The 223,842-nt window shown below is 43.7% G+C and overlaps 14 protein-coding genes across 26 annotated transcripts; 9 read left to right on the top strand and 5 right to left on the bottom strand.

The window, feature by feature from the left end:
* Positions 1-14,325: 14,325 nt before the first annotated feature.
* On the top strand, positions 14,326-54,576 carry LOC147205413 (neurogenic locus notch homolog protein 1-like). Its single transcript, XM_086110618.1, has 34 exons — positions 14,326-14,569; positions 15,557-15,638; positions 25,736-25,998; positions 26,103-26,441; positions 27,444-27,566; positions 28,358-28,591; positions 29,167-29,322; positions 29,524-29,709; positions 30,685-30,798; positions 33,378-33,491; positions 33,661-33,894; positions 33,967-34,077; positions 35,214-35,406; positions 35,819-35,964; positions 36,146-36,259; positions 37,400-37,519; positions 37,924-38,076; positions 38,433-38,661; positions 39,001-39,202; positions 39,689-39,842; positions 40,306-40,490; positions 40,951-41,083; positions 41,500-41,757; positions 41,869-41,981; positions 42,592-43,169; positions 43,574-43,996; positions 44,142-44,290; positions 45,438-45,651; positions 46,954-47,044; positions 48,005-48,167; positions 50,427-50,725; positions 51,646-51,793; positions 51,877-51,974; positions 52,083-54,576. Exons 1-34 carry the CDS (start codon positions 14,512-14,514, stop codon positions 53,238-53,240), a joined length of 7,335 nt encoding a protein of 2,444 aa, XP_085966744.1. The 5' UTR covers positions 14,326-14,511; the 3' UTR covers positions 53,241-54,576.
* A 1,408-nt stretch (positions 54,577-55,984) lies between these two features.
* ubac1 (UBA domain containing 1) lies at positions 55,985-64,053 on the top strand. Its single transcript, XM_086112095.1, has 10 exons — positions 55,985-56,496; positions 57,416-57,536; positions 57,620-57,693; positions 57,963-58,070; positions 58,302-58,404; positions 58,490-58,598; positions 58,747-59,068; positions 59,152-59,238; positions 60,020-60,158; positions 60,997-64,053. The coding sequence occupies exons 1-10, from the start codon at positions 56,359-56,361 to the stop codon at positions 61,110-61,112; spliced, it is 1,317 nt and encodes a 438-aa protein (XP_085968221.1). The 5' UTR covers positions 55,985-56,358; the 3' UTR covers positions 61,113-64,053.
* A 1,970-nt stretch (positions 64,054-66,023) lies between these two features.
* On the top strand, positions 66,024-70,818 carry mthfd2 (methylenetetrahydrofolate dehydrogenase (NADP+ dependent) 2, methenyltetrahydrofolate cyclohydrolase). Its single transcript, XM_086112293.1, has 8 exons — positions 66,024-66,224; positions 68,174-68,358; positions 68,501-68,623; positions 68,800-68,952; positions 69,347-69,454; positions 69,596-69,688; positions 69,781-69,906; positions 70,240-70,818. The coding sequence occupies exons 1-8, from the start codon at positions 66,145-66,147 to the stop codon at positions 70,386-70,388; spliced, it is 1,017 nt and encodes a 338-aa protein (XP_085968419.1). The 5' UTR covers positions 66,024-66,144; the 3' UTR covers positions 70,389-70,818.
* A 466-nt stretch (positions 70,819-71,284) lies between these two features.
* Positions 71,285-73,264, top strand: arl6ip4 (ADP-ribosylation factor-like 6 interacting protein 4). Its single transcript, XM_086110605.1, has 5 exons — positions 71,285-71,556; positions 71,634-71,990; positions 72,317-72,434; positions 72,511-72,580; positions 72,703-73,264. Exons 1-5 carry the CDS (start codon positions 71,403-71,405, stop codon positions 72,757-72,759), a joined length of 756 nt encoding a protein of 251 aa, XP_085966731.1. The 5' UTR covers positions 71,285-71,402; the 3' UTR covers positions 72,760-73,264.
* Positions 73,265-75,042: 1,778 nt separating this feature from the next.
* Positions 75,043-121,178, bottom strand: LOC147205409 (membrane-associated phosphatidylinositol transfer protein 2-like). Of its 7 annotated transcripts, XM_086110592.1 has the most exons (28): positions 120,576-121,178; positions 115,634-115,756; positions 106,339-106,574; positions 101,779-101,993; positions 100,842-100,963; positions 99,497-99,730; positions 98,998-99,324; positions 98,025-98,120; positions 95,345-95,449; positions 95,192-95,256; positions 93,941-94,012; positions 92,797-93,044; positions 92,324-92,513; positions 91,969-92,088; positions 91,663-91,880; positions 90,767-90,942; positions 90,336-90,506; positions 89,302-89,454; positions 88,005-88,169; positions 87,324-87,578; positions 86,891-87,039; positions 86,203-86,319; positions 85,531-85,647; positions 85,320-85,468; positions 84,413-84,562; positions 84,142-84,322; positions 83,752-83,880; positions 75,043-83,002 (listed from the first exon to the last, which is right to left on the bottom strand). In XM_086110592.1, the coding sequence occupies exons 3-28, from the start codon at positions 106,414-106,416 to the stop codon at positions 82,619-82,621; spliced, it is 4,386 nt and encodes a 1,461-aa protein (XP_085966718.1). In that variant the 5' UTR covers positions 106,417-106,574; positions 115,634-115,756; positions 120,576-121,178; the 3' UTR covers positions 75,043-82,618. The 7 variants fall into 7 exon arrangements, with proteins under 7 accessions (XP_085966718.1, XP_085966717.1, XP_085966719.1 ...); XM_086110591.1 differs by lacking the exon at positions 115,634-115,756; XM_086110593.1 differs by lacking the exon at positions 115,634-115,756 and having other exon boundaries at positions 91,981-92,088.
* A 2,658-nt stretch (positions 121,179-123,836) lies between these two features.
* Positions 123,837-132,181, bottom strand: rilpl2 (Rab interacting lysosomal protein-like 2). 2 transcript variants are annotated; one of them, XM_086110607.1, is made up of 5 exons: positions 131,742-132,181; positions 130,860-131,011; positions 130,588-130,704; positions 129,640-129,689; positions 123,837-124,331 (listed from the first exon to the last, which is right to left on the bottom strand). In XM_086110607.1, the coding sequence occupies exons 1-4, from the start codon at positions 132,033-132,035 to the stop codon at positions 129,668-129,670; spliced, it is 585 nt and encodes a 194-aa protein (XP_085966733.1). In that variant the 5' UTR covers positions 132,036-132,181; the 3' UTR covers positions 123,837-124,331; positions 129,640-129,667. The 2 variants fall into 2 exon arrangements, with proteins under 2 accessions (XP_085966733.1, XP_085966732.1); XM_086110606.1 differs by having other exon boundaries at positions 123,837-129,689.
* Positions 124,067-124,946, top strand: mtrfr (mitochondrial translation release factor in rescue). Its single transcript, XM_086110608.1, has 2 exons — positions 124,067-124,348; positions 124,559-124,946. The coding sequence occupies exons 1-2, from the start codon at positions 124,067-124,069 to the stop codon at positions 124,787-124,789; spliced, it is 513 nt and encodes a 170-aa protein (XP_085966734.1). The 3' UTR covers positions 124,790-124,946.
* kmt5ab (lysine methyltransferase 5Ab) lies at positions 125,251-129,103 on the top strand. Of its 3 annotated transcripts, XM_086110603.1 has the most exons (8): positions 125,251-125,381; positions 125,497-125,600; positions 126,234-126,381; positions 126,456-126,612; positions 126,687-126,774; positions 127,150-127,209; positions 127,656-127,846; positions 128,008-129,103. In XM_086110603.1, exons 1-8 carry the CDS (start codon positions 125,372-125,374, stop codon positions 128,216-128,218), a joined length of 969 nt encoding a protein of 322 aa, XP_085966729.1. In that variant the 5' UTR covers positions 125,251-125,371; the 3' UTR covers positions 128,219-129,103. The 3 variants fall into 3 exon arrangements, with proteins under 3 accessions (XP_085966729.1, XP_085966728.1, XP_085966730.1); XM_086110602.1 differs by lacking the exon at positions 125,251-125,381 and having other exon boundaries at positions 125,478-125,600; XM_086110604.1 differs by lacking the exon at positions 125,251-125,381 and having other exon boundaries at positions 125,478-125,600; positions 127,963-128,100.
* An 877-nt stretch (positions 132,182-133,058) lies between the features above and the next one.
* Positions 133,059-137,897, bottom strand: LOC147205405 (RILP-like protein 1). The gene is made up of 8 exons (XM_086110601.1): positions 137,351-137,897; positions 137,067-137,220; positions 136,713-136,831; positions 136,007-136,264; positions 135,067-135,216; positions 134,817-134,956; positions 134,007-134,111; positions 133,059-133,911 (listed from the first exon to the last, which is right to left on the bottom strand). The coding sequence occupies exons 1-8, from the start codon at positions 137,636-137,638 to the stop codon at positions 133,818-133,820; spliced, it is 1,308 nt and encodes a 435-aa protein (XP_085966727.1). The 5' UTR covers positions 137,639-137,897; the 3' UTR covers positions 133,059-133,817.
* Positions 137,898-138,525: 628 nt separating this feature from the next.
* hip1rb (huntingtin interacting protein 1 related b) lies at positions 138,526-159,104 on the bottom strand. 2 transcript variants are annotated; one of them, XM_086110600.1, is made up of 31 exons: positions 158,803-159,103; positions 151,538-151,601; positions 151,255-151,397; positions 151,094-151,150; positions 149,627-149,707; positions 149,465-149,541; positions 149,284-149,345; positions 148,401-148,541; positions 148,264-148,321; positions 147,812-147,887; positions 147,220-147,425; positions 146,092-146,164; positions 145,377-145,560; positions 145,147-145,235; positions 144,751-144,867; positions 144,565-144,666; positions 143,739-143,933; positions 143,475-143,622; positions 143,179-143,265; positions 143,002-143,109; positions 142,132-142,268; positions 141,939-142,049; positions 141,650-141,708; positions 141,062-141,092; positions 140,900-140,962; positions 140,721-140,821; positions 140,539-140,644; positions 140,326-140,449; positions 140,178-140,239; positions 139,596-139,829; positions 138,526-139,292 (listed from the first exon to the last, which is right to left on the bottom strand). In XM_086110600.1, exons 1-31 carry the CDS (start codon positions 158,884-158,886, stop codon positions 139,284-139,286), a joined length of 3,189 nt encoding a protein of 1,062 aa, XP_085966726.1. In that variant the 5' UTR covers positions 158,887-159,103; the 3' UTR covers positions 138,526-139,283. The 2 variants fall into 2 exon arrangements, with proteins under 2 accessions (XP_085966726.1, XP_085966725.1); XM_086110599.1 differs by lacking the exon at positions 138,526-139,292 and having other exon boundaries at positions 139,563-139,829; positions 158,803-159,104.
* Positions 159,105-162,371: 3,267 nt separating this feature from the next.
* Positions 162,372-163,670, top strand: LOC147205403 (hydroxycarboxylic acid receptor 2-like). The gene has a single exon (XM_086111600.1). It carries the CDS (start codon positions 162,476-162,478, stop codon positions 163,448-163,450), a length of 975 nt encoding a protein of 324 aa, XP_085967726.1. The 5' UTR covers positions 162,372-162,475; the 3' UTR covers positions 163,451-163,670.
* Positions 163,671-165,567: 1,897 nt separating this feature from the next.
* kntc1 (kinetochore associated 1) lies at positions 165,568-189,134 on the bottom strand. 3 transcript variants are annotated; one of them, XM_086112074.1, is made up of 61 exons: positions 188,905-189,134; positions 187,888-188,008; positions 187,445-187,560; positions 185,952-186,030; positions 185,733-185,810; positions 185,617-185,651; positions 185,428-185,538; positions 184,951-185,044; positions 184,756-184,808; positions 184,426-184,541; positions 184,250-184,304; positions 184,070-184,168; positions 183,759-183,802; positions 183,598-183,660; positions 183,435-183,510; positions 183,015-183,140; positions 182,636-182,802; positions 182,446-182,557; positions 182,230-182,373; positions 182,105-182,161; positions 181,960-182,031; positions 181,348-181,467; positions 181,062-181,205; positions 180,892-180,987; positions 180,157-180,260; positions 179,935-180,037; positions 179,576-179,710; positions 179,378-179,497; positions 179,047-179,119; positions 178,758-178,825; positions 178,435-178,682; positions 178,166-178,338; positions 177,648-177,748; positions 177,249-177,393; positions 176,817-176,873; positions 176,545-176,708; positions 176,238-176,342; positions 176,000-176,128; positions 175,794-175,910; positions 175,583-175,692; positions 175,304-175,505; positions 174,485-174,574; positions 174,082-174,247; positions 173,534-173,592; positions 173,225-173,438; positions 173,084-173,157; positions 172,761-172,971; positions 171,906-172,018; positions 171,750-171,805; positions 171,032-171,110; positions 170,828-170,952; positions 170,608-170,743; positions 170,403-170,498; positions 169,473-169,529; positions 169,333-169,387; positions 168,782-168,845; positions 168,561-168,690; positions 167,815-167,904; positions 166,628-166,782; positions 165,791-165,869; positions 165,568-165,679 (listed from the first exon to the last, which is right to left on the bottom strand). In XM_086112074.1, the coding sequence occupies exons 1-61, from the start codon at positions 189,031-189,033 to the stop codon at positions 165,653-165,655; spliced, it is 6,537 nt and encodes a 2,178-aa protein (XP_085968200.1). In that variant the 5' UTR covers positions 189,034-189,134; the 3' UTR covers positions 165,568-165,652. The 3 variants fall into 3 exon arrangements, 2 of the variants coding, with proteins under 2 accessions (XP_085968200.1, XP_085968201.1); XR_015100990.1 differs by lacking the exons at positions 165,568-165,679; positions 165,791-165,869 and adding exons at positions 166,351-166,367; positions 166,444-166,500; XM_086112075.1 differs by lacking the exons at positions 165,568-165,679; positions 165,791-165,869 and adding an exon at positions 166,328-166,500.
* A 1,280-nt stretch (positions 189,135-190,414) lies between these two features.
* On the top strand, positions 190,415-199,301 carry cfap251 (cilia and flagella associated protein 251). The gene is made up of 22 exons (XM_086111623.1): positions 190,415-190,571; positions 190,663-190,686; positions 190,971-191,089; positions 191,469-191,609; positions 191,680-191,789; positions 192,433-192,541; positions 192,643-192,723; positions 192,821-192,898; positions 193,026-193,067; positions 193,960-194,231; positions 194,606-194,782; positions 195,602-195,852; positions 196,146-196,297; positions 196,362-196,523; positions 196,676-196,860; positions 197,076-197,190; positions 197,270-197,433; positions 197,907-197,997; positions 198,122-198,265; positions 198,435-198,666; positions 198,778-198,885; positions 198,956-199,301. The coding sequence occupies exons 1-22, from the start codon at positions 190,415-190,417 to the stop codon at positions 199,111-199,113; spliced, it is 3,072 nt and encodes a 1,023-aa protein (XP_085967749.1). The 3' UTR covers positions 199,114-199,301.
* Positions 199,302-200,023: 722 nt separating this feature from the next.
* Positions 200,024-222,870, top strand: mlxip (MLX interacting protein). Its single transcript, XM_086110490.1, is given in 19 exon segments — positions 200,024-200,574; positions 203,788-203,894; positions 205,736-205,821; positions 205,897-205,986; positions 206,068-206,109; positions 206,859-207,069; positions 208,881-208,964; positions 209,337-209,431; positions 210,369-210,521; positions 210,523-210,595; positions 210,598-210,843; positions 211,234-211,301; positions 211,724-211,835; positions 211,937-212,031; positions 212,886-212,993; positions 213,141-213,268; positions 219,634-219,757; positions 220,578-220,707; positions 221,344-222,870. Coding segments are annotated over 19 exon segments (2,415 nt in total). The 5' UTR covers positions 200,024-200,239; the 3' UTR covers positions 221,472-222,870.
* Positions 222,871-223,842: the final 972 nt, after the last annotated feature.

Below are 223,842 nucleotides of genomic sequence, written 5' to 3'. Positions count from 1 at the left end.
TTTACGTTTCAAAGTAGGGTTTCAAACAAGGGTTAGGGTTTTAAATGAGGGTTACGGTTCTAAAGCATGATTTCAAATCAGGTTCAGGCTTTCAAATTAAGGTTTCAGGCCTGGGCTCAGATTTCAAAGCAATACTGAAGCGATTCTACCACAATCCAGACGTACACATTTGACAATTGAGACACTGCTCTGCATTCACTATAAAACGCTGCAGAAAGCATCTCAATCCATTGAAAGCGTGTGGCTCCTCCAATCAGGTAATTAGTGAAGTTACTTATCTCAGTTGCTATTACAGCCTGTGACGTAAAATGAAAATGCGTGTATGAAATTTAAAAAATCATGTTCTACTTCCCACCCCTGTGAGTGAGTGACGTCTCGGGGGGGAAAGTATTATTAGAAATGCGTCTTTCTTTTCCTCCTCGCTTTTTCTTTATCTTTCCTCCTCCAGAGGGCGCGGATGCTGGGGAGGGGGGGGGGGGGAATCGATGGCCCGATATGAGACGGGGGTCCTTAATGAGGATCAGAACCATCTTCATAAAGACCCCTAATCCAGCACTTAATCCCTCGTTACACAATCATCTGCATTCAGCGGGAAGCCTCGTCCGCCTTTGTCTTGACTCGTCTTTGTCATTTTGGCTTTTTTTTTTCCAAAGCTCTCATTACACTTTCAGATTGGGTGCAAATTGTGCTTTTGTGTGCACTCCTGCCCGATCTCAAATGGAAGACATATGCTTAATTAATGAGGGAGAAGCACACAAATGATTGCTCCCGAGTGGGACACGTGGATTAAAGTTGATGGCAAAAATTGAACTCCAGAAACTCTGGCCTTTGAACCTCAACGGGTCCTTTTGGAAATGTCTTTTTATGACAGCAGAGGACAGAGAAGACACAGAGAACGGACATTTTGGGACAATAGGCCCCATCATATAACAAGAATTTATTCTGATGGTCCATCATCATCTTCATTCATTCATTCTAGTTTTAACCCAAACCAGAGTAACTTTTTTTCCCCCTCAAATTGTGATTTCTAGCCTGAGATATGGTTTCAAATCAAGTTTTCAAGCTAGTGTTGGGGTTTCAAAGTGAAGTTTCCAATTGGGTTTCAGGCCTGAGTTAGGGTTTCACACAAATTATGCTGAGAGTTTCAAACTACAGTTTGAAGCCAGGGTTCGATTTGAAACCTGGTTTGATGCTGTACCTCTCTGTCTTGGTAAGCTATTTACATCCACTGCCAGAAGGTGGCAGTGGTTGTCTGATGCACCCTCTCTGATCTGGTCTGGTATCAAATGATCAGGTCAGGAGGAGGCGTGAGGCATCAGCGGTGTGAAAAGTGGCCCCCTCTTCTCAACAAGTCGAGGGACTGCGATCCAGCATCGCATGCCCTATATTTAACACGGCGCTGCGTTCAAAGGGCTGCCGTGCGTATTGTTGGGGGGGGGGGGGGGGGGGGGGGGTTCGGGCACATTCTTTGTGTAACAGGTGTGCTCCCGTCAGGCCTGTGAATAGATACCATACCACACCATCAATGAACACCCAGCTGTAGGAGAAACAAAGACAATTTCCTCAGAAAAACTCAACAATGTGTTGTCCAGGAATATCAGACTGGTTGATTTTTTTTAACTGACTGACTATTACTATGTACCCAGCAACCAAACTACTTTCCTATCTTGCTTCATACCTTCATACCTTCACACCTCGCAAACTACCTACCTACCTGTCTTCTTACCTAGCTAACTACCATCGTAGCTATCAAACTACCAACATATTTCTGTCTGTGCCTTCCTATGTAGCTACCTACCGGTACATATCTACCTCTCAACATCACTCCCTTCCCACTTTGCAACCTACCTAGCTAGCCACCAAGCAACCGACATACCTTGATTTCTTACCTAGGTAGCAACATACCTCGCCAACAAGCTACCTACATGCTAACATACTTGCAACCTTACGACCTAGTAAATCACTATCTAAAATAGGTAGTACCTACCTAGCCACCAAGCCATCTACATTCCTGCCTACCTACCTACCTAGTCATCAAGCAACCTTCTGTATATATTACCATATCTATGCGCCCTCCTAACTAGCTGCCTACTAAACTACAGTCGTATCGACCAACCTACCAAGGTTCTAATAGTTAAAGCTTTGTAATGAAGTCGAAACAGTACTTCTGCTTTTACCAGTCTTTTTTGCCCCCCCCCCCCAACATAATTATGTACCGTACTTTAGTACAGACTTGTGTGAGTACTTTCGTCACCTATGCCCATTCACAAAAAGAGCGAGCCGCCATCGTTTATTTACAGATCATGAGGGAGCTCTGGAAGAGCCCCTCACCAGACCCCGGATCGGTCGCCTTCTTTGCGGTCACGTCCGCCAGGGTGTCGACAGCCACTGGCAGGGCATCAAAGAAAAAAGTGAGTGATGGGAGACCGCTCACTCAGTCCTAATCTGTTTGCAGGAGGGAGGATCCAATCCGGATCTTCCCTTCCAAGCCTGAGGTTTTTCCAAGTAAGACAATGCATTAGCCAGATAAAGGCCTCTCGACTGAGGCTGGATCTGCGGGAGCCTTACTTTCTTTTCCGCCCTATCTGCTCCACGGGCATCTTAAGCTCAGCCTTATTTTCTGCCTCTTTTATCATGGCTCTGATAATCTCCTTCAAATAATTTCCCCCCAAAAAACAACCCTGATCCATTGAAAACATCATTTTTTTGTCTTTGCCGTGGTACGCAAATACAAAATAAAGGTTATGATACATTTAAAAATGGTAATAAAATATAAGTAATAAAAACATTACTTAGAACGCCTTTCAAGTAGAGTTTTGAGATAGAGTTGGGGTTTAAAGTTTGGTTCTGAAGCCAGGGTTAGGGTTTCAAAATGAACATTTTAAGCTTTGGTTTGGGTTTCAAACAATGGATAAGGTTCCAAGATATGGGTAGGCTTTAAAATTCGGATTTTAGTATTGTATTAAAATTTGTATTTGGGGTTTCAAGTCAGATTAGAGGGTGGCACAGTGTTGACTGGTTAGCATACTCGCCTCAGAGAGGCAGAGGTCATGGGTTCAAATTCGGCCCCAGTCTTCCTGCATGGACTTTGCATGTTCTCTCCGTGCCTGCTTGGATTCTATCCGGGTACTCCGGTTTCCTCCCGCTTTCCAAAAACACGCACAGGAGGTTAATTGAACACTCTAAGTTGCTCATAGCTTTCTTTCCTAGAATGATATTTGTGATATTTTTGTATATGTCAAGTCTTTCCTCGTAATATACTTGATGCAACATTTCCAATATTTCAGGGGACACTCAGCACCAGGCAGGCATTTGCTGTGTTTTTATAAGCTTGGTGAAATCATCCTCCCATAATATCAACTCTTGACGTGTTTTATCCCGGTTCATCAACGTCGTTGGTCATCTGAAGGACATTCCCATAACGCTGTTTAATGGTCTTGGAACAGAATCTTGGAACTCAACTGTTCCAGCACACTATTTAAATGCTGATCAACTGTATAAGTTGATTTGAGAAAGTATCCCAACTCAAACTGGTAGTGAAATATTTATACAGTATTTTCACACTCCAGTCAACTCAATTCTATTTCTGACATTGGTTGGGTCATATTTATTCACCACCGTGTGCCTTACCATCCCCTCCCTGTACTTCTCCCCCTCCCCCTATACAGTAGTTTAAAAACATGACAATCCGGAAATATTGATCATTTCAGTTCAAATGCAGAATGACGAGCGGTGGATTTTGGTGGAACACTTTGTCCCTGCTGTGACATTCCAGCAAAGGTCAACAGTGGCCTCATTATGGCTAAAAATAGACTTCATTGTTTGTCTACTTTTTTTGAAAGGCGTCTTCAGTTCTGGGCTTGGTGTTCTCTTAAGCACTCAAAACACTGAGTGCAAAATGCTAACAGCTAAAGGCGCCAAATGCAAATGTGACTGTTTGTTACTGCGAATGCAGGAACCTACAACGATGTGCAAGCACAGCGGGGGGAGGGGGGTGGGGTCCAGACTGCGTGAGGTTTGCGTGGACATTCACACGGAAACATGCGTGCTGTTTCCTGATGTCACGGCCTCTTTTCCCAGGCTCTTGAGGAATTTGCTTGGGAAACAAAAAAAGAAAAGAAAAAAAATGGTAGGGTCTGTATCAGAGATGGCAAAAGTCCTCAAAGCAGTGATGTGGAAATGGGGGGGGGGGGGCTGGCATCCACCTCAGAGGGACATCCACAGCTCCGATCATTTATGAAGGGCGTCAAACGACAGGAAGGGGCATTCATATAGACAGCAAATGATAAAAATCATTTCATATCTCAAGGAACCGCTGTATTTGGTTACTTCCCACCACTGCTGTGACAAACAAAAGGAGTGAGGCGGTTGGGGAAACTGTTGGTGAGATCGGACAACAGGTCTCACCGATGCCTGACAGCGACTGAATGAGAAGGACCAACTCTCGCAAGGCCCAGGAAACACACCGTCACACAGTCAGCATGTGCTCAGTCGGGCGCAACACACACATCATGTGGGAAACTGATGCAGGGTCGGATAAGAGTTGATGAGGTGTGAACCTCCTGATGTTTGCAGATTCTACCACACACTATAAACAAACAAGTTTCAAAATTAAACTTGTACTCGTGGTTTTGGGGCCGCTTTGCTACATCTGGCGGAAGAAAAACTAGAGCTTGCTGGCAAATTCAATGTTGGGGCTTTTTTGCTGCATCCGCCACAGGAAGGGATGGAGCTTTTAGGCACACTCTTGTTTCTTAGATGCAAAAATTACATATACAAAGAAAACATTGCCCCATCTATGAAACACAAAGGAAGCTCAGTTTTGTGTTTCTGGGGCTATTTTGCATCTAGTACCCCAGGGAGAACTTCAGCTTCTTGGCAAGTCACATCAGTTTCCAAATGCAAAAATGAAGTATCCAATTGGGGGTGGGGGGGGGGGGGGACAACAACAGTGTGCTTGAAGTGAAATACAGAGGAGGCTAGATTATAGTTTCTGGATCTTTCTGGCAAACCACATGAGCTCTGTAGTTTCTGGGGGTGCTTTGCTCGACCTAGACCCAGCTCTGTTTTCTTTTTTTTCTTTTTCTTTTAAAGCTAATGCTGGCTAACCTACAGAAAGACATCACTACAGTGTTTCCACTTTTTGTTAGACTCACAACGGAAGGGTTTATTTTGGATCTTTTATGGTTGCTGTAGTATATTACAGTACATCTGTTTGTGATGCTTGGTGAGAATACGAAACACGCTGTGTGGCGAGGACATAGACTGTAATGTTAGCTTCACATGTTAACTTTTAGTGACTTAGCTAGATAGATAGCTGGTATTATTTAGGTGGTTTTGGTCCTGTTTTTGTTCCCATTTCTGTTGGTACAAACCAGTTTTAAGCAACGTTTTGTGAACAAAGGATTTTAGACTGCTGTCCTCGCTTTTCTTACTGTCTTTATAGCGACATGGCTTCCAGCTTGATAGTGGTAAACTGGTTTTATTTTAGTATTTTGGTGCTGTTCCCATTTGCTTAATCACACTCCCACCTGGTGCGAGTTCCAAGCTTTTTATTTTTGATTTTTGCAAACAAAGAACTTTTGACAGCTACCCTAGCACCCGTGCTAGCTAGTTGATAACAGATAGGTCAATGCAAATTTTTGTTTACTGGTCAAGGTCGGTGGTATCACTGTAGTTAAATGACATTTAATCTGCCTCGCAACGTGTTTATAAATGATCAGGTCCCATGAAGGTGTGTGAATTTCCCTTTTCTTCCCTTCACGCCCTCATGATGCGTCACAGGTGCGGCATTGTCTTGCCCAGAGATCTCCTGCTTTCCTGCCCCTTTGTGTGTCGCGCTGTATCACGGGTTCTCATGCAGACATTAAACGCAGCACCACCGACGACGAGAACGAATCCTCACCCTTCCTTTCCTCTCCCCACGACAATTATGAGATTATTCACACAAAAAAGATCACGCACGTATTCGCACACATCCGTGGAACTTTCATTTACATTACAGCGGCTTCAAATGTTAGAATAATAAACCAGAGAGCATCAAAGTCACCACGAATTTTCCAAAAAATGTTTTTCCTCACAGTGGGAAAGGAGGGGAAAGATATTTATGTGTGTTTGGCATCTGGGAACAGACAGAGAGTCTCTCTTCTCTTTTTACAATTTATGACTTTATACGACAGGCTCAACTATGGACGTTTTGCTAATGTGACTGGACTACAATTATTCCCCCTCCCCCCCAAGCACCATCAGAATATTAGTAGAGTATTCAGATGAAAAATAAATAGACAGAAAAGAAAAAAAATCCCGCAAAAAAAATTAGATAGTTGTAATGCATGCACATTAGACGAAAAAAATATTATCATATTCTACAGAACAAACAGAAAAACCGAGAGATAAGAACTACTCAACTATAAGAAATGAATCTGAAAATACGACACAAAAAATATAAACTATTAGAAGAATATCAACATCATGACAAAAACATGTAAAAACGGGGGGAACAAGTCTTGCAAAAATACATATTTGACCCAAAAAAAACCAAAATGTTGACGGTACAAAAATATGAGCAAACAATACAAATATTAAAAAGAAAAAAAAAGCAATATTCTCGAGTTTACATATATAATTTGACTAAAGGCATTTGTTCGAATCTGGAGCATGCATGACTGATTATTTCCTGTGCTTTACCCATGAAGCTAATGAAGCGTGGACTGCATTTTGAGCATCATTAAGACCCGTGTACATAGCGCCACTTTTATTTCTGAAGCAGCTGCATCCCGCCATTGTGGCGCCCCGACCTCGTCCACACAATGCCTGGGCGACCAGTCGCAGCGGGCCAGTGCTGCTCCCAACTCTCCAAGCAGGCAAGAGTGGCAGGAGGTTCCAGAGAGGGCCAGGCATGTTTTTGGACACGTAATCACAAACAGGAAGCTCTGCCGGACAGTCGCACTGAGCCACTTCCTCCTTTTGTTTACGCCTCGGCTTGAGTCAAAGCTACATATTCAACGTTTGTCACTGCGGTGACTATTTGGTCGCCGTTGTCTGCTTCTTTGCTACTCAGGTGAAATTAGGATCTTTTAATCCCGCCCACCGAGCCTTTACATGATCAAGAATGTCTGTATGATGCTGCCCATGTTTCATTCTTTAGATTTTATCTGATTATGTTATTCCTCGATGTTTTTATACATGCAATATTACAGTGTGTTTTTTTTTTTAATGAAAAACACATTACAAAGACGTTAGTTGTAAATTTAGGGGTTGAATAGAACGGATTGAATGGTATTTCCTTTCATTTCAATGTGTAAAGATGATTTGGATCTCATGTAGGGATTGCCGAGTACCAACGACGCCAGGCTGGTCTCTGCCTTCCTCATTTCGAAGTATCGGGGCCTCCTGGAGTGTGCTGATATCAGCCACTGATACTTAAGGGGGAAAAAAAATCTGACATTGAGTAAGCAGTAGTTGGCGAATCGTGAACTGCATCAGAAAGAAAAGTCTTTTGGACACATTTTTTTTTCATTGTGTTGAATGAAATTGTATTTATTAGTACTACAGTACTCTGTATCAGTAAGTACTCAAAGAGTGAATGAATTCTCCTACTGGTGTCTGTCTGTCTGGAAAAAAAACATACCTCAAACATGCTTAATCTCAAGGCAGCACTCTCGTTGGGAATCCCCAAAGACAGCAAAACTCTCTCCCTGGACCTCGGCTCTTCCTGACTGTCTGGCATTTGGTGTCATTGGATTTCGGCTACTGAGCATTCCCAGCCTCTCTCTGTGTTCTGCGTTTGGTTTTATACCCGCTCCCAAACACCAAAATGCGGTGCCATGAGTCAGAGGTGCAGGGCACAGCAAATTCCCATGGCACCGTTTGAAACAGATTCATCATTTCCATTTCCTTCTTGTGCTGCTCTTTTGAAACAAACTAAAAATGTTCCAGTAAAAGATATGCAAGTTACCACGACCCGAGGCCTATTTTCACTCGGACTGAGTCAGATTTTAGTTCCCTCAATAAAAACATCGGGACCTCACCCTGCATTTTTTCCCCTCATGCATTTATAAAACATGGCCCGTTAACAGGAAACGGGAAAAAGGTCAAAGTGTGTCCTGGCATTTTTCTTTGGGTGTGCTTCACCTGCCGGACGGCTCAATGTGTTTGGAGATGCTATTTATAAGCTCAATTTTGATGAATACAGTTCAATGGCAGAAAGAGGCAACGGGAAGCATCTGGGACTTGTTTTTACAGATTCAGCGAGAGATCAAATTAATTTAAAAAATCCCAAACCCTAACTTGAACCCTAATTATTTAAAATCCCAAACCCTAGACCTTCTGAATTTATAATGATCATGCCTTCAAACCCTAACCTGCCTGTAACCGAAATCAACTCAACTGAACCTAACCATTTTCTACCACTTAGGTCATGTCGCGGGCACAACAGCTTTAGCGGGGAAGGCACAGCCTTCCCTCTCCCCAGCCACTTCTTCCAGCTCGTCGCGGGTGATGCCCAGGACATTTTCTCACATTTCCCGACAAGACGCTTGGACTGTGGGACCATCTCCCCGGCAGCAGCCGCCTCCTTTCCCTTCACCGCCGGAACACAGGAGCCCAAGACCCTCGCCTGTGTTTCCTCACATTGGGCAGGAGCGGAATGTCCGATTCAAAAGTCAAGTCGCTGGACCCTCCTCCTCCTTGATAAGAACAATACAGACGGACCCGGATGCATTAATCTGTGTGTGAACCACTCAGGAAATAATAGGACCGCAATACAATAGCCTATTTTCCTTCCCTCGGGTATTTTTTTTTTCTTGTACGCCTTGGACACCATGTTCACAAGAATTCTGACTTCTTCAGCATTTTCCGTGCGAAAATAAAGAGCGTGCCTATCTATGGCAAATGAGAACCTGATCTTCTGTCAACTAGAGGTTCTTGAACTTGAATCTGTTCTGAATTTTGTTTTTGTTTAGATTACATTTGTTTTTGCTTCATCGTCTTGTTTCCTCATGTGCCTTTGTTGTCTTCCTCGTTAGCTTTTATTTCCACCCTTTCTTGTCATCCTGGCCCGGTTCCCTCCAGCGCCTTGTGTCTTGCCCAGCTCTTCCTTTGTTTTTGTGGAAGGAGATTTTGCGGAATCAAAAGGTATAATATGAGAATGAAGCTGTTGTTTTACAATACAATACATATTTATTGATATAGCGCTTTCACAACTGCTTCAGCTCTAACATTTGAAATTCACAAGGACTTTCTTTCCCTGTTAAACGCCATCATATTCCGACTATCTAAAATCTAAAAATATGGTACTTTTCGTAAAATGACTTAATCTCCACAGATTGCTCACATAAAGATGACAACTTTGGGGGGGGGGGGGGGGTTCATTATCGCTGTATGTGGAGGCCAAAGTCCTGTCTAAAAAACAAACAAAAAAAAAACATTATTTTGGCGCTATCTAGTGGTATCTTGTTGCCAAGTAACTATGCTAAAGTGAGGGGAGGAGTTTAGTTGATGCAGGCCATATCCCTGTCTAATCAACAAGTAGTACTTTACCACAATTTTGAGGCATCTACATGCAAATTCTAAACCTTTTTAGGCGGTGCCAATTATTCACAGGCTTTTCCCATCTGCGAATAGTGGGGAAACTCCCGTGTTATTTTAAAATCAGAAAATCAGGAGCACCTCGGAGGGAAGGGGCTGGGGGTGTTCAAATCCATCCTGCTCACCATACGACTTGTGTCTTATTCTTTGCGGATGTTTCCCTGCAAATGTTGCCCCTCTAATAATAGTACCACAAGGGATGCGAGGCTGCAGAGGTCAACTTTTTCCCCAGTCCTCACAATTCATTACAAGCCTGTGAATCTCTGAAGTAGTAAACAAGGACGTATAATTAGAAACTGCTCTCGCTCGACTGTGATCGTGGGAGGGTGTGAAAACAGCAGACATGAACAGCTCTGCATAGACTCAACTTTGTGAGCATTTTGTTCATTTTCTAATCAGATCATTGGGAACAAGACCAAGAGTCAGAGCAGACCTGGTTTGGTGAGGTCACACTGGTCAACAGCAAAGTTCAATCAGAGATGGCTTTATGTGTCCCTAGATTTTTGACACTGGTTTAAAAGATGTCTTTGGGCTACTTTTTTTCTAGCACATCAGGTTTGGGAGATTTTTGGGGGGTGTTAATTTTTATTTTATTTTACATTTGGTGGCGGCCTGGTGGTTAGTGCATCGACCTCACAGTGCAGAGGTACCGGGTTCGATCCCAGCGCCGGCCTTCCTGTGTGAGGTTTGTTGTTCTCCCCGTGCTTGCGTGGGTTTTCTCCGGGTACTCCGGTTTCCTCCCACTTTCCAAAAATATGCGCGGCAGGCCGACTGAACACTCCAAATTGTCCCTAGGTGTGAGTGTGAGTGTGAGTGTGAGCGCGGATGGTTGTTCATTTGTGTGTGCCCTGCGATTGACTGGCAACCGATTTCAGGGTGTCAACCGCCTACTGCCCGAAGACAGCTGGGGTAGGATCCAGCACCCCCCGCGACCCTTGTAAGGATGAAGCGGATCAAAAAAAGGATGGATGGATATTTTACATTTGGCAATGTCTTTGTCGTGTAACACCACGCAGCCATGGGGTCAGGCAAACAAAAAACAGGGAGAAGTTGTAGTCAGAGACAGAAGGCCAAGGTGACTACCAGGAAATCAATAAAGCAGTAAGGTAAGAGTCGGCAACAGGAGATCAATCCAAAGAAGAACGCTGAAGAGCCTTGCACGAGCGCTAAAGCAGAATCTGGCAATTAATGAGTAAGCAGGAGAGGGTTCAATCGTGACTGATTGCTGCTGAGGAGCGTGTGTGTGCAGCGGCGAGGCTGACTGGCAAAGTGAAGCAATGAAGAGGTGAATGGTTGAGAGCGCACAGGGAAAATAATGGAGACAGACATAGAATTGGGACAGTCAAATGATCATGTCTTGCGGGATGTCTTGAGAGGGATTTTTTTTTTTTTTTGCCGATCTGCTCGGAAAATAGTCGGAAACAGCAATGGTGAATGTTGAGCATGTTCAACGATGACAGTTGCAAATCGTCATTTGCCGGGTCGCACATTTTGAACCCCCCCACCCCCAAAAAGCGATTATCATGTAATCTCGGCGGGTTAACTGATTTTCCCGCTCCCCAGTCTGCTTGTAAAAATGATCCGGTCAAAAATTGTGACTAATAAACCGGTTCAATATACTCGGGCACATGTTAGAAACTTGTCAAGATGTTCAAAATGGGCATAACTTGCTTTAAATGTGAAAAGTCTTTATGTGTGTCAGAGGCTTTATATACATGTCTGGACATGTTGCACAAACACAGCTGCTACTGGAGCACCCCCCCCCCCCCCCCCCCACACACACACAATCCCTCACGAAAAGATCTTTGTGCAAAGGGATTTTTTTTTTCAGCATCTTTCCAAAATTCTTTGCCCCAAGGTGTGACTGGAGGGCAATGTGGCAGTTGAATCGACAAAATTCCTGTCAAATTGTCAAAACATTTGCTTCAATGCAACTTAACCGTAGCGCCCCCGCCATAAAAAGAAAAAAAAAAAGAAACGGTGATCCAGAAGTCCTTGAGACTTATGAAAGCTGTGAGCAAATACAACAACTGACACCACATTGTACATCTTAAAATTTCATTGCCGAAACGAACCGCAGTTTGAGAAGAGAAGTTTTTCTCATTTGCGACAAAGCCGTCGTTAAACATAGACAGTGTAACATTCAAGCCAGCTGGATGAAATCAATCATATCCTTAATCTGGATTGATCTCCAGTCATGCGTTGCTTATGAAATAATGACGGCCACTGTATTGGCGTGAACAGACTGTGCTTTGCTGCTTTTGCCCCAAACAAATCCCCACACAGCTGTCTGTGCTTGTAAAGCTGAGAAAGTAGAACAGGTTTGCTCCATCTGCGCTGTGCCAGTCGTGGGCACAGCCCCCCCCCCCCCCACCCAAAAGGCACCCGGGTTCGCACAGTCAGGAGGAAATCAAGACAAATCCTGTTTACCCGCCGCCTCACAATACCAAAGCGTAAACACGTTTTGGGCCTCGTTCACAATGGCCAATGAGCACAATGGAGTAGTTATGTGAAAAAAAAAAAAGATGTCTTCTCATGTCTGAAGACTTACAAGAGGATTATTGTCCTCAGGGGTCAATATCTAGAGGTGGTACTTATGTAGTACTTATGGAGTACATACACTTAGAAAAAAGATGGGATGAAGTAGAAGAACTCGGTCCAAAAAAAAAAGGGACAGGAAGTAGAACTCCAGCTTCACATCTACGTAGTCAACAAATACAGTGCAGCCTCTGACTATTATGATCGGTGGGGGTTTTTTGGGCAGTATGTCAATACGCCGTCACATCAATGATTATATCATACAGCATGAAAAAAAAAACAACCCAACTATCATGTGTGCAAACGTAGCTATTGATGTTGTGCTTTCCTAAAAAAGAAAATATGCAAGTCGTAACTGTTACACCGATAGTGTGTCGACTTTTTTGTATTTGTACTTGCCATGAAGTTTGGCCGAAAATTTTGAGGATCCGTCGTCCATTGTTGTCTGTGCATTCCCTTGTGAACCAATTTGAAACACTAAATGAGGTTATGCATTAAAATAGACAAATTAACCGACTGACTGGGATCAAATCAAAAGCAGATTATGGGCTTAGTTAATATACATTTCCATGACAATACTCATATGAGCTGATTAAATTGGCGTTTTAATGTGCATGGAATCAGTTTACAGGTCGGGCACGCCATATTTACAAACCGATGTTTGTTGCCTTTACTGTAGTTTTCCTGCCCTCGGGCTCTCTCAACGTCTACTTTCTATTTTGTCCTCCTGCAGCAGTTTTACCCGCCAGCTAGTCGTGTGTCACTCTGCGGTTTAGACAACAACACAGGGGCAGCTGAAAGTGATAAAAGAGGCAGTTTAACAGTCTTTAATAACCACTCGGGAAAAGTTGGTTTTGCTTGCCTTTCATAGATGGCTGAAGCAAGACAACAGATCTATGCCTCAATAGGAAAATTAAAAACAGTACAAATTATTATCCATCCATTTTCTGATCCGCTTTTCCTCACAAGGGTCGCAGAGTACCCGGAGAAAACCCACGCGGGCCCGGGGAGAGCATGCCAACTCCACACAGGGAGGCCAGAGCTTGAATTGAACCCGGTATCTCTGCACTGTGAGGTCGACGCGCCAACCACTGGACCAAACTATTATTTTATTTTCCTGCATGCAAATTATTCTATGGCACTGATATATGTGTTTCAATGAGTTTCTTTGTGATTAAAGTGTGCGGTCAAAAGTGTGATTAAAGTCAAAAGGCGTAACTCCCCTGAAGACAGCGAACTGAAACCTTTAGGAGGCATTTCAGACTGGGTTCACACAGCACTTGGTCGGAACCTGCAGCGGCTCTGTGCTGATTCAGCTAGAAAACCTTACCTTGCAGCATCAGCGTTAGTTTATCTGTGTGGAGGAAGATCCTAACTGATAATAGAGCATTTCCCAAGCTTTTATCTGTTGATGCCACGATGTTGTTGCTGGTGATGATGGTATTTTGGAAAGTTTGTTTTGTTTTGGTATTTATTTCACAGTGAGATACTTACAAAAGTACTCCAACCATGTTGTGATTAATCCAAGCTGAAATGTGAACCGCATCTTTTTCTCCACATCTGAATGCGATTTATTGACTGATTCATGGGAGTTCAGTCAACCTATTTTTTAAGAAAAATAGAAGCACTATATCCACCTCTAAATCTTTATTATGAATAGGAATATAGTTCAAATGTATATTAGCATGAATACATAGTCAAATAAGTTATTTTTGTAATAATCATTTTTTTCTCATTAGCGGCGGCCATTTTGTCCAAACCCTGATGCATTTTGGACAGCTTTTGTTTTGTTTTTATGGCAAATGCCCCTCAATTAAAAAAGTCGAAAGTCATTTTAGAACCTATCAACGTGATTTGAGTGTCATTAGAAAGCTTATTAAGAATTCATTTTAACATGCATCTACCGGTAGTCTGGACGTTTTTCTGAACCTACCCCCCCCCCCCCCCCCCCCACACACACACACACACACACGCAGACTTATTGTTGGAACACTTTCCGCGGGACAAGGAAGAAAAGTGTGGAGTGAAACAAACTTTTTTTCGCCCCATCTCCACGCTATCTCTTGATCAAGTGTGTGTGTTTGTTTGGAGGGAAAAGGGAGATGGGGGAAGTGGGGCGAGGGGGCGGGGGGCACCGTGGGACCGCGCCGACCGAGGGCCCTCCTCCTCGCCTCGCCTCCCCAGATGTGAAGCGGCGAGTCGGGGTCATTTCCAGCCGACTAAGTGTGGCGACAACATCGTACGTTGACAACGGCGTTTAAACTTTCACCGTGGATCTACTCCAACTTTTTGACTTCCTTCTCATCAGTCGTAGACAAGCGGACATTCGGATCTATGAACAACCCATGTGGACTTTATGTGTAAGCACTTTATGAACCAGAAGGAATGCCTATTTTCTTGGCGAAAGTAACTTTATTGTTGTGCCTGATTGGACTAACCGGAGGTGAGTCAGCCCAGCACTTAGCAAACAGTTATCATTTATCTACTGTGTGTAGTTATTTTAATGTCTTATTTTTCAGAGGACAACCTGTTGCACTGTATTTTTGAACACTTAACAGTAGGTTTCATGACTCAAGTCAGAGTTGGCTAAACTTTTTCAACTTGAGGCTACAAATTCATTCTGAGAAGAAATATGGATGCCTCTTCCTTTGGATATGAAATCACTAAAAATAATGCAGTACGTTTCCTTTTGGGGATCTTTATGCACCTGCTGTTAAGTTCTCCATTATACCCAATTACTGATGTGACTATAAACACTGATATGCACAATTTATTCGTCAAGTTGTGACTGAAGGTACAGGTGGGGTAAGATTTTGGACATTTTTACAAGGACCCACCTCATAATTGAATTTTAAGGGGGGGGGGGAACAAAGCCATAGTGATACAGCAACAAATGTCTTTTTTTAACAGTTGTAATGTAATGAAATTGAAGTAATAATCTTTAAGGTCCTCTTCCTCAAAAAAGTAGATTTTTTTAAAAAATTCAAATTTTAAAATATATTTTGGCAGATTTTCTTTGTGGTTTTAACACCTTTTTATATTAAAAAAAGACAATGTCTTTTTTAAATATGAAAACATTGTGAAAATTAAGTCTAAAAAAGTTAGAATCTTTGCCAGATCAAAAACTTTTAAAAACTGCATTTTTTAATGTTCTCAATTTGAAATATTTTTGTTGAATATTTTCTTATTTTAAAAATATGTTTGCACTTTTTAATACCTTTTTGCAAACATTTCTTAATTTTTACATTTTGAAAATAATTTTTACATTTTTGAAAATAGATGTATTTTCCTTTTTATTTTAGATTCTGAAGTAGTCATGTCATAAGAATGAAGATTTTTTTTTTCTACACTTTTCACACTTTGTTTAAATTGTCCTTTCAGACGTAGTGCAGGTGTATTATTGTTATGACTGAAAACCTTTCCTTGGCAGGCCTGCGATGCTCCATGCCCACCGAGTCATGTTCGAACCAGGGGAGGTGTGAGGTCACTCCAGATGGCATCGAACAGTGCAAGTGAGTGCAAAATGTCAAGGTTTAAGAAATGGGGATCGCGTGTCAGAGTTGGGTCATCTACGCTCGATGGAGGGTCCACGTGCGAGTGAGCATGTTCTGTGGCGGCCCTGAATCTTGTTTTTGCTTTTCTTTCACTGAGCGACAGCTGAGGTCTACAGAAGCCCGGCGGCCATTGTTCTCGGCAGCGATTAATTCTGTGTAACTAATCTGGGTGAGGCTTCCCAAAGAGGCCAGACCATCAGACTCTGTCCTTCCAGACACAGACCCCTATAACCCCACTCCCTCCTTTCTCTCTCTCTCTCTTTCTCTCTCTCTCTCTCTCTCTTTCTCTCTCTCAGTCGCTCTCTCACTTTCTCATGGGATTTTGTCCCTAAGTGGCCTTTAGTCACTCATACTCCCACCGGACAGATGGCAGAGGGTTTTCCAAAGTTATGCACTTTGTCTGGAGTGAAGTGCCTTCACATTGAGGGATCTTTCCAAAATGTGATGTTATTGTCTTTCAATCACTTCATTCACATACATTTTTTTTGTCCTTAAAAACAGAGCTTTTGGGAAAGCTTTCCAAGACGTTCTAAAACTCCGTCTTCAGTGTACATTCAAAATGTTTTGGGCCTTAGAAAAGGTACAAATGTGATTTGGAGTCCAGTAAATTGACTAATCGGGGTTCTGCATGAACAGTGGCCCCTGCATGACTGTTCACAGATGCTGGCCCTTGCAGGACAGAACAAATCTCATCAACAAATATGATGAAATCAGGATTTTTTTTTTAGATAATTAACATTCTATATTTTGAGTTTTATCAACCTAAATTAATCATCAGTGATCGTTTTACCACACCGTGCACATTTATTATTATTTTTTGCGCATCAGGTTAAATCTTTCCATAAGAAATGATTTGAACAAGATATAACGCATTTTCTTTCTAATGATATGTTCTTTGCGACCTTGCTAGTTTAGGCAAGGTATTCTGATTCATATTGGAATATAAGTTCAGACAGAAAATTCACCTTTTTTTTTTTTTGGCCACTTGCTGTCCACTGAAATTGACCCAAAAAAATCCCAGTTGCACGGGATTCAGGTCAGGACCAATCACGCCTCAGTTTGCGAACGTCACATGACCAAACTCCCAATTCCTGTACAGCCAAAACCAGGCAGCATCTTTGGCACAGCTTAATTTGGTTTTATTGTGTTATTCACCCCATTTAGTCCCCAGGCTACCCTGCCACACCACCCACCCCTCGCTGCCTTCCCTATCTTCTCTTTTAGGGCCACAAAGCCATCATTGTGCCGCTGCGGTGTCCCCCCCTTCTCAGACTTCTCCAATTAAACATGGAGATGGCGCATAAGGCCCTCACTCCAGGTTCGCCATTTCAAAGGATTTTTCCCAGCCCACAAAGATTAGGGGGAGTGTGTTTACTACAGTATGTAACCAGGTTTTCATCTGGATTTTTTTCGGGGGGGGCACCAAAAAAGAAATTGCACGATAACTCATTAACTGCCAGCCGTTTTCAAAGAAGGTGCCTAAACCCGACCGACTTTATCTTCCACTCAAAAGCTGTGCTCATCTCAACATCCAAAGCGATGCAACACTTTTATCAAGAGGACTGTTAGTAATTACAGTGGCATGCAAACCTGAATGAAAGTTACTTGACAAATCTCTTCTCAGGTGGCAGTAAACCGCTGGATTCCATCACGTAAAAACATCCACGCCAGTGAATAAGTAAAGGGTACTGTAATGCCCTCGCATGTGGGCAAGGAGAGCCACAGTTGCTGACGTGCTTTATGCCGCTCATTGAAACAGCTCAACAGACCAATCCAAAATGCCAACAGTTGTTCTTGTCAAGATCACGTTTAAAATATGTATTTGTTCTCAAAATAACTTTTTTCCCCCCCAAAATAGGCAACATTTTCATCCTAGTGGCATTTTGCTCAACCTGTAAGAGGCATAAAGATTACAAGGGTTTCACTGGAAAAATCTTTCCTCTGTATCAGGAGTCCTTTAACCCAAAAGCTTTTAGAACCTTTTTTTGCAGAATGCAACACCTGGCATTTTCCCTCACCTGATTGCATTTATTCTTTGGATGTGTGATGCATGATGTCTACTGAATCGGTGTACTTTTCATGGCACAACACTGACAAGTTAAAAGGGGCTTTTCATGTGTGCATCCCCATGCCAGGGTGATGTCCGCCGATAACAACCGGGGCCATAAATCTCCGTCCGTGCTGGTATGTGCAGTGAATGCTTCAACATAGGAGCGCTTCAATGAAAGTGAGCCCTTGTCTTTCCAGTTCTGCCGTCTCTGTCTCTTCAATGGCATCTCTGTTTGCTGTGGTCAGATGAGTCTCTCTCTCGAATCCCTCCCCTCGACTCCCATATTGGCACACACACCTCCATTGAGAGTCAGGAAATGGTCTCAAAGTGACTCGAGGGAGTAAAAGGTGCCACATCTCATCATATGATCACACAATGGGGAAACAAGACAGCTTTTTTTTTTCTACATGGCTGTCGCCATGTCTGTTTCCCTTCGGCGGGTTTTTGATGTAGAGTGGGCTGATTGGGTTGACTGGAGCCTCAACAAGGGGGATGAGTGATATAAGTTCTCCATGATCCCCGACGGCTTCACTGGGAGGAGTGACAGCGGGTCCGGTTTTTCCACTCCCCGTCGGACCACCTGTCTGCGGGTTGGAGTGACTGAAGATGTGATGACTTGAGGTTTTGCTTCAGACACAAACTGGCTGACGTTGACATCAGCATGAGCATGTTTTATTATCCTTTTCATGAAGTGTCCCAAAAGGCTATTATCCTAAAATATTCCGAATGATGTCAATCCAGAACCTGACAACAATAACGCCTCCCACAGGGATTGACATGGCTCAGTAATTGAATAAATGCCATCCGCCTAAGCTCCTTAAAAAGGGGTGCACATGAAGCATCAGGCTAGTCCAGCTGCCAAATCTGGGTGCCCGTCACTGTCCTTTATGACACTGGTCTCCAACCTCTTTTGCCCCACAGACCCGTTTTATGTCAGACAATATTTTCAGGGACCAGCCTATAAGGTCACATAAATACAACAAAATAATATAATATGACCTGCATGAAAACGGTGGTATTTTCAATACATAATAATAAACACGAATCATAACACGAGGAACGTCCTATCTGGCCGCAACGGTCTGTGGTCGCTATGGTAACGTTTAAACGTGCCTTCAAAATAAGATACACCGCAAATACAAAGTGCATGAAAAATACGACTCACCCTCGCCGCATATTATGCAAAGTGGGCTTAGTGCGTGGGAATCTCCCGTTGAGATAAATCGGGATTTTAAGTAGGAAATCCTGATGCTGTCAATTAAATGTAGCTTTGTTTTTTCTTGAAAGTCATAAGCTTCTCTTCTGTCTCCTGGCTGGGCCTTTTCCCCTTCCCAAAAAAACTTTCCAAAGACATTTGCTTTTTACTCATTTTGCTATCTCCTGGATCTCATTTTAGCGGTCACCTATCACGTGACCGAGAAGTGCGCCTTGACCTGCGTCAAGAATGAAATATTGTTGACGGATATAACAGAGAATCTGCTAATTTTACAAAATAAAACATCTTTCAGATTCCGAGTAAGTTATTCATTCTTTCTGTGTGGCCCGGTACCAGATGACCCACGGACCGGTACCGGTCCGCGGCCCGGGAGTTGGGGACCACTGCTTTCTGAGTGTACAGTGCACATGTAGCCTATCATCAGTATATTGTGTGCCCCGGATGGCATTGGGCCGACACTGACGGGGGAAACCCCTTTTAGTTTTGGCTCAAATGTCAGCACAACATCTGCTACAGAGCTGGCGCCGGCGACCCGGGTCCTCCTAAGTGCTGCCGAGGTGTTGCCAAGGACTACGGCGGCGACCACTGATGAGCAAGGAACAATAATCGAGGAATATGATCATAGTATCGGCTTTACAGACGTGCTAATCCCGCCCCGGTTAGACGATAGCTCGCACAACACCTGATATTTACTCAGGTTCTGATTTGCGCTCCACCTTTTCACGTCGTCTTTATTTACCTTTCCTGCGGCACAGTTTTACCTGCTGCTGAGATTCTTCTTGTTGAAGCAGCTGCCGCTCGTTCTTTTTGATTCCATAAAAAGAGCCGTTGACTGTTTTTTGTCTCACCCTGCTGCGTTTATTTGTTTTAAAAGTTTTTTTCTTTCGAGCCTGGTTGCAGATACCGAGTAAGAACAAAACAGGCAACACAAGTGGGGAAAAAAAAGCCAAAAAGGAAAGAAGGAAACAAATTTGCCTCATGCGAGACAAAACAGTACTAGAGATACTTCGTGATCAAATCATTGTTTTTTCAGATTTTCTTTTTTTAATCAAAGATATCTACATTGCGTAATGAAAAGGGACCCCCCCCCCTCCCCCAATCATTTAGTTCAGTGTTCAAGAGTCTTCCATGCTCCTGAGGAGTATTTTCATTTTGCATTTGTGTGTTTGACTGTCTGTGCTGTTGAGAGTACATCGGCAATTGTGGCCCTCCTCTTTCCACTTCACTCGAATGGCAGCGTTTTTGAAGCTCGCTCACAAGTGACGTTATGAACGCTTACTTAGAAGGCATTTGCGTTGTTTTATGAGGTTTGAACTCCTCGACTTGGCGCCTTTTAAAAAGCGACTTTGCGCCATGCGTGCATCTGGCGGGCCGTCGCCAGATTAAAGAGCAAACTGTTAGCATTCTTCACAGAGTGCGCGCCACAGTTGACTTAGGACCAGACGGTATGTTTGGATAGCGTGTCCACGTGCGGCGACGCTATCTGTTTGTCTTGGAGGTCTCGATGTGAGACGTTGGGCAGTTTGTCCGTTTTTGTGTGTGCGCGTGCGTGTGTGTGTGTGTGTGTGTGTGTGTGTGTTTCAGCGGCAGGCTGGGAATGAACTTGTGCCGAGGTTTCATGTGTTCAGTGGCGCACAGCAGTCTTTCACATAGTTGCGGTTCACTATTCACAATTTCAACTGTTCGCTTTTTTGTGCGGAAATGCTATAAAATGCTTCAAGATGCCACCAAATCACTGTCTACAAAGGAATTGGTGTTCAGGAAGTATGTTGAAGCGATACATTTTGATGAAGAGACAAACTTTACATGTCACGGGGAAGAACTAAATTTAGTCTTTGTTGTGAGTGGAAGTTATGGAGAGTCTGTTTCCTTTTGTTTGTCCAATTCCGACTGCATGTTTTGGGCGTCCTCAGTTGAGAATGGTTAATTCAAAATATTCAATATAATCAAAATGTTATTCAATATAACTTGTGTCTTGACCAAGGTTATAGTCGGTCCGGATTAGATTTTTTTGTTGTTGTTGTTGGTTTTTTTTTTAGATTTCATTTTGACTTTTTTTTTAAATTCTGTCAGTTTTAATTAGCATTCAGTTTGTTTAGTTTTTTCAAAAAATGTTTCATTTTAGTTTTTATTAGTTTATATATATGGCAGCACAGTGGCTATAACAACCTTGGGCCCGACTTGGGGACAAATGGTATGGGGGTGTCACAGGCAGGAAGAGTGGTGGGAATATGGGAGGTGGTGGTGGTGGTGAGGAAGCTTTTGAATATGCTGGGGCAGCAGCTGCCGTCTTCCTCATTAACATGCGCACCTGCTCCTTGCTGGCTTTTTCTCGCACACTCGTGCGGCGCCTCACAACCGCTGGGTCCTAAAGAGGAACCCCCCCTCACCCTCACCCCCCACCCCCGAAAAAAAACACACATGCACACTTTCTCTCCTGAGAGAAGCTGTTAATGTGCAATAATTTGTGGCTCAACACGTTTAAGAAGTTCAAAAAGCACAACACAATGAGACATATCATGAGCCGCCGCTACTGTATATCGTATTTCTTCTTTCACGGCCCCCGACTAATCGCATATTTATAAGCAATTGTTTGTTACACAGAGTACCGGTGTGCAGCTCTAGTGTGAAGCCGCAAGATGGCAAGCAACACTGAGGTTTGCTGGAAGAGAGGCAACATAATTTACATCGAGAAGAAGGGGCAGAGAAGCTCCCCTACAAAGCTGCAGTCATAGCTGTTTTTTTTCCACAGAGGCAAAGAAAATAATATGTTTGTATTGTTGTTATCGACGCTGTTGTTGTCTTTCTGATGCTCCGTGTGTGTTAATGTAGCACTCGGTTGAAGGTTCATAATGACCGCAACATCTATATTAATTTCCGTTCGCCAGTCTACAGAAAATGCGAATGGAATATAAATCCAGTCGGGCTGTGAGGTCTGCAATTCCTGGAGTAAAAAAGGCAAACACGGTGAAGCAGCATTGAGCTGTTATGCTGCACACCAACGGAATGAGCTCATAAATTCATTGAAAAAATTTGGCTTTTACCCGACATGCCTCTGATTGAGGTCTTTTAAGTTTTTTTTTTGTTTGTTTTTGACCCAAAATGGGTAGCCTTGCTTGGCCTGCTGCTGGTCACTCAGTCCAGTGTTTACACAGCCGGCAGCCTAGCATGTGATGTTTTCTTATTCTTGCCACAATCCCAAGGCTGGGTAATCCCCCTGAGAGGGCCACTGTCCAAACACTCGTCCGTGCCTAAAAGAGGGGTCCGCCACTCAGCCCCCCATTGGACCCCTTGGGAATGTTTTTGGATGGAGTACTGGCATCCTTTTCAGGGCGAATAGACTGTCTGTCTGTGGTCAGGTATTTGGTGTGACAGTGGTGCTGCTATTTTGTGGGAAGGCCAATCGGATCCTTTACGAAACACATTCAATGCAAAGCCCTGTCATTCCACTTTTTGCTTCTTATCTACTTGTTTTGGGAAAAAAAATCATGTTTTATTTGTAATAATTATGAAGTTTTTGGTGAATGTGTGTGTGAAACTTGGGGGGTTCAGTCCCTCCAACTAGTTTAAGAGCTACTGGTCTAAATGAAGCATTACATATGTCTAAATAAAGTTCCTCCACTCACTTTAGCATGAACTTTGGTGGCACCCAATTGCCACAAGACGTGACAAATCACTAATGTCCTAAATGAAACTCCACAGCGCCAACATTGTTGCTTTACTCCGAAATGCCACAAAATGGCAGCGATCACTATGTTTGTCTAAATCAGGGGTGCCCAAACTTTTTGGACCGAAGATCTACTTTTCGATCAACTAACCTCACGGGATCTACCCTTACCGGCACGCGCGCGCGCGCACACACACACACGCACACACACGCCATTATGAGAAACAGCCTGAAACTGAGGCAGGCGATGCACTTTTGCAGCCTGTTAACTATCGTAGCTCACACGTACCGTTTTAAAGTGCTTCCTTGGGCCCTCCTAGATTCCTATTCTTTGCCCGTGCCCTCGGTGAATCGTACACGAAGCAAACTCTGAATGAGAATAATGTCGATAAAAGATAGAGCGCAACAGCTCTGATCACAAGCTGCAATTGCAGACTGCTGAGCGCAAACAACTTCCGGTGACGTCATCACGCGCCACCATGAATTCAAGATTTACCTGCTTTATTTTATTTTTTTAATATTTATTTTGTGAAAAGGAGACTGATAGGATGATTATGGTGCAGCGTATATTAACACAAAAAAATATATTACTAACATAAAGCGTGTGACGGAAAAGTGGTTAGGACTGCATGACTGTCCGTGTTTTATGTTATGTGTTGTGTTTATTATTTTACTTTATGTTAACTGTTTTGTTAACATAAAGTTACGCTTTGTTACTGCTGCCGCTGTTGTGAAAGCGCTATATAAATCAGCATGTATTGTATTGTAACATGTACAAAGACATACAAATGGTTGTTTGTTTTTTTTCTCCTCGACACTCTTCGGATCTACTTGGGACCTGTTTTAGATCTACCGGTAGATCAGGATCGACGTAATGGGCACCCCTGGTCTAAATGAAACTCCTCAACCCACTTTAACATAGGTCCTTGGCACCAAACTGCCCAAAGATGTGTGAAGCTCTAGTTTTCTGAAGAAAGCTCAAGTTACTTCAGCATTGTTCCTTGACGCGCAAATGCCACAACATGGCAACAAAGCACCGCGTTTGTCTAAGTGAAGCTCCTCAACTCACTTTAACGTAGTTTCTTGAAACTCAACTGCCACAAGATACTCATTTCAAGTCACTTCAAAATTGCTCCTTGCCTCGTCGATGCTACAAGAGGACACTAAAGCACTACGTTTGTTTCAATGAAGCTCCTTCTCTCAGTTCCTTACCCCCCCCCCCAAAAAAAATTCCCACCAAGTGTCACAAAGGACTATTTCTCTAAATTAAGCCCCTGAACTCGCTTCAACCTTTTTCGTTGGCACCTATGTGACACAAGATGATACCAAATGGAACCCCCCCCAAGACCCCCCCCCCGGTTTAAAAAAAAAAAGATCCACAAATAGGCTAACATGCAGGGAATCACTGTATTTTCAAAGGGAACTTTTGTTTTAAAATTAGAACACCTTGAAAGTCAACTAGCTTTGTGGAAGGGAATTTGCCTGACGTCGAATGTTTGTACAATCAACAGAGGAGGAGCAATCCAAAAAAAAAAAAAGACATGGTGCGATGTCATGGCACTGCCAAGAAAAAAACAATTGCTGTGATGCGCTGCGAGGCATCAATCCCCGTCGGCAATCGTAGGTTGTTGAACCCTCTGGTTCTTTTGATTCACAGCTACTGTGTATATGTACATGTATGTCATCAAACGTTTGTTGTTGTTCGCCTCATTGTTGCGTATTCTCTCAGGACGTCCCTCAGCTGCACTCATTGTCATTTCAAAAAGTCTGCTTTTCTCCCGCTCTGTGGGAACTTATTGGCCGCCGATTTTATGACGCAGACGCAACCTGTGAGAAACATCACACGAGTTTTGTTCTCCTCGGCCTTTTATTGCCCAACAGCACATTGTTCACAGAGGGCCATGACGGAAACAAGGAGGTCCCATTTAAAGGCCCCGTTTCTCAGAGATGTGTCGCCCTGTGGTAAAAGCGCTTTTTTTCCCCAAGAGATCGGGGAAAGGCTATTACCCTATAGGCTGTTTTATGAGCACAAAAGGTTGACCCCCCCCCCCCCCCCCCATTGAACTTCAAGTCATGTCTTCCCTTGACTTGCTTCAGGAATTCCCATTGACGGGGACTGAACAATTAATCAAATTTCAATTGACATCACGGTGCGGGAAAATGCAATTTTCAAATCGCACAGGCTTCAATTTAGGACATGGGGGGAACTCTGCTTCAGTTTGGCCTGTTGGTAGGCTTTATTATTTTTATATACATGTACCATTACATTTTAAAAAAAAAATCTATATATAGGTATGTTTTATTTATTTCGTGTCTACATAAGATCAATACTTAAGAAGTTCAGGCCGCACATTTATCATCGTTAAATGAAACATAAAAAAGTCGAAGTGACAAAGTCACAGACTTGTTTGCATCATTGTTGTAATTTGACCTCTCACTGACGGATTTATTTTTATTCCACACTTGTTTGGTAGAAACTGTCTTTGAGAATAACTTCATGATTCATTTGCTTCTATTTCAGCGACCAAAACATGTACAATAAATCTGATCTTGTCTATCATAATACAGATTGATTTATTGTTTATGTTAAAAAAAAAAAAATCAGAAGAGGAGAAAATGATCTCATGTTAGATCGCCATCGCAATATTGTGGAAAATATTTTTTTCAAAATCATTCAGTCCCACAAGGTTGCATGTAAGGAGGCCATTTACAAAGAACCCGAAGGCTGCTTCGAAGAAGTGGCTGCCTCGTTTTCCTTAGGCGAGGTCCCATTTACACACAGGAACAGGCAAAAGGCACCGCGCCAACCGCTTTGTCTCAACCCAGCAAATCGGGAAAAGAAAGCATCAACTTCCTTATCCTTGCACAAAAAAAAAGCTTGAAGTTGTAGTGTTGTCACGATACTAACATTTTGACTTCCAGACTACATCGGCATGTAGTACCTCGATATCAATACTGGAATGATACTACGGCAAAAACTATTTTTAAAAGTGGTGTTTTTTTGTCCCACACAAAACCTACAATTGAATGTTTTCCTTTTTGAAGCTTTCAATGTTGAAACTCTTTGATTTTTAAAAAAGAAACCAAAAAACATTTGGACTGAACGGCGTTATTTTCCTCAGGTGTTGGGACGGATACACCGGAAACAGGTGCCAGTTTCGCGACCCGTGCACCGCCGGAGCTTGCTTGAACGGCGCCACGTGCAGCGTGGTGACCAAGGCCGACGCGGTGGACTTCAGCTGCGCCTGCAAGCCGGGCTTCACCGACCGCCGCTGCCAGACGCTCATCGGCAACGCCTGCCTCGGCGCACCGTGCCGCAACGGGGGCACCTGCCAGCCGGACGGCCCGCAGGCGTTCAAGTGCCGCTGCCCGCCTGGATGGTCAGGTAGCGGGAAATATACTTTGCTGTCGTTGTTTGTGGTAGAAACAGAGTGGAATGCCGTTATTTGTCTGGAGTGTGTTTGAGATGGACAATATGTGTCTTCCTAGGTAACCAGTGCCAACACCCCGACCCCTGCGCGTCCAACCCCTGCGCCAACGAAGGCCGCTGCTCGGCCATCGAGTCGCACTACATCTGCACCTGCACACCCTTCTTCTCGGGCAAGAGCTGCAAGCAGGACGTCAACGAGTGCGACGCCAACCTGCCCCCGTGCAAGAACGGCGGCACGTGCGTCAACGTGGTCGGCGGCTACCACTGCCGCTGCCCGGCCGAGTACGCCGGCGAGCACTGCGAGAAACGCTACCTGCCCTGCAGCCCGTCGCCGTGCCAAAATGGAGGCACCTGCGTCCAGAAGGGTGACACCAACTATGAATGCACCTGTGTGCCAGGTAGGAACCTCACTTAATACAGTCCTGCTGCTCGTGTGCTTAATAAATCCACCGTTTTCAGTGGTCATCACCAAATTGAGTGTACACGCCTATCACCACCGGACGCAGGAAAACATCCAGGGAGCGGGAAGTGGGTCATTTCTGTTTTAATTGGCCATCTGTGTCATGTTAGTCTGGATTCGATGACGGGTTGAGGAACGACTTGTTGAACTAGTGACTTGGTCGGGGGCGATGTCCTTTTCCACGTGTGTGTGTTGTGCTGCGGTTCAGTGTGTGAACAGGGCGAAAGCAGGAAGGCATCTGGGCTTATCGGAAAGGAAATGGTCACAGGGACAACATCCTTTGCACATAGCCCAGCCAGACTGTAGCCAATGGTGCCTCCGCGCCAGCTTGCCGCCTCCAAACACACACACAAACGCACACCTTTACTGGAATTTGACTTGTTCCGACGCTTGTTGCCAAACTAATGATCGACTTCTTTTGATTCACTTGGCACTTACCTTTCCTCTTTTTTTTCCCTTATCCAGTTAAGTACAGTTCGGTTGTATTTAACTTTAAAGTCTAATACCATTTAAGAAGTGTTTCTTTTTAAACATGTATTTAGGTACAATCTGTGTTCAATGCAGTACATTTGAATTGAATCATGATAGGAGCACACTTTTGTTTGACGATACTGAAGCGCAGTGTTCAATTTCAAACTGTGTGCCAGAAATTGCAGTGCTTTTTGCATGTCTGCTGATCATAAAACAGCGTGTTTAAGGTTATTTTCACAGTCTCGTTCATTCTCATGAACCGTTGAGTGAATGTTGATGCGCGGCAAAGGTGCCGCAGACCTCAATTGCACAGATGGAGGAAAGAGGAAAGAAGCAGTTGGCCACATGTTGCTGCACTTTCATTACCGTGAATACCCCACCAAGGGATTAGAAGAATAACTGACAACAGTCTGAGGTGTTCAGGCAGTTTGAGCAGTGAAAAAATCACATCACATTTGGCTGTTGGCAGGCTTCACGGGGAAAAACTGCAACCAGAACATTGACGACTGCCCGGGTCACGAGTGCCAGAACGGCGGCACCTGCGTCGACAGTGTCAACACCTACAACTGCCAGTGTCAGCCCGAGTTCACAGGTTAGTCAGGCTGGAGCTCAAATTTGGTGCTCAATGGGCCAGTTTGGATTTTAAAAAAACAGCAACAAAAAAGACGGCGATGGGCCAGGTTATTCGTGAATTTTTAAAAAGGTGAAGATGCATATATAAAACTTCTGAATTGAATATATAGTCATGTTAAAAGAAAAGTGTATGTCAAATGTTCTATTTTACTCATATACTTTTTTATTATTTGTTTTTATTAATTCGCACATTTTCTCATGATTTAAATGAATTAATATATCTTAAAACACCAATTTTTGAGAAAAAATGCTCAGTATATGCAACAAATAATTATTTCAATAATACAATAATTCATGCAAATTAAAAAAATTATTACTCTAATTCATTTCATCATAATGTTGAATCAACCAATTATTTAGTAAACTATATTTACAATTTTTTCATTGTTCATTTTACTAATATTTTATATTTCACCCCCCCTCCCAAAAATAACCCAATCTATAAATGCATAAGTACTTATATTAAAATAAATCAATTTTCAGCCATAATGTTTAAGTTAATGCAACAAATAAATGATTTGATTTAAATATGTAATAATTCATGTCCATTTTCTAATTTTATTTTTTTGAAGAACAGTTTATCAACTGTTCAAGAAAATTTAAAATGTATGTTTGTACCTGCGCTCCGGACTAACTTTTTAAATTTTTTTACTATGAGTAAAAATGAGGATGTGTTTTGTTTTTATTCATAACAACTGAATCAAGTTAAACGCTGAGTGGGTCATCAAGCTCGTTTGTCCCCTCTGACAGGTCAACTGTGCACGGACGACGTGGACGAGTGCCAGCTGATGCCCAACGCCTGCCAAAACGGCGGCACGTGCCACAACACCTACGGCGGCTTCCAGTGTGTGTGCGTCAACGGCTGGGCGGGCGACGACTGCGGCGAGAACATTGACGATTGCGCCAGCGCCGCCTGCTACCAGGGCTCCACCTGCCACGACCGCGTGGCCTCTTTCGTCTGCGAGTGTCCCCACGGCCGCACAGGTTTGTCCGGAATACCTGCGCCAAGGAGGCGGGGGGGAGGGGATTTTGGTGAAGCGCTGCAGAGGAGGATGCATGTACCAAAGAAGAAGTGTCAGAAATCGGGGCCGATCACACGATTTTCATCCGACCATTATCGGCGGAAAATGATCGGACTCTTGAATTTTCTCAATTTCCAATGTCAAGAACAATGGAAAAAATGGTGTGTTGTATTTACTCAATTTTATTTGGCCAAGTGGTTGCAGAAAAAAAAAGCATCTGGATCTAGGTACATTTTTGAAGTGGACTCTACATCTACTTCAAAAACCCCCCCAATTTTTTGGGCTTAAGTATCGGTGGCTGGCATCGGCATCCTTGATACTTGGTATCGCGACTTGCTCATCACCATTTGGAGGACTACTTTTCTTTGAGTCATGTAAAGTAACAGATTTCAATAATTGACTAAGCTTCCCACCTCTGACTGTAAATATACTTGAATTTAAATATGCAAACAAGCACAATCAAACAAGTTCTGCTCTATATATATTAAATACACTACGTGTGGATAGATTTTTCAAAGAGTGGGTGTTTGGCCGCAGGTCTGCTGTGCCAACTGGATGACGCCTGCATCAGCAACCCTTGTCAGAAGGGCTCCAACTGCGACACCAATCCCGTCAACGGGAATCACTTGTGTACCTGCCCTACGGGCTACCTGGGGGCATCCTGTGATCAAGACGTCGATGAGTGCTCACTGGGTAAAATAACGAACCAAATAGAGAAATAAAACTCTCAGTTCAATAGGGGCCAGCAAAAGAGCGCTACTTTACTTCTCTGCTGACCTACATTTACAACCTCACTTTATTGAAATTGTAGACACCCCCCACGCCCCCCCCCCCCCCCCGAAATGGGGACTCTTCATTTTTTTCACCAAGTGTCAATTGTGCTCCTTTCACCAGGTCCCAACCCATGTGAGCACGCCGGCAAGTGCATCAACACCAAGGGCTCGTTCCAGTGCAAGTGCCAGCGGGGCTACGTGGGACCCCGCTGCGAGTTGGACATCAATGAGTGCTCGTCCAACCCGTGCAGGAACGAGGCCACCTGCCTGGACCAGATTGGAGACTTCCACTGCATCTGCATGCCAGGTTTGTGTCTTTGATGATGACATCTGCTACGGACGAAGGTATTGGGACTCTATTTGTAATCAGTCTATTAATTGATCAATCGGGGGTTAGTTTAAATCTAAAGTGAGTGCAAGACACTCGTCGGTTCCCATCGTACGAAATCCCCACCCCACGAGCCATATCCATCCATCCATTTTCTAATCAGTTTATCCTCACATACGCGGGCGTGCTGGAGCCCATCCCAGCTGGCTTTCGGCAGTAGACGGAATACACCCTGAACTGGTTGCCAACCAATCACACATAGACGAGCAAGCATCCACGCTTACACTCACACCTAGAGACAATTTAGAATGCCCCGTTTACCTGCTATGCATGTTTTTGGAATGTGGGAGGAAACCGGAGTACCCGGAGAAAACCCAGGCAGGCACATAGAGCATGCAAACTCCGCACAGGAAGGCCGGAGCAAGAATCGAACCCTGTACCTCTGCACTCTGAGGCCGACGCGCTAACCAGTCGATCACCGTGCCACCTCACCACCCATAAATAATCATAACCCCCCCCCCCCCACCCTCCGCCGCGCGTCTCAATGACCATTTAAATCATGGCCTTTTATCAAATCGCGATTATATTGCAAATGCAGTTGATCATTCAGCCTTATTCTATAATAGTACAACAAATGAAAAAAAAGTTCATAGCTTCAACATTTCAGGCATTGTCATTTAGAGTACAATTACATAGAAAGAGTGCACGTATCCTGATTAACAGCCAACAGCATTAAGTTCACCTTTCTGTGTAATGTCCCAATACTTTTGTCCATTATTCCATCTTGTCACCTCACCAAGAAGCGAAGGAAGATTTTGGGCCTGCGTTTGTCAAGTTGGACATGGCGTAGTGAAGAAGCTTCCCTGAATGTGCCTCTCTCTCTCGCTCATTCACTCACTTTCTGTCGAACTAACACGTGCCCCCCCACACTCCCCTCCCTCGCTAATTGGCCAGGCTACGAGGGGGAGTTCTGCGAGATCGATACGGACGAGTGCGCCCACAGCCCCTGCGTGAACGGCGGCAAGTGTATCGACAAGACCAACGCCTTCCACTGCCAGTGCCCCACAGGTGAGGCCGCCGAGGTGAAGCGGGGCCGAACCGGGGAGGGGGGCGAGAAACGCAAATAGGATGAGCGCGGCAGGCCAGGGGGCGCAGAGGTCGATCTCTCTCTCGCTCGCGCTCCTTTCCCTCCCTCTCAAAGACAAACAGAGCGCCCGGCGTCGACACAAACAGCTCTGTGAACGCGCATTAATCCCAAGCCCTGAGGCAGGCTTACGCCGGCCCTGCTCGCTTGAACCAAAGCAGCAACGTAGAAGGAGGAGGAGAAGGAGAAAAATCTATGGGGGAAAAGCTTGGAGAAGTTTCAACTTTCTATACAAGTTTTTTCCCCTCCCCTTTTATTCTTTAACTACAAAGTCAGTTCGATGGCTGACTGGATACATGTGAAAATGACTTGATTGTGTGTCCATGTGCTCATTTTTTTCCAGAAATTCCTCTCGTGCATGGTTGGGCATGACTTTTGGGAATTTTTAAAAGAGACATGTGAAAGAAAAAAAGAAAAAAGCCATCTATAACAACTTTTATTGTTATAGATGGCTAATGTTTATAGAATTTGATCAATAACGAGAAAGATATAGCCCACTGAATTTCCTTTCGAAAATCAATTAATTTTACAAATATGAGTATTTGATTTATGAGCAGTTATCATGAGGGATGAACAACTCATGAAATTCAAATTAAGATGGCAATATAGGAGAATGTTTTTTTTTTTCAAATTACAAAGGCTATAATTTGAAAAAAAAATCATTTGGGTCGTCTGAAGGCTTATATGTGTATGTAGTTTTGTCATTTATTTCTTGATAAGTGCTTGAGAAGTGCAGTTTAACACGAGTTTGAATCTGATTGGTTAATTCTGAACGCAACTTCATTCCCAGTTTGAAGATGTGTGCACAATTGTTCCAAAACCTTTTTTTCACTAGATTCATCCTATAGTCTCTTTCTCTGAAAATAAATAGATACGTTTCTAAATATTCGCTTTTTTTGTGTGTACAGTTTGTAGCTATTTTGGTCTAACTCTCCTGCCTATTGGGTGCTCTGTAATTCCACTTTCGACCGCTAGATGGTGGTATGCTTATGTAGTTTATGAAGGTGAACAGTTGAAAGAAGAAGAACAAAATAGGAAGTATTTCAGCAATTGTTTGTTGAAAATGATTTGCCGTCTTCCTCCTTTTTCGGATTACAGAAAGCGACAGTTGCGGGTTCATTTTATAATTGACATCTTTAGGCAAGATTATTGATGTATATTGTGAGATGCTAAGTTTGTTAGTTTCGAAAAAGGGGATGCGTTTAAACGCAGAGGGATACGTACACTATACACTACAATATTTTTGTGTTGTGTTTTGTTTTTTTATGTAATGATATAAGTATGTTCAAAGGCCTTAAAAATAAGTGGCATAAATGCTATAAAACATGCCTGTAGAGTATTTAAATACCGGTAGGTATTTCTTTATGGTGATTTTCACTCATGTCAGCGCTTTTAATTGGGCCAAAGCTAAGGTAGAAAGAAATAATTGGTCTATTAAGTTTGTTTTATTATGCGCTGGTACGCTTATGTTAGTATGCACATGATTTGTTACCCCAGTTTGAGAACTGTTACTGGAGAGTATCACTATTGGGACTTTTTCATGTTTTGTTCAGTGAAGGAATGCAGCTACTCAAACTGGAAAAGAGACCAACAAAGAAATAGAGGAAAAAGGGGGATTGGAAGCTTCTTCAAACTTGCCAAACACGTTTATTGAGGTGGAAATGATTTTTTTCCCTCCCCTTACTTCATTCTTTTATTTTTCAACAAGGATCAGAGGAAGCCTGGGGGGGGGGAGCAGAATTTCTTCAGTTGAATAAAAAAGGGAAAGAAAGCGTTAGATGTGATAAAGCGCCAACACACCGAGGCTTAGTACCAGGGTTACGTGAGGTAGTGGTGGCAGTGAAAGTGTTTTGGCGGGAGCATGCATGGACCGTTATTGCAGAAGCAGGAAGGGAGGCTTAAAAAGGGGGGTACGCCATGCTTGAAATGTAAATTCCCCCTCAGGCCCGAGATGCGGGACCCCTCTTTTCATTTCTGTACATGCCATAGCCATGGAAACCCCTGCTGAGAGCCATTGAATCGTGTCATTCCCTCAGTCTATGCGGCTCACTTGATACACACTCGTTTCCTCCTCATTCTATTTACGTCTTGAGTGTTTTCAAGCGCCGGTAGGACGTTCACCAAGGACGCGGGCTGTGTTTAAAATCACTCATTCCTTACTCCTTAATCACAATACAGAAATCCCCCCTCTGTCAGAGGGTCCATGTTTGTGATCCAGCTATTTTGAATTTTGTATATTTTTTTGGTACAGTTTTTAACTTAATTTCATTCTGCTTCCCGTTCGTATTGGGTGTAATTCCACTCTCTGCCACACTTTAATGCCGTCATTTATTTCATTGTTTACACTGAAAAAACATTTCATTAGATGGAAAAAAAAAGACCATTAATTATTTCATTTCAACTAGCCATGGGGCTGCCTTGGCCCACTGCTCATGCTTTGCCCGCCACTGTATTCCACATTCGCATTCCTTCACATCCACACAACCTCTTGTTGTTGCTCCAGGCTTCACCGGGCACCTTTGCCAGATTGACATCGACGAGTGTGCCAGCACACCGTGCAACAATGGCGCCAAGTGTACAGACGGGCCCAACAAGTACACGTGCGAGTGCACAGAAGGTATAGTGTCTTGAGAGTATTGAGCTAGCTGTATGTAGCTAGCTCTGTCTGTCTATGTGACTATCTGTCCATCCATATAGCTAGCTAGCTAGCTAGCGCTCACTATAGTGGAACATATTGAACTAATCTATTGAGGTACCACTGTGTTAAAATCCATCCTTCTGGTCAGGCTACACCGGGCAGCACTGCGAGACAGACATGGACGAGTGCCACTCAGACCCGTGCCACTACGGCTCCTGCGTGGACGGCCTGGCCTCCTTCAGCTGCCTTTGCCACCCAGGTTACACGGGGCGGCTGTGCGAGACCAACATCAATGAGTGTCTCAGCCAGCCGTGCAGGAACAGCGGAGTCTGCCAAGACCGGGAAAACGCGTACATCTGCAACTGCCCTACGGGAACCGCTGGTAGGAAGGAGTATGGAATTGTTTTCTTTTCTTTAGGACGACTGGATGTGGATTGTTTTGTTTTTTTGGCAGGAATCAACTGTGAAATCAACATTGATGACTGCAAGAGCAACCCGTGTGACTATGGGACCTGCATTGACAAGATCAACGGCTACGAGTGTGCCTGCAAGCCCGGATACACTGGTAAGAAACGTGTGCATATAAAGGAGAGGTGTCGTATTAGCGCAGCACCTCCGCCTCACAGTTGTGAGGTCCTGTGTTCACTCGGCTTTTCTCAGGGTACTCTGGCTTCTTCCCAGTTTCCAAAAACATCCATTTTAGGTTAATTGAAAACTCAAAATTGTGCCCTGCGAGTCATTAGTGACCAATCCAGGGTTTGTTCCGCCTCTGAGCATAAGCAATATAGAAAATGAATGGATGGAAATTTACAGGTACAGTGTGACATTTTTCATTCGGGCCCAACTGATCATGAGAAATCCCTGTCAAAACATGTTGCATTTGAAATATATGACGTACAGTGAGATCACACATCATTGCTTGATTTTGGCCTCGATGCGACTTGAGACCGGACCGAAGAGCCGATTTAAGATTGGGCTGTTTGAGTCTCAGGTGACCAGTTGGCACAACCTGGTGCAGTTTTTGGGAAGTTCAATTGTCACGAGAGGAGGCCGACAGTTGGTGGGCGAGCCAGCACGCTCCTCCGAGGCCGGACCGGTGTCGATTTCTCGCTCCACCCTGTCCCCAACCCGCCGCTGTTCGGACACGCAAGCTGCCTTCCCGTACAAAGAGGATGCACACAAACACACACACACACCATTGTGGGCAGCGTCACTGGGGATTGGAGCAGAAGAAAAGATTCAGTGAACGATTTGTGAAAGTTGAGCTTTTAAAAGCTTGGAAAGCCTGTCCTGGAATTAAAGCCAAATGGCCTTCTCTTGTGTCGTGAATGGCGGCGGCGCTTCAAGTCGCCGACAAAAGGAGACGAAACTGCAAAATAGGGCCGATGGCCCTAAATGGTCATCAAAGAACATCTTCCAACTTTTTTTTTTCCACAAAAATCAAATTTCCGATTTTCATTGACTCCTCCTTTTTGTATTGTAAAATCAAATGAAATGAACATTCGTACATTACAGTATTCAAATTTTTGCCTCATGATAATTTTTTTTTCACCTGGTACCACACAAACCTTGAAACATTTTTCCTGCTCTAATTTGCATCAACTTCTTTTTTTTCTTCACGGAAAATCTGAAAATATCTGCTACAAACTACCGGTATGTGCTGGGGGGGTGGGAAACACCCTTCTCCTTTCTCTGTTCCAGGTGCCATGTGTAACATCAACATAGACGAGTGTGCCCTCAACCCGTGCCACAACGGCGGCACGTGTATCGACGGCATCAACCGCTTCACCTGCGTGTGTCCCGAGGGCTACCACGATGCCAACTGCTTCTCGCAGGTCAACGAGTGTCTCAGCAACCCCTGCGTCCACGGGCACTGCGAGGACAAGCTCAACAGGTGATGCCCAGCAATCTGTATTTTCATCTGGGAAGGCAGCACTTCATCACCAAGCCGCCAAATTACACTCATCAATCGGTGTTGAGATCCTATGTTTGGTGTATGCAGTGGACACAAGCCTTGCCGCAAGTAATCGACATACCTAACGCAATACACAATACAGCAGCATTTAGGAGGAATTCAGAGAAATTTTAATGTAATCTCAACAAAAAAAAAGAAATCTGAGCAAGATGTCCTATATTGGTATATAGTATATAATAAATATAGTTTTATTATGCCAACATGCAATCAAAAAGTCAGCTCTCCATTAGATATGTCCTCTTAAAGTAACATTTTATGCTTCATTTCTTGGAGTGTTTGTGCTCTACATTTGGGCGAATTATCACGAAGCCGTTGCTGCCTTCCATTGCAGCTACAAATGCCTGTGCGACGCCGGCTGGAGTGGCAAAAACTGCGAAATCAACAACAACGAGTGCGAGTCCAACCCATGCATGAATGGCGGCACGTGCAAAGATATGACCAGCGGCTACGTGTGCACCTGTCGCATTGGCTTCACTGGTCAGTTGGCTCATACGTCCCTTCTGTCTTCTTTCTTTAACGGAGTAAAAACAGTTTGGAATTCTCTTTATTTATCTGTTTCGTCAAGTCACAGCTAAAAAAAAAAACAATCGGCATTTTTCGGCAATAGTTTTCAAAAGTCAACTTTTGAACTTTTCATCTTTGTATCTTCCAATCACAGGCCCAAACTGTCAAACCAACATCAACGAATGTGCCTCCAACCCGTGCCTCAACCAGGGGACGTGCATCGACGATGTGGCGGGCTACAAGTGCAACTGCGTCCTTCCTTACACGGGTACGAAAATATTATTCACTGCATCGGCATTGCTCTGCAGTTTGTCTTCCTTGAATTATCGGCCATTCGGGAAGGAAAAACATGCCACAAATTCAACAAGCTTTCCATTCCAAATTCAGCAGCAAGACTTTCCTTTCCCGCCCCTCTGGCCTCCTGAGATACAAGTATCCCTGCAAAATATTTTTCATGCCATATCTTATTTCAATGTAAATCATCTTTTTGGAAAAATCCACACAGAACCAAAAAGTGTTCGTTTTCTCGGGTGGGAACAGGGCGCTCCACACATTTCCTGTTTGCCCGCTTTCCCGTCTCACAGCAGCAGCAAATGTCCTCACAATGGCCGGAAGCCGTAGCCTCGCTTCCTGTTGGAGACGCGCCTTGTGGAAACAGATAGGGAAACGTCTCCACTGGGCCTCTTAATAGTGACGGAACCCAGAGAAAATCCTGCGATAGCACTGATTGAAAGATGATCCTCTTTTGCCGGGTTATCTCCTGAGTTCGTGACATCGTTAAGGAGTCATGAACTCAGGAGTAAATTAAGTATACCTTTTGGTCGGCGCTTGACGTTTTTGCTCACCAGCTACTGTGATTTCCCAGAGTTAGTGGCCACTCAGCATATTCGCTAGACACATTTTACTGTTTGGATAATAGTGTTTATAGACTGACCAGTTAAGTGAATGAAAATAAATCGCAATTAGATTATTTTTCTAAATCGTCCACCACGTGTTTACTGTGAGCCAACAAATAAGAGTGTAGAATTGGCTGTCGTGAGCTCAGATTAGCGGCTAGCTGTTGGCTGGCTAACCATGAGCTAGTTTCCATGTGAAATTAAAATGGAGGTCAGTGGTGGCTGTAGCAGCTGGTGTGTGAATGCGTTCATCACCACGTTATTTTTTAAATTTTTTTTCAATAAAGCGACTTAAAGCGTCGTCCAAAGACTCACTCAATAGCAGCCTATAGAACGTAAGAGAAATAAATTGTATTGGAAGTCGGCCATATTGGTTTGAAGCAACCAATTTGGTCATATTCCAAGGCAGGCGCTTTGGCAAACTCCTACTAGGTAGTTCATCCAAATCGGCCCCAATGCAAAGCAAGTGTACTACAGCGTCCAGCTTTAATTCTTATGTTTTTGTGTTACAGGAGAGAACTGTGAAAGCGTAATGGCCCCATGTAGTGGCAAACCCTGCAAACACGGAGGAGTGTGTCAGGAGTCGGAAGACTATCAGAGCTTCTCTTGCGTCTGCCCAGAAGGATGGCAAGGTAAGCACTGGGAAAAAAATCGAAATCATTTCAAGTATTGTCTCCACATAACCCACAATACGCCGGTCTTTTTTACAAACACATTTCCCCACATTCAATCTACTGTACATGGACGCACATTGGCAGAAGTTGCTCAAGCATCAGGTAGTGGTGAATGAGCACGAACCATCAAGATGAATCTAGACATTTACTTATCATGGAGTTTTTCCTGATGATCACACTTGAATATTAACAACAATTTTTTATACTTATATACCCATCCCCAAATTTTTTTTGAACAAAATTAATAAAATGTTGGACTTTTTGCATTAAGTATGGTAAACCTTTGTGACTTCATTCAGCAACTGTAAGTCATAGTCTCTTGTTAACCACGTTCCTATCATGTGGCCTTTTTTTTTTTTTAGGGCAAACGTGTGAGGTGGACATTAAGGAGTGCGTGAAGAATCCCTGCCGCAACGGAGCCACGTGCCAGAACACCCTGGGAAGTTACCGCTGCGGTTGCAAGCCCGGCTTCACTGGACGCAATTGTGAAACAGACATTGACGACTGCAAGCCAAGTAAGACTTTCCAGTTGCCGGGGTTAGGAACCCTCACCCCTTAAAAATGTTTATTATTGCCTATATTAATAGTTAAACCCTAAATACAAACACAATGAGCACAGTCACACAAGAGCTGCTGTCCTCTTAATGGCACATATAACACCACACAGACACAACAATGTGTACAATATTTTTTACATTTAATGCTTGAAATGTTTGTGTCTGTGGAAATATCTTTGCAGTGTGTTTAAAACTTGTATTTCAATAAGTTTAAAAATATAGTCATTATGGAATGTATACGCTACGGTAAACACATTCACTGAAACAAAAAGATTGGTCACAAGTCATACTGCGGTCCCTTCCTTCATCATCAGACCCATGCAGCAATGGGGGTCTGTGTCAGGACGAGGCCAACGGCTTCCTATGCACATGCCAGCCAGGCTTCCGGGGCCCAGCGTGCGACGAGGACATCAACGAGTGCGAGAGTAACCCGTGCAAAAATGGCGCTAACTGCACCGACTGCGTCAACAGCTACACCTGCACTTGCCCGCCCGGCTTCAGCGGCATCCACTGTGAAAACAACACGCCCGACTGCACAGAGAGGTGTGCAGGGCTCAGATTTGTTTTGTCCACCGCTGCCCCCTGTGGTGAATGTTGGAAGTACAAATAATTGGTTGCCAGACTTAAATCGTTGTTCCAGTTTGTACTTTAGCATGTATTCTTTGTCCACTGCTCCTGATTTTGGTGAATGCTGTACATAAATATGTTTCACAAGCTGTACTTTTTTAGTTTTACTTCAGTACAGCAGTTAAATTAGTACTTTTACCAGAGTTTCTTATTTATTTATTTATCTATCTATCACAACTTTCTGTACTTAGTCGGTGAGTAATTTTCCACCTCTGTTTTGTCCCTGTACCATGTTTTCTGCGTTTTTACTCGCAGCTCCTGTTTCAATGGCGGCACGTGCGTGGATGGCATCAACGCGTTCACATGCCTGTGCCCGTCCGGCTTCACCGGCAGCTACTGTCAGCACGACATCAACGAGTGTGACTCCAGACCCTGCATGCATGGCGGCACCTGCCAGGACAGCTACGGCACCTACAAGTGCGTGTGTCCGCACGGATACACGGGACTCAATTGTCAGGTAGGAAATCGCCTTGTAATAATGGCGTTTGGAATATTAGGTGTTGCATTATTGAGGTTATGCAAATCATATTAAAGGTATGTGTGGCATATTAATATTAAGGTTACATGTGGCATTATTAAGGTTATATGAGTCATGTTGAAGTATCTCACAAAAGGGAGTACACCCACACATTTTTGTCAATATTTTCACCTATGGGTGTACTTGCTTCTCTTGCCTGCAGTTTAGACGTTAATGTCTGCATGTCAGGTAATTTTAAGGGAGTAATACATTTACACAGTGATAGGACCCCCTCGAAAATTAGATGATGCATCTCAAGGGGACATCCTTTAAAACGAAAAAAAAAACCCAAATACTAAGATCAGATGATCGAGTTTGGAAATAATAAATAAAAGTAAAGTCAAAAAGTAGTCATTTTAGTGCCGTTTTCTATATTATGTGGGTCGTCACAGTAAGTCATGTTTTTTTTCTTTTTCTTTTTTTTAGAATTTGGTGCGCTGGTGCAGCTCATCACCCTGTAAGAACGGGGGTACCTGTTGGCAAAGGGACACCGCCTACAGCTGCGAGTGCCAGACCGGCTGGGCGGGCGTGTACTGCGACATACCGAGTGTCTCCTGCGAGGTAGCAGCCAAACAGAGAGGTAAAAAATAGGGCACATATAAAAAAATGAGAGCACATTTTCCAAACATTCAGCAAAAATCAATATTTGCTTTCGTGGCCCACATAAAGCTTGATATGGTAGGCCGGATCAGGCCGCCGGCCCTTGAGAGTTTGATGCCTCTAAGCTGCAGTATATTTCGGCAGCTTAATGAAGTGTTGCCTCCACCAGTGAAAATACAACCCATGCTTTTACTGTTTTATGTAAACTCATCGGGTTTTTTTTTGTTTTTGGGGGGTTTAGACCCAAGGCTCAACATGTAGCCACTCCCTAGCTTGGCCCTAATTGTTGTGGCGGTCACGGATGTTGTACTCTAGGGGGGGGGGAAGCTAAAAACAAGGTGAACAATTGCTTATTGTGTTGTTATTGACAGTCACACCTGGGGCCTGTTTTAAATTCAAGTAAACAAAAGTAAGATGATGTGTCCGATTTCCTCTTTCCAAAGGGGTGGACGTCGCCAACCTGTGCCGTAACTCAGGCCAGTGTCTGGACGCAGGAAACGTTCACCGCTGCCACTGCCAGGTGGGCTATACAGGAAGCTACTGTGAGGAGCAAGTGGATGAATGCACGCCCAACCCCTGCCAAAATGGAGCCACTTGTTTGGACTTTCTAGGAGGATATACTTGCAAGGTAAAAAAAAAAAAATCTGAATTTCAAGAAGTACAGGAAAATTTTATTTCAGCCATCTCACACACAGAGAGATTTAAAAATACAATCCAAAAATACAAAACCTGTATCGGTTAGGAATGAAAGGGCAGAAGATGAACGAATTAGGGCATTTACCTGGAAAACGCATCTCTACTGACAAATTTTTCTACTTAAGAAATTTCTTCCAGAACCAATTAATTTCGTAAGTAGAGTTATCTCTGTACATGAAATAGTTCTATGGAGTCATTGTAACTACTGGGCCACATCTATAAACTGCATCCACCTACAGTAATGCTAATCTCCCCTCGACAAAAAAGCTCCAGGCCGGCCTTGGCCCGGAAAGAAAAACGCCAGGTAAACAAAAATCTTTGTGTTTCATGTCCGCCATCGATTTAATTCTTCCTCCTCCTCTTCTTCCTCTTCCTCCATCTTTGCGTCGCAGTGCTCGCCGGGCTTTGTGGGGACCAACTGCTCCGACGAGATCAATGAGTGCTTCTCCCAGCCGTGCCAGCATGGGGGCACCTGCATTGACCTGATCAATACCTACAAATGCTCCTGTCCCAGGGGAACGCAAGGTCAGAACACCCTTTCCCCCGAATCCTCTTCTCTGTGTCTCTTAATTAATTACACTTATGGTTGCGGATGTGTGGAACCTTTTTTTGTCAATTTTGGGAGAGTTTCGGGTCAATTTTCACATTGAATGTTTGAAACATTCCAAATTGGAAACTTTCATGGATGTGCTTATGTGGCAAGCAAGGCTGTTATATTTCATGAAAACTAATCAAATTATTCAGTTTGAAAAAGCATGTATTCTTTATCCTCTGTGAAAAATGACTGATATGACTGCAGATTGCTGAGTCACTTACATAAGTTCAGTGAAAGTCTTTGTTTGGCTGAAGGATTGCATGATATTGCCTCCCGGTGTTCACACACCAGCAGGAATGAATTAATCCTGATGCACAAGCTATTTAATTCTTTACATTCACACCAGGCATCAACTGCGAGATCAATGTGGACGATTGCATGCCGCCGGCCGAACCGCTCACCAAAGAGCCCAAGTGTTTCAACCACGGCAGGTGCGTGGACGGCGTGGGAGGCTACCACTGCCTGTGCCCGCCGGGATACGTGGGCGAACGCTGCGAAGGCGACGTCAACGAGTGCCTCTCCAACCCGTGTGATCTGCGCGGCACGCACAGCTGCATCCAGCTGGCCAACAACTACCGCTGCGAGTGTCGTACCGGATTCACAGGTACATTTGAGTTAGTCCAGAGGTGGGCAAAGTATGGTGTTGATCTTAAGCGCGCCCGATCGAAAGTTTCACATTGTTGATATCAATAATAATTTTGCGACTTGACTATAGGTCAGCGGTGTGACGCCGTCTTTGATGGTTGCAAGGGGAAACCATGTCGCAACGGGGGGACCTGTGCTGTCGCCAGTAACACCCCGCACGGCTTCATATGCAAATGTCCTCCAGTAAGTGTGCACACATTCACAGACGAAGGAAAGCAGCTTTTAGATTTGTCAGTGTCAAACCTTGTACAGTATTTGATAGTTGGGCCTTCAGTGGGCAATTACCCGACTTAACTCGTAAAACCACCACGATTGCAATTACAGTGTTCCCATGCATATTTGCAGTTTGTTATTTGCGTTATATGCCCAGGCCAAAGCCTTGTATAATGTGTGTCTTTGGTGGTATCTTGGTGCTGAGAAACTATGTTTGAAGGCGAGGGAGAAGTCACCAACAGGTTGGAAACTAAGAAGGTACTTCTTGGATAGTGATTCACGTGAAGAGCTACCAGCTTGGTACAAACCTCTGAAATGAATGAATAGAGAGAGAGAGAGAGAGACTGGTTAGCACGTCCGTCCGCCTCACAGTGTAATACAGTTGAAGTTACCTGGGGATGCCATACTAATGATGAATAGATTAGTTTGACATGGCAACACGCACGGGCTAAAATCTGATTGGAGAAACAAAATCTGACAAAGCAATGTTGCCAGGATATGAAGATGTAATGAAGAGAATCGACTGTAGGGAAGAAATGACAACATTTTTTGTTGTTCATAGTGAATCTCTTCCAAACAGGGATTCACTGGCTCCACATGTGAATACAACGGCCACGCTTGCGGCAGCCTCCAATGCCACAACGGCGGCACCTGCATCTCGGGCCAAAAAAGTCCCAAGTGTCTGTGCACGGCGTCCTTCACAGGGCCCGAGTGCCAGTACCCCAGCGACAGCCCGTGCAAATCCAATCCCTGTTACAACTCGGGCACGTGCGAGGACACGGTCAAAGCGCCGTACTATCGCTGCGTCTGCCCTGCCAACTTCAACGGCCTCTGGTGCCACATCCTGGACTACAGCTCCCCGGGCGGGCCGGGCCACGACGTGGCGCCGCTGCCACCGTCGGCACCGGACGAGGCCTGCGAGATCCCCCAGTGCGAGGAGCGCAAGCACAACCAGGTGTGTGACGTGCTGTGCAACAACCACGCGTGCGGCTGGGACAACGGCGACTGCTCGCTCAACTTCAACGACCCGTGGAAGAACTGCTCGGCCTCGCTGCAGTGTTGGCGCTACTTCAACGACGGCAAGTGCGACTCACAGTGCGACAACGCCGGGTGCCTCTACGATGGATTTGACTGCCAGAATCTGGAAGGACAATGCAAGTGAGTCATCTATTGATTCTGTTACAAAATGATCAACTTTAATGATCATGATTCCTGTTAAATGTAGCCCTATTCATATTTTTAATATACTGTATATATATATATTTTTTTTAAGGGATACAAAGACATAGGTAGTTTCCACAAAGAACATACACAAAAAGGTCTAGGTAATCGGCTTATGGGTGAAATGTCATGATGAACCTAAAATGCACCCTAACTTTTACAGGCAAGGCTCAGGACTGCGTCCAAAATGGTCGCATTTGTGTGCTGTGAGGACAGATTTCTCGCGTTAATCAAGTGCTGTTTTAATGCCCCCACCAACACTGGCAACATATTGGACGGTGTGATGAAAAGTCTTCTTGAGGCCCTCATACACCTTCCACTTAATGGTGTCTGTTCTGCAGCCCCCTGTATGACCAGTACTGCAAAGACCACTACGCGGATGGCCACTGCGACCAGGGCTGCAACAATGCCGAGTGCGAATGGGACGGCTTGGACTGTGCCCACAACATGCCCGAGAAGCTTGCTCTGGGCCAGCTGGTGGTGGTGGTCCTCATCGTACCCGAGCAGCTCCTCAACAACTCGTTCGGCTTCCTGCGAGAGCTCAGCCGTGTCCTGCGCACCAACGTGGTGTTCCGGATGGACGCGCAGGGCGAGACCATGGTGTACCCCTATTATGGTAACGAGCAGGAGCTGAAGAAGTACAACGTCAAGCGCTCGGTGGACGCGTGGTCCGACGTGCCAGGCAAGGTGCTGAATGTGGTCCGGAGGAGAGCCGACGGGCCTCGCTGGACAAAGCGGGAGCTGGATCACCTGCAGATAAAAGGGTGAGAAAGATTTTTTTTAAAGATTTCTGCAGAGGTGGCAGTGGAAAATAAAGCCTGACCGATTCACTGGTAATAAGTAATTGGGATTTCGATCACCTTTTTGAAGATGACGAACCCACTAAATGTATTTCCCGTGGCTCCGTAGCTCCATCGTACACTTGGAAGTTGACAACCGTCAGTGCGTCCAGCAGTCCAGCGAGTGCTTCCCGAGCACCACCGATGCCGCCGCCTTCCTCGGGGCGTTGGCCTCCAGCGGAAAACTGGATGTTCCCTATACCATTGAAGCCGTTTATAGTGAGTATATGTCAGCCTCAGCGCGGTCTGCAACCTGCGGCTCTGGAGCCTCATGTGGTTCTTTCATCCATCTGCATTTTAAATTACTTTGTTCATTTTTCAAATGTTCTTCAAAATTTCAAGATTGTGGTAATGTTGAAACATTCAAATGAAATATTTTGTTGCCGATGTAAGGCACCCAGCGCCAAGATTTATTTAACTGTTCGAAACCTAATACGTAAATCCAAAAAAGAAACGTTTTCTGTGTGGGGTTTTTTTCACAATGGCTCTTTTTTTCTTTGTTTTTTTTTTTTCACAATGGCTCTGAGTATTTGAGTTGATTTGAGTTGAGATTGCTTCAATTGATGTTGAATGGGTATAGTCGGGCCTCGTTCTGGAGTTTTTTCATACATGCTCGTACACGCACAGGTGGGACACGTGCATAAAATGGAAATATCCACGGTATCCGCCCACCCCCGGTCAGGTCCTAACCCTGCCGCTCTTTGATTGTGTATTTGTTATGCGGCCATGAACAAATGTAGCGCCGATCAATCAATCCTTTTTCCTGGCTGGTCTTAAATCCACTGGCTTCAGGCTCCAAAATGCTTAATTGCCGCAAATCAACTCAGAGCAGCTCTCCATCTCTTTTTATTTTTTTTCTTCTTTTTTTCATGCAGTCATGGCACGAGAGGGGCTGCTGCTGCAACCTTCACCTCGTTGGATGTAATACCGGGACTTAAGGCTTTAGGTTGGGGTGGGGAGTTTATCATTTCAAAATCATTAGTAGAGGGGGTTGGGGGGGAAGAGAAGGGAAAAATTGATCGGGAGTGTGCTAGAAGTTGGGAGTCTTTGTTATCTGGAAAATCCTAATAAATCCTCCGTCTTTACAGCTTAAAGCGCGTGCAGTAATTTGAAGTTCATTAATCCCCCCCCCCCTCTTCTCTTTTTCTCTTAAAGAAGAAATGGTGAAGTTGTCTCCCGTTACCCTGAGTTGAAAAGGGAGTTAGGAGGGTGGTAGTGGTCTTTTCTCCTTTTTTTTTTTTTAAATCACGCCCCATTCTTTGCAATTGTGATTATTACAGGATAGATAGTCGAAGCAAGAGTTAGTGACGCACGCACTTCTACTCCATCCTCGGTCCTGTGACCATGCTGTGCCTTCTCCCGCCAGGCGGCGCCGACCCACAGCCGCCGCAGGAACTCTACCCTCTCTACCTGGTGGTGGGTAGCCTGGCCATGCTGGCCCTCGTCGGCGTGGGCATGGTGGCCGCCCGCAAGCGCCGGCACGAGCACGGGCGACTCTGGCTCCCTGAGGGCTTCAAGACCAGCGAGCCCAGCAAGAAGAAGAGACGCGAGCCTGTCGGGGAGGATTCGGTGGGATTGAAGTAAGTTTCTTTTGGGGTGTATTTTTAAGGGTCAGAGGAAAGGCTACTTCAAATTTCGGGAAAGAGGCGAAATGCACTTGAAGTAGACATGACGAGGATGTGGAATTTTTTCAATTGTAAAAGTCTCAGACTTGAAGTAGAAATGTTTTGAATCATTCCAGAAACGTGGACGGAGGAGGTGAATGCACAGAGTATCTCTTAAATGGGGAATTTTATTTTCAAAATTTGTGAATTTGGAGAATGTGATAAAGAGCTTCAAAAATGTCATGAATTCGCTGTTTTGAAGTTGAAACGGTTTCAATGAGTCAGGAAATGTGGAAGAAGGGAAATAGTAAAATATCAATGAAGATGGGAATTTTATTGTGAAATTTGGGCAGTGTGAGTGAATAATTTGAATGTGGAAAATAGTTCCGAAGATGTCCTGAATGTGCTGAACAGTTTGAAGTGGGAATGATTTAAATCGGGCACGAAGTGTGGAACGAGGTGGTAAATATGTAAAATAGCTCCTAATTTGAGCGTTTTACTTTGAATGTGTGGGGGTTTGGGGTATCTGAATCATCATTCCCACACCGAAATGAGCTGAACATTTTGAAGCTGGAATGATAAGAAACAAAAAAGTGGAAGTAAAATATTGATGAAGTGACCAATTTTTGTTCCCAAGATGCATGTATAATTTCTGTGAATTAGAGAATTTTCCAGTCAAAATTGGGGAATTTTATTCATATTTCAACATATATCCTAAATGGGGTTAACATTTTGAAGTTAAAATCATATGAATTGCTCAAGACAGATGGAATAAGGAGGCATATCAATTTTTGTGTGGAAATTATAGGGCGGCATCACTCTGTGGTAGAGTCGTCTTCCAACCCAGAGGTTGGGGGTTCGGTCCCCGCCCATTGCAACCCTTTTGAAGTATTCTTGAGCAAGATGCTAAACCCCCAGTTGCTCCTGATGCCATGTGATCAGTTGGGAAAAGCGTGAAGCGCTTTGAATACCAAAGGTAGAAAAGCATTATATAAATGACAGCCCATTCACCGGGGAGGCGTGTAATAAATTTCCTAAGACAAGACAAGTATTTTGAAGTTTGAATAGTTGCAATCGTCAAGAAATATTGAAAGAGTTAAAATGCCCTAAAAGCGGGGCAAATAACATGCTCTTCAGCATTAACGCCGTGATTGGCGTTTGACTTGCGCTTTAATTGAAAACCAAGTGGTGGGGTGTGGATTTGATCAATGCTTTTTTTTCCCTCCCACTATTAACGAAAGAAGTCATTTCACAGGAATCTCTTCTTCTTCGTCACAGGCCGCTGAAAAACACCTCGGACATTTCGCTCATGGATGATGGCCATAACGACTGGGGAGAAGATGAGACCTCAGACGGCAAACGCTTCAGGGTAAGAAATCAACACCAAAAAAATAATATATATATATTTTTGAAAGTAATTTCTATGAGAATTATACAGAGTACCTTATTATTTGTTGTACCTTCTTTATTATTATTATTATTATTATTTTGACGACTGCGATCACCTGACCTTGTGCCAGAAGATTTCTTCTTTTAGTGTGTTGTCAAACATAAACTATATTCAAGAGGTGGCAAAATTACGCTCACACTGTATTTAAGTGGAACTGAGGATCGTTTTCTTAAGAAAAGATAACTGGTTATTTTTCTTTTCAATTTTCAGTTTTATATTTTTACCCTTACATCTTTATGCTTTTAACATTTCTGTCAAACTACATTTAAAATATTTTTTCTTTCTTCCAAGATTGTCATCAAAGTCATTTTAGAAATTATTTTCATATATTTTACACGAATGTTTTTGGATTTTTTAAAAATTGTATTTGTATTTTTTGTCTTACGTTTTGTAATCTTGTCTGATTTATTTTTACACATTTGTATTTTTTAATCTCATATTTCTTAGCGCTGATAAAGATTATTGTCATATAATTTTTGTATTTGTGTCCTTACTATATTTTTCCCACATCAAATAATCTGTTGGCAAGGTACTGTCCTTAATTAGGTGACCAGAAAAAAAGAAACTGGCAAAATTAAATCTACTGATTCAACTTCTTTACTCAAGCCCAAAAAAAAGTGCACTCTGAATTGTACTAAAGATCAAAAGAAAGACAGATTGTTTTTTGGTATTTTTTGGAAACTATATAAAATACCTGTTTTGATAACCTGGCGCAATGGAGAAAAACTTTTGCAAGGTTGTACTTAATGGTCACTTGACTCTTATTCTAAGTGGGATTTGACAACGCTATTGTTATTTATTTATTTTCAAAAGGAAATCCGCATACCCACTTTTGAACCCCGCTTTATATATCTTTTTTCCCTCTCCATTCTCCAACAGTTTGACGAGCATGCCGTCCGGGACGCGGGCGAGCGCGCGGACAACCGGCAGTGGACTCAGCAGCACCTGGATGCGGCCGACCTGCGCGTCCCCTCTGTGGCACCCACACCCCCCCAGGGCGAGATTGACAGCGACTGTATGGACGTCAATGTGCGGGGGCCAGGTGGGTGACACGCAGCCTCTTTGGGTGGACAATTGAATGTCTAAGTCGAGCAATAGTAATTGTTGTATGTTGATGTTATTTATAATGATTGATATATTTTTTGTAACTTTTGCAAAATCTTTTTTATTTGCTTTTTATTGAGCTTCCTCTCTATCATGATCAATCAGTATTAAGAAGTAAAATCCACATTTATGACATGCATCCATCCATCTTATGTATTGCTTATCTGATCATAATCTTAAAATTTGCCAAATCCCACACTTTGAACATGAAAAAAAATCACCAGTTTTTATCTCTTGTAAAAATAAAAAAACCATCAATGAGGTTTTTTTTTTTTTTCACATGTCGGATCTTATATTGCTTTTCATCCCGTTATTACATTTTATTACATGAGCAGCATAAACAATTATGATAAATGACCAGGCACGTGTCCAATGTAATTATGACGCCAGCATATGTGTATGTATGTGTGGGGGTGGGGGGTGGGGGGGTCTTGTGCTTTCTGTCAGAGCAGAGAGCATATCACGTTGCCAGTGTGTGATTTGCGTTGGTGTGCACGTTGCTGCAGGCGAAGGATCTTCTTCAAAGGAGCCGGCGCCTGGGGGATTGTGAAGAGGGAGGCGGGGGAGGGCATTGATTCCTGATCATAGAAATCATTGCGCGCTAGTAATGGACCTCCATTTTCTAACCTAGGGATATCCAAACGTTTTTGATTGGAAGGAAGAGACACCTGGTAAAAAAAAAAAAAAAAAAAAAAAAAAAACATTTGAACCGAAAGAAAAGATCACAGTATGATGTTATTTAAAAATAATAATAAAAAAAGTAGAAACAAAATCATTATAACAATTATATGGGGCTTTTTAGCACACTCAAAGATGCTTTATGGAATAAAGGACAAACAACAAACATAAAATTCAACTTAGCTAGTAAGTTAGAAAATTGAAATCAAAATCTAAAATAATGTTTGAAATATTGTGACATCATCGATTTTTGGTGGTTTGGCAGTCGGCCAAAAAAAACGTGCAGTATGCCGGACTTGGGATACCCTTCTTGTATCCAATGAAGGGGTCAAATTCTAAAGGGCAATTTTGTTGCACATGATGACAGAGCTGTCACAATCAAATATAATTTCAGCTTTTACATCAAACCCTCAAGAAATTGGATTTACTCTGCTAGCGAAGCCAAAAATTTGATCGACCTATTTTTGTGGTCGACCTATTTAACTTGGTCAACGTTTTTTTCCCAGCCCGACATGCCCAATCCCCAGAATAGAAACTAGGACAAATCAAAGTAACGGGGTTAACAACTAGCCAGCACACTTTTTTTCGCCCCCGCTGGGATCGACCAAATCTGCGGGATCTGCGGCCCGTGATTCCTTTTGAAGAGGAGAAAAGCCCGTCCGAGTTGCCGCGGTGAGCCGCTTCGTTCAGTCAGATATTGTGGTTCGACTCCCCCCCCCCCCCCCCCCCACCCGCTCCCCAGCTTAGCTTTTCTTCTGAAGCGGCGCCGAAGCATCCATCGGAATCCGTTATTCAATTTGTTTGTTGCTCTGTTTTGATGGGCCTCTGCTTTGAAGTGTACCCTGCTGTCTTCCGTCCTCTGCTGAGTCTTACACTGAGTCTGAGTATGGCTTTTCATGCCGGAACTGTTGTTGTCTTGCGGTACGGCTGGGCAGTGTGAGTGGACAGCCCACGAATAGCGAAAATCCATCACTTCACAATAATCACCAGTTCGGAAAATGTTCAACAATTCATCTAAAAAGAGGTTTCAAGGTGTTTGATTCCACTGCGAGTTGATTAATACAAAGAGAATTACACCTGTACTAACAACCGCATATGCTTTGCTTAAAGCTAACATACAACGCACAACATCATCGACACGCTCATGGTTCGCAGCAGTAGTTGCGGTTCACTGGAAGTGTGCATTTACATGCACAAGTAGCACAAAGACCTTCCACTAACCACCCAGGCTAAATTCATCTCCTAGTCGACATACAAAGATTTGAGACCACTTTATGTATCATTTACACATATTTCCTTGCCACCATTTCCAATTTCAACTGGGCTTTCAATTTTAAGGCATGTTAATGAGGAAAAAGTGCACTCAGTGCATCCGGAAAGTATCCATGGCGCTTCACTTTTTGACTGTGAATACTTTCCAAACTGGGAATGGCGAAACTGGCCAAGCTTTAACATAAGAACCAACCTTGTGCTTTTTTCTTTTTTCTTTTTTTTTTTTTTTCGCCTGTACCCACCTCAGATGGATTCACACCGCTAATGATCGCGTCGTGTAGCGGCGGTGGCCTGGAAACGGGTAACAGCGAGGAGGAGGAGGACGCCTCGGCCAACGTCATCAACGACTTCATCTATCAAGGCGCCAGCCTCCACAACCAGACGGACCGCACCGGCGAGACGGCGCTGCACCTGGCCGCCCGCTACGCCCGCTCTGATGCCGCCAAGCGGCTGCTGGAGGCCAGCGCCGATGCCAATATCCAGGACAACATGGGCCGGACCCCACTGCATGCCGCCGTGGCGGCTGACGCCCAGGGGGTCTTCCAGGTTAGACGAAGGGTTTGCTGTGTCCCACTGGGATAGTGGAGAACAGGGGTGCTCAAACTTTTTGGGTCTAGGGGAGAATTTTTTTCCAAGGAAGTCCCCATAACTATAAATGATACATAACTACTATCTTTGGCCCTGAATGCTATAGAAATTCAAAAGTTGTCTATTTGGAAAACAAAACAAAAACAAAAGAAAATGTAATATCCTTCGTTATTCTTAAATCCACCTATTCGCTGTTTTTGTGCTCAGGCCAAAGCTGTCTAATATTGCTCTTGTGCCATCTTGTGGCATCTTGGTACCTAGCAACTAGCATTTTAAAACTTTTTAGGGAGGCAGCAATTCAAATCTGTGCCAGGCTTAGATTAATTGTTGAATATTTGCCAGTCACCAGAGTCTGGCGTAAATAATTCAGTTGAACTAGGACTTCGACATGAACAAGTTCTTTTTTTTTTTTTTTTTTTAATTTGACTATGTGTATTCCTACTTAAGTAGAGCATTTGCCACCTCTCCTTACAGAGGTAGGAAAAAAATGCACCTGTGCAAGGACACAAATAAAAAAATATGCCAATAATACAACATATTAGACAAAAACACAAAAAATATGTCAGCTGTTGTAAATACTAAAAACTACTCAAATATAAAAATCAGCAAGATTAGACCAAAAATACAAAAATATGAAGGTGAATGTGGAAAAATGTGTATTTGACAACAATACAAAATATTGGACTCAAATTACAAATGTAACAGATGGAATAATAAGCAAAATAATAGAAAATCATTTTTTAAATCAGGTATATGAAATATCCCAAAATATCTAAAGAATGAAATCTCAGAAATGAAGGAATAAGCCTAGTAAAATATTTCCACAATGTACGTAATCCGCCGTTGTTTTGTGACTCAATTGTTGATAATGTGTCCAGATTCTCATAAGAAACCGCGCCACCGACCTGGACGCACGCATGCACGACGGCACCACCCCGCTCATCTTGGCTGCCAGGCTGGCGGTGGAGGGCATGGTAGACGAGCTCATCAACTGCCATGCCGACGTCAACGCCATTGATGATTTTGGTAAAAAAAAAACAAAAAAAAAACACCCGCATTCATAATGAAAGTGAGAGTTTTTGTTGCTTACGCTGTGCTTGTCCTCGCAGGCAAATCAGCGTTACACTGGGCCGCTGCTGTGAATAACGTGGCAGCCGCGATCATGCTGCTCAAGAGCGGCGCCAACAAGGACATGCAGAACAACAAGGTATCAAAACAAAGTCAAGTACAACGGATATACTCGTGGTTCACTCTTTGACCCGCACAATCAAGAACCCTTGAAGAAGAGCTTCCTGTGTCTTGTTGTTTACCTCAGGAGGAGACGCCGCTGTTCCTGGCAGCCCGGGAAGGGAGCTACGAGACAGCCAAAGTCCTGCTGGACCACTTTGCCAACCGAGAGATAACGGACCACATGGACCGACTTCCCCGAGACATCGCCCAGGAGCGAATGCACCACGACATCGTCCGTCTAATGGACGAGTACAATCTGGTGCGGAGTCCCCCCATGCACGGAGGCGGCCTGGGTACCGCTTTGACGCCCCCGCTCTGCTCGCCCAACGGATACCTGGCCAGTATGAAGCAGCCACCGCCTCAGGGCCAAGGCCCGGCCGGTGGCAAGAAAGCTCGCAAACCGGCCGCAAAGGTCTGCAAGGACCCCAAAGAAATTAAAGCGAAGAAGAAGAACTCCCAAGACGGGAAGCCGCCCGGTAGCTTGCTGGACAGCTCGGCCGTGCTGTCCCCGGTGGATTCGCTGGAGTCGCCTCGAGGCTACGGCTCGGACGCCGCATCTCCGCCCGTGATGACGCCGGCAGCGCTCGGCCACCTCCAAACCATGTCGGACCCGCACATGGGCGTCGGCCACATGGTCATGCCCAGCAAGCAGGAGCTGGCACGGATGCAGTTCGACCCGCTTCCCCCCCGACTCACTCACATGCCCGTGTCGGGGTCCGGCGGCCCATGCGACTGGATGTCCAGGATGCAGTTTGGCGCCATGAGGGGGGGCGGTCAGCACGGGATGATGACCGTTGCCCACAACGGGCACCCTCAGGTGATGTCCTACACGGGCATTCCTGGTAACCGCCTCAATCCCATCATGCAGCAGATGCAGAATCTCCAGCAACTTCAGAACCAGAACTTTATCAATGCCGACCTGAGCCCCCCGGAGCTCCAACAGGGCACCTTGCCCATCCGCACCATCCTGCCCCCGGAGGCCCAGATAATGTCCGCCACCTTGGGTGCGCAGTTCCTCACGCCACCCTCGCAGCACAGCTACTCAGGCCCCGTGGACGGTAACACCCCCAGCCATCAGGTCCAGGTCCCGGACCACCCCTTTCTGACACCCTCGCCGGGCTCGCCGGACCAGTGGTCCAGTTCCTCGCCGCACTCCAACATGTCGGACTGGTCAGAGGGCATCTCCAGTCCTCCCACCAGCATGCCGGCCCAGATGGGACACCTCCCGGAGCAGTTCAAGTAAAAAAAGGGACTGGTCACTCTGTATTTTATTTTATTGTTTTTTTTTTGTTTGTTTGTTTTTTCACCTTTATACAACTTGGTTAAAAACTCAATGAGATTTACAATCTCTTTTTCAAGAATGACCTGGTATGTTTTTGTAAAAAACAAAACAAAACAAAAAAAAACGGATAACAAAAGGGCAATTTACAATATTTTGTATGCTTTAATACCAGTCTTTCCCAACGTTTTATTGAGCCAAGGCATGTCTTTGATGTGAAATTTTAGGATAAACCTAAAATGCATCTGCGCCATTCATGTAAGAATAAAAAAAGCATTCTTTTTTTACATTACAGTATAAAGACACTCAATAAAAATTATTTAAATGCTCATTGAAATGTATCATTATATATTATGATTAGTTGTATGTGGGGCTGGTGCCATTTCTAACAGGGTCACCACAACTTAGCTCATGGTGGCCCCATACGGTCAACTTTGAAAAAGGCTTACCGGTAGCCTGGGACCCTGAGGTGACCTTTTGTGAATATTGCAGGTCGACTCCTACTTTGAAAAATGGCAAGTTTGTGCAAAAAGGTACTGAAACATTGAGCAGTATGACATGTCCATTCAGTAGCTTAGCAAAGGTCAAATTAAACTTTGTAGTGCATTTGAAGTTCTTCCTGAAATTTCACCTGAAAGCTCAAACCCCGAACTTTTTGGGAGTAGTTTACTTTACTTTAATTATTTTTAAATAAATAAGGAGATAATCATATAAAATTGGATAATTTCCTGTGGCAGTCATTGGGAATCACCATTTTTTACAAACAAAAACACATGTCTTTCAGCCTCTATTTTTTCATTTTTATTTATTAATGTCTTTATTTAAACATATTGCCTTGCCAATTTTGCTGGTAAATACTGTATATTCTTGTTCTGCGCTTTTCCCTTTCCATACATACACTGGTTATTTATTTGTTCTCATATTGGCTCCGTTTTATTCTTTGTAAAATCTTTGTTGATAAAGAAAATTGCATTTGAGGGGCATTCCACGGAGAACCTCCAGTGTTATGGGAATGTTTTGTTTTTGTAAGTGTCTGACTGAACAAAATGCAAGACGAATATGTACAGTTTAGAGGCCATCTTGGAGATTGGATGTGTTAGAACAGGCTGACAAATTGGCCCGTTTGGCCACTGAATCTTAATTACCGGTAGTTGGAGCCTATGGCTGTGTTCTTCCATCTTGTAAGTAGCTCCTGAATTTCCCTGTAAACAGGATTTTGTCGAAGAAATCTCATGTCTTAAAGCAGAAAGCAAATGTATGTTTTAAAATATTTTGTTACACAATAAAATGGGTGAACATCCATACTGTTGCTCACGTGCACCCCGACATGTTTCGTTTTATAAAAATATGTGACTGACAAATGTTCAGTTCCCTTTTATTTTCAGTGTGTAAAAAAAAAAAAGTTTCTTGGTATAATAAATGACACCTGTTTGTCTGGAAACTGGGATTTTTAATGAGCAAACAATGAATTGTATAATTTTAAATCCAGTACAACATCGATTAAAGGTGTATTTTGTTTATCCACATTTGAATGCAAGTTGGAACATGCCAGTCCAGTCTTTTATTAAGGTGTTTGGGTAGGTGAGAAAGTCAGAATTACGATAAATTAATAAATGTATGTATGAAAAACGCATGGAGACCAAAAACGCATGTAAAATGAAGACACTGAGTATGGTACTAAAGGCCACCAGCTTTCCTAACATTTATGTTGGGTATACTGTAAACAATTGTGAATTTAGTATGGAGCCTTGTGGAAAACAATTCAAATCTATCGACAGGCACAAGTCAAAACAAATATTTGACTGAGAAAACAAATACATTTTTTGAAGAACACAAGATAACAAAATTGAATGAAAAATACTAAAATATTAAATAGAAGACCCACAATTGTTTTTATGTGAATAAATACACAAATAGGATGAAATATAAACAAAATATGGAACAATAGTCATAGCAAAATGTCAGTATACATATTTGTATGAAAGACACATGTAGGCCATTAATACAAAACAAACTGACTGAGGAGCGGTCTTTGTCCAACGCTACCATTTTTCTCCTATAATAGCAAATAAATATTATATTTCTGAAAAGTACAGTATAATGTAAACACTCTGGGCCAAGTATGGAACCCAGTGAAACACCTTCACTTTGGGGTCCTCGGTTGACGATGATGTTCCATTGCCATGGTGGTGACAAAACTCTAATTTATGTAAGTGATAGACAGTTAAGCTGTACAGTACATTTCGTAAATAGTCATTGTAATTATAAATGTACGAAAAACATGTCAAACAGCAACATACGTAGGCTATAATTTTTTTTAAAAAAACAGTATGTAGGATGCTAACTAATCATAGTTTTTGGTACCATGTGACCATTATGAATGTTTTGTTTCATTATTTAATACGCATATTATTATTATTATTATTATTATCAATTTCATGGACGTGATTATTTATGTTATTAACTTATTAAATAATCATACAATTTATATAATATCATATAGTAATTATATTGCACCAGTATTTATCTTACGTTAGGTTTTCGGAAAACAAAAAAATAACATTGCATAGCGCGTTGTTCGTATGGTAAAAGTACGTCAAAGTGACGCAGCAGTTACGCTGCTAGGCAAATGTTTTTCAAAGGGTGGCGTTTGAGACCACAACTCCCATGATGCAACGCCGCCACCACTGTTCCAGTTCAAAGTTCAACCATGACAGTAAAAATAGACTCGCTCCGCTGTCAGTGAAGCTCGTTTTTAGCGCTTCGTAAATCGGAGACTAGCGAGGGGGTCGCGGAAAAAAAGCTACTACCTGTGGCCGGGCCACGAAACGAGCTCGTCGGCCACCTAGTACCCGAAAATGTGCCTCAGCCAAAAGGTTTAGTCGTTAGCCGCCGCTAGCTGTGACACAACCGACTGCGAGCTTTGCTAGACAGAGAACCCGAGGAGGAGGAGGCGGCGGCGGCGGCGGCGGTGGATGGCAGCGGTGGTGGAGCGGGCGACTCATATAAAATTACAACCGCTGCTGAACTAAAAGCCCAAAAGACATTTTTTAGCCTGGAAAAGATAAAAAGCGGGGCCGCCATGTTCGTCCAGGAGGAGAAGATGTTCGCGGGTAAAATGTTAAAGATTCACATCTGCACCGTGGACGGCGCCGAGTGGCTGGAAGAGATCCCGGAAGACAGCACGGTGGAGAAACTCAAGGAGAAGTGCTTGAAACATGTGAGCTTTTCCCCCTTTTTATGCTTGTTTCGTCTGCGAATGTCAGTGTCGGTGTCAGCGGGCCCTCGTATTTATAGTTAAGTTAATTTAAAGGGCGAGCCGGCTGGCTTGCTGGCTGTGGTTATTTTTAGCCTCGGCTGCCTTCCCTCACGCTCATCTCTCCTTCTCCGATGCTAGCAGCTAACTTTCCCTTTTTGGAAGAGGCTATATTTATGACATTTGTTAATACACTCTAGTATTGAATTTTATTAGCCTTACTGTTGGTATTGCGTACTCTATGGTCATAACATTAGGGACCTAAACGTATGGAATCGTCATTGTCTTTGCAAAGTAATATTTGCGCGCGTGAGTGTGTGTACGTGTGTGTGTGTACGTGTGTGTGTGTGTGTGTGAGAAAGAGCGAGAGAATGTGGACGTCATTAAATCAAGCGCCGGTGTTGCTAATGAAGAGTCTGTTGAAGAGTAGCAATAAAGTTGTCATTTACTGAGTGAGCAGGACAATGGACTTGGCTTTTCTTGTTGTTATAGATCGTTATGACAAATTCGCTTTTTTAGGAAGGGTGGCAGGAAGGCAGGATGTAGGAAAGAAGCAAAAGAGGAAGGATAGAAGCATATATGTATTTAAGGGAGAAACTAAGTCAGGATGAATGGAAGAATGTAGGTAAGACGGAGGTTGTGTGGGGGGGAACGAAAGGACATCAAAAATGCTATGAAAGTGAGAACGGATAGAAGGAAGCAAGGGTGTATGGAAGCAATGGAGGAAAGGGGGAAAAGCTGAAGGATGAAAGGACGGGAGGAAAGAAGTATTTAAAGAAAAAAGGCTGGATGGAAAGAAACAAGGATGCATAATAGGATTGGAGGAGAAGACAGAAACATGGGAAAAAAGCAAAAATGGAGGGACAGAACTTTTTTGTTGCAGTGTGTTCACGGAAATTTGGACGACCCCAAAACACTGACCCACCACAAGCTCATCCATGTTGCCACAGAGCGAGTGCTCAGCGACACCAAAACGGTGGCGGATGAAAGCCTCAAAGACAAAGGTAGCAAAAAAAAAAAGAGAAAATCAGAAAAATACAAAAAGACATCAAAACAATGCTATTTTTATTTCTTTTAATGATTTCAGATGTTCTGCTGCTCATAAAGAAAAGGCCGCCGCCAACCCCTCCCAAGATGGCTGAGGTGTGTGCTGAAGAAAAGGTACGAAAAAAAGAGACAGTATAAGATATTAATAAAAAGAAATACGAGACAACTCACACAAAAATACACCAAAATTATAACAAATTTAGAAAATAATAACGTTAGAAAACCAGCTACTAGTCTGAGGAACGTTGAATACGGTATTAAACAATAATTCCAAATTGACTGTCTGAAATGTGATTATGGCTCCTCTGTGAACATTTCAAGAAAACATTTTTAGCTACAGGAACGCTCCTGAAAACCTTTGGCCCCGCTTTTGTGTGTGGCAGAAAAAACAGGACAACAAGGCCCCGGACAAGGACGCTATCTTGAAGGCCACCACCAGCCTGAGCACTCGCCACTCGGACCGCACCGTCACGCAGCACAACATCAGAGACGTAAGTCGTACTCATTCTTCCTTGTTGAGGCTGCCGAAAACAGCGCTGTACATTTAAAATTCTCAACATCCTAAAGCACCCTGAATGCACCATGGAGGTTCCTGTGTGTTATTGTGCCCTCCGTGAGCATGCTTTAAGCTGTTTAATGCCACCCTAGTTGGCCTCCCGCAGAAGAACTGCCAAAGAAAAAGCTTAGCGTACACCCGGACTTCATTGTCGGCCGTTGTCCAGTTTCAGACGGAGCTCCGAAAGATCTTGGTGTCCCTCATCGAAGTGGCCCAGAAGCTTCTGGCCTTGAACCCTGATGCCGTGGAGCTTTTCAAAAAGGCCAACGGTAACACATTACACCCCGATGAGAGGGGGCAGAGGGGTGATGGAGGGGTAGCCTCCCCGAATATGCGACTGTGCTCTACCCGCAGACATGTTGGATGAGGATGAAGACGATCGCGTGGACGATGCGGCCCTCCAGCAACTCACTGAAATGGGCTTCCCCGAGAGTCGAGCTGTCAAAGCCCTCAAACTCAACCAGTGCGTCTCACATCAGGATGAGTCTTTGTTTTTATTGCATGTTCTTGCCCTAACTCTTTTCAGACTTTTTCTGTGCGCACACATTTGCGCTACGGTTTCGCTCTGCTTCTCGCTTAGTCTCCTGACATTATGTGTGTTCTCCACACAGCATGTCGGTGACACAGGCCATGGAATGGCTGATCGAGCACGTCGACGACCCCTCCGTGGACACGCCGCTGCCCAGTCAAGACGGCGCCGCCGCCGCTTCTTCCGCTGCTGCTGCTACAGCCGGCGTCTCCGCTAACCCAAATTCCGCCACAGCCGGCCCGTCGGCTGCAGGCTCCTCTAGAACGCCGTCCTGCTCATCCGCCTTGCGACGCGGCCTGTCCTGCACGGATGAAAGCAACAGCGGCGGCAGCAATCGACAAGACGACCTCACGGAGATATTCAAGAGGATTCGCAGGAAAAGGGAATTCAGGCCCGACTCAAGAGTGTGTGCCCTTTTTTGTTATTTTCTCTCCATAGTTGAGCCACTTGCAGCGCTTCCCATTGAACAGAGACTTGTGCTTTGCAGGCCGTGTTTGCCCTCATGGAGATGGGCTTCGAGGAGAAGCAGGTGATAGACGCTCTCAAAGTCAATAACAACCAGCAAGATGCAGCGGTAGGCACAGGTTACACTTTTTTGCATCGTTAAATTGCGTTGCGCACATTTACAGACTTGTTTATGTAAATGTAAGTTTTATATATATATATATATATATATATATATATATATATATATGTGTAAACAAGATATTTTTGTAAAATTACATTTTCCTTGTATTGTCCCATTGTATAAGATAAAACCTTTATTGTCTCACAATGGAGAAATTCGCAATCTACAGCAGTGAAATTTGGAGGGAAGAAAGTAGAAAAAAAACCATGAAGTATTTGGATGCGCAAATACATTTTAAAAAAATGACTTGACTTTAACAGCTTTTCATAACTTTTCTTTCTCAGAAAATGAAAAACTTTTTTTACTTGTAATATTAAGGCCTTTCTTTTAAAGTTATTCATGAAAAAACGCAATCCTTTCTCGTACAATTTTCTATTTTTCTTGTAATGTTGAATTTTTTGTACTAGAAGAATTTTTAAAAAATGTCTATTTTCTCAATTTTATTCATAAAATTACTTTTTTGTTGTTTGACTTCCACCTTTTTTTTCTCCCTAACAATTGACTTTTTTTCTTTGTAAAATACAACTTTTTATTTGACTATTTTCATGCAATCTTAAAATGATAACATTTCTCATAATATGACAATTTCCATCGCATAAAATAAAGATAATGAGGTATTTCATTGGTGTGCAAACTCTTGGCCTTATGTCCGAAGCAACTCCCTCCACTCGTCCGCAATGACGAATGAATGGCGTGCGCGTGTGTTTTGTCTGTGGGTGTGTTATAGTGCGAGTGGCTGCTGGGAGATAAGAAGCCGTCTGCAGAGGACCTTGACAAAGGCATTGACACGAACAGTCCGCTCTTCCAGGCCATTTTGGAAAACCCTGTGGTCCAGTTAGGTTTAACCAACCCCAAGACTCTCCTTGGTAAGCGCGCGCGCGCACACACACACACTCTTTGTGAGGGTCTGAGACTTGCTGTGAGTAGCAGTGGGAGAGGGGGGAGAAGAGTTGACATCATCCCAAAGCACATGGATATTATTTCAAAGCCATACGCGCTGGTGTGAATATTTTGGGACTAGCAGTGATCATAATAGCAGAAACTAGCAAGGTTAACTGCTCTTCTATTGGCAAAATGTTATGCTGCTCCACAGAACCACACAGACAGACAAACAGCCCAGTCGAAAGGCCGATGATGTGAATTGGCAGGTTGGAAGAGGAGACCCCAAAAACACAAAAAGTCAACTTCAAGCTTGAAACGTGGATCAGGAGTAGGAAAGCCGACTCATCAGGGCAATCCCAAATAGACAAGACAGTATTTTTATTTTTATTTTTAAGCTTAAGACGTGAGACTTTTTTATGATGTTCCTATACTGTATATGGTCAGAGAGTAGGTCAAGTTGCTGATGGCGTAGTGGTACACTCGCCTGACTTGTGTGCGGGCAGCGTGGGATCGGTTCCCGCTCAGTGACAATGTGGGTGTGAATGGTCGTTTGTCTTTATGTGCCCTGCGACTGGCTGGCGACCAGTTCAGGTTGTAGTCTGCCTCCCGCCTGAAGTCAGCAGGGATCGGCTCCCGCACCTCTCCGTGACCCTCTTCAGGATAAAGTGGTGTTGAAAATAGAGCGATGGAGTTGGTCACATTAATGCGTTAGATTGACCACTAGCCTGTTCAAAAGAAAAAATTGCTCGTGGGGTGGTGTGCCAATCAAGGGTTTGTTATAGATGACCTGAATTCATTGGCTGCCTTTCCTTGTGCGCGTAGCTTTCGAGGACATGCTGGAGAACCCCCTGAACAGCACCCAATGGATGAACGACCCCGAGACGGGCCCCGTCATGCTCCAGATATCCAGAATCTTCCAGACCCTCAATCGCACATAGAGGCGAACCACCCCTGTCCCCCCTTTACACGCGTGATTGTGGCAGCTGTGTGTGTGCGTGACGAGTATTGTTCACGCCAGAGGAAGTTGTACCTACAGTAAATATTCAGAACAGTAAAGTATACAAATAACTTTATTATTATTATTATTGCAGCGACGATACAAAGTTCTACTTACTAGGTTGTTTTTACATTTTAACTAGAGCAATTTTGAGTTATTTTGCGATATCATTTTTTGCCACGATCAAACGCGCATGTTCAGCGTTTAAGACTCATTTTTGGCAATATTTTGGGGGGGGGGGTTCTTCTTTTAGCCCTCCTGTTATGCTATGGGTCGCATTTACAAAGGAATATTAGAGCCACTCTGAAAATGAAAAGAACAAACATTTCTCTCTCAGATTCAATGCTTAACATAACATAAATTTATTTATAACATAATAAATTTGGAAGTTTCAGGATAAGATTTATCAAGGAATCCTATTTTTGTGAGAAAGGTGCTACAATTGAAGTTCAAGTCATAATATTAAAATACCAAAGATGTATTTTTTTCATATCTTTTTAAGAGTCTAGACATTCAATCCCAAGTATTTATTTGCGAATATTTTTTTTTCAAATATTACCAAGGAAAGAATGCTCCGAAAATAGCCGGCACTGAATGAGTTAAAAGAATGAAAAATACAACTTTGTGCTTCTATTATGATGGTGTTTATCTAGAAATGTATAATTGATCTCAAATGTGAGTAATATTTTGATTTTAATTATGTGGGTTTTTTTTCTTTACTCAATGATTAGAATTTCAATTTGGAAAATATGTCTCGATTCTGATAGCATTGCAGTTAATCACAAACACAGTCTCTGACTTTTCTCCAAAACGTCTCTAGTCTCAAAATGTTGACTTTTTATCCCAAATGAACATCGTCACTCTCATCATATGACAAATTGGCTTTCGAAAATGGCTCTCAATGTCCAACTGATCTTGAAATTGCATCACTTTTATTCTTGTAATAGGATGCCATCAACCTCAATTATTTTTCGTGAGATGATATTGTTAATCTCAAATAGAAGTTGTTCTCAAATATAACTCGGATCCAAATATTTCGCTGATAAAAACATACAGCTATTTTCATGAAAAGTCAACTTTTTCTCAAATATGACACCTGAGTCTCGTAAAGGGTGTGACTGTATAAAATGTCAACAAAAATAAGATGTAAGATTTTTTTTTGCCCTAGCGGTATTTTTTTATTTTTGACATACCGTACTGTCTTTTTTACCGTGTTTTTATTGGTTTCGTGCAGAATGCAAAACAATGATGTGCAGTACAAGAGGTAAACACACAAAAAGAACCATCTCCCCATCCCTTTGTTGGTACACTTCCCCGGCAAACCAAAAAATAATAAAAAAAAGAGTTGCAAATCTTGAATTTTCTTGCTCTTCCATAATAGAATGGCAAGCTTTTTTTTTTCACGGCTAGGAGAGGAGCAAATGTTTAATTTATGAGTTTGTACACTTAAGGAAATGAGAACACAGTCTAATATTTAATATGCCCGACCACCTTTCACTTCAATGAGAATTCTTGAGTTTCATAACAGGAGGGTTAAAGACATGAGCTTGCACGAAATGCTCACCCGGAACAAAAATAGCCTGCGTGACACGTCCCGCCTTGTCTGTCTTCCTGTGCAATCGCAAACAATGGTTAACCTGTAAACAACATTATCTCCTTTGTTTTAGGAGTTGTGCGGCAAAATATTATTGGTACATTAAAAAGGACGGACGGGCGGGGAATCTCCGTAGCGACCCACCGTGCAATTGTAAAACATCTTTAAGCCACAAATGCCCAATCCAACTCCGTAATTGATGTGGTGGCCCCCTCTTGCTTTATGAGCTGTACAGGAGGCTTTTTGCCAACAGTTTTGAGTGTTTAACCAACTACTCTCGATTTGGGGTGGGGGGCGTAATGGTGTGACTTCTTTCTGCTCAGGGAACCTGAGATTGTTTTTCTTTTTTGGTCATCTTTCTGCTAGCGTGACAACAGAACAAAATGTCTTTAAGGAGTCGCGGTTTCTTCAATGCAATAAAGACACTAGTCACTTCAAGTTACGGTAAATTGGGCTTTTGGGTGACATTGTCAGGATGGACCTAAAACGCACTACAACCTTTACGAGTGGACGTCTTTAACTTGTGACTGCACACGATCATCAACCTTTTTGAACTTGCTGTGCTTGAGCAAGGAGCCGAACAACAAAATTCATAGTGTTTGATCTGTAAATCACGTTTGACTTCCATGAACGTCCACGTGTACGCTTCTCTCGTGTCTCTTTGTCCCTGCTGATCACACAAACATGTGGCCACGTCACCCTTTCAATGAAAAAAAAAAGCCTAGTGTGCAAATGTGGACATTTTCATTCAAACGTTTTTTTACACCCCATTTTAGATTTGTCCTGAAATTCCCCCCTCAAGTCCAACATTGACATTTTTGAGAGTAGTGTGTGTGTGTGTGTGTGTGTGTGTGCGCGCGCGTGCGCCTGTCTGTGCGCCACAATGGCAAAGGTTATTCTTATTTATACGGAAGCCAAACTGAAATGTGTTATTTATAACAAGCTCGTCTCTGAATGTGAACAAAAAATAATGAAAAAAGAAAGGAAAATTATTCGATCGTCGTGTCAATCATCAAGCCCGCTTTGTCTATTCCCACGCGACATCTTTATGGTGATTCGACCTATGCAATACGTTGGCACGCGTATGTCCACTCCGACACATCTGAATCCATTGATGCATCGAAGGCATTTTTATGGGGGGAGGAGGGAGGGGGCGGTAGGGGGGATGCCCTCTATGCTTGTGCGTTTCTATGTCACCATGTGTTTTGGAAAACAAACCCCCGCTGGATTTTGTTTCCTTCTCTCAACATAAACTTTGTATAAGGAAGAAATAAACAGAAAATGTGTAGTTTCATGTTCACTTTTGACTGCGGAAAACATTTTCGAATTTTTACTTGTCACTGAAGTTTCCTTAATCTTGTGATGATCAACAGGCTGCCCTAGCTGCGACCAATCACAATCCCGCCTACTGAGATAGGTCAACCACAAGATAGCCTCTTGTTACAGTTTACTGTCTAAACTTTTAATGGCCCCGGGGGGGGGTCCGGTCCCCCGCTCATTATCAGAAACTACGAGAAATGAAACTTTTAGACGAGGACGCCTTGAGCTATTAGAAAAAATTTGGTAGGTGCTCTCTGAGGCCAAAATCAAACACAAGATGTATGTCAACAACACCAAGGTTACTGTGTGACGAAGAAGTTTTTTTTTTTTTGGTACATGTAATTTGAATTGTGCAGCTCCCTCGGGTTAACTTGCAAATGCATTTCAAACACGATAACAATACAAGCTCCCGGCTGGAGATTAAAAACAGTTACATCCACAATCCCGAAGCAAATGTTTTAGTCATACAAAAACACGGCCATGCTCCCGCTTTAAGACTTTAATCTCAAAAGTAATTTAAAAAAAACTCAAATAAGCAACTTTAATCTCTAACGTGACTTTTTTAAAACTTTGTCTTCATCTCCAAAACGTTTTTTTCGTGATAAACTTATGCCACATATCATCCAAAATAATATGAAACTATTAATACAAACCTACATTGTTTTTAAAAAAATTCAAATTACAAAATTGTATTTGCTCATACAGTACAGCATGAGGACAATTCAGAGTTTTCTTACTTTGTGTGTGTGGGGGGGGGGGGCTGGTGAAAGTAGTACTGTAGTAAAGTACTGATTTGACGACTAAAAGTAAAGATGTACATGAGTACAATTCAGAGTCTTCTCTTTCTGCGGGGAAAAAAAGACTGGTAAAAGTACAACTACTAATTTGAAAAGAACAAAGGTGCACTGCTCAGTTTTGTACTTGAGTACATTTGAGAGTGTTTTTGTCTGGGAAAAAACACTGGTAAAAGTAGATCTACTTATTTGGTTCCTTGTGTAAAAGTATAAAAGGTACACTTAAATGCAGTTTTGTTCTTGAGGACAATGAGTGCATTTTTAAGTTAAAACAGATTGGGAAAAGTAAAAGTACTAATTCGATTCATTCGGGTAAAAAAAATTACAGCCTCTGAAATGTGCCGACTTTTGTAGTTAGGTCCATTTTGTACATAAGCATATTTTAGTCTACTGACTGGTTAAGAAGAAGTAGTTAATCTTTTACAAAAGTAAAGTGACAAGAGTTGGCCCGGTGGAACAGTGGTTACTGCCTTGATCTCACATTGCAGAGGTACTTTTTGTGTGTAGGTGCTGGTTCAATTCCAGCTCCAGCCTCCCTGTATGGAGTTTCCATCTTCTCCCTGGGCCTGTGTGGCCCTAGAGAAAACCTCTGGGGACTCTGATTTCCTCCCACATTCCAAAAACATGCATGCTGATTGAATGCTCTAAATTGTCCCTAGGTGTGAGTGTTGTTTTTCTTCTCTGTGTGCCCTGCGATTGGCTGGCAACCGGTTCAGGGTGTCCCCCGCCTACTGCCCGAAGACAGCTGGGAAACGCTCCAGCACCCCCACAAACCTAATGAGAATAAAGCGGTTCAGAAAATGGATGGAGGGAAAATGACAGAGCCTGGAGTGTGATGACTGTTGGACATTTCAGAGTTTTAAGAAATTGATTTCAGTACTTCTCTTAGAATTGCTTTTTACACAAGTATCTTTACTTTTACACAAGTGCAGTGTGAATATGTTGCCAGCCACCAACATTGGTTATATTTGCATGGTGCCAATCAGCATTGCCAACGTCTCAAAGACAACAATCAAGGACATAGAGCAAAAAAGTGAAATTATGTCATCAGCCGATTCGAGTCAGCGGGGGAGGGGCCGGGCGGCCTGAAAACGTCACGGTGACGCAAACAATGGGCGGGGTCGTATATAAATCCCCTCTGCGGCTCTTCCTGTCCGCACAGACAACGACGTTCTGTCAGCCCAGGGAGTTCCCTTAGCTCTTCTTCCTCCTTCCTCGTCGCTCGGCCGGTTTCCCGTCTTCCAACTTCAGCCTTCTCAGCCACCATGGCAGCGGCCAGGACTCTCAGGAAAGTGTGCCAGCACTCTCGTCATCAGCTGTGTCTCCTTCACACATCCGCCTCGAGGTGAGCACCGTCGCCTCCGCCATATAAACGACCGCGCTACCATTATTTACCGCGGCTTCCTTCTTCTTCCGCACCATATCTGTCGTTGAAAATGATTGCTGCTTCCGTTTTTCATTGTTTAGGCTTTAGTATCAGCCAGTGGTTCGATTTGAGCCTCGAAAGCGGGAGTTTTTAAGTGGCCAACTGAATGTTCTCCTTGGTTTGATAAAGCGCCCTCTAGCGTCACGCCGGTATTACAGCAGGGTGGATGATGAAATCTACCCGAGCGTTTGCACCCTGTTGCAGTTTTGGAAGGAGGCCATATCGGCCCTTCACACACACATGCCCCCCATTTTCAAAGTCATCTCCTTCACGTGCACAGTAATGAAGCACACTGCAACGTGTTAAAAGGTTAGATGTCCCGTGCTGGTATTTAGTAGTTAATTGAATTAACTTCGACCTCGTGTCCAGCAGAAGTCACAAGTTGAGCTTGTGTGTGCATCATAAAATTTGATCTCCAGCGCATACTGTATTTGAAATAAAAATAAATTCTCGCGTCAGCATAAAGGGCAATATTAAGGGTCTTTTATTCCTCCTCCAAAAATGACTGTTTGCTTCCAGAAAGCAAATGGAGACTGGTGGTGACGAGAAATGCAATGTTCAGCATGCCACGTATTTAATTTATGTTTTTGTAATGAATTTATTCGGAGAAAAAGGAAAAAATTACACATTTCTCCCGTGTTAAATGTAATGTTTAGAAAAGAAGCCAGCAGTCGTCAAGTTTTCATTGCATTTTTGTTTATTTGACGCATTTGATTTTATTTGATGTCAGTTCATCGTATTTATCTAAAACTGTTTTTCATGATTTTGGGAATTTTTTTTGTTCAAAAATTGCACCAAGATACAGTATATAGGTTCACTTTTATGTTAGGTTTTGTTTTTTTTAAATTAAGAAGGGAAGCAATGTGGTTTTAATTATTTTTTTCTTGGTATTAACTTAAAAACAGTATTTCCAGTTGTCTTTTTTATAATTTACTGCATACATTTTCATTAAAATGCAGGCATTTTTTAAAAATATTACAATATATTGTGAAGTAAAACCACAAGCAGATTAAAAAGTTCCATTTTCAAATGTAGGTGTGCTACTTTTCCGCCACAAATTGCTGTAATTGGCTCTGGTATAACCATAGCACCGTTACATCACCACTGGATGCCTCATTACTTCTCAATTCCTTGCCGTTCTCCTCCCTCTGGTGTGTGGCTTCGGTTATGTAAGCGCAAAACTTGGCTCCGGTGATTGTTTGGCTTGCAGTAAGGTCACACAGTAAATTACAGCATACTACAGCAGCTCCCCAAAGACTTTATGTGAAGAACATTTTTTCCTTCCCCTCCCTTCTTTGCAACCGTCTCCACTTTGCTTCGCTGGCATGGTGATTGGTCTGGAGTTACTGCTCGGCTCCAGTATGACTGTGTGTGTGTGTGTCTGTGTGCATGTGTGAGAACATATGGCCCAGTCAGCTCTACTAGCGTCTAATTTTAGAGGCTACAGGTGGTGGGTGGTGTGTGCCAGAGTATTCACTGTACCAGTAGGCAAAGAAACGCAACGCTGGATAGCTGAAAATAGTGTTGTTTTGGCAGCTCCTATGTACAGTGGATATAAAAAGTCAACACACCCCTGTTGAAATGCCAAGTTGTCATGCCTTTACTTGTTGTCATTCAACCTCAAGCATGACTGACTGAACGTGTCTAAAAAGAGTCTGTAATGTGCATGCCAGGCCAGTAGTTGGCGACGTCTCGAGGAAAGATGACTTACCTAAAATGCTATTATCGCATATTTTAAAAAATGTGAATCCAGTTTTAGCACCATACTGTATGCTGTCATGTGAACGTCACATGGACACAACAGATGAAATGTTTTTTGCTGAATGGTGGGATTCCAATCAATCTTGTCTGGATGTTGTCCTCCTCAGGCAGGAGGCAGTGGTCATCTCAGGAAAGAAGTTGGCTCGCCAGATCCGGGACGAGGCGCGGTCTGACGTGGAAAAATGGATGTTGGCTGGACACCGGCGGCCTCACCTCAGCGTGATTCTGGTCGGCGACAACCCGGCCAGCCACTCGTACGTCCTCAACAAGACCCGATCGGCCGCCGACGTCGGTGAGGACATATGCGCGCGCGCAGGCTGTGTACTCAAAATTTTCACCTATTGCGGCCGGGCCTGGAATATATCTCAACATAATAATAAGAATCACGATAAATCCAGTGTATGCTGACTGAACCTGTGGACCGTCTCCCTCAGGAATCTCCAGCGAGACCATCCTTAAGCGCTCCGACATCAGCGAGGAAGAGCTGTTGGACCTCATCTTTAAGCTCAACACGGACCATCGCGTGGACGGCCTGCTGGTACAACTGCCTCTGCCGGGTGGGTATACGATAAACACAGTTGCAAAATCAAGTACACCCAACGCCAAAATTGTTCTTTCAGTACATATTTGCGTATTTGCATTAAACTGGCTAAAATTTAAAAAAAATATATATATATATATACAGTACATATGAAAGAAGAGAGGTTAATGATTCATCTTTGTGGGCGTGCAGACCACATTGATGAGCGCGCCATCTGCAACGCCGTCGCCCCCACCAAGGACGTGGACGGCTTCCACGTGGTCAACGTGGGCCGCATGTGCCTGGATCAGTCCACCATGTTGCCCGCCACTCCCTGGGGGGTCATGGAGATCATCAAACGCACAGGTAAGCGCAGTGCCGACCTCCAGCTAGGGCTGATGCTTTTTTCCTGCACTTTGGAGAGGACAGTGAGGATGTGTAGTTTATGAGTGAAGGATGAGGTAGAATGGAGGTGTGGTTAGAGGAGGAAAGGAGATGTCATTGGAGCAAGAGGAATGGGGAGTGTACTTCAGAGGAGTCAGAATGAGGGGGAGGAGTCGAGAGGGTGTGGTTAGGAGCCCTGGGGCAAGGTGGTGTTCTAAGGAGAAGCGCTTTTTCCTTGTATTAAACTTTGCCTTTGGAATCAAGCACACCACCAAACGTGTTTGCGTCCTTGGCTGATCTTTCATAAAGAAAAGTCTGTCACGTTGTGATGGGTCTCCTCTAAAAAAAAAAAAGCATGTGTGTGTTGTGTATGCAGGCATTCCCACTGTGGGCAAGAATGTAGTGGTGGCGGGCCGCTCCAAGAATGTGGGCATGCCCATCGCCATGCTGCTGCACACGGACGGACGGCACGAGAGACCGGGAGGTGAGCACCTGGCCGCCTCTTTCTTGAGATGTTTTGCCTTTTGTCATAATACTGTACAGTGGATCGCCCAAGTTGACTGGTCCACAAGAGTGCCGTCCTCTTATATTGATCTTTTGAGTAAATGCCAACATGTGCCAACAGGCGACGCCACCGTGACCATCTCCCACCGTTACACTCCCAAGGATCAACTCAGACATCACACTCAAATCGCGGACATCGTCATCGCTGCCGCAGGTGTGACAAAACTTCCTCCTTGTTGTGTAAGCCACATTGTGTTAATGGCGTGGATATTCTAAGTGTCTTTTTTTTTCCCCATTTTGCCTCAGGAATTCCCAACCTCATAACCGCCGACATGATTAAAGAAGGCGTGGCCGTCATTGACGTGGGCATCAATCGGGTGCAGGACCCGGTCACCGGGAAGAGCAGGCTAGTTGGAGATGTAGATTTTGAAGGTAAATTTAAAAAACAAATATGAAAATTAGGACCTCTTGACCCAAACAACACATTTTCTATCCCCCCCCCCCCCCCCGCAAAACAAAATGGCACCTACACACAAAGAGGAGTTGGATAAAACTGTAATTAGATCAGATAAGATATTCTTTATTTGTCTCATGTTATCTAATGGAGAAGACTTGTCAATATTTTACAAGGCAACATAGAGAGGCACTTTTATCAGCCCATCACTACCAAATAGTGGATGCATATGAAAGCCAAAAGTGGCTTTTTTGTGTGCAATTGTCCATAGTTGTTTGTAAATTGTTTTGTTTTTTTCCTGTGTTTGTCAGGTGTGCGACAGAAGGCGGGCTTCATCACGCCAGTGCCAGGCGGTGTGGGGCCCATGACGGTGGCTATGCTCATGAAGAACACTATCAAAGCAGCCAAGAACGTCCTGCTCTATCCTCCCGAGAGGATCCGCATGGCGGCCGCGTCCTAATTCGGGAGGCAATGAATCCCCAAAACAAAAAACATTCCAACCCCCCCACCCCATGTTTTTTTCCCTTTTTTTTTCCTATTATTATCTTCGCCTGGAAGTGCTTAAGGCAGATTTTTTTTCTTAAACCCTTCCATGTGTTCAGCCACGTTTCTCTGTTACATCTACTCATGTGACAGAATTCAATTTTGACTTTGGGCCTATTGTTTTCAACAGCATCACCAGAGATTGTTTTTATTTATTGCTTCAGCAGTGTATGCGGTATTTAAGGAGCGCATGGTGGTGGCGTTCACCTCAAGAGCAAAGCGGTGCAGTGTTGATTAAAAAAAATAAAGGGCTGACTCCATCAGGAGTGCGTTGACCAGTATTCAAAAGCTTTAAAAATTCACTAATGCCTTTGTGAAAGCTGAAATAAAGATTTGTGACGATTCTTCTCAGCCTCTGTTGTTTCCTTCTTTCAGTTAGTCTTCTTTTGATCAACAAATTGCCTCTCAACTGTTTTTGCAAACAACTACAAAAAATAATTGATGTGAAGTTCCCCAACTCCCCAACAGTTGCACAACACTGACCTACACGTTTAAAGAGCAGTTATTACAACATTTCTTTGTCCTTGCTAATTGCTTTCTGGGTAAATAAAGTGAAATTGGGACAGGTTGGTGTTGAAATCTTTTGATAAAAAGGAAAGCAGTGTGGCGTGTTGAAGGATAGTTGCTTTGCAGGAGGATCCATGAAAGTGTTGGGGGGGGGGGGGAAGGAGTGAGCTGAGGACGTGAAAATGGGTAGAATGCAGTGCGTCTATGTGTGCGTGTGAGAGAGAGACGAGGTCTTTCGGTAGTAATTGAGAACTTTTATACGTATCCTTTATATTCAGGTGGGAACTAAAAGCAGCTGAAGGAATTGCCTGTCGGAAACAAATAGCTGGCGGACCAGCCATTAACATCCCTGCAGTGGACAATCAACTCCTATAATGGGTGGTCATTATCTCGGTTGACATATCAAGACACTACATAAACGGAAATGGACCGAAGCAGATCCCCGAAAAGAAGCGGAAAAGTGGAGAAAAATGTGAAAGAAAAGAAACGACGACGGTCTCCGTCCTCCTCTTCCTCATCGTCGTCTTCCAGCAGCAGAAGTCGGAGCAAATCGAAGAAAAAGTCACACAAAAGTCAAGGTTAGTACCACACAAACGCGGCACAATGGTAACAAAACACTTTATTCGGGGGGAACTGACTCTGTTCATGCCGTCAGGTGTAAAAACACAAAAGAAAAAGAGAAGACGAAGCTCCTCTTCATCTTCCTCTTCCTCGTCCTCCTCCTCGTCGTCGTCTTCTCCGTCGTCTGGTGATGAAACGAAGAAAAAAAAGAAGAAGAAAGCCAAGAAGAAGTCAAAGAAGAAGCAGGCCAAGCTGAAAAAGCGGCGCAAGAAGGAGAAGAAAAAGAAGCTGAAGAAGAGCAAAGTGGAGGAGGAGAAGAAGACGACGAAGGTGGACGATATACAGAAGAGGCTGATGCAGCTCGCTGAGCCGCTTAGCATACCTCCACCCAAACCTTCCTCCTCGCTGGAGCTTTGGCAGAGCGACGAAGGCGGTGTCGAGCTCGGCCCAGGTGACCCGTAACAACACAACTAAATCATTTGATCCGGGAGAGCAATCATTTGTAGCGAGGCAGAAATCAAGGAGCGCAGGCATTTGCTCAAAGGATGGCAATTGTTGGTTGTTAGGCAGAATTTCTGCGAGCATAATCATTTGTTCAAGGGAGCGCAGTTATTAGTCTTGGGGCAAAATTCAAGGACGAAAATGATGATTTATTTTTTATTGGAACAGAATTATTGGTTGGGATCATTGGGTTCAGGAAGAAATCGTTTTGTTGCTAGGTAGAATTCAGGGAGCACAATGGTAAGTCTCTTGTGTGTTGGTTTGTGATGTGCGCAGTGATGACGGATGAGCAGAAGTCCCGGCTGGCCACCAGGAGGCCTCTGACCAAGGAGGAATACGACGCCCGGCAGAGCGTCATCCGTAGAGTGGTCGATCCCGAAACTGGGCGCACCAGGTGAGGCGTTAGCTGTTGTGTTGTTCTTGTTCACCTCTGAAGCTAAACTACAAGAAGGTGATGTGCACTCCTTCAGACTTGTGCGAGGTGAGGGTGAGATCATCGAGGAGATCGTAAGCAGGGAGAAACACAAAGACATCAACAAGGTAATACACAAGAATACACAAAACATGTTTCAAAAATACCAGCAGTGAGAAATTACATCTCTTTGTTTGTGATTGTGATTTTTTGGGGGGGTGTGGGGTTGTTGTTTTTTTTTTCCACGTAGCAAGCCACCAAGGGAGACGGCAGCTCCTTCCAGAGAATGCTGGGGCTCAACAGATAGGCACTCGAGGCCATGCTTGGGCACACTTGGAGATAAAAAGCGTACGGAAGATGTCTATATATTTGAGATAAAAGGCATACTTTTTTTTTCCAGATTGAAAAAACAAAATTAAGAATAAAAAACCATGCAGTGTGACAAAAAGGTTTTAGTTTAGTTTAGTTAGCTCAAAAGTCGGACATTTTCAAGAAAAATTTGAATTATTTTTTTCTGCTGAATATTTTTGAGAAGTTGAACGTTTTTGCGGAAAAAGGCAAACATTATCAAGATAAAATGTTTTTAATAAAGTCGAATATTTTCAAGAGAAAAAATGTTGTCATGAAAAACATTTTTTTAGACACACTTTCAAGCAAGAAGTCCTGATGTTTGTAGGAAAAAGTCAATTTATTTGTTGAAGAATTATGTTTTCATGAAAACGTTTTTTTAAAAAGTAGTTTTTTTTTGTGGGGCTGGGTCTCCAAGAGAAGAAAATGCAACTTAACAAATAAACAAAAGTTGTATATCTTCACCAGAAGTAATACATTTTTATTTAAAAAAAAGATTAATATTATTTTTGGAAAAAGTTGAGTATTTTTTCTGTCTATTGGGGATACATGGCAGTCATCTGCACCAGGACACTTCTTAATTCTCTCGATTATGCATTTCACTTTTTTTAAAACTTCAAATTGTATTTACCGTAGTTAGTTTTTGCTAATGAGGTAAATACTAAAATCTTTGGTTGTAAACTCTGCCTGATCTTGTGACTGTTCTTTTCACATCCAAAACATCTTGTCTTGGAATATAAATTTAAATGAGTGTGAATAGAGGACAAAATATGACACAATGCATTTCTGTTGTTTATACACTGCAAAAAAACGGAATATACTTTAAGCCGTTTACCCATCAACACACACGTCCCGGTTTTAATTATTTTTGTCACCAATGGTCGCGAATTCAATTGAAAGCCCTTCCGCTCCGAATGCAGCCAGGAACCTGATGATGATGCTGATGATGAACACACAGGTGAAAAGAAGTATCTGCTTGTTTGTCACGTTTATGGATGCAACTGTGTGTACGCGTTGCGTTGTGTAATGTGCCCCACCATCTGTTCGATCCTTTCTACACAATGTACGGACGGGGTGGTTTGGATAAAAACGAATGAATTTCAGCAAATTAATTTTGCTAAAATGGACTGTCTATCCCCCTCCCCCTCCAAGGAAAACCAAGCGGATATACAAGAACAGGGATAAGATTAAGATGAAGTTAAATCGTCAAAAAAATTAATCATACGCAAAATGAAGTTCCCCTGTACTTCTTGTCTCTCATGAGTCAGTCAGAGTTTGTATGTGTTATTGAATGTCCTACCATATAAAATGGCTGGCTGGGCAAGTTTTGTTTTTCCCCATTAGCGGTCATTTTGATTGTGAAGTCCTCCAGATATTTGAAATATTTTACAAAATATTTAATAACTGGGCGGCCCGGTAGTCCAGTGGTTAGCACGTCGGCTTCACAGTGCAGAGGTACCGGGTTCGATTCCAGCTCCGGCCTCCCTGTGTGGAGTTTGCATGTTCTCCCCGGGCTTGCGTGGGTTTTCTCCGGGTGCTCCGGTTTCCTCCCACATTCCAAAAACATGCATGGCAGGCTGATTGGACGCTCTAAATTGTCCCAAGGTGTGAGTGTGGGTGTGGATGGTTGTTCGTCTCTGTGTGCCCTGCGATTGGCTGGCAACCGATTCAGGGTGTCCCCCGCCTACTGCCCGAAGACGGCTGGGATAGGCTCCAGCACCCCCCGCGACCCGAGTGAGGATAAGCGGTTCGGAAAATGGATGGATGGATTTAATAACAGTGTCGAGAATGAAATTGTATATTTTCTAGAGGTCAAAAATGTTTTTGAGAACGTCATTTCCAACAAGTCATATATTTTCAAAATAAGTCATTTGTTTTCATGAAGTCGTACATTTTTCAGAAAAATTAAAAAAGGGATACATTTAAAAGAAAAAAAACAAAGTCCTAATCTAAATAAATTGTTTTTGTGAAAGCCGCGGTTTTAGAAAATTCATATTTATATATAAAATGTTACATGACAAGTTGATGGCATTTTTGAGAAAAAAAGTTGGACTATTTTAAAGATAAATCATGCATTTTCCAAAAGTCGGTTTTTGGGGAAAAAATTAAGTCAAGAAAAAAGTCATTTTGCGAAATGTATATTTTCGTGAATGGTTCGAGTGTTGTACATTCTACCAAAAAGTGTATTTTTGAGAAAAAAGTGTAACATTTCAAGAAAAAAAGCCCAGAATATTTGCAAGTGTATTTTTCAGAAAATAAGAGCTTTTTATCCAACCCCTCACAAAATAATCCAACATTCCATGTCCAAGTGTTTTTGACATTGTGTCATCGCGATACAGTACAGCAAGTTTCATTCAAATCAAAATCTGCTTGGTTACATTTTGCAATTGTTGGGGGGGGGGGGTGATTTGGCAAGAAATGACCCAGAAAAGTAATTTTTATTTTTTTTGAGGGGAAAAAATGTCCTATTAACAAGGAAAGAAAGTAGTACATTTTCTGAAAGGAAAGCATAATTTTCGGGAAAAATGTCTCTTTTGAGAAGAAAGTTTTCCCTTTTTTGAGGAAAAAGGTAAACATTTTCAGACATAGGCAGACATGAAAAAAAAAGTCCTTTGGTTGTTTATAGCAAAGTATGCTATCATTTTAATGGTCCGGCCCACTTGACATCTACCGAGGCCGTATGTGCCCCACCATGTGAAATGAGTTTGACACCAGTGATGTATATAGTAAGGCGTTTTTAGCCGAAAAAAACAACCATGTACAGAAAGGCGTTTTTAGCCGAAACACCCCCCCGACCATTTACAGTAAGATGTTTTTAGCCGAAAAAAACCCGACCATATATAGTAAGGCGTTTTTGGACGAAATTTTTAGCCGAAAAAAACGACCATGTATAGGAAGGCCTTTTTGGACGAAAAAAACGACCATGTTTAGTAAGGCGTTTTTTGCCCAAAAAAACGACCACGTATAGTAAGGCCTTTTTATCCGAAAAAAACCACCATGTATCGTGAGGCGTTTTTGGACGAAATTTTTAGCCGAAAAAAACGACCATGTATAGTAAGGCCTTTTTGGACGAAAAAAACGACAGTGTATAGGAAGGCGTTTTTAGCCGAAAAAAAACGACCACGTATAGTAAGGCGTTTTTAGCCGAAAAAACCGGGCCTGCGTGGGTTTTCTCCGGGTGCTCCGGTTTCCTCCCACATTCCAAAAACATGCATGTCAGGCTGATTGGACGCTCTAAATTGTCCCTAGGTGTGAGTGTGGGCGTGGATGGTTGTTCGTCTCTGTGTGCCCTGCGATTGGCTGGCGACTGATTCAGGGTGTCCCCCGCCTACTGCCCGGAGACGGCTGGGATAGGCTCCAGCACCCCCCGCGACCCTAGTGAGGATCAAGCGGTTCGGAAAATGGATGGATGGATGGAAAACAACCATGTACAGAAAGGCGTTTTTAGCCGAAAAAAACAACAATGTGCAGTAAGGTGTTTTTAGCTGAAAAAAACCCGACCATATATATAGTAAGGCGTTTTTAGCCGAACCCCCCCCCGACCATGTATAGTAAGATGTTTTTATCCAAAAAAACCCACCATGTATCGTAAGGCGTTTTTGGACGAAATTTTTAGCCGAAAAAAACGACCATGTATAGGAAGGCCTTTTTGGACGAAAAAAACGACCATGTATAGTAAGGCATTTTTGGACAAAATTTTTAGCCCAAAAAAACGACCATGTATAGTAAGGCCTTTTTGGACGAAAAAAACGACCATGTATAGTAAGGCGTTTTTTGACGAAATTTTTAGCTGAAAAAAACGACCATGTATAGTAAGGCCTTTTTGGATGAAAAAAAACGACCATGTATAGTAAGGCGTTTTTAGCCCAAAAAAAAAACGACCACGTATAGCAAGGCCTTTTTATCCGAAAAAAACCACCATGTATAGTAAGATGTTTTTAGCCGAAAAAAACCCGACCATGTATAGTAAGGCGTTTTTGGACGAAATTTTTAGCCGAAAAAAACGACCATGTATAGTAAGGCGTTTTTAGCCGAAAAAAACGACAGTGTATAGTAAGGCATTTTTGGACGAAAAAAACGACCATGTATAGTAAGGCATTTTTGGACAAAATTTTTAGCCGAAAAAAACGACCATGTATGTAAGGCCTTTTTGGACGAAAAAAACGACCATGTATAGTAAGGCATTTTTGGACAAAATTTTTAACCGAAAAAAACGACCATGTGTCGTAAGGCGTTTTTAGCCGAAAAAAAAGACCATGTATAGTAAGGCGTTTTTAGCCGAAAAAAAAAAAACGACCACGTATAGTAAGGTGTTTTCAGCCTAAAAAAACGACCATGAACAGTAAGGCGTTTTAACAAAAAAAAACGACCATGTATAGTAAGGTGTTTTTAGCCCAAAAAAAAAACGACCATGTTATATATAGTAAGGCGTTTTTAGCCGAAAAAAAATGACCATGTATAGTAAGGCATTTTTGGATGAAATTTTTAGCCGAAAAAAACGACCATGAATAGTAAGGTGTTTTTTCGTCCAAAATGCCTTACTATATACATGGTCGGTTTTTTTTTAGGCTAAAAACGCCTTACTGTTCATGGTCGTTTTTTTAGGCTGAAAATGCCTTACTATACATGGTCGTTTTTTCCGGCTAAAAACGCCTTACGACACATGGTCGTTTTTTTCGGCTAAAAATGCCTTACTATACATGGTCGTTTTTTTCGTCGAAAAACTCCTTATTATACATGGTCTTTTTTTTTTTGGGCTAAAAACACCTTACTATACATGGTCGGTTTTTTTTTTGTTAAAACGCCTTACTGTTCATGGTCGTTTTTTTAGGCTGAAAATGCCTTACTATACATGGTCGTTTTTTTTTTTTTTTTAAACGCCTTACAGTTCATGGTCCTTTTTTTTCGTCTCAAAACGCCTTACTATACATGGTCGTTTTTTTTTTTTTGTTAAAACACCTTACTATTCATGGTCGTTTTTTCGGCTAAAAACGGCTCATCGTTCACTTCAAAGAGTGCCTCTTTGTACCGGCTCGTTCGCGACCGACACATCACACTTGTGAAAATGTAGGTGATTGAACAGTCAGAGCTGCTGCCAAAAAGAACCCTTTCTGCACTGAAATACAATGAAATTAATTTTGATTCAGTTTGCTGCAATACAAACCGGATATTTCATACTTGACCATGAAGTTAATTTAAAACTTAGTACCTCAATTCAAAAACAAAATCTGACGTTGAAAAAAACGTCGTTTTGTATTTGTAAGACTGAATATGAAAATAAACAGAATTTAATTTTCAGTGAGGATCAAATACAGTTTTAAAGAAAAAAAATTCTTCAATTTTCAAATTCAGATTGTACAATTCAGATTCAGTTATTCAATATGATTCAGAGTAAAATATACAAGTCCATCCATTATCCGAGCCACTGACCTTCAATTCACGTAATTCAAATTCAGTATAAACTATTTAAAAGTAATTCACGTTTAGTTTTTGATGGCAAATATTCCGCCCCACAGCGTCACACGTAGTTTAGTTGTAAAGTGTAAAGTGTTGTAGTTGTAAAGTGTCCTAGAGTGTCTTGAAAGATGCTTATAAAGGAAATGTATTATTATTATTATTATTGTAAGAAATTTCAGGGGTTATTTTTACTGACTATTCATTGTTCATGACATGTACAAATGTTTGTTTTCCTAACACACTGTCCATTCTTGTTTTCTTACAGTTCTTACAGCTGCTGTGAGACCTAACAGCCTAACATCTTGGGCCTCAGACCAGGAAATTGATGTCACAATCAAAAGATGGCTACATCTGGCTCCTGATCGGGATGGTGACAGGAAGGAGAGCATGAGAAGAAAAGAGGACATGGAGAGCCCAACAATTTGATGGACAGAAAAATACCGTTCAAGAGTAAGCTGCATCCCAATTTGGACTTTGTGTTCACTGTTAAATAAAGAAAAGTGCATTTTTCCAGTGTATGTGGAGTTATATGTGAGGTTCACAAATTATGACAATAAACATATTTTTAGAACAGTCGTTTTTGAGACTTTTTTTTTAATGTGGGTCAAATATGGCTCATGAAAGATGTGGCTTCGTTGAGGTTGAATTCAGGCTGATATCAGGAACCTGTTCTGACCCAGCGTCGGGGCCGGAGTAGGGCCAGATATGGTTTTACAATGCGGCTCAGATCTGGGCCGAATGCGGCCCGCATCATGGATGCCAGACGTGGGCCACTGCAGGACCGTCATTCATTGAGGTATGTGGGTCGAGTGTATGTGCCGTGTCTGCCCCAGAGCTGGGCCAGACCAATTTTGCTGACTGGGCATTTCCCAGAGTTCCCAAATAGCTTTCCGCAAAGATTACGAATAAAATAAGAATAAATAGAACATGAGTGTGACTGACAAGAAAACAATGGTCGTCATATCATCATAAGGATGGCAAACTAAAAACAAATGAAAATATTGTGCCAGGCGACACTAAAACAAGCTAAGAAAAAAAAGATGATTTTGCTCCACTGAAACCAACATAAAATTCCAAAAGTGAAGAATAAAGAAGACACTTTCGAGTGGAGCAGAAAGCACTCGTGCATACCAAGAGTCGGCGTATTTATCTTATCATCGATATCACAAGAATCATGTACAAACATTTGGGGCTGGAGGCGCCCGTACACACTACGCGGTTCCCGCTCGACTTTTGACAACTTTGGCACATTCGCGAGTTCGTCGACTCGTGAAACGCTTCCCCCAGCAGATGTTCAAGAAAAGTCCCATCTTTTCCACAAAAATAGGACAACATTTTCCAAGTGGTGGTTTTGGAGAGAGGAAAAGAAGGGATATTTTGAAGGTCGCAATCTTACCAGGTTAAAAGTGAGGTCTGCTGTACTTTCAAGGAAAAAAGATTTTCCAGAAGAAGTTCGTGTTGGAAAAAAAATCCAATATTTGCAAGAATTTTTCGGGACTGTTTGTTTTGAGAGAAAAGTCAGACTTTTTCAAGATAAAGTCATGTTATGAAATTAAACTTGCAGGTTTTCTGAAAAAAAAGTTCTATCTTTCAGAAAAACTGTAATTTTACGAGAATAACGTCGCAGTTTTATAACATTAGTTGTACACTGTGTCCGGAAAAGCCAATATTTTTGATCAAAAGTCATAATCTTGCAAGATAGTTTTGTATTCTTGATTTAAAAAAAAGTAACTTCTTGAGATTACTTCTTCCTTTTTTTTAGAAAAAAATTAGATCAAAATGTGATGTTTTTGAGACAAAAAGTTTTAAAATGGTCTTCAAAATCAACAAGTCTTATGATTCCAAAATTAAAAAAAAAATCTTTTGCATTAAAAAGCAGCCTTTCCTTCCCAAACTTTTTGTTTGAAAAGCTACTTTTTTTCCCCCTGGAAAATAGATTCCAATAATATTACAACAAAAATCTCATATGGTGTGATTTTTGTGTCAGTGAAGCCCAAATACTCCTTCCAAGTGTGACAGTGGGAAAAAAAACATGAGCAGGTTGCTGCGCAGTTAAAGGGTCCTTGACTTCCAAGACGTGACGGGGATTTTTGTGGGGGCCGCTTGGGTGGAAATGGACACGAAATCCAGTTTTCTTCTCTGAATCCATCCCACATGAAGTCTGCGTTCTGCTTGCAAGTTTGGAGAAAAACTTTACAGCACTTTGGACCCGGTGGGATCCCAAAAAGGGGGGGGGGGGGATCCATGATTGAAGTGCAGAACCTGAAGAGAGTACATCAATTCGCCGCATGCTTGCCAATGCTCCATCTTGTGCTCTTCCTAGATGACGTCACAAAAACAGCGCCGAGGAAGCGGTGAAACATCTTCGCTCAGAGATGAGCTTTGTCTGGTCGGGAGGAGCCGAGTTCAGCCTGCTTTACCGTATGTACACAAATCATATCCTCACACCCTTTATTTGGGTGGGGGGTAAAATATGGTGGGAAATGTTCTTAATGCGTTTTTGTGGTATATTTACCATTTCAATACAGACACCCCCTCCAAAAAAAAAACCCACACAAGTAAATGACGCCCCCCCCCCCGGAAAACAACCAGAATTGCCTTTAGATGCTACAAGATGGCGCCATGGCAAGCATACATCCACATTTAGCCACAAATGAAAAAGTACACACGGCTCATGTTCAAGTAATGACAGCAAAAAATATTTCACAACTAGTTATTACCGTCAATGTACAATTCATATGATTAATGTCGATGTCTTTATTTTACAGTTCGAGTTGCAAAAAAAATTATGAACTCTTTGGAATGACCGAGATTTCTGAATAAATTGGGTTTGGAAAGAGGGATGGTCCAAAATGTCTCCTGACCGTTGTGCAGGTCTGATCTGCGACGACAGCAAATGTTTTCTTGAAAACTCTGCGTTTGTCGATTGTGACTTCGATGAAGATCACAACACATTTTGTGACTTAATTGATGCGTTCCAAAGGGTTCACATACTTTTTCTTGCAGCTGTATTTATTTTGCCTCTGTCTCTTTTTTTTCCTCAATGCGTGTTGCTGATTTGTATTTATATATATTTTTTGTCCTTGCAACAAACGCAAGATCTTCCTTTGGCGGAGATTTGGCGCCACCTTGTGGCGTTTTAGAAAGAGTACAAAAACGGTGATGAGGCCAAATAGAGAATGGGTATAGGCTCCATCTCAAAAATATCTGCGATGAGGAGAATTTGCTCTCATACTATACGGTGAATCCGCAGGAAATCACAATTGTAGATCATGTTTGATGGGGTTTTACAGTGGACAGGCAAGTCCAAATTTAGAGATGCGTGTCTTCAGTGTAGCACCACGTCATGCGACAACATGCCAGGCGGCACTGAGCTCCGATGGAAGACTTGCGGCCAATTTAAAAGCAAGAAGGCAGAGAAGGTCCCCAATCCCGAAGCCGTTGTTCCTACAGAGCAGAGTGAATACATGCTTGTATTGTTGGACCTCCGTTAGTATGTGTTGCTGCTCCGCATGTGTTCACATTGCAATTGCTTTAAGGTTTATAAACGGTGTTTGTGTGCGTGCGTGTATCTCTCTATCTCTGTATAGATCAATCTCTCTCTCTAAGATCTATATGTCTCAGTTAGCTTGTCTAAGGGATTTTGCATTATATGTTAGCATTGAGCTAATGGGCTTTCTTGAAATAAAATTGGTTTTGAGGGACATTTCAGTGGTTACTTATCCAGTACAAATCTTCTTGTTTCTTGTGTGTTTTAGAGTGAACGTCAGCTGGGAGTGACAAACAGCCCGAAACAAGCAGACTTAGCTTATTTGGAGAACCACGCAAACAAGTGAGTCTTCTTTTGGTTTACTTAAAGCGGACATGTCCAGCTCCGGGCCTGGAGGGCCACTGTCCTGCCTGTTTTCCAGCTCTCCCACCTACAACACACCTGATTCAGATGATCAGCTCATCAGCCAGCTCTGAAGCAGCATTAGAACGATCCTGATGATTTGAATCAGGTGTGTTGCTCCTGGGAGAGCTGCAAAACAAGCAGGACAGCGGCCCTCCAGGACCGGCTTTGGACACCCCTGACTTAAAGTGATACGTTGACTCTCGTTTTTTTTGTGGGGGGCAAGAAAATAGGCACTAAGGAATACTTTCAAAAGCGTGGCTTTAAGTTGGAAAGGTTTAATGAGTTGAAATGATTCTTAAGTGTGCGGAAGGACTAAAATCAAATTTAAAAAAGTTTGTAATGTATCCCTGTGAGAAACGAGTGTTCAATGTAAAGGCAATTTTTTTTTTTGGGGGGGGGGTGGCGTCAATTACTGGCCTTTTTTGTTTTTTTTCTTCAGGCGTCCTTTATCTGTATAGCCGCCTCCTCATTTGGGGCTGAGGAGCCCGGCCTCCATTTTGGTACTGCTGCTGCGCCCCCAGCATCCCGCCGTGATGCTCATGCTGCGCTGTGCGGCCCCCTGCCCCTGCCCGTGGCCGTGGGCGGTTCCGCGCTCGCCGTCCGACTGGCTCTGTGTGCGCTCGGGGCGGCAGTGGATGGCGCCCACGCCGCCTGCCGTGGGTGAGCTGGTCGCGGGCTGCGAGGAGATGGTGCGCAGCAGGTGGTTGCGTTTGCGCAGGAAGTCGCTGTTGGCGCCCAGGCCGAAGCTGCCTTTACGCAGGACCATGCGGGTGCTGCCAGACTTGGCCGGGCGCGAGCGGTGGTTGTGCTCCAGCTGGGACAGGTGTGACGCGTAGCCCTCCGTGATGAACTGTCGGCACAAAAAATATCTTGTCACGCAAGTCGTGGAACGCCGGTATTCCTCGCACAGTAGAAGTACACGCAAGACAATTTTGTCATGCGCATGCGGAAGAGGATTGTTAACCTAACAGTGTAATCGCCTAAACCGGTGGTCCCCAATCACCACGCCGGCATGCGGCCACCACGGGCAGCGCAAATGAAAGCATCAAAAAACTTAACAGTACTTTCAGTTTATGATCTGAAGCTGAAAAATATTTTATTTTGAAAAGTGACTAGACCCCAGTGTCAAGATAGGACTTTAATTGTCTTGGCCAGGTACCGCAAATACATGCAAATTCGCGGCCCCCCCCAAAAGACCTGTTTTTTGTGTCTCCTGCATGATTCATGCACTTTGTATTTGTTCTGTGGTGTCTTGTTGATGTTTAAGGGTGACCGTATTAAAGCTTTGTTGGCAGGGTTGTAAAAGAACTTTTTTTGAACACCAGCTAATGTTGCCGGTGACAAAGTTATCAGCCAATCAAATTTTGGCCACCCCTCGCCCTTTATTTTAGCTTGGCCTTTTTGATCGACCACCCCGTTTCTTACGCAGGTGCCGCTTTAGACTGTTGTGTGAAATGCAGCCATTCGGACTCCCGCTGGGCGGGGTTGGGAACTCGACAGCCATATCGTCAACTTTACTCACAATAAACTGTTGACTTATCGCACAACGGAAATGAACAGCGTTCCGACCGGGCTAATGGAACCGCATTGCGTACGTACCTGACACTGGTGCTGCATCTTCTTGGAGGGTCGACCAACAATGAAGATCTGCGATGGATGAAGGTTGATGGAGGTGTACACGGAGATGTCTTTGCTGGACCCGTAGCCAGCAAATATCCTCATGTTAGCCTGACAGCAGAAGAAGTCGGGCACAGAACATGAATATCCGGTTGGGTCTCGACATCGACGACGGCTTACATGCTCACGACACCTTTGTCTTTGTGGTTTACAGGAAAAAAAACTATCGAGAATCCCTCACGCATTCTGAACATGTCGTGTCCTCCACAAAACCCCATCAAAGACCCCTTGCACAGGCTGAAATCAGTCAAGGAAGTCACCCCCCCCCCCCCCCCGGTACGTCATAACTCAACATCAAAGAGCCATTCTGACCTCGGTCAAGGCCTTGAGGAAGTTGGCCTTGTGTCGGAGCGGGTCGTGCACCAGGCCGTCGCAAAAGGACACGATGCCGTGCGGGAAGTTGTGCTGCGACAACCAGGCGACCACTCTCTGCTTCTGCATGTCCGGTCGTCCCGTCACGTAGATGATCAGGTAGCCCAAATCCTGCCAGTGCCTGGCGACGCGTGGAAAACGATACCTTCTCATTCACGGGTCGTCATTTAAAAAAAAAAAAAAAGAAAGAAGGGTGACGGAAGCCATTTACCTGACGACGTCCACGGCCCCCGCCCGCACTTTGGGGTCGCTGCCCATGATGGACACGCTGGCGGCGAAGGAGCCGTCGATGCTGAACACCACAAACTCGGTGCCGCGAGGGATCACCGTCAGGTAGCTGTCTGCAAACGTGTGGTCGCCCCTAAAAACATCAACTTGGATGAGCCACACGATCGAGCGTCCAATCCTGATGCCTGCTTTGTCTCTGGAAAGTATTCGCAGAGCTTCACCCTTTCCAAAACTTCCACCATTTTCCACAAAAATTAAACCCTCTTTTTTTTTGTTGTTGTTGGAACAATATTTATTTATTGGTATGAAGTTTTCCAAAAATGTGAAACTTTCTAGCAGGATGAAAGTTTTCTTTGAAGGGGTACAGTCGTCATCCCCCAAATTTTCTTGGTATGTTCCATGTGCCTCCACTAGTCTGTGGTTAATGTTGCGTTTGTAGAATGTGAGTCCAGCAGCAAAATCGAACACTTTTTATTCATCTCAGAAGGGGGGGGGGGGGGGCATTTTTCCACGTTGTGTCATCTGAGAATGACATCACAGTTGTTCAGGGCTCAGGTAATGACCAATCACGGCTCACCGTTTTTCTGAAGCTGAGCCATGATTGGCCATGACCTGATCCCCAACCCACTGTGATTTCAGTTTCGGTCAGAAAATGGCCGCCACAGTGATGGACAAAAACGGGCCAATTTTACAACTTCATTCATTTTCCACAAACGTAATACTACTCAGAATGCCGCGATAAGACTAGTGGTGCAATTTGTTGACTTCCCCTTTAAAAATAGACGTTTCCCTAGAAAATATTTATCTCCTCAGCAAAACATCCAACTTTCTTCTCGTACTATATACTGTATATATTTTTCAAAAAGTCGTGCTTATTTACAGCAACATACCTGACCACCATTTTGACAGGGTAGACACCGACACCCAGACGTTTGTCATCGGGGATGAGAAAGGAGACGCGGCCGCTGCTGTTGGTCACCTCTGTGTTGAAGTAAACCCATTCTCCCGACGGGGGCTGCGTCATGATGTGCAGGTCCACCTGCGGGCGTCACACAAACTCAGCGCACGCGCGCCTCACGGCCGAGACGAGTGTGGGCTGACCTTCTCGCCAGCCAGAGTGACCATGTCCAGGGGGCCGTACATGAAGCGACCAGTCACCGTCTGCTGGCTGTCCTCGGTGAACACGGCATCGTTGACCCGGTGGTTCGCCGTCACGTTCTGCCAAAGTATGTCTATTAACCAATTGAATGAGCGACTTTTCTTTCGTTTGCTTTGCTCTATTTGGAAATGCTTTGTTGTGTCAAGCACATTGAGTTGCCTTGTCTGATATCCATCCATTAGCTGAACCGTTTTATCCTCACGAAGGTCGCAGGTGTGCCGTGTGGGACACCCTGAACGGGTTGCCAGCCAATCGCAGGGCACACAAAGACAAACAACCATTCACACTCGCAATCGCACCTCCGGACAATTACATGGTGTTCAATTCACCTAGCGTGCATGTTTTTGGAATGTGGGGGGAAACCAGAGTACCCGGAGAAAATCCACATGCAAACTCTACACAGGGAGGCCGGGGCCCGGAATCGAACCCTCGACCTCGTGACTGTGAGGCGGACGTGCTAACCATTTGCCCCACCGTGCTGCCTGTGTGTGAAATGTGCTTTGGAAATAACGTTGCCTTGCCTGATGTAAACTGCAGCATTCTCAAGTCACGTGGGCATTTCCTGCGGTTTTTGAAATGGTTCTGCACGGCGAGACGAGAGCAGCCCACCATACCCTGATCTTCACGTGAGTCCTCTTGCGCAGCCACTTCTCGCGAGGTTTGGACGGCGTGAACTCGGACACTTCTTTGCCGTCGAGCTCGAGGATGCTGGAGTTGTCGTGCCTCATAACCTGCGGCACACATTTGTATCAGCGCCTTTGGGTTGCGTCGTGTTGTGTCGGGTGGCACTGAGCAGCGACGACCGGCGGTCAGCAACAGGATCCATTTCAGACTGATTCTGATACTAAGATTCTGCTCAAATTGTAAAAACATTTTGGGAAATGTCGAAGGGTGAATATGAGAGCGATCCGGTCCGACCGGCAACTTTCTGCTCAAGCGTAAACAAATAATTGGTCTAACGATGCTCTCAATGTTCCGATGAAATGTAAAAATCGGGTCTGTCAACTGGTGAATTCAGTTCAAATTTGGATCAGCGGTGTTTTTGAGATATTTTCATTTTTTGCTTTTTAAGTTCAGCCTGTCTATCAAAGCATATGGATTTTTACCATGCAATTTATAACCGTGACATTTCACCAAAAAAAATCCCTCTGTTGCTTGAGCTAACCCTTAATTTATGAATATGACAAAAATATATATTCCGATATTATGTAATCAGTGCAAAAACTCAAGCGTAAACAAATAACGGCTCTGATTGACTCCGTGGCAGAAAACGACATGATGGCGACGCCGACGCGGTCTCACCTGTCTGAGCAGGAAGGACACCACGTCGGTGGATTCCCAGTAGGATGCGTGGAAAAGATGCGGCAGCGCCACCGTGGGGAAGGCGGTCAGCGCGTCGGGGCAGTAGAGGGCAAAGTCCATGCGCTTGGTGCCCCACCAGCGAGCTGCAACTGGGACGGACGAGCGTGCACGCAATGAGTCGCGGACACACGCAAGCTCGGTCAACAACATCCATCATTTGACAAAGAGACCAAAGCCAAGCCATCAGCACCAATCCCAGCAGCGGGTGTGGATCTACAGGAAGGGGTTTGTGCAGGTTAAAAAAATAAATAAATAAAACCCAAAGAAAAACCACCAGCGACAAGAGGAAGGTCATTTGATTGAGGAGAAGATGGAGAGTAATTCCTGATATCGGAGAAGCTTCCTTGAGCCTCACGGGGTCTCGGTGCAATACCTTGGTCCACCTGCGCCTGGGAGTCCAGTGAGACCAGATCGCATATAGCACTGTGCAGTCCGGGAGACATGCAGCAGTCGGAGCCTAGACTTTGACTGTCGCACAACATTGCGTCCCCGTCCTTCTCCTCGGCGGGTTCTTTGAGTTTCTTGCGGGATTTGGGGGGGCTTTTCAAGAAGAATTTGTTTTGGGAGGACAGGGCCAACTCCGACAAAAGGCCAGAACTTTTGGACCGACTAAACGCGTCTCTTTGGGCTGGAAGGAAAAGAAGCATGTCAAAAAGAAAAACATCAGCGCCGCAGCGTGTCCATCTGGAAGAAAACCTCGAGACCATTCTTGTTACAATACGCGTGTGGGTGTGTGGGTGTGCGGGTGTAAGTGGGTGGGGACAATCAGATGTAAAAGACAACAAGGACTTTGCTCGGTGCCCAGGATGCATTGCAGCATTGGGAGAAAATGCCAAGTTGCATTTCACACTCAAGACAGCGAGACACACAGAGACACAGGGGGCGCTCTCCGGTGAACCTCTGCCTGCTCTGACCGGGCCACGATTGTGTGGGCGGAGCTCTTCGCGTCTACCTGCCTAAGCAGTGCGTGCTTTTGTCAGGGAAGAGTGTGTGAGCGTACGTATGTGTGCGTGTGTGGGGGTGGGACCGCGGATGTTGTTGGGCGAACACTTACTGTTGGCTATGTTGCCGGCAGTGTAACTGTCTGCCATTCCTGACACCTGGCTGGCAATGCTGACCTCACTGGCGCGCCGCTGGCCCCGGGAGAAGGGGCCCGTGATGGGGGATGAGGGGTACGAACTGTCCATGAAGACACCACCATGAGACTGAACAACATCCGCTATTGAGCCGAAACAAGGGAAGATTCCCGTTAGACGAGAGAGACGAGGGGAAGGGGCGCCGGGGCGGAGGGTGGGAGTCACGTGACGGGTTCAGAGGCCAACCTGCGATTTTGGTTTAGGCCAAGATCATCTCCCGATGGCCTCTGAAGCTTCACCCAAAGCATGTCCACAAAACACATGATGCACACAACCACACATCACAAGAAGCCAATGTGCTGGGGGGTGGGAAAGGGGGGGGGGGGCAGAAAACATCACAGGAGAGATGTTCCACACGTTGCACTAAAAAACGTTCCGTAAAAAAAACGTTCAAGACGGATTCGGTCATGAAGCAGACGTGCACACGTCACAACAACCAAAATGTGATGGCAATGGCGAGAAAGAGACGTTAAGGCGGCATCTAAAGGTTGCGCAACTGCTTTTTATTAATCGGGATGACGAAATAAAATGACAGTTGGCAACTAACTCACAGTTCCAACACCTTCAGGCTTGCCAAAGGGAAAAATGACAACGTGTGGCGTTCCGAACGGCTCGGATGCGCCGCATAGACTACCGTCTCTTTTTTTTTTTTTTTTTTTTTTAACTATCGACAACATGTTGCAATTCATTGTCGAAAAAAGAGTCGGATGACCCCGGGCGCCGTAGCGACATTATTAGAGGAAACGTATAACATTAAAGAGAGAGTTTGGATATTTGAAAGACTGTTAGCAATCGGCACGGGCTGATTACCAGATGAAATGGTGATCTTAAAAAGTCAATAACTGCTCAAACTGTGATCACCGCTAATGTGCTTTTCTTTCCTGAGGGAACTTCTAAGCAGGGCGCGATATGATTGGCGACTTGCAGAGATCGCTTCCTCTTTGACGTTAATGACGAGAGGCCGGAGCCTATTTTTTTTTTCCTGCTTCTCGGCTGAGAGGGGAGGGGTGAGCAGTTACGGACACTGCCACTTGCTAAGAATTAAAACAGAAAAGCCGTGTTCATATTTATTGATCTATTTTCACTTAAGAGTAAAATATGTTGCTCGACAACAGCGGCGGGGAGCGCTGACGGCGAAACGCGGACGGGACGACAGAGGAAGACGAGCGAGGATGAGGGGAGGTGAGGAGGGATGTGACAGGAGCGGCTACACACACTCGGGCGTGGCGGGCGTGGCCTTGAGGGCGCCCTCCTGCCAGTTTAGCACGGGCACGGGGATGCACGTCTCACTGATGGTCTCCTGACAGCGAAGGGACGCGGGCGGCCCGCTATCAAGAAGCAGCGGAGCGTTGCTCTGGACTGTCTCCACTACAGAGGCCAAGTTAAAGGGAGGGGGGGAGGGAAGGAGAGAAGAGGAAGGAAGAGAGGACAAGGAAGACACAAAAACATATGAAGCAAGAACAAGAGACAAGAGAAAAAAGAGAGCCAAGCCCTGAGTGGAGCCCACGTTTTTGAAACTGTCTTGATTTAAATGACAGCCAACGCTCAGAAACGGAACAGCGGACAGTTCCGAACGCCCACAGGAAGCCAAAATAAAGACGGTCCACCACTTGAACAAAACTAAAAAAAATTCTCAATGTTTTACTATGAACACAAGTTACGTGTACGCACTTCTAGGACGGGTGGAGCCGAGAGAAAGGGGTTGGAGTTCCAGGTCAGTGGATTAGCGTAAGGGGTTTTAATTACGAGGTAGGGGGAATTGGATTTGGGCCTTAGGGATAGTGTTTGAGTTCTAAGGCGAGAGTTAGGGCTTATGGTTTGGGGTTTTAGTTCTGAGGGCAGGGTTGGAGTTGAAGGTAAACAGAGGTTATAGAATCACAGTTCAAGTACAAGTTAGTGCGAGGGTTCGTCGTTCCGAATTGGAATTGCGGTTCTAACACTACCTGAGACCTCGCATATATTGGAAAAAAATTAAAAATAAATTCTCTTTTCGACATCGATAACCAATGACCAACACAGTCGGCTCTGACTCCAGCCCAAACAGGACTGTGACCCCATTTGACTTCCCAAGAAGCACAAGCAGAAGAAAAATGCTCCATTTTTCTTTTAACACACGCTGATCGTTGTGTGACAGTGATGGGGGAAAAAAATAAGACAGGACGACATCCACACGTGACAATGCGCTATATTTGTGTGGGGGCGGGCGCCGGCGCGCGGCACCGTGAAAGACGCGTGGCAGCGGGACTCACCCAGCAGAGTTGAATTTCCATCCCCCAGAGGGAAGCGTTGGTAGCGGGGCACGTTGAAGGGAGGCAAGAGGTGGAACTTCCTCTCCAGAAGGGGCTCCAGGCGCGAGGCGGAAGGATCGGCCGGATGGAACAAGTTGTAGACCTGCTGACAGGCAGGCCGGAGCTGGGCCACTACGGGGGAGGAAGCAGCGGCTTTTTTTTTTTTCGTTTTGGATTTTCGTCATTCAATGAATTTTTTTTCTCATGAACGTGACACGCTCTTTTGACGACTAAATCAGAGATGGGTTCTGGAGATTTGATCGCGTGTCTCCTCATGACAGACGCGCACAGCAGATTTCATGTTTCGAGGGCTGAATTTTCAAAACAATTCCACAGAGCCCGACCAAACCCCTACGCGCATTCCCTTGGATGAGAAGAGCGCGACGGCGTACCGTCCAGCATGGGGATGACCGTCTTCCTCAGGGCCAGCACCAGACCCAGCGGCGACCCGAAGAGGAAAAAGTCGGAGACTTCAAAGTCCAGCTTGCCCAGGGCGCCTCCATCGAGCATGGTGCTGCTGCTCGACCTGCGCGATGTCCCGTCGCCCCGCAGGATGCTGGAGTGCAAGCTGCAAGGACAAGCGCGAGGTGGGGCCGAGAGATAAATCGCATCCAAGACTTTTTATCGTGACGTCATTTATTTTGAGGCACTGCGAGGGTAGACTCTGTTTGTTTTTGGCTGGTCAGTAAAGTGATATATCTCATGTTAGAGACAAGCTTTGTAAGTTGGGGAGGAGCCAGGGTTGTAAGTGGAAGGTATACAAACAGAATTCCGGTGCATTTCCTTTCATCATTTGGGAGCCATTTATGACTTTTATTTACTTTGGTTGCGAGTCCAAAATGATATTAAACTGGTTCGGGATCATCGTTTAAACCAGGGGTGTCAAACTCATTTTTGCCGCGCGCCACATTTGAGTGACCGTTTCCCTTGGAGGGTCATTATGACTGAAACCAAATAAAAAAAGTCAAGAAGAACGGTTTATTCAAGTATTAAGTTAACTGTCATGAGGGGGTTGGTTACAAGAAAAGACTGACAATATGTCTCATTACATATGAGAATTTTACATTAGCGAGCATCATGCAAGTTGACATGCTTGATTTGCTTCTGCGGGCCACATAAAATGACGGGACGGGCCAGATCTGGCCCCTGGGCCTTGAGTTTGACACCTGTAGTTTAAACAGTTCCCAATTATAAATATTTGACATGATTTTTTTTTGCGTGTGTGCATAAACCAACTGAAAGCGAATTGGTGACTGTGATGAAAAAAAAAAATGACCAGAGCGGTTACCTGGACAAGAATGCCTGGTGCTGCTTGATCGTGTCCGGCTCGTAGGTAGACGAGTCACTTCTCTTGCGCTGCAGCTGCTGCTTCTTGCTCTCGTCGCCAGAGATGCTTCGCGGGATGTCGATGTTGCTGCGGCTCAGGTGGCGGCTGCCCTCCAGGGTGGGCGAAGCCGACCCCTGCCCGCAGTTGATAATGGTGCCCGGCGACAGGAGGTCCTGGTCCTGCCGGGGAGGGGGTCACGTAAAAAACAAACAGACATCTGCTCAGTGAGCGGATATCGAGAAGTTTGCGAGGTATCGTATTGATCACCTGTACACTGACAAGACTGCCCCTGCGGCTGCTGTTCTGGCTTTCGTTGACCGTTTGGTTACTGCTGCACAAAGCGTCGAACCCGAGTATTCCTCCCACGCAGTCCCCGATGAGGCAGACCTTTAAAGATCGGGAATGACATCAAACCAGAAGTGGAAGCCCCCCCTCTATAATCTCAGCCGACATTCTTCCTTGACACCAATTTTTGTTTATCGACGAGGCTTCAGTAGCACCTGGTGGCATCTTACCGTGTTACAAACAGAGCATGAAAAATGCAAGTGGTTGACTCGCAAATAGCGAACCACAAATATGTGGGGCGTTGCGGTGCAATAAGAGCAGAGGACAACAAACGGACCTGGCCGGAGAAGGCGGCCCCGTCCAGAGACTTGATGAAATCGGCGTAGACCTGATTGGCTCTGACGATGACGGCGGCCACAGCTTCCTGGTACTGAGGCGCAGACGTGGCCAGCAGAGGAAGAGCCGCCAGCGGGATGTGATCTTGGCTGCTGGACAGGCAGCCTTCGTCGTAGCCGTACGGGCTCAGGCTGCCACGCAAGACCAACAACGCACCGTCAGTACACTCCAGCGCTTTAGTGAGTGCTGATGGGAACTCAATCTGTGTGATCTGTATTTTTTTTTTAATACCTTGCTTTGACTTAAAAAAAAGTCTGATTACTTATTTCAATCTCATACGCTGTTGATTGCTCAGAATTACAACGTGTGGGCATCTTTTTAGCTCATGCCCAAAGTGTGGAAGACAATGACAACAAAAATGGCCCAAAAACAAATTCCGTTTGGTCAAGACGGCGCACGGTGACGCTAACTTACTTGGACACCAGGGAGAAGGCCTCGGCACAGATGGCAGGACACGGGACGAGGCGGACGGCGAGGCGGCCCAACGCCGCCGGGTAGTGAACGCGCATGACGGAATCGAACGCGGCGCCGATGGTGTTGACGTCGGCTTGCTTGCTGCTCTGCTCGCCACCGCCGCCCGTGTCCAGGATGTTGCCGCCGTGCAGAACCAGGATGAGCACGTGGATCTTGGAGGGCTGCAGGCACGGCTCGGACGAGCTCTCCTGCGGATTGGAGACCACCGTGGTGAGGCAAAACCACAAAAGATCTTGTGCTTTCATCTTGAATCTTTCCAGGACGTTTCTGTGCTCTCTCTCCCTTCCGGAGAGCATGTAATGGTGCAGAATGGATGTCTTTCCCGTTTCATCCAAAATCGAGAGGAGACAATACCGACACGATGACGTGCTTTAATGCGGACACTTCCGATTTCAGCGAGCTCTTCACAACTTTACAATTGGGCCACAAGAGACAGCGAACTGCATTATCAATGGAAATATTGTTACATTTTCATGTAGTTAAAAGATCAAACCACAGAGGGCTCACTGAAATCGAAAGAGTCAGCATTAAAGCACGTCATGATGCCCGGATGTTTTTTTTCCTTCCTAATTAAAAGCGAGACCAACTCCCCCGCCAAAAATGGGAGGAGACCATCCGACAGACATCATGGCATGCTTTAATGCAGACTCTTAATTTCAGGGAGCTCGTCATATTTAGCTAAGAGGCGGCAAACGCAATATGCACAGCAAAGTCTCATGTTGTCAAATGGTCAAAAGTCTAAGAGCTCACCGAAACCGAAACACACTCATACACACCTCCATGAATTTCTGAAAATTCATCCACATTTCACCCAAAAAAAATACATTTCTGGCAATATCTGGAAGATTACGCGTGTAATGGAATTTGTAGCAGGCTGCAGCTTCTCTGGGGTAGGGTCAATAAAGGTTGTGAGCAAAAAAGGGATACGGGAGCTGAACAAGGAGAACGGTAAAGGCGAGTTGGGGGGCGAGTTGGAGGGGACCGCGAATTGGCTTCGGAAGGAGGCGGGGGGTAGTCAGGACTTGGGGTTTCAATGGGAAACTCCAGGGCTGGGCTCACAGGGGACCGCGTGTGAGCTACTTACGGACTGGTGCCGTGTTACTGTGATGGTGGGAATGGGAGCGCTATCGGCTGGGACCCTAACGGAGGCTCGCATCTGAACACAAAAGGACAAGAAGCTCAGAGCTGGACTGGACCGAAAGCCCTTTGGGCGTGTGCACTCCATGTCCTTGATACTCATCTCAAGCTCCGTGTACACGTACATGCTTTTTCCTCACGAGTGAGTTGAACGACTGTCTTTTTAATCTTTGTTTCTCTGACATAAGAGTCACCTTTGGCCTACCTAATATGCAATTAAATCTTACGATAAACTTAATTGTGCAGCAACAACACCACCAAAATTAAGTCCAACTAGTAGACATGTGGCACGCGCTAGTAGCTTCCCGGATCCTGTCAGGAGCTCCAAATTGCCCACTAGCATCTTTGTCTCACCAGTCACACGGAGTTGTCTGAAACTACTACCGCAAGGTTGTCCTACCAGTGGGCAGAAACGTCATCCATCAGTGGAAAGAAAAAAACATGACTCAGCCATTCTGCCAGTGCACTGAATTGTCTTACGAGAATCATAAAAGACTATTTTGAGGGCAAAGAGTGTACTAGTATCCTTAAAATGCTCAAAGTGCTTCATGAAAAACCATTTGAACCATTCATACCAGATCATTAGTATCCAGTTTAGGGTCCCTGTACTAGTATGCTCTTTGTCCTTACTAGTAGGATATTTTGGGGTTACAAGTAGGACAACTACGAGTGAGGGAAAACTGCACTGGTTGACAACTGCAGGCCAGTGACATTACAAAGTTGTATAGCATTTTATTCGTCATAGTAGTAGCATTCAGATGGCAACTAGTGCAGCTTTGCTTCAATGGAGTTGTCCTACGAGCATGCAAACGTTATCTGAGAGTGTGCAGAAATATACAGTCGTGGAGGAAAAAAAAATGCTACTAGTAAGAGAGTGTCGTTCCAATAGTGCGCCCTGATCATTCAACAAGTGTGTTAATCGTCTTACCAGTGAAGGTAAGGATTTTGGTGCGACTGAGAGGGCCCAGGAGGCTACTCGTGCAGCACAGAAATTTACCAGGAATGTGTACTCGAAGGACAAAGTACTATTGCACCGAGTTGTCTTACTAGGGAGAATAGAGCGTACTAGTATCTTAAGATGAAAATCAAGGATATCGAGTAGACGCTCAAACAGCTTTTTAGAGGACAGAGAAGGCCCCCTGAATCGTCCGCTGGAAATTTGGGGATTCCATCCAGAAGTGTGCTTGTGGACATGTACCTCGTCTAGTCTTTCCCCGCCGGCTGCCCTGGCGAAGTCCACTTCTATGTCCTTGAAGAGCTCGCCTGCAAAGACGGCCAACAAAGCGGTCACGGCCACGGCCAGGCCGTCCTTACTGGTGGTCTCACCGCATCGTCGTTTTCCTCGTCGTACCGGACGTCTCTTCCATGTCGGAAGCCTCGATTTTGTCCATGAGGTCGTTGGAATTCCACTTGGCGATTTGCTTGGGTAAGACATCCTCGCCGTCAGAGAAATCTTCTGCAACACACACACGCACACAAATATAAACCTCATGTAGTTACACTAGACTGCACAGAAGCCAGCATTCCCTTATTCAAGTCAGGGAAATTAAATCATAAAATGGATCAATGCATCGAGTGTCATTTTGAACTGAAGTTGCACTATCACGCCACAGTCACTGAGTGGCGCTGTTTGCAAAAAGCACTCCTCGAACTTTCAAACAAGACAAAGAGTAAGTATTTCTTTTGTAACCGAGCATATCTGACGTATGATACTGACGTTAACGATGCCTGTGAATGAGCAGAATGGTACCGCATCGGCCTTGATTTGGGCCAGGAAAAATAAAAACAACAAAAAATCTTGTGTCGCTTTTTTAAGTTGTAACTTATTTTGTGAAGCGCACGTACTCGTTCGGGTCATGGATGAGCTGAGCCAAAGTGACAGTACATTTCTGTTGTATTTGACTTGCGAGCAAAGGTTTTGCTCTGCGGTGGCGGCCAACTTGAGTCACTTCACAACAGAGACAATATAATAATGCTCAAGGCATATATTCTTTATCCTCTGTGAAGAAAAACTAGTGACCATCTCCATGTATATTCGCTTGTCTGTGTTATATTGCCCCAAGGTGCACACACAAGGAGCAGAACAATGTCTATTTAATTGAGGCAAAAAAAATTAATAATTGTTAAAACCTATTTAATGTCCTTATAAATATCATAACCTCACTATTGAGCATTATCTTTTTTAACGGCAGGTTTTCAGATACAGCTCTTATATTGGATCTCAATAGTGTTCCTTAAGTTATGTAAAAATGTTTGTCCGTTATGTTCTACTGCCTACTCGCATCGACAAACATAAAGGAGACAGGCAAACAAACTGGATACAGGAGTCACTTTTCATTTGAATTTTATTTCCTATTGAGTCATGCTCTTGATTCGTAAATAATCGACCTGTAGTGCAGTCATTTCCAAAATTACATCTTTGCTGTCAAGCAGAACCCAATGACTCTTTTTGAATGGGACGACACACCATCTTGCTTGAGTTACCAAGCATCATAATATATTATTATGCCTTCCATTACTAACATACTGTATACAGTTGTGCCGCAGCATTAAAACAACACCACCACAAAAGCATTTTCAATGGCCAATTTATGTCGCAAAAAATAAAAAACAATTGCTAATTCGTTATGACTTTGTCGTTGATTAAATAAGTGATAATGTGGGGATAGACCTATAGTAAAACTTTATTGGGGAGGGGGGGGGGGGGGCATTGACCAGATTTGGACATAGAGGGTTTCCGCCCGACAGTAATGATATCTGCATAGGCTTTGTAAGGGAGCAAACTTATGGTTGCCTTTATGAAACAATAACCCCAGTTAAGGATGTCTATGCCCAAACATTCATTTATGATACCGACGTGCTCTTAATATGAATTTAAGAGACGGACGCACCTCCTTCTTGCCCCTCACTGTAAATCATAAACACACTGAACTGCAGATAAAACAGAAAACTAAAATGTATGTAAACAAATGTCATTGCGAGAAAAACACAAACAATAAGGAAACTTTTATTGCTCGCTGGGGTGTATCATGAGAGTGATTTATGAACTTCTGACACTCCAACCAGCCACTCGACCAGAGTCCTGGAACAAAGTCATCCGGTGTGGTCGAAGGGCGTACGAGTGTATAGAGGGGAGCAGGAGGAGGAGGAGGTTTATTTCAACTGCAGCCCAAAGCATGCTGGGTATCTGGGAAGCTTAAGAACTGATCTGTGGTTAGAAAGATGCATGCAGAGTCAGCTTCCTGGAAAAAGGCTTGCATGAAAACACATTAATGTATAGACGCGCTTTTCTTTTCTAGGAGGTCCAATAAAAGACCCGTGGAAAGAGTGACAATGACCACATTTAGCTCACAATTCTTCATCACGCTTGGGGCAAAATAGCTTTTAAATGACTTATTCGAGGGAGGACAGAGGGGGGATGGAGCAAGAACTTAAGGATGGACTGAAGAAAGGGGGCTAAGGAAGGTAAGGTTGCTCAAATGATGGGTGCAAGAAAGGGAGCCAGCCAAGAAGGAAAGAGGGGAGGAAGAGATGGGTGATCGAAGGATGGGTGGGAGGATGATGGATGGAAGGACATGTAGAGGGAAGGAAGGAAGCAGGGGAAGGGATTGAGAGGTGGACAAGAGGAAGGAAGGAAGGAAGGATTGCTGGAAGGAGTCAAGAAGGGATGAAAGGGAGAAAGGAAAGCAAGAAGGGAGGAGGAAGGATGGAAGGTCAGTAAAGGAAGTGAGGAAGGCTGAGAAACTGATTGAAGGAAAGAAAAGGAAGAAGGAAAGATGGACAGAAGGAAAAAAGTACTGTATGGCAGATAGGAAGGAAGGATAGAATCTATGGTCACTTCTGGCCCCCTTTCAAATGCAGATGCATACTACTGCCCCTGACAAGCCTGCAGGGTACCACTTCGAACTTATTCACTAACAGCCTCGTGGAAATGGCTCTTGCACGTCTACTGTTGTCAATGGCAGAGAACAAGTTAAAGAAGCCTGCTCCGATCTGGTCAAATTGCGCCAACCTTCCTCTTAGTGCCTTACCGTGAGCGTCGAAGAACTCTTCGTCCGAGCTGTCGTCCGAGTCCCGCGCGATACTCTGCATCCTCCACTCCGAGATGCTATGTCGGGACGGGCTCACTGCCAAGGCATAAAAAATTGGACATTATAATCAACCCCCGTTTATCCAGGGGGGATGTGCCAGACGAAAACCCACCATTTTGAGAGGCCATACCAACTGATCAAAGTCATTTCATCGCTCTCACGTGCTTTAAATGAATTCAGTGAAACATATACGGTGGAAAAAAAATACTAATATAGATTTGAAGTTGCTTAGCTGTCAGCTATTGGATTGGATTGGATAAACTTTATTGTCAAATGTACTGTATGTGTAACATACAGCGCAGATGAAATTTCCTCCCTCTCAACATAAAACAAGAGGAGCCGCTGCGGGTGTCCGCGCCGCTATCAAAAGAAAAGTTAACAAAAAAATGACAAAATAATACAAAACAACACAAGAGACACAGACAATCGTGCACTCTTAACCATCATCATAACTCATAACTATCATTTCACTGCTTTTTACTGTTGTTTTCACATTTCGCCGTGGTAGCGTTTCAGTCGCGGTATCCAGGCAGATAACACTAATTGGGGCATGACAAACCCAATTCAAGATATTGCGGGGTACCACTGCGTCACAGGGGACATTTTGAGTTTTCCAGCTCATTTTAACACATTTAACACAAACGAGCACAAAGAAATATTGCACCAGCGGCTTCCACTCCTACACACATGGTGTTATATAAACATGCACGAGTCTCATGCGCACAGGTCCCGGGCAGTCGGACCGCACGCTGCGTCCAAGAGAGGAAATTGGCAGCTCTGCTCCATCATGGCGGGGAGGTTACAGCTGGAGCACTTCTAATAATAGGCCTGCGAGGAACCACCGGTAGTGTGTGTGTGTGTGTGTGTGCGGGTGAATCTGGGCATAGATAGCAGAAAGCGAGAAGGGACTCACCTCCTCGTTTTGAGGAGCGGGAGGAGCGCGAGGAGGTGGACCACTGCTTGGTGAGCACGCCGCGGGGCTGCAGCGTGTTGGTAGGAGTGGCGCTCACCGTCATCTCCGCCTCCGCCACCTCCTTGACCTCCTGCTCCTTGTCGGGAGGCGACGTGTCGCCGTTGGCCTCGGTGGCCTCCTCTACCAGGCAGAACTGCGCCATCTTCCTGGCCAGGGTCAGCTGAGTCTCCAGCTCCAGCTGCCTGATGTCCTCCATGGTCAGACCGTACCACTCGTCTTGCCAGCACCAGGCCTGCCGGTGGGCGCGTACCATTACCTTTCTTAGTCCTACGAGAACGGAATGCAATGCAAGTTAATGGTCACTAGAGAATGCAATTTCTGTAGAAATTGTGTGTCCATGTGGAAATCTTGTGGATTCGAGTGAGTTGAATAATTTGAAGTTGGAATGGTTTGATTCGGTCGAGAAATGTGGAAGGAAGAAACGTAGAAACGGACTCACCAACGTCATGGATGAATCTCTCAATCTTGGACTGCATGCCCCAGTAGCGAAATTCCACCTTGCACAGCTTGTAAGCGCACATGACGGGCGTCCTGCCCGGGTTGTTGTTGTACTCTTCTATCCAGTCGTCCAGCAAGGGGCCACGCTGGGTCTTGGCCGACTTGTATAGCCGTGGGTCCTCCTCGGCCTTGTACTCGTGCGGAGCGATGGGGTCTGTCACGATGTCGATGGGGTCTGCCGTTAAAAAAAGGTTACCAAAAAAAAAAAAAAAAGGGTTTTGAAAACTCCCTTAAATACATCAAATTCAATACTACTTTACAATCTTTACAATATTACTTAAAAATATAATTCGTTTTTTTAATTATACAATGAAACAATAATGATACAATATTCAATGCAATATATTTTTGAAGTATATTTCATACATACATTTGTAAATACCCAAATAATTCAAAAGAAATATACACCTTTTAACACCAAAATAAACATTGAATACATCTTTAAAAAAAACTTTCGGGGTGAGAATAGCTATATTTTTTTTTCCCCAAATGTAATTTTATACACACAAATTTTCTTCCCAAATATCCTTTAAATAAATATTTGTAAATGATACATTCCATGAAGTAAAAAAAAAAGTGAGAAATACAAATAAAAAAAATTCTAGCCTCAAAAACAAAATAATTTCAATACTTTTTAAAAATTATATAACATGTTCTCCCCGGGCCTGCGTGGGTTTTCTCCGGGTACTCCGGTTTCCTCCCACATTCCAAAAACATGCATGGCAGGCTGATTGAACTCTCTAAAATTGTCCCTAGGTGTGAATGTGAGCGTGGATGGTTGTTTGTCTCTGTGTGCCTTGCGATTGGCTGGCAACCGATTCAGGGTGTCCCCTGCCTACTGCCCGGAGATGGCTGGGATAGGCTCCAGCACCCCCCGCGACCCTAGTGAGGATTAAGCGGTTCGGAAAATGGATGGATGGATATAACAAATAGAAATCAGCAATTTAAAAAAAAGAATGCCATTGAAATTCTCTCATTTGCTTGATTACCATAGAAATTTACAATTTTTTGTCATAACATGAAATATTTAATTATTATAAGCACCCCACAAATCCAAACAATCATCATCAATGGGACGACCGCCACAACTGCTGATATGAGCACCAAAAAAAAAAAAAAATTGTAGTAGCACCAGTTGGCCACAAGTGGGCCTCAGCAGCACCTCATGTGGAAAACAGAGGAAGCGATTTGATTTGAAGTCAATATCGCCCATCCCTATGCAGCATCAGTGCAGAAGATGCAGCATGCAAAGTGTTTGTTGACAGGGAAATGATTTCCAGCCTTACCGACGGTCCTCTGCCTCTTGTCGGCGGCCGACATGTTGAAAATGTCCGGCTGGTTGCCAGTGTCGCTCATGTAGTACGTCTCGATGTCGATGGAGAACTTCTCCACGAAGGGACACGTGTATCTGAAAGGACCACACAGCGTACAATAAGGTGCTTCAAGCTGCAGTTTCAGATTCAAATAGTCCATCCCACATGCTGCAATCACAGCGAAACACTTTTTTGTTCAACACATTATTATTGTAGTCCAATGCCCAAAGTTTTTATTTTTAATTTGTGTGTATATACACACATATATATATATATATGTGTATATATATATATATATATATATTACATATATTTTTTTTATGTATAAATACACACATACAGAAAACCTTTTTTAACATTAGGACGATTTTCTTGAAAATACCTTTGTTCTTGGAAGATTTTTTTTTTTTAGAAAACGTTACTTCTGTAATCCTACCCATTTTTCCTTAAAGGTGTTTATTAAACACAAATATTTTCTCAAAAATATATGATTTTCCTCCAAAATATTTAAAATTAAAATATCTAATACCTGTACATTTAAAGAAAACTTTATTTATCAAAGTATGAGCAATATCAGTGATCGGTATCGATGAAAACTACTTGTATCGACGGTACTCTCAGACGGTTACGATTGACTTTCTCAGAGCGCAAATAGATATTTAGTTAAAAAAATAATAATTCTTGTAAGATTATGACTTTTTGTCTGGATACACAACTTTACCGACATAACATTAGGATTTTTTTAATCTCATCTCAAAGTGTAAATATTTCTGTCTTTTCAGTGTGGACCTAGTCGTATAAAATCTTTCATGAATCAGCGCATTAAATCCAAAAATTGTCGCTTTCCTGACACTTTGGGCTTGGGAGTATGTTGTGAATCTCAACATTTGATTGCCACTCAAGATCTCACCGCGTGCGCGTGTAAGGATAGGCGTTCCACGACTCCTCTTCCACCCTCAACGCCGCTTTGGGCAGGATGGAGCGGAACCAGCTGGGAATGTGCATGCCGATGTGGTAAACTTTGTGCGTGTACTGGCCCGTTCCGCCCGGTCCATCCGTGTATGGTTTGTTTTTTAGGATCTCCACACCGCTGCCCTCGCCGCAGCTCTCCTCGCGGCTCTTTTTCTGCCACAAGAAAAAAATAATAATAATACATGGAAAATGGAACTTTAATACCCAGAAAACTTTTAAAGGAGATTTTCAGTACTTTATATGATGTCAAAATTAAACAAAATAAATGACAAATTTTGGAGGAATTAGAATTTAAGGTCAAGGAAGCCAATTATTTGTGCAAACGCATTTTTTGTTTTGAAGTTTCTGCCGTGATTTATGATACGTGTAAAGTTAACTCAAAACAAAACAGACAATTTGGGAGAAATCTCACTTGGGTCATCCACGGTGGTTCCAGGTCCTATAAAGCGATTGTCATTGAAGAAGTGGTCTCCAAATATTATTTGGACATTTTTAATATCAGGGAACGCTTTGAAAACATCCAGTGCATTCTGATCGTACTTCCGCCACCAAATAAAAACGCGGAGCAGTTTCCGGGCGGTGTGAGCAGCGCCGCGTCTGCGTTGCTGTAGAGAGCGAGGCCTGCGGCTAATAAATGAGCTGTCATCGCCAATGAGGTCTGCTACGCCGGACGCTGAGTGTTCTCCTCCTCCTGCAGACTGGACTGATTTATCGCGTGGCCTCTCCTCTGCTTTCCCTTGCCTAAATTGGCTGCAGGAATCGAGTCCGGCAAATGACTCGCTATTTGCTGCTGCGATAAATCCAGTGCAATGTTTTTTTTTAAGAAATGATGCCAGTGAACTCGCCCCAGAGCAAAAAATATTGGGGAAAAAAAAACAAGCAAGCTGTTTATTGACTGCTAAAATATATATATACAGAATATATATATATATTTTTTGTGGGGAAGCTGGAACGGATTAATTGCATTTCCATGCATTTGAATGGGGAAAGATGCCAAAATATGAATTGTATTTCTGGGGAAGTTGATGCAAGTTCATGCTGGTGTTTGGGAAATCAAGCAAATTTCAGAAGGGGGGAAAATCTAAATGTGATCTGATTGTCACTTGCAATTTCAAATTGGAAGTTGAATTTTTGTGATTTTATTTGAAGGCCATAACGCGCAGCCCTCCAAACCCGTTTCCACTCTCGTGCTTCCACTGTGAAGCCTGTGTCACATTTTGGCCAATCTCCCATCAAGTCATCACTAACTAAAACAGCGTCACCACCGCAAAAGCCGTCTGCTGTAAGTGTCAGGGAGTCACATCCTGTCGCTTGTATTTATTTATTTTTTGGTGCAATTTAGTTCACGCAGTTTCCTGATTGAGATGCAGAGACGCGGCGGCAGCCATATTTCATTTCTCACCCGAACCCGACAGCGGCGAGGATGAATTCAAAATGAGTCGTCACGCGTGACGAAAATGGGAAGGAGGGACTTGCAAATGTGTGGCGCATTATGAAGTGGAAAATACGACAACGGAGACCCCGCACTGGTGAACAGGAGAAGTTGTACATCCAAATGAAAAACGGGTTCCTCAGTTCCCAAACGTTTCTTGAATGGTGACGGAACACAGTCCCATCTTTTGGGGAGGGTGTGGCAGCCATGTTTTATAGGACCTCCTGTATTTTTTTTCTTGTGTAATTCTGCATGCTGTTTTTTTTACAGCGTTCAAACCTGCATTATATTCTGCGTCCTGACTGGCGAAAGTAACGGAGACCAATTTGAATCCACTGAACTTTAAGCGTGTTTAAACGAGAAAAATGTGAGAAAATGTTAATGGTGAGGTACACACAAACAAACAAAACGTTTTCTACTTAGTGGATTTCACATATCGCAGGTTCTTTTTGGAACTTCACCCATGCGATAATCGCGTGACCACTGTATCGGAAATGGTATGCCACGTTTTTTTTAATTTAAATTTACATAATCCATTCATCCATTTTCCGATCCGCTTTATCCTCATAAGGGTTGCTGGAGCCTATCCCAGGTGTCTTCGGGCAGTAGGCGGGGGACACCCTAAACCAGTTGCCAGCCAATCGCAGGGCACACAGAGACGAACAATCATCCGCGCTCACACTCACACCTAGGGACAATTTAGAGTGTCCAATCAGCCTGTCATGCATGTTTTTGGAATGTGGGAGGAAACCGGAGTACCCGGAGAAAACCCACGCAGGCCCGGGGAGAACATGCAAACTCCACACAGGGAGGCCGGAGCTGGAATCGAACACTGCACACCTCTGCACTGTGAGGTCGACGTGCTGCCCTTTACATAATTCAAAACAAGGCATTTAGACCATTATTTCTTCAGCAAGATAAATCGAAAATAGATGAACAAAAGCAAATATTACAGGACCAGCGGTAATGTAAATGCTCTGCAGCCAAATGTGAGCCAACCCCTCCCCAATTTCCCTCCCACCTTCATCTCTTTCGGGGTTTTTTTTTGGCCATCAACCCCTCCTGACCGCTGGCACGCTGCTGCTGCCGATGCTGATGTCATGGTTGCCAGGGAGATGGCAGCCTCCCATCAACGAGGCGGTGCAGGTCAGGGGGAAAGGTAACTACGGGCCACTGGCGTTAACCGCTCCCCTCCTTTGCATGCACGACGTATTGGCATGCAAAACATCATTGAAATACAGAAAACCTCGAATTGTTGTTTTTTTTTTTGCAGACATGAGTATGGGCGCTGACTGCTTTTGGGGTTTATGACTCATGTTGCCGACCGGCTGGATTTTGTCAAGTTGTCGTCGTGACGCTTCAGAGAGTCAAAAGTGTGTAACATTTTCTTAACCCTAATTGAAGCAGATCAACCCTTGTATACTAATTGATGGTTCATTTGGGTTTATTTGAGGATAATCCAAATTTCTAAAAGCAAAACATCGATGTCGTACAATAAATCTGATATGTAACACTGAGTAATTTTTGCTTGTGTTTGTTAAAAAATGTCTGGGAGGAGCACCTTTGAAAAAAACCCTAATTGCACATTAAATCTCAATCGCAATAACGTGGGGGGGGGGGATACAATTATTTTTCAAAACGGTTCAGTGCTTATATGCATCTATTTTTGTCTGTCTAGTGGTTCTCCATGGTCTTTCTTGTCCCTGACTACCAGGGATGACCATACACAGCGGATGGAAATCAAAATCTCTCAAAGGTAAAAAGGGGAGACAGTCGAGTAAAGTGCATCTGCTGTTAAATAATGCAGAACGTTCTGACGAGTCGGCCATTCTCTCGTGTGTGTGTGTGTGTGTGTGTGTGTGTGTGCGTGTGTGCTTGCAGCACCACTCGATTAAAATAAATCCTCTGGCAAGTGTGCACACCGAATGAGGAGATTTTTTTTTTTGTTTCAAAATCAAGGTTTTTGTTGCATATCAAAATTGGAGGTAATTTTGGGCCTTTTCCAGCTCGGAGAACCTCGGACATCACGAAAGCTGCAATTGCAAATATGTCCCTATTCCCTTGTGATCAAAATTGTACCACCAAAAATCTTGACATGCAAGCGATTTTTGACTCTGACGATGCAGATGTGGGCTATATATCCCGCCTCGCAAACTCACCCTAGCCTGTGATGGGTGTAAACCAGTGGCGGGCTGTGCATTTGCTATCTGGGCCCTTTCAGTGTGGACTTTTCTAGTGCTATTATGTCGCAACAACAGAATCCATTAATACTAATTAAAAATGTAACATTAAGAGCGACAACTTTATATCACGTGGAGCACTTCATCATCAAGATGGATTTCGTGACATCATGAAAAGCTACAAAAAGAAATAAATTGAATCAAATACAAAACAGATGAAGAGTGAATTTATATATATATATATATATATATATATATACATACACACACACACACACACACGCGCGCGCGCACACACACACAGACACACAGTGGTGCCTCAAAATAGAAGCGACCTGACTTATGAGTGTTTTTGTTTTTAAAGAGGCCTCAAGCTGTTTATTGCCCCTCCCAGTCAATGTTTACTGTCAAACTAAACACCAAACTAAGAGAATTTTACATGTGTGATTAAAACAGCTGCATAACTTGAAAGCAAATGTGCGCAGCTTAATGCTAACACATATGAGAAAACACCATTGGCAGGCTAGTGAATAGCACCGGTGTCACAGTGTCATAAGTAGGGCCCGACCAATGTGGATTTTTTGAGGCTGATGCTGATATAGAGCAGAAAAAAAATCTGATTAAACAGACAATTATTTTAAAAAAAATGTTTTAGCATCCCTTAATGCTTATAACAATAAAGCTATGAATTGCAGGCAGAATATTTGACTATTTTCCAATATTTTGTCTTTTGGTATTTATTTATTTTTTTTACTTTACATATGATATTTTAAATCTGGGAATTGGCATTGGCCTTAAAAAAAAAAAAATCCATCTTGGTCAGGCCCTGCCTTCTGATCGTCTTTACGCCTTGCTGACCTTGACCACCAACCACATGGCGCCTCACCTGAATCATATAGAGCTGGGCGATTCGGTACTCCTCCACACTCATGGGCATAGGGATGCGGTACTCCTTGATAAGCATGGTGGATTGAGGGGTGGGGTTGGAAAAGGGGGGGCTGAGGTGAAGAGTGACAGGGGAGAAGGGGGGGGGGTGGAAAGGGGGAAAGGGAAGAGGAGTAACTCCGCTTTCCTACGAGCGATGCGTCAAATCAGCCACTCTGACGTCCTCATGGATGGCTCCTGTTAGCGGGGGGGTGGAGATTTAGATTCCATCAGAAAAAGTTTGAAAATGCTCAAATTGCCGAAACCCCCCCCCAAAATAGCACAGTGAGCTGAACACCGTGTACGCTCTCTCTCCATCCGGCATCTCCTGTTCGAGTAAGTCCTTCCCTTCATAAACTTCTCTACTTATACACAGGGTCGATGCTGTGCGTGTGTGTGTGTGTGTGTGTGTGTGTGTGTGTGGTCCTGACAAGCGTTCCCCGGACCTTGGGCTCCAACCGTCACATGGGGGGGCTCACTCAGCAATAAGAGGGATTAGAGTTTTAGTGGGGAGTATTGCATAATGATCTCTGAGCCGCCCCCCCCCCCACCACTACCCTCACACCCCCAGAAACAATTGCAGAAATATCCGCCTCGAAACAAGCCTGCGCTTTGCACAAGGCGAGGGCGGTGCGTGTCCATATGCAACGTGTGGGTGCCGGGAGTTCAGCTGGATGAACAGTGGATATAAAAAGTCTACACACCCCTGTTCCAGTTTCCGGGTTTTTGTGATTATTTTAAAAAATTAAGAAATATGGGGACGAGATTATTCCATTCCAAACTTTTTTCCAAATGAATCACTTGTAAGGCTGTGTTAATATTACCTCTACTTGCCTTAAATAGGAGTCACACCTGACACCATTTGAGTGCTTCGGGCTAACCCCAAATCAACTTCAGCTGTTCTAGTAGGTGTTTATGACTGGGGTTTTTTTGAGGGGCGGGGGAATCTATCAGAAGCCAGACGATTTTGCACTAAGACTGGCTGCTATTTTGAGCTGTTCATAATTCCTTCCATCTTGACCAAGGCCCCCCAGGAAGAGCAAACCAAATGTACCATGTACAAAAAGCTGAAGTCTTTTCTTTCCATCAATTTTTTTGGGGTCTTTTCCAGTTTAGTCAGTCATAGTTTAGTAATGCAGGAAGGTTAACAAATATCGCAAGCCAAGTTGATAAAGCAATGTTTACAAAGTCTAAAAACCTGTTTCCAAATGTATAGAGAGTGAATGTCAACAGTCATCGGAAATGCACGTCATCAAGAAGAGACGTGCTGAAAAGGAGACTTGAGCATGGTAACAAAGCGTTTGTACTTGTGCAGGTTTACCGGGGGGGGTTTTTGTGCAGATGAACACGTATGAAGTTAGAAAGAGCGACCCACGCGTCCAAATGTGACTGGCGAGCATTGCATAAGCTCAACGTCCACTCATTCCTCAGCACGTTTCTCTGGCGTACGGCCCGTAATCGCCGCGGCCTCACAAATCGCCCCACCGTGTTATTTATCCCGCAAACAAAGGCCTGCTTTGGTGGCAGCACCTGGAGTTGCACGAGTGGGGGGGGTCAGGAGGGGGGGCGTCTCTCTTATGCGTATGAGCGGATGCCCCAACACCACTTAAGCCTGCGGGCACATGCAGAAAAGCAACAATTACCTAATGGGCTGCGGTGGCGGCTTGAGATGGGAGCTTAAGTCGTTCCGTGGTCACACTTTTGTGGCTAATCCCCTTCCCTCATCGGCTAACCGGAGTTTCTCAAGAAAAAGTTACCTTTGGTTAAATACGCAAAGTGCAATTCTCTTCATTAAACATTTAGTTTGACAAAATATTTCAACCAGGGGTGGTATTAAACATCTTGAAACTTTTTTTAATGGGTCACACTGTACTGTACCTTGTTTTTTTTTTTGTATAAGCCAAGGTTAAAAAAATTTATATTAGTTAATGTTAAAGTTAACAAGTGAATTACAAAAATACAATATTCCTCTTGTATTATTACACTTTTTATTCTGGAAATACCCCATCTATTCTACACCACCGACCCCGAAAAAAAACTTCAAAACTTCAAAAAAAACCAAATCATGTCATGATTTTTTTTACATCCATCCATCCATCCATCCATTTTCCGAACCGCTTAATCCTCACTAGGGTCGCGGGGGGTGCTGGAGCCTATCCCAGCCATCTTCGGGCAGTAGGCGGGGGACACCCCGAACCAGTTGCCAGCCAATCGCAGGGCACACAGAGACGAACAACCATGCACGCGCACACTCACACCTAGGGACAATTTAGAGTGTTCAATCAGCCTGCCATGCATGTTTTTGGAACGTGGGAGGAAACCGGAGCACCCGGAGAAAACCCACGCAGGCCCGGGGAGAACATGCAAACTCCACACAGGGAGGCCGGAGCTGGAATTGAACCCGGAACCTCTGCACTGTGAAGCCGACGTGCTAACCACTGGACTACCGGGCCGCCCTATTTTTTTTACAATTCAAAATATATTTTTTTAAAGTTGTAAAGTAATGATAAATTCCTCAAAAAACGACACTAAAAACTTTACACACAAAAAACCTAGACTTTAAGAAAAAAGTTTGAGCCTTTATAAAAATAAAGATTCATTTAGTTGGGATAACAATGTGTAACGTTATGAAAACAAAGTCCAATTTTTTCAAGATCAAATAATGGTATCGTGACATAAAACTCCAAGTTTAACAAAGTAGCAAAGTCCTATTTTATTTAACAAGTGACTTTCACAAATTGGAACTTCATTGCCGTGATATAACACCTTTTATTCATTTAAAAAATGTTTCAGACGTGTACCCTAAATGTCATTAAAAATAAATAAACAATGACTTTTTGGGGGGGGGGGGTCTTTCAGGGACATACACATTTTTTTTGAGAAAAAAAGTTGTAATTTTAGACAAAAAGTCTTTTCATGAGTAAAGACATATTTTGCTGTCATCTCACCAGAATTAAGTCAGATTTTTCCAAGCTAAAATAAAAAATATTAAAATGTTAAACTTAAAAAATTAAGGTCAAAGGGACTTTTAATCGGCCCAAAGCTAAGGTAGGGAGGATTAATTCGTTGGGAACTCGTACATACGCATTTTTTAAAAATGATACGACATAATCATTTTGAGCAAAAAATTTTTTTCAGACTCACAAGCTCGAGGCCGAAAACCCTCGGGGAGCATCCTGAGTTGGCACCGCACACAACACATGCAGACAAGCGAGCGCCTACCTAACTGCCTACTGTCGTCTGCTTTTTTTAGGAAGTACATCATCAGCACTTTGCAGCAGGAGGAAAAAAAAACCCCACGCACACAAATCAGAGCAGGACACGTTTTTTGCCGAAAATAACTTCCCACTCGGGGAAAAGCTGGGATAAAAGTAGGCTAACGGAAGGGGCCGCAAGGAAAGCCCACGGCACCAAAACCCGAGAGGTCTCAGAACCGAGGAGCCTGAATTTAGCGGCACATATTCTTTATCCTCTGCAAGGAATGACCAATTATTGCAATTTATTAAGAAGCTGTGACTGTCTCCATATACATCTATATGACTGTAATGTACAGCTGCCCCCCCCAAGTGGCCAAGGTACATACTCCAAAGAGCAGCATCATGTTCAATGAATTGAAGCAAAAAACAAAGTGGCAAAAACGGTTCATTCTTGACATTATTTTTAATGATGGCAACTCTGTTTTCTTTATAAGGTCCTGTACAATATTATAATGTGCAACTGTTTTTTAAAAATTAGAATTGGGGGTGAGTCTAGAACGGATTTACGTCATCGTTCATGCATAAACTTGATACGGATTTTTTGATGAGGAAAAGTCATTTTTTTTTCCCTGGTGAAAGAGGAGAATTAACTCTTTCTTGAGGGACTTTGTATAATTAAACAGTATTTAGTCAGTGTTGCAAGATGCTCCAAAATGGCTGGCAAGATGGGCAACTCTGCTTTGCTGCAAAATGAGTTGATTGGAGCAAGCTAAAAAGCAGGAAGGAGTCATATTTGTTATTTTGTTGCCTGCTGGTCCTCATATGGAGCTAATACATTCCTTGTAAATTATTTTTGTGGGGTCCCAAGGTAGAACTCGTGGTCCAGATTTTCACAACTAATGCACATAATCTATACATCTAATCTTCTTTTACAGCAGCACAACAAACCGCGACAAAGAAGGTGGTCCTGTGTGAATCCGTTTCTCCTGCTTTCCGTTAGAGCCCGATACATATGCAAGACCTGGAAGAATCCAGTGTGTGAGCGGCAAGCTTGACCCAGAAAAAAAAAAAAAAAAAAAAAATCATTCACACACCAAACACAGTGGGTAAAAATAGATCCCTCACAATAATCCGGGCATACGCAAGCAGAGCGCGTGACGTTGTTTGCTAGAATATGCTGGTCCAGTTCTAAAAATAGCCTCCCCTGGAGGCAGTGACGCAAGAGCAGCGCAAAAAAAAAAAAAGCAGGAGGCAAGGATCCCGTTGGCACGCCACTATGGATGGCCATGAGCACGGTGCTGCAATTGCTCGCTTCATTTGGGGCCTTCTTGGAAATGCTGCCGATATGCACACACACACAGTTATATATATATACTGTATATATATATACATACACACACACACACATATACACACATACATACATATGGTATATACACACACACATACACACACATTTACATATGTATACACATATATATATATATATATATCCAGTATACATATACTGTATATATATATATATATACACACACACACACACACATATACTGTATATGTACATAAATCAGGGGTGGGCAATTATTTTACCGGGGGGGCCAAATGAGAAGCAGAAAATATTGTGGAGGGCCGGGCCAAAAGTTAGAAATAGAAATAGAAAATAAAGAAGATAGCACAATGTCTTTGTATGCCAGTAATAATGTAACCTTCTCCTCCACCATCACACTCAGCACTGGTTCTCCTCAAGGATGTGTACTGAGCCCCCTGTTGTTCACGCTCTACACATTTGACTGCTCTCCGACTCTTATTAGCGGTCCAGTTTGCGGAAAGTTTTTAACATAACAATCAAACCATTCTAGGAAATGTTCATTTACTCGAGCCACAAGCAATTCACTCGGAGCATGGAAATTGCCAGAATCAGACTGAGTAAGAATCGCTTCCTTGTTTTTCAAAGTCTCGTAGATTTGAGTCTTTCCGACTCCAGGCGTCTCCTGAATGTTTCGTACTTTGTTACCCGCTTTGTTTAATCAGATACATATCACTTTCCCTTTCATGGTCATTACTCTCTCCCTCTTTCTTCGTCTTCCCCACCCTCCCTGTGCTCTGCAACTTGAAGTAACTGCGCCACCTGGTGTTGAAATACCTGCCATTACAAGTCCAAACGAAATGAATGCAATCAAACCTTAATCGTGCACCAATCTTCGGTGGGCCGGATTAAAAAGACCAACGGGCCGGATCCAGCCCGCGGGCCGTAGTTTGACCACCACCGACATAAATGTATCCATAGACACATACATGTAAATTTCCCCAGTGTGGGACAAATAAAGGATATCTTATGTATATGATATACGGTATATATCAATATATGACCATCTGACATCCCTGCTTAGACAGGCAGCGGAAAAAAAGTCGGTGTGCCGAAAATACACATGGATCGCTTTCACACGGAGTTCCCTCCGCATGACAAGCGGGGACAACGCGGGCCACAGCGGCCCGATGCCAAGACAAGATGAGATGACATTGGTCGCGGCCCGACACAACAACTGACCATCGGGTTGATAAGCTTATCCAGTCGTTGGGTTAAAATGTCAAAGGGCTTACGATAATACCGTCTGTGTGAAAGTGGTTGTGTGAGTGTGTGTGCACGCGCATACACAATTGTTGGCCTAACACAAATAGACTAGATGGCAATGGACATTTGAAATATTTTTCTTGCAAATTTAAAAATGACAACACTTTCATTGACAAATTCTGATTTCACTCCCCCCATAGGAATTTCAATTTTTTTCCAGATAAAATGACATAAAATGTTTACTTTTTCATGTCAAATTACAGCACTTTTTTTCAGTTTCATTTTCTCCCCCCCCCCCCCAGGAAAAATTAACACATTTTTTTAAACATTTTGTCAAAGTACATGCGGAATTGTATTTGCACTTCTTTTTTTTCCTTTTTAAATAAATGATTTAAAAAAGATTTTTTTAATCTAAATTTTTAACTTGTTCCTCCCACAAGAACTACATTTCTTTTCCCTGACAAAAACTAAGACAAAGATGCTAGTTTGACGCTGAACTGCACAGAAGGGGTGGGGCAGAGGTGGGAGGGGTTGGGGGGAGTAGAAGAACAGAAAGAATTTGAAGAAGACGAAGGAGAAGCTTGTGGGATGTGCAACCTGCCCTTGTTCTTTAGTCATCGTTGCAGTACGAAGGGGATGGATGAGCTAAAAATACCCCTACACCCTCTGAGCATCTCCATTGTGTTCCACCTCCTCCTCCACCTCATCTTCTTCTTCTTCCTCCTACTGTAAGACTTAAAAACAGCTCTGGTTGGTAGCCAGTTAAAATGTGGACAACTTCTGCTCCCACGAGATGCCGAATGCTGTGCTGACGATACCGTTTCGCACGCCGGTCAAGCTAACGGCGCGCAAGGACACCTTTCGCGGGATTGAGGCAGCATTTCATGAAAAGTACATTTTTAAAAAAGGGACATCACCAATCAACCATCTCCTCCCCCCGCCGCATTGTTTGCTTCTTCCGCTTCATCGGCCTCGCTGCAAAAGGGGCAGGTCGGCTACCGCGCTTTCACCCCGCGTCCAAAATTAGATGCCCTTTTATGCAAATGACACGAGGATTAATCAGTTACGAGACGGGGTTGAACAAGGATCTCTCACATCGCGCAGCCCTTACATAACTCGCTGGGGGGTTTGGGGGGCGTCCGATAAAGGAAAAGCGAGGCTAGCGCTGTCATTTGGAGCAGACCATTAGTTCACTCATCCAGCGCAGAGGCCCAGAGGAAATACTTTTTGTCGCTTTTTTACTTTCCCTTCAAACCTCACAATCCAACCTCGTGTTAGCGTCGCCTGAGAGCGATGCATGCTCATTAGACGGTGTCGGGTGATTAAAAACTGGTGTCAGCGGAGACGTTTTCTTTGTTTGTTTTGGTTTTTTAGAACTTTGAAAAATAAACACAGGAGAGGACCTTGAAAGGAAAAAACAACAACAATCGCATATTAAATCGGAATCGCAATATTGGTGGGGGGGGGGGGGGGATTCCCGAATAGATTATTTTCAAATTTTCTGCCCTATCCAAAATGTTGCCATTGTTTCGGGAGCCAGGACAGATGAATGGCATTTTAATTCATTTCAATGGGAAAATTCGGATTTGATGTCCAAATAAATCGAGTCACAATAATTATCCTCACGGAATGAAATCAACTCTGAAGTAAAGGCAGCGGCGTGCATCCATTTCACGCTTGTTCGCTGATCTTTTTGGAGGAACCACCAAACGCAATCTGCCAACCTCACGAGGCAAAATGTTAACGCCCGAGGCCGAAACGCATCCTCCTTCGCTGCCCCTGTATCCGCTTCATCATTGCTTGAAGGGGAGGGGAGGGCGGACGGAGTTGCCATGGAGACACTGAGGGGGGCTCACCGGCTGCTTATTGGTGGCAGAGATGGGAGTCGAGAGTGATGAGGGAAAGCGGCGCTCGCCAGCACAAACGGGGGTCGGATTCAGATTCTCGCTGCTGCTGTAGCAAGGAAACATTACGCAAAAAACAAACAAAAAAAAAATGACGCTTCGGTACAGTAGTGTACTTGGCTTTCTTTTGTGCAAACTGGAGCACATTTCATGGTAAAACAAATGCAAATCCTACAATAAAATATATCCACATATTTATCATTATAAATGTTTTCTTTTTAGGAAAGCGCTATTTCAGTAGTCTCCTTTTTTGTTTTAGGAAAATGTAACGTAGGCAGGCACTGCGAATAACTGCTCAGCATGTCCGCCTCACAGTGCAAATGTGCAGGGTTCGATTCAGGCCTTTCTGTGTGGAGTTTTGCATGTTCTACCCGTGCCTGTGTGGGTTTTCTCTGGGTACTCCGGTTTCCTTTTTTTTTTTTTTTTTTTTTAGGAAAGTGCACCATCAATGGTTTGTCTCTTTTAGGAACTTTATCACTTTAAGGCAAAAAAGCGGGGTTGGGCAACTGCAATCTTTATCGCGTTTTCAGTTGTTTTGCAGTTCCACTTGAAAGCGTGACATTTTTATCACACTCATATTAACCCCCAGAGGGAAACGTTCTTCTGCTTTTGACACCCGCATGTTTTTCCTTGGTTGTCGTCAAATTGCTGTACCTCGCCACCCGTCAAACGCCATCAAGACGAACATGATAGCACAAAGACGACCCGCGTATCCTGTGAAGCTTGCGATCGAAAACTATCAATGAATGAGTCATCCGGGGACGGGGGGGGGGTCGAAACAAATGCACTCAAGACGCTCGGCTGACTTATAGTCAAAATACCTCTGATGCTCTTGAGCACGACACACTGAGAGCTCTTCTTGAAAAAAATTTAATAAGTAAAAACTTTTTTTTCCAAAAGGATCGACCTTTACGTGGCGGATCATACTGAAATCATGATTAATAAGCACTATTATTCACTGAGTTCAAAACTTGGAAATGTGTGAATGGGGAAAAAAAACCCTTATAAAGCATGAAAGGCGAAAGGAACGAGTGAGTGATTCCCACAACAGTCTCTCTCTCTCTCTCTCTGTCTCTCTCACTCGCACTCTTGCTGACCATAAAAGGCCATTTGTCCTTTTCTCGCGTTGAGGTCATGTTCTCCTTTTATGTGGAGAAACAAGCCTTTTTTTTTCATCACCTTTCCTTATCGAAGGACAAAGCCTCTGAAAGCGGCAATCACTCAGACACGCATGTGTACACGCTACACTTTAAACAGTTGGGTCTGAAAACCTTTCATAAACGTAACACGGACTTCCCAGCATAAGTACGAGTGCGGTGGTGAGGGGGGAAACATGGGGAGGCGGGGGGGCTATTTTTAGCCCACGTCAAAGTCAGGTGTTCGTTGGAAAAGAAAAAAAAAGAGGAAGTAGGGGGCTTAACAATTTCACAAAAAGATTGAATTGGGATTTTACTGCTGTTTCAATTCGTATCCCCATGCGATAAATGGGGGGGGGGGGGGTTCATTATATCCGAAAAACAAGGAAGTCATTTGTTGTTTTCCCAAATTTGTGTGATAAGGTAGAGAAATGTGGTTTGTACTCACAAAAAGCTTAGCTTTGCAAACAACGCACTTTGGTTGATGTGAGCCGATCCGTCATGTAACAGGATGTCGGACTTGATCCAAACAAATTCAGTAGTCCGTTGATGACCTTTAAACTCCTTGTCACTTGCAGCAAAAAAAAAAAAAAAAGGTAAATGAATGAGGAGGAAATAGCAGCCCCTCCCTTTACAACAAGCATAAGTACACGGAGGACACAGGAAGGGGGTGGGGGTTCTATAAAAGAAAATGCAGGAGACGTGACGCAGGTTCCATTTCCCACATTATTTGAAAAGGCATCAAGATGAGCGTTTGGTCCAAAGAAGCTGGCTAACAAGCCGGCTGCAAAATGGTGCTTCATTTTTCTCGATTTTCTGTTTCAAGTCTCTTTCCAAAATAGACTCAATCCATTTTTTTTTCTAATGACACATGGAACACCCCATAATGGGGAAAAAAGGCTAAACAAGGAGTGTGTCACTTTTTTTGTATTTTTGTTAACTTACAGCTAGCACTGTAGCAACCACAGATTTTTTGGGGGGAATAAATTATTCTAAAGATTATCCCATTGATTAATCGGATAAACATTGATTTTGCATTCTTAAACTATACAAAGGGCAGGTATTAGAGAAGGTGATATAGATATACAGTATATACAGTATATATATAAAATATGTGTAAAACCTTCTCTTCATTGTGAGATATTCTGTTCCAAATCCCACACCGTTAGCTACCTTGAACTTTTAGCATGCCTGGCTTCTTGCTCTGACGAGTGCAGGCACAAAACTGCGCGAAAGGTGACCAGAATAGTGGCGCCATGTAGCTGGCGTCTTGCGAGCAGGTGGGCTCTATTTGAGGATAAAACTTGTTTAAGCGCCCCGCGGTGCTGCCAGCGCCAATAAAAATCTATTGACTGTCAAACAAGTGACGCAAAGAAGGCGTGAATCTCTGCCTGCAGGGCTTATTAGCTATGGAAGGGGGTGGAGGAAAAATAATAATTACACTACACGGCCCAAGATAACATGAAGGCGCCTTGCTTCATCCGATACAGTTGGAACCCGCTGAACAACATTTACCAATGAAACCAATTACAATCAGGACCAGTATGGATCCACTCTTCAGAAAATATGTCGAGTCACATTTAATCATTGTTAACAGGCTGCGCAAGTGTAAAAAGAAGACGCTGATTCAGAAAATAAATGAATAAAAATGTCTCTGATTATGCAGGAAGGCAGTGCAGCTTTTGCCCTCCGGTAACATCTGAGATTTTTAATGGGGTTTTTTGGGGGGGGATACTTGCATGCATTTTGGCCACTGAACGACACACTTGACTAGTTTATCCACAGGTAGGCCGCAATATATATATATATATATATATTAACACACACACAAACACACACACACACACACACACACACACACACACATTCCGAATTTAGAGTCGTACACCATCAGTGTAGGAGCAAGCATGTCAACATGTGACACAATTCATAAGAAGTAGGCAGAGAAGATCTCCTACAAGCTAATTCTCCAAGTCATGGTTGCTACTATCAAAGAGCAAGGAGAATATATAAGTTTATATAAGACATTCTTAAAGTCCATATAGTATGCAGGAGGAGTAAAACTATTTTTAAGGTTTTTTGTTGTTTTTTTTTTAACATGGTGTCTCAAAAATGGTGCTTTTCACCTTTTGTGGCTGGGCCCGGATCGCACCTCAGCTTCAATTAGTAGGGCTTTCATTGTACTTCTTCTCCTGTCACGTTCTTCCGAGAGGTTTGCACTTGCATCGAGTGGGTGGGATGGAAAAAGATGCAGGAGAGGTTTCCAAAATAGCAAAAGGCAATCTGCTCCCATCCAGGAGCCAAGACGAGGCCGCAACAAGCCGCAAAAAAAAAAAAAAAACCTGCAGTACCATAGCATAACTTCATCAATTTACAAAGAAAATGCTTCTCAATCCATGTCGAATAAAAATATAAAAATGAAAAAAAGACTGCACTGATTGCACTCCCATTTGAACTGAAATTGACAGAATCTCATGGGGGTTTTTTTCTTTTCAGTCATTTTTTCAAAAATGTGGATTTATTAGGACTAATCTTGCAAATTGCAAGTTGTTGCAGGTCCAATTTGAAAAATAGGAATATTGTATTTTCATTATGTTTGTTCTGATACCAATATTGTAATATCGCAATTGGTGCGGCATTTAATATCATTAAATTAATACTGGATACAAATTCATCCATCTAATATCGAGACCGCTTTTACCCTCATGAGGGTGGCGGGGGGTGCTGGACTCTGAATGGAACCCTGCACCTCTGCGCTGTAAGGCCGGCGTGATAACGAGTCGACCACTGTGCCGCCCAGTATACAAATCGAACGCTTTATATTGCCAACAGGTGTTGAATTCATTCTCATACAATGAGAACTTATTCCCTTGTATGATTACAAAAATATTCTTACAATATATTTCAACTTTCTTCTTTACGGTGTTATAATTGCGACCCCCCCCCCCCCCCGCCTCATAAAACTACAAACGACAGAGTGGCTTGAAAACTAATTACACTCATAACTGTAGGGGGAGCTCTGAAGCGAAAAGAAAATTGCAAATCCTGTATACATTAACTGTCCTCCTACGATTAAACGATTAATCTACTGTGGCACTGATTTGACTAAAAGGTTTTTGTGTTTGCATTGCGGTAGGCCACGCCCTGTGTGTGTATGTGCATGCATGTGAGCAGCTCCTCAGGCGAAAGTGTTACGCCCCGTTCTAAAAACTGGTTCGGCAAAAACAAAATTATTTTTTAAAAAAAGATGTTTTACAACATTAAAGGCTTCCGAAAGGGTTATGACGACGATGAAAGAGGAAGTCTGGGTTATGACCGAATGAAATCACGCACGTCTCTGTGTCCAGATCGTGTCATTTTTGCACAATATCCCTGCCCAACCGCCACGCGGGCCTTGACTCGTGGAGGCGGAGGGATGTGCACAGATAAGATGATGATCTCGCTGCGCCACATTTCTTGATTTGTGTAAGTGCGAGTCACGTCTTGTCCTGATGTAACTGTAACTAATTTGGGATCAGACTTTATGTGGACAAAAACAAGAGAGTCACATGCCACATCACGTCTGCTGAGTCAGCCTCATACATTACGAGGCTATAGGCATCGTCAGGAAGTGAATACTTTTGTTATTCCACTTGAGTACATTTGTCCAGTGTCTCGATTTAGGAACCGTCTTGAAACTTTGTGGGGGGCACAATGCAGTGCAAACACTGCACTGCATTGTGGGATCTGCAAAGACAGTGCTGCTAGTGAACACACTTATTTATTTCATCATCATCATCAATTGTGTTTTCACCTGACAGCACAGACTGTAATTGATAAGATGATCAAAATAAGGTAAATAGGACGCTCTGCGGCTGGAACGGAAAAACTGCTTTTCCATTTATTTCAATGGAAACCAGAAAGGGTTCATGGAACAAATTAAATTAGATTTTTTTTTCCCTATGACTGAGAGTATTTTTATATCTGTCTCCATGCGTTCTTCCCCAGTTGGTGTTCAAATACTCATTACTTATAAGAGTAATTAAACCGACCGTGGTACTGATGCTATTCGTTGGCCCATTTGTGGTGTTTAAAATTGTTAACATTAAGCCAAGAACCATGACTGCGGATGGTATGACAAACAATGACTTCTCACCCATGTTGTATGCTTTTAAGATGGTGTAAAAATCATGGATATAATTGACGATGACTACAACAATCAATAATAAAGATAGATTTTTATCAAATTTGCATAAAGACCTAACTCCTGACCATCTCTGGCTACCACGAAATTCTTCCACTGATGTTGAATGATTCAGTTTACTGTCTATATCGTAAATGGATTAGTGGGCTGCTCCCTCTAAATTGTTGGCCGATGTCTTGTGGTAAAATGAAGGAAATATAATTATGAAATGGGCAGTATGGTGAACGAATGGTTTGCACGTCCGCCTCACCGTGTAGAGGTGCAGGGTTCGATTCTAGGCCTCGTCGTTCCTGTATAGAGTTTGCATGTTCTCCCCGTGTCTGTGTGGGTTTTCTCCGGGTACTTCGGTTTCCTCCCACATTCCAAAAACATGCATGGCAGGTTAATGGAACGCGCCAAATTGTGAACGCGAATGGTTGTGGATCGATGTATGCCAGGCGATTGGCTGGAAATGAGTTCAGGGTGTACTCCGCCTACAGCCCGAAGACAGCTGGGATAGGCTCCAGCACGTCCGCGACCCCCGTTAGTATAAATAGATTAGAAAATGGATGCATGGATAATTAAGAAATAGTACCGCATTGGCCCCTGGTCCAATGGGCATCTGCCTTGTATGCCAGAGAGCCAGTCCAGCATTGCAATCTCTCAAATGGCTGCTTTTTGTAAAGTGACTTAAATTCGCTGCCACACATCAAACAAAAACTATAAGATGGAAAGAGGACGGGTCACTCGTATCTCGAGGCACCACTGTTTAACCTTGTTACTCGCAAATTGTATGAATCAACCCAGGTTCACTGCTGTAGCTGAATGTGCTCGCTTCTTATTAAATACAAATCTATACATGGGAAAAGACGCGTCAGGTTGGCAATGGGAAATAAACCAAAGATCAATAATCACAATTATCGACAGACAGAGAGGGCGACGTACCAAATGAAATGAAATGTCATTTCGGTGCCCCATGAAGCGTGGACCGGCTGAGGTAATCAGTTAAGGCTGCGAATGATTGACTGCATGAGCACTTCCTGTTTTCTGGTTGAGGACAACTCGCTGACACAGCATGAGTGTGAATATGGCGGAAGGAAGCAGGTACAAAAGTTATCAACGTTAGAATTAATGTATTTTAAAAAGGCGGGGGTGAACGAGAGTAAACCCACGGAGCACTTAGTTACCTAGCAACATGGCGGCCATGTCAAAAATTCTCATCACATACCTGCGATGTACCTCGGCATTGGGAAGGAGGAAGCCCAGATCATCCACCTGGTAGAGCGGGCGACGGGTTGAGTCCTATCCGGAGTCAGCGGGACTCAGCGGCAGCCGCCCACCCGGTGAGGTCCATGAGATCGAAACGAGTGTACCCCCGCCAAAAAAAAAAGTCCCGATTTCCTTGACAACGACGCAGACCACAGATGACGCGACCACCAAACATCATGCCGTCGTTATCAGCACATCCTCGGCGTGTGTTTACGCCGTAAGCGCGGTCCACCCCAGCGAGGTTTGTTGCCACTCAGGCCCGCATATTTGGCAACGGGAGCAGCTGCACGACACCCCGCCACTAAAAAAGGCCAAAGTTAGCTCACCGGCGACGTCCACAAAAACGCCCTTAAATCTGCCCGTTTGGCGGGACTCGGCGGACCAGGGGCTGCGACGCGTATCCCGGTGTGAGCAGCTCAGGCCAACCGGCGGGGGAAACAACGAGGACGAAGAACAGACGCCAGCAGCGGCATCGTCAAGTTGTCACTCAGCAAGTCTGAAGCGCAACGAGACTTCACAGTCCCTGAGCAGCCCGTCACACCGAGACACACTAAGACGCACGAGTCACATGATACACCGCTGGAGATCCGGTTAGCCTTTCGAAATAAAAGCATTGCAACTACGGTACGGTATTCAGGGTGGGACAAGTAGGAAATGGGGGAGGAAAGAAGGAAGATAGGATATGGATGGAAGGAAGCATGGTTGGTTTGAAAGAAGGGAAGGAAAGAAACAAGGAAGGCCCGGAGATGGAAATAAGGGGGGGAAATGCAGGATACAAAGGGAAGGACAGATGGAAGCCCGAAGGAAGGAAGGAAGATGAGGAAAGTAAGAATTAAGGAACGAAAAACAAAGGAATTAAGGAAGGAATAGACGGTGGAAGAGTGAGAAAGCAAGGTAGGCGGAATGAGCAGAAGCCAGAGTGGTTATATGAAGGGAGGAAAATGAAATTAAGGAAGTAAAGGAGATATGTTGAAGGATAGACGGAGGCATTCAGGAAAATAAATAAGGATAGAAGGGGAAAACACGAAGGCAGTAGGGAAGGAACCATGGCTGTATGAAAAGAAGAAAGGAAAGAAGGGCGGGGAAGGAGGGAAGGAAAGGAACATTGGAAGGAAGGAAGGAAGGAAGGACAAATGGGATGGATTATGGAGGCCACAAAGGACTTTTAAAGTTGGGATGTTGAAAGAAGGGAGGGAAGAAGAAAATTAAGAAGGGGAATTAATATGATGCCTTGAAAGAAGGATGAGGGACTGTATACGAAATGGAATGAAAGGATGGAAGAATATAATGAAAGCAAAATGAAGGAATTAGGGAAGGAGTATTGAAGGATGAAAAAACGTCCTGTTAGTATATGAGATTGCACGACTGTCTGTGTCCTATGTGTTGTGTTGTGTCATTTTTGTTATTTTGACTTCAAAATGGCACCGCGTGAGTGGCTGCCTTTTCAGCAGCTCCTATATTTTGTTGTTCTACTTCTTCCTTTCATAACTTTGCTGCTGTGAATCGGGAATTTCTCCATTGCGAGACTAATAAAGGTTTTCCTTAATATACATGTACTGTATACTGTACGGCGGCCCGGTAGTCCAGTCGTTAGCACGTCGGCTTCACAGTGCAGAGGTACCGGGTTCGATTCCAGCTCCGGCCTCCCTGTGTGGAGTTTGCATGTTCTCCCCGGGCCTGCGTGGGTTTTCTCCGGGTGCTCCGGTTTCCTCCCACATTCCAAAAACATGCATGTCAGGCTGATTGGACGCTCTAAATTGTCCCTAGGTGTGAGTGTGGGCGTGGATGGTTGTTCGTCTCTGTGTGCCCTGCGATTGGCTGGCAACTGATTCAGGGTGTCCCCCGCCTACTGCCCGGAGATGGCTGGGATAGGCTCCAGCACCCCCCGCGACCCTAGTGAGGATCAAGCGGTTCGGAAAATGGATGGATGGATGGATGTATACTGTACTAATTTAAGTCTCGTTTTAAGCAAGCAGAATAGCGCTTCCTGCTGGTCAAATGCAAATTACACCACCTTATCGTTGCTCATCGAGTTGGACGCTTTTAAAAGGAATAGCTATTTTTGGTTTTTGGTTTTGAAAATGCTTAGCTGTTAGTGCAGTTTTTTATTAATTTTTCGAGGAGGGGTTTTTGTATTATTACTAATATTTGTCAAGTGCAAGATTTAAAAAAGTTGAGACAAACGAAGGACATTTTCAAAGTTAAATTATACTTGGTTTTAATATTTTTAATTGACATTGCAGTTTAATTTTTTTTTTACACATTTTTGACTGATTTTCAGATTTTTGTAAGATGCATCTGTTACAAAAATCAACAAGCTATAAAAACTGTAGACTCTTCATTTTTTTGCAAAACATCAAATTTATGAACATTTACAATCATCACACACTGTAGTAAAGTACTAGTCCCAAAGTACAAAACATGAATCATTTCGTTCTTGTTGGTTGAGGTTGTAGGTTTTCACTGTTGACACAAGCGATCAAGTTTCGAATGGACCTTACGTGTGCAAACTAAATAATGGGTTAAATACGTCATGGAGAGATTGCTATTTTCTGAGGCTGACATGGGGTTTCCTGATGGACTATTTTTAGTCTACCAGTGGAGACGACAGGAAACACGGTATCACCCCCTCCCTCATACATTCCCTTGTTTCACCGTCTTCATTGTTTATGTCTTGTGACCTGTTGTAACTGTCGTATGCTTGTGCAGGAGTTTTTTGCCTCACTCAAATTATCCTCAAATGAGGGTAGTTCGAGCGTGGGTTTTTTTTTCTCCCCCTGTCCCTCCCTTGTTTCTGACTTTTGGGTTGAGTGAACGCTGGCGCGTTTTGGCTGCCGCTGCTCAACCCGTATTGTTTTGTGTTTTTTGTTATTGTAAAGTGTTCTTGGGTGTCTTGAAAGGCGCTTTTAAATAAAATCTATTATTATTATTATATTATATTACTGTACAACCACGGTGTTTTTTTAAATTGAAAAATATTGAAATATAGCACCCAAAAAACTGTTGCTGAAAGTGATATATATAAATAAAAATAAATCATAAAACAACAAAGTTATTTTAAAATAACAAAATATGATGAGCTGAAAAAATAAACCATTGTTTTTGAATAAATTTTGATTGCATTTAGCTTTTCTAAATTTGACTTATTAACATTTCTGTTTTTAAACGGTATTACATTTGAATCTCTGACAAGTTTCACGTGAAAAAACATACACTACTGTTAAATTCACACAGCAGAAAGTGCAGTTTAATACTTGTCCGCTAGAGAGCGACGGAGTTTACAAAATGTGTTTTGCCCGCGAGGAAGAGCAGCCGGTGGAGTAATTTTTTTTAAGCGGAGAAGAAGATTTGACGGACCGTAGTCAAATGTAAACACAATGTAAAAGACACGTAAATAACATGTCATAGCTCATTTGTCGACATTTAATTTCTTTGGACGTCCTTGAAAGTATGTCGAGGCTTTCCCTGTTCGTTCGCTCCATTTACAACGGCCTAGCGAGTGGAGTGCCACGGAACAGCTCCCTCGGGGTCTCCTCGGTGGTGAAGTCGCCCCCCGGTGCACCTACGCGGGTCGCGGTCGCCGGAAAGAAGGACCTGGTCGACCTGGTCCACCTGGAGGAAGACGAACTGGAGGAGCAGTTCGTAAGGGGCTCCGGACCCGGGGGGCAGGCCACCAACAAGACCAGCAACTGCGTGGTTCTGAAACACATCCCCTCTGGGATTGTCGTCAAGGTTAATTGTTGCTATTGAACTCTTGAGTCATTAGTGTTCTTTCCCTTCCTGTTTCTTTTTGTATTTTTATTTTGATGATTGAAGAACGCACACACACGTACACATTTGTTCAAATACTAGCCCGTTAGTGTCTTAAATTCCTGAATTCCACATATGCTGTGTTTTGGGAAAAAAAAAGTATCTGTTGACGTCATTATTTGCCCTTTTCAGTGTCATCAAACTAGATCAGTGGACATCAATCGAAAGCGAGCGCGGGAAATAATGCAGCAAAAACTGGATGTTTTCTACAAAGGAGAGTACAGCGACATCCTGGTAAGAAAGAAAGAGGCTGAGGTCAAGAAGCAAGACAAACGCAGGAGAGTCAAAGAGAATCTGGAGAGGAAGAGACTGTTCAAAGAAGGCCTCCAAGCCCAGACCACTCCCGGGAAGGACACTGTTTGAAATCAACTGGGACACTTGAAGCATTAGGGATCTTTTTTTTGCCTTCACAAGAATGCAAAAATGAGACAATTTTTATGAAAACACTGTCCTGATTTTTTTTCTTTTCTGTGTTTATTTCATATTTTTTCCAGATTAAAGAACTGAATCAAACAAAAAACATTTGCATCACAGCGCTGCTATTTTATATGTACAATATTTTGCAGTGAACTTTCTAATTTTTGGTTAGATTGATTATCAACTGATAATTGCCTTGATTATACCAACTACTGTTTACTATCGTCTAGTAAAATTTTAATATAGACCAAAGTTCCAAGTTAGCGTTCTTACTATTTGACAAGAAGCTGGAAATGCAGCCAATGAGAGAGCAGTATAGACGCAGATGACCCCGCCTATGTGAAGCAAGTTAACCAATTAGAGAGGCCCGTGGGTTTTTAAATTCCAACACGTTTTCGCTGCACGCACAAAAACACGGGTGATTTATATGCTTGTTTCGACGGTCGCCGCAACAATGAACAAGTTAAACCCGGAGGAATATATTTAATTCACCATCCATCATGTCGGACATGTAGTCGCAAAATTGACATGGCAAAAGGTAACCAAAAAAATTCTTTTTGTTTGGTTTGTGTGGGCGTTAGATATTGTACACCAAAAAGCAGCCACTACACGGGTTGAATGCGTAAAAAAACTAATGGATTGTATGTTTGCAGGGAAGAAACAAGTGCAAAGAACGGACAAAAAGCTGGAAAACGTTTTTGTCGGCAAATTCACCTCGGAAGAGACGAAAGAAAACCGTCCCGTGGCTAGCAAAGAGGTTTGTTTGATGGCTACGCGGCACAAAGTAGTCCCGCCTCAGCGGCCTTTTTTTTTTACAGGTTCCCGAATGTAATCGAATGGGGATACCGAAAACAATTAGATTAAGTAGAACTAAGCCAAAATACGCCCCTCAACATAAACTGTAGAATCCATGTTGTGTGCCTTTAATGGGCGTGGCCTAACGAATGCTGTCAGTACCCCCGACTCCAACTTGATGTGGTTAGTTCTGTGTGAGCATCTGCTCCTTGCGAGTGCTCTTATTTTGTATTATGTTTGACTGTTCTACTGAATAAAGAGACGAAATTGTATCGCCAACTGCGGCTCTCCTTGGCTATTTGGAAAAGGCATTACAGTATCTTAATTGTTGCTTTTTTCCACTTTCACTGTGGCCGAAGCTCCCCATAATTAGTTTTGGCTTGAGCTAAAAAAAAAAAAAAAAAAGGCTCAAAATATACATTTGTTTTGAGCATGTGTAATGCATTAAAGTCAACAAAATTCAAAGTGTCCCTTGCATACTGCCATTTTTCCATAAGCGGCTCTCAAAGGTACACGATTTTGGTATCTGTGGTCTAACATTTTTTTTGTCCCTTCGTGTACAGTATTTGCAAGTAATCATTAACCACCTTTGCAGCCAGATTGCACGAGAAAAGCACATCAGAACGTTCTCCTGAGTCCACCTTGTCCGAAAAAGGCCATATCGCCTCTAAGCGACACTTCCAGCATGCTCATTCAAGACGGAAATGACACGGACGTCAGTTGCGTAGCCAAAGCGAACAAAGGTGAGGAAGTAGCTGCGTTAGCATTGCGTGTGGCAGCACAACAGAGGGCTAAATGTTAACTGCTGTCATTGTAGATGCCTCAAATGATACGCAGCCTGAGCTGCGTGTAACCAAGGTCGCCAATCAACCGCGGCAAAAGGAAGTGACGCCGCATGCAAACGTGGCCCAGGCGGACGAGCGCAAACTTCCGACACCCAAATCTCGAAGTCTGAATCCTCGCAAAGGGAAAAAGTGCGTTGAGAAGCAATAATTCCACCACTAGCAAGAAGCAACACGTCTTGGAATCATATTATCTTTCCCTATAGGGCGGAGAGTAACGCTTCGCAAAACAGGAAGGTCACAGACTTCTTCCCAATCAGGAGGAGTAACAGGAAAACTCAAGCAGAGTTGAAGGTTAGTTTGACATCAATTGCTAGTCATAGTCATTCAACTTTGGGACCTTTTCTGCCTCTTCTCGCTGTTGATTATTCCGCATATCTTTCATTAGTCCCAAATGCTGCCTGGCATGGACCCAAGAACCGATAATTCTTTCATTTGTCTTATTCCCTACCTCCCCGCCTTCCTTTCCTGTGTCCTCTGCTCACCCCTCCCCTCTCTGCTTAACCAAGAAGGGGTGGGAGGGGGGGCTGCTGGCCTCTGTTATTTTCAAAGAGTGGCTCATTTAGTGATCTCTGCAAACAGCCAATCATATTGTGCTATTAAAAAAAAAAGAAGAGCACATTACAGATGAGAGACACTAAACTATTTGTTCGAATGATTTGTTTTCAGAATGAAGAGCACAAACACTTGGATGACCTGATCAAGAACGGCATCGAAGAAGGAATGCAGGTAATGACTGCGGTGCAACGTATGCCTATTTTAGTATTCTCAAGCCAATGTATCCGCGGTGTTATCTTTCATACATTCCTAAGTGTATGACCAAGAAAAAAAAAATCATTTCCCAATAGTTTTAGTTGCAGTACGGTATTCACAATTGGTCGCCTTTTATTTAGTAATCTAATTTAATCAGTGGAAATGGAATTTGTTCGGATTTAGAAATAAAAAAAAAACATTCTCATGGGAGAAAACGTGTTCCGAGGTTAAACAATGGCCCTCCTGTTGAGAGTGAAACAAGTGTAGAGCTCACCACTGTTAACAACGGAAAACTAAACGGTTTTAAACGCGTGAATAACAGTGACTCACAAGTGCAAAAACTAGTTCAATTGGTTGGTGATTTTTTTTAATGCCAATTACTGAGTCAAGTTTAAAAAAAAAATTCCTGTTTTTGTCCACAGGTGAGGGTGATCGAAGGCAAAGGCCGCGGCGTGTTCGCCGAGCGACTCTTCAAGAAGGGCGACTTTGTGGTGGAGTACCACGGGGACTTGCTGGAGCTGGCCGAGGCCAAGCGGCGAGAGGCCCGCTACGCCCAAGACCCCCAGATGGGCTGCTACATGTACTACTTTCAGTACCGGGCCAAGACCTACTGGTGGGTCTGCTCTCCCTTGTACGGCTACCTTCATTTGTTTGTGCGGTCTTAAACCAATGAACATGCAGGTCCCCCCCCAAATGATAGCGCTCACTCAGAACATGTGATTCTTCAAGCAATGTGGGAACCAGTTAAACCTGTTTGTGACGACCGATCTGCAGCGTGGACGCCACGCGCGAGACAAGCCGCCTGGGCCGCCTCATCAACCACAGCAAGGCTGGCAACTGCCAGACCAAGCTGCATGCCGTTGACGGCTCGCCTCACCTCATCCTGGTGGCGTCCAGGGACATCGAGACCGACGAGGAGCTGCTCTACGACTACGGCGACCGCAGCAAGGAGGCCATCTCGGCTCACCCTTGGCTCAAGCATTAAAACTAAGAAAACAAGTCCAACCATCCCTCGCAAAAAAAAAAAATTGTGAAGCTTCAGTGTCTAAAGATGCTATGGATGACTGACTAGTCCTGACAAATTTTTTAAAGGACGTACAAAAAATGATTTTAAACTAACTTGCATTTTTTTTTGCAATTTTAATCATTCTCCTTGTACATTTTTCCTACTGTAGAATATTTTAATCTTGGATCGAATGTTACACATTGTCTACTGTTGTGACATTTTCCAGCCGTGTAAATTATGAGCCGCGCTGCGCCCGATAAGACACGATGAGCTGACATGAATTTCAGGAATGAATGCATCAAAGTGTCATGAGATGAATGTTTACTTTGTAGCTCATTGGGGGGGATAATCCAAATTTTCAACTGTCAAGATAAACATTCCAGGGTATTGAAGCGCCAGCTTGTAAGGAATTCGGTTTACAAAAGTGCGAATTACAAAATACTTTTCAGATTACTTGATCGTCAGTGAAAAGCACTGTCTGGATTGGACGCTTCACCGGGTACACCTTAGAAGTGCATCAGAAGACTTAAGCCAGTGTGGTTTGAGCTTCATGTGTTTTTGAAAACCTCATAAAGACAATTTTTTTTTTGTCTGCATGTTAATTCATATTCACCTAATATGCACTTTTTCCCCCAAAAAAATTATCCTCCACTGAACTAATGTCCATTCTTGTAAACAGTCTTCAATGAACCTAATATGCGTGGTTTTTTCTTTTTAAACATTACAATTTGTCGTCTAAATGAATTTAATGTACAAATACAGTCGAAATGAAATGTATTTTCCTTTACTGGAGACCATTTTGTCATCAATGAACGTAAATGTACATTTTCACCAGTGTCCCAATAAAACTAACTTCTGTGTTTTTGTGAGCATCTGAAACCAATTTAGTTGTCATATAAAGAATAATATGATGGTGAGTACCGTTAAATTGAATATCTGGTCAGTTGCTTACAACGGTTATACGCATGTCCCATGACGTATTAGCAGGCGGTGCAAAGCTAGCCGAAACTAACTAAAGAGTAAGCTGTGTGTTTGTTTTTAATACACGTCTAATTCTGTGTTTGATGTTTAGTCTGACAGTAAACTTCAACTGGGACTGGCATAAAACAAATTGAGTCCTGTTTTTTTTTTTCCTTTTTGAAGAATTGCTCACCATTTGCCAAAGTGCTCCTTCTCGTCAAGTAAGTCCAGTGCCATCATATAGCGCTCGTATTTCAGGTTCATGGCCCTTGCGTCTCAAGGCAATACTGATCAGCTCTTGTAGAAGATGTAGGTGTACCTAATGATTTGTCCCACAAGAAGAACTAAAACCTTTGTTGTACATTTACAATAAAGGCAATGTGTTCACTTTACAAGAGTACATAAAAATATATAAAAGTGGTTCTGGAAACCTTGCATACCATCCAGTCTCGTCAGGGTCTTCTTGTCTTACTTCCGTCGAAATGAAAACCTAACGACGGGGGAAAAAACAAGTTAGTGTGGGAAAGCATTCGGGCATTGGAGGGAAAAGTGCACCGGAGAAACTCCAGTGAGTCAACATCGTATTGGTCACAAGTATGTGATTAGGCTCAGGATGAGTGAGCGCACCCTGATGCATCGCATGGTGTCATGTGCTGTCGCTTCACGGCAAACACATGCGTTTGCCTCACGCCTCGTCGTTTTTGGGAAGCCGGCATCTATGCGACTGACTTATTATTGTGGTGAGCGGTGGGCTATGTTCAACGATCGACTTTGTGAGTTCTCTCCGTGCAAAGTGCACGCACTTTTTAATGGATCGGATACATAAGCAATTTCATCAGAATACCCTGCTCATAACTGAACACTTAGACGAGAGCGCAAATTGTGAGTTGAACGGGTTGCCAGGCGATGCAATTGCACATGTGGCGCATCAAATACAAAAAAATTAAAAATCTATAACTCAGCCCATTATTACAATGATGTTATTGTTTATGAATGGTGCTTCAACTGCTTCAAATGCTCCTCACAGGTGAAGAAAAAAAAGTCGCTGAGCATCTATGGGACAGGTGTGAAAAATGCCCAAATTTCAAACTAATAATATTCCCAGTAATATTCCTAAATTGATTTCCCAGGGCAAACAACAACAGGTCAAAAAAAGAAAGAAAAACTTAAGAGCCAATATTGGCCAATCAAAATGGTTGCTTCTTAATTTTTCACACAAGTGTCTGTACTTCTGGTGAAGTAGAAAGTATGAAAGCTGGGCAATCCAACAAAATATTGTAAGTTTTGCTCATGTGAAAATTGGCTTTACCGCAAGTTGTTCCAACTTCATTAACTGTTTTAGTCCAAAGAATGCAGGTGGTGTTTTTTTTCACAGGTTAAGCACTCACAGTTTTCCAATGGTGGTCTTCTCCTCTTTTGCATCGCTGATCCCGGCCGCTCCGTTCTGGGCTGGCGCGTCCAGGTCCACTTCCACCATGGCCGATTGGCCCCTTGGAAGAATCCCACTGCACAAACACAAATGAATCCCACGTGAGCCATTTCCACGCCAAACTGTTACGAGAGGACACTTCAACACGTGAGGATGAACAATAAAAAGCATTGCAGGCCGCTTTACAACACGTGCGGTATGATAAAATTCTCGATGCGCAATGACGTTTACCTCTTGTAGAGCTGTAGCTCCTCTTGGGCCACCATGAGCTGGGCCTTCAGCTGGTTCCTCTCCTGTAGGACTTCCTTGAGCTCCTGCATGGTGAAGCGAGGCCTGTTGGGATCGCTCAGGTCCACAACCATCTGATTGGCTCCCACCGCTTGCTTCATTGACAACAACATTAACGTCATGAAGCTACTCAACTCACAAATGGGATCGTTTTTTTAATCAGATGATAGGTGGGAAAAACAAACAAACAACTTAGGTGAATCCATGAGTAGCTCAATTTAAATATGCTGTACTCTAATGTCCTAGCATGTGGGCAAGGAGAGCCTTAATCGCTGATTCGCTCTTAGCCTTTCACTGTCTGTGAAATAAAGTCAAACACACAAATATTAAGGGAACACTCATGAGAAACTGTAGGCCACAACTCACCCCCTCATGCTCACACGAAGACTAACCAATGCAACTCAAGCGCCACACGTCACTTCCTAGGCCACAGCCCTTAAAGGGGGACTCAAAGACCCCCCCCAAATCTTCACAATAATACATTCTACGTTCCCCCCACTAGTCTAAACACTGTATTCTTATTTCACTCACGGAATGAGAATCAAGCAAATTCATCCATCGATTTTCATCAATGTCAGGGCACAGCCATTTTCTCTTGTACCGCCCCCTGCTGTCGATTGAAAGTGAAGTCCAGTGCCCTCCGTTACACTGCAACTGTCACGACTCTCCTGTATTCTGGGTTTGAGCACTATAGATCAAGATGCTGATCGAAGTCAACAACGTATCCTCATATTTAGGCAGTCAACTCCACTCCAATTAACTTTGGAAAAAAATACATCTTAAATTGTACTCCTATTATTTATTTTCCACGGGTGACTGTCTCACCGTTCCTTGGCCGGTGGAGCTTTCCGTGACGACGCGGTCCAATTCGCTCTTGAGGTTGTCCCGCTCCATTTTCAGCTCGTCCAGGGACAAGTTGTACTTGTTGACCATCGTCTCGAACATCTCCAGCACGCGGACTATGCGAAATTGGAGGTCGGACACCTCTTCGCCTGTACGGCTGATCCTCAACAAGTCTCGTCCGACAACGTACGAGATGTCGTACACGTCCTCCACAGTCAGCTCGAAGGCGTCCTTTTCGAACGCCAATGCGGGCGACGACTCCTCGTGGTAGTCCATGCTCAGAAGGGGGCGAACTAGAAGTGGCCGATCGTTATCTTCGTCGCTCCCCTACGGTGTTTATGGCACTAGCGGGTGACTTCTTCCAGAGGAGCAGCACTTCCCCCATGACGCGTCCGCCAATGGCGAGGGCTACCCTGGCGGCAGAGGAGGGCTCGTATCTTAGCTACAGGTGAGAGAGCACAAAGAGTAACGAGCGTAGTTGAGAGGATTCCTCTCCATTCCTCCCCTCTCTAGCGAACTAAATTTGAAGTTTACCGTTGGTAATAGTGGCTAAACAGTCGCTTTTCGTACTGTTTCGCCACATAAAGAGGTCCAGTTTGGAAATGAATTGGTACTGCTTTGAATTGTAAACCCACTTTGGAGTGTGCGCTGACTAAAGCGTCAATGCTAAAGGCGTAGAAGTCCGCTAGAAGCAAAATGGGTAACCAATAGCATGCCGAATGCTGGAACGTCAAGCAGATGACGCGCCCGGTCTGTCTGAGCTCTTCCATCTTCCTTCTCCAATCACCAAGGCAACCAGCGACTCCAAACACGCCAAAATGCTGAGTTCACTTGCGCCGAGCAGTAAATTTTGTGAACAACAGAATTGCTATGAAAAGTGCGTGAAAGGGCTGCTGCCAGTGTTGGGCAAGCTACTTGGAAAATGTAGCCAGCGAAGTTACAAGCTATTCTACATGAAATTGATCTTAACTACTCTTGAAGTTACCCACTGACAAATGTATAGTAAATGAATTTGCAAAGTGACAAAAGTAAAAACTACAGTGAAACTACTTCAATTGAGTGTGACTTCTAAACGAAAAACGTTATTTTAAAAAAGTGTAAGCTGCCTGGATCATGAATGGATGAACAATTACATTTTTACGATATAAATGAACACTCGATTCCAACATCTTTGGATAATCATGCATCTTACTATCATGTTTTAATTTTTTTTTTTTTAATGTAGGGAAAAAATATAGAAAGTGAAATTAGCATTTAACTTATCCCTGTTACTGTTCAAACACGAAAATAGACAACAAATGAAAAATTAAAGCTTTATTACAACATTAAAGCACCTGAAATTTGTATAGCGGATTTGGTTGACTGCATCTCGTTGACAAATGTGTCAAATTGGCTTGACTTGAGCGTGGCTAGCACATCTTACACCATTGATGCTCATTAACGTTGTCATATATAATTTTAGTTGCTGTTCTTTAAATGAGCCACTGAGAGCTAGAATGGGCTAACGCTATATTTGTTCCCATATTGGCAAGAGTCCATAATTGCACTTGGCACTTTCCCGGATTCATCAGTGCAACACTGCAGAGACTAGTAAAAGACGTAGTAGTAAGTAGTGCTTTTGCTTGTGTGCCACTACATTTGCACCTTAGTAACCAGTACATTATTTATTATCTTTGCTGAATTATTGATCAATTTGACAGATGTGTGGAATACACGAAAAGAGAAAAAAAAATATGCCCCCCCCCAAAAAAAAAGGGACCCGGAAGAGATAGATATAAATTCCCCAGATTTGATTGTAGCCATAAAATGACAAAAATCGAGTTGGCCCATTCTACTTCTCAGTGGCTCACATTTAAATATATTTGTAACAAGTAAAACATAAGTAGTGTTGTCTCTTCAATAAATTAAGTACTAAAAATTTAAGAATTGCCTGTACATCTGTTGGCATCTTCCCACGTGTTGGCAGGTAATTGCAAATCCAAATCAAATACAAGGCTCAAAAGTATCGGATTAAGCCTAACACCCTTGAACTGTTTGTGAGCAGCGTAATTTAAAAAGTCATACAGAGGAAACGAGGCGTCTGATTGGCAACAACGTCGGGTCGTCAGCGATTAAACCGGCGGCAACCATGGGCATGATGGCGGTGAAGATCCTGGAAAGGAAAAGCAGGGGGGGGGGGGGGGTCGTCTTCCGATGCACAAATGCTTTTTTTTTTTCTGCGGAGATACGTTAACGTGTTACACTCACAGGCTGCGTATTCCAGATTCGGGCTGATCTGTGGAGGGGAGCGACGGCGACGTAGATGAAGATGAAGCACCAAGGAAGGAGCTGACATCCTCCTCCAAGTCCTCACTGGAGACAGACAACAGAGCAAACGAACATTTTCAGTCTTCTCGTCATGTTGACAAAATAATCTCAGTGGTGAAAACTCAAAAGTAGTTTGATGCAAAAGGATTTTTGGCTTCCCCTGAAATGGTGAGCTACCTCTGAAGATGAAGACTAATCTCTACCTAATCCATCTGTTATCTAATCAGATGAGAAGTTATCGGCCTACTCGATGTCCACCAAGTTTGGAAATGATCGGATAATAATTCTGGGTAATTTTGGTTGATTTCTGAGGTTAATTTGTCATTTTCAATTAAAAAAAACAACAACATGTTTTTGGTCAATACATCAACATATGAGCTCATATCGACAACAAACAATGACCGACAGTATATTGGAAGCTCTTACTCTACAAAACCTTTGATTTGAAGTCTGACTCCAAGCTAATTGTTACAAATGGATTTTGCGGCGTCATTACCAGCAAAGCTGATATGATTTCTTTTGGAAAGTGATGAATCATCAACAAAAATGTATCAGTTTGGCAGGTATCTACCTTTGATATGTCCACCAAATTCATGAGTGTTGATTATGGCCACTGACTCACCACATTGAGTTTATTGATAAAATACAAACAGATATGGAAAGTCCTCATCAATACCTTTCATCTGAGGTGTAACTCAATGTGGTTTGTTTCAAATGGATTTTTGCCTTGATTATTTTTTAAAAAAAGACCTTTTGTAATAGGCCAGCTCTTCCTCCAGGAGGAACACTTGAGCCTTGAGTTGGTTTCGCTCCTGCAGGACGTCACGGAGCTCCTGCAGAGTGAAGTGAGGAGCTTCTGACTCTTCCTCCTCCTTCTCAGGCACTTTCTCCTGCGGATGAAACAACACACATGAAATACTGTGTATACCAGTGTTACAAAAAAAAAAAGAATGATAATTATTATTGTTGTCTTTGTTAGTTATGATGGTGTCTGTCTTACCGGTAAGAAGACAGACTTGTCTGCGTCTTGCTGACTTGTGTTTCCGTCTCCGTGTGCTGAGCTGCTGAGGAGGTTCGGAATGTTCTCCGAGTAGTCGGGATCTCCTCCGCACTCGACCCATACCGAGTCCGCCATGACACAGTCGGAGGCCTCAACGTGGGACACGGAGGGAAAACGTCAAAACTAGAGGGACACTTGCACACTCTAACCACAGCTTAAGCATAAGACTCAGAAAAAATATTAGATGAAAATGAAAATTGAAAAATCGGCAGGAATATGAAAAAAAAAGTCAAGTCTTTGAAAATACTACTCAAATAATAGCATAAGAGATGATGAGAAAATAGAAAAGTATTAGACAAAATATTTGATGACAAATACAAGGAAATGAATCCATTAGACAAAAGATGAAATGAAAAATGCAAACAGAGTCAGAAAAAAAAAACATTGTATGCTTGGCGTCTTGGTTTGCTGTTGTGGCGCATATCGCAGCGGACAGTAGAATCCGAAAAACACCGACTTCTCAAACAAACGCCAAATACGGTAGCTACAATAGTTCGAATCAAGCCACCAAGAACTACACCGGATGAACTCAATTTTGCTTATTTTGCAGGAGAGTGATTTAAATTTTAAGTCTGCTTTCCAATAGCTGCTACTAAAAGATTAGTGATCAAAGTCCAAAGGCCTGTCAACGCGAGCAGTATTTCATGAAATATGATAGACATCATTCACTCGGACGAGCATGCGGTGGCACTGGCGCGCAAGCTAAAATTATTGAGTAAGCGCAGTCTTGATCTTATTGCCTTGCCACTATTCTTTTCTGCACACAACTTAAACCTGACAAAAATGGAGTTAGCCCACTATTGTTCTCAGTGGCTACATTTTAAAGAGATGAACCAATGTGGAATGTTAACGTGGTTTACCGGGAAACTTTTTCTCTCACCTGTGGAGACGCCTTGGGCAGCGATAGAAAGCTCTCCTCCATCTTGGCCACCTCCCTCTCCAGTTCCCACTCCTGCCGCTCCTTCCTCAACTGTCTCAACTCCTGCCGCAGGTCGTCCATTTCGCGCCGACGGGCCTGCGCTGCCGCCTCCAGCTCGGCCCGCTGCCGCATGGCCGCCTTGCTGTGCAGCTCCATCGTCCCAAGCTTGTGACGGAGGTCCTGATTGATGCGGATCAGACGATGCTGCTGCATCTGGAGCTGAATGGACAACAAACTGTCGCAAGGAGGCTGAAGAAACTGCAGTGGATCTAAACGAATGACCAATTCAAATGAAAATGGTCAGCTTTTTGTGTCATTTCAGGCATGGGGTCTTGGGACTTTTTTGTGGGCTTTTTCGCGATGGACGTGTCTACCAAATTTGACGTTGCCAAGTAAAACTGGGTTTGGGGACTGAATCACTCCCCCCAATTAAATCAAAGAACCCCTCAACATAATAAATCGGACCGTAAAATTACTATTCATTGTGAGACTTTTTTTGTCAGTCTAGTCATAGACATGCCTTCCCAAATTTCATTTGCCAAAGCTGATTTAAAAAAGGAAAAAAAAAGAGGACCCCCTAAAATGTCCACTTCACATCAAAACGGCTGACTGTCATCTCAGGCAAGTGTTCTTGAGAGTTTTTTTGTGGGTCTGCGAAGACACTTACCGCCTCGATGTCATCATTTTTTAGCGTCAGCTCATGGTCTTTGGCCTGAATTTCGTGCCTCTGCTTCTCGACCAACCTGTTGAGTCTTGTCATCACTTGCTTTTCCTTCTCCACCATTCCTGTGAGGATGCATTATATTTACCCATAGGACAGGAGGCAATTTAGCTTTGCACTGTTTGCACGCTTCGGTAAATATAGCTGTTGTCAACATGACAACAGCGTCTTCAAAAATAACCTCCTGTGCTAGCTTGCGTCTGCCACATTTGGCCGCTTACGTTTTGCCATCAACGAGCAAACAGAAATTGTGCGTTCCCACGTGACTGAATGTATAGTGACACTAACAGCAACACCCACCCTCATCTTGCTGGAACGAGTCCTGATCTTCGACGGGGGCTCTACTCAAGGCTCGGCTGGACAGCAACTTTTTGTTCTCCACCTGTAGCTGAGCCATCTGCGAGAGCAAATCCTCAACCTCGGCTCTCCACACGTCTTCCACTTGCTCCAAAGCCTGACAAGAACAAAAAGAACCACAATAGATCGTGATGGGGCGTTTAAAAATCGGTTTATATACGGATCAGCGGATGATGAATCGCGAGTATGCGGAGGTCGATCGTCCTTCCTTTCGTCCGAGCGCTGACCTGGTGGTGCTTCTTCTCCTGCGCTGTCCGGTCGCTGCGCTCCTGCCGCAGTCGGAGCAGCTCCCGCCGCAGCTCGTCGGCCTCCTGCCCGCCGGCGGCGGCGTCTACGCGGCGGCCCACCAGCGTCTCCAGGAGCTCCAGGACTCGAACCACCTTGGGGACCACGCCGGCCAGAGTCTCGCAGCCGAAGCGCTCGATGGTCCGTTCGAACTCCTGCGCAAGGGCCGCGGCGATGTCGTAAACGTCCAACACGGTCAGGTCGGACCAGGGCTTCTCCAGCGCAGACATGATATAACGTGTAGCGCGACTAAAACCAAAGCCTCGGAACTCTTCCTATTCCTCCACGGAACGGTCGTGTCACATTTTAAACTGGTAACGTGAAGGCCCGCGACGAGGGCTCGACGACGAGGGGCTACTTTTGGTCGAGTTTGTTGACAGATTCAACTTTAACTTTTGACGATGCATTCACGGTCCGCGACAAAGCTCGTATTTATCAGACGTTATCGATTCTGCCTCTATTAATTTCAACGACTTCCGCGCACAAGCCACTGTAGAACGTTACGTCTGTAGAATGTATAGCACGGGACTGTGTTGTCTTCAGAACAGCAGTATTCTTCCAACTACAGTGTATCAAAAATTGAACGTGAGTAGGGAATTTTACAACCGCTTCTGATTGCAGCAGTGTATGCCTGGCAAGCTGACCAGAGAAACGTGTCAGAATCGGACTTCAGTTGGTTCGTGAAAAGATCTACAAATGCGTCGCTGTTGGCAGTATTAACGGATCAATGTTGTTTATAGATAATACGTCAGTCAACTGTATTTAATTAAAATATTACCCTATAGTAAACACTTTCATGGAAAAAAAATGTCTTGTGTATTAAAATCATGTGTAAAAAATACACAAATTTATCACTAGATACCACTGGGGCAAATTTTAAAACAAAGGTTCCCTTTCAAAAATTATTTTTTATTTTTTGAAATGAATTTAAAACTTTAAATTAAAACTAAAAATTAGTCATCAAAACCTACTTCAAACGTTATGGGTGTGTTGTGTGGGGAGACATTTTAGGAGCAGAAAATGGAAAAGAAAAATTTATTTACGGTAACCAAATATTGTCGAAAAAAAGTTAATGGCTGATTTAAATTGCCCCCCTCCCCAAAAAAAAGCCAAGTCATTGAATTAAACATTTATTTAAATTGTTGGGCATTTAGACTTGGGATAAGGACAAACACCATGATCTTTTCAAAAATATTTCCAACTAGATCCGGGTGTTTATATAAAGACAGTAGAAGAGCATAAAGTGATGCATTAATAATATGTATCCTGTAAGAAAAATTCCCAGTGCTAAACAGCCACATTCATCCTCGAAGAAGCAACTACATGTGATTGGCGTGTAGAGTACGTATCCATTCCAGATGAGCTGTATACATTATTCTTGCTGGGACTTGCTGTATAAGCGTATGGCTTTACATGAATTATTATTAATAATTATAATGATCAATATTAATAAAACACTTCTGTGCAGTACATTCCAAAGGCCTCTGAGTTAACAGTTTTGCAGATGAGATGACACTGTCTTCACAGTGAGGGCGATGCAGAAGGTTTGTCAACAAAAAAAAAGTTTAGATAAAATGACTCGTTATTCTCAAAGCAGCATCTAGAATTTTTCCCAGATTGCAAAACCCTTAAAGGGCGGGGAAAAAATGTTGAATGGGTTGCACCAAATGCTAAAATAAAACAACAGATGAACTGCTGTTGTATGTAGGGTTTCATTAAAAGGAAGATGCAGCTTCTGGTGCATTTTAGCAAAAGGAAATGGCCAATACAAGAGCAGGATTGTCAGCAAGCAACCTAAATGTTAAATTTTCTCCCTCTTTTTCCTTTAAGGCATTTTACGTTCCACGATGACATCACTTCTTTGTGCTTCCTCTTTCACTTGAACTGTAAAAAGAAAAGAATGAAGTCACTTTGAACAAAAAAAAAATAAGAAACAAGTGATTTAAGAATATCGACATTAAAAATAAACCATTCCCAAAAAAATAATGAATATATAAATTTTAAAAAATAAACTTTAAAATAAAGCCAATTTATAAAAACACCATATTAAGAATCAAATTAAAACGGTACAAACACCAAAGGGTGTCCGCCAATATTCCAAAACCTCACAGGACTGTGGTTGTCGTAGCTACCACAAAGTCACTCTTGTCCTCCGCCGATATTTGTGGGTCATTTCCAAAGACTTACCGGAGACTTGTGCAGGACGTTAGGCTTCTGGGCCAGCGCGGGCTTCTTCATGAGCGCTGGCTTGTTGAACTTGGGCGACATGGACACCAACGAGGTGGGGTCGGAGTCGCCGTCGGCGTCGGCCATCTGGAGCTGGTCCAGGGGTACGCCGGCCAGAGTGTAATGCTTTTTCCTCAGCTCGCCCAGACGCAGACGCTCGTTACCTAGCTGAGACTCCAGCTCCAGCACCTTCACCTGCAGAAACATTGGCACCAACAGGGGGCCTCAGTGCGTACTGAAGTTGCACTCCGAAAAATGGAGCCCAAATTGTCCTTCTGGAGTCATTTCCTTAGCATGTAATTGCAAATTACCGGTACTTTTTCCTGTGCATTTTTTTTTACACCCTCCTCAGCGGAATAGGCTTTGTTTAACAAAACAAACAAACAAAGAAAAAAAACAAAGATGAAGGAAAAGACAACATTTCAGGTAGTAACAATATATGTATGTAGTTGTTTTGGTGGTTGCTAAATGACCAAATGTGCTTCAAACCTATGAATCCATGATAAATACGAGGCCCACAATTTACTCAATGCCATACATTACCTGCGACTCCATTTCTTCCTTTTTCAACTTGATGAGCGACATCCCAGAGAAGTCCATGGGATCTGCACACGACACACAATGCAATGACCCATCGGCTCGAGGCTCAACACGCGGCTGCCCAAGTAAACGCCCGGCGGAGCGGGTGTACCCTTGTCATCCAGGTCTTCTTGTCCCGTCCTGGTGGAGCCCACCACTTTGGCGGCCATTTCGTTGACCAGGCGTGAGGCCTGCTGGAGCACCGTCAGCCTCTTGCTGTGACGGTCCGCTTTCACCTGAAAGCATACTCGAAATAGTCAACGGGAGCCGATAAATCCCACCCCCCCAAAACATTTGTCAAACAGCTCCCGTTTCTTGCCCTTACCTTGGAGGCGGCAACCAGTTGCGCAGTGCTGGCAGCGATCTCGTGGGAGCAGACGATTAACTCTTCATATTTGCCTGTGTGCAGCACCACCTTGTCAGCAGACTCTCTGTTGGCGGCCGGTGGAAAACACCCAATTGATTCTCTCAGCTAATCAAGAGAACACGTTGTCGAGCGGAACTTACACCATCTCCGTGGCCCCCCAGCCCACGGCCTTGGCCGCAGAGATCAGTCCCTCGGTCCAGCGAGAGTTCCTGGCGTAGAACTCTTTGACGGAGGCCGCGCCCTGAACAAAAGCAAACTTGTTTTTTTTTGACGGAGAAACGTGTTGCTTCAAGGACTCACCGAGGACGACGCCACTCACCCTGCCGCCATCCACGATCTCCTTCTGCAATTCCGTGGAGGCGAGGACCAGCATGCGGATAGCCTACAACACGGGACGCAAACGACAACACACATTGAGGATGACCAAAAAAAAAAAAAAAAAAAAAGAGGACGAGTACAAGGACGTCAAAGTCAAGCATACCTTCATGAGGTCTGTGCAACTGTTGAGGATCCTGAAAGAAAAAAGTAGACGCCATGATTAGGCACCAATGTTGGGTTTCATGCCGTCACAGTAAATAGTACAAAATGTAAATCCTCGCGGTGATTATGTAATAAAAGGCACTGCCAACACAATTTGGGCAATGTTTATGTCTTGTTAAGGACATCCACGTATTAAACATGAGGGCCCGACTGACAAAAATTCTTAAAATCAGACGATTAATTGCTTTATTTTTTTCCCATTAACATTGGAACATAAGACAAAGGTAAATCACATTCATGCCCATTTCCCAAAAAATTGCAGAAACAGTCCAAATGATCTCTGTTCTAAAGTTAAATATCACAGGTTGTAAAACTGTCAACAGTTCTACCTGCACTTTATATCTAAATTGCTGTCCCCCCCAAAAAAAATAATTCATTATATTGTTTTTAAATCAGCTGACTAATTGGTAATCAGAATTTTATTGTGCCAAATAGAGTGGGTTGAGCCCGAATGAAACAAAAATCTGATTTTTATAGCTCTGGAGCAAAAAATGGTGGTGATGTTTGTTTTAGATTCCAATGAACAAACCTTTCATTGACCTCCAGTTTGATTCCCGACGTATCCTTCCGCGCCTGATTCATCACTTCCTGGAATCACAAGGATACACATATTCAGGAATAAACAACCACACGCAGGTGCAAGGGAACCCACACACAACAATCCAGAGACACACATGCAGACCCCTCCGCCCACCCCCAAAAATAAATGGACACGAACGAACCCAACCAACATACAAACACCCACGCACACACCCGAAAATCGCCCCACTAACCACACACACTCCTACTACTTCACTCTAGCTAGCAGCCCAACTAACATCAATCCTGCGGACGGCCTCCTCGATGGCCGCAGAGGTGGCGGCCATTTCCTTGTCAACCAGATCTCCCAACTCATCCTGGCGGACGTCCATGCCTTTGGGTCGCAGCTCCTACACGCAGCAACACAATTTGGGTTCACGCGCGTTGGCTCGTCATCGGACGCTTACGGCGCAGCGCGCCATGCCGGCTCACCTGGCCGAGGCCGAGGATCTTGTGGATGATGACTTGAATAGAGGCTGGGTCGGCCCTGAGCAGCGTGCCCTTGGACCTGAGCTCCTTCAAGTACAGCAGAGACTGAGTGGCGCAGCTTCTGCAGTTCTCCGTCAGTCCTGTAGGTGAGGCAATGTCTCATTTGTCATTTCCCATCCACCCACCTCCTCAATTGCTTATCCTCACTTCGGCTACATTGAAAATGAATTCAACATTTCAGCACATTTAGTCAGATAACATGACCAGAATAAGGACAATTTTCCAGTATTTGTCACTTATTGCTGCAAATTATGCAAGCCAATCTGCAATATAAACTAAGCACAAGTACTGTGTGGCCCACCTGAAAAGGCATCCGCTAACGCTAGCAGCCATAAATTTATGCGTCGGTGAATTCATCCAACGCCTTCGTGTAACAGTGAAAAGACAGATAATTTCCAGAGGCTCGATCCATCACCTCTTCATCGTAAAAACGAACGGGTACTGTCGCCAAAGAAAGCATCCAATGAGCGAAATGTCTTCATCTCGGACTTGCCACAGCTAGCAATCCTCTTCTTTCTTCCGCTGGCCGTACTCTGACCCACTCATTCGATTTCAAATCGCAGGCGCTGTCGGGGTCTTAAAGACGGTCGCGATCACATAAATCTCACGAAAACACTGCAGGCTTGCTCGCTAGACTACATCACAAAGCATTCTGTACTGCAGCAAGAACGCAAGTGATGTAATTAATAAGATGATGTGATTTTCATCACCATAGCCCCAACGACCCAAAATGTGAAGCGGTTCCACGCCTCTGTTAAAGGTCGCCCCCATGAGGGAGGTTTACAGCACATCCAATAATTGCTTCTTGCTTACGATCCGCGTGGTCGGTGGGCGCCATGTGCGCGGTGGCGCTGCCATTGACGATGGTGTCAGCGGCCGCGTGGGAGAAGTGAGTCAGCGACTTCAGCAGCGCTCCAGCGTCTGAATGAAAGCAAGAACACAATGTCGCGTCAGCGGCGGTATGATTCCACTTTTCGATGAGACATTTACCTTTCATGTCTTTGACGTAGTCCGCTTGGCCTTTTTTCATTTTATCAATGGAGCTCAGTGCTACCTCTGCTCGACTGATTAGGTAATCTGTGTTTGAAAAACAATACGAAGTTTCATTTATTCAAAAGTACAGTACGCAGTGGCTATTTGGGGGGTTGAGGGGCCACTATTTGGCATCAAGACGACTTTTCTATGAGAGAGGGTTTGACACCATCTTTTGGCATTTCAAGAAGAGCACCAAAGTTGTGGATAGAGAGGGAGGTTGACTGAAGTCGATCAGAGGGCAGCGGCGCGACCTGGGGAGCTGGTGCAACGGATATGGAGGGGATCGTCCAGCTTGGCGACTGCATCTTGGATGATGTTCTCAGCTTCTGTGACGGTGCCCTGCAGCAAGGCAAACTGCTCGTCCAGGAGCTTTTGTTTCAGCAGTTCCTCCTGTCTGGCCTGCGTGCAAGCAAAACAAAAGTCCACAAGTATTTGATTATTCATTCAAGAGTCCTGTACATAATATTGAGCCCATACAAAACAATTTTTGTTTGGTCTATGTATCCTGACCGCACCTTCTCCTGTAGTCTGGCCTGCAGTTCACTGAGCTCCTTGCTGCTCTTGTCTTTCTCCTGCTGCACCGTGGACTGCTGCAACTGCGCGCTCTGGCGTACGGACGAAAGCTCGGCCTCCTTCTCGCTCACCGAGCGCATCAGACGCTCCTTCTCCGCCTGCAGAGCGACCATGGTGCTGCTGACCTGAGCAGAACTCTGCAAGAGAACGACAAAGCAGGCGTCGCAAAGGCAATCAGACTCTGCATTTAAGTTGGAGTACGTATTCGGTAGTGTGTTAAAAAAAAAAAAAAAGACATAAGTACTGATTCAACTCCTTCAGTACAGACTGAAAAGTCATGAAGTACAGAAGTAAACGCAAATCTTTAATCGTAATACAAAGAACACTAACTGTTTAATTTGTTTCAGGGCCAATCCTGCTGCAAATAATGAAAATGTGGGTGAAATTGACACACTGTTTTTTTTTTAAATTGCATATACAGTTGAGGTCGATGTCAAAAGTGGCCGGCATAGCACTGAAAAGGGGGAGGATCATAAAGCATCAACACCATGCAACTAGCTTGTACACAATCAAACCCATGCTCCATAAATGACTGTATTCAGTAGTTAAGTTCACTTCACGAGGCTCATCAAATGTAAGCCAGCACAAATTGATGTGACGTCATAGATGGACAAAAATGTGTACTAGCACTTTCCGCAAATGCTAAGACATTAATGATACAAAAAAACCCCCTCCCCATTGCATTGCTAAAGTTGTGAACGGAGAGTTCGCATTGAAAAGTGTTCTCCGAACACCCGCCTTGGCGCCAGGGTCAAGATATCAACTCACCATCTCGCTGCTCTGCAGGGTGGCCTTGATGCGCGTTATTTCCGCCATCTTCTCCGACAGCTCTCTTCTCAGCTTCTCCATCTCAAACTTCTGCTCTTCCATCTACAACAAAACGTTGTTCGCTTGAAAAGGAAACCAAACGGCGACGCTGCAGAGGGGCTTCGGCGGCGACGACGGAACACCAACCTTCATGTCGGCTTCCTGCCTTATCCGATCCACCTCGAATGCCAGCTGCTGTTTGGTCCTCGCCACCTCCTCCTGAGTCTGCTGTGTGGCAGACAGCATCTTCACCGTGTCGGCACTCTGCCGGCAATGGCGCACGGTTAGCGTTTGGGACGTCTGCTCCCCGTCCATTGAAAATCCCGTGAGGACGTTTGTTGATGCGATGGATCTCTACAGAGCTCTAACTTTGTATGTCAAGGAGGAGCCAAGTTTCGTGTACATTTCGTCAAGTCTTCACCATATGCACACACATTTCAGTTATTTATTCATTTATTTATTTTTAATCATCTCAACACTTTGTTTTTACAGCACTTTCATTTACGTCGTGTAGACTTTTTTTTTTTTTTGTGGCGCGCCTACCTTGCGAAGTAGTTCGGCATGACTGGCCACCAGCTCTGTGTGCTTCTCTTTCAGCTTCGTGTAGCGTTGCTCTGTGGCCTGGGCTCTTTCTGCACAAATACACACGAGCCATCCCCTAAACACACTCTAGTGCATTTTTAGGTTCACCTTGAAAAATCACCCAGAAGCCAAATATCGGTAACTTTTTTTTCCTGGTTAGTGTCATACATCCGGAAGAGTGAAAGTCTTACGGTCTGCCTCAATGAAGGTGCTCTGCAGGCTCTCGTGCTCGGCGATGCGGCGCCGGGCCGCCTCCAGGGCCATGCGGAGCTGCTCATTTTCCACCAGCGCGCGTTGCTTCTGAGACCGCTGCTCCTCCAACTCCGCTTCTAGGCTGTTGATCTGCGACTTGAGCTGCATGATGTAGCGCTGGGCCTGGAGGAGGGTGAGAAATAATTAACAAAAAAAACCCCAAAACACTGTACTCGCATTTACGCCGGCGGTCCTTTGGGGCTTTGTCAGCAAATTTGGGTTCGCCGTTCATGCCAAGGCTATATTAGATTTTTTACATGATAGTTTTTTTTTTTAATAGGTTTGTAGAGTCGACATGCAAGTCCAAATTTAGAGCTGCGTGCCTTCAGTGTAGTGAGGTCAACCGGCAGGGATGCAGTGTAATTAACAGCAAGAAGAAGAGGCAGCGAAACGAGAAAATTTAAGAGAAACAAGATCGGGGCTCCGACTAATTCTACCTACTTCAGCATCGTGGAGAGGTGTATTATGAATCATTCATTTTTTTGTTGTTGTTGTTACTTCTATTGCTGTAGGCGGGGACCACTGGTTTAAATGAATCAGAGGAAGCATGACACACATGCTCGCCACATTCCACAAATGGGGAAGAGATATTTTGCATCCGCCCAACAGGTGCCCAAACAAAGGGGTGATGTCAGTCACGACAGCGCTTCTCACCTCCGCTTTCACCTTCTCCAGCTCGGCTCGCAACAGCTCCAGATCACGCTTGAGGCTCTCAATCTGAAGATCCCTGTCGCATCACAACAAAAACAACAACAACAAAAAACCTTGAAACAATCGTCACGTGTAATCAATGAGTGAGTCACCATATTGGATGTCAGGGGCTAAAAAGGAAGTCAAGTTTTATACTGGAGCCAAGAGAATAAAATGTAATGCCACAATAAATAACAGGAATAAATCAAATTACAACCACATCTCATGAGATATCAAAAATGTAATGGGATTTCTCAATGTTACATGACCAGAAAAATCATCACACCATTCGCTCAATATCTGGGAAAAAAAAAAACAAAAAAAAAAACCCAAACTACTTTCCTGAAAATGATGACTATTTTTCTTTGAATATAACAGCTTTTTCTCAGAAAATTGATTACTTTCTACATTACATTCTATTACATTAGTTTTTATAAAATCAAGTTTGTTTTTAAAAAAAATATTTTTATCGTATTACAAGATCTCTTCCTTGTCTGTGACCCGAGTTTGACACTGCATATATATATTTTTCCCTATTTTTGACCTGTTGTATACAATGAGGCTGCAGTGGATTCCATTTTTTCGGCATGCGAAACACGTGTCAGTTTTATTTAAATAATGTTGTTGTTTTTTTTGTTGTTGTTTGTTTGTTTTAACAGTAAGCAAGATCTTGACATGGAAATATAGTCTGGCCCTCAGTTTCGACTCCTGTATGGCCGTCATTCCAAACAAGTGTGCCAAGGAGCTATCAGGTGTGCTGTGGAAAATTTTCTAATTTCATTTAATTGGCATTCAAGCTATTTAAGGTGGATCATGTTTCTTTGTTCATCTGTCCATGTCAGCAACATATAGTGACAGGTAGAACAATTAAATGCTCTTCCACTAGATGGCACCAGTGTATCCACAATTTGTGACATTTGTTTTTCGGCTTGCCTTGAGATGTGTGAAATGTATTCCACCGCTCGGTGATTGAAGCGTGATTAACAACTAAATTAACGGTGGCTTCATTTGCCGGTGTACTGGAAGACAACTGATATCGTAAACTAAAACGGAACATACTACATATCAGAGATCACAAGCGTGACTTGGCACCTGTCGTCGAAGCCTCCGTTGGGCGGTCCGAAGGCCTGATCAAAGATGTCGGGCTGCGGCACGGTTTGCGTGCTCGCAGCGTCACTGACGTCAATGAGCGGCTCAGGGTCATCGTCGTCGTCATCGCCGTCGTCCTCGTCGGGGATGACCACCACCAGCTTGACGTGCTTGGCCAGTGAGGCCGCATGTAGGAAGTTGGGCGGTGACTGACGACCGGAAACAAAATGAACATGTTTGGCATGTGTTGATCAAAATTGGCCAAAGTACTCACACTTTGTATTGAAGATGACTAAATTCGAGGCAGAAACGCTAGATGGTGGCAGCAAACTCACTTCACAACAAATAGCAGTTTAATTAATTTTAAAAAGAGGTTTCAAACTGTATGATGCCATGACCCGGTGATGTTTGCTGTTAAACGAATACCGAAAAAAAAAAGTAAGCGAGTATGTAGTTCGTTACTTGCCGCCACTGCTCGAAATAAATATCCGATGCGTTCATTGGTATTTTAAGACTTTCCAGTTTGATGACTCGTGGCATTAGGAGAAATATGTGCGCTGTCCACTATGTGAGTAAACAATGACAAACATCTTACATCAGGCAGTCTGGGGATCTGGATGAGTCTCTTGAAGTAGAGCATCTCTCTGGCTCTGTTGAAGAAAGTCTTGAGGCTGTGGGGCGCAAAAGCAGAAAACAGGACGCCACCATGACCCATCAATCATTATTGTGATCATATAGGTCGGGTTCTGCAAAAATAATTGCCAAAAGTGGCAACAGAAGTTTGGGAACCACTGTGCTGTTTTGATAGAGTTTTCCTACGTGGAGGCTACTTCATTTTGCTAACCTGATCACTCAGATATTCATATTTCAAAACGATCCTCTCGTATTTCACAGCGTCACACATGAGGTGACTTGTCAGACTACAATGAGGTTAGGGGGGTGGGGCATCGTGGTCGACTGGCTTATGTTGCACACTTTCCTTTGTGCGTTACAGTCACTTGACACCACTTGCAGCCCGAAGGACACGGCCGAACCTCCAATATGTACCTCTGGAACTGGTCCCGGAAGCGATCCCGGTGTCCTTGTAAAGTGTCAGCAGGGAGACCTGAAATCCACCAAAGGATACATTCATCGATTACGTTGACCCCCGGGCTATTTAAACGGGTACACCTGCGTGTCCTTACATGCGTGCAGCTTGAACAGCAGCTTGACCATGAAGTGGTAGAGTTGACTGCAGTCCTGGATGACCTGTATCAGCGGCGACAGGCGACACTGGCCCGACGTCAGCGTGGAGATGGCGATGGACGAGTTGAGCTGCCGCAGCACTGAGGGGGACGGCGGTACACACATGTACTTATTTAAACCCCAATCAAGTCACGCACGGAAAGTAACAGTCGCATGATGAATTGTCAACCTTCAGTCATGTTAAGTGTCATGTTAGCCAAAATTGGCCGTCATAATATTTTCCAAATAAGCAATCAAAACTGACAAAGAACTGAAAATGTTAATTGGGGAGGGGAAACAAAGAGCAAAATTTATTTTTAATAAGTCACTTTACAAAAAAGATCATTTAATTGTCCAATAAGCACCGGCGGCGACGAAATCTGTCTTTTGTGACACATTTCATTTAAAAGCTGTGTGAGCTAAAGAAATTCAACTGGATTGACATAAAATGAGGTTGTGTGAATTCATATAAATTATGCTTAAACATGTTTGAGATTCCCTAAAAAAAAAGGGGGTGGAATTTTGAACATTTCCAGGACAGTCTTGACAATGAGTGCTAAATTCGAGTGTTTGAGTTGTTAGTTGTGACAAGATCCTGGGCGTCTCCCTTTACAACTGAATAGGAGGAAACCGATTTAATGTCCTCTAATTGGCTGGCATTTCCCCATCAGATGCAACTCATTTAGGGGAAAACGAAGTAGGAAATAAGTTCAAAGGAGGCCACATGACAGAAACTCCCTTCCTCATTAAATGTGGGAGGGGGAAAAAAATATCGACTTCATTTTGGGTGGCGACTGATCTGAAGCTGCATATCTCGTGTTTTAAGGGGGGTCAGATTTTTACCTGTCTCAGCCAACTTCAACTCCACATCCATGTAATCAAACAACTCCACGGTGAGCTGGAAGCTGCCGGGGGGACAATGTGATAGGCTCGTTATCAGAGAGAAGGCGCACAGGGAGGATGCGAAGCGAATCAACAAAGCTAAATTTACAAGCCACGCTTTTAGAATATTAAACGGACTCACACGTTGTTGATGTCCGTCCCGGCTGTGCGCTCCAGCACTTCATCCGTGGCCTCCAAATTGGTGGGGATTTCAGTGTGCTGACAAAAAAGGAGAGATGGGGATAGCGTGGTCAATTTCAGTGTCGTGCCGGGGCGGGTCACGTGAGCCGGGATGCCCCTTCACCTTGTTGTGAAACTTCATTTTGGTGCAGAGCAGCTTGGAATAGAGCGAGACCAGCTGACCGTATCGATCGTGAATATTACCCTGGGAAAAAAATACAATGGAAGCATTTTAAAAGGACAGTAATTCCACATTTATTTCAAAAGACAGATTGCAGACCAAACTGTGATAGGTGACACTCCGTGAGAGTACTGTATATCATAACATTTGGCCTTCTGGCACACATTAAAAACTTATGAAAACTAACCAAATATTTATCAGCGCCAACAAAATGGGAGACTATCGTACAACACCAATTTGAGGGGGGGAAGAGACTCTTGGTTGAAAATTTCTCCAAATAAGAACCCAATCATGTTTGTGCCAAGCTATTTGTCACTCCCAAATAAAGTTGACTGTAAAACTGACACGAAAGACTAACAGAAATTAGTATTGATGTAACAATCATAAACTTTAAAGCAACTTCTGCTTCAAGACATGCGGAGCAGCAACACATACAGCGCATACAGTGAAACTACTCTACAATGAAACCTACATGGGCGAAATACCCCCTAGTGTGAAAAAATCATGCATCAACACCATTCCCACTTTCCTGCCCCCCATACAACGAAAAAAACCCCCTGTTGCGTTATGCGAAATCTTTTTCTCTGCTCTTACCTAATGACCAGATTCACTACAACGAAGTCTAATCCAACAGCGACCTCTACTGCTTTGTTCGGAAACGGCAACTCTCTTGGGCACTTGAAATGTCTGAAAAGTGTCGCATTGAAATGCCTCTTCCTCACACTCCGGAGTAGCCGTGCAGCATTATGTCACATCAGGATTAAAAGTCTGAATGTTTTTTGACAAGGCATAGTCAATAAATAAATAAAATAAAATACGGTGCACTGTGCGCTACGAAGGTAAGTGACTGCAGAATAATGTTCATATTAAGCTGCTACGTCAGGTCATCGTTTTATAAATCGCATCACTCGTTGCACCTGATTCACGTTCAATTCCAGCATGTTGGATCATTTGAAACAAGATTTTTACAGGTCTGACCAAAAAACAATCAGACCGCTGCACCTGGTCCAGAATGCTGCTGCTCGACTTCTTACTACATCGTGTGGGTCATAAAATCTCGACACCGGCTTCCTGTGAGTCAAAGAATCCGTTTTAAACTTACTAAAGCTCTGAATGGTCTTGGATCTAAATATATTTTAGACCTTTTAGGCCCCCGAGACTTCCAAACCTCTTAGGCTAATTGAGCATTTCCAGAACAAGCTCTCAAAGTGAAGCAGTAATTTGTTAGCATGCGACTCGTTTTCCATGTTTAAAAGGGACCCGCTCGAGGTCTAGACATCTTTTCATTGACTGCTTTCAATGATTATTCCGTCCGTTTCCTCTTTAAAGTACTTGGATCGACTTTCCTCGCGTATGAACGCCGCTACACAAATAAACTTTCCTTGCCTACCATGAGACAAACAGACTCACCCAAAGCTGGCCGAGTTCCACAATTGAACTGAAATGTCTCAAGCAGTCTTGTAACACCTGTGAAGGAACGCCAAATACACTTAAGTATTTAACGACATGTTTTTTTTTTGTTTTTTTTTGTGTATGTGTTTTCAATGACGAGTCACAAAACCCGATCTTACATTGCGATGGCCGTCGCGCAGGACTTTGTGCAGCACGTGGCAGAACTTCCAGCTGAGGATGGAGTTGCTGGCCAGGGGGAAGCCCAGGGCGTAGGACCAGAAGGTGTAGGCCCCCTTCTCCCGGTGAGTGCCCAGGATGATACCTGAAGGGTTCTCTGTTAAGGAGGCGTAAACCATGACAGAGAAAGACTCAACTGTACAGGGCACTGGTGGACTCCTGACATACACAACTTATTGGTTATTATGGCCTTAGCTTCCTTCTGGGGGGGAAAAAAAAGGATACGTCGTGCATGCTTCTCTTTCACAGGTGTTTCGGTGGTGTTGATGGCTTTGCTGATGCTGCTTAGCTTGAAGAGGAAAGAGAAATACCCTTTTTAAAAAAAAAAATAGCTCATACAATTGCACAAAACGTTGACTCGCTGAGCTTGAACACAGCCGGATTTTTTTTCACGCGACTTTATCCCTCCCGGTTCGGCTTCGAAAACGACGGCGCCAACCATCGTCTACGCTCATATAAATAACGTTGGGTCGTTCGGGGACGAGGAGACTCGCGATTGTTGGCCAAGATATTTTGCCATTGTTGCGGAGAGCTGATTGCAGCTGCTGAAAATGCTGATTTGCGGAGCTGTTGAGTCATACAGACCAGATGCCCGTGTCGGGAGACAAGATCTTTCAAGCATTGTGTGGCGAACGAGCCATCCGAGACCGTGCGCCCTTCCGCAACCGGTCCGGCGGGACAAACAAGTGTCGAGCATGAAAGTGCGGCGCAAGGGAAGGAAGAGACGCGGCCGATTTTGCCTTTGAGATCGTTTATATCGCAGCCTTGTGGATGATCTAAAAATGCGTGGCGGTACACCCCCACAATGAGCAGTGCTCCAATTGTTAACGGTCGAGTTATGCAGCCATTCGACGGAAAACTGGTTTGAATTTAACAGATGCAAGTGCGTGGAATTGATTTGTTTCGTTCTCTCAAGAAAGGTATGGGATCACCCTTGATTGGCGAGCAATCTCTTTGAAGGAAACATTTACAGTGCTGGCAAGCTCCTTCCTATGCATGTCAAGTGACAAGAGAGCCATTGCATTGTACCCTCTTCAACGAGGCCATACCATCTCATTCCCAACGTTCCTCCCTGTCACTATTGCAAAATGGTTGTTGTTATGATGATCAAGGAAGAAGGAAGGAAGGAGGGGAAAAAAACAGATGAGAGTACAGTGAGCCAGCTGTGATAATTAGATGATGACCATGATTTTATTTTTGTATTTAGTTCCTGGACTTAAGTTGGCCCTTTAGCCTATACGTGTGTGTGTGTGTGTGTGTGTGTGTGCGTGCGTGCGTGCGCAAACACAGTCACAGCTACACTCTAGTGTGGTATTATATAAACCCCTTATCCAGTCAAGGCACTAATCCACACGTGGCTTTAATCTCTGGTTTTCATTTAACCTCCCCACACCCAGCCCCCAAATGTTCATCCTTAATTTTTTTTTAATCATTCCCATTTCTGCGTGCAGTTTTTGAGCAAATTGTATCCAACATCAGTGAGTTATTGCAAAAAGAAAGCTCCCCAAAGAGTTTACTATCATGTTCACTTTTTGTAGGTTGCCATGTGTCCCAATACTTTAGGCAAGGGGTTCTCAAAACTTCTTGAGGACCGCCTCAAAATATTAAAGCCTACTGAACAACCACCATTTCATAATTTTTTTAAAAATGTCCATCCATCCATCCATCCTTTTTCTAATCCGCTGATCCTCATGAGGTTTGTGGGTGCACTGGAGCATATCGCAAGTGTCTTTGGTCAGTCAGCGGGTGACACCCTGAACCGGTTGTCAGCCAATCGCAGGGCGCACAGAGACGAACAAACATTCGCTCTCACATTCACACCTCAGGACAATTTCGAGTGTTCAGTCAGACTGCCATGCATGTTTTTGGAATGTGGGAGGAAACCGGAGTACCCGGAGAAAAGCCACGCAGGCCTGGGGAGAACATGCAAACCTGAGGAGAAACTAGAAACCGTCTCAAATCTGCAGAAAATGCCATGCGCCTGCAGGGAGGCAGATTTATGGGATGATGTCACAGTCATCTCGGGGATTTCAACTGAACCAAAGCCAAGGGTGGAAGGAGAAAATGGGATGCCTTCTTGGCGGACCAGTCCTCGCATTGTTCGCCTGATGATCGCGTTATCATTGCCAAAGTAATTTAACTTAGTTATCAAATCAATAAGAAGAAGATCAAAGTGCTTGCAGGCGGGAAAAATGTGTGGGGGTTTTTTTTTCTCGTTTTCAAAAAAACATCCAAATAGAAATTTTCCTATATGCAAGTATGGTTTAACTAACAACAATTATTGGTAATTCGTTATTTGGTGGACCCCCAAATTCAGGCTTGTGAACCCCTTGAGGTCCAGGAACCCCAATTTGAGAAAGACCGCTTTAGTCCCCATAAGTGCATCGCGAACAGAGGGGCTTCTGTGGTTGTGAGTCGGCAACGAGAGAGTAAATACGACAGGAGACCCTTCCACCCCCGCGGTGACGCAAACCCAACGAACTGTCGTGCTTGCTCGTTTCGAAGGCGGGCACTGCGACAATGAGGGGCTTGTTGGTTAGGGGAGAGAAAAAGAGGATGAATGGTTGGGTTGCAGGTTGGGGAGGAGCTGCTGTGTGTATGTGTGGGGAAGGGGGGGCGGTGCTCTTGGCACACAGAGCCTGGCTCGACAGATGGCCACTGAGCAGCGAAGCCAAGGGGAAACTCGGGTTGGAGAATGATTTCTACCAGTTGGAGAGCTGAAGACAAAAGTGAAAGCACGTCGAGGAGGGCAAACCTTGTTCAAATCATTCAAGTGTGCCACACTGCGGCGTCACTCACCAGAATGCCAAGTTGCATTCGCCTCACTATCGTTGCCCTGACCACCCCCAGATCACTGACTGCATGGCTCGGAATAACAAAGCTCACCCGATCTACTGATCTGGAAACCCACAATGTTTTGCAGAAAATCTGCACTTTGCATCGGCTGTTTTACTGTACGGTGATGCCCTTGCAGGTGGGAAAGGAGAGCCGCAGTCACCGAGGTGATTTTTGGGTCATTTACGGCTGAAAAATACTAGAAGAGGACAGCGCAGCTCACGTTCAATCAACAACGCCATCCAGGATAAAACAAACAATGAGCACCCTCATGCAGGAGCTGCTGTCAGCCACAGCTCATGCCCAGAGACTCACGCGCAGACTTGCCGTCACTTGAGCCAAAAATAGTTTCTCTCTCTCTCTCTCTCTCTCCATTGTAGGTGGATAACAGTCACACTCAACACACTCAAGTTGACATTGCAGTGTAGTAGGTTGACATTGTCAATCACAAAGGCTGCATTTTTTTACGGATGAGGGTGTGTGCTTTTTTTCTGGTTGGTAGGCTTTAATTTTTATTGTTGTAATCCTCCTCACGACTTAAACATTCCAGTGGCTGCCATGGTGCATCAATCCGGAGCACCCACAAATCCTCGGAGCAGCCGAGAGGGGACGCGAGAAGGTGGGAAAGCCTTAACTAATCTGCAACCACCAAGGGCCTGCCAGAAGGTGGGCTGCCAGCTTGCATTATGGTTGCCACGTACTCGACCTGCGTTGCTTCGACTCCGGGTGTGCCTCATCCCCCCTGTGACTCGATAGCAGCAAGTCCGCGTGCAAGCCATGCGGGTGTTTGGTTGAGAGTTGGGAACGCTTCTTAAATATTTAAAACTGCTGCTGCCCGGTTGGATGAAAATGTGAGATTGTGTAGTTTGTTACCAGCTTAAAATCAAACACATCAGCAGGGGAGCGGGCTAACCAACAGCTCGGAATGTCGTCTACTACAATGAGATCAAAGTCGAGTCAAATCAATTAACGTAGTTGACAGTTTTTCAGCCCTTTACGGCAGTCCCCAACCCTTTTTTGCACCACGTACTGGTTTCGCATTCAGACCTATTTATAAAAACAGCCACCCCCCCCCTCCTTCTTGGCTGAGAATAAAGAGGAGGGGTGAGCAGTTACATAGCGAGGGAGAGGACAAAGAGCAATTGCGCCAACTCCAGCATACTTTGTGCCCACGTCTTCAGCATGTCGATTAATGTGCATTACCAGCAGATACTACGAGCTCCAAGGACAACATAAGTAGCCTGCCGGTCGGCTCTAAAAATAGCTCGCGGGGGAACGGGACACTGACTTACTCAGAAGAATTAAAACAGAACAAGAATGATAATATTTCATACCTGTCAACTTTTCGGAGCGCCAACCTGTATAAACTACCAAAAAAATCCGTATAAAGAGCAAAAAATCCTTATAACATACCAAAGCATTTTATGTCAAAATAACAGCACAGAAAAAAACCCACGAAATTTTCAATGATATTTATTGTAGATACAATACAATGTCTGGTTAATGTCTAATCATCATTCTACTTAGTGGCATTACTGTGTTCAGAGTTGTATTCCGGAAATGAAAGCATTCGAGTAGACGAGCACCGTTCTGGGCAAAAGCAAACGGAACTACCTGTCAGGGGGGGGGGGGGAACTGAAATTTTCAGAATCCGTATGATTTGTGCGATACGGCCATATACGTAAGATTCACCACAAAATCCGTATGAACTATGGCTAAACCGTATGAGTTGACAGGTATGATATTTCCCCATTCAACATATTTCAGAGCTGTAATTTCAATACTGTGATACTGCAATATTTGTGCTCATGGTTAACCGACCGTCACAATCTAATAGCGGCCTATGATTACATATAGTAATGTCTGCCAGTGTAGTAGTAGTTGTCTTTTTGTTATGGTACAGATAATAATTACTCACTTCTCAGAAACTTTAAAAGTGCCGATCACATTTAGGGCTGCAACTAGCAATTCATTTGATAATCAAATGATCAATAGAAAAAAAATAGCAAAAACGATTTTGTTTTTCAAAGTAAAAGCAATGCTGCAAAGGTCTTAAAAAAACACTACAGTAATTCGAGAATGAAGCTTGAGTGACGTCGTTTTGGAGACATACTGTAGATGTTTAACCTTGAAGGGTATCTTTAATAAGCGCAAAGGTTGTTAGCCTAATTAGGAGTCTTTAGACAAATCAGTTTTTTGTTCTGGTCTTTTTCCAATCATACCAGTGAAGTGAAGATCACATTTTTGGTTGATTTTATATGGACTGATCCCTGTGTGCCATTTGATACACTGGCAATCAGTCCAGGTTGCACTTCGTCTGGAACCCAAATCAGCTGGGATTAGCACCACGATCCTACCCCTAAATAAAATTCATGAATGGATTGCTCTTTATGGGGACAGCGACATTTCCGTATTGTACTTCTGAAGATATTTATTTGTCATATAGGCACATGTTTTGTAAACAACACGGCATCCTAAAAGTGCACACTGGCCTGCTCATGTTATGCGTTGACACAAAACCACCACGGCGGAGAAAGTGTCCACACAAACAGCGGCTTTAACTCAACACATCATTGCCCCCTTTAATTAACAGCAGAAGGCTAAAGACATTAAAAGTGCTGCTCTCGACTGTACTCCCACTCAAAACTCTCTGTTTATCTACCTTCATGCCCCCCCTCCCCTTATGGGCACTCACTCAGGCAACAATAGCAAAGGAAAGCAAACACAACGTATACACACCCACAGATATATATGTGTGTATATATATATATATATAAAAAGAGCGTGTGTGTGGTGAGAGATGCTTCACCTTCACATGAGTGAAGAGCAGTGCTGCAGTGGAGCTGGACTGCATGAATCAGCAACTTGATCACAAGACAAGTCAGGCTAGCTCCCACACACTAGTCAGCGGTATCTTGATTTGAAGTTTAATTCGTTCACACTCGAAACTCATCTTTGCCCCTTGAAATGACTGGAAGTGCCAATTTGTTACAAGCCCACACGCATACGGGTACACACAAAGACGGGTCACAACAACACGGTTAGCTGCAGAAAGGTTTGTATTTTAGCGGAGGATAAAGAATATATGCCTGCGTCTATCGTATCATCATGACGCGCTGTCTGCATGTGTTGCTTTGCTACACCGTGTTCAAATATTTGTTGCGTCAACGGTTAGAACTAGGGATGTTCGATACCACATTCTTTTTCCAGACCGATACGAGTACGAGTAGTCAACCTTTGAGGACTCACAGATAGAGTAGGCGCAGGCCGGTGACGATATCTTCATCGTTGCTGTGATTGGTCAAAAGAAAACTGTGGTAGGCTGCTTGCTGTAGCATATCAAGAAACTCTGACAAATGCAGTGGAGGGAGGAGGAGATCTGGCCAAACAGGACCATCTAGATCAGCACTATGATAGTGTCAAGATGCGTCTGCTTTCCTTTCAAATTTTGATTTGACTTTAAAAAAATGCCATGAACTCATGGGCCACTCCAAAGTGTGACAACACTAACAAGCTACTGTATTTTTTATCTCATTTGCAACCAGAACCATTCTGACATAAGATTGGATTTACTTGAACAACTTTAGAAAATAACTGTTCATTTTGGGTCCTTTTAAAAAAATAAATTAAAAAAAAATAAAGACAAAAAAAGTGAAGCAAAAGTAAATTAAAACACAGACAGACTTTCCTTTTTTGACAAAAAATAAAAAATAAAAAATCAGCCACTTGAGGTTAATGTAAACAGTTTAGCCTTTCGTTTTAGCCATTTACTGATCTCCACTTTTAGTTAAATTATTCCTAAAAAGTGTATGTAATATTACTGTAGGTCACTTAAATGATGCACTCAAATGCTGGAAAATAAAATATTTGCATAGTAACATTCTATAATTAAAATGTATAGTGCACAACATAAGTTACATGAAAATCTGAATCAAATAAATTTTAGATATTGTACACAAACCAATCTTAAATAAATGAAAACATACTTAAAAGTTAAATATAACTAAACATTTAATTTAGTGATTCTTTGCATACCACTAGAGGGAGCACCTTTCCCACTACTGTCACCCACTAGAGGGAGCACCTTTACCACTACAGTAGTGTCATTTATTTCACACTCTGAAATAACTGAATTAGTAAACAATTTCCCTTCCATTTTGGGCTACTTGGAATACATGTTTCCCTCAATTTTGGAACAATTAAGAAACTGGGTAAATGTCAATTTTTGGTCATGTAAAAGAAATGTTTGCCTTCCATTTTGAGTCACTTAAAACGCAGGTGAGCCATTTTGAGTTAATAAAAAAACATGAGTGAGCCCTCCTTTTGTCAATTAGAAGACAATTATGTGGGCATTTTGAGCACATTTTCGGCTCCACTTGGAGTCAATTAAGATGCAGATGATACCTCCATTTTGAGTTAACGAAAGCACAGGTGAGCCTTCCACTTCAGGTAAAATATAATGCAAATAAACCCTCCATTTTGGTTCAGTTTAAAAGATTGTTTGACTTAAAACTCAGGTGAACCTCTCACATTTGGGCGTACTGTAATTGGAAAACAAGGTTATTGTGGGCAACTGGGGAGAGAGAGCTAGCGCGCCCGCACACACATACAGAAACATTTCAAAAAGCAAATAAACAGACAAATGTCGTCTTTACCTGTCGCTTGTCGAATTGTTCCCTCTCGGCTCCTAGACTGGCCTCAGTCCGCCTAGTTTTAACCTTCGTCGAGATGGAGTTCATCCTGCACTTCCGATGCGGACTCAAACGTCCCGAATCCCCATAAAAAAATAACAAGGGCGCAAGGAGAGGTTCGCCTCACAATGCGCGCTGTTCTTTGTCGTTGTCGTCGTCGTCGTCTTCTTTAACGATGACCAAACATTCCCAATCCGCCTCTGCGGTGATGAAACGCGGCCAAAAGGAGGAAGCGTAGCCGGTCTGCCTTGTTCAGCGTACGGATGATCCTCCCCCTCCAAAAGGTGGACGAGCCCATCATGACGTAATTTGCCTCCCACGTGCCACCGCTCCTTTGCATTTCTTGACTTTTTTCTATTTTGTTCTTTTAGTCCTTTAAGTTTTAACTACACCAGTATTTTGCTTATAAAGATATTAAAGTTATTTTTTGAAATTTCGTCCCGCACCATTGTATATTTGCGCGACTGGCGATGACGTCACACACGTCTAAATTCGGTCAGTTTGTAATATCTGTCTATATTACGGAAACCAACCACAAACTACAGCGATGTCACTAACTTTATTTTGTCAAAACATATTTGTAGTTCATTATGAAAACATGAAAAACAACAATATTCGAGGGTCTGGTTTTGAATCTTGACTCAAACATATACAGGAGCTTCATTGGAGGCTAAATTTCCCATTAGTGTGTGATTGGCCTTTTGTCTCTATGTCCCATGTAAATGGCCGATGAATAATGCCCCAAGGTGTAAATCAAATTATTCCTCCCTAGCTTTGAACTCAACAAGTTTGAGAACCCCTTGATTCGAGTGCACAATTGTACCTAATGAAGGGAGCCATTAAAGCCCTGTCTGTAGTGAACACGTCAGACTTGAATTTCACGTTCCTCGGCGATGGGGTGGAGCAGCCTGCCAGCCGGCATGGCATGCAGCTTGTTCCTGGCTGGACGCGGGTCAAGGAAGTGAGCGCGCGAACACACACACGCACGCACACACACACACGCACTGTGTCAACACAGGTCCCAACTGGCTTTGTCACATTTTTCCCAGCAAACTAACTGCAGCAGTGTGTGACAGACAGACCGGTGCTAAATGATGACGCCTCAATGGATAATGGTTATTTTTAGACCGCTTAGAGATTGGCCCTTGGGCAATCAAGTTGCTTTTAAATTGCTGCCAAATGTCTTGAAAATGCATGTGCATCACTTTAATTGTTCTGAATGCGATGCAGGTGCAATACAGTTAACTTGGGGCACAAATAGAAGCTTGCCACAGTGGATAAACAACGAAGCGCTGTTCTGGGCAGAACGTCATGGAGGGGAACAGGATTTTTTTTTACAGAGTAATACTGTCATCTAGTGGCATATTACAGGTACCGCTAGAATAACGAAGATGCGTCATATAGTGGTGTTTTATATGGTATTGTTGGTTATGTATTATGTAATAAAAATAAAATAAAGTACAAATTAACTGAATGCACATTTTATGGGGGGGGGGGGTTTCTTGGCAAGCTTTTCGCGTGATTTTCGTGCTAGTCAACAGCCTTTATGATCGCAGCTACATGGCATTTCGGTTCTCCTTAAGTGATATTTCGTTCATTGCATTGGACCGAGTAGCCAGAGCTTTTCCGGGGTCACAGGAGAGTCCAATTAAGCAGTGTTTTCTCGGGACTGCCTGTAGGTGTCAACGTTGGTCTTTATGGGTTCGCTTCCTGGCAGTGGCGTACAAAGCACAATGGATGGATGTTAGGGGAAAAAATGTCACCAGGTGGTGGAGTAGTCTTTGAGGACGGAACTTTTGCGTAACTTCATGCCCATCAATAACCCCAGGATGCTCCTTCCAACAAACCCTACTTTCAAACCCAAACCCTGGTTTAAAACCCTCTTTTGAAACATCGCACCATTTTTAAAACCGGCTTTGAAATGCATAACATTACTTCTGCCGTGTGATTAGATTATTGCTTGATTGTTGTCGTGTTTAATCATTACGTGCCAAATAGCCAACGATAAATCGATTGGGTAATCAGGAAAATGTTAATGCGAAATGAACTTTTTTAATCTGATTGATAGAATTTGATCGAGCCACTTGATCGATTGATAGCCCTCGTTGGTCCTGCTGTCATGATTGCGTGATGTCACCACAAGTGTAATTTAGTAAATTATTGTTTTACGACTGTTATTTTTGAGATTTATGATGATTTATAAGCATAAAATTCTAATTATCATGTGTTAACATTTGAAACTTTTCAAAGACTTTAATGCCAAGTACGGCCTAGATTCACGGATTTAAATACCTTTAAAGACCGTATTTGATGTAAGGCCACTGCAATTGCTGTTCTATTTAAAGAGATGAAGTTGAGAATGACAAAATCTGAAAAAATCCCCACTTTCCTTTCAAGTGCATTAACCCAACTCAAACGGTACTCACAAAACGGAAGTGAGCTGGACAAAAATGATCTCTTCACTTCAGTTGCTCTTTCCTTCCAATGTGTCAGCTCATTTTCACACCGTAAGTCATTACCGGGGAGATGACAGTTCGGGATGTTTCCTCGTAGTTGTTTTTTTATTTCGTTTTGACTTCTGTTATTTTCAAATGTTCTTAGTTTTAAATAGTTTTAGAGCAAGATAATTTTTTTTGGAAAATGCTACGTTTTAGATTCGATTTTAATAGTTTTAGGAAATATTTTTTGCTACATGTAGTATTTGTGAAGTGCAAGATTTAAAAAAAAGTCACTCATAGTGTGCAGTAAATAAAAAATTCTCAGACAGCTGTTTGACCTTTCTTTTTCTGTACAGATGTAAATAAATAAAATTAAACTGAACCGCGAATCTCTATCCACAATCTTGCTGCTGTAGACTGTAAATTTCCCCAGTGTGGGACAAATGAAGGATATCTTATCTTGAAAGCTCATGTACAATATTAATTGACATGGATAAAAAAAGGACACTTTCACTATAATTATTCGTTTTGGAAACATAAAATGTAGTTTCAATTTTTTTAAGTATTTTTGTTTTTTTATTTCATTCATGAAAGTGCTTTTTAATTTTTCAGTTGGGTTATTTGGTTAATGTATTTGATCCACGGCCCAGCGAATTTGGTGTACGGTCACCCATTCACAATTGTCACTGTATTTGACATGGTGCAAATTTGTCACACGGTCAACTTGTATTTGGCATACGGTCACCATATTTGACATACGGGCCCCTGTATTTGCTGTGCAGGTGCACCGTATTTGGGACAGTCTCTTCATTTGACATACTGACCATTTCACCGTATTTAAAGACGGTCCGTGCTGTGCAGACATCGCCTTTGAAATACGCTTCACTATTGATTTAGTATTCAACAACATGATGGATATCTTCCATTGGCCAGCTGGACCGAGGTGTTTTTTAAAGCCGTGTCTTTTTTTTTTCTTTCTGATCTGTGATACGTGAACTCCATCGCACTTTCCGTCCAATCTCTCATTGCGTTTTCACGCACCGCGATGAGAACTTAGTCATCGCATGACACCAAAAAGCAGAAGCAACGGGGGGCTTCCTGTGCAGGGTGACACCAAAGTGACTAAAAGAGGGGCCAAACATTTCTCTCGAAAGAACGCACGCTCTGGCTTCTCAGTGCTTTTCATTTCCTCCGCCGACATGCACTGCAACTTCACCACGACGCTACTGGTCCGGACGCTTCCCACCCTCCTGTCCGTGGAGTTCATCCTGGGGGCCGTGAGCAATGGGCTGGCCCTGTGGATCTTCTGCTTCCACCTGCGGCCCTGGAAAAGCAGCACGGTGCTGCTCTTCAACCTGGCCGTTGCAGATTTCCTGCTCAACATGATCCTGCCCTTCCGCGCCAGCTACTACAGCTCGGGCGTCAAGTGGCGCTTCGGCGAGACGCTGTGCAACGTGTCGCAGTTCATGCTGGCGCTCAACCGCACCGGGAGCACCCTCTTCCTCATGGCCATCGCCGTGGATCGCTACATCCGCGTGGTGCACCCGCACAGCCGCGTCAACTCCCTGAGTCCCTCCAAGGCCATGTGCGGCGCCGCCGCACTGTGGTTGGTCACCGTGTGCATGACGGCCAATGCCCTCAGCCTGCAGAACTTCCGCTCGGACTACTGCGAGAGCTTCCTGGTGGAGACCTCGGCCAAGGGCAACCGGCTGTGGCACAAGTTCAACTTTCTGTTCTCCTGCTGGATGCCGCTGCTGGTGATTCTCTTCTGCACGGCGCGCATCGTAGCCCAACTGCGCGGGCGGCAGATAAGCCAGCACGGCAAGATTAAGAAGGCGTTGTGGTTCATCACCGTGGTGGTGGTGCTTTTCGCCGTCTGCTTCCTGCCCAGTAACATCACGCAGCTGCTCATCTGGATCAAAACACAGGAGGCCATCAAGACCCTGCCCGAGTCGGAGGTGTGCGACGCCATGGACGACCTCACCGTGGTCTTCTACATGACGGTCAGCCTGACTTACCTCAACAGTGCCCTGGACCCGGTGGTCTACTACTTCTCCAGCCCCACCTTCAAGAACATCTGCAGGAAGTCCCTGAACCTGCCCACGGGGGAGACCACTGAAAGCACAGAGAAGAGGACCCGGGAGACCGGATCGCACTCCTGCAGCCAGATTTAGCGGCGTCATTCCCCCAAAAAATGTGGTTTCTTTCGGGGAGGGCAAATTTACTACTCGGTAGGGACAAAGCATTGCTGCAATCTGTAATCCGGCTCGCTGCACATTAACATGAACGGGAGACCTGTAATATACATTGCATTAATTTAGCCCCCACGCTTGTGCTTTATAATGTACACATTTTTTAAATCTTTGATGTCATTAAACACCCTTGTGAAGTGAATTTCAAGATTGATTTCTAAACGTTTGAAGACAATGGCTGAAAACGTGTAAAGACCGAGAACGACGTAGGACTCACTTGTGGAAATAACACGTTAAACTGTTTTTCACCATTTTCAGTTTCCCTGATATTTTGGGGGGGGGGGGGGGGGGGGTTGGCAAAAGCAGTGCTCAGTGACGCACGTGGCCAAGCGTCCTCTGTCACCCGCTTTGCAGGAACGCAAGGCCCATCCATCTTTTGCTTCAGTGCATACCCGGCATGGGTTATCGTTATTAGGCACAGTAATAAGAACTATTTGCTGACTGGCACCTCTTGTCCCGGGTGGGATATATTCCAGACACAATGGCTTGACGCACACATATTTTCGGGGCTCAAACATTTTGGGATGTTGGGCATAAAGAAAACAGAGCAATTATTTTCAGCAGGATGTAGTTTTCGCGCATTCAGCGCACAGCATTTGAAGGTGGAGACATTAGCTTGATTTTTGCACAATTTTGAAGCCGCATTTGAGATATTTGGCATTTTTTTTGCTTTGTAGCGAGTCAAATTACGAGATTTTTACTTTCCCCTCACATGGTCTTAAAATAATTTGATAATTATATTTGTAATACCTGAACAATTAGGACGATCATTTTAGAAACACGAAATTTGACTATTCAAAGTAATTATTATAGTTGGTACAATTTGTTGCATTCGTCTAGGATTTCCCCTCCCAATTAAAAAAAAACATTTCATCCATTTCTCATGTTACATTTGTTGATTCATTGTCAAGAAATTCATAAAATAGAAAAATAAAGGATGCTGCAAATAAATTTATCATTTATTGAACATATTGTATTAATAGTTGATTATAATAGTAAGTCATATTTGTTGTGTTGATTTAAGTTTTCTCTCAAAGTGGTTTGGGACAATTTATTTACTTTGTACCTAGTTTCAGCCATTCATCTAATAATTTATTTAAAATAAAGAACAAGACATGAATACAAACAATCATGTTGTAAATTACTGCATTAAACAATTATTGAATTATAAAGTGATAAGAATGATAATCATGAGTAAGTTGTATTTATTACACTACTTTTTCATTTTGTATTAAGTTTATAAAAATCGTAATCTCATTATACAATGCGTAACCTAAACCAAATGTATTGCAAAAAAAAAAAAAAGGTAAACTTTTTTAAAAAATGTATTAACATTTACAAATGACCTGGCAGATCCAGTTTGTTTTGTCAATCAAACTTAGCCTTTGCGCAAAAATGTTTGCCCCGCCCTGGTTGACTGACTTTTCTCTCCACTTTTGCTGCTTCTGCATAAAAAAAATAAATAAAAAAAAGCTCCAACTTACAAGCACGGAAACGGAATAAAGAACACGTCGTCACCTCCAGCTGTGTTGTTTCATCACACTTAAATCACTCAAGAGATGGCAGCTACACATTTCCTCTTTCAGTGTGGGGTCACACCTTAAAAAAAATGCTGCATTTCAGGGAAAATGAAATAAGCAATTCTCAGAATAAAGATCGCTTACACAAAAGATGCTAATGCAATGAAATAACTAAAAATAAAAAGCACAACCACAAATACCTTTGTATTTTTGTTGACTGTCGATTTCACATTTTTTAGAAAAACCAAGTCACTTTGTGTCAAAATTCAGACTTCAGTCATTTTACTGAGCACTAGCATTTGCATAATTTCTCACGTAAAATTGACTTTCTAAACGGACATGAGGGTTGTTGTCATGGTTTGCACACCTGCCTCGCAGTTCTCAGGTTTTGAGTTCAAATCTCAGCATTGGAGTTTTCATGTTCTGACGTAGTGACTTGAGTGGCCCTCACCTGTGGCCTAAAATAATGATCACCTTTATACCAGAGCAAGACTCCAAGAATCAGAGTGTCCAACACCATTCTTAACAATGCGAACATTTATTTGAACAGGAAACAATGACAAAATTACAATGGCAGTAACGTTGAGCAGAAACTCTCATTTCATCAAAGGTTGTGCAAGGTAAGAAGGTCCTGGAAGGGGAAAAGCATTCCACACCAAAATGGCTGTCTGAGCAAAAGTCAATGAATGGCAATTGTTTTTTGGGGGGATTCATTTTCTGTTTTATCATTAATAATTGTTACCTGGAGGCCTGCGTTTGTGGCATCGCTGTGCTCTTGCTTTTTCATGTACTCCTGAGCCAGCCAGCGGGCGTCATCTCGACTGAGGAGCACATCAAATCATCAACAGTGTAACTTTCAAGACGACGGCGCTTTTCATACTGTGTAGTATGGGAAATGCTTTTAATATCGGGTCTGAAGAGACTCGTGTGATTCTAATAATCGGACACAAAAGAAGTAGGAAGGATAGCTATAGGAGAGACTGATAATTACATCAAAAAGCAGTTAGTAGTAATAATTTGGTCCAAAAGTAGTAGTTCGGTCTGAAGATGATGACAAGACTTGATCAGTATGTCACATTTAAAAAGACGGGTAAGATTAATAATCACATCCGAATAGCTCGGGTCCGAAGAGACGTGCGAGAAGAATGATCAGACTCAAAACTGTAGAGTAAGTTTTGAAGAGACACAGGTGAGATTAATAATCAGATCCAAAAGCAACAGATCAGGTCTGAAGATGAGATGAAAAAATAGACTCAAGCTTTAGACTTGGCTTGCAGAGGGAAAAAAAATAAATAATCTGACCTCATAGTACGTCTGCTCTGAAAAGACAAACGGTAAGGCTACAAACTTCTGCTTTTGGATCTGAAAAGACGTTTTGTTTGTTGCAAAAATTACCATATGAACGTAATGTTTAAAGCACCATTCACCAAGTGTCTGTTGTGGCTTCACACGCTGTGTAAACAGATGTGGATTGCGCAATCATAAAAGAGGAAATTTCTTATTGAGTAATACGCACGACAGCTGTTGTCACAGCAAATGTGACAAGCAACACCCCGAGGCCGAAAGAAAACGGACTTACCGGTTGTGGCTGATCAGATGATTGATCAGGTCCTTCACTTGGTCCGGTTGGCCGCTGGTCACCATCAACTTCTTCATGTGCGTGAAGTGATTGGTCTTCACGAGCTTGACATGTTGACCGTGTTGAATCATGTACATCAACACGGTCTCCCTGATCTGAAAGGTCAGAAGACATGATCGAGTTATACCCCACATATTCGTGATGCGCGATTCACCAATTCTCTTTGTCGTGCTTTTCCTTTATTCGCTGAAAAACTCACCTATCCACATTTTGTGCTTTCTAAAAACAAAAAGGGGCCAGAAAATCCTTCACAAAATAATTAAGAATTTGTGTCAAGTAAGCCGAGTGGAACTTTGACTTGAGAGTCAGGAGTAATTAAAGTACTCGAGTGCCCTCGCAAGGACCTCAAACACACTGACAAAGGGGCCAACTCGACTCCAACTCCGGACAATCACGCAACAGGCCACGCCCCTTAAAGGCACACATTCAACACTCAAACACTGCAGTACATGCAGTAATTACAATATACTATAAACATTTCTTTACATGCTCTTTTGGACAATACTGTACATATTTATAGTTAATTTAAAAAACATTATGACATTTCATTTAATTGGGGGGAAAAAAATGTATTCACTGTACCAGTAAATTGGGTTCTGAGGTCGGGTCACGGAACACATTTAACTTTAAATTTCTTCATGTCAGGTCTGAGGAAGCCCGGCATGAAAAATACTGGGCCTTTTTCCCCAAATCAAATCATCTTTAAGTCATTTATTTGGAAGGGCAATGCTCGACTATGACTTTTAAATTCTATTAAATTTGTTTTAAGATTTACTCTTTGGAATATTAATATAGACCAGTAGTGAGCAACTTTTTTGGGTGTGGGGTGGGTTCGCTATCGACTGAACAGCTGGATTTTGATAATGTATTCTGAATGTTAGCAGCTAAATAACAATAATGCTCTTATCGCATGTCTTCGCCGTGTGAGAATCTTCTCGCCATCGGACAGGTTCACAGCTTTTCGTTTCCTCTTTTTCACATCTTTACTCAATCAGGAGATGAATTTGCACAAATCACCAATGTTCAACAAAAACAACACCGGTCACTTGTTGCTCGGCAACAGTAAGTTCCTTGAAGGGCTGAAAATAAAATTCAATCAAGATGATTATACTGAGGCAACAACTCACCTGTGGGGGAATTCCAGCAAACTCTCCCGTATTCATGAGCTCCTCTTCCTGCTCCAGTACAGTGAGTGGGTCATGCATAGAAAGAAAGCCCTGCAAGCACCAAGCGGCAATTTCACCAGTAGGAATTGATTGGTCAGATAAACGGTAAAATTTCATGGTCAGGTCTGATGAGATGCAGGTGAGACTTTGAATAAGACCGTAAAACAGGTCACGCAAGAAGACAGTTTGTTGAGACGAAAAATCAGAGCCCAAAGAAGCACGTGGAGTCCAAAGAGACACAAGAGAGACTTTAATAAGATCCCAAATCAGCAAGTTGGGTCTGAAGAGAGGTGAATCTAATATTGATTTATATTGGTATATATTGTGTGTTTTGTTATTTCCGTGTGCAGTGCTGCCCCCCCCCAACCCCTTTAGCACCGCATGCTACAGACCAAACCTGTAACCGAATCATAATATGCAATATCTGCACCATCCATTTGAAATAATGTTCTGTTTGTAAATAATAAAGGGATGGAAATTTGGGTTGGCTTTTTTTTTTTACTCTGATGAATCAATTCATCACACACAAAAAAAAACTGACAGATGAATTGATTCTTAAAATACTGAGTGAGCAGCTCAAAAATGTAAAAATGCTCAGATAATCCATGTGATAGGCATCGTAATCTGCAGCAGCCGACTTCACTCATGGATGATCAGAGTCGGAATCAGCAGCATAAAACACCCTTACATGTACATGGCATGTTCACCTGAACCTGTTGATCTTTTTTGCTAGCACAAGGGATGAGCAGGAGCGTTCCAAGAGCAAAGGCCAACAGATGGAATTGGGCGAAGCCTTTGGCGATTCCTATCAAATCCATGCTTAACAACAGCGGACACCTGGGGGATGAAAGCAAAACAAATCAGCAAATCCAAGTCGACCCCCTCGCGGTATGTATACAGTCCATAGAAAGACAAGAAGAGGGTGTACTTGAGAAGGAGAACAAAGTTCCTGGAGAATGTTGCTTGTTGGTCCGCACTCAACGGTGAAGAAGCTGAAACCAATACAGAGATTATGTACATGACTATTCTATGCTGGCACTATACTCCCAAAGTAGCAGATGTCTGAAAGTGTGTCATAACAGTAACATCAATGCTCCTCTACATCAGACCGTCTATGTCATTTTGCATTGTATGTTAGTATTATGGTAGCGGACTTTTTTTTTTTTTAAGATGAAATAACATGGTTTGGGTAAACATTTTGGTGTTTACATTATACAATGTTTGGAGAACTATGCAAGCAAGCCTTTTCACTTCCTCAAAGTGATGTTATATGAAAGTCTCCTATTTTTAAGACAGCGAGAAAATGAGAAGCGGCATTCAGGAATTCTTTCAAAGTGCGTTTTTCAAGTGGAAGTGGTGAAAGCGTATCAAGATTATTTTCTTTCCGTGGTCTCTGGAAGGCAAGCCCCTGTGATAAATGAGGGTCAACTGTACTAACAGTGATATGAAACAAACTATATGACATCATGAAATGAATACCTGAGACAAAAGGTGCGAGTAGCAGACTCTTCCAGGCCCTGGAGAAACTCGAAATCTGGAGAGATGAGAGAGCAAAAACCCATGAAATCTGTCAGGTGTTGTTGATATTGATTATTAATTTTATTTATTTTAAACACTACCTCCCACAGGGCCGGCACTGCAACAGCTGCCTCCAGTACCTTCTGGAGATCACCAATCTGAGGAGAGAGGGAACAATTTTAGTTTCCTGCACATTCGCACAGGGCCTATGAGCAGTGTGCGGTGGTGTTAAAATAATTGTTTAAGTGAATTTCCTCAAATAATAGACAACTCATTTGGGTCCGAGGAGAGACAGGTGAAATGAATAATCCGACCAAAAAATAGTTGGTTGAGTCTGAAAATACGTGATGATAAAATTGTTAATTGGGAGTCAAACGCAAGTGAGTTCCGGGGGCAGAAAGCAGGACCTGAAGCGAAAGAGAGAAAAATGTGACACTTGTCATATGAGCCGAGAGCAGAAAGTTGGATCAACAGGAAAGAGACAAACACGTAGTAAGATCATTCCAAAGTAGAGGATTGGATCTGAATTGACACAGATGAGTCTTGGATCAAATCCAAAAGCAGGAGGTGTTAAGACGCAAAGGTCAGACTAAAAATTCTACCCAAAAATCGTAAATAAGGTCAAAAGGGACACAGGGGGAGATGTGAGACCATCAGACCAAAAATTCAATGACTGTGTCTGAAGAGATACAGCTGAGACTAAAAATCTGACCCTGGGGCCAGAAAAGATATAAGGGAGAAATAGTAAGACTAAATTAGATGTTTGAGTCTGAAAGGACAAATGAGACTAATAATCAGACACAGATGACATGAGAGATTAGACCCGGGATGTCTTGGGTAGGGCTGAAGAATACATAGTTGCAAAATCAGACCCAGAAGCAACAGCTTGTGTCTGAACAGTGACACTGGGTGATATTCAATCAATCAATCCAGGGGGAAAAAATGCTGGCAAACCCCCTTTCATCATAAAAGAAGCCCGCCTTCTACATAGAACATTTGCGTAACGCTTTCCGAAACGTGAATATCCTGACCAAGTTGAAGCAGAGCATTTTCTGAAGAAGACCGTTCCACAGCTGAGGGTCATAAACCTTGTACTCCAGGCACAGGTCTGCCACCAAGCACAGCGCCTGAAAACACAAAACCTTACTTACTACCCTCAGTGGCAGAATCCCCAAGCGCAGGGCGAAGCAGGCTTTGGAGCTCAAGGGCCACATTTTCAGAGCAAGCAGAAACTACCTGTGGCTCGTGGCTGTGATTCTTCCACAGTCCTTTGATCAGGCCTTCTTTGGGGCTGCTGAGGAATGACTGCACCGTGTAGGTAACATTTAGCGCCTCCAGCCGCGACACAAAGATGTAGCATTTCAGGTGGTTACTGTAAATACATCATTTTTAATGAAACAAAGAATTTTGGTGCAGTGTGTGTAATGAAAAATGAAAAAGAAGTGAATCGGCATACTCCAGTTCCGCCCTCGGGATCTTCAACTGGGCCTCCAGGGTGTCGGCATCGGCGAGACGGACAAGGCAAAGGAGCGCTCGGGTTCGATGGCATACGGTGAGACGAGGGCCGGATTTGCTGAGAGGCTACGAGTGGGAGAGCATAAGTTCGTAGACAGACAGCACTTAGGTGGATGCGTTTGTCCCACCGCAATGAAGGACTCACCCAGGTCTCAGCAGACAGGATGGAGCTGAGGAGGCACACGGCATTGGCTGTGGGTTGAGACTGCAGCATGTGCACCACCCTGATAGCAACAAAGAGTTTGGCAATGGTTAATTTTACAAGAGGCGGGTGTCTTTATAAGATGAGTATTTTTTTTTTTATAATGCTTCATTTCAAATGGTATTGAAATCGTTCATTTCCTTAAATAGAAAACAAATTACAGATATTGCATTTTTCCTAAAAAGAAAAGATTTATGCTTTAATATTACATGTTTTTTCCCCTCCCCCATTTTAAATGAAATGTTCTTTTCTTGAAAAGAAAGAAGAAACAACTGATGCTGCAATTTCCTCAAAAGATTGAATCTATCGGATGAATGTTTTTTTAAGACACGCATAACTTTGTTCATTAGAGAATTTAGCTTTAGAGAGAATCTATTCAGAGGAGCTGGACCTTTTTTTTTTGGTTGTTGTTAATTTTAAAAGTATTTAAAATCGTTCATTTCATCAGAAGAAGACAAAACTATTGATATTGCATGTTCCGAAAAAGAAAATATTTAGGGTGGTTATCTTGTATGAAATAGTTGTTTTGTTTCATTTGAAATGTACCGGTAATTCGAATCCTGACTTATTGAAGACATTATTGATGATACGCTTTGCGAAAGAGAAACGCTTTATGGTGGCCAACAAATGCAGTTTTAGGTGCACACATAAGGAAACCTACCTCATTAAGTCTGGGTCATCGTTGAAGTTCCCGACATATTCCTTGTGGCTCATATCCTTTTGAGGCACAAGTTGAAAATGGCGGACAAGGAAGAAATAAAGCATGTCACGACAAAGCATAGAGCATGTACAGTTTGTCACCTGAAGGGAAACGAACCTTTGCCAATACAGAACCCGTTTTACAGATCCATTTTTCCAGCAGCATGTTGTGGATTTTCAAAAGATCCATTTGGTTGATGGCGACAATTTCCCTCACCACAGCGTGTATGTCTGAAACACGGATGCCATTAAAATCATTATTTTCCAAAAAAGAAGTTACCTATTCATTATTATTTTGTAACTCGGTGGTGGCCTCGGCCATCCATGATGGCATTGTCTGCTGGTCAGGCAGCATCTCGGCCCGGGACAGAAAGAGACTGGAGCAACCGGTCAGGAAGGCCAGTTCTGTCCTGGGCTGCTCCCTCGACACTCTGGAGGAGGTGGGCAACAGGACTGACAGCACTAGGTAGCTCCTTCAGCCAGAGACTGTTACAGCCGCGCTGCAAGAAGGAGAGATACCGCCGCTCGTTCCTACCGACTGCTGTCAGGCTGCTGAATAAAAAAACTAATTAAATGTGAAAAATAATTGTAAATAGCACTGCGACCTTATCCATATTTGTATTTATATTGCACTTAATTGAACGGTGTTTGGTTTTTTTTCCCTTCTTTCTACCCAAAATCTTGCTGCTGTAGAATGTAAATTTCCCCGGTGTGGGACAAATAATAATAATAATAATAATAGATTTTATTTATAAGCGCCTTTCAAGACACCCAAGGACACTTTACAATAACAAAAAACACAAAATAATACGGGTTGAGCAGCGGCAGCCAAAACGCGCCAGCGTTCACTCAACCCAAAAGTCAAAGGATATCTTAATCAAAGATTTAACACTATTTAAGAATGGTACAAAACAGCTAGGTTTTATTCTCTGCATTGTCTACTTAAAAAAAGAAGAAATGATTGCTGACACACCAGGATATGTTTGCCCTCCAGAGTCCCTGAAGCGTCGTTCCACGCTGCTGTGCTCGTAGAGGACTGCAATGAGTTTTTCCGGAGCGCCGCTGAGCTTGAGGTACTCAGGTGTGTTGAACTGAGTGGGCACCAGGGCGCCTTCCGTGGCCGAGAGCACAAACTGCAGCTGCAGCTTGTGCAGAAAGGTCTCCCCTCGGATCCGCGTCGCATCCTGCCGGTTCCCAAAACCATCAAACTCAGAGATCGAAATGTAGCAAAAAACTAAAATCTGAGATTTTATCCTCAGCCAATGTTGCGCGGTGCTTTTGCGAACAAATACCTACATCAAGGTTTGGATCACCGAGCCATGTTTTCCCAATGGCCAAGCAAAAGCGAAGTGACTGCATCTTCTCATAGCCTGCAGGCCACATAAGAGTGCATCTGCAAGCCGAACAACACTGACACATCACATGCTGGAGTCAAACCTGATGGCAGCTCCTGGGTGATCTTGTAGGCGGTTGCAACCGCCCATTCCTGGTTCTTGATGCTGCGGATGTACGTCATGACGGTCATGGCAACTTTCTGGATCTCCTTGTTACCTGGAGCCTGAGCCCTTCTCATTTGCTCCAGGACGAGGGGTTTCATCTTTGTATTGAAGATTTGGTTAACTGCCAACATGTAGAGCTTGTCCAGGCTCACCTGGCGTGAGAGATGGCTTGATGTTTATTTGTTTGATTTTTTTTTTACACACACGACTGAGTGTGCGGCTAGTTTTTAAGACTCATGCGCAGTACCTTCATCAGCTTGCTGATTAGAAGAAGAGTTGGGAAGGTTTCCTCACTGAGCTCCGGAGCTTAATATGAGAGAGGAACTACTTTACCAGAATGTATAAACAGCGTTCCGCTGGATTGGTTTGTGGAACGAAACTACTTTGTACTTGTCTGTTGTGGAAACCCATGCGATACTGCAGAAAAACTGTTTTATGGTCATTCTCATCTATAGGTTTCTACAGCTTTTTACGTTACAATAAATTCTGCACAATTCAAAGGTGTCAAATTAATTTTTATCACAGGACACATTGTAGTTATGTTCATGTTATGTTTAGTTCTGAAAGTCTGCCATTTCACTCAGCACTTCCTGATTCACTGGGTTGCAAACAATAAATTGGCGTTCAGAGATCGCTAAAAAACATTCAAAGTGAAGTAGCGCTTTAGCTTGGATGGCCCTACACAACACTCCATGGTGAACACATGTTTTTTCCCATGTACAGTGTGTGTATTCATAAATGCTACCACAGCATTTTTAAAAAAACTTGTGTTAGTTTCTATCACGGGTGACTCACACATGATCTTCCAATAGTGTTTGTTCTGCAAGAGCAGGTGGAAAGGCAACCTGACGGCATCCAGGGGGCTGGGTGGCAGGCTGTTCTCCAGAATGTATGTGTGCTCCACGTCCGAGGGGGGAGCCAGACGTTTGTAGGACTTCAAGTGCTGCAGCAGGCCAACTGCCTGCGGACCACATGATGAGGAATCATCTCATTGTTGGGATTTTTCACAATTTCTATCCTTCATTACGCTTGTCGTCATCGAAGAAGCGAGTGAGCTGGAGTCTTTTAGCAATTGACGAGTAGATATACAGTACATTCCACGAAAATAAACTAAGAAATAAATAAATGGTGGGAACACAGTGGCTGACCAACAAAATAGCAGTACTAGTAGTAGCACGATAGTGTTTTGTTGATTTACCTGGCTGGCAGAAAAGCCGGGAACATTTTCATCAGCAGCCAGTAAGAGCTTCAGCACCACCTCAATCCTCTCGTAGTTGTATGGACTGAGCTGAGTGACAAAAAAAGTGAAGTGATGGAGACATATAAGCACACGAAACATTATGAAGAGAATAGCAGCACCCACTAAAATAGTCAAAGTATGAATATATTTTCAATTGTGGAGGCATCCCTTCATCAGCGAAGCATTGAAATACACTTTTGTGTGAGTATATCACATGCAGCGGACACATATGGCTATGATCATTGTACGCGCCACCAAGATTTTTTTAACTGAAAATATATGCTGTTCTGCATGCTCTGTACCTGTTGCTGCACACTGTGTATGTATTGCTGCATAGTGTGTTGATTTGTAATTACGTGAGCCTATCTATGGTGTTTCTATATCTTTATATTGTAGCATGAAGCTAGCAGACGGTCATGTGATGAAATCATAAGGTTTGGCTGAACATTTTTCTGTTTAAATTAAAAACAACAACAACAAAAAAACAACATGTTAATTCTCGATTGTTATATGCATCAGTTTCACTGTAAACTTCAACTGGAAAAAACAGCTTGAAGCAAGCAAGCCCTCAATCTTATTTGAGGAACTATGGGCAAGAAAATAAATACAATAACATGTGCTTTAGGAACTTTTCATGTGTTTAAAGTGTGTGAAAGGGAGACAATTACCCCTCCACCCCACCGCCGAAAAAAAAAGTATTGTTTCAAGTTACCTATCGCAAGTGGTCTAGAACGTAATATCCCCCAAAATAAACAGGAGTTCACTGTATTTCCAGACCTTAAAAATGGCAGCGGACAGACTGCTGATGAGCTGCTGAGTTTGGCTCAACTTGGGGATGATGCCCAGGACCCGCTCCATTATGTCTGCATAACACATGGCTTGTGCGTGGCCCGTGCCTGCCTCATCCTCCTCCTCTTGGAGCAGAAGTACGGTGGTAACATACTGATTGATGACATTGTCGCTGTCCAGACCGTACGTGCTGACGATTAGAAGGAGGAAGAGTTGCTAATCGGGAAACCAAAGCTTACTGAACACGAGGGCAGATATTTTATAGACCTGCAGTACTGGAGGATAATCTCAGGAGTGATCCTCTTGTTCTTTACCAGAATAGGGATCAATGTGCTCTTCAACTCTGGTTGCTGGTGAAACACAGGCAGGATGGAGATCTGCAAAAGACACAAAGATGTCCAACCGTTTAGAACCTCGGACCTCTGTACTTTGAAGTGGGCGTGCTAACCCGTTGGCCACCATGAAGGTTTCACTGTACCTCTAGTTTGGAGAGCTTGATGCCCCATTCGGCATCTGTGATGACAGACAGAAACTTTTTCTTTTCATCAATGTCAATGTACATCCTGCAAAGCTCAACCCCGATCCTGGCCACAGCCTGCAAGACAGATGGAAATCATGACAACTGTGATCACCGTTACAGTCAATAGCAATAACCACTGTTGTGAAAATACACATTTGGCGAACCAAGATTTTCTCATATTTTTCCAAGCTGCTTTCGATAAACTTCCACAGGATCTTGAAGACCTCTTCCTTTGAGAGAAGCGTGCACAGCCCGATGGCCAAATCGCAATCCACCATCCTCCAGTTGAACACCTACAGTACATCAAAGACAGAAGTTTCGACGGGGGGTTTGGTCACAAAGTTTGCAGTGCTCTGATTTAGACTAATCGAAAATCCGGTATATCAGCAGTGGGGCTCTCACTTTATTGAGCAGAGCCACAGCAATGGAGTTCAGGGACGACGTGGTGATCTTGCGCAAGTCGTTCAGTGACACGTTGTACTTTCTCAGCTCTTGTGCGTCGTAAAGCTAAAAAAAGCGGCAAAAGGATGATCATGAGCCAAGTCGCTGCGTAGGTATAGGTAAGAAGAAAGGTCGGGAAGAAGGTGGGGAGTCAGCATGGATCAAGTAATTAAGTTGGTATAGTCGATAAGGAAGCATGTTGGTAGGTAGGTGGGTAACTAAGTAAATACGGTAGATACGTAGAGGATTATTATGTACCGCAGCCTACCTGTGCACTAATCTTGGGGTCCATGACGTTGGCGGTGACGTGCTGCAAGCAGCTGCCATACGAGTTGACCAGCACCCTAAGGGCCAACTCCAGCTGACTGCACTCCTGTAACATCTGCAACATGCTGTGCAGAGGAGTCAGCATGGGCCGCAGGTAGTTGAAACCTGCACCAAGGACCAAACCAAGGTTTCGAGTCAAGTGGAATGGCGGTCTGGTATCATCATGACACATTTACAGACATACTGAAAATGGGACACGTTGACTATACTCACCATCTTTAAACGAGCAGTAAGAGAGACAGGAACAGTCGAGGGGGTACAGTTTGATTTCTACAATCACGGGAACAAGCAAGAGCACTCAATAAATGCAAAGCGAACCCCTCGTTTCATGTCACTCCCAGAGGTTGACTGTCAAACTAACCATAATACAAGGAGAATTTAATTTCAAACAACAACATAGCTTGACCTTACATAAATTGTAGCAAAGATGATGTCATTATTTAGTTTTGTTTAATCATGTTATTACTGAATGGTTTCATAAAGTACAATATTACATTTTTTAAAGAGGGCTAAAATGAATTAATAGCATTTTCATTCATTTCAACAGAAAGATGATTTGAGATACGCGTATTTTGAGTTCCAGGTGTGGTCACTGAACCAATCAAACTTGCATTTCAAAGCACAACTCTGAACGCTTCGATTTACCTTGAGAGACGGGTATCAAGCAGTCAGTGATTTCATATTGTACAGGTAACACAGACACCGGGTCCAAAACGATGGAATCTTCATGAAAGACATCTTGGAAACACCACTGAGAATACGGATCTTTTGATGTCTCTCTGGCCAAATCCTGTGACCAACAAATCAGATGTGTTATTCTATCATGCACAAATATTAATTTCTCTTGTTGAATTAAAGCAGACATATTGTTCGGTCAATAGCATATTTGACGAAATAATTTTTAACTTACCGTCAGCAAATCAAGAACACAATTTAGGCAACTATGTTGTTCAGCTAATGTTGTTGGGGTATGCATTTTTTCACAGTTTAAAGCAATCCCCCGGCGTCTAATTTTAATAAATAAATACGTAAAAAGATGCTGACCTTGGCTACGAAGCCGTAGTTGTCTGATAACTGGCACTGGTGGAAGATGTCCATGGCGAGCCGTGTGGACTTGCAAAGCTCCAAACAATCTAGCAGCAAGTCTGTAATCATGGTAATGAGGCATATGACAAACAATTAACATAAGACAAGATAAGATAACCTTTATTTGTCTCACACTGGGGAAATTTGCAGTCTACAGCAGCAAAATTGGGGGAGGGGGGGGGATAAAGTGTTTCATTGCACAAAATAAATGATTCAGAAAAGAACTGTACACAGCTCAATATAAGTGCAATATAAAGTAAAGCATTAGTAATATATTTGGAGAATAAATATAATAATATCATCAAATGTAAGAAGAGGAGTCGAAATGATATCTTTTAAGATAAGAAAACCTTTTGGAGTACATTTCGAGTTTAAACTATGAATGTAGAGAATCACAAAACATTTGTGGGGGTCCAAGGGGGGAGGGTTATGCTTGACTTTTTCGCAATTTATTTGAGACAACTCCAAGTGTTTACCTGGGTGGCACACAGTGATGGCCTGGCAGGCGAGGTGGTAGATGACGGCCGGCAGGTCGGTGTCCTCTGGTAGCACCATGGGCATGTCGGCTTCCAGCATGTGGCAAAGCGTTTTGGCGGCGGTGAACAGCACCTTGCCTGTGCCTGTGTTGTTGTGGTGTTCATAGAGCTCGCTGAAGGAAAATGCGATACGAGAAACGGGGAGCTAAAATAATGCTGAAACGTAGAGTTTGTTTAAAAAGAAAATTTCAAAAACAGATCAGCCTTACCTGAGGATCGGCAGGGCTTTCTGGACATCGCCCCTCCCCAAAGCTCGCAAGGCCAGGTCAGACGAGAGCTCCTGCTCGTTGTGCTGCAACAACCGACCCAGACGACGCAGGCCAGCTTCGGTCGAGACGGTTGTGGATGGCCGATGGCCGCGCGTGCGCTCGTGTGCCGCGATGTGATGCTCCCGGATTTGTTTCTGGATCTCATGGTCTTCATAATCGGCAGGGGTGAAGAAGATGTCGAAATCTTCCTGAAGAACAGCAAGAGCACAGTGATGAATAATCAAAAGGAGGTGGTATTGTCACAATCGGTGTGCGGCATTCACCTGCAGATGGGCGATGGCCTTGAACATGTGGAGCTCGTTTTCGCACTCCATGCTTTTAAGAGCGTCATCTACAGTTGACGTGAAAAAAAGTTGTGATGAAAAATGTCTACACTCGTACATTCTTTTCATTCATTCGTACATAACTCTAAGTCTCCGTAGAATGTCACTGCCAGGCACAAGTCTATGCCCAAATTTGGTCAATTTCACTTTTTCTTCCCCACAAACTGATCATACTATGACTGCTCAAGGCTATGCCACTGTGCCATTATTAGAGAAAACTGGTACTTACATTTGTGTATGACTTGCTGGTATTTCATTACCTCCACCATCACTTGAGCAATAACCATCTTCTCTTTCTTGTGCTAGTACAGACAAGCAAATTGGCTAAATGTCTCTCTCACTGCAGTAAAGCCATGTGAGGATAAGCGAGCATTCATCCATCCATTAGAAAATGGATGGATGGATGGATGCATATATGCATCTATCCATCCATATATGCTCTTTCAGAGCGGAGAATCAATTTATTTATTTATTTCTAATTTTTTGCTATTTGCAGAAACTTGGTCACTAAGCACAGCAAATAGATACGGTTCACTGTATGTTCTGGAATCTTAACTCACGTCATCAGACAAGTGGTCTTTGTCCTCCAGCTTCAGCCTGGCCCATGATGTGAGACGCTCCAAAACCCAGGCGACCTCTTCACAGGGCAAACTCTTCAACATGGTGACACACGCATCGCTCTGCCCACAAAAGAAAAAAAATGTTTTGGCATCGAAGCGAATAAACGAACAAAAAAGAAACACTAGGGAAACACTAACCTGGCCTTGGCTAATCAGCTGGATGAGATACAAGTAGTTGATTTGCGACGTCGGAAGTTTGTAGGCTTTTGCGAGAGCCAAGGCGTCCTGCAGGCATGTTGGAGAGTCCTGCTTCAAGATGTACCGCACGACCACCTGCAAAACAGAAGGTGGAAACTAAAAATCTATTCAGTGCGACGCTGCAGGGGAAAAAACATTTGCAATGTGTTTACAAAATGTGTTTGAGCAAGTTTAGCCGTGTTGAAAAAGTGTGAGCAACGCAAAAGTGCCCCACCAATTTTTTAATTTTTGCACGGTCTAAAGCTCACTGATTTTCATCAGTGTGCCCCCAGCAAAAAATGAAGTTCATTCCATGTTACCATAATTTGATTCGGGCTTGAGTGGGTGTAACTGCGGATCCCGTAGCCCCGCAGAAGTTTGCGGATTTCCATCAGACGGTAGCTCTCCTCTAAAAGCTCCTGCCTGTGTTGGAGCCATAAATCAGGCAAATGCAAGAGTGATGAATTTTCAAAGAACAATCACTAAGCAATGATTAAATTTGGATTAAATGCCCTTATCGAGAGAGGGTAGTGATGACATACTTTGGTCCATCCATCTCCAGGTATTGCTGAACCAGCTCCTCCACTACGGTACTCCAGGGGAAGACAGCTTTCTGCATGATCTCCAAAACCGCATCCACCTTGAGCTGAGGGAATAGTTCCCACAGGAAATATATTACGTATTGGATATTTTTTGCTGCTCAGAGCTTAAAAATTTTCAACGATTCATTTTTAAGACAGTATTAAAATCGGTCACACACACACACATACTTTATTGCATACATTATTTACAGTTATTTATTTGAGAATTCTCAATATTAGATCATTTATTGCCAGCACTTTTTGTTTCATTTGATCCAATGTGAACCCATCCGTCACCTTGAAACCAAACTATGTTCCCCAAGTTTGCACAACTAATTAGGATATCATACGATTCAAATGTAATCATCATACATCTATGCACCCTGCGATTAGCTGGAAACTGGTTCAGGGTGTCCCCCGCCTACTGCAGCTACAGCCGGGATAGGCTCCAGCACCCCCCGCGACCCTTGTGAGGGTAAAAGTGGATCGGAAAATGGATGGATGGATATATCTATGCATTATTAAAGGTGATGAAAGGAAACCATTGTTAACTTGTTTTAAACTTGTTTGAATGACTAATTTAACAATTTCATTCTACGTTCACCTATACAGTTAATAAAAGGTTATATGAGGGTGACGGATTGAGCCTAGCTCAAATTCCCCGAATAGTGAACTTGTTTGCGTAACGTGACTTACATCCATATTCGCCATGCATCCCAGCACCGCCACTGCTTTGGCTTCCCATGGCGTGAAAAGTGTTGTGGTTTGGGAGCTGCAACGTTCCAGCATATCCTATTATAAAAGAAAATTAAAAGAAAACAGATGATAGCACTTGATATCAGGCTGGATTGTGCTGGTGTTCTTACCTTGATGTACTGCAGAAGAAGCTTATCCAAAGGAATGCCATGTTCCTCAGCGTAAGGCAGGACGTTGTTTTCCACTGTGGCGGCGACCAGTTCCGGAGCTGCCACTTTGTCCAGCATGAGGAACGTAACACTGCGTACCTTTCCCTGATAGTTACATTCGATACATTTTTTCACAGGAACAAAGCAATTCAGCAGACTCCATACACTTCAGAAGGCAGACAACTGTGACCCCCCACCCCGGGTGTGTAATCAGTACATTACTATAATTGGCGTATCGAACGCAAACCTTCTCAAAGAGTGAAAGTGAAAGTCTGCAGTTGTATTTCGTTTGGAGGTCCAGCAGCTGACGCAGGTTCGACACCAGGGTCCTTAGGTCCTCCACTTCTTCCGAGACATAATTTTCATCCTGAGAAAAGGAAGGCAAAAGATCAGATGATGTGATGATGTGCACGGCTACGAGCAGGAGTGGGCAAAGTGTGGACACTCCTTTCAATGAGTGTTTACATGACAAAGAGCCGTGGAATATATGATTTGTTGATTTAGCAGTCCTCCATTCCTAAAATGAGTGAATCAAAATGTGTTTCATTCATTTGGCTCATTAAATATGTTCATTTAATGTGAATAATACAAGAAAAAATATACAATTAATATTTGACTAAATAACAGCAATAATTATTCGGAAAAAATTAACGGAATACACATTCAATATGTATTTTGAATATATTTCATTAAAGAATTGGTTAGTTGGAAACAATATTAGAAAAAATTGTGACGGAAACAATTTTCCACATACTAAAATGTTTCACTTATTTTACAAATTAATTGCTTAACATATGGTATAAAGATGAAATGTGAGAAAAAAGTTTGTATGCGCTGTGATAGAGTGGAAAAAACTCACAGATTTCATCCATGACCATAAAGACGGCAGTCCGAGCTCTGCCAGGGTCAGTCCGTTCTGTGGCCAAGTGCCCTGGAAAAGCACGTTAGATGTATTTCCAAATCCAAACTACGAGGATTATCGGATGGAAAACTTGTTTCTCTACCTTTTCCATCAGCTCCAGATTGCGTGCCCGCTGCTCAATCCATTTCGCCAGGATTTTCTGAAGGCAAGAAAAAACCTTTTAGCGCAATTTTTTTTCCCTGTTTTATGTGTGAGGAGGTATCCTACCTGTCCTGGTGGGAGCACTCTACGGACAAATGGAAGAAACACAGTCTTAAACCAGGGACAAAGGTCTCGGGATGGCAGATCCTCTGGAATGGCGTCTAGGACGGCTTCAAGGCTGCTCTCATCAAAACTTCCTGCAATCTGGCCCTTTAAAAACAAAACCACAAATCAGACAACACAAAACAAATCTAACATATTCTTTTATCTTTCTCCCATTACCTCATATTTCAGCCAAAGGAGTTGAGCGCCGCACATGTCTCCATCTCGCAGGTGACTCAGAATGTCTCCCAACAGGTCCGTGCTGTTCAGGAACTCAATCCAGGCGATGCCGCTGTATTTAACGCAAACGGACAACAATCACGACAGAAGCTCAATGCTGTCGATGTTGCCAGAAAACGCAAGAGTCTACTTGAATTTGTCCTGGCCGTGAAGGCTGCAGAAGGTCGCCAGTCTGGCCAAGGCCTCGTGGATCTGCAAGGAGGAGGAACGCGCGGCGGCGTGGCTCAGCATCTTCTCCGCCGTGTCGAAGCTCGGCCACGGAGCCTTGATGCAGTAATCCACCACAAACTTCTCATCCTGGACCACATGTAACAAATACTTTGTTACTATACTACTCTTTGGGGGGTTATTCAAGGATTTATTTTTCTGAATTTTTACCCGTGCTTACAAGAATTAAAAACCTTCACTTTCTACTGTAACAATGCTGCTCACCTCGTAAGCGGAACATGTCAGAGTGAGCATATCCTATTGCTTTTTTCATCCATTTTTCTCCACTGAATGTCACTTACCGTGATCTTCATCAGGTTAATTCTGGCCTCCTCCACAAGTTCGGACCATTCATCTTGTGTGTGGCCACCCACCGACGCCGAGGCCAGCTGCTCCAACACGAAGGCCAGCTTCACCTTGTAAACGAGCTGAACAGAAACCAGCTTTTTCAATTTGCGCAGTGTTTTCCTGCCAAGGCACATATTTTTTACAAGGGAAAACACGTCACCAAACTAAAATGCTCTGTACGCAAGTTATTTGGATTTGACAAACACTAAAGGACAAAGTATTATATTTAATATTATTCGCTGTAAATATATATGTTGTTTGTTTTGTTTTTTTAATAGAAAATTGGATGTGCAAGCTACGGCTCCTTCCAAACACACACTTCCAGAGGATAAACACCTGCAAAATGTAGGAAGCTTTCAAAATGGCAAACGTACCTCTAAATCCAGTTCAAACAGAGTAGCAATCTTTTCAGCCTCATCAAATTTGTGTTTGTGAAGAAGTCTGCTGAGCCTGGTGGAAGAGAACTCAAAGTGAGCCATAATTGAATTAATCAAAGGTAAAATATGTCACCCCCCCAAAAAAAATAATTAAAGCTACCTGTTCTCAGGCAAAGCCTCTGTCAGGCAGCGGACAATGAGGGAGGAAACACACTCTCCTTGACTGCTCCAGCCAAAAATGGAGGTAAAGCACAGTATCAAGTAGCAATAGCCACACTATTGGCGAGTGAATATCATGCTGGCTCACGAGAAAACAATTACCTTTCTGAGGTGGTACGAATCCCCTCCATGAAATAAATAGTGTCCTGAAACAGAAGGCATAACGTATTGACAAGTAAAGATATGAGTAGCGGGTCTCTTTTTTGCTCACCCCTATTAAATACATAGGAAATTACTTGAAGCAATAGAACCAGCCCTCTTCCAATACTTTTGTCTAGCAAGTGACACCATAGCCTACATCATTTATTTTCCCCCAAAATGTTTCTAGAGAAGAATTTGGGCTGTACAGACAGTTAGTTTTCATAAAGTCGAATGTTTGAGAGCAGGTCACATTCGTAATTGCGATCCCTCACCATGCTTATTTTTGTCTGGACCAGGCAGGACACTGAGAAGACATCTAGGCAGTAGCAAACGGTCATGGACGGCAAACATCGGATCCTGAGCGAGTTGATCTAAAAATTATAAACAAGTATATTTTCATGATGAGCAAGTTGAGCAATGCAAAGGCTTGAATGTTGAACTGACACGTCTACCTGACTTTTGTCTTGCTTCTCCAGGGTGATCATCTTCACGCTGCCCTCCGCTTGACTGCAATCAACAGCACAGAGTTGACATGGCCGCCATAGGAAAATAAATATACAGTATACATAACTTTTGGCAGTAGTGTACTTTGTATGATGGGGTTTAAAACAACAGGATCACATTTTACCCTTTCACCAAGGCCGCAGAGCCGCAATCGGTGATTATTTCAAAGTCGAGAAGAGCGACATTCGGCCAGACGTGAACCATGACCAGGAAATTCACATCCCAAAGACTCAAGACTTCCTAAGAAACATATGTTCTTAGAGACAAGATTTTTTTTTAGATTTAAAGCAGTTCTTAAGTGTCCAAATGAAATGTCGGTGACATAATCAAAATTAGTTTCAGAATAATCGTCAGCTGGAAGTGGAAATAATCATCTTGAAGCCTCTTTTTTCGACAATCTGCTGAAATTCACTCCCTCCATAGGTAGCATTCAAATGTACGCACGTGAACTCACCTCTGTGTCGAGAATGTACAGAAGATTTCCAATCACCAGCATTTTCTTGACACCTTTAAAGTAGAAAAACAGAACATTTTTTTAATCGATACGTTTTATTCTGAGTTCAACAATAACCATTTGGACACTTGACATCATTGTCAAATTGGTGTAGAATGTCAACGTTTCATGTTAATATTTTGCCCTTTTCCTCACCTGTTATCAAACTACGCTCCATGGAGTGAGCGAGACACATCTTGGACTGAGGAGGGTCGATGGTCCAGTGACTAACTGTGTGCTCTCCGTTTCCCTGCCAAGTTCCAACAGCGTTAAGTGGTGACATATTGGCCGAGCCTGTCGCAGGTCTAGCTTGTAGCTAGTGCCTCTCGTCGCGGCCAGCCACTGGGGGCTTTAAACCGATGGACTTTTGGGGCTCAAACAAATAGTGATGTGAAGGCATATGCTGGACGTATGTATGTGTATGTAAATGTATTTGACTGGCAGTTCAAGGTTGAGCGAGGCATGTTTTCAATGCATTCAGCAGACTCACACATAGCGTTTAACAGAATGCATCAACTTTTTACAATTTCAAAGCGCCATCTTATAAGCTTGGCGATTTTTTTTGTACTGCCAGTACTGTCAACTTTAGCAAACTCTACTAATCTCTCAAAAATTTACGTACGGTGCACTCACCCCGATCAATAAATGGATTTCACTGGCCAAAGTAAAGGTGACTGCGTCGCTGCAGCCTTCGTTATGGTACATCTCGGTGGAGCAGAAGTCGATCTTGATGACTCCCTGAAGCTGCATCCACCCATCCAAAAAGTTGCTTTTGCTTCATTAATTATGCAGCCACATGAAAAGAGAAAGGCCTTTACTCACCTCTTTTAAAGCGGACATGTCCATATTCTCAATTGCTGGGACAAAAAGAAAAGTATGACTTTACATGAGACAGAAAATTAGACTAACTTTGACATTATAAACATTGCCGTGTATACCTGTTTTGATCCTGGCCAAATTAAGGTTGGTGATGTGAAAGAATCCATCCTTTATGACCAGAAACACATGGTACAGGCCTGTAGAGAAATAAATGGGAGTAAAACTAAGAGGGGGAAATCTTTCAAATTGTCTTTGGTATCAGGAGAAACAAGGCAAATAGTGTGGTGGAGATCCTTGCTAAAACACTTTTCCCCAGTTTTAGGACCTTTGCTTTTTACCCTGTGACGCCTTGTTTTCCTCTGTGATGAGAGCGCGATACGTTTTCTTGTCATCACTGCTTGGTTTAATGACCAAAGCCTGTCCAAAACACAACACATGAGTGAAAGACAACATGCCGTTTAAAGGAGACATATTATGTATGCATTTTTTTCACAATTCAAACAGTTTAGTGATATAATAATGTATATAATACAGCACAGTGAAGAAAATGCTGTGTTGAATTTACTCAATTTTACTTTAAGTGGCTGCGTGAAATAAAAGGCAGAATATTTGACTTTACAATCAAGAGAAAAAAATCTGCAAAAATATGATTTTTTTTATTGGGGGGGCGTGGTGTTTGAATGTTATTATATTTGTCTTACACTGTAATGTACTAATGTGTTTTAAAAAAACATTTGAGAGAAAACAAATCTGACTTTACAACATTTAATAACGGCCGATTACATCAGACGACTGAATAATCGGACAGGCACTAATAATGTGTCTCTATACTGGTACTTTTGACAACACACCCCGAGAATCAAGAATTCTAGCACATTTTAACCCAATTCTTCTAGTATTGCAGAAATCAGCTTGTTTAGAGGGGGTGGTCTTGTCTTAACCAAATGAGCCACTGCTCACTCTACTCTTCTTGTAATGCTTAGCCAATGGCGAGTACAACTTTTGTTACATGAAGGCCAAGAGAAAAGGGGCTGCGACAAGGCTTGTGTTTACTGTGAGGGAAAAAAGTGAGCCCTTGTGGCAGGTAAAGCATGGACTGTGTTTTCACTACTAGAAGCAGCACTTTATCAGCAAGCTTCTGTGCATGTGGTGCATGCAGCGGAAACATCGCCAAACGTCAACAACTGTGCTGATCATTTGGGTGTGCGCCGCTCACTAGAAACTAAGGCTAATCTGTGAGAATACAGTTGGCTTCATTTCAATGGATGTTATTGAGCTGCTCCTTCTGGTTTGTGTGCCTTGGCCAGCCGGGGGCAGCAGAATGCAGGCATGCAAATTTACAGTACATGGAGACAATCACAGCTCCTCAGTCATCTGCGGTAATATTAGTGGCTGAGGTAGACCTGTGCGTATTGTAACATTATCCGTCTACATGTGTTGCTCTACCGTTTGTGTTCAAATATATTGTAGTTTAAAACCCTTATGCCCTTCGAAAAAAGCTGATACCGAACCTACGCGTTTTACAATTTTGTAAATGATGTATGTTGTGTTATACAAACATTCTTTTTTTTTTTCCAAACACTCAAAATGTTCAGCGGGATCTGTGCTATCCATACATATATAGTTTATATTAATTCCTTGGGATTTTTTGCCCTTTAAGGACAATAAAGCAGTTCTGTGCTATGACACTTCAAAGAAATATTGCATTCTTTGTAAACGGTGGACTATGAGGGTTTTAAGCGTTATAACTAAACTAATAAAAAGCCACCTTTCTATTGCCACTTTGAATTCATAATGATATGCAACAACGTGGAGGGAAAAACAGTCATACTTTGGTGAGGAGTATTCTCTTGTGTGGAACAAAGATCAAGTGCAGGTTGCCATTTCTTTCGCACACAAGCACAAATTGTCTGTCCAGGCACACATCGACGGCGTCCACGTCACTTTCTATGGAACAGGAAAACATCGGGGGGGTTTGTTGTTGTTGTTTTTTTGAGAAAGCATATTGCAAAAAAACAAAAAACAAAAAAAAACCCCAAAACATAAGACCAAAATGCCTTTTGAAATGCAGAGACCTTGGAAGTCACCCAGAGTCACTGGATAGGTGTTCAAGGATGGCGCAGTATAAGAAAATTAATTATAATAGAATAATAGCATGAAGACACCTTCTGCCGGATGCAAGAAAAATAGTCCAGCAAATGAAATACTGTACCCCCTTCATTCCATTTTTGCATCGAAACAAAAATTTGATGTGACTTTTCGTGAATTTCATACCAAAGTGAAGCAGCAGCAGCATGGTTTGGTAGTTTTGGTCGAAAAGGACTACCGTTTTGTCAGCGACAAGAATACTCCAGTTGCCTCCACTGATGGAATAAATATGAGAGTCTGACTGCACCTGCAAGGGGAAATAAGATTTTTATGACATCCATGGAGGTGGTTCAGTGTCCCACTACAGCCACGACAATAAACCATGTTCAATCAGAGGGTTCTCAGTTTACAAATGACATTTCCAAGTTTCAAGCAACATTGTTGTTCAATATTTTTATTTCAAATTCATGGTCGGCGGGGACTGGGAGACTCATTTCACATGGTGGGCCACATACGGCCTCGTAGATGTCAAGTGGGCCGGACCATTAAAATGATACCATACTTTGCTATAAATAACCAAAACAACATGTCTTTCCTTTGTTTTGGTATAAAGAAGCACAAGAACATTAGGAAAATGTTGAAATGTAATGAACATATCTTTTACAAAACATTTCCTTCGACAAATGTGCAATTTACTTTTATCATTCACATATATGCATTGCAACTGATCCCACTGATTGTACAAACTTTAACAAGTAATTGGGATTGAAAAATATAGTAATGCACTTTAAGATTAAACGAGATTTATAAAGAAAGGACGTTTTAAACCATTTACACGTGCATATAAAATCTAAATGTAATCCCTGCCTACACCTTACAAACTAAGGAGAGTGCTATTAAATGTGTAAATGTGAGAGTGCTATTGATAGCGTCGGCTGTCATGGGTCTGTCTCAGTGACGGACTGAGGCGGCTGTTGTCTTCTGATCTGATCAAAACAGTGAATACTCAATGAATTGCATCTTATTAAAAATATGAATTCTGTTTTTGATGCATTCTTTTCACTTTTAAATTATCCTGCGGGCCTGTTTGACACCCATGCTGTACCACCTATGGTAGTAATCGCATTGCAAACGATTTGGCCGACGATTTGGAACGCCAAATCGTCGTAAACTGAGGATCCGCTGACCTGTCCGGTCTTTTACCTCGCTCGAGGACACCTTCACCAGTGTGTCCTCCTGGTACAAGTTACTGGCATTCTCCTCTGGTGAAACACTCCCAAAGCGGACAGTGCTCGAATCCTCGTTGACCAAAAGCTCCACGTCGTTCCACATCGCGGCTTCTTTGGGGAGCTAACAAACAATGAGCAGTATTGTGTGTTCACTGGAAAATTTCATGTTTCTGCCATGATAGTTTCAGCTTCCATCTTCGGTAGTTTGACTGGCTAACACATAAAGATGCACAGATTAGTGTTCGCTAATAAAACTGTGGCTTTGTAATAACAAAAACAAAAATAACATTAACGGCTATAACATTTAGTCTCACCTATCTTCAGAAATTCATAAGAATCATACTTACGTCGAAGTAACTGCAGCCATTAACTTTAGAAATTGGCGGGCGGTGAGAGTTTTATATATGCTCTAAACTAGGACTTTCAGGTACTTTTTTTTCTCCTGGGACCTATACAAAAACTTCTTATACATGCAAACACACAGTATTCAAATCCTAATTTTAAACTGTATATGTCATTAATAGTTTTAGCAAACAATATTCTTTTGTGGATGTTACGTGACTGATGTAAATCGAGAATAACTTTTGCCTGAAAAACAAAAAGCTGGGTCAAGAATAAAATATCACTTATTGCCCTATCAGCTGTGCACATGTGTACTCGAAACAAAGAAGCAGAATCAGCAAGATATGTACGCCTCGAAAAAGGAAAAGCAAAGCGCTTGCCACATCGGTGGTCAGTCGCCATGATTGCACACCTAGAAACAGAGATATAAAGGGAGCAAGATCGACTACGCCTCGAAAGGATAGATAGATAGATAGATAGATAGATAGATAGATAGATAGATAGATAGATAGATAGATAGATAGATAGATAGATAGATAGATAGATAGATAGATAGATAGATAGATAGATACTGTATCCTGAACATAGATCCTGTGTCCTAAACATGAGTAAATGACAATCAAGTGTTAAACCGAGTGTATTTTGTTCTTTGTCGCTTTATGAAGTTCAATTCATTGACCGAGGGGGCAGATTTGACAGTTCAATATGGCGGACGTGTTGACAAATCTGTGCTACATTTCAAGATTTGTCTTCAGGGCTGAAAAGTCACAAAGACTAGTATGACTAAATTATGAATTTCAGAATAAAGTATCCTCGCAACACAATCAACAAATATTTTCATTTTACCTCACATATTCGTAGTAACACAAATATAAAGATCTTTTTATTGCATTTGATGACAGTTAAACGTGATATTGTCCGTTTAACTTCACATTTTAAGATACAATTTATTTTAATTAGAAATGATTGGACAATGCGTTGTTTGGTATGACGGTAACCAGGCAACGATAGCGACTCCGCAACATTAAGTTGGCTACCATTTCTAAAGCTGTGTGGTGATTTAATAATATTTATTTAATAATATTATCATTTAATATTGCTCCCTGGAGAAAACCCTCAATTCAATTAATAATTGAACCTTTATGACGAGGAACGTGGTCATTCCATGCGTCGCAGCTGGAACGCATTTCAACTCTCAGGGTGATAAATATAATTTTTTAATTGAATTGATTGTAGTTGATGTGTTGATTAACAGTCAATACCTTTTCTTTTCAGAATCCATAGATTTGTCACTTTCTGGTAAGGAATAACAAGGGGGATAAATATAATTTTTTAATTGAATTGATTGTAGTTGATGTGTTGATTAACAGTCAATACCTTTTCTTTTCAGAATCCATAGATTCGTCACTTTCTGGTAAGGAATAACAATGGCGGTGAAATAATAATAGTAATAAAAATAATAATAATTATTATTATTATAACTTTATTGACAATTCTACCTCACATTTCACGATTGAGAACCACTGGTCTACACAATGTAATTAAAACGCTTCATCAAACTACTGTAACACCATAAAGTGGTGATTTTGCTGGTTCTGTTAATCATTTTCAATCATTTCTCAGTGTCTAGTGTAGAGCATCAACACCCCAGCAAATTTTCGCTTTCTCTGATGACTTCTCACCACTTTTGTCTGACAGGCAAAATGTCTGAAAGCGACATTGACAAACTAAGGCGAAGCAGGGAGTCTCTAGTCTACACTGCAACCAGAGAAACCCTTTTCGCACAGGAGACCACACACAGCAAAACACATGCATTGGTAAGTAAATGTGTTACTGAATTCAGTGAGACCTTAACTTCCAAATGCCCCAATTTACAAGTTTTTCAAGTTATGATCTGTCATTTGGTCAATTTTTATTTGCTTGGTGAAAAAAAAGGAGCAACTTTGGGACTATAATTCCCTTGCATGTGGACAAGAAGATATACGGGCATCAATGCACTTTCAGCTGTTTTTTTGAATAGGCAAAACTGTCATACCCTTTTGGGGATAAGCGGTTTGGGTAATGGACGAATAGAAGGATGTACTTGGTCTAAAACACGAGTACATGGAGAAAGAACTGAACTAGTTCGTCAAGGTTCCACTAAAATAAAAAATATTGACATTTTGAATGTGCTGTTCAAATCCACCCATCATTTAGTCACTTGATTGGGTCTCTGGAGTGAATTCCTCCCTTCCCGTGTACATTCTGCAAGACCACAGTCAGCTGGTGTTCCTCTATGCCGGAGCTCACGTCGGGATCGTTTACAACCACACCACCAACTCCCAGCACATACTCCAGGTAATAATAAACAAAAACAGGATTTAACAAAAACACATCCCAAAGAGTAAGTTGATTTGATATTTCTCAGGGTCACTGCTCCCCCATTTCATGTATGTGCGTCAGCGAAGACCGACGCTGGATCGGGACAGCGGACCAGAACAAGAAAAGCACTGTCATACTGTGGGATTCATATTCTGGGTACGACATACCCAAAACATACTCAACCAAGCTTTTTTAAAGTCTTCCTGCTCTCACTCTCTTAAATGGGAGGGTATCATTTAACATCACTTTGAGGAAATAACACAGTCACTCGCACAGTGGCAAATGGATCCTAATGATTTAAAAAAAATAATAATAATCTAATTGGAATGTTCAACCAAATCTGATTATTCTGTTGAACAAATGCTTCGACCTTAGCAAACAAACAATGAGAAATGCCATAAACAGGATAATGGAAATTAGCATAGATTTTTATGGTATTAAATATGATCAAACGATTCCTACACATGCACATTCACAGGTATACATTCGTACTACTCTGGGTTCACAACGATGGTTAGTGAAGTTGAGTCTGCCTTTTCTTCCACTTTGTGATGCTGCATGTCTTCTAGTTAATAGTTTCAGGTTTTTTATTTATTTTTTTTCATCTTTACTTTTGTTCTTTAAATTCAGTTTATTTTTATTAGTTTCTAAAGCGGGTTTTGTTAAGTTCTATTTTTAGTTTTTATTAGCTTTAGTCTTAGTTTTAGTTTGTTTGGTTTTTTTAGTATGGTAATGCCATCCGTCCAAGAAGTGGTATCAAACAGCCCTAATATGATATGATATGTTTGAAACGTTTCAGCATTCCCGTGCACACTTTGTTCGACTGCCATCCCAACGGGGGGGTCATTGCCATTGGGTTTTCAGGGGACACCAAACAGCTGGTGACGCTCGGGAATGAGAGAGCTCAAGTGAGTAAAAGTCGTTGCTCTTCATCTCTTCCGGTGGATCGTGTGGATGTAGTGGACCCGTAGCTTTGGACTTTTTGTGATCACAGTGCCGTTTCCAACAGTGTGTTTGTATCTGGGATTGGACCAACGACTGCCATGAACCGCTCTGGCTCACAGAGCTCCGGCCTGAATATGGTTATCAAGTAAGTCCACTTGAAGTTAATCAGCACCTTGCGCACAGTTTTTTTGCATTTGGGCAAATAACAAAAAAAAAAACTCCATTATTGACTTGTTTTGCAGAATTACATCATTTTTAACCCAAACAACAGCACTCAGTTGCTGAGCAGCAGTGAGAGCCAAGTGTTGTTTTACAGCACGGTGAGTAGTGGCACCTTCGATCTACTGTAGTCCACCATAGAATTAAACAAAAAAAAAAAAAAAAGTACGAATAATGGAAGGGGTCTGGCCACGGGGAAACTCAAACCGCAGTTTCTGTTTTTTTCAGGCACAAGGAACTTTGCAATATGTTCCACTAAAGATTATTAAGGTAATTGCCACTTTGTTCTTGTGGTTATTGTTTTCGATATCATGCCCATTCTTTTTTTTCTCCAGATATATAAAAAGTCTCTCAACGGTGAATTTTACTTTCTGACTCACGTAACACTTGTGGTAGAATCAGTGCTCTCTATCATTTATACAGCATTCGAATTGTATTCACATTTGTTTTTAATAACTTGACTTTTTAAATATATTCATTCGTTGGTCTCTATTTTGGATGTAAAATGGAATATTTATTCCCAATTATTTGAATTTGATACGATTTCCCTCTATATTATTTGTATGAAATGTAAAATGTACATTCTGATTTTGTTTTTCTTTTGTAGGTATGTAATTTCTTTTTCCTCAATCTTTATATACAGTAAAATGTTTATGATAAGCTCTTTATTTGGATTACATTCGCATCTTATAATGTTTTTTTTTCTGTAATGATAAATCGGTTTTATTTCAATTCTATTTGAGATGTATATGTCAGGCGGCCCGGTAGTCCAGTGGTTAGCACGTCGACTTCACAGTGCAGAGGTACCGGGTTCAATTCCAGCTCCGGCCTCCCTGTGTGGAGTTTGCATGTTCTCCCCGGGCTTGCGTGGGTTTTCTCCGGGTTCTCCGGTTTCCTCCCACGTTCCAAAAACATGCATGGCGGGCTGATTGAACAGGCTAAATTGTCCCTAGGTGTGAGTGTGAACGCGCATGGTTGTTCGTCTCTGTGTGCCCTGCGATTGGCTGGCAACCGGTTCAGGGTGTCCCCCGCCTACTGCCCGAAGACGGCTGGGATAAGCTCCAGCACCCCCCGCGACCCTAGTGAGGATTAAGCGGTTCGGAAAATGAATGAATGAATGAATGTATATGTCATTCGTTTGTCCGTGTTTCATCCCCGGCAGCTGGGCGATGCGGCCACCCTGGAACTCAACGCATCCCTCTTCCCCAATTCCATGCCCGAGTACTGCGAAATCCACAAACTGGCAGGTGGCCCTCTGAGCCCGTCCGTTTTCCACTGGCGAGAATTCCGAATCCTCACCCCATCGAGAGCGGGCGTCATCATGGTCTGGGACCTCACGCAGGACCTGGACTCCAACCAAAGGCTGAGCCGGGACCATGTGAAGATCATCTCTCTGCAGGAGCATCCCATCACTGTGCTCGCTGTGGTAGACAAGTATGTCCTCATCTTTGTACTTGATCCACGCGCACATATGGATTTGTATTGATTATTCCGCCACTTTTTTGTCTTCCTACAACTTCCACATTTCTCAATCAATTAAGTTTCTGAATTTGAATGTTACGGCTACCCTTGTGTTATTTTCTACGACACACTAAAAATTTCAGAGCAAGAAACATTTTCTTTTATTGGATTTACTTTCCATTCTCATGTTAGTATTTTGTTCGTTGTTACCATCGCTACTGTTAGCATGTTAGCATTTGAGAAGCTCTTATTAGTAATGGTACGTAAATGCAGGCCAAGATGCGGGATCATCGTCCGTCACAAAAGACCGCATTCTCCAGTTGCCTTTTGTTTCTTTCGCATGACAGCTGCATCGTGACTGGAGACACGCGGGGCCACGTCAATTTTTACGATGAAAACATGCTGCTCCTGACCTGGTTCACCCAATTGAACCTGGACCGCATTGTCTCCATTTCCTTTTCTAAAGAGTTTGAAAGAGAGTATCTGGAAGACGGCACCTTGGATACCAAGCCAGTACTTGGCAGGTAAATGTCCTCTTTAGTCAACTAGCTCAGAAATGAAACGACATCGCAATAGCACAAGCGTGTCATCTTGTCCAGTCACTCATTTCACATGTCAGTATCTCATGTCAAATGTAAGATCGTCTGTTGTCTAATTGCACATGTATTCACCTCTCATCGAAAGGCTCGTTCCACATCATCTAGTCTGTATCATCTCATTTCATATTTGGCATGTCTCATCTACTCACTTCTCAGTCCTCATTCCACTTACATCCATCATCTGATCTCTCGCGCTCAGCTCTCATTTCATTTCTCATCCCAAAATGGAATCTCATCCCCCTCCCATCTGATGCAATTCCTTTCTCATTTTTCGCATTTTCCACACCCATTTTGACGTTTTAAAAAAATCTCTCATCCTTTCATAATCCCTCATTCCTTCTCCCGTTTATCATATTTAATCTCATCTGTCATATCTTTATTGGATTAAATAATTGGTGAATAAACTATATGATATTTTTTAACCTCATCTACAAATGACCAGGTCCATCTGTCCCCTTGAAGCAAAAGAACCAAAAAAAGTGCCGCATCTGTGAGCACAAAGCTGCCTTTATGAAACATTTTTATCTGTTCTATATCATTTTTAACTTTATCTGTGAATGCAAAAAAAAAACCCAACTATCTTGCTGCTGTAGACTGTAAATTTCCCCATTGTGGGACAAATAAAGGGTATCTTATCTTATCTTATCTTATCTTATCATTGCATCTATAATCTCATTTGTAATATCATCTCACGCAATTTTATCTCAGATGTTATTTTGGCGAATATTTTCTCACGCTGGGCAGGAACTTTGTGGTGTCCTCGTCGACCTCCGCGGTTGTCCATGTGAATATGGAAAGAAGCACGTGGCGGGTCCTGCTGCAGGAGAACTGCGACCCCCTCCACGCCGTGGCCTGCAATCCCAAACAGCCCGCCGTGGTCATGGGCAACTGCAGCGGCATCTTAAAAGTCTGGGACTACCGGCAGAAGCGGATCGTCTGCAGGACGGTCTTGGAGAAAGAAAAAGAAATCCGCTGTGTCACCATTGACCCGCAAGGTGAGTACGGAAAGCCCTTTGAACATTTATTCCATCTCTTTGATGTTCATATTTTGACCAATGCACTAATACTAACTCAGCCTACTAGTAGAAAAGGGCTCAGTAGTATTTTTCCCCGCTTCACTCGAAAAACACTTGGGTCAAAAATAACTAACAGTTGATGCCTTTAAAAATGATGCCATTTGCACAGACTAAAAAAAAAATCTGAGAAAAACATCACTTGCGTTGTAATTTGAAATCCGGTTTGAAAGATGGATTTGAATTGAACGCTGACACATTTTCTTCCCGAGCAGGACGCTACCTGGCCGTCGGTTTTGCAAGCGGAGCCGTCCACTTTCTGGATGCCAACACTTTACAAAGCGACCCCAAGGAGTGTTTCGATTACCCCCCAGACAGCATCAGCCACATGAGCTTTTCGCATGACTCCCGATACCTTGCCACTGCAGTAAGTTGCCTCGTTTATGGGCATCTACACACACACACACAATAAGTGAAGTTGTCCCTCTCAGGATGTGGGGAAGGCGGTGACGTTATTTCGCATGCAGCAGCCTCAGTGGATCTACTTGGGCAGGTACCGCTCGCACTACAAAGCCATTACAGACCTCCTGTTTGGGGTGCACCAGGACAGCTCCAAGCCCAGACTGTTCACGCTGGGTGTGGACCGCCTGCTGGTTAGTCTGCAATTGTTTGATCAGATGTGGTAAAGAATGAATGAGAATCTATTCGGAAAAAGGCACAATTTCTCTGTTAATGTTATTGAATAATTGACCACAGTTGGCAGCCGGTATAGACCATGTCGACTTTTCCCTGCTGGGATGAACAGGTGGAGTACGACGTGGAGAGCAGTGACGTAGGGCAGGTGGTCATCCTGAGCTCCAAGCGCCTTGAGCAGAGTGCGGTGCCCAAGTGCATGACCTGGTACCCGCCACTGAGCTCCGAGGAGTTTTTGGTGGTCGCCTCGGACCAATACAAGATGAAGCTTTTCAACAGCATGTCCAAGACATGCAGGTAACAAACATAAGGACAATTTTTTCCCCAAGCAATTGAATCACTGCTTTGTACTAAGATTAAGATAAAATGATACTTGTTTCCCCTTGATTCTCCAGAAAGGAAAATTCACAAATTTACCTGTAAGAAAAAAAAAAGTTTTGGCCGGCTTACGGCAACCAGATGTGTTGCAGCACTGAAAACATGGACACTTTTTGTCCAATGGATTCCAACAGAAAGACCCTCCTCGGGCCGACGTACGGAAGCCCCGTTAAGAAAATTGGGATTCTACCGACGTCTGAAAATAACGAGAGCGGCTCGCATTACATGCCGTACGTCACAGAGGACAAGGTCAGTCCACTTAGCGTACCTGCTTTATTTTTCATGATGCAAGACCGAGTGAGAGGAGACCCGCTCGTGCTTCCTCCAGGTTGGCCTGCAGATCCTGCCTCTGGACGGCAACCCTTACAAGTCCCAAGCGGTGGTCTGCCATCCCACCGGCGTGTCTGCGTTCGCCTACTCCCACGACGGATTGTTTGTTTTCACTGCAGGTGGTCCTGACTGCACTGTCCTGTCGTGGCAGATAAGCTACAGGTAAACTTTGCATGGAACTTGAAAAAACTTTTGAGAGAAATTTCAGGATGTTCTCGGAGGGAAGCGGGAGTCTTCGAGTATCAAGAGGGCCATCAGGAAGTTGCAGCCCGAGAGACCGGATGAGTCACAGAAAGGCACGGAAGTGGACATCATTAGCTTGTTTCTTCACTCGACATCATATGTGGTGGTATCCCCCACACCCACTCCCCAAAAAAAGCCACGAGAAGCACTTAAAAAAAATGTAGTTCATGCATCGAGTTCCTCATCTGAGATGGACAAACTCATTACTAAAATATGAGAAAGACCTCTTAGCATTTTATGATCCGACTCTCCTATCAGATCTCTGGACTGTGTGTGTGTGTGTGTGTGTGTGTGTGTGTGTCTTCCGAAAGTTGTGGCCTGGTGAGTTTAGTACTTACAGTTCTGCACAATATGAACTTTGAGCGTGTTGTGGCTTTTTTCGGTGAGCACAGTGCCCTGGAGGGAGCAGCAGCCTTGGGAGGAAAGGAGCTGGAGCCATATTACACGCTTTTAGAGGGAGGCAGGAATGGGGAATTCTACAGGGTGAGTGCAAAATTTCACCATGAAGTTGCTTTGGGGTGGAACCAGTATAGCAGACTAACTTGCAATATAATTTTACAACTACAGCAAAATTGATCTTGTCTCTCTGTGATGTTCTGTACTGTAGGAAATTGAAGACTTTTTCTATTACTGCCAAATTCATAATCAAGGCCTGGAATCCATGGAAACACGACAGCTGTCTCCCAAAATTCCGCTGACGGAATTGCCTTCCCTCATGCGGGCTTTGGCCTACTTTCCTACTGAAAGAGAGGTATGCTGTGCATTTTACGTTTCCTAATATTGTCCAACCCAGAAATGCATGTACAGCGCCGGCCAAAAAGTAAGGACCACTGCAGTACTGTAGAGGACTCTCACCTATCGTGGCCGGGTCTGGAAGGTATTCCTGCAACCAACAGGGATCACTGTCTTATTTTGAGCAGGTTGAAGACATGCTAAACGAGGTGAAGTTGGGCCAGTACACAGAAACGGGAGAGTACATCACGGACATCAACCTGGCGGAGCTGATCAAACTCTACATCAACCACCGGCCAGCTTTTGGCATCTCGGCAGAGGAGCTGGTCACGGCCTTTGAGGTCCTCGGCGAGCCTGGCGGACCCACAGGGAAGCCCGTTCTGGACAGAGACCACATGCTGGAGCTCCTGCAGGTCCGAGGTAAACAGGACAAATTTCTGAAATTGCCCCTTGCCACGATATGTTTGCTTCCCCCCAAAATTCAATGTCCTCCACACTTTTTTGAATGGATTTGACGGAATGTTGAAACAGGGGAAGCCATGACAGAGGATGAGCTGGCAGAGTGTTTCACTGGACTGTTAGGCCTGTTTGAAGTGGAAGAAGATGAAAATCCTGAGGCTGACTTCTTTAAAACTGAAAGTATGTACACCTACTACTGCCATTACACTATTTAAAACTTTCACATGCAATATTACTTTTTTTTTTTAAGATGTGAGCCAAGAATACACTCTGGAGAGTGTGATCCCAGAGAAGATATCCATAGAGACATTTACACATCACATCCTGGGCCTCCCTCCATCATCATCACCATCACTGACACCCAAGAAAGGACATAAAGGATCAGAGCAACAGCTTGATGATGACTGAATGTGAAATCCAATTATATGTAGATAATTATTATTTATCATTATTACACAAGTAAAAAAATAATAATTTAATTCTGCATAGGTACACATATACAATGTGTGTGTGTGTGTGTTATCATATATAATGCATTACTCATACCATATGATTTGCCTACTTCATGGGTCAATTTGACCCACTGTATCTTTAGTCAGCAAAAGGAATGAATAAACACATGCCACAATGCAAGAAATTTTGTTTTGTGTTAATACTGTACTTTATTGGGAAATCCAAGAAATGACAGTGTAAGCTTCCCTTCCCCTCCCATAGTTATTAAATTAACAGAGATGAAATATTTATCCAAAATAAGGTATGTATATGAGAATGTTACTTGCAGGACTACAGTGGGAATGAGCAATATCTGGACAGAAATTAATTGTACATTTACTACGTCCGCACCTCATAAATACCCCATAAATAATAAAAATAATAAAATAAAAATACACAATAAAAAGAAATCCATTAGAATAAATTGTATTTAAATTTTGTATATGATTTGTAAAATGTCTTACGGGTAAATTTGAACTTCAACGTTATCAATAAACTAATAAAGACAAAGAAAGCATAAGCAGGACATAATGAAATTCACGTGAAGATTAACGCGTGGAAGTATTATCTCGTCCGGAGTGTGGGTGGGGTGGTTGAGGTTCGCACACGTCCCAATCAGAAGGGTGGGGCTCCCACCGGACCAATCAGAAACCTTCTGATCCAAGACACTTCCTGTTTTAAGGTGGAGACGAGCCCGCCTCTCTTTTTTATAAGGCCGCGGTGGACCAATAAGCAATTGCAAGACTAACACGGACCAATCAAAAATCCTGTGACCTAGTGACCTATCAAATCGATGACGACATTCTGCCAGCCCCCCATTGGAGGGGCAGTCGCTTTGGTGTCAGCTGGTTTGGAGTCAACTTGTACACAAACTCGATCGAAAGAATTTCGGGGGCAACAAACTGGCAACAAAAAATAAAATAAAAATAACTGGACCGGGGGGGACACTCGTTGTACCTTGGCCAAGTCTCATGACGGCAGTAGTGTAATAACAATCCCTCCCGGGCTAACTGGCTAGCTGGTTAGCCATTTGTTCGCAGTCATGGCTTCTAGGCAGCTGAGTTCCAGGCAGCGGGAGAGGAAACTACAGCGGGACGACGACGACGACGATGACGACTCGGAAGCCGAGGAAACGAGCCCGAGCCGCAGCCCCAGCCCGAACCTTAGCCGGGGTCCGCATAGGTCGCAGATCATCCACAGCGGGCACTTCATGGTATCCTCGCCGCACAGCGAGCACCCGCCGAAGAAAGGCTACGACTTCGACACCGTCAACAAACAGACCTGTCAGACGTATCACTTCGGCAAGGCGAGCACGTCTCACATCTCAATCGACGCCTCGCTCACCAAACTCTTCGAGTGCATGACGCTGGCCTACAGGTATGGCACTGGGAGCGAGTAGCCAAGAATAATTACCGAGTATTGTAATGAAGTGGGGTTTTCCATTTACCTTCACCTGAGTATTTATTTCCACGACGACTTTTCAGTCAACTTTTTTTTTCCTGGAGATGGGAGTAAGTCGCATTCAGTGTTCCTTGCAGAATCACCATTTTTGGAGTCAGCTATTTCGCCGTTTTCGTGCTCATGACAAAAAAAAAAATGCGGCGTTACAACCCTCTAAGTAACGGATAGGACATCAAGACATGTAAACGACATGTAAATAGACAATGCATAGCATCTATCCTTTATCCTCTGTGGAAAACGACTAATGCACTTAAAGGGAAAGTCAACCCCCCAAAAATTCTTGACAGTAATATGTTCTATGCGCCTCCACTAGTTAAACACAGCATTCTGATTAATATTGTGTTTGTGGAATATGAGTTAAGCAGCAAAATCCACCTCTGCCTCCCTGCCCCCATTGAAGTATGAATTTACATAAAAGGAAAACTTGTGATGAACCAAAATGCATTTTGCTGGGACACTTGATCGGTAAAAATGAAGCCAAATAAATTTGACCTAATTTCTTCATAGCAGAACAGTGTTGAAATTCCCCCCCCCCCCCCCCCCCCGGGTCTGTTCACTGGCACCTTCATGTGACTTTCTTATGGACCACTTCTTTCAAAGTTGTTGTAAAAACAGAACAGAATAGTGCTTTTGGGTAAACAGGAACACATTTAAGTGCAAACTGCAAGCAGTAAATACTCTCCCAACAAAAAGAAAGATCCTCTATGAGGAGTAATGTATGCAATAAAAAACAACAACAATATTTATCCATATATAGTTCTATCCTGTTAACCTTTTATGCATTATTTGCTGAGAAATTCCCATATTTGCTACATTTGTGCTCGTTCCAAAATGCCTTGAGCTGTCACAAGATGGTGCCAAAGCCTTTTCTAGTAGAAAAGTAGCCCTACTATAAGCACTCTTTGTTTATGGTATATGTACAGGTTTAACTATTAATAAAGGCAATTATAAAGTTTTGGGCCACCTAAAACCAAAATGTGTCTGTCTATTTATCTAACATAAGAATGAAGAAAGGAAGTAAGAAAGCAAGGAATGAAAAAGCTCACTAGCACTTTTTAGTTCGACAGACACACGTGAGCCTAAACACAGGCTTGAAACGCTAACAGTGACATTAAAACTCGAATTTGAATCCATAACACATGTTTAAAACCTGAATCTCTCTTGAAACATTGCTTTCAAACCCCAACTCCAAACACAAATCCAGATTCTCTTCCGTACCAAACAACTTGACATGGGGCAACACGAGCCACGACATCAGCTGCGCTTTTATTGTTTACAGAGGTGACATGTGGCGACTGTAGAGCGTACGGGAACTCGGTTCGCTTCAGTTCATGACATTTCCCCACGTACTTTTCCAGAATTCCCCTTTGGTCTGGATTTTCCTTTCTAAAAAAAAAATGGAAGAAGAAAACCTGAGTGGTTAGTGTGTGAGCGTGTCATATAAAGGTGACTTGTCAGCAAGAAATGAATATTCTATTTATGGATGACAGACAAGGATTCCCTCTGACTTTTGCAACCGGCTCGGACTTGCTGTCATGACTAATAATAGAGCAGGGAAGTACTACCAGGGAGGCTTGTTCTTGTTGGTCTTTACTTCGTTGAACTTTGCTCCACTTATTTGACAAACCTTTTTTTTAATGCTGTTAATCCAAGGTGGAAAAAGGACGATTGACAGGAAAACAGGGGTATTATTGAAGCGACATCGGGAGACAACTGGGAGTTGAGCGTCTTTTTTTATTGATATAGCAGTGAAAAAGGCCATTTCCAATGAATGAATAACCTTTTTGAGGGCTTCAACATGCTCAAGAAATCACAGATTTCGTAAAATGCATTTTACCCTGAAAACACTAGGAAAACCTCAAGTAATAGACACCCCGCTTATTTTTATTTCTTTGTAATTATCCATCCATCCATGCATTTTCTGATGCGCTTTATTAAGATTAAGATATCCTTTATTTGTCCCACACTGGGGAAATTTACAGTCTACAGCAGCAAGATTGTGGGTAGAAAGAAGAAAGAAGAAAAAAAACACAGTTCAATTAAATGCAATATAAATACAAAATGGATAAGTCGCAGTGCTATTTACAATTGTTTTCCACATCATTTATCCTCACAAGGGTCGCAGGGGGTGCGGAGTCTATCCCAGCCATTTTCGGGCAGTAGGCAGGGGACACCCTGAACCGGTCGGCAGCCAATCGCAGGTCACACAGAGACGAACAACCATCCACGCTAACACTCACACCTCGGAACAATTTGGACTGTTTAATCAGCCTGTCATGCATGTTTTTGGAATGTGAGAGGAAACCGGAGAACCCGGAGAAGACCCACGCAGGCATGGGGAGAACATGCAAACTCCACACAGGGAGGCCGCAGCCTCTGCACTGTGAGGTCGACGCGCTAACCAGTTGACCACCGGGCCGCCTTTTAAAATGATTAACTCATTCAGTACCAGCCAATTCTGGACCAAGTCTGAAAAGACGTTTAAAAATGTCTTTGGGAGTGAATGAGTTAATTAATTAATTAAATTTGGAGGGGAACTGTTGAAATGGTTGAAACTCAACTTAACTTCATATAGTTCGCCTGAAAAGGAAGTCAGTCATTTTTTGGTTTGAAGCAGCTGTTTAGGTGCTAACTGCATTACATTGAAATAAGCATCGGGATGACATCAGAGCAATCGATTGGAAGCTTATTTGCGGGGCTCCCCCGCACGTGTCCAACTCAAGGCTCGGGTGATCCGGCCCGCCGCACAATATTTTTGGGTAAGTCCCAAAAAAATTGTAAAGCAGATCAGGGTTCGACTTCATGTTTCTTGCAAAACCGATTTGTGGTTTTCATTTTTACAGAAAATTTGCTCGACATTTACAATGTGTTCTGAACCTTTCGCTGCCAGTCTTTATATTTGGTTGCCGCTATTTTTCATGACTTCTGATTTGAAACTTAATTAGTTTCCAAAAAATACATGTCTAAAATAATAACATTTCGGGGCAATTGTGGATACCTAATAAAAAAAATGAAAGCCTTCTGAGGAAAACCCGAACTGTGACGTGGCCAGCGGTGAAAACTTGTTGGACGCAAGATGTCAGCCCATGAAATTTAAACAGAATGCTCAATGCTGTTTTCTTTCCACAGCGGTAAACTGGTGTCTCCCAAATGGAAAAACTTCAAAGGTCTGAAGCTGCTGTGGAGGGACAAGATCCGTCTCAACAACGCCATCTGGAGGGCCTGGTACATGCAGTGTAAGACTTCCAACGCTGACTATCAGTAATACGGTGATACCTCAACTTAAGAGCGACAATGTGGGAATTTCTTGACATACAAGCCGACTTGCTTAGCTAATTTTAAACAATCACCGCCTACTTGTGTGCTGGATCCGATGGTGGGGGAAGATGCGGTCCAACCTGACATGCTGGGAACAGTTTTTGTTGTCGCAAATAAATTTTGAACATGTTCAAATTTGACGGCGACAAGAAAAACCACCTGCGACCGTTAAAACGGTTTGCGTATGTCTGGCGGACAATAGTGATGGGAATTCCGGCTCCTTTTAGAGAGCCGGCTCTTTTGGCTCGGCTCCCTAAAAAGAGCCGGCTCTTTCGGCTCCCAAATGGCTCCTCAGTTTTTTTGTTGCTTAAATTAATTTACTACCAAAAATAACGTAATATTATGCGTAAAATGAATTACTAATGCAAAAAATAGACAGTATATCAAATATTTATTATTTATATGGCTTTATGTATATTCTTCTGAACATACTCAACATGGAGTACAACATGGAGTGCTACAAAAATAAAAACAAAGTACAAAGACCCATATCAAAACAAGGTCAACAAAAAGTTCCAATCTCTGAATGTGTATATTTATAAGCTTTTAACTATTTACAGTAAAACAACATAAGTAAGCTTTGAATACCACACAACAAATTATAACTTAAAATTTGTAAAACAAAAAGAAGAAAGCAGCACCCAGGTAAAAGTTTTAACTTGTCTTTCGCGAAGATTGGCATGAAGAAAAACCAAGTGCTTCAGCTTTGAGGGGTTGATCCTGTTTCTCCTCTCTGTTAATATTTGCCCTGTTTTGGAGAAGATTCTCTCTGAGGGGACAGATGTTGCGACAACACACAGCCAACACAAAATGGCTGAAAATCACTTGCAATCATAATACCCAGTTCCTCGTCAATTGTGTTCTGTTTTGCTGGTTTATAGCTTTTTGCATAAAGTGGCTCATAGAGCTCTGGGTTGTACATCTAGGCAGTTGTGACATTGCAGGAGCAGCAACAGTTGCAGACACACTAGCACCTTCATTAATAGCTGGTTCCCTTGCTTGTCTTTTCTCTTCAAATTGTACTGATGGGTGGACTTTTCTGATGTGCCTGTGCAGGTTATTTGTGGAGCCTGATCGATGGGATATTTTAACCTTGCACAGTCTACACGCTGCCTTTGAACTATCAATTAAATTGAAATGAGTCCAAATTTCACTGCGTTTCCTATCCATTTTCTCACCTTTCCGCTTTCCACCGTGTTGTTTTTTTCGCTCACTAACTCTCTCGTCTCCTCGTTTGTCTTGTTTGCGTGCTGCTCAGTGTGCTGCTGTGTGTGTCTCTTCCCTAACCCCTCCCCCTTCTCTAAACTGCAGCGTGTGCGTGTGTGTGTGTGTGTGCGTGTGTGTGTGTGTGTGTGTGTAAAACCCTCCCCTTCCTCTTCTACCACGGATCTTGACCAATCATGTGCAGCTTTAACCGAAGGGGGAAAAAAACAGGAGAAAAAAAGAAGTCAGCTCCTATTCGGACCGGCTCCCAATGAGGAGCCGGCTCCCATCGTTCACTTCAAAGAGCCGGCTCTATGAGCCGGCTCGTTCGCGAACGACACATCACTAGCGGACAAACAAAAATGTTTGCGGAGGCTGGAAGGGCTGAATGACATTTTCATTCACTTCATTGGGGGACAATTGAGTCCACATTCAAGTGTTTTGATTTGCGAGCGCGGTCACAGAACAAATGACACTCGCACGCCAAGGGACCGCCACTGTACTTTGGCTTTTTACAAGTTGGAGCGACTCAAGTTGAGTTTTGGTCAACCCGCAGATGTGGAGAGAAGACAAAATCCCGTTTGTCATTTTGTGACCCCTCTGGATGGAAACATAGACCTGGAAGCGCATCGCTCTTCAGAGGTGACCGTTTAAAAATGAAATCCATCAATTAATCTGCCGACTTCATATCCTATGTCATGTCATTGTGACTCCCAGATGATCACCACAGAGGGCAAATGCTGGAAGAGAAGAATAGAAATAGTCATCAGAGAGTATCACAAGTGGAGGACCTACTTCAAGAAAAGAGTTGAGCTTGTGTTCCGATCACTTTCTTTTTTTTTTGGATTGGTCTTATAGCATCGTTCATCTTACTGACTGTCCCTTCAGTTGCAGAAGCACAAGGATGATGACCTATCAAGTTTGCTCAAGGTATGTAGAGTTTGGGAAGAAAAAAAAAATAAAGCAGTCACGCATGCATCTTGTCAATGCCACCCACACATTTTCACACTTAAAAAAAAAAAAATTATTCAGACTTGGGCCTTTGATCACTTTTTCAGTCAAGAAAATAATCATGTTGCCAAGTAGCCTTGGAGATAAAAACTTGACACACCCCTGTTCACCTGCTAGTTTTTTTGCAACACAAAAAGAACGAGACAGATAAGTCATTTCCAAAATTGTTTTCCACCTTCATTGTGACTATTGACTTGTACAACTCAATTGAAAAAAAAAATCGGAAATATTTTCAAGAGGACGAGTTAAAATAGCCAGCTTGGAAAATACCTTTTCGACGGGGTGTGTAGACTTTTTATGACATTTTACATCAATTATGTAAGAGTGTTTTCCGGCAATGAAAAAGGATTGGGTTTCCGGCAGAGGTTTCGAGCCAAGCTCAGCGTCTCAAATTTGAATTTAATGCTCGTTTTAGGCTTTCAAGCACGGGTAAAACCTCAAGCCAGGGCTGAGTTTCAATCGATAAATGTACAAATCAAAGTATTCCGCTGTCTGTGTTAGTGTGTGTGTGTGTGTGTGTGTGTGTGTGTGTGTGTGTGTGTGTGTGTGTGTGTGTGTGTGTGTGTGTGTGTGTGTGTGTAATTGTCTACCCCACTTGTTGGCTGCAATGGACCCCGCATGCTTGTGTGATTAACCGGCTTGGTGCTTGCATTTGTAACACCTTAAAGGGACCCAAGGAGCAGTTAGCGCTGTTTGGGGAAGTCTCTCCAGACATGCTCCGTGCTTGCTTTTGTCAGGATGAAGAGAGCGAGGCCCCGGTGCCCATGGAGCTGGAGAGCCTCTTCGACATGGAGGTGCTGATGTCCGAGGTGTCCGATACGCTTTTCTCCACCTTGGTCTCGCACCAGCCCACCGCCTGGCCCAACCCCAAGGAGAACGGTGAGGATGTTCTGCGATTGCCAAGTTGCTTTGGAACATTTGATGGAAAAGAGGCAAATTCTTTGTGGATTACCGTGACCTGGATGACTGTGAATCTCCGCAGACAGGAAGAAAAAAAAATGGAGTGAACCCATTTTTTGATAGGCCATAGGTTAAAATGATTTATGTAATTGCGCATTTAGGCTCACTGTGTTTTATTTTCTTATTTCGAGTCTAGGGAAGTCTTTAAAATAATAGTTAGGGTGTCAAATTATGGTTTCGAGACAGGCTTCGGGGTTTTTTTTTTTTTTTTTATTAAACTTTTTATTGAAATCTTTTCAAACAGTTAGAAAAAAGAAAAACATGGTCATGTGTTTAAGTACATTGAACCACACCAGTTCCGGGCATCGAAATAGTACATAGATACATTGACATCCCTGTGAAACGGGTTACAATTACTGCCCTCCCACATATACAATGTCCTGAACACTGCGCCATATGAATAGAAAAGTAATGAAATAAAATAAACTAATAATAATAATAAACAAAAATAAACCAACTTGAGTGGAATTGGGCCAATAGGGTAACTCAACTATCTGTTCAAGCACTTCCTTAGGTTTCCGTAAATTTTATCCAGGTATCCCATAATGTCTCAAATTTCTCTTGTTCGCCTCGAAGAGTAAATGTCAACTTCTCCATTTCAAAAATTTCCCCAACCACCTTAGTCCAGTCTTTGACTGTTGGGGGATCTTTTGTCAGCCATCTTCTTGTGATTGCTTTTTTGCTCGCTAACAGTAAGATGTTGTAGGTGTATTTCTGGGCAAAGTTAATGGTAAAGTCAGGTTCCAGTCCCAAGTACAGGGCTTCAAAGGTCGGAGGGACCACTGTTCCCATAATCCTACCCATAGTCATCCTTATCTCTTCCCAGTATTCGGAGATGACCGGGCATTCCCAAAACACATGAAAATGTGAGGCTTTGCTATTACCGCAGGCTCTCCAACAGGCTGTATTCATTCCTTGTGAAGTCCCTTGGGCCGGAACTCTAAAAAACCTGACGACATTCTTCCACCCAAATTCCCTCCAAGAGAGAGCCGATGTACATTTCCATTGCTGTGCTATTGTTCTCTCCCATGCTTCCAGTTGAATTGAAATGCCACCCTCCTTAGCCCACCTATTCTTTATATATGTTGTATCTCCACCTTCTAGTACCTGCAACTCTTTATAAATTTTCGATATAGTACCCCTTCCAGGATCTGACCCATAAGATAGTAGGAATATCTTGATTAAGCCGAAACCACTTTGTTGGACCCATCCTGTGCGTTCGGGTTTTTACGTCTCGTTTCTGGGTTGAAATAATAATCAGAGGTTTAAAGCCAGGTTTAGTGTTTCATTCGCTGAGACGTCATTTAGGGCCGAACGGTTAACTGCAATTACTGTCCTTCAGTATTGCGATTTTTGCAAGCTTATTTTATTTATTTTGTGTGTATGAAGGAAAATGAACCATGAAAGACACTTCACTTATCTTCAACATTTCCATTATCCACTAACTAAAAACTTGCAGTCTTTTAAGCGTTCACTACCAACAACTTCACAAAATACTACTCAACAAGTGTGACGTAGCCCCAAAGTCAGCAAGTCATAAATCGGATTGTAACATTATGGCAAACAAATCTGGCACGATCATTTCTAATTTTCATGTTCATCAATCCATTTTTGGTTTGATTTTCAAATCGGGTTTGAGGCCTGCTTCATCATTTTAAGACATGATAAGTGTAACCATGATGGTTAGACTCGGGCAATGTTTTCATAGGAGACTTGTTTACCTTTCACAGCTCATGCGGTGAATGCAGACATGATCCAACCGGGTCTCATGCAGTTGCAGCCCAATCTGGACTTCTCTTTCGATCCACTACAAGGTAGCGGCCGAATTGTTTGCCCTGGTCTCTTTTTCAGGGGGAAAATCCTGCGCGCCCGTTGGCGTGCCAAAGATTCCAACAGAGCAGGATTAAAGGAGTGTGAAAGGAGACGAGCACCATTGGAAAATGTGAAAACTCTGACCTGTGGTGCTATTGTAGGAATAGAATAAATAGATTGGGTCCTTGCGCACATCTCATCATCCTGATCACGCATTAATCGTGCACACTTAAAGGAATCACGCACTGGTGTTCCAGTAACTTCTCTCGACACTAGTTTCCTTAACCTAGTAACCCAGAGAGTAGACGATGATTGACTTATTTTTATTATTTTTTTTTTACTAACCGCTTGCTAACATAGACTCTTGTTTCCAGACTTATTTCACAGTTTCCGTCCGCCCGTCTTCCTCCCCGTTCCCCCCACCGCACCATCAGTCACCCCCCTGTCCAGCAGCAGCTCTCCGTCGCAGGTAAACACGGAGCGCGGCGCCTTTAACGCACCACAAGCAGCGAGTGTAAGATTTTGTGACCCTCCCTGCCCCGTCACCTTGCCTCTTTTTCTGTCCTTTACAAGTAGTGACACAAATCCACATAACATAGTAATCGTACTAAACTGAATGATGGCACACGACCGGCTGCTTGCTCTACTTTACCTTGTCATTTGAAATGTCGAGATAGAAATAAGCACCTCTTGGCCTTTAAATGTCAATAGTATGGGTGTGTACTCAAACTTTATTTTTGGCGGTGTTGTTACCCTTTAAGCAACTGGCATCTGAATACAAAGCAGCAGGTCACCAATGGTGACAACAGGCATATATTATTTATCCCTTGCAAATAACAACTAATATTACTGCTGTGCCGAGAAGCCAAGAGAGCCGCTGAACCTTGATTGTATCTCTTAGAGTGCCCTCGAGTGGCCAAGGCGTGCATGCCAGAATAATCGGCAAAAGTGTGACAAAAATCTTTTAATTTCCATATATTAATATTGCGTTTCTGGAATATGAATTAAGCAGTAAAATCCACCCATTTTTGTCTTTCTCAGGATGTGGCTATTTTGCCACTTGCTTTCGACTGAAAATGACATCACAGTTTTGAAAATGACATCACAATTTCTTCTGAGTTAGGACTGCACGACGGTCCGTGTTTTATGTCATGTGTTGTGTTTATTATTTTGCTTTATGTTAACTATTTTGTTAAGCGCTTTGTTACAGCTGCCGCTGTTGTGAAAGCGCTATATAAATCAGCATGTATTGGATTGTCATGTCCGCTTTTATCGGGGGAGGTCTTGAACAAATGAATGGCATTTCAGTTCGTCTCAATGAGGTCAATTGATTTGATAAAATTGAGTTGCAATTAAAAATTCACCTCTCAAGTCAAGGTTCCGCTGCGCATGTGTTTTGTCACCAGGGCCAGTTATTGTCATCCATGCAGCTCACGGATAGCCAAATCCCGTCTCCCATGACCAGTGCCACCAGTGGGACCAGTGCCGGTACCATCGAGGACAACTACTTGCCTCTTTATCCGGGGCAGGTGGGGCTCAGCGACCACCCCGATGCCTCCCCCCCACAATGCCCTGGTGTCCCAATGCCTGCCGGTAGCCGTGGCACCCATGGTCCCCTCTTCCTTGGACCCCACAGCGGCGAAACCGGCGTGATCTCGCCCTCTACTGCGCCGGCTGCCAATTCCGCGCGCATGCATCCCTCGCCACCCGCCCCCCGGCTGTCGTCGCTGGTTCCGCTGTTAGCCGCCCCGAAGCCGCCGCCGCCGCCTCACACCTTCGCCCGCCCTCGGCACCTCCAGCCGACCAACGCCAACAAAAAACGAGACTTGAAGAAGATTTCCCCTGCTAACCCGATTGCACCACAGCCGCTCTTCATCACAGGTATGGGTGCAAGAATCACTTTTTAAACCGGGGATTCTCAAACGTTTTAAGTCCAGGGAGAATTTTTATTTTTATTTTACAAGGGCCTCTCATATTCATCCACCCATCCATTATCCAATTTGCTTGTCCTCAAGAGGGTCGGGTTTTTTTTTACTTTTCTGCCTAAATATTCATGAGGACGTGTGTTTTTTTTTGCTTTGTTTGAGTTGCTGTCCTCTAACAAGGAACTGAATGGGGGGAAAAAAAATCACCAGCGTTTGTTCCACTTGCAGGTTACTTCTGATGGGCCCAAGTTTGAGAAGCACTATTTTAAACAGTTACGGCATTTCAATGCTGTTTGTGGCGTACGCAAATCTGAAGACAACTCACTGCCATCCCTCCCTCTCTCAGGCGTCATCCCAGCAATGAAAAGTGACGTGACTTCATCTCCCGGTGTGCTGATCACACATTGTGGCGTGGTACGTTCTCAACATCGTCTCTCAACACCTTATTAGGTACACCTGCGTACAATATGAATGGCGAGTGTTTTATTTTATCACCACAAATCAAGTAGAACTCGGTCGTTTGCTTTGGGCGGAGGTGGGCTACTCTTACGTGCTTACACTCTGCACTTAATTACGCACTTGTGTGGGAAATGAAAGTAAACGTAGCCATTCAACTCCTGTAATTAAGTTTGACATGTTGTGAAGCAAAAATGACATGATCATTTTTAATTTTACAGCATGCGATACCCGTTTTGGTAAGTTTACGCAAATTGAAAGAAACGTTCCGCACACAAAATAGCTTCCTCGTGACTTATTTAACACGCATCATGCTCATAATGAGGGAACGTTTGGATGCGTGTGCCCTGCTTTGATTGCTGCCTTTTGGTGTCCGTCAGGCTGGTGGATTCTCTGTCGTACCTCAAAGCCAAAAGTCTCCTCAGTGTATCGTCCCTGCTGAGAACTCGTTTTCCTCCAGCCATCGAAACCAGGAGACCTCCTGTGGTGTCGGTGAGAGTTTGTTGTGACTCGGTAAAGCCAAATTTCACAAAAGCACACTATTTCCGACAGTGGTGTTGTTTTGTTTTTTTTCCTCTCTCTCCTCTCTTTAGTTCAAGGCCAGGCAAAATCCGGCCAAGGCTCCCCTTGCGCTTTAGATCAAGTTCCAAGTCCACAGTCCCTGATCAGCAGCAGCACAACACCTCAGGTAGAACATGAGTGCAATCCGAAATTGGCTTCATTTTGGTGTTATTGTTTCAAACTTTAATTGTTGTCTATTGTAACGTATTTGAGAGGATTCATTTTCCCACCTGCTACCTCCAACAGCAGGCCACCACAAAGTAAAGTGACAATGACTGATATTTTTATATTTTTTCTAAAACATTGATTATATATTTTTTTCCAGAATATTATTGTATTTGTAATATTTGGATTTTTTTTAAAAAATGTCTACTTTTTTTCAGACAATTTTTGTATTTGTAATATTTAGATATTTTTTTTTCCCTTTACATTGACTGTATTCATTTTTTCCCCTTGAGTCTTTGTACTGCTTATCCACACTCGAGTCACGGGCGTCTTGAATAATCCCGCGATCCTTGTTTTGGTATTTTTAATTTGATATTTTTGTAGATTGTTTTGTTCAATTTTCATTTTATTATTCATATTACATATTCTTATATACATTTGGTTGCAATATTCCTGTATTTCTTCCCCAGTATTTTCACATTATTTTTAAAATATTTGTGTGTATATGTCCAGATAGGTACATAGCGAGTCCTGTATGACGTGTAAACCCGAGACTCATCTCAGGGCATGGCACAATGCCCAAAGCATATTCGCGAGTACGGGAACTATTCTTTTTTGACTTCCTCCACGCATTCCACGTCTGTGCGTGCCACTTATCGGTACATAACGCAACGTCCAGGAAAATGACATTCTTTAGTAAATATCATATTTCATGTCTCTGATTGTTACTTTTTCCACCGCTCCTATTCACAACAGCAAACCACCCGAGAAAAACAATATTTGAACAGAGTGAAAGTGCCTTGTGTGTGTTTTCAGATTCCAAGGAGAGCACGCATTGCCGAACAGAAGCGACGATCAAATATAAACCACTGCTTCAAAGCGCTCAGCGACCTGGTTCCCACTCTCAACAACTCCCCAGCCAATGTGTGTACAATTGACATTTTTTATTACGAGTCAGTAAAACAAACCAAACCATCTTTTCACATCGTCTGTGTAAACTTGTGGTTTCAACTCCACGTCATCCAAATTCCATCCCCTCCTGCCATTTTGAATTGCTCGGTGTGTACACAGATCAGTATTGCAGTCACAATGCAAAAGACGGTGGAACACGTCGAGAAGCTCAAGCAGGAGAGGGAGCAAATGCAAGAAGACATCAGGAATCTGCAGGAGGAGATCACAAGCCTCAAGGCCTCCATTAAGTATGTTCATCATTGATATCTATCTATCTATATCTATATCTATATACAGTATATCTATATCAATGTCTATAGATATTGATATAGATATATATGTCCATCCATCCATCCATCATCTACCGCTTATCCGGGGCCGGGTCGCGGGGGCAACAGCTTTAGCAGGGAAGCCCAGACTTCCCTCTCCCTAGCTACTTCTTCCAGCTCTCCCCGGGGGATCCCGAGACGTTCCCAGGCCAGCTGGGTGACATAGTCTCTCCAGCGTGTCCTGGGTCTTCCTCGGGGTCTCCTCCCGGTGGGACATGCCCGGAACACCTCACCAGGGAGGCGCTCAGGGGGCATCCGAATCAGATGCCCAAGCCACCCCATCTGGCTCCTCTCGATGTGGAGGAGAAGCGGCTCGACTCTGAGCCCCTCCCGGATGACCGAGCTTCTCACCTTATCTTTAAGGGAGAGCCCGGACACCCTGCGGAGAAAACTCATTTCGGCCGCTTGTAACCGGGATCTCGTTCTTTCGGTCACGACCCATAGCTCGTGACCATAGATGAGGGTTGGAACGTAGATCGACCGGTAAATTGAGAGCTTCGCCCTTTGGCTCAGCTCCTTCTTCACCACGACAGACCGATACAACGTCCGCATCACAGCAGACGCCGCACCGATCCGCCTGTCGATCTCTCGCTCCCTCCTGCCCCCACTCGTGAACAAGACCCCAAGGTACTTGAACTCCTCCACTTGGGGCAAGATCTCCTCCCTGACCCGGAGGGGGCACTCCACCCTTTTCCGACTGAGGACCATGGTTTCAGATTTGGAGGCGCTGATCTTCATCCCAGCCGCTTCACACTCGGCTGCGAAACGCTCCAGTGAGAGTTGGAGAGCCCTGTTTGAAGGAGCCAACAGCACCACATCATCTGCAAAAAGCAGGGATGCAATACTGAGGCCCCCAAAACGGACCCCCTCAACGCTTTGGCTGCGCCTAGAAATTCTGTCCATAAAGGTTATGAACAGAATCGGCGACAAAGGGCAGCCTTGGCGGAGTCCTACCCCCACTGGAAACGATTCCGACTTACTGCCGGCAATGCGAACCAAACTCTGACATCGGTGGTATAGTGACCGAACCGCCCGTATCAGGGGGTTCGGTACCCCATACCCACGAAGCACCCCCCACAGAACTCCCCGAGGGACACGGTCAAACGCCTTCTCCAAGTCCACAAAACACATGTAGACTGGTTGGGCGAATTCCCAGATACCCTCGAGGACCCTGCTAAGGGTGTAGAGCTGGTCCCTTGTTCCACGGCCGGGACGAAAACCACACTGCTCCTCCTCAATCTGAGGCTCGACTTCCTGACGGACCCTCCTCTCCAGCACCCCTGAATAGACCTTACCAGGGAGGCTGAGGAGTGTGATCCCTCTGTAGTTGGAACACACCCTCCGGTCCCCCTTTTTAAAAAGAGGGACTACCACCCCGGTCTGCCAATCCAGAGGCACTCTCCCTGTTGACCACGCGATGTTGCAGAGGCGTGTCAACCAGGACAGCCCCACAACATCCAGAGCCCTGAGGAACTCCGGGCGGATATCATCCACCCCTGGGGCCTTGCCACCGAGGAGCTTTTTAACCACATCGGTGACTTCAACCACAGAGATAGGCGAGCCCACCTCAGAGTCCCCAGGCTCTGCTTCCTCCAAGGAAGGCGTGTTGGTGGAGTTGAGGAGGTCTTCGAAGTACTCTGCCCACGATTCACAACGTCCCGAGTTGAAGTCAGCAGCGCCCCATCCCCACTGTACACAGTGTTAGTGGTGCACTGCTTCCCCCTCCTGAGACGTCGGATGGTGGACCAGAATTTCCTCGAAGCCGTCCGGAAGTCGGCTTCCATGGCCTCACCGAACTCCTCCCACGCTCGGGTTTTTGCCTCGGCGACCACCGAAGCTGCGTTCCGCTTGGCCAGTCGATACCCGTCAGCTGCCTCTGGGGTCCCACAGGCCATAAAGGCTTGATAGGACTCCTTCTTCAGCTTGACGGCATCCCTTACTGCTGGTGTCCACCAGCGAGTACGGGGGTTGCCGCCACGACAGGCACCAACCACCTTACGGCCACAACTCAGATTGGCCGCCTCAACAATAGAGGCACGGAACATGGTCCACTCGGGCTCAATGTCCCCCGCCTCCCCCGGAACATGGGAAAAGCTCTGTCGGAGGTGGGAGTTGAAACTCCTTCTGACAGGGGATTCCGCCAGACGCTCCCAACAAACCCTCACAATACGTTTGGGTCTGCCAGGACGGACCGGCATCTTCCCCCACCATCGGAGCCTACTCACCACCAGGTGGTGATCAGTTGACAGCTCCGCCCCTCTCTTCACCCGAGTGTCCAGAACATGCGGCCGCAAATCCGATGATACAACTACAAAGTCGATCATCGAACTGCGGCCTAGGGTGTCCTGGTGCCAAGTGCACATATGGACACCCTTATGTTTGAACAAGGTCAAGTCAAGTCAAGTCAAGTCAACAGTATTTATAGAGCACTTTCAAACAGCCATCGCTGCACACAAAGTGCTGTACATGGAGCAATTTAACATGCACAATAAACAGTAAGACAAATCGGTAATAAAGGCGGTAGAAAGCACCAAACAGTAAAACCAAGAACAAATCTAAGTCATGCTGAGTCGAATGCCAAAGAATACAAGTGAGTTTTGAGGAGGGTTTTGAAGATGGGCAGCGAGGAGGCTTGCCGAATGTTCAGTGGGAGGTCATTCCAGAGAGAGGGACCAGCAACAGAAAAGGCTCGATCCCCTCTGAGCCTCAGTTTAGTTCTTGGTACTTCTAATAAGGTCTGGTCCACAGACCTGAGGCGCCGGGCAGGTGTGTAGGGGCGGATGAGCTCAGAGAGGTAAGGTGGCGCGAGATTATTCAGAGATTTGAAAACAAATAAGAGGATCTTGAAAATAACTCTAAAATGAATGGGGAGCCAGTGAAGGGATGCCAGAGTAGGAGTTATGTGCTCCCTCTTACGAGTACCAGTCAAGAGGCGAGCGGCGGCATTCTGGACCAGCTGAAGGCGCTTAATGGAGGACTGGCTGACTCCAAAGTAAAGGGCATTGCAGTAATCGAGCCGGGATGTGACAAAGGCATGAATTACTGTCTCAAAGTGTTCATGTGAGAGGAGAGGTTTTATTTTGGCCAGCTGTCTAAGGTGAAAGAAGCTGGATTTAACAACGGCATCAATTTGCCGATCGAGTTTGAAATCACTGTCCAGTTTAAGGCCCAAGTTTGAGACTGTTGACTTAAGATAAGGAGACAGGGGGCCCAAGTCTACAGGATGGAATGTACAAGGGCCACTGGGACCAAACAATATCACCTCTGTCTTCTTTTCATTGAATCTCAAGAGATTTTGTGCCATCCAGGTTTTGATTTCTTCCAGACAGGATAGGAGTGGCCTTAATGAGAAGGCGTCTTTCTTGCTCAGTGGGACATAGATCTGGCAGTCATCTGCATAGCAGTGGAAGGGAATACCATGTTTCCTTAAGATGGAACCCTATGGGAGCAGATACAGTGAGAACAGCAGAGGCCCCAGAATTGAGCCCTGTGGAACACCACATGACAGGGGAGCAGTGCGTGACTCAGAGCAGCCAAGGCTGACACAGAAGGTTCTGTCAGCTAAATAGGACCTAAACCACTCAAGAGCACTGCCACCAATGCCCACCAAGTGCTGCAAACGAGTCAACAGAATACTGTGATCCACTGTATCAAATGCTGCATCCATCCATCCATCCATTTTCCGACCCGCTTGATCCTCACTAGGGTCGCGGGGGGTGCTGGAGCCTATCCCAGCCGTCTTCGGGCAGTAGGCGGGGGACACCCTGAATCAGTTGCCAGCCAATCGCAGGGCACACAGAGACGAACAACCATCCACGCCCACACTCACACCTAGGGACAATTTAGAGCGTCCAATCAACCTGCCATGCATGTTTTTGGAATGTGGGAGGAAACCGGAGCACCCGGAGAAAACCCACGCAGGCCCGGGGAGAACATGCAAACTCCACACAGGGAGGCCGGAGCTGGAATCGAACCCGGTACCTCTGCACTGTGAAGCCGACGTGCTAACCGCTGGACTACCGGGCCGCCTCAAATGCTGCAGTTAAGTCCAATAAAACTAGACACACGTGGTCTCCAGAGTCATTTGCCAGGAGGATGTCATTAGAAACGCGTAACAGGGCTGACTCCGTGCTATGCATCGTCTTGAAACCTGACTGGAAGACCTCCAAGATGTTATGTTCATCCAAGAAAAATTTCAACTTCATGTGCACCACTTTTTCCAGAATTTTGGAAATGAAAGGCAGTGGTGAAATTGGCCTGAAACTTGACAGCACATCTGGATCAAGACCAGGTTTCTTGATCAAGGGTTGGACCACAGCATGTTTAAACTGTTGGGGAACTACACCAGAAGAGAGGCTGCTGTTGATGATATCCAAGACTGATGCGCCAACACTCGGGAGAACCTCCTGAAAGAAGTGCGGGGGAAGAGAGTCGCAAGGGGAGCCAGATGGCTTCGTCTGGCGAACTACATCCTCCAAAAGCGCCAAGGACACAGTTTCAAAAGAATTTAGCACAGCTGAACATGGAACATGGACAGAGGGGTCAGATGCGGTATTTGAGACCGGAGTCCTAGCTGTAGAGAACTTATCAATGAAAAACTGAAGGAATCTGTTGCACATCTCGGGTGAAGAATCCGAGCAAGTAGGCAGAGGGGGTTTGAGTACAGAATCTATCGTTTTTAATAGTGCGCGTGGGTTGTGACGGTTAGCTTGAATAAGGTCCGACAGATATTCTCTTTTGGCCTCTTTTACTGTGAGCTGGTAGTTACGCCAGCAGTCTTTCCAAATTTGATAAGAGACATGCAATTTGTCATTTTTCCACTTGCGTTCGTTCTTTGCTAAGGTGTTCGTTATGGACAATCCGTGGCGAGCACAGAAGTCCAATAACAAAACACCACTCGAGTTCTGATCGGGGGGGCCGTTCCTCCCAATCACGCCCCTCCAGGTCTCACTGTCATTGCCCACGTGAGCATTGAAGTCCCCCAGCAGAACAAAGGAGTCCCCAGCAGGAGTACTCTCCAGCACACCCTCCAAGGACTCCAAAAAGGGTGGGTATGCTGAGCTGCTGTTTGGTGCATATGCACAAACAACAGTCAGGACCCGTCCACCCACCCGAAGGCGGAGGGAGGCAACCCTCTCGTCTACCGGTGTGAACCCCAATGTACAGGCACTGAGCCGGGGGGCAATGAGTATGCCCACACCTGCTCTGCGCCTCTCACCTTGAGCAACTCCAGAGTGGAAGAGAGTCCAACCCCTCTCGAGAGAACTGGTACCGGAACCCAGGCTGTGTGTGGAGGCAAGTCCGACTATATCCAGTCGGAAATTCTCTGCCTCACACACCAGCTCGGGCTCCTTCCCTGCCAGAGAGGTGACATTCCATGTCCCAAGAGCTAGCTTCTGCAGCCGAGGATCGGACCGCCAGGGTCCCCGCCTTTGGCTGGCGCCCAGCTCACATCGCACCCGACCCCTTTGGCCCCTCTCATGGGTGGTGAGCCCATGGGAAGGGGGACCCACGTTGCCTCTTCGGGCTGTGCCCGGCCGGGCCCCATGGGTGTAGGCCCTGCCACCAGGCGCTTGCCAACGAGCCCCACCTCCAGGCCTGGCTCCAGAGGGGGGCCCCGGTGACCCGCGTCCGGGCAAGGGAAACCTTGGTCCATATATTTTTCTCATCATAAGGGGTCTTTGAGCCGTGCTTTGTCTGGCCCCTCACCTAGAACCTGTTTGCCATGGGTGACCCTGCCAGGGGCATAAAGCCCCAGACAACTTAGCTCCTAGGATCATTGGGACACACAAACCCCTCCACCACGGTAAGGTGACGACTCACGGAGGAGTAGATAGATATATATGTATATAGTCATATATTGTTTTCCTAATATTGGCATTTGTTTAATACTCAAGGGAAAATACGCTTGTTAAAATGTTCAATAGGGGAAAAAAAATCAAGAAAACCCTAACGACAAAACATCCTGTGAGATGTAGGCAAAGCCTCCTTTATGGCGTTTGAATTTGTGCCACCGTGACAAGCACGCAAGAGGAAATTTCGAGCCCAAAAGTGTCTTTTGACAAGACAAGTGCTGACCCATTCAAACTCTTTGTGCGTGTGGCGTACGGACGGCGAATGAACGCGCGGCTTAATGGTTGTTCAAATAAATGAGCGTTTGCCTCAGTGCAACTCTTGCAAAAAGATTTTAGCCTGCAAAACAACACAATTGAACACTTGCGGATGGGAGTAAATGTCGTCGTTGGCCTGACGGGGTCGTGCCTTTTGTGTTTTGTCAACCGCAGCCTGTGTCACGATCAGATGCCAGCCACGGGGGCGCAGGTCACGCAGCGACGCTTTGACCACATGCAGCACAGGTTCACGGAGTACGTCAAGCTGCGTTCCCGGCAAGACTGGAAGTTCTGGATTGTATCCTCTTTCTCGTCGTTTGTGTTTACAGTATGAGAGCGTACAAGTCACGTTGTCTCGGTCCGTAATTAAGACGATTCTTTGTGTGTGTGGGGAAATTTACTGTGGTCGGAAGGAATCCTCGGTGGAACAGTTGCACATCGTCATCAGCTGCCTTCGGTTTTGGGCTCCACAAGAATGTTGCGGACGATGGAGCCGCTTTCCAAGACCTGCTTTGCTCTCCCTTGAATCAAGAGTCGCGTTGAACCCTTGTAAAATGTGCGCCGTGTGTTCTAGAATGTTCTTTCGGCTTCAAGCTGATACGTAAAAATCAGCGCTACAGAGAAGCAGTGTCCTTTTTTTTTTTCTACTTTTACCCTCCCCCTTAACATCCATCCATCCATTTTCCAATCCGCTTTATCCTCATAAGGGTTGCGTCTTCGGGCAGTAGGCGGGGGACGCCCTGAACCGGTTGCCAGCCAATCGCAGGGCACCCAGAAACAAACAATCCTCCGCGCTTACACACACACACGCGCCTGGGGACAATTTGGAGTGTTCAATCACCTGCCATGCATGTTTTTGGAATGCGGGAGGAAACCGGAGAACCCGGAGAAAACCCACGTCTCGGCAGTCATGTCATTGTCAAGAAACAAATCCAGTAGATAACATCACAGGAGAAACGGAAAGGAGACTGCAAATGCGACGTAAAGCATATCCATCGGTGTCCGCCATGAACTGTGTTAAAAAAATAAAAAAAAGGTCGGGGGGGGGGGGGGGTTAGTGGGGGTTGACCGCATCGCCACACAATACCGAAGCAAGCCTTGACGTCACGCCACCTCAGTTCAGCGTCATCATCAAGCCTCTCTTCGAATCCTTCAACAAGATGGTGTCAACGACGAGCGGGACGGAGCTTTGCAAGACCACGCTGGAGTGGCTCGAACGTCACTGCTCCCTGGTCGCTCTCCGGCCCAGTGAGTCATTGAGCGAACAAAAATTGCACTCATTTTCACATGATCTGTCAAGAAAAAAATAAAAATGATGTGGGAGCCAATGTACGCTAAAAGCTGGATGGAAAGATTTTTGTAGCACAGTGAGCAAGCGGCCGTCACGGTTGCAGATGAACGATGACCTGCTTTGGCACGACGTCAAGCTTGTTTAGTCAAATGAAGAATGGGAATGAATGTCAGTGTCATGTTTTACTTTGTAGGCCACGTGGAGTTTCTTGTTGTTGTTTAAGTTGGGGAGGGGGGGTTATTTTAGATTGTGGATGTGAAATTGGTCCCCCCCCCAAAAAAAATTATTTGACCAAACATTGACTATAAATTATTTCCTCTAAGGCAGTGGACTGAAATTGAAAAAGCTATTTAAAAATGATAAATATTTTTCAATTTGTTGCTGTAAAGCACATCTTGATTTCTTTTGCTGTTGTATAAAAGTTACATTGAAAGTCGGATATTTGGATTATCATATTATCATAGTGTTTTTGGTGGTGGTGGGGGGGGGGGGGGTGAAAGTAACCGATGACAGGAAGTTGGATAAAGTGTCGTATGTTTGTATCTAGTCGGTGAACCTGTGTGTGTGTGTGCATGTGTGTGTGTGTGTGTCAGTGGTCAGCAGCAGCCTTTGCCAGTTGAGCACCAGCACGTCCATCCTCAGTGACCCTTCCCGTTTGCCCGAAGAAGCCATCCAGGCCCTGAGGCACGCCGACGTGGAGCCTTGCTCTCAGGCCATCTGATGACGATCCTCTTCCTCCTCCTCCTCCTCCTCATCATCATCATCATGGCGGACTGAACTCATCTTCGTCTTTTCACGCCCCGAGGGCTCCGTTTTTGTTCCCAGCTCCGGTCGAGTGCGAAATGCAGTCTCACTGTGCTCGTGGACGGAGTTTTCTTTTTATTTGGCCTTTTTGTTGAGGTGCGCAGTTTGAAATGGATGTTTGCGCCATTGTGGGACTGAACATAGCCGCCGTGCTTCCCAGCCCATCCAAACGGCTTCCCCCTCGTTCCCATTCCAGGAGGTGGCACGCGGTCAACTTGGCGAAAGCCTAACGGACTCGCTGGAGTCGGTGCAGAAGGTCGGCTTGCGCAAAGTATGTTTAGAAGGAATTTCAAGATCTTCCAGTTTGGAGGATGTAAAATTCATAATTCATTTGATTGATTGAGTTGGACAATGATTCACAGGGTTTGATTGTGTCAGATTTACATGTCAACCTCGGCTAATACCTGCCCTTAAAAATGATTACGATTCCCCTTACAAAGCAACAAAAACCCGTACAACGGCTTACCGCGCATGCGCGCATCACGCTTTATCAATCCGACCGTATGCAGCGATGAAAAAAAAAATACGATTGAGGATTACTTTTGCTGGTTTGCCGCGACAATAGTGGCGATCGACGACGGCATTGTCGTTGGCTATCAGCAGGTGAGACGATCTGGATTTCAGCCAAAATGGTCTTTGTGAGATCGGTTCACAATTGTTTGTTTTTTTTTTCCTATAAAAGTTGTAATACGCCGTACATGATTTGAAATGATAAAAAAAAAAACGTATAAAATGCAGGGAAAACGTACAAGTTGACAGGTATTGATTTACAAAAGGATTTCGATGACATCCACCGCACATATACAGAATCTGTCGGCCTGCACCTGGATCAAATCCACCAAAATTGTTTTACGCTACCTGCGCCACAACTTACCCCCAGTTTTAGACCCGGTTTGACCGGGTCTAAAATCGAGTTTACTTTCCGTCGCCAAATTGTCGGCAGCACGGTGGACTTGTAATGGAAAACGGCATAATTCCCTGCGATGTCAAGCCAAATTTCCAAACCCCGTCAACTCGACTTGCCCCTGGCACAAAAATGAAGACGCACCAGTTCTTACATCGAGCGCACGTGCGCCCGTAGACGAAAATAGAGCACCCGAGGCTTTCCATTGTCATCTGTGCCATAATGATTTTTTTTTAATGTATTATTTGAGTGACAACAGAAACAGAGAAAGCAGCATGTTTGCCTCGGCGCGGGTTATTATGAACAACCTTGAAAGCAGTTTGCGTTCAAAAGGGAAATCTCTTGCTACGTTTGTTTTTCCTCATAAAGCTTGACACCAGAATGTAGCTGGGGTTTCCCCCCCCCCCCCCCCCCCCCCGCTTCCGTCCCTCTCGCATTTTGCTTACTCGGCCCTTTTCTGGTGAGCGACACAACCTACAGCCCTCATAGGGAGCTTCACCGAAATGGCAATAAAACACACGGATTGTTCACTTGTCTCTAAATGTGTACAGTGCAGCGAAAAAGTAGTTGGCTTCTTTTTTCTTTTGCATTGTTTCCTCACTTTAATATTGTCGTTCATCAAGTACATGTCGATATCAAAGATGTCAAAGTAAACATCAAATGCTGTTTTGAAACAATTCCTTTTTCCACACAAGGGGCAGCAGGTAGCTTGGAATTGTGTTTTCATTTTTTTTTTCGACATAAACAGAATCCCAATTTTAAAACTGCATTTCTTGTTTACTCCATTTGTACATTTGTTTGATCATCCAAAATATTCGAGTGGAGAAACCACCAAAATAAGAATTGTAAGAGGAAAATACTTTTTCATGGCACTGTATATTAACTGTATGGATTATTTTTGTCCTCACCTTTCTATTTGTGTGCGTGCTTGTGTGTGTACAGTTTTTCTCTCGATCAACATCACGTTCTTTGTCGGGATCTCAGGGCAGCGTCGGTGAGCGCGTGAAACAGTGTCGCATTTTGTAGTCTTCACCAAAGTGTTTTGGTCACCACATCGCACAGTGTGGTGTTGTTCTCTTGCAACAAATGTCATGAACTCACGCAGTGTCATGTTTTGGCCTGAACGTTTTTAATCAGGGAAGAAGGCCGCGCCGTGCTTTGTCCTCAACATTTGTGAGCAGGATGCAGCCCGTGGCCCGTTTTGTCGTCGACCGTTTGCGGCGTCATTTTTGGTCCTCCGCATGGTGGATGACAAAACAACGGCGTGTCGTCTTTGTCTTCAACGGGTTTTGTCACCAACAAAATTCAGGGGTTGTGCTTTTTTTTTTTTTTTTGGGTGACAATTCCTATTTAATCACGACATGGTGTCTTTCACATGGTTGGT

The sequence above is a fragment of the Hippocampus guttulatus genome, chromosome 5 (assembly GCF_054856545.1).
Source record: "Hippocampus guttulatus isolate MCC_2025c chromosome 5, RoL_Hgut_1.0, whole genome shotgun sequence".
In the NCBI taxonomy this organism is placed as follows: Eukaryota; Metazoa; Chordata; class Actinopteri; order Syngnathiformes; family Syngnathidae; genus Hippocampus; species Hippocampus guttulatus.
The sequence above is the reverse complement of the archived record's forward strand: the minus strand, read 5'-3'. Positions and strand labels throughout refer to the sequence as shown.

Coding starts and splice junctions, on each gene's coding strand:
- arl6ip4 (XM_086110605.1), top strand. CDS start 71,403: ATGGACCGAAGCAGATCCCCGAAAAGAAGCGGAAAAGTGGAGAAAAAT. Junction 71,557..71,633: donor AAAGTCACACAAAAGTCAAG/GTTAGTACCACA, acceptor TCATGCCGTCAG/GTGTAAAAACACAAAAGAAA. Junction 71,991..72,316: donor CGGTGTCGAGCTCGGCCCAG/GTGACCCGTAAC, acceptor TGATGTGCGCAG/TGATGACGGATGAGCAGAAG.
- LOC147205409 (XM_086110592.1), bottom strand. CDS start 106,416: ATGCTTATCAAGGAGTACCGCATCCCTATGCCCATGAGTGTGGAGGAG. Junction 89,455..90,335: donor TGGAAATTCAACTCTGCTGG/GTGAGTCCCGCT, acceptor TGGCCTCTGTAG/TGGAGACAGTCCAGAGCAAC. Junction 86,320..86,890: donor TGTCCTTCCTGCTCAGACAG/GTGAGACCGCGT, acceptor TGTGTGCCGCAG/GTTATGAGGCACGACAACTC.
- kmt5ab (XM_086110602.1), top strand. CDS start 125,478: ATGGATTGTATGTTTGCAGGGAAGAAACAAGTGCAAAGAACGGACAAA. Junction 125,601..126,233: donor GTCCCGTGGCTAGCAAAGAG/GTTTGTTTGATG, acceptor CCACCTTTGCAG/CCAGATTGCACGAGAAAAGC. Junction 127,210..127,655: donor GCATCGAAGAAGGAATGCAG/GTAATGACTGCG, acceptor TTTTGTCCACAG/GTGAGGGTGATCGAAGGCAA.
- LOC147205403 (XM_086111600.1), top strand. CDS start 162,476: ATGCACTGCAACTTCACCACGACGCTACTGGTCCGGACGCTTCCCACC.
- mtrfr (XM_086110608.1), top strand. CDS start 124,067: ATGTCGAGGCTTTCCCTGTTCGTTCGCTCCATTTACAACGGCCTAGCG. Junction 124,349..124,558: donor CCTCTGGGATTGTCGTCAAG/GTTAATTGTTGC, acceptor TGCCCTTTTCAG/TGTCATCAAACTAGATCAGT.
- cfap251 (XM_086111623.1), top strand. CDS start 190,415: ATGACGAGGAACGTGGTCATTCCATGCGTCGCAGCTGGAACGCATTTC. Junction 194,783..195,601: donor ACCAAGCCAGTACTTGGCAG/GTAAATGTCCTC, acceptor CACGCTGGGCAG/GAACTTTGTGGTGTCCTCGT. Junction 195,853..196,145: donor TGTCACCATTGACCCGCAAG/GTGAGTACGGAA, acceptor CTTCCCGAGCAG/GACGCTACCTGGCCGTCGGT.
- rilpl2 (XM_086110606.1), bottom strand. CDS start 132,035: ATGGACTACCACGAGGAGTCGTCGCCCGCATTGGCGTTCGAAAAGGAC. Junction 130,705..130,859: donor GAGCTACAGCTCTACAAGAG/GTAAACGTCATT, acceptor GTGTTTGTGCAG/TGGGATTCTTCCAAGGGGCC. Junction 129,690..130,587: donor AAGACCACCATTGGAAAACT/GTGAGTGCTTAA, acceptor CCCCGTCGTTAG/GTTTTCATTTCGACGGAAGT.
- LOC147205405 (XM_086110601.1), bottom strand. CDS start 137,638: ATGTCTGCGCTGGAGAAGCCCTGGTCCGACCTGACCGTGTTGGACGTT. Junction 135,217..136,006: donor TGCCCAAGGCGTCTCCACAG/GTGAGAGAAAAA, acceptor TCCCACGTTGAG/GCCTCCGACTGTGTCATGGC. Junction 134,112..134,816: donor GAGCTGGCCTATTACAAAAG/GTCTTTTTTTAA, acceptor GTCTGTCTCCAG/TGAGGACTTGGAGGAGGATG.
- kntc1 (XM_086112074.1), bottom strand. CDS start 189,033: ATGTGGAACGACGTGGAGCTTTTGGTCAACGAGGATTCGAGCACTGTC. Junction 179,498..179,575: donor AGCTGATTAGCCAAGGCCAG/GTTAGTGTTTCC, acceptor TTTTGTGGGCAG/AGCGATGCGTGTGTCACCAT. Junction 171,111..171,749: donor GATGACCCAGACTTAATGAG/GTAGGTTTCCTT, acceptor TGTTGCTATCAG/GGTGGTGCACATGCTGCAGT.
- ubac1 (XM_086112095.1), top strand. CDS start 56,359: ATGTTCGTCCAGGAGGAGAAGATGTTCGCGGGTAAAATGTTAAAGATT. Junction 59,069..59,151: donor AATTCAGGCCCGACTCAAGA/GTGTGTGCCCTT, acceptor TGTGCTTTGCAG/GCCGTGTTTGCCCTCATGGA. Junction 60,159..60,996: donor CAACCCCAAGACTCTCCTTG/GTAAGCGCGCGC, acceptor TTGTGCGCGTAG/CTTTCGAGGACATGCTGGAG.
- LOC147205413 (XM_086110618.1), top strand. CDS start 14,512: ATGCCTATTTTCTTGGCGAAAGTAACTTTATTGTTGTGCCTGATTGGA. Junction 29,323..29,523: donor CGTCGATGAGTGCTCACTGG/GTAAAATAACGA, acceptor TCCTTTCACCAG/GTCCCAACCCATGTGAGCAC. Junction 50,726..51,645: donor ACGCCCAGGGGGTCTTCCAG/GTTAGACGAAGG, acceptor TAATGTGTCCAG/ATTCTCATAAGAAACCGCGC.
- mthfd2 (XM_086112293.1), top strand. CDS start 66,145: ATGGCAGCGGCCAGGACTCTCAGGAAAGTGTGCCAGCACTCTCGTCAT. Junction 69,455..69,595: donor ACGGCACGAGAGACCGGGAG/GTGAGCACCTGG, acceptor ATGTGCCAACAG/GCGACGCCACCGTGACCATC. Junction 69,907..70,239: donor TGGAGATGTAGATTTTGAAG/GTAAATTTAAAA, acceptor TGTGTTTGTCAG/GTGTGCGACAGAAGGCGGGC.
- hip1rb (XM_086110599.1), bottom strand. CDS start 158,886: ATGAACTCCATCTCGACGAAGGTTAAAACTAGGCGGACTGAGGCCAGT. Junction 149,542..149,626: donor AAATGAAGTTTCACAACAAG/GTGAAGGGGCAT, acceptor CTTTTTTGTCAG/CACACTGAAATCCCCACCAA. Junction 149,346..149,464: donor GGGACGGACATCAACAACGT/GTGAGTCCGTTT, acceptor TCCCCCCGGCAG/CTTCCAGCTCACCGTGGAGT.